General features: G+C 38.8%; 7 protein-coding genes and 2 long non-coding RNA genes across 16 annotated transcripts in view; 2 read left to right on the plus strand and 7 right to left on the minus strand.

The window, feature by feature from the left end:
- LOC138855242 (uncharacterized) overlaps window positions 1–39,391 on the plus strand; it is a 351,644-nt gene extending 312,253 nt beyond the window's left edge. Inside the window, exon 2 of the long non-coding RNA XR_011394433.1 lies at window positions 39,330–39,391. This is a non-coding gene — a long non-coding RNA (uncharacterized lncRNA). The remainder of the gene's footprint in view (window positions 1–39,329) is intronic.
- On the minus strand, window positions 10,296–34,227 carry LOC128702974 (uncharacterized). Of its 2 annotated transcripts, none has more exons than XM_053797476.2 (6): window positions 33,963–34,227; window positions 26,188–26,417; window positions 20,697–20,778; window positions 15,155–15,316; window positions 14,389–14,873; window positions 10,296–13,914 (listed from the first exon to the last, which is right to left on the minus strand). In XM_053797476.2, the coding sequence occupies exons 2-6, from the start codon at window positions 26,379–26,381 to the stop codon at window positions 13,308–13,310; spliced, it is 1,530 nt and encodes a 509-aa protein (XP_053653451.1). In that variant the 5' UTR covers window positions 26,382–26,417; window positions 33,963–34,227; the 3' UTR covers window positions 10,296–13,307. The 2 variants fall into 2 exon arrangements, with proteins under 2 accessions (XP_053653451.1, XP_069959665.1); XM_070103564.1 differs by lacking the exon at window positions 33,963–34,227 and adding an exon at window positions 33,833–33,879.
- LOC128703078 (SET and MYND domain-containing protein 4) lies at window positions 34,548–53,497 on the minus strand. Of its 2 annotated transcripts, none has more exons than XM_070103566.1 (14): window positions 53,366–53,497; window positions 52,419–52,629; window positions 48,020–48,179; window positions 47,365–47,492; window positions 46,734–46,911; window positions 45,791–45,898; window positions 45,065–45,185; window positions 43,594–43,789; window positions 42,877–43,078; window positions 42,185–42,276; window positions 38,841–38,965; window positions 37,909–38,052; window positions 37,500–37,693; window positions 34,548–35,585 (listed from the first exon to the last, which is right to left on the minus strand). In XM_070103566.1, exons 1-14 carry the CDS (start codon window positions 53,371–53,373, stop codon window positions 35,371–35,373), a joined length of 2,082 nt encoding a protein of 693 aa, XP_069959667.1. In that variant the 5' UTR covers window positions 53,374–53,497; the 3' UTR covers window positions 34,548–35,370. The 2 variants fall into 2 exon arrangements, with proteins under 2 accessions (XP_069959667.1, XP_069959666.1); XM_070103565.1 differs by having other exon boundaries at window positions 42,185–42,279.
- A 3,565-nt stretch (window positions 53,498–57,062) lies between these two features.
- On the minus strand, window positions 57,063–65,722 carry LOC138855243 (uncharacterized). Its single transcript, XR_011394434.1, has 2 exons — window positions 60,685–65,722; window positions 57,063–60,550 (listed from the first exon to the last, which is right to left on the minus strand). It is a non-coding gene; the product is annotated as an uncharacterized lncRNA (long non-coding RNA).
- A 181-nt stretch (window positions 65,723–65,903) lies between these two features.
- LOC128702977 (palmitoyltransferase ZDHHC22) lies at window positions 65,904–83,461 on the minus strand. 2 transcript variants are annotated; one of them, XM_070103584.1, is made up of 7 exons: window positions 83,214–83,461; window positions 79,359–79,576; window positions 78,057–78,175; window positions 71,106–71,315; window positions 70,816–70,939; window positions 70,554–70,685; window positions 65,904–68,663 (listed from the first exon to the last, which is right to left on the minus strand). In XM_070103584.1, the coding sequence occupies exons 2-7, from the start codon at window positions 79,512–79,514 to the stop codon at window positions 68,526–68,528; spliced, it is 879 nt and encodes a 292-aa protein (XP_069959685.1). In that variant the 5' UTR covers window positions 79,515–79,576; window positions 83,214–83,461; the 3' UTR covers window positions 65,904–68,525. The 2 variants fall into 2 exon arrangements, with proteins under 2 accessions (XP_069959685.1, XP_069959684.1); XM_070103583.1 differs by lacking the exon at window positions 83,214–83,461 and adding an exon at window positions 83,010–83,169.
- Window positions 83,462–97,588: 14,127 nt separating this feature from the next.
- Window positions 97,589–108,879, minus strand: Stam (signal transducing adaptor molecule). Its single transcript, XM_053797482.2, has 11 exons — window positions 108,780–108,879; window positions 106,251–106,411; window positions 105,777–105,890; window positions 104,509–104,646; window positions 103,732–104,044; window positions 103,198–103,314; window positions 102,833–103,036; window positions 102,100–102,218; window positions 101,013–101,117; window positions 99,692–99,963; window positions 97,589–98,576 (listed from the first exon to the last, which is right to left on the minus strand). The coding sequence occupies exons 1-11, from the start codon at window positions 108,838–108,840 to the stop codon at window positions 98,402–98,404; spliced, it is 1,779 nt and encodes a 592-aa protein (XP_053653457.1). The 5' UTR covers window positions 108,841–108,879; the 3' UTR covers window positions 97,589–98,401.
- Window positions 108,880–113,519: 4,640 nt separating this feature from the next.
- LOC128702979 (ankyrin repeat and SOCS box protein 7) lies at window positions 113,520–140,819 on the plus strand. 2 transcript variants are annotated; one of them, XM_053797484.2, is made up of 4 exons: window positions 113,520–113,657; window positions 132,185–132,375; window positions 133,319–133,510; window positions 134,833–140,819. In XM_053797484.2, exons 2-4 carry the CDS (start codon window positions 132,189–132,191, stop codon window positions 135,606–135,608), a joined length of 1,155 nt encoding a protein of 384 aa, XP_053653459.1. In that variant the 5' UTR covers window positions 113,520–113,657; window positions 132,185–132,188; the 3' UTR covers window positions 135,609–140,819. The 2 variants fall into 2 exon arrangements, with proteins under 2 accessions (XP_053653459.1, XP_053653458.1); XM_053797483.2 differs by lacking the exon at window positions 113,520–113,657 and adding an exon at window positions 124,470–124,677.
- A 3,859-nt stretch (window positions 140,820–144,678) lies between these two features.
- Chd1 (chromodomain-helicase-DNA-binding protein 1) lies at window positions 144,679–222,698 on the minus strand. 4 transcript variants are annotated; one of them, XM_053797488.2, is made up of 31 exons: window positions 222,203–222,698; window positions 209,269–209,414; window positions 205,851–206,085; window positions 203,477–203,598; window positions 196,330–196,512; window positions 194,933–195,108; window positions 194,032–194,201; window positions 183,961–184,118; window positions 181,228–181,357; window positions 179,386–179,508; window positions 175,943–176,042; window positions 174,315–174,493; window positions 173,791–173,930; window positions 172,990–173,357; window positions 172,367–172,482; window positions 171,057–171,281; window positions 169,525–169,674; window positions 168,334–168,475; window positions 166,807–166,910; window positions 166,503–166,667; window positions 163,520–163,639; window positions 163,191–163,334; window positions 162,306–162,510; window positions 161,648–161,861; window positions 160,043–160,229; window positions 159,728–159,874; window positions 158,041–158,295; window positions 156,536–156,714; window positions 155,987–156,265; window positions 154,665–154,847; window positions 144,679–151,104 (listed from the first exon to the last, which is right to left on the minus strand). In XM_053797488.2, the coding sequence occupies exons 1-31, from the start codon at window positions 222,209–222,211 to the stop codon at window positions 150,759–150,761; spliced, it is 5,400 nt and encodes a 1,799-aa protein (XP_053653463.1). In that variant the 5' UTR covers window positions 222,212–222,698; the 3' UTR covers window positions 144,679–150,758. The 4 variants fall into 4 exon arrangements, with proteins under 4 accessions (XP_053653463.1, XP_053653464.1, XP_053653461.1 ...); XM_053797489.2 differs by having other exon boundaries at window positions 183,961–184,103; window positions 203,477–203,610; XM_053797486.2 differs by having other exon boundaries at window positions 155,999–156,265; window positions 203,477–203,610.
- A 130-nt stretch (window positions 222,699–222,828) lies between these two features.
- mRpS11 (mitochondrial ribosomal protein S11) lies at window positions 222,829–242,973 on the minus strand. The gene is made up of 5 exons (XM_053797490.2): window positions 242,622–242,973; window positions 237,023–237,153; window positions 236,786–236,886; window positions 235,689–235,754; window positions 222,829–223,124 (listed from the first exon to the last, which is right to left on the minus strand). Exons 1-5 carry the CDS (start codon window positions 242,888–242,890, stop codon window positions 223,014–223,016), a joined length of 678 nt encoding a protein of 225 aa, XP_053653465.2. The 5' UTR covers window positions 242,891–242,973; the 3' UTR covers window positions 222,829–223,013.
- Window positions 242,974–250,732: the final 7,759 nt, after the last annotated feature.

Here is a 250,732-nt window from a genome sequence, read left to right on the forward strand (position 1 = left end):
GCAAGATATGACAAAATAAAAATAATTGAATTCCTCGATACTTTTGATATGTGTCGCACAATATACAATGCGATCTATTGGTACAGAGAGTCATTCTTCATTGGGGTTTATGACTTAGGATCTACCCGATTATATATATATTATGATGAAATTTTTGTGAAAATTTGTCTGCCATTATTCAGAAGATTTGATAACTGCGAAGAAAGGAAATTCCTTACTATATGTTGGGAAGCAAGTGTTGTTTTTTTTCATTCTCATGACTGCAAACAACCATTTAGAGATGCATTTCTTGCAGAATTACTTTTAGATAACAAAACTAAATGCTTTAAACATTTTTGTAAATCCATTCGGGAAACTGACTCGGACATCAACGGATTATATTTTCGTTTGGTTAAATCACTGGATTTTAACAGCACTCCCTCTTGCAATTCCCTTGACGTCATTCGTGACCATGTCGGTGGAAGCTACAATGGAACACTTTATGTTACAATCAATGTACACTGGCCTTGCTGCTATGCAATGCATATGATAATCTGGTATGGCAACCCAGAAGCCCATGGGTTGAATGGTGGCTGGAGCTACTTGTCAAGGGCATGTCAGGCAGGCGAGGCACTTCTCATAATATTGGTGGCAGTTGTGGCAGTGAGTGGGGTGTTGGGTAACCTTCTGGTGGTCATAGTGATGACCAGTGGTGTCCACAGGGGCCAAGAATCCAGCATGCTCCGTACATCTCTGGCCATTGCTGACCTACTTATTGCCCTCTTCGTTGTAGTTCCTTCTCTGTGCTATCACCTTGCTCCTTTCTTTAATAAACCAAATTACATAGAAGTACCACCAGATGAAACCCTCACAAATGATCCCCTCAATCATACTAATATTATAAAAATAGCTGGATATTTTTATGCTAAAGAAGGTTATCCTTTGTTTCAATCCATTCTGTTCACCACCTGCTCTACCGTTTCTTTATTGTCACTGTTCCTGTTGAGCTTAGAGAGATTCATCATTACTGGAAGAGCACTGAAGTACAATGATTATATCACAGTTAGGCATACTAAGGCGGCCATCATCGTTACATGGATCATGAGCCTCATTTATGCTCTTGGCTTTGCTGTTCACCGTGATGGCCATCTGACTGCTCTGATATTAACTTTTGAAAAACTTCCCACTGGCACCTCTGGGAAAGGACCTGAGGGGCTTATATCTACCATCTTTTACAATGGGCAGATCTTAGTGTTGCTGGTATCAGGATTATCTACTACTGTGTTCTCCTTGTTGGCCATCAATAACTTCGTACAAGAGCAGAATAGAGTGGCAGCAGAATGGAAGAGCCTCAGCATGAGAACCACGAGTAAATTTCACAGAGACAATCGTTACATTCTGACAACAATGACCCTCATGCTAGTGTTCTTCTTGATGTCCACCCTTCCACTCACAATTAATATTATTTTCCAGTCACTGGATTACCTATTTTATCATACTAATATATATGCTTATCTTTCCTGGTGGTTGTTCTTATCTGCGTCATCCTGGAATCCATGGCTGTACAACTTCCACAGCCAGCAGTTCATGAGCGACGCAGCTGAGACATGGCAAAAGATGGTTCCAGCAAGGTTCAAGGTACTATACACCCATATCACTCACCCACAATGACACATCGTGGTCCATCCTGAGCATCAGACAAAACTGTTGAAACTTCTGCAGAAACTAGAATCAAAGGATGACTGATAGAAAACTAGTTATCATGATGTAAGTTAGGAACATGAGCTCTATGCACTGTATTGTGTGTGGAAGATTTCCTTTTGAATTTTTAATGTGGAATGTTAACAACTAAGGGGAAAAAAAAAAAAAGCCTCAACAGTATTGCGTATTTATACCGAGGAACTTTTAAGATTCTCTCCAGGATGTGACCCACAACAGATGGCTAACTCTTATTACTGCTAGGTAATAAGAGCAGCAGATGCTAGGAGACTTGCCCAAACATATCACCTCACCCAAGACTTGACTTGTGGTCTTTTCAGGTGTGATCTGAACAAACTAGTACCACACCCTTCACTAATTCGACTTCATAATACGCCTCTTCAGTTGGATGTAATCTCGAGAAATTTTTACCCCTTTAGTAGAACACTGCAGTGGTCCTCCATTTTCAAAAATTGTACCCCTTCAGACATGACCTATCGCATTATATTTAAGAAAAAAAAAAAAACTAATCCCATGTGGGTAATTCAGAACTGTTATCCCTTTATAAACCCACAGATCTTACTAGCAATATGGTTAACAAATGATGAGTATGGTATTTAAGAGACCTGAAGCTAGATACAAAGATACACTGTGAAGAAAGAACAGGTGCCGAGCAAGCTTTTTCGACAATTTATTACTGACACGCGACGGGCTGGAGTTTTGAGACTATGACCGCGGGTTCAATCCCGGCCGGGGGTATGGTTTATACAGCTCTATATTGAGCAAAACAGTGTCACAACAAAAACGTCCTCTGCATATCTTTCCTTCAGATCTGTAGCTATCTTCAATAGGAATAATTGTTCAACTATGTTCTTGTTAGACTCCAATTTGTCATGGCTGTCTTTTTTGGCCTAGAGGAAGCTAATACAGGCAGGTCCCACTTATACAGTAGGTTAGGTTCCAGGCTATTGCTGTAAAGCAAATATCACTGTAAAGTGAAACTTAACCTTTTTTCACTTTTGAATGCATATAAAAGCCTGATAACATGTTTACACTATCATATATTAAGTGAGCAATAAAGCTAGGTCTAAAAAATGGATGTACAGTGGAACCTCGGCTTACGAGTGCCCCACCATACGAGTTTTTCAGAATACGACCAGTCGCTCGGTCGATTTTTCGTTTCTGGATACAAGTAAAAATTCAGGATGCAAGCTTCCCCATCAAACAACTTTTTTTTTAGGCCTCCATATCTTACAAAAGTAAAAGTGAATATATAATTGAAGTTCATTGTCGTGATGTATTATGTTGTTTTACTGCTTAAGACTATAACTGCAACAGAAATAATAGTACATTACCTTAAATTGTGGGTGCTGGCGTTTGCCGATGATTGTGAAGAGAGTGGAGAGTTATGTTGTGGTCCTACTGGGCTGAGGTGGATGGTAGAGGTTCTGGTACTGAAGTCGACGGTTGTACTGGAGTGTGCATAAATTCTGTAATGGATTTCTGTTCTATTTTACCCTGCAGTACATTATACAACTGATGGTAAGGCATCAGCTGATCTAGACACTGTTTTAGGGTCCTCTTCAGTGAAAAAGTCTAACTTTAAGTCATTCAGTAAGTCAGTCAGTCAAGTTCAGTAAGTTAGTCAGTGAAGTCAGTAAGTCATTCAGTAACACTGGTATGCCTACTGGGTGTCATGATTGCTTGACAGATACAAGATATAGTAATTATAAGATCAAAACACAATTCACAAACACAGCTAGCTCGTAGGAGAGAAGTGGAACTGAACACGTAAGCTGGGATGGTGTCGGGAAGGGGGGATGGCAGGGGATGGAAGGTCTCTCCCACTGATCCACAACAAGGCAGCTGCTTGAGGTAGGGAATGGCCTCATCATATTCCTGCCTCCTGTGAGCAGGAATTCCACTGGAACGGATTAATCGCATTTAAATTAATTTAAATGAGGAAAATTGACTCGGCATACGAGCAAGGTCACAGAATGGATTAAACTCATAAGCCGAGGTTCCACAGTACAGTAGGCCCTCCATATCTATGGTTTACCTTGGCCTGAAAATAACCCTTAATTTTGCTTAATAACGACTTGAAAGCGCAAAAACAGCGACGTTGGCAGTTCTTCAAAGCCTAAGAGAAGCTGTGAGGTCCTTCCCATCAGTGAAAGTGCTAATTCTCCACTTAAAACTTAACCTTATAAAGGGTACATAAATGAAAAATTACTCATATATAGGGTTTGCTACCATCCACTGTAGGTCCTTGGAACGCATCCCTGCAGATATGGGGGTCCTACTGTACACGCGTTACTTAAATTATTTTTATCCCTAGCTTAAGGCAAGTGGTGAATATATTTATTGTAGGAAGTCTGAATAAATGAAGAATGGGTATACATAATTGAAAACTGCAGTTTTAACAAAAGACAGTAAACTGAAGCACTGTAAAGCGGGGCCCTCCTGTACACCACTTGGCAGTATTACATTTAAGCCTATAGGACTTGCTGCTACTCTGTCTTATGTCTCTCACAAACATTTCAGTTTGATTCAATAACTTCATTCAGCACAAAGGTTCACCACAAATATAGTGTGTACTTACCACAAATTGATTTCTAATAGCCAACAATAAACTCACCTCAATTTTGCCCTATTGGGATTTGATGTTCACTGATGTGAATGATTTCACCTTTGCTTATGCTGCTGCAGACAATTAACTGGTGGCCACCCTAACATTCCATGTTATCCCTGTGTAGCTATGCTGTTCCAGCTTACCAAATAGTTAAAATTCCTTGGCTTCCTCTCTGACTGCCTCCTTAAACACTGATTCAGAATAAATTTCTATGTTTACTTTTTTTTAGGAGGCAGAAGTGAAATCAATCTTCTCCATTCAGCTATTCTTCTCTAAACTGGCCTACAGTCCTCTTCTCTATACTGGCTATATTCCTCTACTCTTTTAGTTGTTCTTTCTTGACTTGTCATTCATCATTAGGGACTATTTTTCTATGTCGGGGCTTTCAGTTGTTCACTGGCGAGTCTGTATGTAGAGCCTAATGTCCCATCATTAAGGGAGTTGTCAGACACACCATACACCAGCAGTTGCTTCTGCTGCATCACCTATAAGACTGATGACACAACTGAATTAGTCACTTTATATCTGACCCATGTCGTGTAATTTTTCCTATAATATATCTAAACCAGTGTTTTTATCTATTACTGTGTGTTCAAGAAACAGTACTAAGCCATTGTAGGTTTTCATTGTAATAGTAAATTAAAAACATCTCTATTAATGTCATTCCATTACATTTACAAATCAGTAATTTTTATTACAAGTTTTTTCAGTGGAGAATGTAGAATCAAACTGAAGTTTTTTTTTTTTTTTTTAACACGTTGGCCATTTCCCACTGAGGCAGGGTGACCCAAAAAGAAAGAAAAAACTTTCATCATCATTCAACACTTTCACCATCACTCGTACATAATCACTGTCTCTGCAGATTCGCTCAGATACGACAGTTTAGACGTCCCTCCAAACTACCACTATCCTAAACTCCTCCTTTAATGTGCAGGCACTGTACTTCCCATTTCCAGGACTCAAGTCCGGCTAGCACGTTTCCCTGAATCCCTTCGCAAAATATTACCCTGCTCATGGTCCAACAGCTCGTCAGGTCCCAAAAACCATTCATCTCCATTCACTCCTATCTAACATGCTCATGCATGCTTGCTGGAAGTCCAAGCCCCTTGCCCACAAAACCTCCTTTACCCCCTCCCTCCAATCTCTTCAGGGATGACCCCTACCCTGCCTTCCTTCCCCAATAGATTTATAAGCTCTCCAAGTCATTCTGCTTTGTTCCATTCTCTATAAATGACCAAACCACCTCAACAGCCCCGACTAATACTTTTAGTAACTCCACACTTCCTCCTGATTTCCACACTATGAATTCTCTGCATAATATTTACACACACTTTGCCCTTAGACATGACATCTCTACTGCCTCCAGCCACCTCTTCGCTGCAGCATTTACAACCCATGCTTCACACCCGTATAAGAGTGTTGGTACCACTATACTCTTGTACATTCCCTTCTTTGCCTCCATGGATAACATTGTTTGTCTCTATAAATACCTCAATGCACCACTCACCATTTTTCCTACATCAATTCTATGTTTACCTCATCCTTCATAAACCCATCCGCTGACAAGTCAACTCCCCAATATCCAGTTTTTCTTTATCTAAATCGTTTGATACCCTCATCACCTTACTCTTATCTATATTCACTTTCAACTATATACCTTTACACACACTCCCAAACTCATCCACTAACCTTTGCAATTTTTCTTTAAAAATCCTCCAAAAGCACAGTATCACCAGCAAAAAGAAACTGTCAACTCCCATTTTGTATTTGATTCCCCATAATTTAATCCCACCCCTTTCCCCAACACCCTAGCATTTACAGTGAACCCTCATTTTTCATAATCCGATTTGCGAATCCATTTTCCCTATAAGAAATAATGTAAATCCAATTAATTCGTTTCAGACACCCAGAAGTTGTCAACAAAAAAAATTTTTTTTACCTTAAAGATAGATTTACATGCACAAAAGAATGAACATTCAACATGACAGTTACCTTTACTGAAGGCTGTTGTTGATGAATGGAAGACAGGGAGGAGGAGAGAGGGAAGAGAGGTTATTGTTAGGAAGGAGAATCCCCCTCCATAAGGACTCTAGGTCACTTCAGGGGTGACTTCCCTAGCCACTTCCCTAGCTTAAATATAGATTTACATGCAGAAAAGAATGCCAAATAAATGTAAAGCACAAATAAAATGTATAAATGAGCATTTAACATCACAATTACCTTTATTGAAGATTCTTGTTGGTGTATGGCAGATGGGGCAGAGGGAGGGGAGGTGAGTTTATTGTTGGAGAATATGACACTAATATCAACTCTACAGCTTATTTATCTATCACAATTCAACTAATATGACATAATAAACTATATTAATAACATAGAAACATGGAATATACTCTAGAATGAATAAGTCATTATGTATGTCACAAGAGGTGTTGTGTTATTGTTGTTGAGTGTATAAGGGCCACTGAGAGCATAAGCCATCCATAATGGTGGTGAAGCAGCAGCTGGGGTGCCGGTATTTTCTGTAGCTCTGTATAACTCCAACAACATTGGAGAAGTTAGTAGAATCGCTGAATCACTGAAGAAGGCACCCTCTACCACCATCACAACCACTACCACCATCACTACCACCCTCTACCACTGTCAATACTACTACCACCCTCTACCACTATCACAACTGCTACCACCATCACTACCACCCTCTACCATCATCACAACTACCCTCTACCACTATCACAACTGCTACCACTCTACCACCACCACTCGTATTTTTCTACAAACTTTTTCTTAACCCGTAAACAGTCCAAGCAGATCTACGTTCACATGTGTATTTTTTTTTTTTTTTATTATCACACCGGCCGATTCCCACCAAGGCAGGGTGTAGTGCTACATATTTTCAAATATAACAAAAAAAAAAGTAGATCAAAGTTTTTTACACATTTTCAAATGTAAAAAAACAAAAAGAAGATCTACTTTTTTTACATACTTTCAAATGTTGAAAAAACGTATATATACGTTTGGACCGTTTATGGGTTAAATTACATGTTTCTCACATTCTTTACCAAATTATTATTATTATTATTATAATCAAAAAAGAAGTGCTAAGCCACAAGGGCTATACAGCATTCTTTACCAAAGGGCTGGCACTAAAAGCTTTCTTTGGAGCCACTGTCTTATTTAGCAGTTGCAAGAGCTAAAATGAAGTATTATGAAATGTATCGTATGAACTCGTGGGATCATCCTCACTCACTGATAAACATTGGCACACTGGCTGGGAATGGAGTGTGAGGCAGCTCGGGGCCATGCATACGTGTCCCAGACGAACAACTATTTGCAAGTCAAATGATGATTCGTGAGTCAATGTTTTGATGAAAAAAAGTTACGATTTCTGAAAATTATGATTTTCGAGCCATACGAAAAATGAGGGTCCATTGTACTTCTTTTACAACTCCATCTATAAAAATGTTGGACCCCATTTTTAACCAGTGCGGAAATCATACAATTAGGATTTCGAGCAGTTTTTTTTTTTGTACATCCCCTTGGAAATCGTTGGTATCAGATGCATGTGCCTGGGCCACTTATACATTCAAGACTCACTCTTGGGCACATTAAATGTCTTATTTTAGGTTAATATAGACATTATGTAAAACACGTTACATAGCATATAAACATGCCTTCGTTACTCATTCACTGAGAGTGTCCCTCTAGTCTTAATGCCAGAGTAATACTAACAGTACACAATACTAACAGTACATAATACTAACAGTACATAATAATCATCACTCCTGGGCACATTAAATGTCTTATTTTACATTAATATAGACATTTTCATTAATCTATGATATTTTCTTCAAAATTATGTAAGAAACACGTTACATAGCATATAAACATGCAATGTTTATATGCGGTGGAGGGCAAGCATTGCATTTTCCCTGGTCCAGCGTTAGAGAAAACTGTACAAATCTGCATAGGCCCAGTAACTGTCCTTAATACATAAACTTTTGTTTACGATTCTCGGCATGAATCATTCATTAATTCTTCCTTTGTTTATGATGGCATCTAAAGGTAATTGTTAGAAATGATTAAACTCGGTGATGGTAATAATATGGCTGTAGGCTGCAGTGTATGTAGCCAGTAGGTATACACTGGGATGTAGTCTGCCTGGGACTACAAAATTAGTCATGTATATTTATTCCTCATTGTTTTCTGTATGTAAAACTATAGTTATTCTCTATAAAATGCATTTTTTAAATATTTTTGGGTGTCTGAAATGGATTAATTGGATTTACATTATTTCTTATGGGAAATATTGCTTTGGTTTTCGGCCAACCTTCTGGAACGGATTAATTACAAAAACCAGGGGTCTACTGAATGTTAAACAACCATGGTGACATTATACATTCCAATATAAAACTAACTTTTACTGAGAAGTAATCTCCCTCTCTCCTACACACCCCAACCTGAGCCTGACTATCCTCATAAAAACTCTTTACAGCATTTCGTAACTTACTACATATGCCATCTGCCACAATGCTCCCCTATCCACTGCATCATATGCCTTTTCTAAATCCATATAACGAAAGCTTCCCTACCTTTATCTAAATACTGTTCACATATATGCTTCAATGTAAACACCTGATCTACACATCCCCTACCCATTCTAAAGCTTCCTTCTTCATCTGCAATCCTGCTCTCTGTCTTACCTCTTATTCTTTCAATAATAACCCTACCATACACTCTACCTGGTATACTCAGTAAACTTATTCCCCTACATTTTTTACAATCTCTTTTGTCCCCCTTCCCTTCATATAAAGGAATTATACATGCTCTCTGCCAATCCCTAGGTACCTTTCTCTCTTTCACACATTTATTAAACAAAAATACCAACCACTCCAACACTATATCTTCCCCTGCTTTTAACATTTCTGTCATGATCCCATCAGTTCCAGCAACTTTACCCACTTTTATTCTATGTAATGCCTCACGCATCTCCCCCACACTCGCATCCTGCTCTTCTTCACTCCTAAAAAATGCTATACCTCCTTGGCCAGTGCATGAAATTACTGCCTCCCTTTCTTCATCAACATTTAAATTAAAAGTTCCTCAAAATATTCCTGCCATCTACCCAATACCTCCAGCTCCTCATCTACTAACTCCCCTACTCTGGTTTTAACTGACAAATCCATTCATTACCTAGGATTTCTTAACTTGTTTATTTCACTTTAAATCCCATCAATCATCCAACTAGAAAATTTAGTAAATTACCGTAGTGCAGTCTTAGTGACCCTCGTGCAGTTGACAGATTTTCAAAATCATCACCCAGACTACCAATATTAAGCTTAATTTAAACATACAACAGTGGAGAGAGACAGAGAGGGAGAGGGGGGGCTAGCTATATGTAAAGGATGTGAGAAGCCAAACTACAAGAGGGAACTACACAGGCATGAGTGAGCAACTGAATGAGGTGCAGTGGAAAAGAGAAGTGCAATATGGTAGAATGCCAGGTTATGTCTTAAGTTATATTCTCCACACTCCTCCAGAAATTTACAACAAATATCACGATTTTCTGGATCATAATTACACACATTAGCATTTGCCAATTCTGTGTACAACTTGCATTTATAAATATCTTCTATGCATTTTTTATCTTCAGTCTTGCCAGAAACTGAGCATACAAGGGACCTCGTCAATGCCACTACTGTCTTCATTTATCTGTAGTCAATGATTACGCATACTGTACAACATTCATATGCTTTCATGAATAAACATTTGAATGTTAATGTAATTACACAGCAAGATAAACATTCTTATTATTATTATTATTATAGTATAAATATAATTTTACAAAAGAAGAAATAAACTTGCGTAGGATAACTATTCATAAATGTACTGTTGAAACTTTGAAAATATCTTTGAAATAAAAAATTAGTACCTTAGAGATGACTGGTTATTATTGGTGGTACCCTCAAGTTATAATAATAGAATGATGCGCTGTTATTGTTTTTATTGGATATTCGTACTTTTGCAGCTCAAGCAAAATATTCTCAAACATCTTTTGGCAAATTTCCAAGACTAAAGCTAAAATGTCCAAAAAATTGCTATCCACTGTTAGATTGATTACTCAATGTAAATTTTAACTAAAAAATCAATACATATATTATTATAGTCCTTGCACATTTTACATAAATTATTTTAGAAATATTTTGAAAAAATTATGTACTGAATGAAGAATATACATCTTAACAATTTCATAGTAGAGTGAAAATATGCAATAGAAAAATTATTATTACGAAAAGATGCAGATTATCATCATATTCACAGGGAAGTGCTAAACCTGTAAGACATATCAAAACTATTCATTGCCTCACAGGGTCACACACACTCACACACACACACTCACACACACACACACACACACACACACACACACACACACACACACACACACACACACACACACACACACACACACACACACACACACAAAAAAAAAAAAAAAAAAAAAAAAAAAAAAAAAAAAAAAAAACAAAAAAAAAACTAACTAACATGTCCATTTTGCTTTTTAATATATCTCATGATTCAGATTCATGTTCATCCATTTTCAGAATGCTGAAAAATAGTTTGAGACATAATTATTTTACATATAGGTTGAAAATAGTTTTTTTCAATAAAGTTCATACAGAAATCTTACGATAGCAGTTCAAAATATTTGTAGAGAGTATTATACCTGGATTAGCTTCAAACAGGATAACAAACTATGTATAAGTAAATGCTTGATTATCCACATTCTGTCAGATGAATTCTCAGTGAACAAAAGGCCTGCTGATTCAGATGTGACCACTATTATCCAATCACCAGTGGATGAACATAAAAATTTCCATTGTCTAAGTTTGCTATCAAAAAATGCATTTAAATAAAAAAAATACATTATCATTCAAAATACATTATCATTCGAACTATAGTGTGAATGATAAATAATGTATACTTTTACCATCATTCACACTATAGTGTGAATGATGGTGAAAGCATTTCTTTTTCAGGTCAACCCGCCTCAGTGGAAAATGGTGAGCGTGTTTAAAAAAATGATTTACTTGCTAAAATGCAAAATATATTATTCCTGAAGTAAATGTTTTGAATTTTTCCTTCATAGCTACCATAATGTGTTCCTCTTATGTTGATGATTTCCTCACCTGTCACTGTCAACATGTTTTCTTTTCCTCTCTCCCACGTGATCTCTGTAACCTTCTTGCAACCACTGTTTTCAACACTGCTGCCATATGACACTCCCCAGTGGGGAGCCACTGATGGGTAACAGCATGAAGACCCGGGCTAAGACCCGTCCTGTACCTGTACTGCTCCCATAATTCGTAAGGGCAAACTGCATTGCCTCATCTCCAACAGCTCTTGGTCCAAATTCTCCTTGTTTTACCAGTTTTTCTTTTGTCACACTCTCCCAACAATAACTTGAGCTAATTAACAGACTGAGGAGGCTGTACAACCAGCCTGCCAGTTATCGAAGCTTATTCCTTGGGAAGCACTGAAAATGGGTTGGGTAAATATTTTTGCTAGTGGGTTTGGGTTTGAGGAAGACTAGCCTGTAGGTCTGCTGTGGTGTTCCTCCTTTCTTGTGTTCTTGATCTTGATCTTTCCTTTAACACTTCACCTAGTCCCCATGCTGGTACTGATCTTTTTAAGCTCCTTTGATTTCTTTCACCAGCGTTTCTCTCAAAATATACCTGACCACTAGTCGTGGTGCTCTCAGTCCTGCCCTTGATAGTTTCTGACCGAATTCATTTTGTGAAAGTACTGGTGCAAAGTTTACTGTGATGGTCAATAAATCTAAAAAACAGACCAACTGATATCTATAAATTTTTTGTTAGTAGTCTAAGTACTTAAGTACAGAACATCACAGCTATAGTACTACATCTAGAAGCTATGATTAAGTTTTGCTAAGTTGAATTTAAATGCAGGTTAAGTTTTACAAGTGAAGATACATTTTAGTTTTATTAAGGTGTGAAGAGAGACATTTTTCACGTGTGTTAGCTAATTTTAAAATGTACATAAAGATACACATTTCAAAATAAGAGACCTGTACAGTACTGCAAATAACAAAAAAAGTACTTTAATTATACTTATAAAATCATGCTTTTATTGATAAAAAAAAATAGAAAATAAAAACTTCTTGTTCATCCAACTTTTGCATTATGTGAACTTCTCCCTTCCTACTTTCAATTCACTTGGATAACTGAGCATCTACTTATAAAAAAGTTTGATAAATGAAAGTACAGTATTTATACTCTTTGAAGGAGTGTTAGCATTAAACTAATACCTGAACTAAGGAGATGATAAAACTTGGACATTTCCAAATGTCCTGTAAGCTTTTTTCTTCACTTTTGTTTCAATAAACTATAACGCATCCCATTCTTAAAGTACTGTTTTATACAATGCGACTAGTCAACACGATTCATGAAACCTGTGAAAGAGCAAGATAATTATACAACAGTCACACACACACTATATGGATACAGATATGTCAAATTCAGCTCAGGAATATTAAGTTGATAAATATCACAAGTACCTGTATATGGATAGTCCTATAGGGAAGAAAATGATTGCAATTCTTAAACTACAAGTGGTATAAAGCTTAAACTGACCAACATCATGCTTCTTCACTCACTTGAGGAATAGCAGGTAATTGCAGGGTTCTAGCATAAAATAATATTTCACAGGGATTTAAAGATTCAGTCCTCAATGTATACACAAATTACACTCACAAATTTGCATTAAGTGCACACCTGCCACATCAAACATCACAGCTTTGCAGGTTAGTAATGAAGAGGAAGTCTACATATCACATAGAGAAGTTTATACTTGTTCACAAATAACACTAGATGATACGTGATAATGATAAAGTGTACTGTTCACACTGCAGCTGCACTGGAGAGCTACTACCTGTAGTAATGTGCCAAGTGAGCCAAAGGTGTGACAGTCAAAGGTGATGTCAGATATTAAGTGGTGGTTGGGTCAATGATTCACTAAGGTCCATATCCTGGTAACTTTTAAGGTCATTTGCTGGCACATCTTCTGTAATCATAGCATCACTGCTGCTACCATCACTAGTGTCTACTCCTTTAACTTGACTATCAAACTGGTCTCCATGCTCCTGACCTCCAAATCGTTCTCTATGCTCTTGGTTACTAATTTGATTGGTATGTTCCTGTTCTCCAAAACGATCATTGTGTTCTTGACCAACAAAACGGTCCCTGGATTCTCTTCCTCCGAACTGTTCGCTGTGATCTCGATTACTAAAGCGATCGTTGTGATCTTGGCCGCCGAATCGATTAGCGTGTTCTTGAGTTCCAAAACGGTCTCCATGTTCCTGATTCCCAAATGATGCTGTCTGATCACTGTTAAGTGCAGGCGAAACTGGCTTAAACAGATGTGGTGGGGGATCAGGTGTAGGGGCAGGAGTTTCTGATAAGGAAGCTGGAGAATAAGGAGGAGCAGAGAGACCTGGAGAACCCGAGGAACATACTGATTCAGGAGTGCCCACACTACCTAAAGACCCTGGACCTGCAGGGCTTGGTGTACTCTCCAAACTGCCAACACTGAAAAAGAATATTTCCATTAATATTAAATTACAATAAGCTTACCTCTTCATTAAAAAGCTTAGTACAGCATTAATGATTAAAGCACAGGAAAGTAAATATTTGAAAGGGACAATTAACCCTTCTGGCCAATCACAGTTACACAGTATACCAATAAGTCTGCAAGCATATATATTACTACTACTACTAGAGTATATTTACAGTAAGCACTAAACCTATAAAAGTCATAGAGCACCTAAGGGAGGGAAAAGTAACCAGGTTTTAACCAAGGAAGGGAAGGGAAATTCAAATTCCTTGGATTAAGAGCTCTACATCAGCACGATTACATAGCAATCACAATTTGGCTTTGTCAACTACAGTGATTTACTAGTCAAGCTCATTCTTACTTTTATTCTAGCAATATTTCTTAATTTTGCTTCTGATATTATCAGTGTACATATACACAAGACAATTGCATATCTGAAGTTAATTTACCTGTGGGGTTGTGTTATAAGAAGGCCACCAACACAACGGTCAGGAGTACAAGTGGATGCACGCTTGCTAGGAGTCAAGAAAGGTTCACAACGTTCATCCATTTCCCACTTGCGTTTAAGTCCAAGGGGTGAAGGGCGCAAAGCAATTGGACTCAAACTTCTTCGTGTGGCGAAAGTCTTCTTGGTAGGGGATGGAGATGGGCAAAAGGAGGTGTTGCGGACATGCTGCTGAAGAGATGGGGAAAAACACTGACGACCAACTCCACGGGTAGGTGAAGCGCCACATCCAGTGAGAGGAAGAACAGTAGGTACAATAGTTAAGTGTAATGGGTCAGTAAAGTCTCGCCGCACTGCTGGCACAGCTGTGGACACCGTGCCAGGTGTATTTGCAGCAACACTACTGGTGACATTTATGGGTGCAGCTAAACTCGTAGGAACACTACTTCCAGTAACAGCATGGGCCTTAGGGCGTACAACATCTTCAGTCTGCAGAAAAAAGGTCATTAAAATATTATTTGTAGGAAAAGACACAAACTGCAATAACAGAGGACATGTTTACAGGAAACTTTTCATTCCTGGGACCCAGATCACTCCAAATGTACACAAGAGTTAGAAAATATGTACTACATTATATATATATGGCATGTGTGTTAGATAGCAGGGAGTGGAAGTAAATGGTTTTAGGGACTTGATGAGCTGTTGGAGTATACCACTTCTGTAGAAAAATAATGTTACAATTTGAAAAACATTATCAGTTTGTTACTAACCAAGGTTAAGTCTTCCCAAGACTGTGACAGGCAGTCTGTAATTTGAAGTGTAGATTGAACTGTTCTTTCATGGGCTGCCTCACGATTTACAACATCCATACCTTCTTCGACGCGCAGTTGGCACACGCGTAAGGGACCACTTCCTCGAGAGCTTCCTGGCGACTGCAAAACAAAATATTTAGAAGCTTTGTCAGTCACTTCCTGTTGCCAAGGCAGAATGGGTTAATTAACTTTAAAAATGCTGGAAGGAGTTGTACACCTATGCACATATCTTCAAATATTATTATTTTTTACCACATCGGTCATGCTTCTGGCAAGATGGCAATTACATGAATAATACTGAATGCCTTTCTTATCTTCTTAGATCACCCTTCTTTAGTAGGCGATGGCCAGTGTTAAAAAAAAAGAAAAACACATCAGCGCTTTCTCCACAAAAATAGGCAAGCCCAAAGAAGGAAACACATTCATCATTACTCATTCAACAGCCATCTAGATGTAGATATTGGCATGCTGTCAACTGACTACCTTTACATAGCATATACAATTTAGCTGAAGTCAGGACCAGCTAGAGACAAACGAGCACCAAAAACATGACCAGCACACCCATTCAGGTGTTCAAGAAATAAATACCATGTGAGCATCACATGAAGCAACCCAACAAAACTAGGTGCAGGATGCTTTGCTACTTAACCAAGAGAAAACGTGTACGAAAAGACCCATACAGCCTCGTCCATCTGGGCTGTAGTGGCATGGAGTACAAACAATTTTCTTTCCTTAGTGCAGTATAAAAATGTAGTTTACATATACAATGGAACTCTGATACTCAAACTTAATTAGTTTCAGAAGGCTGTTTGAGTGCCAATCTATTTGAGTACCAAACAAATTTTTCCCAACCAATTTTCTTTTTGGTTGGCTGTTATCATTAATCTTCTTAGGCCACATGGCGCCTTATTTATACAAATATGAAAAACAAAAAAATGCGAAGAAATGCAAAATAGTTTACAGCAAAGTTCTGGCAGGTCGTGTTTGTTTGGTCGAGTGCCAAGCAAACTGTCAACTACCGAGCGATTTTTTTTTACCGAACAGAGCATTCGAATGCCAAACTGTCTGAGTAGGGAGCTGTTTGAGTAGTGAGGTTCCACTGTAATAAAACATTGTTATGCATGCGCATTTCGGGCAGTGTGGAATTATGTTCCAAAAAGATGAAAGGTGTAAGAAAAGGATAGGGAAAACTTCAAGGTGGCAGGATGGAATCTTAGGATGTGAGATGCTGGTGGATAAAATTGTCACAGTGGTGGAATTATCTAAACGAAATTAGATAAAAAGTACTGAAGGGTGAAGTGTCCAGGAGTCAATGATAAAAAAAATTATATACACCTACCATCCGACTTACGACCTGCTCGACTTATGACCACTCGACTTACGACCGTGTTTTTTATGCCAAATTTCTGAGAAATAAACAACTATTTGTGTTGTACACAGTGTTTATCCTAAACCTTACAGTATAAAATACAGTACTAACAGCATAAAAAGTAAAGTAAAACATGAAATACCAAAATAAAACAATAAAATAAATTCATTACAAAAATGTTTTGTTGATATTCAGTAGTAAAGTTCAACTTACGACCATTTCGACTTACGACCGGTTTCTCGGAACCGAACTCGGTCATAAGTCGGATGGTAGGTGTATTAAGGGTAATTAAATGACAGACAAAAAAAAAAAAAGACAAATGGTATCAATTATAATTATTATTGTAGGTTGGTAGATAGCAATCACTCGGGGGGTACTACTGTCCTACCAAGCGAGTGTAAAGAGGAAGCTTGTGTTTTGTTTTACATGATGGTAGGATTGCTGGTGTCCTTTTTTCTGTCTCATGAACATGCACGATGGGGAAAATTAATTCGCCTTACGATAATTTCGGCATACGATGAGCTCTCAGGAACGGATTAATATCGTATGCCGGGGGTCCACTGTACTTGCAACATCTGCCACATTGCTTCCCTATCCACTCTATCATATGCCTTTTCTAAATCCAATGTGTGGTGTGAATATTATGCAGAAAATTCGGAGTGTGGAAATTAGGAGAAGGTGTGGAGTTAATAAAAGTATTAGTCAGAGGGCAGAAGAGGGGTTGTTGAGGTGGTTTGGTCATTTAGAGAGAATGGATCAAAGTACAATGTCATGGAGAATATAAATCTGTAGGGGAAGGAAGGCAGGTTAGGGGTCGTCCTCGAAAAGGTTGGAGGGAGGGGGAAAAGGAGGTTTTGTGGGCGAGGGGCTTAGACTTCCAGCAAGCGTGCGTGAGCATGTTAGATAGGAGTGAATGGAGACGAATGGTATTTGGGACCTGGCGAGCTGTTGGAGTGTGAGCAGGGCAATATTTAGTGAAGGTATTCAGGGAAACCGGTTATTTTTATATAGCCGGACTTGAGTCCTGGAAATGGGAAGTACAATGCCTGCACTCTAGAGGAGGGGTTTTGGGATATTAGCAGTTTGGAGGGATATGTTGTGTATCTTTATACGTAGTATATGCTTCTAAACTGTTGTGTTCTGAGCACCTCTGCAAAAACAGTGATTATGTGTGAGTGAGGTGAAAGTGTTGAATGATGATGAAAGTATTTTCTTTTTGGGGATTTTCTTTCTTTTTGGGTCACCCTGCCTCGGTGGGAGACGGCTGACTTGTTGAAAAAAAAAAAAGAAAAATTCAAGGAAACTGGTTATTTTTATATAGCCGGACTTGAGTCCTGGAAATGGGAAGTATAGTGCCTGCACTTTAAAGGAGGGGTTTGGGATATTGGCAGTTTGGAGGGATATGTTGTGTATCTTTATATGTATATGCTTCTAAACTGTTTTATTCTGAGCACCTCTGCAGGAACAGTGATTATGTGTGAGTGAGGTGAAAATGTTGAATGATGACGAAAGTATTTTCTTTTTGGTGATTTTCTTTCATTTTGGGTCACCCTGCCTCGGTGGGAGATGGCCAACTTGTTAAAAAAAAAAAAAAATGTAGTAGAGTGGACCCCCGGTTTATGATCTGATCAGCTCCCAATGCGACCAATTATGTAAGTGTATTTATGTAAGTGCGTTTGTATGTGTATGTTTAGGGGTCTGAAATGGACTAATTAATTCACAATATTCCTTATGGGAACAAATTCGGTCAGTACTGGCACCTGAACATACTTCTGGAATGAAATAATATCGTAAACTTGCATTAGTGATTTCATTTTTTGTATGTATTATGTGAAACTTTTATTATAACTACTGAAAATTTTTAAGTAATGCAAGGTTCTTGGATTCGACCTGTCCAGTTTAGCAGTGCAGGCCTATAAGTGAAAGGCAAGGCTTTTAAATGGTAAAGGATGCACAGCTTAAATTATACTTTATATGCAAAGGCTATACAAAGAAAAACAATATGCAAAATGAAAGTTATACAAAATATTTATGAACCTTCAGAAAGCTTATAACAAGTCAATTGAAATGGATATACTATATGTTCAAAAACCTATATTGTCAGAGGGAAGTTGTCTGGTGCAGTAAAGTACATTCAAAAACAGTGAGCAATTAACTAAATAACGACCAAAGGTGCAAGGCTAATGAGTGGATAGACAGATATATTTTACAGAGAGGAACTTTATTGTGATCTTTTGCCTGTAGAACAGGTTTCTTCAGGTGGACAATAAGCAATGTATTTTTACAGGTGCGGTCAGGCAGTAAGGTCAGTGTAGGAGTGTGAGGTAGGAGCACTGCACATGGACTACTAGTCATTATTAATTTAATAGTTTAGAAAACCAAACATGTAGATGGATAAGACACGTGTGCAATGCCTTTCTGGCACAGCAACATCTTGGTACAGAGAATTCTTCTACAATTCCAATGCTTGATTAACCTACTGGCATGACTTAGTTCCACTAATGGACTCTCCACCTGAGATGCCACTTCCAACTGCTTTGCCTCATCTATCTCCAGTATATAATCCCCTTTCCCCCATGCATATTCTGTACTTTTATCAGGCTGATGGACTGAGCACATCTCTAGGCTAAGGGACTGATTACCTTCAACTTTCTCTTCACATCTTCCAAGTTCTCTCTGTATCAGACTGATAAAGTGGTTTGGGAGAACGTTTCCACAATATAGATATCCGAGGGTGTATGTATGTCTTATTCAAGGACTGCCAGCCCATGTGTGCACTGATGCACTGTGAATGATTTGGTTATATAAAAGAAGTTCAGCTAAATGTAACTAAACCAAAAGCTCCTTGATTCTATTGGATAATTTTCTGTATCCATCTATTGGAACACTGCATTTGATTCATTAACTTTCATGTTGACAGAACAGTTAGAGAGATAGCACAAGAAAGAGCGGGATTAGCCAGAGATGTCTATTATGACTATTTCTGATGTCTTTTTGATGATTCATTATTAATGGCAGAGAGTGAAAAAAATAATTACTTTGTGGTGAATGAAATCAAAGTTTTGCAGTGATGTTACTGTAACCAATGAGGTCTGAGCCAGTATGAAGGTATCCAATTTTAAATTTTGGGGAGATACTGTACGATGTAAGTTTGCACCTCGGGAAAAGGCTGCCCTACCTCTGTGGAAGGTAGTCAAGTCCAGCCCCACCTTCTTGCAGTGGCTTCATTAGCACACCCTCTCGAGGGTGGAACCAACAGGATGGCCGGTACCTGGGAATCCCAGGTAATTATATTTCCATAAAAAAAAATTTTTTTTTTTACTTGTAATTGTGAAGGATTCAATTCAAAATCCTTGACTTTATTTGTTTAATCTTAAAAAGCAAGCCCTTTAAATTTTATATTGTATACTGTACAGTGTTTTTTTTTTGTTTTTTTTTTAATCCCAATTCTCTCAATATAGATGGCTATGTCAGTGGATGAAACTGACAGGTGTTCCCTTGGCTACAGTGTGCTGGTGGCTTGCAACTTTTTGTCAATGACTCCTAGTGGTGGGGAGACAGCAGTGGAGGAGCCATCAGGCATGAGAATTAAAAAAAAAAAATGGCTCAAGTAAGAAGAGAGGAAAACAACTCTGGAAGAACTTAAAAAAGTTTTATATAACAACCTCAGGTACCAATAAAATGCATTATGCGACAAATGGAACAAAGAAAGGAGGGTTTCTTCTAGGCTTAAGACTTGTACAGATTGAATGTTAGATTAGATTTAGTATGTCTGCCATCAAACGAGGCACTAAAGACAGTAAGGGCAAACTAGACATTTAAAATTTAGTAAGAATGTTTTAAAACACTATTTATTCACATAAAAACAATGAAAAAAGTAATTTTTTGTTCTACTTTCTAATAATGCTTAAAATTTCAACTAAAAGCTCCCCAGAAAGCAAGTGATGCTGGTAATGCACACAAATCCTTCAATAAAATGTTACATAATTAATATATGACTTTTTAAAATATCAATATAATAAGATACCACCTTATAAATCACTTATACATTAACATCACATACCACATTTAATGAAACAATTAAATATCATTACATTCCATTTAACAAAAAAGTTAAATATTTTCACATACCAGAGGGGACACAGGGCCAAAAGAAGCACTGAAGCGGCGCACTCGAGGCTGACTACCTGAAACTTCCCCTATTACAGCATCCCTGAAAACATCAGGAAATGTAAGATAACGTACTTACTGTGTCTCCAAGCATATTGGGTTTACACACTGTAAACTGCATACATGTGATTACAAATACAGTACAGGTGAGTCTTGCTTATACAGAAGGTTAGGTTCCAGACTACTGTTGTACAGCAAAAATCACTGTAAAGTGAAACGGGCCTTTTTCCACTTTCAAATGCATATAAAAGCCTGATAACATGTTTACACTATCATATATTAAGTGAGCAATAGAGTCAGGCCAAAAAATGCATACACAGTACACATTACTTACCCTAAAATATTTTTGTCCGTAGATATTAGTGAGCAGTGAATATATTTATTGTAGGAAGTCTGAATAAATGAAGAATAAGTATAACTGAACACCACTGTATTTGAAAAATGCTGTAAAGCTAAGAGCTGTAAAGCAGGGCCTGCCTGTAATGTAAAAGTGTAATAAAAACTTGATCAATAGCACAAACGCACATGAAGAAAAATAACACGGAAAATAAGATGGGTACTATATATTCAGCTTCAGACTGAGGTACTCCGCAGCAGGCTCAATTATGATAGTAATGGAAAAGTGCTAAACCAGTATGGGTCATACAGGGCCAGAAGACTAAAATCTCTCAATGCGATATCAAATACACAGAAATACAGGCAAACCTTGATAATATGGTGCTCACTTTACATTGCTTCACTAATACTGTGCTTTTCAATTACAGTAGTTCTACCCCATATCTGCCCAGGATACTTTCCAAGACCTACCATGGATACCTGAAACAGTGGATAGTAGCAAACATACACAAGTCATTTTTTGTTTACATACATACCTATGATAGTTTAACTGATAAATTACACACAATAAGTCAAGAATTAGCACTGATGGGAAGCACTTTACGGCTTCTCTTAGGCTCTGAACAACTGCCACCATCATTACTTTTGTAATCTGGAGCCATTCTTATGCAAAATTAAGGCTTATTTTCAGGCCACGGTAAACTGTGGATAACTGAAACCATGGAAACTGAATCCAGAGGTTTTACTGTATATTCATGTTTATTATTTTCGGCTCTTACCTTGCCTCTTAAGATATTTTCAGCAATTTAAAAAAAAAATATTTTTACTTTTGCAACTTTTGTATCTTTTCTAAGGCCTAGTACTACTGTGAACTTAATAATTGATGGTGTGAACATGTTTTAAGGCTTTTATGTGCACTGGCAAGTGAAAACAGGCTGTGATTTGCTTTAAGGCAGCAGTCTGGAACCTAATCCACTGTATTAGTGAGGTATGCCTGTTTACTCTGCATATCTTGTTTCATTCTCTCCATACAAGTTAATTTGTGCTATCTTTAGATTAAGTTAATATTTTTGCTCCAATATTTTTAATAACTGCTTTAACTGTAAGCAGAGTGGGAGCATTAAATACAAAAATACTTTCATAAAACTTTATTGAAACATACAAGTCCAACCTTCCTACACAAACGACAAATTTTTCTAAATTTGTCAAATATCATACATATTTTACAACTCATCTTCCAGTGTAACAAGTCTTTATTCTTAATACATAGATCTCTGCATATTTCAGCTACTGCATCATTTTTTTATTCCTCTTTTGTATATGGGGACTTGCGCAATTATAACCTGTGTAAGGAATATTGGCTATACCAGATACACGTGTAGGAATATTTGCTATACCAGATACATGTGTGTGAGGAATATTCACTGTACCAGATAAACAATGAAATACTAAAGTGCAGTACAATGTTTTGTAGGTTAATACAGATGCCCCTTGCATTATGATATAGTGGAACCTCAAATTTCGAATTTAATCCGTTCCACGAGTAGTTCTAAAGGTGAAAAGTTTGAAAGGCGAAGCAATATTTCCCATAAGAAATAATCCGTTCCAGAAACCCAAAAATATTCTCACACACACACACACAAAAAAAAAAATACATTTTATAGATAGTATTACATTATACGTAGTTTTACATACACACAACAAATATAGTGTACAATTATTAATAAATTTAAATAAACATATAAAATAACATTTTTACTTACCTTTATTGAAGATTGGTGATGGCATCTGGAAGATAGGGAGGAGGAGAGAGGGAGTTGGGGTTAGTGTTTGGAAGGGAAAGCCCCCTCCATAAGGACTTTAGGTATCAAAGCCCTCTCTGGGGTTACTTCCCTTCTCTGTCTTTTAATGCCACTAGGACCGGCTTGAGAGTCACTGGACCCGTCTCGCAAAATAACTGTCCACAGTCCTCTGTTTCTGGCGCCTCTAAGATTTCCCTAAAATGAGACATGGTTCTGTCACTGAACTTGTTGCAAAGATGGCTTGTTTCAGCTTGCTCAGGGTGGTACTTTTGCACAAACATTTGGACATCATTCCACTTGGTGCAAATCTCCTTAATCTTTCTTTACCACAGGGGTACCATTACCAAGTTTCTTTGGGCCCATGGTAGCTTATTTCACAGTCCCACAAGCACTAAACACAATGAATTAATCATAAAATGTTTGAATGAGACCACAGGTTAGTGTTCACTCAAGCATCAACAAAACCAGACTGGCTCACAGTGCCTGCGCAGGGACGCGGACAGAGCAGGCTAGTGGACAGGTCTGGTACCCGACGGTTCGAAAGAAGGGGCGAGTTCGATAATAGGGACAAAGTTGGTTCAAAAAGAGCGGTTGATTTTCAAAGAGTTCGATAAGCGATATGTTTGAAATTTGATGTTCCACTATATTTCAACTTGTCAGTTCTCTGAACCGTCTATCTGTTAAGCTGATATATTAGGCATATAGGCAACACTTGGGTATCTTTATTGAGGAAATGTTTTGCCACACAGTGGCTTTGTATTGGACTGATGACGCCACTGTGTAGCAAAACGTTTTCACAATAAAGATACACATGTGTTACAGGTTTCTAATTTATCATTTCTTTATAATGGTGCAATAGCTATGCTGAACAGTACTGTATAGTTATTAGTAGGATCAACTTGTATTCACCTATTTACTTTTCAATAGTAATACAGCCTCTCCTCACTTAGCAACGTACTAGTTTACCAATGACTCGGACTTACAACAGGCTATATTAGAGCTGATTTCTTCTATTGTTTATTACAATATATGGTAAACTACTGTACAAACATCTAAAAATATACCAGAAATGTTATAAATGGTGCAAAGGTGACATTAAAACAATATCAAATATGGTTGACACAAACCCACTACAAGTCGGCTATCACAAATCCGGCAACATTGGGACCTGTGGTGTGCCTGATTAGCGAGTCTGCTTGATTACAGAGTGGTTAAGTTAGAATACATTTAATTAACCTATCAGTAGAGACTCTTTCTGCTACTGTTTCCTCATTTTCATCACTGCTTTCTCCTCCACTGGCTTGCTGCTGTGGATTTACAACCATCTGCACAATTTCTGAGTCAGTATAATGATGAAATTTGAAATTAAGCCAGCTGATATTAGTGCCAGATTACTGATGGAGCTGGATAACTGAATGGTGGATTAGTGATGGTCAACCTGTACCATTGTAGTATGCTCCTCACTTAGTGACAAATTCGTTTACCGACGTGGTCTTAGGAACGGAACTCCATCGTTGAGGAGAGGCTGTATTAAGTTACAATAATTATTTATTAATTTACTTATTCAGTAGCAGCAGTTATTTATTTATCGTCATGGTAGGATTGCTGGTGTTTTTTTTTCTGTCTCATAAACAGGCAAGATTTTGGGTACATCTTGCTACTTCTACTTACACTCAGGGAAACCAGTTATTTTTACATAGCTGGACTTGAGTACTGGAAATGGGAAGTACAATGCCTGCACTTTGAAGGAGGGGTTAGGGATATTGGCAGTTTGGAGGGTTATGTTATGTATCTTTATATATGCTTCTAAACTGCTGTATCTGGGTGCCTCTGCAAAAGCAGTGATTATGTATGAGTGAGGTGAAAGTGTTGAATGATGATGAAAGTATTTTCTTTTTGGGGATTTTTCTTTCTTTTTGGGTCACTCTGCCTCGGTGGGAGACAGCCGACTTGTTGAAAAAAAAAAAAACTTATTTATATTCAACTTACAATATTTTCAACTTACAGTGGACTCACTGGAATGTACCCCATCGTAAGTCAAGGAGCACCAATATAACATGTCAATAGTGTCCTATGGCTCAATTGGTAGTGACATCAGTTCACACCCTGAGGGGTCTCTAGTTCAATCCCCAGCATGGATGGAAACACTAAACATGTTTCTTTACACCTGCTGCTCCTGTTCACTTAGCAGTAAGTAGGTACCTGGGTGTTAGTCGACTATTGTGGGGCTGCATCCCTGGAAGTGTTAATATAACCTAGACAGGGCTGGGCTTTGAAGTGAACTGAGGTAGATTAATAGCTTTTAGTCTCAATTCAAATGAGTGAAAAATATTCTTCTGAATGTTACTGTTATTTGCACTGCCTAAATTACTGGGAACAGCTGAAATCCCTTGACCTGTACTCCTTGGAATGCAGGCGAGAATGATACATGGTAATATACACTTTGAAAATCCTAGAGGGACTAGTTCCAAATCTGCATGTGGGAATCACTCCCTATGAAGGCAAGAGACTTGGCAGGTGGTGCAATATCTCCCTAATGAAAAGCAGGGGTGCCACGAGTACACTAAAAGACAATGCAATAAGTGTCAGAGGCCCAAGACTGTTCAACTGCCTCCCAGCATACATACGAGGGATTACTAATAGACCCCTGGCTGTCTTCATGAGGACAGGTACCTAAAGTCAGCACCTGACCAGCAGGGGCTGTGGTTTGTATGCTGGCTTATGTACAGCCAGGAATAACAGCCTGGTTGATCAGGTCCTGATCCACAGCAAGGCTTGGTCATGGACCAGGCTGCAGGGGCATTGATCCCCAGAATATTAACCAATTAGAGTAATATACTATAGAGATATGACCTCTTAAATAAAAAAATGAATCTTAATCCGAGATAAAATATGCTGTCCAGACTAAATTTTGTACTATTCCCATGTCCAAGAATTTGGAGGAGCAGTTATGTGAAGTTTGTTTCAGTCAATGTCTGTTGCATTAATATGGAAATATTTAATATTTAAACTCTCACGATTCCTTTTATGTATCTTTTTACCTTATCACAGTCCTTAGTAATGGCAAATACAGACACTTGTTAAACAATTAGTCTTAAGAATGTTTATTTTGAAGGCCTAGTAAGTATATTTAGGCACAGGTACACATAAGTACAATTATCATACATAGTATAAATTACCTAGTGACTTACTTCCACTGGGGTTCTATGTACTCAATATATCCCATAAAATCTCATATAAAACTATAAAATATAGTTCTAACAGGAAGTGACAAAATTTTCAGACATGTCATAACAGAAAGAGCCAGGAGTTACCTAGAAACCGATGACATTGGGGGTGCAGAAACAGGCCCCTGTGGCACCAACTGGTTGATCATAGGAGCACTGCTAGACCTCTTGAGTTTACTTCCTCCACCAACTCCACCCTGACCACTCACATGACTTGTGGTTGAACTACTGCCACACCCTTCACTGTCAGACACACTTGCTCCACTAACATCTACATCCATTGTGGTTCTGGTCCCTGCACCTTTCTCCACCACAATCTGTAAAGGTCGGAAGGTATATTGTACAGTGGTACCTCAGTATACATCCTTAATCCGTTCCAGGACCTTGGACTTATACCAAACAAATTTTCCCATAAGAAATATAGGGAAAAAGATTAATCCGTTCCCATGAAAAAAATCCAATTGTCACTGGCATATTATACAATGATGGGGTTGCATCAAATAATTTAAACACTGCTTAATACTAAATTTTTTTTTTTTTTAACAAGTTGGCCGTCTCCCACCGAGGCAGGGTGACCCAAAAAGAAAATACTTTCGTCATCATTCAACACTTTCACCTCACTCACACATAATCACTGTTTCTGCAGAGGTGCTCAGAACACAACAGTTTAGAAGTATATATGTATAAAGATACACAACATATCCCTCCAAACTGCCAATATCCCAAGCCCCTCCTTTAAAGTGCAGGCATTGTACTTCCCATTTCCAGGACTCAAGTCTGGCTATATAAAATAACAGGTTTCCCTGAATCCCTTCACTAAATATTACCCTGATCACACTCCAACAGCTCGTAAGGTCTCAAATACCATTTGTCTCTCCATTCACTCCTATCTAACATGCTCACGCACGCCTGCTGGAAGTCCAAGCCCCTCGCCCACAAAACCTCCTTTACCCCCTCTCTCCAACCTTTTCAAGGACGACTCCTACCCCACCTTCCTTCCCCTACATTTTTATACACTCTCCATGTCATTCAACTTTCATCCATTCTCTCTAAATGACCAAACCACCTCAACAACCCCTCTTCAACCCTCTGACTAATACTTTTATTAACTCCACACCTTCTCCTAATTTCCACACTCCGAATTTTCTGCATAATATTCACACCACGCATTGCCCTTAGACAGGACATCTCCACTGCCTCCAACTGTCTCCTCGCTGCAGTATTTGCAACCCAAGCTTCACACCTATGTAAGTGTGTTGGTACTACTATACTTTCATATATTCCCTTCTTTGCCTCCATAGATAATGTTTTTTGTCTCCACATATACCTCAACACACCACTCGCCTTTTTTCCTTCATCATTTCTATGATTAACCTCATTCTTCATAAATCCATCCGCTGACACGTCAACTCCCAAATATCTGAAAACATTCACTTCTTCCATACTCCTCTTCCCCAATTTGATATCCAATTTTTCTTTATCTAAATCATTTGATACCCTCAGCACCTTACTCTTTTCTATGTTCATTTTCAACTTTCCACCTTTACGCACACTCCCAAACTCGTCCACTACCCTTTGCAATTTTTCTTTAGGATCTCCCATAAGCACAGTATCATCAGCAAAAAGTAACTGTCAATTCCCATTTTGTATTTGATTCCCCATAATTTAATCCCACCCCTCTCCCAAACACCCTGGCATTTACTTCTTTTACAACCCCATCTATAAATATATTAAACAACCATGGTGACATTACACATCCCTGTCTAAGACCTGCTTTTACTGGGAAGTAGTCTCCCTCTCTTCTACACACCCTAACCTGAGCCTCACTATCCTCATAAAAACTTTTTACAGTATTTAGTAACTTACCACCTATTCCATATACTTGCAACATCTGAAACACTGCTCCCCTATCCACTCTAACATATTGCCTTTTCTAAATCCATAAATGCAATAAAAACTTCCCTAGCTTTATCTAAATACTGTTCACATATATGCTTCAATGTAAACACTTGATCTACACATCCCCTACCCACTCTAAAACCTCCTTGCTCACCCGCAATCCTACATTCTGTCTTACCTCTAATTCTTTCAATAATAATCCAACCATACACTTTTCCTAGTATACTCAGTAAACTTATTCCTCTATAATTTTTAGTCTCTTTCATCCCCCTTCCCTTTATATAAAGGGACTATACATGCTCTCTGCTAATCCCAAGGTACCTTCCCCTCTTTCATACATTTATTAAACAAAAAATACCAACCACTCCAACACTATATCCCCCCTGCTTTTAACATTTCTGTCATGATCCCATCAGTTCCAGCTGCTTTACCCCCTTTCATTCTATGTAATGCCTCACACACCTCCCCCACACTCACATCCTACTCTTCTTCACTCCTACAAGATGGTATACCTCCCTAAAATACACATAAACACAAAAGAATTAGAAGAAATAAATGTAAATTTAACCTCGCTTTACTGAAAAGAGTCGAATGCCTACTAAGATAGTGCTGAGAAGGGAGGAGGAGGAAATATTGTTTGGGAGGAGAGTCTCCTTCTCTTTTCCTTATTTGGACCTGGCTGAAGTTCACCAGGTTTGACTTTTACTGAAAATCTGTCCAAAGAACTTTGCTTCTGCCTTCTCCTCAGGATGTTTCAGAAATGTGACACTGTCTGGTCATTCCAGACAATGCTATTACGGCTTGTTTGGGCTTTGGGTGGTACTTCTCTGCAAAGCTTTTGACATCCATCTATCTGGATGCACATGGCACCTTCATACTTTTCAACAATCTCTTTTTTTTTACCTCCATGGTGATCCTAACCATTTTCTTCATTGCTTGGCTCTTCCCGTTAACTTTCTTAAAACTCATGGTTAAAGAATTTACTAAAAATTTATACGAAAAAACACAAAATCATGTGAAAATTCACCGAGTTACAGTGTGCGCTCACAGAATGGTAGCAACGGGCGTACGACATTGGTGGGGAGTCGTGCTTTGTCTCAAGAGAGGGGTAAACAAGGGTAGCGCGCAGTGTCAACTCATTTTGACCCATACAAGTTCTAGCACATGAGTCATATTTGAAACAAAGGTCATATACCAAGCAAAAATTTTGCGTCCAAACAGGACGTATACCAAGTTGGATTTATTCCAAAGCGGACGTTTACCGAGGTACCACTTTATATTCTTTTATCAGAGTCCTAACGTCAAACAGAAATAAAATAAATAAATACACACACACACACACACACACAATGTATGTACACATGTACATACATATGTACATACATATACGTATGTACATTTGTATGATGTATGTATGTAAAAACTGAAGATAAGTTATAATGAGTTTCTCAATGAATAAACAGAAGAATGGGTAAGGACTTGAACTGTGGTCCTGACATGTAGCAGGTCCAAAGCTGTACCACTGAGCTACAAAACTGGGAAAAATAATGCATTTGCCTACCACCTCCAAGAGGTGGAGAGACAGAGGATGATGTGCATATTGCTTTGGTTATCAGTTAAGCACTACTGGGTCTAGCCAGTAACTGAATGGATACCATATGGACACCGCCTTTTTTTTTTTTTTTTTTTTTTTTTTTTTAAGGTATAGATATTCATAAACCAAAAGTTTCCAGTCCCACTTGCTGCATGTTCATACATAATAGGGCTCAATGCTCTGTATCTGTAAATAACAGGGCTCAATGCTGTGTATTCATACATAATAGAACTCAATGGTTGTATGCAGTAACCCCATATCCACCACCAGCAATTTGCTATATACAGTATAAACTCACTCTTATGTGATCACCCAAGGCTAGTACCACTAAATTTTTAGTTTATATTGCCAGGGGCTTGAGAATGCAGCAGGTGTGTAAGCATGTTAAATTAGGACAAGTGTAGACAGGGAAAAGAACAGTGTTTTCAGATGTGCCAGGCTGTGATGGATATGTAGGGCAGTGGGCCACCAGTAGCAAAAGCCAGTTGACTAACAAGCACCAGACAAGCCTGGCCTATGGCTCTGGGAGTATAAAAACCCTAAAAACTCAAAGATTTAAAGGTACTGCACTCTGAAGGAGAGAGGGCATGTTGCAGTTCAGAGGGTCATTTATACTGTAATAGTCTTTGCACTTCTGAAAGACAGCTCTTGAATGAGTGGCAGTGATTTTTTTTTTTTTTTTTTTGGGGGGGGGGGAGGGGTCACCCGAATCTGGTGATAGATGGCTTTGGTAATAAAAATTAAATATCACTCAAAACTGTTTTTATACTGACATACATAATAAATAAATTAATAAAAAAAAAGATTTGGGAGAGGAGGGGAAGAATTCAATGAGCAAATTTTGAATGAAATTCTACAGTTGATTTTCAACTTTAAGAATTTTGCATCAAGAGAAAATAACCATTTAGTCATATGAAGTTAGCTGGTACTGATAAGAAGTCAAGGACAGGGGTGGAGGGAAGGAGAAGAGAGAAGTCAGGGACAGGGGCAGAGGGAAGGAAAAGAGAGAAGTCAGGGACAGGGGCAGAGGGGAGGAGGAGAGAGAAGTCAAGAACAGGGGTGGAAGGAAGAAGAGAGAAGTAGGGAGTTAAGTGTTCAAAAGTTCATAACTTGTGCTTCAACACAAAAACCGACTGACTGGCTGGTGATGGTGAAGGAAAGAAGGTTAGGAGATGCAGATCATGTGACAAGACATAGTCATGTGTGACCATAGTGCTGTGTGAAGCCGTAGTGCCGTGTCGAGGCAGGTGTGTGTCGAGGCAAATTTAATATGTGAGGGAAGTCTCTTGTGATATACACAAGCATAGCATCTTGTGTGATGTCTCAGGTTAGTGCCTTGCGCCATGTATCAGGGCAGTCTTGCGCCACGTACCAGGGCAGTCTTGCGCCACGTACCAGGGCAGTCTTGCGCCACGTACCAGGGCAGTCTTGCGCCACGTACCAGGGCAGTCTTGCGCCACGTACCAGGGCAGTCTTGCGCCACGTACCAGGGCAGTCTTGCGCCACGTACCAGGGCAGTCTTGCGCCACGTACCAGGGGCAGTCTTGCGCCACGTACCAGGGGCAGTCTTGCGCCACGTACCAGGGGCAGTCTTGCGCCACGTACCGGGGCAGTCTTGCGCCACGTACCGGGGCAGTCTTGCGCCACGTACCAGGGCAGTCTTGCGCCACGTACCAGGGCAGTCTTGCGCCACGTACCAGGGCAGTCTTGCGCCACGTACCAGGGCAGTCTTGCGCCACGTACCAGGGCAGTCTTGCGCCACGTACCGGGGCAGTCTTGCGCCACGTACCGGGGCAGTCTTGCGCCACGTACCGGGGCAGTCTTGCGCCACGTACCGGGGCAGTCTTGCGCCACGTACCGGGGCAGTCTTGCGCCACGTACCGGGGCAGTCTTGCGCCACGTACCGGGGCAGTCTTGCGCCACGTACCAGGGCAGTCTTGCGCCACGTACCAGGGCAGTCTTGCGCCACGTACCAGGGCAGTCTTGCGCCACGTACCAGGGTAGTTTTCCATCAATCAGAGCAGTCTGGTACCATGTATCAGGGCAATACTGTACATCTCAGGGCAGTCCAGTGCCATGTCTCAGGGCAGTCCTGCGCCATGTCTCAGGGCAGTCCTGCGCCATGTCTCAGGGCAGTCCTGCGCCATGTCTCAGGGCAGTCCTGCGCCATGTCTCAGGGCAGTCCTGCGCCATGTCTCAGGGCAGTCCTGCGCCATGTCTCAGGGCAGTCCTGCGCCATGTCTCAGGGCAGTCCTGCGCCATGTCTCAGGGCAGTCCTGCGCCATGTCTCAGGGCAGTCCTGCGCCATGTCTCAGGGCAGTCCTGCGCCATGTCTCAGGGCAGTCCTGCGCCATGTCTCAGGGCAGTCCTGCGCCATGTCTCAGGGCAGTCCTGCGCCATGTCTCAGGGCAGTCCTGCGCCATGTCTCAGGGCAGTCCTGCGCCATGTCTCAGGGCAGTCCTGCGCCATGTCTCAGGGCAGTCCTGCGCCATGTCTCAGGGCAGTCCTGCGCCATGTCTCAGGGCAGTCCTGCGCCATGTCTCAGGGCAGTCCTGCGCCATGTCTCAGGGCAGTCCTGCGCCATGTCTCAGGGCAGTCCTGCGCCATGTCTCAGGGCAGTCCTGCGCCATGTCTCAGGGCAGTCCTGCGCCATGTCTCAGGGCAGTCCTGCGCCATGTCTCAGGGCAGCGCCATGTCTCAGGGCAGTCCTGCGCCATGTCTCAGGGCAGTCCTGCGCCATGTCTCAGGGCAGTCCTGCGCCATGTCTCAGGGCAGTCCTGCGCCATGTCTCAGGGCAGTCCTGCGCCATGTCTCAGGGCAGTCCTGCACCATGTCTGCGCCATGTCTCAGGGCAGTCCTGCACCATGTCTCAGGGCAGTCCTGCACCATGTCTCAGGGCAGTCCTGCACCATGTCTCAGGGCAGTCCTGCACCATGTCTCAGGGCAGTCCTGCACCATGTCTCAGGGCAGTCCTGCACCATGTCTCAGGGCAGTCCTGCACCCTGCGCCATGTCTCAGGGCCATGTCTCAGGGCAGTCCTGCGCCATGTCTCAGGGCAGTCCTGCGCCATGTCTCAGGGCAGTCCTGCGCCATGTCTCAGGGCAGTCCTGCGCCATGTCTCAGGGCAGTCCTGCGCCATGTCTCAGGGCAGTCCTGCGCCATGTCTCAGGGCAGTCTTGCGCCATGTCTCAGGGCCATGTCTCAGGGCAGTCCTGCGCCATGTCTCAGGGCAGTCCTGCACCATGTCTCAGGGCAGTCCTGCGCCATGTCTCAGGGCCATGTCTCAGGGCAGTCCTGCGCCATGTCTCAGTCCTGCACCATGTCTCAGGGCAGTCCTGCACCATGTCTCAGGGCAGTCCTCTTGCAGTCTTGCACCATGTCTCAGGGCAGTCTGCGCCATGTCTCAGGGCAGTCTTGCGCCATGTCTCAGGGCAGTCTCAGGGCAGTCTTGCACCATGTCTCAGGGCAGTCTTGCGCCATGTCTCAGGGCAGTCTTGCGCCATGTCTCAGGGCAGTCTTGCACCATGTCTCAGGGCAGTCTTGCACCATGTCTCAGGGCAGTCTTGCACCATGTCTCAGGGCAGTCTTGCACCATGTCTCAGGGCAGTCTTGTACCATGTCTCAGGGCAGTCTTGCACCATGTCTCAGGGCAGTCTTGCACCATGTCTCAGGGCAGTCTTGCACCATGTCTCAGGGCAGTCTTGCACGTCTTGCACCATGTCTCAGGGCAGTCTTGCACCATGTCTCAGGGAAGTCTTGCACCATGGCTCAGGGAAGTCTTGCACCATGTCTCAGGGAAGTCTTGCACCATGTCTCAGGGCACTTGTACCATGTCTCAGGGCAGTCTTGTACCATGTCTCAGGGCAGTCTTGTACCATGTCTCAGGGCAGTCTTGTACCATGTCTCAGGGAAGTCTTGCACCATGTCTCAGGGCACTTGTACCATGTCTCAGGGCAGTCTTGCACCATGTCTCAGGGAAGTCTTGCACCATGTCTCAGGGCAGTCTTGTACCATGTCTCAGGGCAGTCTTGTACCATGTCTCAGGGCAGTCTTGTACCATGTCTCAGGGCAGTCTTGTACCATGTCTCAGGGCAGTCTTGTACCATGTCTCAGGGCAGTCTTGTACCATGTCTCAGGGAAGTCTTGCACCATGTCTCAGGGCACTTGTACCATGTCTCAGGGCAGTCTTGTACCATGTCTCAGGGCAGTCTTGTACCATGTCTCAGGGCAGTCTTGTACCATGTGGCAAGTCCTCCTGCACAATGCCTCACGACTGGTATAATATAGATGGCTGCCCCCGGCTACCCCGTCAGTACTAATGGCTGCCCAGCCATCATGAGACACACCACATCAACCATATACTTCATACCAATGGCTAGCTGAGCTCTGGCTGCCTGAGGCTCGGCATTAGCTGCATCTCCACAAACTTGGTCCATTACGCTCTAAGACGAGCAATAAATCGCTTTAACTCCTGGGAGAAATGTTCAAGCGCTCACGCATCATCCACTGAGACATTGTCACACGGAGAGCAACGTGACTGCTCGGAAATTTTAGCCAAAACTTGGGGAAAACGTCATTATCGACGTGCAATGTTTTCGTTCACAAGCCACCATTGATGTTACTTAAAGAATCTGGCTCGGCGACATCTGATTGGTCCAGGGGCTCGGCACCAGCCAATCAGAGAATAATTCTTAACCTCCCTACTGGCCATACTTTTCCAACGGGGTAACAACTATTTGGGCAATGGAAACCCAATTTTTGGATTTTGGGTATTACTGTGGCATTCACTGGTTAAGGTGGGAAGGCTAAACCCGCAGGGGGATTATATAGCTCCTGGGGATGGAATAGGAGGCAATCAGGCTCGATCTCAGGAACGGGAGATCAGGTGCAATTTCTTGGATCAAGAGCCCTTCCCCGGCACCAAAAAAACTTTTTTGAGGAGTAAAAATCTAGATAATAATCAAGTAAGTCTTTATTTAGGTGTCACGTACATAGCATACAATTATTTCATAATGATCTTTAAGGCACACAACTGTTCTAAATGTTATGCAATATTGACCCTTCGTGCTGGTGAAGGGCTCTTCATCCAGGTAACTGGAGGCATCATGCTTTTTCTTCCATAAAACCCGAAGTGAAGGAAGTGAATTTGGTAGGAAGGAGGAGGAAACATATTGGTGTGGCAATGAAGCAGAGGGGTTAATTGGGCCTTGTTGCATTGTTAGTAATTTTAACTGCCCAAAGTAATAGTTTTGCATTGATAAATGTCATTGTGTGTTCTCTTTTATGAAAGCTGTGGTGTGGATGGCGCTCCATAGATACTACTACTACTGACCACAGAACGGGTAGGGATTGAACCCGTGGTCGATGAGATTTGCCATAGGTTCAAACCACCATCACTTGGCTCTGCAAATTATTATTATTATTATAATTAAAAAGAAGCGCTAAACCACAAAGGATTTGGCTCTGCATAACCATGGGCTTTCTGCATGCACAACCAAATGTCACTCAGTGGCGGACCTACATTTTTGGGGCCCTGAAGAGTGAACTGTTATGGGGCCCCCTTCTCATACAGTAGACCCAAAAATTTTAAGCAATGTGGACTACAGTGGCTTCTGGGGCCCCTCTGGGATTAGAGGCCCTGAAGCTTAAGTTTCATTAGTTTCATAGTAGATCCGCCCCTGATGTCACCCATCTCCGTACAAACATTGTATAATTTGGAACTAAATCTTTGGTTTTGACTTGACCCGTTCTGTGATTTATATGCAATCGTGCTGCTGCTACTGCTTGGTACTAGAGGCATCGGGTGCAGGGATTCCTGGGGTGTGGATGGTGCCTCTGGAAGCTATCAAGAGTCTGAGGGCCTGCATGGAGAGGTGCAGTTCCCTGAAGGGCGGCACCACCAGGCCACTGACGATGTCCACGAAGCTGGTGAAGGAAGAGATGGCCTCCTCTCGATGACCCTCGTCCATGTGTTGACAAGCAGCCACGTACACTGTAACAATGTTACTGGTTAATATTGCATACATTTCCACACTACGTGGGCAGAAGAGCTAGGAAAATAATGTAAGATCAAAGAAGGTAATGTCAGGTGAACGCGCTCACCTAACATTCCTTACTCCCTCGCACGGTGAGAAGTGCAACCTTTCCTATACATTCACGTTCTCCTTTCACCTGTATATCTGCTGAAGAGGATCCCAGAAGGGGGTCGAAGTATACAGGTCAATCAATATCCTGAGTTTGGAGGTTTCCAGATAGAAGGGAAGCCTGGCTACAAGAACAGAAACTCTGGAAAGTGGGGATGTTGCGGTTTGGATGGGCATCTGAACTGTGATGTCACCCCCTTCTGGTAAAATAGTGACTGAATGAGTGACAGTGAAAGAGTTTTCTTCTGGTCAGGTCGCCCTACCTCGGTGAGAGACGGCCGGAGTGTTAATAATAATAATAATAATAATAATAATAATAATAATAATAATAATAATAATAATAATAATGGAAACAGAGATGTATAAATATACTGTGAGTTTACGAGATGTTAAAAAATTAAACCGGATGATCTTAGAGAAAAAACAGGGAGACATGATAAGAACGTGCAAGATATCAAGAGTTTGGTAGGACAGGGACAGACTCGCTGAAATCAAATCAAGTTTATTCTCTATAAGGATTACAATGCTGAGTTTACAGAATTTGGATATTGTGTGGTTTACATGTTTTAAAATACTAATTACAGAGGGGGCCACTAGAACACCTAGCATGGCTAGGCATTTCGGGCAGACTTAGATTAATTCTTAAATTTAAAATATTACAAATTATGAGGTAAGTTGGTATTATGGCTAAGTGACTAAATACTAGTTTGTGAGTTTAGCAATGTGAATGCTTTTGTTTTGGCACAATACATAGTTTCAATATTGGAGTATCACAGGCCAACTTATGACTAGTTAGGATTCATTATTTTAAGATTAAGATTGATATTTCTGTGTTTATGGTCAAGTGGGTGAGTGAGTGTAAGTGTGAACCACCAGGTGGTATTCATGTAATTAGTAGACGGGGTGTATCAGGGAGATAAGATGTTTTCTAATGGTAGTGTTGAAGGTGATGAATGTTCCTGCAGTTCTAGAGTATTCAGGGAGGGTGTTCCAGATTTTAGGGCCTTTGACATACATTGATTTTTTGTAAAGGTTTAGTCGGACATGGGGAATGTCATAGAGATGTTTGTGTCTGGTGTTATGCCTGTGGGTTCTGTCTCAACTATCAAGAAAGCGTTTTAGGTCAAGGTTAATATTGGAATTTAAGGTCCTGTAGATGTAGATTGCACAGTAGTAAGTGTGGATGTTCTGAACAGGGAGTAAGTTTAGATCTATGAAGAGTAGGGGGGGGGGTGTTGCCAGGGATGGGATTTAGTGATTATTCTTACTGCGGCTTTTTGTTGGGTTATTATTGGCTTTATGTGAGTTGCTGCAGTTGATCCCCAAGCACAAATAGCATAGGTGAGGTATGGATAAATGAGTAGTATAGTGTGAGAAGGGCATTTTGCGGCACGTAGTATCGTATCTTGGAGAGGATCCCAACCGTTTTGGATACTTTTTTGGTTATGTGTTTTATATGGGTGCTGAAATTCAGGTTGTTGTCGAGGTATAGGCCTAGGAATTTGCCCTCATTATGTCTGGCAATTAGAGTGTTGTCGATCTTAATGTTAATTTGCGCAACTCCTGCTCTGCTACCAAACATAATATAGTAGGTTTTGTCAATGTTAAGCGTAAGTTTATTGGCTGTCATCCAAGTCGATATTTTGAGCAGCTCCTCGTTAACAATGGTGTTGAGGGTGGCAAGATTAGGGTGAGAGATAACATAAGTCGTGTCGTCAGCAAAGAGAATGGCGGAGATAGAGAACAAGGAAAGCACAACATACATTTGTTAGCCTGGTGGAGAGTCTTGTCTGCCTGGACAATATTGGTGGAGTTTCCGCACTCCTTGCAGGTGACGTGGGACTGGTTGTGTGCCGGCTGGGGCAGTGGAGACTTGCAGGTGTGGCACTGGATGACCCTCTTGTTAACCATGTTGTTATACACAGGCCAGTCCCCGCGGCATGCCTCACAGTTACACCTACACCAGGCAGGAGAAACAAGATGTCAGTATATGTTTGCTCTATATACTCTGAACACCATACCTGTTCTCAAGCCATGGTGAATGTGTTTCCTTTAATTGATTGGAAGACGGCCGGTGTATTAAAAAAATGGATAGGGGGGCATGTGTAAATATTTTGAATCAGGTAATCAATTAATGGCTAAATGGTTGTTTTTTTTCGATGAGTGACTGACCTGAACCAGTAGCGAGAGAGGAGCTTCCTTTGTCTCTCCTGACGAGGGTGATGAGTGAAGATGGGACCATAGTTCTCAGCTACCACGTCCCCAGCTTGCAATGGTCGAAGACTCACAATCACCATCTTGTCTCCCTCGAAGTATCTGATCACGAGTTAAAACAACAACTTTACCAATGTGGCGGCCAGCAGCAACAGCCTGGTTGACCAGGCATGCTCCAGACAAGCCTAGCCCAGGGAGGAGAAAAATATGGAAACCCAGTATGGCCTTCTTTATTCCGTTAACTCATGTTACATAAATTTTAGTTTACCTTTTCTGAATGGCTTCAGTATGTAATGACTGAGTTGCTACCATATTGTATTAGGATAATATACGTATATTGATGTTTATGTGTTGATAAAGCCCAGTGTGTGGGCGAAACGATGTCAATAAAGGCTCTCATTATCCTGCACTGTGTGTCAGAAAAGTCTCATTTGTTTTGTTGGAAGTGCAAGGAGAAAACTGTAGGGTAACATGAAGAAATAGATGTGTATGTGATAATGGTCTACTCTACCGACAGGTTGATAGTAAGACACATGTGCAACAGTTAAGTATCTTTATTCCAGAACGTTTCACCTACACCGCAGGCTTCTTCAGTCGAATACAGAGGAGGCAGCAGGAGCAGTAGAGATGTAAAGACGATGTAATCAGTCCATCACCATTGAAGACGTAGTTTTGAGGTGGTCAGTCCCTCAGCTTCCAGGCTGAGGGATTGACCACCTCAAAACTACGTCGATGCTAATGGATTGATTACCTCGTCTTTGTAGCTCTACTCCTTCTGCTGCCTCCTCTGTATTCGACTGAAAAAGCCTACGGTGTAGGTGAAACGTTTTGGAATAAGATATGTACCTAACTGTTGCACATATGTCTAGCTTTGCAAGAAGTATACGTACCTAGTGACGGCGGGGAAGCAGGAGTGGTTGCAATAAGAGATGGTGGGGTAGACAGCCAGACCTAGAAAAACGCTTTTGGTTTTCTTGAAGTTGATCTTCCCACTCGCGAAGGCCATCCCACTCAGCTGCCAGAGTGGGAGACACACCCACGCACGTTAGAGACACCATAGTTTTTGACTCATTTGGAGTTATGATGTATACTAAACGTGTGTGTGTGTGACCTACAACACTGAGAGTGGTGGAGGCTTGATCTCCCACCCGCTAATAGCAAGTTTAATATCTTTATTATGCACACGATACCCATCCTATGGGTGGGAGTCAAAGGATTACAGAGGTACATAATGGGTCCAGGGACTGGGCCCCAAAGTTTTGATAGCTGAACAAGGTACAAAGGTAATGAACTCCAGGTAGATATGGTCACAATCATGACCAATTTAGAAGGTAATGAACTCCAGGTAGATATGGTCACAATCATGACCAAGTTAGAAGGTAATTAACTTCAGGTAGATCTAGTCACAATCATGACCAAGTTAGAAGGTAATGAACTTCAGGTAGATCTGGTCACAATCATGACCAAGTTACTAGGCAATAAACTCCCCCTGATAGTGAGGCTAACAGTGAAGTGTTATATGGTGATATGATCACATTCTAACACCAAGGATATGATCGTATGATCATATCTTCGGTAACAGCTTCGTCAAGTTATTACTTGATGCAATAATTACAACCGATCGACAACAGATGCAAAATAACCAGAGGATAAAGGAGCTGAATGACAGTTCTAGACCTTTCTTGTTGCATTGTCAAAAGATTTAAGCAGTGGAATAGAAATGGAGATCATCCCGGGTATGTATATGAAGATATCCTACACAGGAAGAGAATGATTTCTTGTATAGCTAACATACATGTATGTATTACTGTAACATTCCTGTACCTATTACTGTGATCTGATCCTCACTTTAATGTTAATGTAAATAACTTAGTTTATCTTATTCTTTTCACATAGTTGAGTCACTTAGCATATTTTAACTGTTAAGGTTTCAGTAATAAGATATTACAAGAACCCCAATGGAAATGTCACTTTATCTGACTTTTTGGAGGTTTATCCTAGGTAATCTACACATATGCTGCTATGTATGATAATTTATGTAACTATTTATGTGTACCTGTACCTGAATAAACTTACTGAGAGAGCCATCATAAGTTCACTCAGTCTGTCTAGCCGTCAGATGCCAAAGGATCAATTAGGTATTTTTAAAAGGAACAGAAAAAGACAGCCAGCCCATAAGCAATGTAGGTGAGGTAATAAACGAGAGAATATCTCCTTAATGGTATGTCAAGATTCAAGATAGACTCATCGAACCTCTTGATAAAACACTACATAGGGCTATTTAAATATGCTATATGTATTCAACAGCTGAGGTAAATGGCGTCTCTAGGGGAATGGATGAATTCCCTACTATGTTTGTTAACTGCTCATTACTCTGTAATTTGTCTATGATTGTAATCATGTCATAACGTGTTTATCATTCATTACCTTTGTAACTTGGTCATGATTATGACCAGATCTAGTTCATTACCTTTGTAACTTGCTCAGCTATCAAAACTTTGGAGTCCAGTCCCTGGACCAATTATGTACCTCTGTAATCTTTTGACTACCGCCCATAGGATGGGTATGGGGTGCATAATAAACATATTAAACTAACAGGGTACCTAACGACCATGCCAACCCAATGAAAATAAGTTACTTTGATTTTTTTATGGTTATTCTAGGTTATTTACACTATGTGATAAGTGTACTTATATGTAGCTGTGCATCAGTAAACTTACTTACCTGGAGTATCCCTGGAGGGTATTTCGGGGGTCGACGCCTCCACGGCCCGGTCCATAGCCAGGCCTCACGGTGGATCAGGGCCTGATCAATCAGGTTGTTACTGCTGGCAGCACGTAAACAAACGTACGGACGACAGCCCGGTTGGTCAGGAACCGACTTTAGGTGCCTGAAGACAGCTAGGGGTCTATTGGTAATCCCCCTTACGTATGCTGGGAGGCAACTGAACAATCTTGGGCCCCTGACACTGTGTTCTTTTAGCGTACTCATGGCGCCCCTGCTTTTCATTAGGGAGGGAATGTTGCATCGTCTGCCTAGTCTTTTGCTTTCGTAGGAGTATACTTGGAGAGGGTTCCGGGGGTCAATGCTCCCCCCGGCCCGGTCTGGGAGTGATTTCCGTGTGTAGATTTAGGATTAGTCCCTCTAGGATTTGCCATGTGTATATTATCATGTATCTTTTTCGCCTGCATTCCAGGGAGTACTGGTCAAGGGACTTCAATCAATCCACCTCTGACTGTACTCTGTTTACTATTAATCTTTGTGTTCTAATTATCAGGAAGTTATAGATCCATCTACCCACTTTTCCTTTATTCTTTTATCACGTATTTTGTGTGTTGTCACACCATGACAGCACTTGTCGAAGGCTTTCGCAAAGTCTGTGTATACTACATCTCCATTTTGTTTCAGTGCATCCAAGATCATGTAAGTGGTCCAATAGTTGTGAGAGGCAGGAGCGACCTGCTCTAAACCCATGCTGCCCTGAGTTGTGCAACTGTTGGGTATCCAAGTGGGAATTGTAATTCTTTACAATTCCTTTACTCCCACCTTTGTGGAGTGGGGTTATATCCGTTATATTTAGTGATTGTGGGATGAGCCCTGTGTCTATGCTCCCTGTCTAAGTGATGCTAAGTGTGTATAGAGTGCGAATATTTAGTATAAGTGTAGACAGAGAGGCAACGATATAAAGTGATATAAGCATATCATTCTCCAAATGGATCTCAGCCTACATAAACACATACACAAGGATAGTGGCATCAGACCTTTAAGTGGTATATTTAACGCTGGCGACCGTCCACCTAAACACAGCATATCAGAGCCAATAATAATAATAATAATAATAATAATAATAATAATAATAATAATAATAATAATGTCATATATCTAACAATAAATAACAGAAAAAGGCACAATACCGTGACTGGAACGATACACAAATAACCCGCACATAAAAGAGAGAAGCTTACGACGACGTTTCGGTCCAATTTGGACCATTTACAGTCACACTAACCAGAAACGTCGTCGTAAGCTTCTCTCTTTTATGTGCGGGTTATTTGTGTCATATCTACAAAACTTTTTAAAACATTGATAGTATACGATCCTGAATATAGCTTCAAACCTTCCAATAGCCTCTGTATTAAATTGATAAATCTGCTGGTTGACGAAACGTCTTCAGAAGAGAGATACCCAGGTGCTGCACCTGTCCCTTACGCATCAAAACTGACTGACGACTGACCTCGTGAGCATTAAACTGTATGAGCTGTAGGTGTCGCAAGATGAGGCGGCCTACCAGTACCTCGTCTTCAGTCAGCGCCTTGTCAGGAGGACCTGCTAGGAAACTTAACTGTAAACACAGCCCAGCCTCGGCATTCTTGTGAGACTTGGCTGCTTCACATATAGCAGCGATTTATGATAAAGAAATGAGAGTAATTCAAGAAACATGGAATATAACAGTGGATTTTATAATACATTTGATGAACAGAAGTCACAATGCAGTGTATCAAATAATTCACAACTATTGAAAAAGACATATGTAGTATATACCGAGACGTTTCGGTAATGAAGATATATGAATGCTGTGCATGTGTCTTATTCATATGCCTGTCAGTCTTTTACAAAGTTAATTCGACAACTAGATGACGTTCTAGTCCATACTGAGGCAATGTCAAATCACAAGTGAATTTGATGATGGTTTATGTTGGACCAAAACGTTGCCAAGCATTAGTTCCAACTCATGGATTACTTGTTAAATGAAATGTCAACATAATACTGCGATCAGTCGGGGATCGAACTCAGGACATTTAACCAACTTCTTGGGTTCGATTCCCGGCTAATCGTAGTATAGTTATTTGCTTAAAACTACCACTTTGTTCTGTATATGCATCTACAAACCGGCTTTTTCACTCTAAAAACAACATGTAGAGGCACCTTCGTCATCCCATTTGCCGAAAAAGTTGGCTCTCTGTAGCACCTTGAGCAAGAAAGTTGCCAGTAAGGATCGCTGAAAGAAGTCTCTGGGTGAGCGACTCTCTTCCAGGGCTACCAGATGGTAGAAGCTGAGGTAGTCGTTGGGATTTTGGCGGCAGGATGCTGACGGCATGATAGCTGGTTGATTCAGGCGGTGTTGCAGCTGCAACACCATGCAGGGACAACGTATATTAGCCAACCGCAATTCTCCAGTGGAAAAATTTAACACAAATGAGGTATATTGCGGTCGTTTATTGACTACGTTTCGCCCACACAGTGGGCTTTATCAGTGGGCGAAACGTAGACAATAAAGGATCTCATTACACTGCATTTGTGTTTAATTTTTTCATCGTATCGGTATTTTATACCTTTTATCGCCATCGCAATTCCCCCTATACAATAACACTAAAAAATACTGTAATTCCTACAATAGGAAATTAAGTAAACTCTTAGTAGATACACATTGAGAAATATATGCTTCTAAGTTTACATAAATAGATATACCTCATGATATGCATACACGGTGTATATACACCGAGAGCACATGATGGCGTATATATACTGAGAAATATACATCACAGTCTGTATATATCCTTAGACAAAAGAGGGTCCCACCCTATTAAAATTGTGATAGTCATGAGAAAGCATTAAGAACGTAGGGATCATAGAGGAACCAACCTTCTTGAAGTATGGAAGACCGTGTTGTGTAATGACCCTGAGAGCGAGGTAGCAGTTAAGAGAGACCCCAGACCCCTTCAGGAGGTCGAGAAATTTGCATTCCCAACGGTGGTAGGTAGCCAGGGCCAGGTCCCGGCACCTGGGGCTGCAGAAGGCTACCCCGGAGCACCAAGGGCATGGTACTGGTGCCACCAGCCTGTAGCGCACAAAAAATGTTAATCTCTTTTGTATATTAACGTGTGTTTTACTCGTCAACAAATACACTATCTGGATCTCTTCCTCAATAGAAACAAATCACTTTGACTTTCCTGGGCTATCCTAGGTAATTTCTACTATGTATGATAATTTTAATTCGTGTACTTAAGTAAACCTACTTCCTCTCTCTAAACCTTCATTAATTTCCCTTTGGAGAATTGGAAAGTGTAAATGTTACTAAATATTAAGTAGTAGGTGTGGTAATGACTGTAGGGACAAAAATATTAGACGGTGATGTAGCATTCAATGGTCAGTGTATAGTATTATCATAACCATAATTTTTAAAGAGGGTGGACCAGTAAACCAGCGGAAGGCCTCGGTTAGATGACCAAAAGCTCCAGTTGAGGGTCATCATGTGACTAAGACCTGCGTCAGGAAACACTTGTTCTGTTTCCTGATAAACCTTACCTAACCTAACCTTTTATCTGACAATCTGTTGGAAAAACAACAGATTGTTAGGTAAAAGGACACAGGTGCAACTAATGCTACATTTTATTGTGGAAACATCTGGGTATCTTTATTTATAGACGTTTCGCCATCCAGTGGCTTTATCAATACAAGGACATAATGTGAAGAATGTCGAGCTGTATACAAAAGATGTAATCAGTCCTTCAGGCTTGGAGTTGGTGAAGAGCACCGTAGCCTTGAAGATACCCAGATGTTGCACAAGTATCTAATTTTTCATCATAATACACTTACTGGGAACAGCAGTGAAGATAGCAAGAACAGCCATTGCAAAATTACTCCCTTTAAGACATTTTTAACCTCAGGGAAATAAACTGGGACCTCCAAGGAGGACCAGCAGTGTAATTTTATGTTAGTAGTTTAATGTGTTTATTATGCACCCCATACTCATCCTGTGGGCAGTGTAGAAACCTGTAATGTCAACATCCATTTTTCAAGGTTTCTTGACGGTGGAGAAGAGCTCTTGATTTCAAAGAATTGGAGCTACGCTCCCTTTCCTTGGGATCAAATCAGTATCTCTCATTAGCCAAGCAGTGTACGACCTTTACGGGTTTAACGCTTCATAATAAAAAAATCAATAATCATAATTATACAGAGATTGAAAGAGATACAAAATCACTTTGTTGAAAAGGGTCATTAGAAACGGGATAAACTACCACGCCATTGAAAAGAAAAGGTCACCGTGATTGCCATACATAGAAGACACTGAATTACAGGCTGATATTATATACTCTAGAGAGCAGTGATGTACCTGTGGTAGCAGTGAATGCAGTGTGAACCACACTTGTCGTCCATAAGCACTGCAGAGTAGGGTCGTTCAGCTATCAGCACCTGACCAGCAGGTATTGGACCCCTTGCTACCAGGTACCGGCCTGTGTGTGTCAATATTTTCAACATTAATCATTTGTATAGTCCAGTATTTATGTCATAAACCATTTATATCATCCAGTATTTACATTATAAACCATTTAAAAAATAAAACAACGCTTGTTTTTGGTTGTAAATGGTATGGTGATGCCGACTTTTATGTACCTGGCAGGACATTTATTAAGGGGAACGTTTCGCCGCGAGTGACCTCATCAGATCACTCGTGGCGAAACGTTTTCTTTAAAAAAATGTGCCGCACTGTACATGAGTGTCCATGTGGAAAAAGACACGTTCAGTTCAGGACATTTATCAGAGGAAATGTTTCGCCACGAGTGGTTTCTTTATTCCTGAAGAAGCCATTCGTGGCACAACGTTACCTTTAATAAATGCCCACAGGATGCGTATGGGGTGCATAATCAAAATATTAAACAAACTTAATAATGTCTTTCCACATCTTGTCGGTATCGTCACATCATTTTCCCCAAGTGTATAAGTATCCACAAGCTCGTTATTTACATCTAAAAAGTTTGGGATGAGGACTTGTATGATCCTTGTGGGTTTAGCACTTACTTCTGATTGTAACAATAATTAATAACCGGGAGAAACAGACCTTCATCTTTAGAAGTGTTGAGAGTGAGAGCAGAGGAAGCGTTGGGAAGCACCTTACTGCTACCTTGGAACAGTATAGCACTGGTGGTCTTGCTGGGTGCTGGGTCCCCTGGAAGTATTACCAATAGAAAAGTTATGTCACTGGCCTAATTAATGTGTGCATATATAACTGTGACCAGATATAAACATGTAAATAGTTCATTACCACTGTAATTTGTCCAGCTATCAAAACTTTGTGGTCCAGTCCCTGAACCCATTATGTATCTCTGTAATGTTGAGGTACAGTCTCTGGACCCATTATGTATCTCTGTAATGTTGAGGTACAGTCCCTGGACCCATTATGTATCTCTGTAATGTTGAGGTACAGTCTCTGGACCCATTATGTACCTCTGTAATGTTGAGGTACAGTCCCTGGACACATTATGTGACTGTAATGTTGAGGTACAGTCCCTGGACCCATTATGTGACTGCAATGTTGATGTACACTCCCTGGATCCATTATGTGACCCATTAAGTACCTCTGTAATCTTTTTGACTACCGCCTACAGGATGGGTATGGGGTGCATAATAAAGATGTTAAACACTGAACACTCCGCGTCTTTATACACTGTTATTGTATAATTGTGGAAATAAGATACAATGTGTATTTATTCTCCTCTGTGTTTGAAGATCTGATGAATGAGACGCTTGTGCAACATTTGGGTGTCTTTATTGTGATAATATTGAGATAATCAGTCCATTCATCAACCTGTCGGTTTTCTAAACCATTTATATAATAAATGATTGAAGAAGCCTAATGTGTAGGTGAATAGTTCAACAATAAAGACACTAATCTACTTTCATTATGCATTATTAGTGTCTCCTAACTTTTTCACCTGACTTGATTTCTGTTTACTTCAATTTGCTCTCGGAGAGAGAGAGAGAGTAAAGCTCTTAGCACCAACCTGCATCAGTCTTGCCTTGGCAGCTGTGTATTTTGATGCTAAGATCTTTCTTCCATGACTCCAGCTTCTTCTTGTCGAGACCTGAAGTGGCGAGGGCATGAGCAGCAGCAGTGAAGGCAAGGAGAGCACTGTTATACTGACCCAGCTGCAGCTGACACTGTCCCCTGCGGTCCAGCACCTGCAGAACAAGTCTTAGTTTGTAATAATGTTGGTAGAATTACCGACAATATGTAAAGTAAAAGGACACAAGTGCGACTAATGTGACATTTTATTGTGGCAACGTTTCGCTCTCCAGGAGCTTTATCAAGCCGATACCCTCTGTGTCCATATACTGTTTGTATAGGCTTGACAAAGCTCCTGGAGAGCGAAACGTTGCCACAATAAAATGTCACATTAGTTGCACTTGTGTCCTTTTACTTTACAAGTCTTAGTTTAATATGATTATTTTGTACCCCATAGCCATCCTGTGCGAAGAGAATATTAGGTTTTACCTGGAGTTTACCCATGGTATACATGGTAATTGGTGTATTTGTATAATTACCTATTTGAGTTAACCCAATTTATGAAATGATAAATAGTCATATCTGATTTTCTCTGTGTCTATTACGCTACATGAGTGATATAAGCCTACCTTGTACATGAGGTTGGGTGGGTAGCCTGCTTGAATGGCTAGGTCGATGTCTGTGAGGCAGAGATGGTACTCGTCCATGTGGTAGAGTACGGCAGATCTGTTGGCCAGGGCCAGGGCCAAGCTCTTCCCTGCAGACAACACTATATATCAACACCATCACTACCAACACCACACATCACAGAGAGATGTTAGGAAGTACTTCTTTAGTCATAGAGTTGTCAGGAAGTGGAATAGTCTGGCAAGTAATGTAGTAGAGGCAGGAACTATACACAGTTTTAAGACGAGGTATGATAAAACTCATGGAGCAGGAAGAGGACCTAGTAGCGACCAGTGAAAAAGCGGGGTCAGGAGCTATGTATCGACCCCTGCAACCACAAATAGATGAGTACAAATAGGTGAGTACACCTCAACACCACATCTGACCACCCCACTACTTCGCCACCACTAAATATCACCTACACCACCACTTCTCTCATAGTATAAACCGATTTACGTGGCTTTCAGAGAATATTTCTATTAATAATCCTCCGGATTAATATCCCTAATAATGTATGATGAGGCAAAGAATAAAGATACCCAAAATACAGCCCAAAACATCTCATTTATCAACTTCCCGGCTTTCTAAAACCATTGATACAAACTAATAATGTCTTACCCTCGTCATGAGGAGCTCTGACGACGGCCTGGGAGTACAACACCAGTGCCTGTCCATTCTTCTTCTCCTGGAAGGCCTTGTTACCCTCCTCTCTGCGGCACTCTGACACTTCTCTACTCTTCTGCCTGTAGAAGCTCTGAACCTTCAGTGTGTGGATAGGCTGTGAGGGCAATACGCTAAGACTCAGTAATTTGTATATACTTGTATTTTTTCTTTCATATAACTTGATAATTTGATTTTCTTAAGACAATATGTTTTTGCATATTTATATAACAATTATGGAAATTTTTCTAGGGTGATTACCTGTACGTACCTCAACATTACATGCATACGAGTAATCTCATTGGGAGACAACAACTATATTGTTTACCGTAGTCACCCCGTGTAGACATGTGAGAAAACTTAACCACCTCTGGTCACTGCAGGTGGCCCCCTCGACCCTCACAATCTTATCCATATCTATCCAAGACCAGTATAAATTGGATAGCACCCACAAGCACGGCGCTACTAATTAATTGTGGACTGTATAGATTATATTAGTTTAACTGAATAAAGGGCGGGGGGGTAGGTTACACATGGATATATCCATCAAAGAAAAACATTTGTATATAATCCCACCACTTACCAGATATACTCTGGTGGTCACTTGATGTAGCTGGATCACCCATAACCTATCCATTTACAACATACCTAACTGGCCAGTATCAGTCTGCTATAACTAGAAGGGTTACTTAACTGTGGGTGATTGATACTCCTTATTTCCTCCATTCACCATCTCATTTCAATGTCCTGCTACACCGACACGGTTCCTATTCCAGCAGGACGAGGTATCCGTTGGTTTGTCCCGGTTTAGAAGTCGTGACTCCATAAAACTTCACTATCCTCGGGAAGGGAACAACGCGGTCTAATGTGTTCACTCGGAGCAAGGCGACTTATTTCACTTCACGCATTCTCTTAACTTAGTGTTATTATCATTAATTACATTACAATTCACAAGATGATTTAATGTCTCATAATTTTTATATACATTAGAGGCCACTCCATTAAGATCTGAGACCGCTGAGTGAGGATTAACTCACGGGTAATTTTCCCTGGACACATTCCATGGCGGTGCACCCGTCACCCCGGTCCTACCATTATTCACTAATATTACCACTTATTACAGTGGTGCCGTCAATCACGTTCCCTCACTCTTCACCAGGAACAGTCACGACACTTCCTATTATGAAGTGAGGCCCATATTAATCCTTAGGCCGCTGTGAACGCCAATTTCCTGGTCCCATGTTTTCACAGCCTCTTAAACTGGACAAGCACCTAAAGTCGGTTCCTGACCAGCCGGGCTGTGGCTCGTACGTTGGTTTGCGTGCAGCCAGCAGTAACAGCCTGGTTGATCATGCTCTGATCCACCAGGAGGCCTGGTCACAGACCGGGCCGCGGGGGCGTTGACCCCCGGAACTCTCTCCAGGTAAACTCCAGGTAAACCCCTTCAAAACACTGCCGCCTCCCCATGCCCCGAGTCGACCTGTCTCCCCCGCACATCCGTGCAGGCGCAGGGCGAACCCGGTTGTTTCTATTCAAAATACAATTTAGAACAGTAATGCATTAATCATGTATATTTACATTATAAAAATATATACAGTATAATTATGGGAATTTATTTTCCACAACAATAATATTCTACTAATAAAAATTATTAAGACAGGAAAAGTCGCCGGTGCCGTGGACATATAATCTGCGAAGTTCTTAACAAGATATGTCACACTAGGGAAAAATACTACTGTGAAAAATGACCAGAAATGAAACAGGTGAGCGCTTTCGTGGATTTATACACATCTTCTGATGAATTAGTTCATAAGAAAACGCAATGTTCCTAGCAAGCATAGTTCATGTGAAGGAATATATACTAGCTTCCACGAAGATGTGTGTGGGAACAATTAAGATTATCTTGGTGCGGGTACACGTAAGTACAATTATTATACATAATAATATATACAAAATAACCACAGGGGGAGTTGAATGATAGCTATGGGTGGCCCGGTGGCCTGATGGCTAAAGCTCCCGCTTCACACACGGAGGGCCCGGGTTCGATTCCCGGCGGGTGGAAACATTTCGACACGTTTCCTTACACCTGTTGTCCTGTTCACCTAGCAGCAAATAGGTACCTGGGTGTTAGTCGACTGGTGTGGGTCGCATCCTGGGGAACAAGATTAAGGACCACAATGGAAATAAGTTAGACAGTCCTCGATGACGCACTGACTTTCTTGGGTTATCCTGGGTGGCTAACCCTCCGGGGTTAAAAATCCGAACGAAATCTTATCTTATCTTATAGGCCTTTTGTGTTGCAATCAACACATCATCAGGAGCTTGCACTGTTACAGAAAGAGCTGATCCCATAAAAATATTTTCATGGATTTCCTGCTCTATTTCTGCAACACTGAAAGCTCCTGATGACGTGTTGATTGCAACACTAAAGGCCTAAAGATGCCATTCAACTCCCCCTGTAATTATTTTTCCTCTTGTGTTGCTTGCTCACAATTATTGCTGAGCAGCACATATGTAAATTACCTAGGATAACCCCCCCCCCAAAAAAAAAAAAATGAGGGTGACTTATTTCCATGGGGGAACTCAGGTGGAAAAGATAGGTACACTACTCCTATATAGAAACTATGCATTGTACCAAAAGAAAACTAATCACATTGCTAAATTTACGAACTGGAATGCAGTTACTTAGCCTTACCTGGAGTTTACCTGGAGAGAGTTCCGGGGGTCAACGCCCCCGAGGCCCGGTCTGTGACCAGGCCTCCTGGTGGATCAGAGCCAGATCAACCAGGCTGTTACTGTTGGCTGCACGCAAACCAACGTACGTGCCACAGCCCGACTGGTCAGGAACCGACTTTAGGTGCTTGTCCAGTGCCAGCTTGAAGATTGCCAGGGGTCTGTTGGTAATCCCCCTTATGTATGCTGGGAGGCAGTTGAACAGTCTCGGGCCCCTGACACTTATTGTATGGTCTCTTAACGTGCTAGTGACACCCCTGCTTTTCATTGGGGGGATGTTGCATCGTCTGCCAAGTCTTTTGCTTTCGTAGTGAGTGATTTTCGTGTGCAAGTTCGATACTAGTCCCTCTAGGATTTTCCAGGTGTATATAATCATGTATCTCTCCCGCCTGCATTCCAGGGAATACAGGTTCAGGAGCCTCAAGCGCTCCCAGTAATTGAGGTGTTTTATCTCCGTTATGCGCGCCGTGAAGGTTCTCTGGACATTTTCTAGGTCAGCAATTTCACCTGCCTTGAAAGGTGCTGTTAGTGTGCAGCAATATTCCAGCCTAGATAGAACAAGTGACCTGAAGAGTGTCATCATGGGCTTGGCCTCCCTAGTTTTGAAGGTTCTCATTATCCATCCTGTCATTTTTCTAGCAGCTGCGATTGATACAATGTTATGGTCCTTGAAGGTGAGATCCTCCGACATGATCACTCCCAGGTCTTTGACGTTGGTGTTTCGCTCTATTTTGTGGCCAGAATTTGTTTTGTACTCTGATGAAGATTTTATTTCCAATATAGTTTTGAATTATCTTAGTCTGCCCGAAATGCCTAGTCATGCTAGGTGTGATAGTAACCCTCACTGTAATTAGTGTTTTATAATATGTAAACCACACAATATCCTATATGTAAACCCTGCATTGTAATCTTTATAGGGAATAAACTTGATTTGATTTGATTTGAGACGTTTTTGCCAGTAGAACAGGCGAAACTGAAGAAGATTTTTCTATGGTCGAAGCATAAGGACATAAGAAAGAAGGAACACTGCAGCAGGCCTACTGGCCCACGCGAGGTAGGTCCAAGTCTCCTACCGGCTTAAGCCAATGCCCCAATCTAGTCAGGTCAGGTCACATTCACCTAAAGAAAGAGCACGGCATCTGACTTAGTAGCACAAGCTAGTCAGGTCCAACTCACACCCACTCATGTATTTATCTAACCTATTTTTAAAACTACACAACTTTTTAGCTTCTATAACTGTTTCTCTCTGTAAATGCTCTTTTTCTGTTCCACTTGTTCACTTTGTGCCATTAGTTACCAACGACAATGCTCACGCCTTTTTATTGTTAATATTTTTTATTGTAGTACTTTTTTCATTTTTGTAGTTGGTAACATCTTCCTACAGCCTGGTTGATCAGGCCCTGATCCACCATGTGGCCTGGTCACAGACCGGGCCGCGGGGGCGTTGACCCCCGGAACTCTCTCCAGGTAAACTCCAGGTAACCTGGAGAGGAGGAAGTTACCAGCTACAAAAATGAAAAAAGTATTATAATCAAAAAATATTAACAGAATAGAACAGAACAGAATAGAAACAGAATAGAACATTACATGGAGCTGAAGATCGTATAAGACAACTGCGACACACCTTGACGCCCCATGTTTTAAGGAGACGATCTTCATCACTCTTGAGTTGACCAAACTTGTCGAGGAAATCTTGCGAGACTTGAGCATCAATTTGCTCCATGTAATGATTGAAGAAACCTTCTTTAGGGCTGTAAAGTGTCACGTCAGAACACAACTTGGTCAGGTACAGCTCCAGGTCTTCTTCACTGCTGCTCTCCCCAGGTCTACCACACCTGCAGTACCAATGTACATTGTATTCAAGGTTAGTTTAGTTAATTATCTTTATTATGCACCCCATGCCTATCCTGTGGGAGGTAGTCAGAAGATTACAGAGGTACATAATGGGTCCAGGGACTGGGCCCCAAAGTTTTGATAGCTGAACAATGTACAAAGGTAATGAACTCCAGGTAGATCTGGTCACAATCAAAGGAAAGCAGTAAATTCGCAAGGTTCATAATATCCTTATTAAGCACCCCATAGCCATCCTGTGGGAGGGAGTCAAAAGATTACAGAGGTACATAATGGGTCCAGGGACTGGGGGAGCAAAGTTTTCAAAGCTGAACAAGTTACACTGGTAATGAACTATTTACATATAATTAGGCTTAATTCAAGAAAAAGGGGAGTGGCTGTAATTCCTTGTATCAAAAGCCCTTCACAAGCATCAAGGTACCACCACCTCGTCTTTGAAAGAGCGAGCATCGTAGATTATCGTTTTTATTTAGGCACAGGTATACATACATACGATTATCATACGTAGTGTAAATTATCCAGGATAACCCAAAAAAGTCAAGTGACTTACTTCCACTGGGGGTCTTTGTCATATTACTGCAGATTATATTTATAGGTAAGCGTTAAACCTGTAGGGCTCCTAGAGAATGGGAGGTAATGAAGTCAGACGCTAGAGAAAGGGTAGCTCCCATGGTGCACAATAAAGATATTAACTAAACCATTAATAAAGAAATGACTGACCTGTCCATGGTGGTGTGAAATACAACTAAATATCCCGGAGAAGAATGAAGATGAATGCAATCTCTTGGACTCCTTACCCTCGACTGAGGTAACCGAGGGGTGCCTAGTGTGTCTATTACAAGGTACACGTGCTTCTGGCACTCTGAACCAAACACTAAAAGACAATACCTTCACGAAGTCTCAATATTTCAAGTAATACATGTTGATTTTTCACAGTATATTACGTTTACATAGCTTATGGTAATAGCTACCAAGTGCATGGCTTATAATAACACAATTATTCTGGTTCTTAGTAGATTAACTTTACTGATCCTCGACACAAATTTAGGAGTGTATCTGACGAAAGTTTATGAGAATTTCACTACGAGTAGAGAAATTTTACCAGCTAAAGCTATTTTTGTTTTTAGTCACCTAACGCTTTTCAAGGCTTTTAGTTATATTATGTTATTTAACTAATAACAGTGGCTTCTCTTACATACTTACTTGATATGACAAATAATTCAGTGGTAGTTCTTGCAATCCCAACATAATTCAGAGAATTGGGGACAAAAATCTAAGGGGTTAAACTTACGGGGGTGACTCTGGTAATTTACTTTTTAATTCTTAGCTAGATTATTAGAGCATGCTATTAATATTATTAATGAGGGAGCACTAAAATAGTTGGGGTTATGCAGCGCCTGGGAAATGGTATGCAAAATGAGGCTAGTTTCAAGTCATATAATCAAGAGCCCTGGAATAGTACTCACCTTTTTGTGGTTGCAGGGGTCGAGTCACAGCTTCTGGCTCCGAGTGATTAATTTAAACTCGGTGTATATACACTAATATACACCCTTTGCAGTGTATATATGGATACACACCTGTGTACGAATATACACCGATGTATACCCTTCAGTGTATAGACACACACCTCTCTGTATATACACTTATGTATACCTTTCAGTGTATACACACCTCCCAAGTGTATATACACTGATGTACTCAGCTATTTGTGGTTGCAGGGGTTCATTTATAGCTCCTGGCCCTGCCTCTTCACTGATCGCTACTGGGTCTTCTCCCTACTCCATGGGCTTTATCATACCTCGTCTTCAAACTATGTATGGTTCCCACCTCCACTATGTCACTTGCCAGACTATTCCACTGCCTGACAACTCTATGACTAAAGAAATATTTCCTAACATCTCTTTGACTCATCAGAGTCCTCAACTTCCAATTGTGACCCCTTGTTTCTGTGTCCCATCTCTGGGACACAGAGGACGCAAATATGTTCAGATATTTTTGGCAGATGGGTCTATAAGTGATAAGGTGAACCATAAAAATAAAGGGGGAAAAAGGTGGATGATGCATGATATAATCAAGTTTATCCATGGGGGAAGTAGAAAAAAGAATCCTTCCTCCGTAAGCTTTGCATGTTGTAAAGGGTGACTAAAATGCTGTGAGCAAGCAGCTTGTAATCCCTTCTCCTGTATAAATTACTAAATGAAAAAGAAAAACTTTCTTCATTTTTGGGTCACCCTACCCTGGTCGGAGATGGCCAATGTGTTACAAAAAGGTAAGCACTGAACCCAAAGGGGTCACACAGCACTGACTATTGTGTAAAGCATGAAAACTTCAACAAAATTAGTCAATAACTTTGCTAGCTTACAGAAATTTTAAACATACCCTTCATACTGCAGGTTACATCTGAGGTAATTCTTATTTCACAGTAGAGTAAAACCATCAACAGTATATCCTTGGGTCATCAGTGAACTAGTACAGGGACCCACATGTACTGCACCTTTTTGGTGTTCCACATTTTTGTTGACTTTCAACTGAGCCATTGTTTCACCTGCTGGCAAAGATTGCTTGCAGGTGAGGGAGCATGGACACGGGGGTCGTCCCTCAGTTACTAAAAACAACAGACATAGCCCCACTCCACAAAGGGGGCAGTAAAGCAACAGCAAAGAACTACAGACCAATAGCACTAACATCCCATATCATAAAAATCTTTGAAAGGGTCCTAAGAAGCAAGATCACCACCCATCTAGAAACCCATCAGTTACACAACCCAGGGCAACATGGGTTTAGAACAGGTCGCTCCTGTCTGTCTCAACTACTGGATCACTACGACAAGGTCCTAAATGCACTAGAAGACAAAAAGAATGCAGATGTAATATATACAGACTTTGCAAAAGCCTTCGACAAGTGTGACCATGGCGTAATAGCGCACAAAATGCGCGCTAAAGGAATAACAGGAAAAGTTGGTCGATGGATCTATAATTTCCTCACTAACAGAACACAGAGAGTAGTCGTCAACAGAGTAAAGTCCGAGGCAGCTACGGTGAAAAGCTCTGTTCCACAAGGCACAGTACTAGCTCCCATCTTGTTCCTCATCCTCATATCCGACATAGACAAGGATGTCAGCCACAGCACCGTGTCTTCCTTTGCAGATGACACCCGAATCTGCATGACAGTGTCTTCCATTGCAGACACTGCAAGGCTCCAGGCGGACATCAACCAAATCTTTCAGTGGGCTGCAGAAAACAATATGAAGTTCAACGATGAGAAATTTCAATTACTCAGATATGGTAAACATGAGGAAATTAAATCTTCATCAGAGTACAAAACAAACTCTGGCCACAAAATAGAGCGAAACACCAACGTCAAAGACCTGGGAGTGATTATGTCGGAGGATCTCACCTTCAAGGACCATAACATTGTATCAATCGCATCTGCTAGAAAAATGACAGGATGGATAATGAGAACCTTCAAAACTAGGGAGGCCAAGCCCATGATGACACTCTTCAGGTCACTTGTTCTATCTAGGCTGGAATATTGCTGCACTCTAACAGCACCTTTCAAGGCAGGTGAAATTGCCGACCTAGAAAATGTACAGAGAACTTTCACGGCGCGCATAACGGAGATAAAACACCTCAATTACTGGGAGCGCTTGAGGTTTCTAAACCTGTATTCCCTGGAACGCAGGAGGGAGAGATACATGATTATATACACCTGGAAAATCCTAGAGGGACTAGTACCGAACTTGCACACGAAAATCACTCACTACGAAAGCAAAAGACTTGGCAGACGATGCACCATCCCCCCAATGAAAAGCAGGGGTGTCACTAGCACGTTAAGAGACCATACAATAAGTGTCAGGGGACCGAGACTGTTCAACTGCCTCCCAGCACACATAAGGGGGATTACCAACAGACCCCTGGCAGTCTTCAAGCTGGCACTGGACAAGCACCTAAAGGCAGTTCCTGATCAGCCGGGCTGTGGCTCGTACGTTGGTTTGCGTGCAGCCAGCAGCAACAGCCTGGTTGATCAGGCGCTGATCCACCAGGAGGCCTGGTCACAGACCGGGCCGCGGGGGCGTTGACCCCCGAAACTCTCTCCAGGTAAACTCCAGGTAATGAAAAATGGTTCAATATGAGGCCAACGAAAATGTGGGTCCCTCCTGTATGCAAATACAGTGGACCCCCGGTTTACGATCAGCTCCCAATGCGACCAATTATGTAAGTGTATTTATGTAAGTGCATTTGTATGTGTATGTTTGGGGGTCTGAAATGGACTAATCTAATTCACAATATTCCTTATGGGAACAAATTCGGTCAGTACTAGCACCTAAACATACTTCTGGAATGAAATAATATCATAAACCGGGGGTCCACTGTACATATACAGCAAGAAATACTACAGGACATTAAAAACAAAATACTGAAGAAATAACAAAATTTATTTCTGATGTAATTAATAACATTAATCTGTTTTGTGACAGCAAAGGGTTTAAATATATACCATGGAATGAGAATGAATTTTGTACAATATCAATATGATGCATTAAATAAAATAAAAATTCATGCCATGAACATGGAAGGTTCTTCCTAATGCTGTACTGCATTTATAAACATCAACAACAGAGAGCATGTATTAAACACACTGAATTATTATTATTATAATCATAACTAATAAACACAGTGAAGTACCAATATTTGTATATGCATAATAAAACAAAAGAAGCACCAGTGCCAACATGGATAAATATTTTATGATGGCACTACAAATATGTATACCTGACTATGTATATGAATAATGTATGAATGTGATTTATTCAGACATATAAGAATAGTACAGTGGAACCTTGGTACTCAAACAGCTCCGTACTTGAACCATTCGGTGTTCAAACGCTTTGTTCGGTAAACAAATTACTCAGTAATCAACCGTTTGCTCGGCACTCAACCAAACAAACACGACCTGCCAGAACTTCACTGTAAACTATTTCGTGTTTCTTCGCATTTTTGGTGTTTTTTTATATTATTTGTATAAATAAGTCACCATGGGGCCTAAAAGGAATAGTGATAACAGCGAACCAAAAAGAAAATGGATTCGAACAGCCTTCTGGAACCAATTAAGTTCGAGTGTCGAGGTTCCACTGTAAATGCAAATCCATAATATACATATTTATTTGGTTTGGAAATAAATTCTAGCTTTCATGCAAATAATTCTACAGTTTTTAAACTAATATACTTTGTATATACAATATGTTTAAAGGAATGATATGAAAATATCACAGCAACGTTGAAAATGCTTCTCTGAGAAATTTAGGATATACAAGTTTATGACATTCGGAGGGAGTCAAGCAAGTTATACATGAATTGAAAATAATCACAAATTGAGCAAGATATACCCTTTATTAGTGAACATAAAAAAATATTAAACACCAAGTGCACATTTTAAGACTTATATTCATTATATTTTGATAGCTATAAGCACACACATGAATGCCTAAAACCCTTCATATAAAGTAATATTCCAATCTAACTTTAATTCCCTAGAAATGTTAGAAACTTTGCCTATTCCCAAAAATGATTAATATAGTCAATTTGAAGCAGGCTTACCATGAGCTGCATTAGTGTTTGGAAAAATACATCACTATATACACACACTAGGGCAAGAAAAACAATGTGAAACATTAATGATGTAGTTACATTTGAATTTCTTGTATAAACGCCACCAGCTTTATGTAGAAGATAAGTTCCAGGCCCACGACAGCTGTACTACACTTGAACAGACCATCAACACTTAATTCCACAAAATAAGAATCTTCAGTGTCATTTGTGAGCAAAACCAATTGAATATGGCAAATGTACATCACACACTGGGAATTTCTGATTGACACAGGACGTTGCATAATAGGGAATTCACGTAAAGCAAACTCACATAAAATGAGGAAATCCTGTACTAAGAACAGGATTTAATCTCAGTTTTCAAGCTAATTTTTCATTAGTGATAATAGGGAAGTACATTAGAAATGGAATACACCTTTAAATAACACTTAATTATGTTGTGATAAATACATGTATATTAAATCCATTTTCCATTAATAAAAATGCTTACCACTGGGCAACAACCACATCACCAAGATTCTACTTTTTAACATTGTACTTGTGCAGCACATAAAAAAGTATGAGAATAGTGCAGATAAACATTGCAATATTTATATAGAAATTCTGCAACATCTAAGATAATCCTAGTGGCTATGCATGAAGGGAATGACAACAGGTGTTTTACAGCAGGTGCTTTACAGCAGGTGTTTTACAGCAGGTGCTTTACAGCATGTGTTATACAACATGCTTACAAGAGTACTTCACTACTTCATTATATGCTTCACAACAATGTGCTCTATATGGTAAAAATATTTTATAAAAAATTATACACATTTCTCTTATAATACAATGATATTTAGGAGTTTTAACTTTAATGATTTAGTAGGTAAATGACTGGTAAAGAATTCATTCCTGTTACGAAAGTACGTACAGTGTACTTTACAATTGTGGAAACTACTCGTTGTGATATGCTCCGAGAAGTTCTATTTGCTATTTTAATGACTTCAACAGCTTATTTCTAGCAATAATGATAGAATTACTGACAATATGTTAGGTAAATGGACACAGAGGCAACTAATGTCACATTTTATTGTGGCAAAGTTTCGCTCTTCAGAAGCTTTGTTAATCTATAATGATAACGGCTTAAAGTGCCTGGAGAGCGAAATGTTGCCACAATAAAATGTCACATTAGCTGCAGCTGTGTATGTTTACCTAACAGCTTAATTCTACTTGACTAGGACTACTAGCCTTTTCTATTAAAAATAAGAAAAAAATTACCATCACTGAATGCATTACAAAACCTGTTATAACAGTATACTATTGTACTGCCCAATTTTCTATAAGAGGAGTACTCTACATTAGTTAATATTGCCATGATATTTTTGGTAATGTGCATTAATACTGTATGTGTGTATATACAGTGCATGTTAATGTAATTATACTTTCCTTTGCTATTATTTTCAAAAGAAAAGTACAGTATGTATAAGTAACCTATATAATTTTAAGATGACTGATATTGAAATAGGGGATGGAATGCATGATGGAATCTAACTAGTACTGTCACCTCTGGCTGTTAAGCAAAAAAGACATGCCTTTTTCACAGCCTGGCTTCTTACTCTTATGTTTCTTGACTTATGGAAAATCTATTTCATGATTTTATACTTGGAAGTCTCACAGTTCACTAAAGTAACTGTGGCTGCCATTTCTTACAATTTTACAGTGCAATAACACAATCTGGAATAAAGTTTTTGCAGTTTAGACAACAGACAATAAAAAACTGACCAGCATTTTAGAAATGCCACTTAATTCTAGACTCTCTGGTCTCATCCAATCACTACATGAATGAGGTTGACCCTGTCTATTATCCCTAATTAGGAAGGATGATTATTATTAAATATTACCAATCTCTTTCTTTCAACAAACCGGCCATATCCCACCGAGGCAGGGTGGCCCAAAAAGAAAAACAAAAGTTTCTCTTTTCAAATTTAGTAATTTAGTCGCCTCTTACAACACGCATGGCTTACGGAGGAAGAATTCTGTTCCACTTCCCCATGGAGGTAAGAGGAAATAAACAAGAACAAGAACTAGAAAGAAAATAGCAGAAAACCCAGAGGGGTGTGTATATATATGCTTGTACATGTATGTGTAGTGTGACCTAAGTGTAAGTAGAAGTAGCAAGATGTACCTGAAATCTTGCATGTTCATGAGACAAAAAAAAAGACACCAGCAATCCTACCATCATGTAAAACAATTACAGACTTTCGTTTTACACTCACTTGGCAGGACGGTAGTACCTCCTGGGTGGTTGCTGTCTACCAACCTACTTCTTTCTTTCAACACATCGGCCGTATCCCACCAAGGCAGGGTGGCCCAAAGGGAAAAACGAAAGTTTCTCCTTTTACATTTAGTAATATATACAGGAGAAGAGGTTACTAGCCCCTTGCTCCCACCAACCTACTACCTAGAATTAAATAATTATTCTTCTTCTTTCTTTCAACACACCGGCCGTATCCCACCGAGGCGGGGTGGCCCAAAAGGAAAAACGAAAGTTTCTCCTTTTACATTTAGTAATATATACAGGAGAAGAGGTTACTAGCTCCTTGCTCCCGGCATTTTAGTCGCCTCTTACAACACGCATGGCTTACGGAGGAAGAATTCTGTTCCACTTCCCCATGGAGGTAAGAGGAAATAAACAAGAACAAGAACTAGAAAGAAAATAGAAGAAAACCCAAAGGGGTGTGTATATATATGCTTGTACATGTATGTGTAGTGTGACCTAAGTGTAAGTAGAAGTAGCAAGACATACCTGAAATCTTGCATGTGTATGAGACAGATAAAAAAAGACACCAGCAATCTTACCATCGTGTAAAACAATTACAGGCTTCAGTTTTACACTCACTTGGCAGGACGGTAGTACCTCCCTGGGCGGTTGATGTCTACCAACCTACTACCTAGAATTAAATAATTATTATTATTAAATATTATCACCCTGCCTCTGTGGGAGATGGCTGACATGTTAAAAAAATTACCAACATTAATATTTTGGTTTAGAATTCCTCCTATAAGAGCACTTATGCAATTATGATACTGTACTAATAAAACAAATAACAGGTGTCAATGGATGTTTCCTTCTTAATAATAAAATCAAATGAAATCAGCTAATTACTATTTCAGTTTATTATTTATTTAATATTTCATAATCACATAATAATCAATAATAAAATAATGAGGTGAGAAGTACAATAAATATGCAAGTTTAATTTTAAACCCTTCAATTCTAAAAAGAGAGCAAAGACAGTTTTTACTTAACTAACCCATGGAAAGGGTAAATAATTATTTTTTTTAATTTCATCAAGTATAGCAGTAAATGAAGAATGAATTATATTTTAAGCCTTTCTCTCTCTTTCTCTATAAAAATAAAGTCTATTATTCATTTCAAGAACATTTATCCTTCCTGCTTCAATAATTGTTTGAATACCATCTTGTATTTCAAGTTACTTCTGTTCTAATTAACCAAGTGAATTACTGTACCAGAAACGTGCAATGAGATTTCTGAATACTGCCTACAATAAATTAAAGGAACTGATATCTTCATGACTAAAAGATTTCCAGACAAAATATCTGATAGTATTTAACATAAGAGAGTAACACTGTGTGAGTAGTGAAGATATGATTACACAGAGGTTGGTAACACTCATATACAGGAGACGACTATTTAACTACAATTGTAGTTTGTAACATGTGCACACTATTATGTTAAAAATTACTAAATTCAGTTTCTATAGGAGGTAAAATGTCTTAGGATCATTGTAGCTGCACAAAATATAAATATTTAGGCTCTCTTTCTCTTTTGTGGGGGGGGGGGGATATTTAAGTAAATAAAATATGTAAAAATAAAACCTCTGAGAGCAAGTGTTTTTACAAATGTAAGAATGAAGACATTTTACCCATTTATGGCACTGATATGATTAGTCTGTTGAACTATCAAATATTAAACTAGAGCAATCTATAAAAAATTAACTCAGGTACAAATTATGTAATGCTGTACAAACAGCTATTAAATAAACCTATACATCTTCAATAAAATCACTGCTTACAAATATTTATATAAAAAATTCTTAAATAAAAGTATTTTGCATTCTAAGGGCCTAGAATACAATGCAAATCAACTCTATATGAGTAACCTCATATAATTATGGATTACACATGCATGCACACCATACATAACAATACATAAACTTTGACTTAAAAGGTCTACCATCCCACACTGTCATATGGTGCCAATCCACGCAGAAGAAAGGTAGCCAGTCCAGAGCCTCGATGTGACAAGTGATTGCTATACAGGTGCTCCTCGACTTATGATGGGGTTGCATTCCTACAAACTCATTGCAAATGAAAAATATCGTATGTCAAATGTGAATATACTAAATAAATAAGTAAATAACTACTGTTGCTGAAGAAGTAAATAAACAAATAATTACTGTAACTAACTAACTACTGGTAATAAAAAAACAAATACGTACATGAATACAAGTTACAGACTTGCTGCCTTCATGCTGGCTAATTATCTTAAGTTTCATCTCCAAAGTAATTGATTTTGCACCATCGTAAACTCAAAATAACATAAGTCTAACCACTGTAAGCTGTGGAGCACCTGTATGCATAAGCCCCAAACAATAGCCTACTAATGATGTGTTCTGGTGAATGCTAATACAGGTGTACCTGGGGTATCACTGTGCTAGGGTATTTCAGCAAATTTTGGGATATTGGCAGTTTGGAGGGATATGTTGTGTATCTTTATATGTATATGCTTCTAAACTGTTGTATTCTGAGCACCTCAGCAAAAACAGTGATAATGTGTGAGTGTGGTGAAAGCGTTGAATGATGATGAAAGTATTTTCTTTTTGGGGATTTTCTTTCTTTTTTGGGTCACCCTGCCTCGGTGGGAGACGGCCGACTTGTTGAAAAAAAAAAAAAAAAAATCTCAGTACATATAAGATGCCCAATAGCAACTACAAGCCATGTAAATTTTACAATGGTAAATATTCATGGCATACATTTAACCCTCACATTGTTCAAAGCAATGTAATATTGAAACAAGAATTTAAGGGAAAAATTCTTGTGATTATAGTTCAACATTTAATACCAGTTAACACCTGAAAATTAAGCATTTTTTCTTTACTTCCAAATTATTTTTTGTTTCTCATGACCATCATTACAAGAAATTAAAAAAAACAAATTTATTTTTACTGGACTCAATTTCTCTCTATCCGTTTTAATACACGAAGATATGTTGTTTATTCTGACAGCTCTTTTATACATGTCATTAAACTGTCATTTATATGAATATTTAATACATAAATTATACAAACTGATTAAAAAATATTACTATACAGCATCATACATATAATTATGAAAAATACTGTATTAGCAGAAACAACTGAATTTCTTGATACACTTTTTTTTGGCAAAACAAGAAATTGCAAACAGACAATCTGAAATTACCTTGGGGAGATAAAAAGTCCCCTAAATGTAATTAAATTATGGAATTCCCCAAACTCTCTCTTATTTTTTTGAGTCACCCTGCCTTGGTGGGAGACGGCCAGTACATTGGAAGAACAAAAACAAAAAACATGTGAATACTAATGAATCATGAACAAAGTATGTAGTCTCTGACCTCATGAAATTGAGTACAGTTATCTATATAGAATCATATTGGTGGCTAAAGCTCCCGCTTCACACACGGAGGGCCCGGGTTCGATTCCCGGCGGGTGGAAATTCCGACACGTTTCCTTACACCTATTGTCCTGTTCACCTAGCAGCAAATAGGTACCTGGGTGTTAGTCGATTGGTGTGGGTCGCATCCTGGGGGACAAGATTAAGGACCCCAATGGAAATAAGTTAGACAGTCCTCGATGACGCACTGACTTTCTTGGGTTATCCTGGGTGGCTAACCCTCCGGGGTTAAAAATCCGAACGAAATCTTATCTTATCTTATCTTATCTTAAGTTGCAGAATGGCAGGTACTGTATATAAGAGGAGGAACAGGGAAGTTAGAGACTAACACAAATAAAACCCAACTGAATAAAGAACAAAAAGGCATAATACTGTGACAGGAACAATACACAAATAACTACACAGGAGAGAGAGAGAAGCTTATGACAACATTTCGATCAGACCTGGACCATTTACAAAGTCACGCTAACACAAAAGAGTGAGAGAGCCAGTATATATAGGTGAGGGGACAGAGAAGAAGAAAAAGTAGGAGCATTAGTGGTAATGCTGGTAGTGGAAGTAATAGTAGTAGTAGTAGTAGTAGTGGTTGAATAAAATGCTGAATACAAGATGCACGAGATGTTTGTGTGTATCTTTTTATCTTTGTTGAGGACAATTATTGTGTGTAATATGCAGTTTTCTATTGGCTTCCTTATAAATTAAAAAAAGTAAATACATGTATGTTGATTTTTAATCTCATTGGGGAAGTGAAGATTCCTTCCTCCATAAGCCATGTGTGTCATATGAGGTGGCTAAAAAAAAATGCTGGAAGCAAGAGGCTAGTATCCCATTCACCTGTATCAATCATTAAGAGTAAAAAGAAGAAAAGCTTTACGTTTCTTCTTTTTTAGGACACGCTGTCTTAGTGGGAAATAGAAGCTGTGTTAAAAAAATAAAAAATTATTTTAAACACTGCAATGGCTGACCAGCCGGGCTGTAGCTCGTACGTTGGACTGCATGCAGCCAGCAGTAACAGCCTGGTTGATCAGGCTCTGATCCACCAGGAGGCCTGGTCACAGACCGGGCCACGGGGGCATTCATCCCCGGAACTCTCTCCAGGTCTCCAGGCAATAGATAAAATGGATGCTGCTTGTTTTGTTTCCCACAAGTTAATTGAACATAAGAACATAAGAACATAAGAACGAAGGAACACTGCAGAAGGCCTACTGGCCCATGCGAGGCAGGTCCAAGTCTCCTACCGGCTTAAGCCAATGCACCCAACCTAGTCAGGTCAGGTCACATTGACTTAAGGGAGGAACACGGCAACCGACCTGGTAGCACAAGCTATCAGGTCTAACTCACACCCACCCACATCCACTCATGTATTTATCCAACCTATTTTTAAAGCTACACAACGTTCTGGCCTCTATAACGGTACTTGGGAGTTTGTTCCACTCATCCACAACTCTATTACCAAACCAGTACTTTCCTATATCCTTCCTGAATCTGAATTTTTCCAACTTAAAACCATTGCTGCGAGTCCTGTCTAGGCTAGATATTTTCAGCACACTATTTACATCCCCTTTATTTATTCCTGTCTTCCATTTATACACCTCAATCATATCCCCCCTAATTCTACGTCTTTCTAGAGAGTGCAGATTCAGGGCCCTTAGTCTATCCTCATAGGGAAGGTTTCTGATACATGGGATCAACTTTGTCATCCTCCTTTGTACATTTTCCAGAGAATTTATATCCATTCTGTAATAAGGTGACCAAAACTGTGCAGCATAATCTAAATGAGGCCTAACCAAGGATGTATAGAGTTGAAGAACAACCTGAGGACTCCTATTATTTATGCTTCTTGATATGAAGCCAAGGATTCTATATTGCGAACACTTATGCACTGTTGTCTTGGTTTCAGATTACTGCTAACCAGAACTCCTAAATCTTTTTCGCAATCCGTAATATTAAGATCTACATTATTTAGTTTATATGTGGCATGGTTATTGTCCTGTCCAACATTTAGAACTTTGCATTTGTCTATATTAAACTGCATCTGCCACTTCTCCGACCACTGCATCAGTCTATTCAAATCTTCCTGGAGTGCTCGAATGTCCTCGTCAGAATGAATTCGAAGATTGATGGTTCAATGCCATCAACATAAAATACCCATAGCAGGGTTCTGCCTGCACTAAACCCAATGGCGGATAAAAATTATACAATCCTTCACCAGTAATTTGGACATATGACGACCAGAAGCATTCTTGATCCAAGGGATCAGGGCTATATATTTAAGTGATATGTACGTTCAACAACACTCTGTAGCACCAACTTTTCAGCAGGTAGGTGAGCAAAGGAGTAGTCAAGTATCAGCAAAAGTTTGCCATCATTAGAGAGCCCTGGTTTTCTACAATGGTCCCTTGTCGTTATCAATAATGTCTTCTTGTTTTCCTTGTTAGAACTGGTATCATTCTTACACCCCTTAGCATTCGTGGATTAGCATATTTTCTATTTAAAAGTAGTTTGCATTTGTGTAACAACTGCACTGCATAGATCAAATCTGTTAAACTTTCTTTGGATACTTTTAGCCCATCCATGGATTTCTCATTACTATAAATGAGAGAATATCCTACAACACCTCTCCAAAAAAAAAAACACAAAGGCACCATACTTTGACTGGAGCAATACACAAACAACCCACAAATAGGAGAAACAAACTTTATGACCACTGACTAGTTAATGGTCCAAGTCAGATAGAAACATCATCATAAAGTTTCTTTCTCCTTTGTGCAGGATATTTGTGTATGCCTCTCCAACCCAATCAAGGATTTCTCATACGATGCCTTTCAAAATAATCATCTTATCAGCAGAATATGTTTGATTCAGAGTTAAATCATGTTCTTCGACTAAATGAATAAATTCATCTAAATATGTACTGGCAAGCAGCAAGGTGCAGCATGTAAATGGTGGTGGTGGTGGGTAACCAAAATGCCAGTAGCTATCATAAAAGACTATTGCAGTACTTGTTGCTTCCTCTAAAACCTGGTCAGGTGATCATGTTTAAATTGAGCAATGCAGAAAGTTTACAAAATCTGAGAATCTAACTGAAAAATACGGAACTTTGGCAACTATTTTTTTAAACACTGGCAGTCTCCCCACTGAGGTGAGGTGACCAAAAAAGAGGAAATATATTATCTGTCATTCACTAAATCACTGCCTTGACAGAAGCATGTTAATATCACAGTTGAGATGGCCTTCAGAACTGCAACATTCTCACTCCACCACTGAAGTGTAGGCACTGTATTTCCCACCTCCAGAATTCATGTCTGGCTACCAGAGTTCCCTAAATCCCTTCATAAATGTTACCCTTTCAAATTCCAGCAGCAATATACTGTGTTATTGTCAGTGTAATATGTATTCTCAAAGAAAAAACAAAAAAGATTGACTAGGATAAGAAAATTTAATGTTTAAATTTTAAGACTTGTGTTTGATGGTGACCTTGACCAAATTACAGAATAGTATATGTAATGGGCAATTACAGTCACCGAATTTCAGAGACACAGGGAGTTCCAACCAAGTCAAGACAAGAAAAAAAAAGTGCCAATATGCAAGAAATTCTGTTGATTTAATTTGTATTGTAGATCTTTCCATGTAAGAAACATGTTAGTGTTGAGTATATATCTTGCTGCTTCTCAAAGCAATACCTGGGAAACTGAAAGCATAAACACTAGTCATTAGCAATCCATTCACAGTGCAGATATGATAAAAATGATATATTTTTTAAAATATAATTTATTTGTAAGGAATGCTAAATGGACAACACCATCTTAAGCCATATGGGAAAGGCAAAATGGATATCACTGAGATGATACTGTTTTCACAGTATTCCCAAAATATCTCTAAGGTAATCTTCAAATGTGCCAATACGATGATACTAAAATAATACTTTAGACCAGGCTTCAAAGTTCTTGACTAATATTACGATATGTATGATATTGATATAATGCATTCTTACATGCATAGAAGTATACATAAATCTTCCTTTTTGATAATAGCTCACCAATATTTTTTAATGTTTACACCTTTTTCAGTAATTATTAATGATTAACTTAATATTTTAAGAACAATTTGGGTCATTCATATTCATGACTGACAAACATACAACAGATGATACATGATATTAAAAGTAAATACAGTACATTAATTTTCATATATTTCCAGCTGCCAAGAATATGTGGAAGATCATTATGGAGGGAAGATACTCTCTCTCTCATGGTACCAATGCCAGAAAATGCTAGCAAGTGTGTTTTGAGAGGATTAATTTTAACCAAATAAAAAGAAATTATTAAATAATTTGTAATTAATCTTACCTGCATAAGACACAATTTCAATAAATATTCTCCTTAGACTTTCTAATACATGTACACTACATCACTCTGGAATATTAGAGGGATGACTATTTAGCTTCAGAAACTTCAACATGATGGTCTTCTGAATATTTAGGAATGTGCTTCTACAAGAGTCAAATGTCAACACTGAACTGGGAGATATTAGCATACTGCTCATACTATTGCATGCCCTCAAACAATTTTGAGGAAGCTTCGGGGATCTGTGATGTTGCGTCGTCGCGGAAAGGGAATGAGAATGTGAAGAATCCAATAGCGGCCAAACACATGAAGAAAGTTGTGAAATGCTGATCGATGTACCATGAGCAGACCCTAAAATACAGAGCATAAGCATTACAACTTAATATACATTTTTTTTTTTTCAACAAACCGGCCGTATCCCACCAAGGCAGGGTGGCCCGAAAAGAAAAACGAAAGTTTATCTTTTTAAATTTAATAATTTATACGGGAGAAGGAGTTACTAGCCCCTTGCTCCTGGCATTTTAGTCGCCTCTTACAACACGCATGGCTTACGGAGGAAGAATTCTGTTCCACTTCCACATAAAATAAACAAGAACAAGAACTAGAAAGAAAATAGAAGAAAACCCAGAGGGGTGTGTATATACTACATGCTTGTACATGTATGTGTAGTGTGACCTAAGTGTAAGTAGAAGTAGCAAGACGTACCTGAAATCTTGCATGTTTATGAGACAGAAAAAAGGACACCAGCAATCCTACCATCGTGTAAAACAATTACAGGCTTTCGTTTTACACTCACTTGGCAGGACGGTAATACCTCCCTGGGCAGTTGCTGTCTACCAACCTACTAATTTAAAGAATTTTGGTGGTGGCTGCCACAACCTGGCCAATATGTCTCTCTTTAAATTTTTTTATGTTAATGCCCAGGGTTTATTACCTGGACCTCAGCAATGAGAGTCGCTACTCTCACCGGTGGGCAATGGCGACAAGTGCTAAATTTTGTTATTAATGCCCGGTTTTATTACCTGGACCTCAGCAATGAGAGTCGTTACTCTCACCACTGGGCAACGGCGACGAGTATAGTACATAAAGACTAATATTTTGTATTCAAAAGATTAAACTACAACTACGGTAGCTGTTAGTACACAATGTACTTTTTATCTGGCTATGTATGTTTTTAGGGTAATATCTTTGGTATTGTTAGACTATAGCATAAGCTGAAATGTGATAATTCAAAGACATTTTAACCCTTTCAGAGGCTGTCACGTAGAACTACGTCATTGAGGCCAGGGTCCATCATCTAGTTCTACATCATGAGCTCAGCTCACTCAAATAAGCTGCGAGCGGTAAATTTTGGTCTAGATATGAGAGACTGGGTCTGTGCAGTGCATACATAGTATAAAAAAATCCTGCCCATGCTGTGAATGATGGGAAAAACAAAACTCTGACCATGGTTTAAAAATAGTGACTTTGAGGTGTTTTCTAGGATAGTTTTATGGTTTTACTGGCTGTTTCTTGGCATCACTGGGTGGAACTAAAGACATACTACTGAAATAGAGATGATTTTAGTTGGTGTCAGGATCAGAAGTAGCTTGAAATTGGGCTCCAAGTAGCAGAAATACACAAATAACCCGCACATAGAAGAGAGGAGCTTACGACGACGTTTCGGTCTGACTTGGACCATTTACAAAGTCACACAACAAGAAGTAGAGCGGGAAGGGTATATATAGGCAGGAAGTGGTAGTGATAGTAGTAGTATTGGTAGTAGTAGTACAGTACTACTACCACTACCACTTCCTGCCTATATACACCCTTCCTGCTCTACTTCTCATAAGTGTGACTTTGTAAATGGTCCAAGTTGGACCGAAACGTCGTCGTAAGCTCCTCTCTTCTATGTGCAGGTTATCTGTGTATCATTCCAGTCACGGTATTGTGCCTTTTTCTGTTATTTATCAGAAATATTCGATGTTTGCCGATTTTCCTGTGGACAAGTAAGGCCTCCCTACATCCCCTGGTTTGATTCAATTACTGGGACGTTGTAAACCATGACCAATCATTACTGTTTATATTTTATTATCTGAGAAATAGAGTAAATCTTCTATTTTTGTATGATTATGAATTCAAAATGTAAGGCAAGTGGAATATAGAAGAGGCTGATTTTTCAAGACTCTTTGTGGGGAAAAAAAAGCATGCCTTATATGCCGGAAAATACAGTACATACTGGGCCTTCCCAAATCCACTTACTTTGTTATATTCATAAGCAGTCTGGCCTCTGAGGACATACACCAGTTGTTGCACTACACAAAAACCAGTGAATACAACTGAAGCTGTAGATACATACAGCAAAGTCACCCACCCCACCTCAGCCAACTGTGCCTGTTAATAAACCATAATTTAAAAACTAATGAGAAACTGCTCAATAAATCCTAGATTATAAAAAAGGTCAAACTGATAAAAATATATATTTAAAAACTCAAGAAAAAATACTATAAAAAATGTGTCTCACCTTCCCTAATAGCCACATGACAAGAGTGACAGGGTAAAAATAATACAGAAATTCTGATGACCAGAAGGCTCTCAAGTACGTCCCTGAGTAATAACCATGGAGCAATCTTGCTGCAAAAATACACCTGAAAAGAAGAGTACAGTTAAGCACAGTACAGTATGTAAAAAAACATTAAGAAAAACTAGCAGACTAGAAAAACTCACAAGTAGAAAACTCACAAATGCTGAAGGCATCAAGTACAGCATCTCCTAGCACTTTATAAGTATTTAATAGCAGCTTATGGCACTTACCCTACACAAGCATAAAAGCAGAAGAGGATAAAGTAGCACAGATTGTATCCTCCAACACATGTACCAAGAAAGAAGCAGTGATGATCTCTCTGATGAATACAACGGTCGCAAAGGGAACAATGGTGGCTGCGTTCAGGTTTGTAGATCTTACATGTTGGACAGTAACGGAGCTGCTTGCAGTCATCATGAGACAAACCAGGAGCCAGTTCACTGTGAAAAAAAGATTCAATGAGAAGTCTAATATTCCTTAAGAAATTGGCTTTAGGTTACAAAAGTGTAAGCTGGCATACAATTTGCTTCACAAAACATAGGTAATGGCTGTGCCAGCTTAAAAGTACAAAATAAAATTGGTTTTGATAGTTCTTCCTGGTCTCATAGCCTGATATGAGGCCAAACTTTCTTGGTGGCTGCCTTGTTAGCCACGTTATTGCTACCTGTGGCCCACAAACCTATAATTTGGATCATCAAGCAATGCCTTTAGGAATTTATCTTTCCTTTGAAAAACTCCCTTTATTCTAACATGCTATATTTCCAATATTTGCAACTAACATTCAGTATACATTACATGCATGTGAATTTATATGTAGATGTGTGTATGGTCCTGTGTCTAGTGTTTGTGATTCAATCACTGGCTGGGTGGAAACATTGGGCATGTTTCCTTACACCTGCTGTCCCTGTTCACCTAGCAGTTAGTTAGTTTAATATGTTTATTATGCACCCCATACCCATCCTGTGGGCGGTAGTCAAAAGATTACAGAGGTACATAATTGGTCCAGGGACTGGACTCCAAAGTTTTGATAGCTGAGCAAGTTACAAAGGTAATGAACTAGATCTGGTCATAATCATGACAAGTTACAAAGGTAATGAGCTCCAGGTAGAGCTGGTCACACTCATGAATAATTGCAAAGGTAATGAATCATAAACACATTAATCATGAGAATTTACAAAGGTAATGAGCTCCAGGTAGAGCTGGTCAAAATCATGACAAGTTTCAAAGGTAATGAATGATAAACACGTTATCACATGATTACAATCATAGACAAATTACAGAGTAATGAGCAGTTAACAAACATAGCAGGGAATTCATCCATTGCCCCAACAACAGATGTTGCTAGGTGCCTGTCTCTCCTCGGTAGACAGCCATTGCAAACAGCAGCAAGTTGCCCCGGGATCTGCTGCTTGCACGAGCACCATCAACCCTCCCCAAGAGGTCCAAGAAGCCAGTGACTCTGTTAGCAGCCCGATGGAGAGCTCCCCTACGGACATGTCAACGTCCTGGTGGACGCCAAGTTGATTGAAGATCCCAGTAAGTGGGTACCTGGGTGTTAATTGACTGGTGTGGGTCACATCCTTGGGGACAAGACTGAAGGACCACAATGGAAATAAGATAGACAGTTCTCGATGACACATTGAATTTCTTGGGTTTTCTTGGGTGGCTAACCCTCCCCCAGATTAAAAATCCAAACAATTCTTATCTTATTTTTTACATATACACATACACACTTCTGAATTTCTTAATAGCATTTGTCTCACCCGAGTTCCCTTTCAATTCCATGAGGAAGTGTTACACCCCTTCCACTGTATGCAATGTATGTCACAGAAACTAACTAAAATGCCAGAAGCCAGTGGCTAATAACCTCATCTTCTGTATGAATTACTAAAACAACAAAGAAGGAAATTTTAAAGTTGAGTTGTTTGAATGTTAATGGTATGAAATAAAGGAAGACGGATGTCTTAGGATTAAGCTCAACAAAGTTAAAAGGAGTGGGAGAATTTCAATGGGAAGCAGTCAATGGATATCAGATCAAAAATGAGAGAGCATGTAGTAAGTGAATGTATGTAGATATCCGAGAGTGGAAATGTCAACAAATGGGTCTATGAAAGATGAAGTGAACCATAAAACAGATGAAAGAAAAAAGGTGGGTTTAATGGAGTGGAATTGATTTATCTATGGAGGAAAAAATAAAAAGGAATGTACCATAGTGACACCACTCTTCTTATATGCACTTTAAATGTTAAAATAAGGGGAGGCTGGAGGAAGTACAGATGTCGTGTTTGAGAGCAATGTATGGTGTGAGTATGCAAAGTATTTGCAGTGACAAAATAAAAAAAAATGTGTTGGGCTGTTGAGGTGGTCTGGACATTTACAGAGGATGGAGCACATTAGGATGACTAAGTTATGTATAACTCCAGAAGTAGGGTTCATCCCAAGATGGGTTGGATATTATAGTATATTATACTGTACTAGAGAATGTAGTGCCTGTATGGCACCCTCGAAATGACAATATGACAAATGTCAAAGTAACAAAGAAACATACAGTCTGACTGACAGCATGCTAAGTGGTGGTAAGCTGCATAAACTTGTTTCACACACAACTTTTATTTAAACACCGAGGCATGTCTATGACTTGAACAAATGATTTTTTCTTTGTCCATGTAATTATTACTTTTACCCCAGGAAACAAACATCAAAACATAAGGTGCCATTCACAAAAAGCTTCTGGTAGGATAGTGTTTAATAATTAATTTCCATGCTCCTTGTGAGAAACAGAATTAGTGCTTGGTGTGTGAATCTTATCAATAAAGCTAGATTAATTTGCAGCAACAGATTTAATTTAAAACACAGAAAGGCTTCTTCTGGAGCTGTGACCCTGAAACAGTCATTTTTTTTTTTTAACACATCGGTGGTTTCCCACTGAGGCAGGGTGACCCAAAAAAGAAGAAACGCTTTTATCATCATTCACTCCATTATTGTCTTGCCAGAGGCGTGCCGATACTACAGTTGTATTTCCCACCTCCAGGACCCAAGTCCAGCTAACCGGTTTCCCTGAATGAGCCAGGTGGCTGTCTAAAGGGAATGGGCCATGGGCCACGGTCCCCTTGGTCTCTGGGGGGCCTCTCAACACATACACCCTTTCAAACCAAAAACCTGACGAGATCTCCAGGCCCAAAATTTCTTCCAGTGTTCGTTTTGCTCATCTGTAGTTTTTGTTTGACACTACTGAAAAAACAGTTGACAAGCTGGTAACTTATTTGACGTAACACACCGATACTCTTGATAACCACAGCCTTTCACAACTGGCACATGAAGGTACAAGTGTCCCAATATTTAGTGTGGGGAGTCTAGCCCCCTCGACTTGACTGGAAGGGACCATATATTTTCTATTCAAATTTATAAAAAATTAAACTTAAATTGATAGACAAGATATGAAAAATCGATGGTGAAGAAAAATTTGCAGAATTGGAGGAAATTTAAGATATGCTATATAGAAAGCTCCAATGCATTTTAAAAATGTTAGATGATGAAGATTTGAACCTCCAAATGCCCAATGAAACAGCAAAAGAAGAAATAAAGAAGGTACTACTGCATAGTGGCAAAAGAGAAAAATAAAAAAAGGGATTAAAGATACCACTATGGGTTAGGAAAAAATGTGCAGATAAACTATTAATTTTGAATTATTTTTGCAACTTGATTAGACAGCAAATTGGCAGACAAATAATAAAATGGCCAACATTGTGCTAATATTTACAAAGATGACAGAAAACTCTTAAAAACTATCAACCTTTTTTATTGACAAGCATACCTGAATTTGCACAAATACTGGGATATGCACCAGTAATGTGGCATTGCACCTCAATAAACATTTATGTGATACAGAAAAAGTTCAAAGATATGCCACAAAATGACCCCAAAGCTACTGAAAAATTATGAAACAAAATTGAAAACAGCAAAAATGCCCTCATTGGCTAAGAGGAAACCTGGTATATAACTACTTACAAAATCTCTGAAAAATAGGGGACAAAAGATGAAGCTGCCTTATCACCATTGACAAGAAGTAGTAACTGTAAACTGCAAAAAATAAATTTCTGTAAAGGAGACCAGAAAACTTTCCTCCATAAATAGAATAATGGAATACTGGTATAGGATACAAGAGGTTATAAGTGCTACAATCACTGGAAAAAAAATAAAAATAATGATAAAAACTCTGAAGACAAGACTCTACCTTGTGATACTAAAAATAGGGAATCACCATAAAAATAAAAAATCACTATTAAAATAGGCAGCTACCATAAAAATAGGCAATCAAACACAGGAGGAAAAAAAGACTTGCCTATTAATATGTGGCTTTGTAGTGCTACAGTATAAGAATTTAAAATGCTATGATATGTACCCAGCTGGTCAGGTAAGGCAGGGCCGCTCTGTTTGTAGACATGTGATCCTTGCATGATAATAATAATAATAATAATAATAATATCTTTATTTACTAGAAGTACATGTACAAGGTGTACAAGGTATACAAGGTATACAAGGTATACAAGGTAGACCTGCCCCTATTTTTTTGTGGATACATTTGTCATACCTCACAGTTACACTTTTGTGCTCCAAATAATATAATGTAGAGTTGTTATACATTAAAAAGCAGACTGGCAGTGCACATGTGCAATTTTAGAAGTAGAGTAAACACACATTTATATAACATACCAGATATTACTATATAGTTCTGGTACTGTGCTTGCAAAGATGTTGGTAATGCCATACATTCTGCCATACAAATCTATCACTTACACTATGTGCGCTGGGATGACCAGAGAAGATAGGTGTATAACTCCAACACTTCCTGGAGGAATAATTGAAAAATCACATCTCTAACCCAAGTGCCCATATAAGTTAATAAAAATATCCTTTCTCATGACACTACCAGTTGTGTTTGTACGTGATTGTACGTATTATACTTAATCATTCTTTCTTCAGATGTAGCATAAAGAAGCAGGCTAGTAAATATTTACACAGGGGTAGCAGGTACCTCTGTAAACAGTCTGTTGATATCTGCATCAGGTCTCCATATGTGCACCAAATGTGGCATTTATTATCAAACATAAAATAAGGACCAAGGCAACCTTTCTTTATTTACTATATTTTTTATTTGTATAACTGTCTATCTTGGAATAGTTAGAGGAACCTTAAGAAGATATCAAATTTAATTCACCAAGTGGTTCTGACCTAAGACTAAAAAAAAAAAAAAACAGTAAAGTAAAGGTTTATTTCTTTGTAAAGGTTACAATATGTAATTACAATTTTGGTTTGCTAAGTAGAAAGAAAGCTACTATCATGCCGGGGCATTTCAGTAGTGCTCCATATGACCCTTAATTAGGTACTGAACATAAAGTTTCAAAATAATAGCAAGATAACTTTCGCTCGTAGCATCAGACAACTTGATATCAATTTTTTTTTTTACCAACTGTTTGAGGATTTATTATACAGATGGAGTACTAATGAAGTACTGTAATGTAATAACAAGGAAAAAACATACAGTGGTCCCTCGCTTTTCGTAGTTCTCGGCAATCGTAAATTTCGCCAATCATAGGGGTATTTTCGTATAAACATGGACTCGCTTTTCATAGGTTGACTCGCGAATAGTAGTTCGTCCGGGACGTGTACGCACGGTGTGAGCCGGGGCGGCATTCCTACCCAGCCAGTCTGGCATTGTTTACCATTGAGTGAAGGTCCCCTCAAGTGCTCCTACGAAATATTCCATAATATTCCACTCATTTTAGTGCTTGCAATTACTAAATAAGCTACCATGGCTCCAAAGAAAGCTCCTAGTGCCAAGCCTGTGTTAAAGAAGGTGAGAAATATGTACAGTGACAAAGTCTTGGGCCATTTTAGGGAAGTGTTAAAGAGACGCCAGAAACAGAGCTCTCTCCACAGTTACTTTGCGAGACAGGACTAGAGTGACTCTCAAGGTGGTCCTAGTGGCATTAAGAAACAGAGAAGAGAAGCAACCCCAGAGAAGTAATTGGTACCTGAGGTGTTGCTGGAAGGGGATTCCCTTTCCAAACTGTAAACAATCCAATAAAGGTAAGTGTTATGCTGTTAATGTTTCATTCATCATTTCCCATTGTATTGTTTATGTACTATATGTATATTTCATGTAAAAAATTTTTTTGTTTTAATACTTCTGGGTGTCAGGAACAGATTAATTGTATTTACATTATTTCTTATGGGGAAAATTGATTCGCAAATCGTAAATTTCGTTTATAGTAGCTCCTCCAGGAACGGATTAATTACGAAAAACGAGGGACCACTGTAATTGCAATTAACAACTTATCTACCATAAAGTATCTGTATTGGTAACCCTGCTAGTGTAGTCTACCTGGAGGGTATTCCGGGGATCAACGCCCCCGTGGCACGGTCCATCACGAGGCCTCCTGGTGGATGAGGGCCTGATCAACGAGGCTGTTACTGCTGGCCGCACGTAAGATGGTAAGATATATATATACATATGTCTTACTGAATAGGTAAAAACTAGTCAATTAGCAAGAACCCATTGAAAATTAAGTCTTTTCTAAAATTTTCTCTTATACCTTTAAAGATGTATTTTCTTCATTTATGGTAATGTAAATATTAATAATATTGTACCTAAAGAACCTTAGAAAACTTACCTAACCTTATTATAACAGGCACAATTTAATTTAGCCTAATTCAACTAAACATATTTTAGATAAGCTTACAATAATTTAATAATAAACAAATACAATGAAATATTTATTTTTTGTTAAGTTCAGAATGATTTTTGTGAAATTATTGCATACTCAAATTTTCACTTGCCTTATTCAGCAAGAAGAGCATTGCTATTTAAGCCAAAATCGCTAGTTTTACCTATTCAGTACGACATGTATATATCCTCCAAGTAACAGAGGAGCTGTAACTCAGAGTCAAGAGCTGTGAATCAACCCTTGCAACCACATATATGTGAGTACATATACACACACAGTGCAGTCACACACAGACAATAAGGTATTATATGCAAAAAGCAAAAAGGAAAAGGAAATAGAACTTAAATAGGAGTTGCCTCAGAAACTTTCAAATACAGAAAAGCTAACACAACCTGTAACAAGAGCAACAAAAAAACAAAAACACTCACAGGTATTAAAAAAAGAAACCACTACCTATTCCCAGAGGATTTGTCAATGTAGCTCTTGGTGCAGAAAAATAGCAGCCAATTTCCAAAAATTTCAATGCTGAAGAAGTACACAATGATAGTGTTCACACCGCTAGCTTCCAGGAGCTGTGGAAGAGAGATTGTATAATGATTAATTTAATAACAATTTTGCTATGTAACATAATTAGTAGCATTATATATGGGTAAGTAACAGTGATGGATAATGGAAGACTTATGAAAATATAAAACTAGAATGAAATTATGTTTTTAACTGCTCAAAATGCACTGCATGCTAGTGGTTTTCTTTCATGCCTAACAATATTCTATTTTATGTAAACTACACTATCTCTATACTGCAGAAAAGAAATAAATTGTTTGTTTATTGTTACTAGTTTCTTTGTGAGATACTACTTGAATATAAATACAGCATAAGTAGTACATATGTATATGAAAAATGTTATGTATTATATCTGTCTAGAACCTACTTTAAAAACAAAAACTAAAAATGAGATATTCTTCTTGTACAGCCTCTCCTCACTTTGCGATGTATTTGTTTACCGATGACTCAGACTTACGACGGGCTCTTTCACCAGTATTCATACCTAAATAATATATGTTAGAGCTGATTTCCTCCATTCTGCTTATTACAATATACCTACAGTATACAACTGTATAAATATTTAAAAATATACCAGAAATGCTATAAATGGTGCAAAGGTAACATTAAAACAATATCAAAGATGGCTGGAGTTTACCTGGAGAGAGTTCCGGGGGTCAACGCCCCCGCGGCCCGGTCTGAGACCAGGCCTCCTGGTGGATCAGAGCCTGATCAACCAGGCTGTTGCTGCTGGCTGCACGCAAACCAACATACGAGCCACAGCCCGGCTGATCCGGAACTGACTTTAGGTGCTTGTCCAGTGCCAGCTTGACTTAAACCCACTACCATTATAGTATGCTCCTCACTTACCGACGAATTTGTTTACTGACAAGGTCTTAGGAACAGAGATTTATCGAACAGAGATCTATCGTTAAGTGAGGAGAGGCTGTATATTTTACTTCTGGTTCTAAGACCCCTTTTCAAAGACAAAATAATATGTGGATAGAGATTATATATTAAGTAATATTATCTACAGCTGAGTTCTGAACATGTGATCTACCTGGCAATGCTGTAATAGATCTCCATTCTGACTGTTCAGTTAATACAGTATCAGTGAAAGACAAAAAGATGAAATATATGATACAGTGATCTGAAAATATCACTTACTAAATAAATATTTTTATCTACAATGATCCAAGGTTATAACGGTACCTGATATGAATAATAACTGAGTAACAGAATGATGACCAGTGTTGTTAGTGGTGCTAAACTTGTGAGAAACTCCACTACACGTCTCACAATTTGTATTTTGTCGGCATTTACAAATGAAGTCCAGGCGCGGCGACACAGACATACTGGCGACACCATCCAGCTGGCTGACCTCTCCTGGGCATACACTATACCAATTGACTTATAAACTGCTGAAGTACCTGAAAATACAGTAATCTATATTAGAAGAAAACTGTAATAGCATTAAGAGATACAGCTATCCCTACAAATCTGTGGGCTTAAGTAAGTTTATTTAGGTACAGGTACACACAGATACAATTATCATGCATAGTACAAATTACCAAGGACCCCACTGGTAATAAGTCCATTTGTTTGACTTTTTTGGGGGTTATCCTAGGTAAGTACGTACACTGCGGTACAAGTACACATAAATGCAGTTACACAAATTACCATACATAGTAACATAATAAAATAATAACATCTTTATTTCTACAGGTAAGTAGTAGATTGGTAGACAGCAACTGCCCAGGGAGGTACCACCATCCTGCCAAGTGAGTGTAAAACAAAAGCCTGTAACTGCTTTACACAATGGTAGGATTGGTGGTGTCTTTGTTTCTGTCTCGTAAACATGCAAGATTTCAGGTACGTCTTGTTACTTCTACTTACACTTAGGTCACACTACACATGTACATACAAGCATATATATACACACCAGTCTGGGTTTTCTTCTATTTTCTTACTAGTTCTTGTTCTTGTTTATATCTTATCTCCTTGGGGAAATGGAACAGAATTCTTCCTCCGTAAGCCATGCGTGTCGTAAGAGGCGACTAAAATGCTGGGAGCAAGGGGCTAGTAACCCTTGCTGCTGTATACATCACTAAAGTTAAAAAGAGAAACTTTAGTTTTTCTTTTCGGGCCACCCTGCTTTGGTGGGATACGCCCGGTTTGTTGAAAGAAAGAAGTACATGTACAAGGTATACAGGCCTAGACAACATCAATGACATACTACTATAGAGAAAGCCACTTGTTATGCAGAGCATTTCAGGCAAATTAGGTCAGTTTTGTTCCACGATGCGACCTACACCAGTCAACTAACACCCAGGTACCCATTTCATACTGATGGGTGAACATGGACAGCAGGTGTCTTATGGAAACACGTCCTAATGTTATCCAACTGTAATGGAGATTCGAACTCCGGACCTCAGTGTGTGAGCCGAGTGCACTAGCAATCGAGCTACAGGGCACCATATGTGTAAATTATCTCGGATAATCCAAAAAAGTCAGTGACTTATTTCCATTAAGGTCCTAGTAATATCTTATAATTAAAACCTTAAGAGCGTGAAAATCAGTTACAATAAAAGGAGATACAATAGGAATAAAGTAAACTGAGGTATTTACATTAACATTAAAGAGGGTTTACCTGGAGAGGGTTTCAGGGGTCAACGCCCCCGTGGCGCAGTCTGAGACCAGGCCTCATGGTGGATCAGGGTCTGATCAACCAGGCTGTTACTGCTGGCCGCACGCAACTGACATACGAACCACAGCCCGGTTGGTCAGGTACTGACTTTAGGTGCCCGTCCAGTGCCTTCTTGAAGACAGCCAGGGGTCTACTGATAATCCCCTTTATGTATGCTGGGAGGCAATTGAACAGTCTTGGGCCCCGGACACTTATTGTGTTGTCTCTCAGTGTACTCGTGGCGCCCCTGCTTTTCATCGGGAGAAAGTTGCATCTCCTGCCGTGTCTTTTGCTTTCATATGGAGTGATTTTCGTGTGCAGGTTTGGTACCAATCCCTCCAGGACCTTCCAAGCGTATACAGTGGACCCCCGCATAATGATCACCTCCGAATGCGACCAATTATGTAAGTGTATTTATGTAAGTGCGTTTGTACATGTATGTTTGGGGGTCTGAAATGGACTAATCTACTTCACAATATTCCTTATGGGAACAAATTCGGTCAGTACTGGCACCTGAACATACTTCTGGATTGAAAAAATATCGTTAACCGGGGGTCCACTGTATTATCATGTATCTCTCTCGCCTGCATTCGAGGGAATACAGATCAAGGACCTTCAACGGTTCCCAGTAGTTTAGGTGCCTTATCGCACTTATGTGTGCCATGAAAGCTCTTTGTACGCTCTCCAAGTCTGCAATGTTGCCAGCCTTGAAGGGGGCCGTTAGTGTACAGCAATATTCTAGCCTAGAGAGCACAAGCGATTTGAAGATCAGCTTACAATAATAGGTACATGAATGTTAGCTGTAATGTACAAGAAATCAGTCTCCTCCCTTTCTGGAGTTTCATTCAATAGGTACCTTTATGTAGATTCACTCATTAGGTACCTTTTAGCTCTCTTCCTGAACTGGCTCATGCTAGGACAGACTTTAATAAGTTTATTTAGGTACAGGTACACATAAATACAGATACACAAATCATCATACATAGAAATATAAGTAATACAATCGCAAACTTAACAATACAGAACATACCACATGGGGATGGAAATCTCTAGCTCAAGAATTTTCATGCTCTCTACACGTCATCAGAAGCTAAGCAACATTGCTAGTCTTGCAACATTGCAGAGCTCCTGATGATGCACACAGTGTGTGAAAGATCTTAAGCTAAATATTTCCATCCCCATGTGGCTTTTGCATAGTAGCGTATGTGTAAATTACCCAGGAAAAGCCCCCAAAAAAGTGACACAAGGTGACTTATTTCCACTGGGCAATAAAAGGTGTTTGAAGCCTGACCTACTGTAGGTAAGTTTATTCAGGTATACACAAATACAGTTACATAGATTATCATACATAGCTGCATATATGTAGAGAACCCAAGATAACCCAAAAAAAAGTCAGAGAGACTCATCTCCACTGTGTTCACATTCCCTAGTAAGAATGGAAATAAAAAAAAAAAAGTCCTCGATGAAGCGCCAACTTTCTTGGGTTATCCTGGGTAGATAAGTAAGTTAATTCAGGTATACACAAATACGTACAGGTACATAAATTATCACACATAGCAGCAGGTGTGTAGATTACCTAGGATAATCCAAAAAAAAAGGAAAAATCATTTATTTCCCAGGTTAAAAAAAATCGAACAAATCTTATGAAGATATTATAGCCATGGATGGGCGTGTCTCTGTAATACTAATACATTATTATTATTATTATTATTATTATTATTATTATTATTATTAAATGGAGAATATGTTGATAAATAAATATTCCCACGTGTGTTCTCCATGTTATGGACATACTGTGAATAATATGTAAAGTTGAGGATGTTCTGACCTGAGAATAAACTAGTGACTGAAAATAATTAGTAACTTGTGAAAAATGAATTGATATCCACATTATCCAATAATAATAGAAAATTAATACCAAATTTGCGAGTGTTTGACAGCCGCTTTAGTAAGATTATTTAGGTACAGGAATACATAAATACAGTTACACAAATGATCATACATAGTATCATATGAGTAAATTAACTACGATAACCCTAAAACTTAAAAAAAAAAAAGTCAAAGTGACTTCCCACAATGGTCACTATACCCCGGAATGTCATGCTCATTTAAGAGCTATTTCCTACATTTCAACGTAATCAAAGAAGCTTCAGGAATTCTATATAGCTAGAACTCACGTTCTCGCTGCCTTAAATCCGTGGTGAGTGCAGGACACTGACCTAACTGAAGACCAACCTGCTTCATTAAACCTGTAGTGTAACACTCACAATGCTACTTGACAGCCACACTGCAAGTATGGATACCATGCCATGTTCTCACTATCAGAAAAAACTACAACCCCATCCCTGATAAAGGCATTTAGCGTGTTATGAACCACGTACCCGTGGGTACGTCAGGGCAGGGCAGTGGGCAGGGTGTTGGCAGTGTCTTAGTTGCTCCTCCGTACTTGTGTCCTCTTCTCACCTGCGCCAGTTATCATTATTACACTCATTAGGTGAGAGTTAAACCCGTAGGGGATCGTGCATCTTCTGGGCGATCAGGTGCGATCCAAGGAAGGGGAGGATAGGTCCAGTTCCATGGATGAAGAGCCCCTCAACGGCATGAAGGTACCTGGCTGGTGCGCATGTTGGTCTACTGATGTATTGATTCATCTTATTCTCTCCTCCTCCTTCATCAGTGTCTACTTATTATTGCTATTACATTCATAGGGAGAGCGCTGAACCCGTAGGGGGTCATGCAGCGCCTGGGGGGGGAATGGAGGGCATTTACCCCTAGGAATTGGTACATTGGTATAATTCTTCAGATCAAGAGCCCCCCTCACCAGCATCAAGGGGTAATTAAAGTCTCATTATCACTGTTACATTTACAGAAAGGAGCGGTAAACCCGTAGAGAGGGACCATACAGCACATGAAGGAGGGGGTAGAATGATTACCTGGAGAGAGCTCCAGGGGCCAACGCCCCCGCGGCCCGGTCTGTGACAAGGGTATTTAAGCTCAAGGAATTGTTAAACCGGCATTCTTCCGATCAAGAGCCCCTCACTAAACATCAAGGAACGTATTATCATCATGGGGCGCAAAACTCGTACGGATTATACAGCGCCCGTGGGGGGAGATAAAAGGCATTCAGGCTTAATTCAGGGAATTGGAGCACAGATCCATTTCCCCTAGATCAAGAGCCCCTCACCAAACATCAAGGAACCTCCTTTGAAGGATCATCAATATCTTACGTTCACTATAGTGTGACAGCCACGTGTGTCCTGACTGCCCGTCCTGCACACCTGGTGATATACCTGGGGGCTGTTCTGGGGGTCAATGCCCCCTAGGCCGGATTTAGGGGAGGGGTCCCACGGCCCGGGCCTCCCACCAGAAGGGGCCCCCACCAAACGATGAAAAATATTATGACACATTATACTGAGAACTGAATAGATTGCAAAAAGAGAAAATGCATGCAAGAGTTTGAATTGTGGTGGAATTGTCATGTTGAGTTATCTGATTACTGATGTTACATCATCAGTGCGAACGTATCAGCAGCTGCATGACGTGAGGATGACTCAGAGCACATCATCATCCTGGGTGTGCAGGGCGCTGCAGTATGAATGACTGCTTGGTCGTGGTCAGTACGTGAACAACAGTGTGGTAGTGAGAACTGGCTACAAACGAGCATGAAGCAAGGGCGGCTTGTGAACCTGATGGTCATGAGGGTAGAATCTGATATCCTGCGCTCGTTGGATTTTGATGGAGACATCAGAGACTTTTCCATCAGAAAAGCACGGAATGTACCTGGCTTATAATATTTTATCTGACTGAAGATAACTCCTCATAAGTCTGTACATTACTTTTGAGTTACACATGCAAATGAACCGAAAGGCTGCCAAAATACACTATAAATACAATTTATTGTTTCATTTCTTCATCTTAAGAGGATGGTAGGTATACTGAGTGGTGAAAGTTTTCCAAGGAGAAACTGAAAAGTCTTCTAAATATTAGAGTTAGGCCTTTTTAATGCAAGGGGAACCCCCCACCAAATTGGCCCCGGGCCCCCCACCACCTTAATCCGGCACTGGCCCAGTCCATGAACAGGCCTCCCGGTGGATCAGCACCTGATTCTCTATTTATTTATTTATTTATTTATTTATTTTCCAATTTGTGCACACATACAGAGGTACAAAAAAAATACAGATAAGAGCAGTATGCCAAAGCCACTTATACTATGCATAGCATTACGGGCTGGCTTAAAATTAACTTAAGATTAACTAAGCAATGATTATTATTATTATTATTATAATCAAAAAGAAGCGCTAAGCCACAAGGACTATACAGCGCTGCTACTAAGCAATGATGAAATCAGTGATAAAACATTAATGTAAACAGATAACTATAAAGCACAAGTGAGTATTACAAAGACAGGTCATATGGTTGCATTCAGTTAGGTAGTGATTCTGTTAGGTAGTGTATTTAAAAAATAATAAAGTTAGATTGGGTTTTAGGTTTAACATTTATGTGATATAATTGTGAGAAACATTTAAGATATACAATTTATAATGTTCAGTTATTCAGTATTTATTTGGTTTTGGGTGAGTAAGTAATCTTTGAGAAGAGACTTGAATTTATAAACAGGTTGTGTTTCTTTTATATTTACAGGTAATGAATTCCAGATTTTAGGGCCTTTTATGTGCATTGAGTTTTTGCATAGTGTGAGATGGACACGAGGAACATCAAAGAGTGATCTGTGCCTTGTGTTATGGTCATGTGTTCTGTTGAGGTTGGCAAGGAGATGTTTGAGGGGAGGGTTAATATCACAGTTAAGTGTTCTATGTATGTAATAGGTGCAGTAATAAGTATGGATGTTTTGTATGGTGAGTAGGTTTAGTGTATTGAATATTGGTGGAGTGTGCTGCCTGTAGTGAGAATTTGTTATCATTCTAACTGCAGCCTTTTGTTGGGTAATTAGTGGTCTGAGATGGTTAATTGTTGTTGAGCCCCATGCACAAATTCCATAGGTGAGATAGGGGTAAATAAGAGAGTGATATAGGGCCAGGAGGGCTGACTGTGGAACATAGTACCGTATCTTCGATAGTATGCCTACAGTCTTGGAAATTTTCTTAGAAATTTGATGTATATGTGTATGAAATTTGAGTCTATTATCAAGGTGGATTCCTAAGAATTTTCCCTCTGTTAGTTTTGTGATAGGTGATCCATTTATCATTATGTTAAGAGGGACATCTGTAGCTCTGTTACCAAACTGAATGAAGTAGGTTTTGTCAATGTTTAGTGTAAGTTTGTTAGTCCTCATCCAGGTAGATATTTTCTGTAATTCGGTATTTACAGTATTGGCTAGCGTGACTGGGCTCGGGTGAGAGAAGACGTATGTAGTGTCATCTGCAAATAGTGTGGGTTTGAGTAATTGCGAAGCATTTGGAAGGTCATTTATGTATAGGAGAAAGAGAAGAGGGCCAAGGACACTTCCCTGTGGGACACCAACTGTAATTGGTTGTGCAGAAGAGTTTGCCCCATTTGCGTACACATATTGACTTCTGTTGCTGAGGTAAGACTTGAGGTAGTTGAGGGAGTGCCCTCTTATACCATAGTGTGACAATTTTACGTGGAGCAAGTCATGGTCAACTGTATCAAAAGCTTTACGTAAGTCAATGAAGATCCCGAGTGGGACTTCTTTTTTCTCTATTGCAGTGTATATATGTTCTAGCATGTGTATAATAGCATCATTAGTATTTTTATTAGGCCTGAATCCAAATTGGCAGGGGTTGAGTATGTTTTGGGAGATAAGGTAGGAGTAGATTCGTTTATGAATTAATTTTTCGAAGATTTTTGAGAGAGGGTGTAAGTTGGATATTGGCCTATAGTTATTCAACTCTGTTTGGTCTCCTCCTTTGTGGATCGGGGTGACCCTTGCTATTTTGAGTACTGTAGGGAAGGTGGAGGATTCAATGGATTTGTTAAAGAGTGTTGCAATGATTGGTGATAGCACTTGTGACACTTTTTTGTATATAAGGGGTGGTAAGGTATTTAAATCTCCTGCCTTGTTTTTTAGTGCGTTGATAATAAGGGAGACTTCGTATGGGTTAGTCGGAGCTAGGAACAGTGTGTTCGGGTAGTTGCCGGTGAGGTAGTCATTTGGTGGGGTATCTGAGCTTGGGATTTTATTGGCAAGGTTTTGTCCTATAGTGGAGAAGAAATCATTGAGTCTGTTTGCTGTTTCTGTTGGTGGGAGTTGGGGTTCATCTGTTTTTGCTAATTTTATTTCGCTATTTCGTGATATCTTTTTTGTTCCCAGAATTTCTGATAGGGTTTTCCAGGTCTTTTTTATATCACCTCGTAAGTTGGATAATCTGTTCTCATAATACAATTTTTTTGCCCTTCTTATCAGGCTGGTTAGGATTGACGAATAACGTTTTGTTTGGTCTCTGGTTATGTGACCCATTCTGTACTGTTTTTCATATTGGTGTTTTGTATTTATGGATTTGAGAATGCTGGGTGTTAGCCAGGGACTGTTCAGTCTCTTTGCTGTCATCTGTTTAGTTTTTTTAGGGCAGTGCTTGTTATAGAGGTATTGGGTTTTTTTTAGAAAATTATTAATACATTCGTCAATATCTGTATAGGTTTCTAGCTCAGTGTGCCAATCAATGTTTGCTATTGCTGTTGTGAAGTTATTAATGGCTGCCTCATTGTGAAGTCTGAAGGTGACTTTAGTAGTGTCTTGGGGTAGTTTACCAAGAGTTGTTATGAGGAAAGTAGGGTAGTGGTCTGTGGTATTATCTGTAATTATGCCTGATTTTAAAGGGGATATGGTGTTGGTCCAGATGTGGTCAAGTAGGGAAACACTAGTCTCTGTAACTCTTGTAGGTTTTGTTACTGTTGGTAGTAACATACAGTTACTCATTGTGTTTGTGAATTCAGTAACGTGTGGGTCCTGGTCTTGCAGGAGATTTATATTGAAGTCACCTGAGAGTAGTAAGTGATCTTTGTTCATGCGTGCATCAGTTATCATACTTCCTAGATTTTGACTAAATTGGCTAATGTTTGACTGTGGAACTCTGTAGATGTTTATCAATGTGAGAGGTTTTTGTAGGTACTTTGATTTGAATTTAGCTATTATATATTCCCCATGTTCATCTATAAGGATTACAATGCTGAGTTTACAGAATTTGGTTATTGTATGGTTTACATGTAGTAAAATAATAATTACAGAGTGTTTTCCTGGCTGCCTTTCCTTCACACCTATGATGGGTGAAATGTTTTCCTAGCTGCTTGTCCTTCACACCTATGATGGGTGAAATGTTTTCCTGGCTGCCTGTCCTTCACACCTATGATGGATGAAATGTTTTCCTGGCTGCCTGTCATTCACACCTATGATGGGTGAAATGTTTTCCTAGCTGCTTGTCCTTCACACCTATGATGGGTGAAATGTTTTCCTGGCTGCCTGTCCTTCACACCTATGATGGGTGAAATGTTTTCCTGGCTGCCTGTCCTTCACACCTATGATGGGTGAAATGTTTTCCTTGCTTCCTGTCCTTCACACCTGTGATGGGTGAAATGTTTTCCTGGCTGCCTGTCATTCACACCTGTGATGAGAGAGGTTTGTTGGTGTACAGTATTGAAGCTATTCTCACTTTTCTTGGATCAAACATGATTACCGTCCATTCCATATTATTATAATGATAATTAAGCGCTAAACACATAAGGGTCAAATAGCGCTGCATCCATTCCATCACTCCCAGGCAATGTACAGCCCCTACGAGTTTAGCTCTCACAAACGAGTATTGCATGAGGGAGCACTAAACTCGTAGGGGTCATAGAGCACCTCAGGGAATGGCAGGCTTTCAGCTTCAGTCCAAGGGAAGGACACCTCCAATTTCATGGATCAAGATCCCCTCACTGGCATCAAGGATTCTCTCTCGAGAATAATAGTAAGTACCTGGGGAATAGGAGGTAATCAGGTTCATTTCAAGGGGAGAATTATTATAATTATAATTAAGATCTAAACCCATACGGGTCCAAGGTGAAAGAAATGGTTGCTCCAGTTCCTCGGATGAAGAGCTCTTCAGCAGCAGAGTGGGCAAATGAGACATTCTATTCAATTATGTTGATGTTTTATTTAGTTTAACCAAACTGAAGTTCCAAACCCATGGAGGTCCTGTAGCACCTGGGAATGGAAGGTATTCTGGTTTGATCCAGGGAAAAGGACAAGTCCATTTCTTTGAATCAAGAGCCCCTTGCCATCTTCAAGGCATCAAAATATGTTGAATGTTTTACTAAAGACAGGCACTGATCAATATAATATAATCATAGGCAAGCACTAAACCCATGGGGGAGCGCTAAACCCGTAGGATTATACAGTGCCTGTGGGGGGATCTGTGGAGCACAGATCCAATTCCCTAGATCAAGAGCCTCTCCCCAGTGTCAAGGAACCTCCCTTGAGGGGACCCATACAGGTAATACAGCAATTAATAAAACGAAAATACTAAAGAAAGGTGTTGTTCATTATTGGGTCACAGTTACTCAGACAGACTCAACTTCCAGGAAAGCAGGGACAAAAACTGCACATTTTCATACATGAAAAACATGTATCACATGATTAGTCTGATCACCTTGGCATGGAAAGCCTTAATCAGTGCTGCCCGAGGCATCAGTGAAGACTACTAACACTTCTACAACTAAAAGGTGGAAGAAGGAAACTGGATTTACTAAGACATAAGGTCACTCAGCCTTGTTGCCAGAGATGGGATATAACTTAGCCATTATATACATATGCTTTCTTTCAAAAAGGTGACCTCTTTCCTGCATTAGTATTACATTTACACACTAAACCTTCCCTGTATATACATGAGGCACTGATGCCTGTGTACATGTCCTGGAACATGTACATAGTACATAATATGTACATGTATTGCACATATTATATTATATAAGGAACAATCTAGAACAAGATAGTTTACTGCAAGGCATTTTAAATTCCCTCAACTATACCAGACAATGGTGGCACCAACTGTTATGTGGATGTGAAGCATGGGTTTTATATGTTGCAGTGAGGGGGCTGGAGGCAGTAGAGATGATATGTTTGAGGGTAATGTATGGTATTATGCAGAGAATTCAGTGCTTGGAGATTAGGAGGAAGTATAGTTACCAAAAGTATAAGTCATAAGTTAAAGAAGGGTTGTTGAGGTGGTTTGGACATTATAGAGAGGATGAAGAAAAATAGGATGACTAGGAAGGGCATGGGTCATCCTGAGAAAGATTTTGAGGAAGTAAAGGAGGTTTCAAGGGCTAGGAGCTTGAACATCCAACATACTTGTGTGAGAATGCTTGAGCTGACTTGAGCTCTGTAGGTAGGAACTACAGTGCTTACACTCTCAAAGACGGATGAGAATGTTGCAGCTCAAAAATCAGCCTACCTTGGTGGCAGACAGCATCTTTAAAAAGATTAAGTCTTGCTTCAGTTTAACCTTCTGGAATATATAATTCTGACACAGGGACACACAAGCTCTATCTCACTACACCAAAGAAGACCCCAAGAGAAGGGGCATCGGCTTTGATAGCAAACCCAGTGTTATTAAAACCTGATGGAAATGAGGTTCCTTGATGCCAGTGAGGGGCTCTTGATCCCAGTAATTATACTCTTCCATGGATTAAACCTGATTGCCTACCATTCCCCCCATGTGCTGTATGACCCCTACAGGTTTAGTGCTCCCCAATGAATACAATAACTAATAATAATATGGTAAATGACAATCTTTGTACAATGCTTTAAAAAAAAAAAAAAAAATTCACAAAGAAAATTAATAGAAAATCTTGGTATGGTCAAACCTCAGTTATTGATTGCATTACTTGTCGAATAAATTGGTTTTTGAATGAGGTGTTCAAGAAAAAAAAGTCCTGGTTTTCATACTTTCTCTTGGTTATTAATATATCATTATATTGTCATTTGGGGTCAAAGATGCTTGGAAATTAATAGAACATGGAGTAATTCGAATAAATTGGTTTGTGAATGAGGTGTTCAAGAAAAAAAAGTCCTGGTTTTCATACTTTCTCTTGGTTATTAATATATCATTATATTGTCATTTGGGGTCTAGAACAGAGTAATTCTATTTACATTATTCTTTATGGGAAAAATTGCTTTTGGTTGTAGAACTGACATCTGGAACAAATTAAATTTGAAATCAGGGTTCCACTGGACTGTATTTCAGAAGTGTATTAAAGAAATTCATGGGAAATTTATAATTTATTATTAAAATCAAAAGAAACATTACAGTATTTTCTCTCAGAGTATGTAGGTGCCATTCTTCGAATTTGCCCAAGAAATTACAATGTAAGCAAAAGTAATTACGTTGAACATAACAAAACTGCATTTACATATCTATATATGTACATAAATAAGATGACTAATGAGCTGACAACCCTTATGTCACTTATGACAAACTGCCAAGCAATTATTGACTTACACAGCACAAATGATGTTTCTGCTCATACACAAAGACATGATATCTGTTTTCCTTTACATCTTTTTCTTGTATGTTTATTGTAATATACAAGCATTCTGCATATCAACTCTAATGCACCTGCAATATTAGTATATTATACAATACATGCTTCAAATGTAGTCTCAGTTTAAGAAATGATGCCACAGTAAAGATCATGCAGCAGTTCAATTATGACAAACAACATAAGTTTATCTTATGTGACTTGAAGTATTACCTCAAATGAAGTTAAATGACTTAATAAAATCCCTTTCAGCAACCTTTTTTTGCATAAAATTTGACTTCCTAGTCTAGATTGCACAAACGAAACATAATACTGAACAAAAAATACAGTGGAGAATCTACTACTAACAGTTTGCCATACATCTGCTGCACCATACTACTGTACTATACATTATGACAGAGGTGGTATGTATATACTAATGGAAAATGTACCTAACTGGAAAACAAGTTCAACTTAGAAAAATTATCTTTGTAATAATTTCTGAAAATTACACACCCAAACAAATCATGTATTATATTCATTGTGGAGTGCTAAACCCACAGGGGTCATACAGCACAGGGAAAAACAGAGAAACTTTCAGGTTCATTCCAAAGTGATGGCAGGTGCAAAACCTTGGATCAAGAGCCCATCATTGATATCAAAGAATCTCCCTTCAGGGGCAAAGCAGTATCAGATAATATTACAACTCAAGAAAGCAGCATTAGAAAATATTTCAACTTAAGAATGGTAGTGTGTGGAAGGAACTGAACAATGACACAGTGGAAGTGGACTCCATACAGGCATTCAAACATAGATATGACAGCTCTTTCACGTCAGCTGAATTAAAGTTATTATAATCAAGTCAAGTGCTAAACCCAAAGAGGTCATACAGTGCTAATCCAATGTTAAGAGGTGGGACCAAGATCTAGAGCTCACTCCAATAAAGTCAGAGGCAATTACACATAGTTAATTAATACAGCATTTATTTTCTCTAGCTTCAGCAATTTCCCACTAAGGCACGGTGATCCAAAGAAAATACGTTCACTCAGTGGCAGTCCTGTGCATAAGCGGCCTAGGGTACAAATCCCTGGTAAGGGGCAACATAGCATACTTTCTTCTCAAGCAAACTTCAGTACAGTGGTACCTTGGGATACGAACAGCTCAAAACGTGAACAATTATGTAAGTGTATATATGCAAGTGCTTTGTAAGTGTATTTTTGGGGGTCTGAAATGGATTAATCTAATTTACATTATTCCTTATGGGAACAAATTCGTTCGGTATCAGCACTCGAACAGCCTTCTGGAACGAAATAAGTTCGTATCCCGAGGCACCACCGTATTTCCACTTGAGTAAAATACCCCTTTTTATATTTATCTAGTTCGTGTGCAGTATATTTTGGAATCTTTATCATTCCATTGCTATTTATATAAGATTTATTTGCAGTTTTTCAAGACAATGTATTCTTATTTGAAGCTCAGAACAAAAAGAGGAGGTGCTCTATGTTTTCAAGACTGTGTTCAATGTGTGTTTTTGCAGCAGGTTATGCACTGGGATGAAGGGCATGTGTTGCTGGGGGGATGGGGCATTTTTTGCACGATCTCACCTAGGACACCAAAAACGCCAGGACTGCCACTGTATTCACCATCACTGACTCCCTAGTTCTCTTTAAAGAAGTGCATAGATATCATTATTTCATGAACAAAAAGCAGTGAACTTAACCCAATTGACATCAAAATTAAAGCTTATTCCATATTTATACACATCAACAAACACACAACTAGGACATTTATGGACTCTCTATACTATTTAAACAATTATGATTTTATATCTCATGTCAAATCCTTGCAACTGAAATACAAGACAGTAGTAATAATAATCCAAACATTGGTAAAAATATTTTAAATTTGTTAAAAGATAAACAAAATATGGCATGTCCATATTTACCTTTTCACACAGTCTTGGAAATTATTTATATTATGTGAATATTGTATGAAAATTTTAATGTTTAATAAAAATTTAGCCATCATGAGGTATTATACATTATACCTATCACAAAGAATATCCTATAAATACTGTATACTGTATTTAATATGGTGTATCTTCAGTATATTTTTATATTTGCCTTTCTACATGATGTTAAATTATGTTTTTTCACTGCCCTTCATTTCTACAGAAAAAGAAACTCTCTCTACATTCACATTATCATAATTGATCAATAAAAAGACTGCTTTGTTACATAGTGGCCAATATAAAGGCATGTAGTTTCTTTCAGCCAACAGTGATGGGAAAAAGTCATCCAGAATCACAGTAATAACTTGATTAAAATTGTTGTTCACCAATACAGACTAATGACACTGCCAAGGGTCATGAATGCATCAAGATGGGAAAACAGAAAAGGGCAAATCTTTATGGGATATAACTGAGAAAAAACTATTTACTTAAAATAATTTGTTTGAATATTTGGAGTGATCCTAACCACAACTCAGCTGGTTTCAAAGTGCCATTTTCCTAAGTGTGAAACGACTTAAAGGTGAGGACCTACTGACACTTGAGATAAGTGATCACATATGATACTTAGAATGTGTTGGTTCATCTGTGGGGAATTTCATTACAGATGTACTTTTTATAAAGAAAAATCTTCTGTACAAGAGTTACACTGATTTTTTTAACCCATATCTTTTTCTAACTCACAGTTGTCTCTCACCACAGATAGGGTTTCCTTACATTTTTTTTATATCACTCTACTTTGGTGGGAGATGGAAAGTGTTAAAAAAAAAATTAAAACATTTAAATTAAGTTTGCAAATACACAAACACAATTGAAAATGTTTCAAATACAAACCATCTCCAAATTTTAATGTCAAATACCTAAGAGTAATGTTCAAAACACATGCTTAGAAAAATCTACATGTTATATTACATTTCAGAATTAGTATCCATCCCTCATTTGTGTAAATAAACAACAATAATGAGAAGGATCAGAATTATTAAATTAGAAAATTATGAAAGATTTTTTATTAACACATCAGCCACCTCTCACCAAGGCAGGGTGGCCCAAAGAAGAAAAATTTTCATCATCATTCACTCCATCACTGTCTTGACAGAGGCATGCTTACACTACAGTTATAAAACTGCAATATTAACACCCCTAAAAAAAATTAAAAATCAAAGAAGAAAAACAGAAATGGGCAGCTTCATACACAGGAATCAAGAATAGATACAGCAAGGCTCAAACAGGGTGGGATGAAGAGTTGGAGCTCATCCCTAGCAGACAGTAAAACCTTGATACAATGGATTTCTGATATAACGGACAAAACACTGGGTTGGACAAATGTTCGATGCAAAGGAAGAAGTCTGTTGCATTGAGATTTTTGTCTGTTAATGGTAGTGTGTATCCTGTACCCCCCTACAACAATCTAGGACCACTGCACTGAGATTTTGTCTATTAGCAGTACTAAAAGTGTCCACTGCATCGGGAATTTTGATACAACAGATTTTCGTTTATACAGACACTTCCTCATCCATACTATTCCATTATACTGAGGTTTCACTGCACTAAAGATAATTATGAAATAGGTAATCATGTAATAAAAATTGGTAATAATTATGAAAATCTTCAACAGATTAGTGAGAAGCTTGAGAGTACAGTACATGGCAACCTAACCTCTGCTTAGTGGGTTTTAATTTGGCTGTGACCAGTCACTACTAGTAGTGGGAAGAGATAGTGTATTTACTTTTTTCTTACTTAATTTCTCTTAAGCAGCTATAAGACACTACTCCAGGTTATATTAATTGCATTTTTGAAAGATGAAAGAACAAAGGAAGAAAAATACAAAAGCCCAACTTTCCAAAACGCTTGGCATTATATGACATCTTCAACAAGTAAACATTTGTGTTAGTAATGAACAAATAATAATAGTGACTGAAAAATACTACAGAAACATTCAGAGTATGAAACTCTATAGAAACACACTGAATGAATTTGTGTACTCCAGAGAAACTCAAGAAGTAAACGATTTACTCATTTATATAAGTTTCCTATACAATATATGTACAATATAATGAAATAAATACAAGTGTAAGAGTATATACATTTAAAATGTCAGGCAATGGAGAGACTGTGGATGTCACTGACAATTTTGAGGGCATCATAGCTGCCTGTCACGCTAGTCATACCAAGATGACATAACAATGAAACATTTATACTGGCAGTTTCATTGCTCAATCTTTACTAATCAAATAAAATTAGCAAATGGGTAATTTTAATGTTTGCTCTACACAGCCCTCCTGATATTCACAACACTTAAAGTGAGACTTTCCAATTACACTCTTGACTAAAGACATTAAAATTCTATACACACTTAAAAGTAAATACAATATGTCTGAAAAGTCTTGGAGTTACCACAGTCAAAGTTTTTCACTATAATGTACAAAATATTTGTCCAAGCTCTATACAAATGAAAAAGACACAATGCTATAACATATTCCACCAATGTTATTACAAACCTTACTCTGAAACTATATTGGGGTAACAACACCTAAATGCAAAACTCAACTGCTGCCCAGGGTCAGGACAAATGGTGAAATTTCTTTACATTTAAGATAGTGCTCTCAGGAAAAAGTGAAGAAAATATGATTACTAGAGGAATGTTGACCTGAGAACATGAACCACAACAAATCTACTAAACCTTCACTGTGCCACAGCCTTAGGATAATCTCAAAACAATTGCTGAAAACTCGACCTTTCATGAAGACACGACTCCAATGCAACCCTTATCGGAACATTTTGATCAAAGTAGAACTTGATAAAGCTCTACATAGTGAAATGTTGGGGCAATAAAAGCTTGCTCCACACTAATGTCTTGTTTGCAGTAATGTCAACAAAACACCTTTGCATCATAATTTCAGGTTACAAGACTTTACACAATATTTAATGATCTGTAAACATTATAGAAGTTAAAACTAACATTTTAAAATAAAGTGAAGACTAGTGTTGTCTGAATCTGATATAAATAATTAGTTAAAACATAAACCAATTTCCCTCTTCATTCTTTTGAGTAGCAGCTTTCCATGTTATAGATAAGCAAAGTGTGAGGCCATAAGACAACAGTGACAAGTCTTCCACATGCCTGGTGAACAATGTTGTCACACACTGGTATCAGGCAAGATCTAGTCTCTCTGAGCTAGGAATGCAGAATATTACCCCAAACCATACAAATGCATTAGTGATCCCTTTAGAGATTTGGTTTAATGCAAATTTTTACTAATTTTATATAAGCACACAGAAACAGTGTCTCAAATATTAATAATTAACCCTTTGAGGGTTTTGGTCGTACTAGTACGTCTTACGCGTAGGGGTTTTTGACGTACTAGTACTCATAAATTCTAGCGGCCTCAAATCTAGTGGGAGAAAGCTGGTAGGCCTTCATATGAAAGAATGGGTCTATGTGGTCAGTGTGCACAGTCTAAAAAAAATCCTGCAGCACAGAGTGCATAATGAGAAAAAAAAAACTTTGACCATTTTTTTTTAATAAATCAGCGACTTTGCAGTGTATTTTCGTATGGTATTTATTGTTGTATTCTAGTTTTCTTGGTCTCATTTTATAGAATGGAAGACATATTACAGAAATTGAGATGATTTTGACTGGTTTTACAATGAAAGGTGCCTTGAAATTGAGCTCAAAGTAGCAGAAATGTTCGATTTTTACCAAACTTCAAAAGTAAACAAATCGTGCCAAGCGTGCAATACACGTCAACTGGCGAGTCTAATATTCTTTCACAAGTGCACCAATAATATTTATACCATTTTTTACACTAATGCAGTAGTCTGCATAACAGTAAATCTTATATTTTTTGTGAAAATAAAAATTCAAAGTGGAAAGCAAAAGAATATAAGAGGGGCCTTGAGACGTGACTAATGACTAGAGGAAATGTCATTTTAGTGCCAGGAATGTCTTTCTTGTTTATTCTGGACCCTATTCGGAAATTGGCATCTTTTGAAATTTGTGTGAAATTGGCAAAATTGCTAAATTCTGACCACTGTACTGGATAGTTGAATTTCATAAATGGGTGGTTTCTTGCACCCATTCGATAGAAAAAATGGAGTTCTAGCGAAATATTCATGTTTTTTGTCGACTAGTACAGTGAAATTGGCCGAAAATGGGGCTCAAAGTGGGCAAAATCGCCGATGCGTAAACATCGCCGAGACCACTAACTTTGCGAGAGCATAATTCCGTAAGTTTTCTATCAAATTTCAAACTTTTGGTGTCTTTATGATCGGGAAAAGATTCTCTATCTTTTCATAAGAGAAAATAATTTTTTTTTTTTTTAAATTTGGCCGACCCTGAGAACGAGTTTCGGAGAGGGCCTGTCGACCCTCAAAGGGTTAATTTAGGCACTGAATGGCAGCAAAGACTAAGCGCCACCACAGCCAGAAGCTGGGAAAGTGAACTAATTCCTCAATGTTTCATTGTTGGAAATGTGTACTGTCTTCTGCATCTGTAAATTAGGTTCAGAGCCCCAGAACAAAGTATGGTAACTTCAGCCTCTTAGCTCTGATCTCTCTCACATAAGCATTTTTCTCTATTGTTTGAATTTGGCAGCACTTATTCTTCTCTGCCTCACAGTGCCTCAAATGTATCTACGACAGCACTCATCATCACAGGTTTATTAATTATAAATTCCTAAGGGATAAACACTAAAGCCAAACAAAACTTCATAGGTTGACAAAACAACTTGTACCATACTTTTAAAGTACCCTGGTATGATAAAATTACCAGGAAATAATATCTTAAGACTGCATTCTGTTCATAATGTTGTGGTTATTAAATCTTTCATTTTACAACATGCTTCCGAAGTTGTTATTTTCATCATTCACAATACAAGATTGAAACAATTTAACAATTAAATATCTGTACAATGTGGCCATAAAATTGTTAACTCATAAGTGTTAATAAATCCTATTATGGAAAAAATGAGCCATAAATGAAGTTTATAATATAAAGGCTCTGACTAATTCCTTTATGAAAAGAAACTTCTACATTTTCCCAAATTCTAAAAGGAAATCACAAGTGGTTAAAATTAGTCCTCAAGTTTATAGGAGCGGCTGTTGCGCTGTCTGTGGCTGGGAATAGACAGGGAAAGTATTTGGTGGTCCATTTGAGTGTTCCGGGGGTCCACTGGGGGGAGGAGCAGGCACTGGTCCATAATGACTAGAAACAGGGAAATGTCCATAGCTTGGCATCAAACTGGCTCCTGATCCTTCATGACTGAAATAGAGTTCAAAATGTTATCTGCTAAAGTTCAGAACATGCTTTCACATTAAATATAATCAAGGAGAATTTCAGTAAATAAAGACAAGAGAGTTTTTATAAAGGAAGAAGAACAGAGTCAAGAGAGGATATAACTGGCAGTGGAAGAGGAGGAGAATTAAGGACAGAGACAGAGTACAACCCAAAGAAATGGTAGAATTTCTTTTTTTTAACTTGAAAAGTTAAATACTGGGAGCAAATTTTAGAATATGGAGAGTACAGCAGTTGATAAAACATTTTTTTTTATCACACTGGCCATCTCCCACCGAGGTAGGGTGACCTGAAAAAGAAAAACTTTCACCATCATTCAACACTTTTGCCGTCATTCACACAATATCACTGCCTTTACAGAGGCACCCAGATATGTCAGTTTAGATGTCACTCCAAACAGCCAATATCAAGAGAAATATTGGAAGATTTGCCCAAATTTTAAGAACACATACACATACATTTTAAACTGTCGTAAGTGAGCACCTCTGCAAAGACTGATTATGCATGACTGATGGTGAAAGAATGATGAAAGTTTTTTCTTTCTTTCTGGGTCACCCTGCCTCAGTGGGAAACAGCCGATGTGTTAAAAAAAAAATAAACATACATACAAGGAAAGAATAATACACAAATAATCCAAGAAAAAGAAACTTATGATGACATTTCAGTCTGACTTGGACCATTAGTCACACAAGTCAAATCAAAACGTCATAAGGTCCCATCTCCTAAGTGTGGGTTATCTGTGTATTGTTCTACTCACAGTATTGTGACTTTTTTGTTGAATATTAAAATGGTATAAAATACCGACAGGATGTTAGGTAAGACACATATGCAAGTTAGGTATCTTTATTTCAAAACGTTTCCCCTACACAGTAGGCGACTGAAGAAGCCTACTGTGTAAGCAAAACATTTTGAAATAAAGATACCTAACTGTTGCATATGTGTCTTACCTAACAGCCTTTTTTGTTCTATAAGGAAAGAATACCATGTTGAGTAAGATTTGTTGAAAACTATGAATATAAAATATAAAATTAAACAGCCTTAAGTAAATGACCACATGCCAATTACCAGCTTATTTTACTCACCTATTTGGAGGTATCTGCTGGAAATCTGCAGGTGGAGGAATAGCTTGCCCATGTGGTGGCTGTGGACCTGGCATGGAAGGACCATGAGATGCTTGATTGTGTAAAGGTTGGTTGGGTCTAGGCATGGAACTCATTTGTTGCTGAGATGGAGGAACTGGTGCTGCCCCAGGCATAGAAGACGGAGGCATGTTTTGAAAAGAGACTGGCCCTATTGGGGCGCCAGGTGGAGGAGGGCCCATGTAAGTTACAAACTGATTGGGTCCTCCATACATCTGGAAAACATTATTATACTAAAAAAGTGCTAAATGAGTGAAAAACAACATTCATGTTCCAGTATATACTTAAAATTACCTTACAAATAAAAAAGTACCAATGTGACCATAAATATTTCATTAAGGTTGGATACTGGTACTGTTTCTAATTTAAAATAAGATAAAGCTCCATATCCAGTTTTATTTTTTAACACATCAGCCATTTCCCACTAAGGCAGGGTGACCCAAAAAGAATGAAAAACCCAAAAAGAAAGAAAAAAAAATGGTATAAGTAAAATGGTTTAGGTTTATCAGCAAGATGATTCATACTAAGATATTTTACTTGCTGAAAGATAACCCAATGCATATATCCATTGTCCTCTTCACTTTTTTAAAAGACAAAGAATATGTAATGAAGTTTAATAAATAAAATGACAATGGAAATTTGGGAAGAACTGTGGTCTTTATTTTTATTTTCGTGAGGAAGGATCAAGTCTGTAAGAATCATACAGCTACTGGGAAATGGGAGATGATCAGGTTTGAGAAATTAATGTAACTTCAAATTCTTTAAGTAAAAAGCCCTTTGAAGGGATTGTAACCTGTAGCTGCAGGATTAACATCCAGAAGAAAATAGTGTTGAGGAACCAGAGTGGAACAGTACTAAGCCACATCCAGAGACCAGCCTACTCTATATGTGACTGTTGTAATGCACTTCCTACTAAAGTATACAAGTGCTCCTTGACTTACAAAGAGGTTGTATTCCGAAGAACCCCATCAGGTGAAAATATCATAAGTCGAATATGAATATGATATAATAAGTAAATAAATATCTAGTCACTGAATAAGTAAATAAACAAATAATTACTGAGATTAATTAAATACCAGACTAAATACCAGAAGCAAGAGAGACAATTGGGCGATTAGTTGACATAACGGGCTTGGGCAAATTTGATTAAACGCAGAAAAATGTTTGACGACTACTGAGTGTGCACTGCTATTGCACCATTGTCAAGTCGAACCACTGTAATGTGAGGAGCACCTGTACTTTAAAACCAGATAAGGTGGTGTACCTGCGGTGGTATGCCTGGTGTTGGCGACTGAGCATAGCCAGGCATCTGTCCTGGGTTCTTCGGTACATAGTACCCACCCAGCGTAGGTGGCATATCACGCATAAGCTGAAACAGCATTTTATCAAATTACATATTAAATTGAATATGTGCAAAATATAATACAAAAAATAAAAATAATGAATAAACTTTTTGTTTTTTTTTAACAAACTGGCTGTATTCCCTTTAATCCCATTTCAGTGTTCTACCCTATATTTATAAACAAAGCCAACTATGAAAAAATACTATAAAGTTCTTTGTAAATAGTGATAGAATACTAAAATAGAACCCAATAGGAGGTAATACTTTTGCATGTTATTAATCCTTATTCTATATATCATAACATCAAATATGTTATTCAGATTGCCCATCCCTAGTTCATGCCACAGCAGATTTTCACATCTACATATATTGTTGGAACCATCCTTCAAGAAACAATTCAGTTGCATCTGTCCTTGTCTTCTTCCTAACTAGATATTTTGCTACATCAGTAACATAATGAACTTCACTTGTAACATGACTTCTTCTTCTTCTTCTTTCAACAAACCGACCACATCCCATCGAGGCAGGGTGACCCAAAAAGAATACGAAAGTTTCTCTTTTTAACTTTAGTAATGTATACAGGAGAAGGGGTTACTAGCCCCTTGCTCCCGGTATGTTAGTCGCCTCTTACGACACACATGGCTTACGGGGGGAAGAATTCTGTTCCACTTCCCCATGCTGTAATATATAAAACTGTATTGCATTTGCAACTACTGCTTTGATATGCATATTGTCTTTTTAACACATCAGCCATTTCCCACCAAGGCAGGGTGATCCAAAAAAGAAGAAACACTTTCATCATCACTCACTCCATCACTGTCTTGCCAGAGGCATGCTGATACTATAGTTCAAAAACTGTAACATATCTCCACCTCTCCTTCAGAGGGCAGGCACTGTACTTTCCACCTCCAGTTTCCCTGAATCTCTTCATAAATGTTACCTTCCATATTTTTTTAATTACAGTAACACAAGAAAGGTATGCTTGCATAAAACATAACTATAAACGTACTTGGTGATATAAGCCAAGAGCATCCACTAAATCAGTACTGATTCGAGCTAGCAGTGCATGTTTACGGTCAATCTGCTCAAGTTCAGCATCAATCGTTGGAGCCATGGCATTCACTTGCTCTGAAACAAGATAAGATTATTCTGTAAAACTCAGCCTATAGGTGAGATTCCCTTACATGTGGCTTAAAAAAGTATTTCTCTCATTTTTTTTAACTAGAATTTAATGTTACTAAAATTAGCTACTAGTCATCATGTGATTACCCTGAGACACAGCTCTGTCTAATACGAAAAGAAGAGCACACATAATCTCCAAAATTACGACAACTGCAAAAATTTAGGTATTATCCAATCATTGTCTAATGCCAATGAATCTGGATTTTGGTGAATTGTCTGGAAGCATATACTGTGCTCTAGGTTAATACCACTTTTTTATTAGCATAATCTGGTTATCTGAAGTCTGGAGAGTGTCACAATGTAAATTATCATTTGTTTTAGAAGGCTGTCCGAGTGCCGTTACCGAACGAATTTATACCTATCAGGAATAATGTAAATTAGATTAGTTCATTTCAGACCCTCAAAAATACACATATAAAAGCACTTACAAAAATACACTTACATAATTGGTTGAGTTGGGAGCAGTTCGATTTTTGAGGTTCCACTGTAGATGTAGATGTTTTTAGATGTAGGTAGTCAGATTCCCATTAAGAAATGCAAGTACTACTAACAAAACTTACCCTCAAGAAAAGCAAGTTCCTGAGGATCAGGTCGTTCTCCAGTGGGATCAGCTTCATGCAAGACATGGAGCAGTCTGTCAATCTTTTCTTCGTCTATTTCCCCAGTTATTTCTGCAGATTCTAGATTATCTTCACCACCTGCTCCTTCCACTTCGGTAACCTCTACACATTCTGAGAATGACACTCTCTTCCCACTCTCTGTTCCTGAGGATTAGGGAAAAAATTACAAAGGCATACTTTAACTTTCCAATGACTTTTTCTTCTTTTTCTTAAACTGGTCATCTCTCAATGAGGCAGCACAACCCAAAAAGGAATCACTCCCTACGACATACTATTATTAAATCTTAAATTTATGTTACACTTACTTGATGGTTCCGATTCGATATTAAGATCCAAGGTAACGAAGTTAGCAGGGAAAAGGCCTTCGCCTCTATGATTTGTTCCTTTCCACCAATTCCGGTCACTGCTATCCTGAACTAGAACTGAAAACAGAATAAAAACTTTTATTATAACTTTTTTTTTTAACACGTTGGTCATTTCCCACCAAGGCAGGGTAACCCAAAAAGAAAAACATAAAATGAAAAAACTTTCATCATCATTCAACACTTTTACCATCACTCATACATAATCACTGTCTTTGCAAAGGCACTCAGATATGACAATTTAGATGTCCCTCCTAATTGCCAATATCCCAAACTCCTCCTTTAAAGTGCAGGCGTTGTACTTCCCATTTCCAGGAGTCAAGTCCGGCTAACCGGTTTTCCTGAATCCTTTCACAAAATATTACCCTTCTCACACTAACAGCTCATCAGGTCTCACAACAAAATATATAAAATAAACAAATTAAGAGAACTATGCCTATGATCCCAAAACTAAAATATTTGATTAAAGTACTCCACCTATCTCTCCAGCTTTAAAGGTGAGTTCATTGTCTTCAGCTGCTTCAAAATCATAGAGTGCTCTAGCTTTCTGATGTTCCTTGGCTGGAGGTGAAGTGCTGGTAATGGTAGAATCAGTGTCAGCATTCAGGGCAGCTGTAGCGGATGAGTAAAGACTGCTGGAAACTGGGCGAGAAGACTGCTGTGAGCTAGGAGAACCATTTCCTCCAGATTCTTGAAGGGACAACTGAATGGCTCTAGCAATGTCGTCCTCTTCTTGTTTACTGTGTACCACGTTAGGGTCTGTGCTAAACTTTGTTGTTGTTTTCTTGGGCTGGAATAAAAATGTCACCAATTAATTGAGAACATTTACACACTGATGTATACTGTTCATTTTTTTTTTTAAATAACAAATATCTACTGTAAAGAAGCCACTTCTGTTTTACATTTTATTCATCAATGAATATGCCTGAACTACACCAATGTCATTTATGAAGAAGTCCAATATCAGACTGCTCAATGAACACAGTGAACAAGGAAGAAGCACATAATATATCTCCTCACTTGGCTAAGAGATGCAAAGAGACAGTGCCATATCCCCCAAACCTACAATTCGTATAATACTTTCAAGTCTGAATATTGCATGATTTGTGTGTGTTTCAAATTACATGACAGATCTAAACAGCATGTTAAAATAAAGATATCAAAAGCACAAAATGCTTAAATGAAAGGTGTATACAGTATAGCATACTGTGACACAAATTCAAACAAAATACAAGAAGGCAGCACAGATATTACCGAATCTGACTGCACACTGAAGTCATAACCATCTTGCTTAAGCTTATTGTAGAGTGCTGGAATGAGACCCAGCTGAGGGTCACCTTTAAATTCACCCTCAGCCCATTTCTTTAAACTTTCTCGGAGTCTCTCGGAAACCTGATGAGAAAGAAAAAACTGTTCATCTACTCAGCAATGGAAGCAATTGTCCATACTGTACAGTAGCATAAAAGAATGAAAAAAAAAGAAGAAACTAATACCTAGAGTACTTAAGCAAAATCACAGAAAATCTGTACTATTGCAAAGGACACTAATTTAAAGTAAAATAAAAAATCATATACATATTTATTAAGCATCTAAGAATAACATAATTTACTTTTTTGTAGCAAGCATCCTACCTCACACTCACCCACCACCTCAGATACTCTGACAGTAAAAGGTGCAAATGTTATCACAACAGCAATTCAGCAATCATTACCACAGGAAAAACAGCAACCATCACCACAACTGCAGCAAACACTGCAGCTGCCACCATCACAGCAACAACTGTAGCTACCACTTCCAACACATCCACAGTAAAAGCTCAAGTGATTAAGTTTCCTCTCCAAAGAACAACTTACTTGTAAAATATAAACACCAGCCACTGTCACAGGAAAAACTTCAAGCAACACCACAAGCAACAGATGTAGATGCCACCTCCAACACCTTCACAGTGAAAAAACTCCAGCTACTAAAATTTCCTCTCCTAAGTGTGGGTTATATGTGAAATATGAACTCCAGCCACTACCACAGGAACAACTGTAGCCACAATCTCAGTCCCCACCATAGCAACCCACCTCAGCCGCCACCACTACCACTGCAGGAATAGTGTCACACAGGACAACAGAAATTGCCGTCTCTCTGATGAGTTGGATCCGCATAATCCTGCAGGAGAATCATTCTGGCCATAATATCTCCACCCACACCATCATCCTCATCTCCATTATTACAAGGAGCACTGGAACACCTTTACCTCATCATGAACCTTATAATAAAATAATATTTGCCTGCACCAACATTTAAATGCAACACAAAGCACTCCAGTAACTTTTTTTCCAAAATTTACCACATACATGTATATGCAAACCCACCACGATAAAAAACAAAATATGATGTACATAATTTAACAATTAGGTACCCTATGATGTGAACACCCTAATCATTAGAAAGAAAAAAACGAACTATGACACAGCACTACATAAACTATAACACAGTGTACCATAAATCATTCAAACTCGTGCAGTATTTACCTTGTGATGAGTTCGTGTACTGGTGAGATGTTTCCGAAGTTCTTGCTCAAAGTCTCTACTTGCTACTTCTAGGAGAAATTTGCGGCCACAGTTGTTGATACATGCATCTAGAAGCTAAGAGGTAATCTTAATTTAATATTTCTTCATACACAGTACATTAAAATTGTTCTAATTATGTTATTATTATATTTGGAAAGCTCTAAATTTATAGGGGTCATTCAGCATCTGAGGAATGGGAGGTAATCAGATTAGATCCGAGGGGAAAGCAGCTCAAACTCCTTGGATTAAGAGCTCTTCACCACCACCAAGGCACATTGCCACAATAAAATGTCACATTAGGGGCATGTGTCCTTCTACCTAACATTTTGTCGGTAATCCTACCATTATTACCTTTTAAGTTCATTGTTGCTTCATAAACTAAAACTAAAGTACTGCACAATATAATGACATGCCTGCAAATAGCATTATGCTTACTGTTATTGCCTGTAAAACAATCCTGGGGTTCTCTGAATTAAGTCTTTTTGCTACAGACTTGATACAATCTCTTGGGCCAACATTATTTTCTTTAACACGATCACATATGTCCATTATCTGTCCCCAGTCCTCACTTGTGTTCTTCTCACTTGTAGCCTTTTCTGAAAAAAAAAACGAAAAAAACAAGTGAATCTAAGCCATCCTCACAATGGATACTATACAGTGGTGTTAGGTTAGGTCAGGTAAGGTTTGTCAGGAAACAGGACATGTGTTTCCTGACAAGGGAATTAATCATACAATGACCCGTAGTTGAAGCTTTTGGTCATCTGACCTTTAAAAACTATGGTTATGATATAACCATTGGATTGGATATAATGGTGTTGATGTTACCCAAATCAGGATGAACCACTTTGATTTTTCTTTTATTTTAGCTTTTGGTGATTATAAATATCGTACATATTTCATATATATTCACAGAAAACCAATGTAAGTCTTCACAGAACAGCATGAGTTACATTCCCCTTCTGGCAAGAAATTCTAAGATGATTGGTATCCTGACTACTGCTGGGGAAATAATAAATGCTGTAGTACTGAACATACAGTGTATTTTTTTTATATAATATAAATGGTAAAAATGTAATGTAATTTATGTGATGAACGTATGTAATGTATGAATGTATGTAATGTATGTAGTGTAATGTATGAATGTATGTAATGTATGTAATGTATGAATGTATGTAATGTATGAATGTATGTAATGTATGTATGTAATGCATGAATGTATGTATGTAATGTATGAATGTATGTAATGTATGAATGTATGTAATGTATGAATGTATGTAATGGATGAATGTATGTAATGTATGAATGTATGTAATGGATGAATGTATGTAATGTATGAATGTATGTAATGGATGAATGTATGTAATGTATGAATGTATGTAATGTTTGTATGTAATGTATGAATGTATGTAATGTTTGTATGTAATGTATGAATGTATGTAATGTATGAATGTATGTAATGTATGTAATGTATGAATGTATGTAATGTATGAATGTATGTATGTAATGTATGTAATGTATGAATGTATGTAATGTATGAATGTATGTATGTAATGTATGAATGTATGTATGTAATGTATGTATGTAATGTATGAATGTATGTATGTAATGTATGAATGTATGTAATGTATGAATGTATGAATGTATGAATGTATGTATGTAATGTAAGTATGTAATGTATGTATGTATGTAATGTATATAAGTATGTAATGTATGTATGTAAGTATGTTATGTATGTATGTATGTGTATGTATGTATGTAATGTAATGTAATGTATGAATGTATGTAATGTACTGTATGTATGTATGTATGTGTATATATGTCTATATATACACACACATTATGTACACACAGACAGACAGACAGACAGACAGACAGACAGACAGACACACACAAACACACACACACACACACACACACACACACACCACACCACACCACACACACACACACCACACACACACACACACACACACACACACCAACCACACACCACACACCAACCACACACCACACACCAACCACACACACACACCACACACACACACACACACACACACACACACACACACCACACACACACACACACACACACAAACCAACCACACACCACACACCAACCACACACCACACACCAACCACACACCACACACACACACCACACACCACACACACACACACACACACCACACACACACACACACACCACACACACACACACACCACACACCACACACACACACAATTTTATAAAGCTGCTGAACATACAATATTAATTTTAAAAAATATATGAAGAATACAAGCCATCACAACTTGTAACACTAAGAATAAAGACAACTACTATTTAGATTTCCTCTCAAAGGTCAGCGGCTCAAGATAACTCAAAAAAGCCAATAAATATGACTTACTTTTACTAGTAAGTTAATTTAGGCACAGGTACACATAAGTACAATTTTCATACATTATTATTAGTACTATAATCATAACCAAGCGCTAAACCCGTAAGCGTCATTATACATAACAATGTGTAAATTACTTAGAATAACCCAAAAATAGGTTAGACAAGGTGACTTATTTCCATTAACTCATGCTAAGTTTTTATTTATGTTTATTACACATATTCAGAGCTTTACAATTGTTTTATATAGAAACTTAGGCTCAAATTAACCTAAAATAAACCACTAGTCAAAACACTGTGACTATTTAGTGCCTATTTACTGCTGGGTGACAAAGACAATATTAATCATTTCTCCAAATTCATACAAGCTAATTGCTCTAAATAAGCTATTAAATAAACGCAAAATGAGCTAACAACCAAGTTAATAAACAACTTTTGTGAGTCATTTGCACCTGACAGCAAGTTGTCAACTAGCTAGCCTAAATTAAACGAATAAGAAATTGCCATTTTTCCCTGATAACCAGGCCATTTACAGCGCGCATCTTCACAAATGAAGTGCAAAAGCTTACCGACGATCTGGTCGAAAGGTGATGAAGTGGAAAATAAGCCCATCTTTGGTAAATGTTGCATAAAATGTTACGAGGTGACGAGGGATTTGTTATGATCAAGTGACTGGGATAAGCCAACCTCGTCCGATATATCGAACGACTTTAATTATGCTAATGTTTCTCGCGATTATATAATTTTGTTATGTATTCTCTATTGTAAAATGACAAGCGTAATTATTTAATTTAAATGCGATGATAAATAGATCTCATTATTCAAGATAAAACAAAATAATGTTAGTTATTTAAGACAGTTTTAGTTGATTCGGATAGTTATGATAGCAAACGAAAAGAAATCCGCAAATATATTATATACATATCTTTCTTATGTCTTTCATACTGACAATGTATACAATGTAACATAAAACTTATTTATATAATGAAAACCAAAGTAGAGATATGCACTGATTCATGTTACTAGAGATGAGTACACGACGGAAAACATTGCAGCGTTATTGCTTTGAAAATTATATTTACTATAAATGTTGTACTTTGTATACATCTTATTGAATAATTAACTATCCTGAGTGATGTCTATTAAGATAAAGCATATATTTAACATTTAATTCCCATATGTTCTTTGTTATTGCTTTACAGCTGACTATAGTAAACAAATTTTATCCACATCTGACACAGTTTACTACTTTAAATACAATTTTTATTTCAAAATACTGGGAACGCTTAAATATATAAATATATATATATATATTTGAGTATATCAATTGTTGGAGAACTAATGAAGCTAACAAATTATATTTGACTTGGACATGCACGTTTAGCACTCACAAATTACTCTTATTAATTAGTTCGATATCGTCCAATTTCAGGATATTCCCCCTAACTGGATAACATTAAACAATCTTGTCATATATATGCATATATATATGACTATCTGTTGCCATATGCAAACCCTCTGCAAGGCACAAACTGACTTGTCATATGAAAAGTGATAAATGGAATATCAAGAGTAATTGAACCTAGAGTTAGCTGCTTTACTAGAATCTGTTGTTGTTGACTCAGGTGGGGGTTTTATTCTCCTATTTGTGAAGAACTGGATACATGTATTCACCTATTTGTGGTTGCAGGGGTCGATTCACAGCTCCTGGCCCCGCTTCTTCGCTGGTCACTACTAGGTCCACACTCTCCTTACTCTAAGAGCTTTATCATACCTCTTCTTAAAGCTATGTATGGATGCTGCCTCCACTACATCACTCTCCAGATTTGTAGATGAATGGTTCAGAGAACCGACATGTTGATAAATTAGACACATGTGCAACTCTTGGGTATCAATAAAGATACCAAAGAGTTGCACATGTGTCTAATTTATCACTCTCCAGATTGTTCCACTTCTTGACAACTCTGTGACTGAAGAAATAATTTCTAACATCCCTGTGACTTATATGAGTTTTCATCTTCCAGTTGTGACCTTTTGTTGCTGTGTCTCATCTCTGAAACATTGTCCCTAAGTAAGTTTATTCAGGTATACACAAATACAATTACATAGATTATTATAATTAGGAGCATATGTGTAGAGAATCTAGGATAACCCCCAGAAAAGTCAGACAAAGTGACTTCCATTGGGGTCCCTTTATCCACCTATCCATCCTGTCAGTTCCTCGCAGTATTTTATATGTCGTTATCATGTCCCTATCATTCCTCTCCTTGACTCACGAAATCTTAATGACACGATTGCAAACAAACCATACCACGGGCGGGATTTGAACCCGCGGTCAGAGAGTCTGGAGTTTTGAGACTCTGACCGTGGGTTCAAATCCCACCCGTGATATGGTTTATTCCTCTCCTTCAGTGTCGTCAGGTTAATTTCCTTTAACCTCTCTTCATAGGGACATACTCATTAGTTCCGGGACTTCATTTTTGAAGACGCTTAGCCAAACAGTGGCTTTATTAAATCAGAACAAACATGATATACAAAGACAGAAGACAGTCTCTCAGTCTCGAAAACTATACACATAAGAGAATGGAAGAGGAGATAATCAGTCCCTTCAGCCTGGACCCCTCAAGGGAGGTTCCTTGACGCTGGTGAGGGGCTCTTGATTTAGGGCATTGGATCTGTGCTTCGGTTCCCTGAATACCTTCCATCCCCCCCCACATGCGCTGTATAATCCTACGGGTTTAGCGCTTCCCTGTGATTATGATAATAATTATAATTTTCAGCCTGGAAGCACCTTGACGAATCCGAATTATAGGCAGAATATTTTGTTCAATCTATTTATTAACCCGCGGGGGCGTTGACCCCCCGAACTCTCTCCAGGTAAACTCCAGGTAAACTGACTTAACTCCTATGGAATTTGGGTTCCATGCTGGTTCTGCATACTTCAAGTTGAGCCTGGCAAATGTCATGCACAGGGTAATGAATTTCTCATTGTCGAGGTCTCTGCAAGTTACCTTTAAATTTAATAGTCTCACATTTACTAGGACCATTGTAAATGAATGGTTCAGAGAACCAACAAGTTGATAAATTAGAAACATGTGCAGCCCTTGGGTATCTTTAATGAGGAAACGTTTCGCCACACAGTGGCTGCATGATTCATTACCCTGTGCATGGCATTTGTCAGACTCAACTTGAAGTATGCAGAACCAGCATGAAACCCATATCCCATAGAGTTGAGTCAGTGCTTAGTAAATAGGTCCCCAATGAAAATAAATCATGATAGAAATAAGTCATGATGAAACCACTGTGTGGCGAAACATTTTCTCATTAAAGGTACCCAATTTACTAAGCACTGACTCAATTCTATGGGATATGGGTTCCATGCTGGTTCTGCATACTTCAAGTTGAGCCTGACAAATGCCATGCACAGGGTAATGAATCATGCAGCCACTGTGTGGCGAAACGTTTCCTCATTAAAGATACCCAAAAGGCTGCTGTGTCTAATTTATCAACTTGGGTCATTATCGGGTTGATGTGCACATCTGGTGTAAGGTATACACAAATACAGTTATATAGATTATCATACATAGTAGCATGTGTAGAGAACTTAGGATAATCCAAAAAGTCAGACAAAGTGACTTAATTCCATAACGGAGATAAAACACCTCAATTACTGGGAGCGCTTGAGGTTCCTGAACCTGTATTCCCTGGAACGCAGGCGGGAGAGATACATGATTATATACACCTGGAAAATCCTAGAGGGACTAGTACCGAACTTGCACACGAAAATCACTCACTACGAAAGCAAAAGACTTGGCAGACGATGCAACATCCTCCCAATGAAAAGCAGGGGTGTCACTAGCACGTTAAGAGACCATACAATAAGTGTCAGGGGCCCGAGACTGTTCAACTGCCTCCCAGCATACATAAGGGGGATTACCAACAGACCCCTGGCAGTCTTCAAGCTGGCACTGGACAAGCACCTAAAGTCGGTTCCTGACCAGCCGGGCTGTGGCTCGTACGTTGGTTTGCGTGCAGCCAGCAGTAACAGCCTGGTTGATCAGGCTCTGATCCACCAGGAGGCCTGGTCACAGACCGGGCCGCGGGGGCGTTGACCCCCGGAACTCTCTCCAGGTAAAACTCCAGGTGAAATGTTAGGTAATTTGTTCACCCCGAGGTCCCCTTTCAGGAAGGTTGGCAGCCTTTTTCTTCCCTCTCTCTCCCCCTGAACCTGTATGCTGTTTCTAGTCTTCTTTAAATTCCCCATCTGATAGGATTAAATTCTAATAGTCATTTTGCAGACCAGTTATGCAGCTTGTCCAGATCCATTTGTAGTTTTTCCTGGTCTGCCCTTACCTGGAGAGGGTTTCGGGGGTCAACGCCCCCGCGGCGCGGTCTGAGACCAGGCCTCATGGTGGATCAGGGTCTTATCAACCAGGCTGTTACTGCTGGCCGCACGCAAGCTGACGTACGAACAACAGCCCGGTTGGTCAGGTACTGACTTTAGGTGCCTGTCCAGTGCCTTCTTGAAGACAGCCAGGGGTCTATTGGTAATCCCCTTTATGCTGGGAGGCAATTGAACAGTCTTGGGCCCCGGACACTTAATGTGTTGTCTCTCAGTGTACTAGTATTCTCTTCATTAGTTGTACGTCATTGGCGTATAGGGCCATTTTTGACTCGATATTTTATGTCCTAAATAAGTAAGTTTATTAAGGCACAAGTACACATAAGTACAGTTATCATATAGTGTAAATTACCCAGGATAACCAGAAAAGGTCAGCCGAAGTGACTTATTGGTGGGCATCTGGCTTTGCCAGGGTTTAGACAAAGGAATCCTCCTGATCTACTTGAGAACTTATTGCTCCCGTTTCTCTTTTTGGGGCTGAACCTTTGCTTCTTTTAAAATTCCACCTATAATTAGACATTTTTCCCGGACTCCCCGAGACAGGGCTCGGTAAGTCAGGGACCCTCAATGGAAATAAGTCACTTTGTCTGGCCTTTTTGGGTTATCCTAGGTAATTTACACATATGTTGCTATGTATGATAATTTATGTAACTGTATTTATGCGTACCTGTACCTTAATAAACTTACTTAGTAGCAATTCCGCCTAAAATTGGACATTTTTTCCGGACTCCCCGAGGCAGGGCTCAAAAAGTCAAAGACCCCAAGTCACTTGGTCTGACTTTTTTGGGTTATCCCAGGTTCCTACACATATTCTGCTATGTATGATATTCTGCATAATTATGTATACCTGAATAAACTCACTTATTTACTTACTAAATATACTTAATTGCTGAGCTTTAGTGGTCCTTAACAACCTGAGTAGCAACAAACTGTGTTGAGGAATATCGATGAGGGCGTAAAATTTGTCAATTATTTAATGGTTAAATCTTCAATAACGTGACGACGTTCCTTGTAAACTGTTTCAGCTGCTCATATTTAAGAACTGGTAAGTATGAGCAACACAAGACATTGAGCTGATGATTACTTTCATTTTTAAAACTGTTAAAATGTAGTTGAGTCTTAGCTTCCGATTTGCATGAATTTGAATATGCTTTTGTGTAGCCCTGAAGGCTGTATGACCCTTGTGAGTTTAGCGCTCAGTTATTGTAATCATAATAGCCCTGAAGGGAGGTTGCCTGATACCTCGGGGCTCTTGTTCCAAGGAACCGAACCTGACCCTTTTGGATAAAAGCTGAATACTTCGTATTCCATAGATGATATATGACGCCAGTAACTTCAGTGGTTCCTAATAAATATAAATAAGTATTTAGGCTATGGGTACGTATATAAAGTATTTTGTATAATCCTTTTGACACTAATATTATGAGCACAAAATGTATAATTCAATAAAATCCAAAATGCACCACATGCAAGTGGATTTTTTGTGTCTTAATAGTCTTTGATTGCATGTAAACTACATTTCCTGTATACTGTTGAAAAAATATATATTATTATTATGCGACATTTCAATTGGGGCTTTATTAATTTAAATATTAAGACATATATACATGTCACCAAATCCTTTCTTTGTAATATTCTGTATTAATAGGACAAAATCAGATTAATAATTCAGAATAAATTTATATCCAGGTTCAGGATTAATCTCGTCATTTATTTTGGGTAATATGTAGTCTTTTGATTTTTTTTTTTGTTAGAGCTAAGTACCATGAAGAACAAGAATAGTCTACATGACATTGTATAAAAGCTAGACAAAGGTTCTTGTATGGGCAGGTAGGCACTATGCTTGCCTATACAGGAACTTTACCTGACATTTGCTTTCTTTTAATGCATTATTCATGTTTAATTCACCTGAAATTCAGCAATAAAATGATATTCCTTGATATTTCACCAAATTCACTGTTGAGTTGGACTCCTCATTACACAGTTTAATAATTTATAATAAGTCTTCTTCCACTAATGCATACAAGACCCTGTGTCAGGCTCTTGAATAGTGATGTATGCATTATCACTTCATCACTGATCTCTTCTTTGACGAAAATTATGAAAAATAAATTAAGAAGTATCCAAAATATGATGGTAAGATTTGCCCTGGACACAGGTGCAAGGGAACTTGTAGGTCAAGGCCTACTAATGAAACCAGATATATTTTGTAAGCAATACAATAGAACCCCAATATCCGCTGATTTGGTATCCACGGTTTCAGTTATCTTCCGGTTTACTGTGGCCCAAAAATACCTCTTAATTTTGCAAAATGATGGCCCCATAGTTCAAAAGTAGAGACGATGGCAGTTCTTCAAAACCCAAGAGCTGTGAAGTGCTTCCCATCATTTAAAAAGTGATAATTCTCCACTTATTGTGTATAATTTATCAATTTTATTAATGCTGTAAATAAAAATTTACAGTATTAATAAAATACACAGCAGTGTTATTCTTGAAGTGTACAATTGGAAAACAGGAATAAATAAAGGAAATATAAATAATGTCCTGCAAGGGGTTGTTGAAGTGATTTAGGTATTTAGAAAGGATGAAGCAGAATAGGATGACAAAGAGGATACATAAAGCTGGAATGGAAGGAAGTAGGCACAGGAGTCATTCCAGGATAGATTGGAAGGAAGGGGCTAAGAAAGGTTTAAGTGCTATGGGCTTGAACATCTAACAGGCTGGTGTTGGTGCATTAGATTGGAATGAGTGGAAACACAAGGTTTTTATGACAACATACTGTTGGAGTATGAACAAGGTTGTTACCTTGTGTATACTCCAATCTGGCTAACCAGTTTGGCTGAAGAAATTCAGGCAAACTAGTTAGCCAGATTGTTTTAGGGAGAGATCAGTAAGGTGAAGAAGCTTGAAGAGCAAATGGCATTAGCAGTTAAAAAGAAAGAGGGGAGAAGTAAGATGGAGAGATGGCAGTGCTGGAAAGATGGTGAGGATATTTTGATAAGTTATTGAATTATTATTATTATTATTATTATATATATATATATATATATATATATATATATATATATATATATATATATATATATATATATATATATATATATATATATAATCCACCATGAGGCCAGGTCACAGACCGGGCTGCGGGGGTATTGACCCCCGGAACTCTCTCCAGTTATATATATATATATATATATATATATATATATATATATATATATATATATATATATATATATATATATATATATATATATATATATATATATAAGACAAATTCTTCCTGATAACCTCAGTGACTCAGCAGGAATACAGGACCCTAGCTATGCCAGTGCCATCACTGGCATAGCTGCTCCAGCACCAAACCCTAGTGCAGCACTGGCTCACAAACAGTCAAGCTAGGATGGCTCGATCGCTGATAAGGTGCTTGCCAACATGCTCAGGGTTGAAACATCAGATAGACTGCCCATCTCCAGGCTGTGAGTGCACTTCACTCTGGGGACTTCCTCCAAACAGTTCCCATATTGGCAATGGGAACGCGACTTGACCCTAAGACTCTCCGTATTACAGTGGCTCTGCACCTTGCTGCCCCAATTCACACAGAATATATGTGTATTTGCTGTGAAGCGCAAGCAGACCAATACGGTCTACATGATCTTAACTGTTCCAAAACCAAGGGCTGGCATGCAAGACACAATGAGGTCAACGACATCATAAAGAGAACCCTTGCTACAGCTGGATGCCCAGCCGAGAGGGAGCCCCGATCACTAGCAGCCAATACCCACAACCCAGCAAATCGCCCCGACGGGATCACCATCTATCCTTGGAAGAATAGCAAGCTCTTAGCATGGGACTATACCTGTGTGTCCACACTGGCTGACACCTATATCCATCACAGTGTTGGGCGACAGGGAGGAGCTGCTGACCACAGGGAGGAGTACAAGATCAGCAAGTACAGGACATAAGCCAACAGTATCAATTTGTCCCAGTGGGATCAGAGACCTTGGGATCATGGGGAAAAAAATGCCACACGTTTCCTTAAAGAATTGGGTTCCAGACTCATCGACACCACCAGGGACCCAAGGGCAGCCACTTTCATGTTCCAGCGCCTCAGCATGGCCATCCAGAGGGGAAATGCTTGCTGCATTGTACCATTGTAGTCATGTATGTGTTTTTCTGTAAATGTATTCTGTTTATTAATAAATGTTCACATAGAATATAAAATATAGGTGGGATATTGGCAGTTTGGAGGGATATGTTGTGTATCTTTATATGTGTATGCTTCTAGACTGTTGTATTCTGAGCACCTCTGCAAAAACAGTGATAATGTGCGAGTGTGGTGAAAGTGTTGAATGATGATGAAAGTATTTTCTTTTTGGGGATTTTCTTTCTTTTTTGGGTCACCCTGCCTCGGTGGGAGACGGCCGACTTGTTGAAAAAAAAAAAATTATATATATATATATACATATATGTATATATATATATATATATATATATATATATATATATATATATATATATATATATATATATATATATATATATATATATAACACCAAGAAAGGCCAGGTGGTGTGTGTGCCATGGGACAGAGATGGTGTAAACTAGTGTTAGCAAGGTGTGGCCTTCGTGCCGAGTATTTCTGCAAGTTGTTATTTGCTAATGGCGTCACTTGCCTGATGCATTACTTGTTACTCTCATATCTTCCATTTTCTCTAGAGAGCTTTGTCTCACAATAGGAAGATCCAAGCTCGATAGTGGGGCAGGTGGAGATGATGGGCATATTTCCTTACATGTCTTACATTTTAAACTAGTAACCTTAGAAGCTAGCCAATAGATGCAGGGTAGCCAGTGAGTTTATAAACTAGTCGGAAAGTGAGGCTAAATAGACTAGCAAGTGTGACAATAAAGTAGGGTTAGCGTATTAGCCAAAACTGCTCTTGATGTCAGGAATTGGACTCATCTTTCCCTTCCTTGGATCGAACCTGATTGTCTCCCATTTCCCCACGAGTTAAGATTTTGTTCGGATTATTAACCCTGGAGGGTTAGCCACCCTGGATAACCCAGGAAAGTCAGTGCGTCATCGAGGACTCTGCCATACGTATTTCCATAGGGGTCCTTATATCTTGCCCCCCCAGGATGCGACCCACACCAGTCGACTAACATCCAGGTACCTATTTGCTTGCTAGGTGAACGGTACATCAGGTGTAAGGAAACACGCCCTATGTTTTCACCCTTGCCGGTGATCGAACCTTCTTGCCACACTTCTTACAGGTTTAGAGCTTCACATAATAATAATAATAATAATAATAATAATAATAATAATAATAATAATAATAATAATACTACACATAAAATACGATTGAGTATTAATAAACCAAAAAGTGGGTACTTCAGAAACACGACAGTGAGTAATTCTGTAAAAAACGAGAAGGAACAAAGATCTAGTGTTGTCCAATAAACACGAGACGAAAAGATTAAATTTTTTTAAGTGTTTGCGTCATGAAAGGTAATAATTCATTAAATATACATGTTGTGCATATCCACGTAAAAAGAAGAGCAGAGTGAACATCTGAGGAAGTGTGTTGGGGGAGGGGGGGAGTCTGTTCAAGGAAAATTATACTGACTCGGCTCTTAGTCATGAGATCTGCTAAATATTGTAAGCATCCGTTGGCATTGCAAGGCTCACATTGTGTTCTGGTATTAGTAAGCAGAGGTTAACGGAGCAGTGTGTTGCTACCTTACTCTGTTGTATATAATATTTACATGGCGGGAACAAAAGTTACAGGATGAGTTTTGTACATCAGGTAGTGAAATCTGTGAGTCAGAACTGGGAGACTCATGAAGGTGATGAAGAAATCGTCAAGCATTCCGCTATAGCTTTTACGGTTTAGGAAAGCTGTTGCTACTACTTTTTAATAAGAGGTGGGCGGGAGGAGCATGAAAACACTCGGCTGTGCTGGCCGAGACCTTGAACCTGTCTACCCTCACAATAACAGGTTGGAGCTCTCCCAACTAGAACCTTGTCTGCCACTCCGCCATCCTAGCTACCTTCATGTTCTTTTGTATTTGCCACAAAACGTTTTTCTTCCTTCACATTTCTACCTTTAAGAAGGGTTGTATTGTTTGAAGTATGGGTATTTTAAATCTTAGATCTCTCAGTGGAGGTTCCTGAACATCAATAAGGAGCTCTTAGTCCTAGGAATTGTCATGTAATAGTAATAGTGCCTGTGGTGTCGAGAGTTCTGTACAGTCTGTAGTTTGAGCATCAGTCGGGGCTGTCCACATCGTTATATATAATTATGGGAAGTGCTAAACATGTAGGGGTGATACAACGCCTAGAATATGGGAGACAATCACGTTTAATTAAAGTTGACGGTAACTACAGTTCCCGGAGCCATTCACCAGCTTCAAGGTACTTCCTTTGAAGGGCAGAAGACCACAAAACTAGTCTCCGATGTTAACTTATCTCAATGACTGTGGTAATGAATTGTTCATTAGAAAGTTGTGAGTGAGCACATTGTAATGAAGATGTGTATAGCTCATTCTTTTATTTAACATAATTAAGTACCACATTATGCGGCTGCTCTATTCTGTATGATAGGTAATTAAGAGAACACTCGCTATATTGTTCAGTATGATTGATTGTGGGAACACCCACAGTGCGCCAGTACCTGTACCAGCTCTGTATGAAATACAGTCGGATGGTAGGTGTATATGGGAACGTCCGCTGTGTATGGCTGCCATATTCTGTACGTAGTTGCATTATATGAGGAGCCACAGTGTGCAACTACCACATTCTATAGTTACATTGTAGGAACCCCCCCGCAGTGTCTGGCTATGCTGTTCTGTCCTTAGAGGATAAGGGTGAGGGGATAAGTAACATGGATCCCAGATAGAAGACAAGGATTTGAGATGGATAATAAGGATCTAAGATGGATAACAAGAGTCTGAGATGAGCTGAAATGGATAGGGGTCTGAGATGAGCTGAAATGGATAGGGGTCTGAGATGAATAAAAGTGGTCTAAGATGGGTAACAAGGATCTGAGATGGATAAAAAGGGGCCAAAGACAGATGAAGATTCGAGATGGATAAAAAGGAGGGGCTAAGAGGGATAACGAAGGCGAGGTAAGACGTAGGACTGTACCAGTTGAAGGTCGCAGCAGCGGCAGCAACAGCGCAACACCATGTCCACCTCTACCCTCATACCTTACTCCTCTCTCTTGGTCTGCACTTGGCCCATTTTAAGTCAGGCCCGATCCAAGCCTAGCCAATGCCAAGTCTGGCCCATTCCAAAAGTAGTCCCAACCTTAGCCGATAGAGAACACACATCCAGCTGTCGTCTCTTTAAAATCTTATAAAGACAATTTGATAGTTTTATTATATGTGTAGTTACATTGATGAATAAGACGCATGTGCAACGCTTGGGTATCTCTTTGTGTTGAGAGAACTAAGATATGAGGAATGTGAACATGTAACTCCGTCAACTCTCATCAAGCATAATTAATATTAATAATAATCTCTATTTTTACAAGTACATGTACTAAGTGTACAGGCCTGGTTGACATCAGTAACATACTACTATATTGAAAGCCTCTTGTTATGTAGAGCATTTCGGGCTAATTAGGTCAGTTTTGTCCTCAAGATGCGACCTACGCCAGTCGACTAACACCCAAGTACCTATTTTACAGATAGGTGACCATGGAACCATATCGGGTGCCTTAAGGAAACACGTCCTAATGTTTCCACCCGTACCGGGGATCGACCTCTGGACGTCAGTGCGAGCTGAGTGCGCTAGCAATCGAACCGCACACTACGGGTGTACCCAAACTTGTTGAAAGAAACGCAGGCTGCTCGTCTCTTTCAGCGGGCTGCCTCGCAACAACCATCACATCAATCTTGTCTCTCATGGGGCTGCCTCACCCATTGCATCACCCACACCCGCAGTGTTCCCACATACACAGAGGGGCTAGAGTACCCGTTGAAATATTGCCCCATCCAGGGTTTAGAAGACTGAGGATCGACTCTCCACTACCCCAGTACCATGTTGATTTATGTTTTAATGTGACCTATATTTACATATATACAGTGCCCAATAAATATATTTTTTATTTGTATACAGCTAGTATTAGTCCTAGTTTTAGACTGCCCGAAATGCTGTGCATATCTATGATATAATGCGCATATCATGATATAATGTATTCTATTAACTTACTATTGTAGCAAATGTATCTCTGTGAGAAATAATCTGAATGGACCATACTAATTTACTGTTTTAACCTAATAAAAGATTTGCTTAAAAAAAAGAAATGTATGATAACCCGTATGAGTGGGTTTTGAGGAAGCTGCGTGGGGTCGAAACTGGATTCGTTGTTTCAACATATTTACATAGACAACTGTGTTATGAGTTAAAGCGGGAGAGAGATCCGTGTTATGTTAAAGTTAAAGCAGGAGAGAGATCCGTGTTATGTTAAAGCAGGAGAGAGATCCGTGTTATGTTAAAGTTAAAGCAGGAGAGAGATCCGTGTTATGAGTTAAAGCAGGAGAGAGATCCGTGTTATGTTAAAGTTAAAGCAGGAGAGAGATCCGTGTTATGAGTTAAAGCAGGAGAGAGATCCGTGTTATGTTAAAGTTAAAGCAGGAGAGAGATCCGTGTTATGAGTTAAAGCAGGAGAGAGATCCGTGTTATGAGTTAAAGCAGGGAAGATGAATAATAATGCAAAAATTCACAGAATCCTCGTAGCATTGGTAGCGTGCTAGGCTCACAACCACGAAGATCCTGTGTGGAGCCCAGGATCCTCGTAGCATTGGTAGCGTGCTAGGCTCACAACCACGAAAATCCTGTGTGGAACCCAGGATCCTCGTAGCATTGGTAGCGTGCTAGGCTCACAACCACGAAAATCCTGTGTTGAGCCCAGGATCCTCGTAGGTAGCTGCTAGGCTCACAACCACGAAGTTCCTGTGTGGAGCCCAGGATAAGGTGGGACGTTTGGTTGTCTTTTAACAGCTACTGCCCCTGTTACCTAGTAATAAATAAATACACTACCTAGGAGTCAGTCGACTTTTGTGGATCGCATCCTCATGGACATGATTATCATGTTCGGACCCGCACTTGATTGAAAGCTGGGCAGTCTTAGAGAAATATTACAGTTGGTTTTGGCCTGTTTAGGTCCCATTTTGTGGAGAAGGGGGGAGGGGTGAAATTTGGAAGTTTGAAATGCTGCTTTTCATGCGATAATTTCTGAATGTAATATAATTTATTGAAATTTTAATATTAGTTTCCATGTGATTTGTGACGGATGACCCTTGTAGGTTCAGCGCTTCATTTTGATGCTGATAATAATAATAATAATAATAATAATAATAATAATAATAATAATAATACTGTGATTTGTGAATGCCTCTTCTGATTTACTTCGAATCTTCAACGCTACAAATATTTGCCGCACTCTGCACTATTCCAGTCACATATATTGAAGTACATGGGACTGGGAGTATGCAGTATGGGTGTACCTTTTTTTTATGATCGCGCAGCCACCGAAATACTAATTTTTATTGTGATATTTTGGTCCTCTTTCCCAAGGTGCCAACCACATTTGGCGAACATCCAGGTACCTATGTATTGCTAGGTGAGCAGGGGTAATAGGTGAAACATGATCATGGTAGCTGCAGTCGTGCTACCTCTTGTTAAATTAATATTTTTTTAGTAAACAACAGAATGGCGTCGTACATCGCCTACAGGATGAGGATTAGGCTTAATTCTAACGGGAGGGTAACTCCAATTTCTTGGATCAAGAGCCTCATTTGAAATGTTCAGAATGTAAAAGTTTATATTTTAATCCATTATTACCCATTTTATTTTATTTTATTTTATTTTCAGCACTATATTTACACCTTTTAATTATGACTCATTCAGTTGTACACTTCACGTCACGCCTGTCATTAGTGTAAATATAATGGTTCATTTGTTAGTAAAAAAGATTTTTCTTCTAAATGTTAATTTATTCTCCTCTCTGATAATCTTCACTTTCTTCTTTAAATCTTCCATCTGTGCTCTTAACTCGATACGGAGCTTTTTCAATTGTTTTCTAAGCAAGCTGCAGTCCAGGTTCCCACTACTCAAAGGACGGTAGTGGTTGTATTTCCATTGTTAGGGGAAATAGGATTTTTTTTCCTGCCACGTGTCTTAATTTAATCATAGGATGACTCTCTTCGTTGAGCTTTTGGTCATATGACTGAAACCTTCCACTGGTTTATTGGCTGCAACTGATGTTCAGTAATGGACTGTTTATTAAAATTCCATCATGGTTTGGCATATGCAGTTCAGTGTTATTTTTTTGTTTGTTTTTGTTGAACTTGCTAGAAAGTGATCCTGTTTCTCCCAGCTCAGGAGTATAGAACCAAGTTCATGGTAAGGGAGGAGGGGTAGGTATGCTAGTCAAGTGTGGCGTTGTTGTGGTCAGGACAGGTTGAACAAGTTTTTTTTTTTTGTGTTGAGCTCAGACGTAGAACGCTGGCCCACTGCCTCGATCAATACACCCTATAATCATTTGAAACTTATTAATTTTTATTACAGAATAATTCAGATAAATAGATACACTTCCTCAAAGCCTTAGTTACTTATGAATAAGGCTTACGTGGTCACAATGATTAAAGGATCATTCATTGTGAATAAAAAAATCTACAGAGTATGTGACGTCTGAAGAGCCCTGTGTATGCATAGTTTCGTCAGCTCTTGCATCATGTGGGTTACAATTAAAGTGGCAGACAATTCTTGCATTTGGTCTCACATGTGGCTACTCTTGCTTTTGCAATTTTTTTTTTACGAGGCTTCGTGTCTAGTGTTATGTACGTGTTCAATTTATACTATCAGGAGGTGTGCAGGAACGGATTTTACAGGGAACGCATTTGAAGAAGTGGATGGCAAGCAGCCAGCTGTGAAGTGTAGTTTGTGGTGGTTGCTGGGCATGGAACACCATATCTCATCACCGAATTTACAAACCACAACTTAGACTGCCAATTACAATATTTCTGTTGTATTTTATATATATAAAGAGCCAAACTACAGTGAATCATTCAGCACAAGGAGTGGTGGAGGCTCCATCTTTTGTTCGCTAGTCGCGAGACAGACACATTACATGACATATTTTAGATTATACCAACGAACCTTACCACATGCGACACACAAACCTGTTGTAATTGCGAACTACCTCACACTAATTATATACAGAGATCCTCTGACATACGCATTACTCAACCTGTCCATGAGAAATTCTGTTCTTAAAATTTTCCTTGTTCCTTTAATTTTTTTCCTGTTCTTAGAATTTACCATTATTCATCTGAAGCCACTTTGCTAGTTTTTCTCATTGATCCCCTCTTCTCCAACCCCCCTTTCGGTGATTAATTCATTTGTTAGGTTTAATTTGAGGCCTAACGACTACACGTGGCCCGTAAATGCTACAGTTACCTGTACACCAGTCAAGGTTATTTAATCCCAGAAATTAGGATTGAAGTACAGTATTCTCAGTGTACTATATTTACACAGCTATACATCTCTCGGTATCTGTATTTACCTTGTTCATTAGTGTCTAATCACCAAAATAGAAGATTATTATTATACTAATAGTGAAACGCTATACCTCTTAGACTTAGAGGATATATAACAGCTGGGAAATGGGGTTGACGGGGTAGAGACAATGTGGTTTAATCAAATGAAGAGGAGGGTAGCTCCATTGCCATAGAGCAAGAGTTCTTCACCAGCATCTAGGCATCCCCTTAAAGGAGATACAAGAGCGGAAACGTAAGGTGGTGAAGGGGGGTTCCCCAAGACAGGGTGTGAGGTCCACTATCCACTGAGAAGTGAGCATCAGTACACCGCCACACTACAGACAGTACGAACGCAGATAAGCTCTATCTTTACTTTGTGACTGGCATATGTATATTACATAAGCATTCAAGAGAGAAGTCATATGTATATTACATATACATGCGGGAGTGTGTGTTGAAGCATTTCCGATTACTGTCTAGCAAAGTTAGATCATTTTACGCTCCCAGTTGTTTAAAAGGTAAGACAGCGTGTAATGAACTACTACTGTTCAGCCAACTGGATGCCAATTTCAGTCATCTGATATTAGTTTTTTTGTTTTGTTTTGTTTTGTTTGAAGAGCTCTGGGTAATCGGTGCTGGAATGTTAAGAGTATCCAATGTTTGTTTCCTAAAGGTTACATGCAAATTATGCGTTCCAAACACAGGTAGTGTGGTTAACTTTATCTCCCTCGTATCCAGTACACCACATCCTGCATATACAAGGATCACATGTTGATATATTTTGTAGTTTGTTTTCACTGTGTTGCAGTGTATGTACTTTGTAATGTTTTCCCTACAAATGTGTATTTTGTAACCTTTCTTTTCATAACGTAGACACATTTTGTAACCTTTTCACTACATAGATGAGTTCTACAAATTTTGCTTTCACTAGCGATGCATTTTGTAACGTTTATTACTAGCGATGCATTTTGTAACGTTTTTCGCTAGCGATGCATTTTGTAACGTTTATTACTAGCGATGCATTTTGTAACGTTTTTCACTAGCGATGCATTTTGTAACGTTTTTCACTAGCGATGCATTTTGTAACGTTTTTTACTAGCGATGCATTTTGTAACGTTTCTTACTAGCGATGCATTTTGTAACGTTTTTACTAGCGATACATTTTGTAACGTTTGTGTTCACGTTTGCTAATTGTAGATATGTATTGCAATATTTCCTTTCAATACGGAGGTGTACTTTGTAATTTGTATTCACTACAGATCATGTGTGATAGTCCATTGGTTAGGATATATTACTAACAACATATTCCAGGGCAGAAATAAGGTGTCGTCTGTGTGACTTAGACTGGTACAACACTGGTACATAAATATTTTTTTTTTGTACAATGTATCATTCTTCACATCGTTTATTACTTGCTTCCCAGGGCCAATTTTTGAACGTTTTCTGTAATTAGAAACATTTTTTCTTGATTGTAGGTATTTTTAACCACAAGTAAATATATTAGAAAAATAAAAACGATACAACACTTCCGGCAGCACGATGTCTGAACAAGCCCCAGCAACATTCAAATATATACGTGTATCATGAATAATGTTATTGTCAAGGATTTATTCTTTTTGGAACATTTCCACTATTATTTGTCAGTCCGAAAATATTGTGTCCTCGAGATAATTGTATGGGGAATCGCTAAATCCACAAGGCCCTTGCAACACCTCGGGAATGGGAGATAGTCAAAAAGGGGGAAGGTGTTTATATTTAATTGGATCAAGAGCCCTTAACCAACATCCAGGCTCTGAACGTCGTGGCCTCGAAAAGTGACCTTGATTTGCAACACGTGACAGGGTCTTTAAAATTTTTTAAGCGTGTTTTATATAAGCGGGAGGGGGGGGGGGATACGTAATGTATCCAGATTAAGTCCTGAGTGATTTAAGTTGTGATTGAAGCAGTAATATTTCGTCTTGGTTAAATTTTACGGGGATTCTGTCACACTTCTTGCCAACAAACTCATTGTATACGAAGTAGTGGATGATGTAATCGGATCCTGGAAAAAGTCGCAATCTAACGTAAATAAAATGTGACTTTTTTTTCTTTGCCAAGTAAGTTTATTCAGGTATACACAAATACAGTTACATAGATTATCATACATAGCAGCATATGTGTAGGATAACCCAAAAAAGTCAGACACTGACTTATTTCCGTTGGGGTCCTTTAAAATTGTGACTTTAATGTGGCTTTTTCCTGTGACTTTTTTGTGGCTTTTTTCCTGTGATTTTTTTTCCTGTTATTTTTTCTTGTGACCTTTTTTTTTCAAACAATGGGTAGCCGAGAGGTGTTGAAAACTATGGTGCCCTTTAACTGAATACCATTTTGAAGAAAAATGGATATGATATTATTTTGAATTTTCAGTAGTTATGCAGAAGCGAAATAAACTGCCAAGTAAAATTGTTAAGAACATTAGAAAGGAGCACTGCAGCACGCCTACTGGCCCATGCGAAGCAGAAAATATTAAAGGAAGCGCTGTTTAAATTTACATACTAGGTTAAATACACAAATCAAGATAACTGAGTATAAGTATGACTCGCATCGCATATACCAGAAGTGTTTTTTTTTTTTATTTTATGCCAACAATGCTGAACTTTTGGTGCATCGTTGATTGTAAAGGTCGGGGGATGAGAGTCTTGTGGGTTGTGAAGCGGTCATTCACCTTTTACAAGGTTCAGTAGTCATACTGACTGATTACGTCGACTCCCGACTGATTACCTCAAACTCACGATTTTCACCATTATTCTTTGTATGAAGAAGCCAATGTGTGGCGAAACGTTTCCTCATTAAAGACACTCAAGTTAATGGATAAGTTAAATTTGGAATAGGTTGTAATGTATTATCAGGACTGGTGGTTGTATTAAAGCAAAGGACACGCGGGCGTGATAAACATGTCTGTGTATCAAATGTACTGCTAATAATGAGATAATGTTGACAGGGTCCCACATCAGAGACTATTGAGGAAAATTAAAGCACATGGAATAGGAGAAATTTTTTCCTGGATAGAGGCATGGTTGACAAATAGGCAGCAGAGAGTTTGCATAAATGGGGAGAAATCAGAGTGGGGAAGCGTCACGAGCGGTGTTCCACAGGGGTCAGTGTTGGGCCCCCTGTTGTTCACAATCTACATAAACGACATAGATGAGGGCATAAAGAGCGACATCGGCAAGTTTGCCGATGACACCAAAATAGGCCGTCGAATTCATTCTGACGAGGACATTCGAGCACTCCAGGAAGATTTGAATAGACTGATGCAGTGGTCGGAGAAGTGGCAGATGCAGTTTAATATAGACAAATGCAAAGTTCTAAATGTTGGACAGGACAATAACCATGCCACATATAAACTAAATAATGTAGATCTTAATATTACGGATTGCGAAAAAGATTTAGGAGTTCTGGTTAGCAGTAATCTGAAACCAAGACAACAGTGCATAAGTGTTCGCAATAAAGCTAATAGAATCCTTGGCTTCATATCAAGAAGCATAAATAATAGGAGTCCTCAGGTTGTTCTTCAACTCTATACATCCTTGGTTCGGCCTCATTTAGATTATGCTGCACAGTTTTGGTCACCGTATTACAGAATGGATATAAATTCTCTGGAAAATGTACAAAGGAGGATGACAAAGTTGATCCCATGTATCAGAAACCTTCCCTATGAGGATAGACTAAGGGCCCTGAAACTGCACTCTCTAGAAAGACGTAGAATTAGGGGGGATATGATTGAGGTGTATAAATGGAAGACAGGAATAAATAAAGGGGATGTAAATAGTGTGCTGAAAATATCTAGCCTAGACAGGACACGCAGCAATGGTTTTAAGTTGGAAAAATTCAGATTCAGGAAGGATATAGGAAAGTACTGGTTTGGTAATAGAGTTGTGGATGAGTGGAACAAACTCCCGAGTACAGTTATAGAGGCCAGAACGTTGTGTAGCTTTAAAAATAGGTTGGATAAATACATGAGTGGATGTGGGTGGGTGTGAGTTGGACCTAATAGCTTGTGCTACCAGGTCGGTTGCCGTGTTCCTCCCTTAAGTCAATGTGACCTGACCTGACTAGGTTGGGTGCATTGGCTTAAGCCGGTAGGAGACTTGGACCTGCCTCGTATGGGCCAGTAGGCCTTCTGCAGTGTTCCTTCGTTCTTATGTTCTTATAAAAGTAGCACTGCAGCAGATCTACTGGCCCATGCTAGGCATTCTTATGCCATGACTGATACTCGTACATTATAGGCAAGTCAAAGCAAGCCTCTGATTTAAACGTTTCACTCAGAATTTGGTTTCGTCCAGTCTGCAGAAAACCCCAAAAGTACTACTTGAATATGTATCCTAATGAGGTGGATGCTAGGAGAGGTCATGTCATATTCATTGACAACAAAAGCAGTAGATTAGGTCCGAGGTTTGTGTGGGACCATATATAGGAAGGTCACCAAGAGGTTTGGTTAGGCTGACAGCGCCCTGATTCTGTTTGGTGTTATGTACCCTGGTATTGACTGCTTCTTAGCATATCTTCCTAACCCTATTAAGATGAGCTTGGCCTTGTTCCATGCTATGAGGTATGTGAGTTTGTCTCTGTATGAAACAGGTTGCTCTCTTGATCCAAGGAATTGAACTTGTCTTCCCCTTGGATTGAAACCAATTGCTTCCCATACCCCAGGCACAATGACCCCTATGGGTTTAGTGCTTTCCTCATAATAATAATAATATTGTGATATGTAGCCTGTATACATGTATCTTCATGAAATCTGACATCAAGGCTTAGTGCAGTTTCACTGGTGTAATACTTGCCACTCATGGCACAGGGGATAGTGTAGGTGCAGTTGGATAATCAATGTCCTTGAATGTTTTGAAGGGTATTACTGCAACATGATGTTCAACTTCCAGATATTAGGTGCAGTGTGGATTGCTTTTTGACCTATGGGAAGAATGATAGTCTTTAGACTTCGGTTTTACATAATGTGTTGTACTCTAAAGTTGAGTAGAAATTTGCGAAGAAAAAGGTGTTGCAAGTGAAATGCTGCAAATTCTATAGGCTCAGATGAAGAGGCTATGTTGTAATGATGGTAGAATTACCTACAAAATGTTAGATGAAAGGACACAGATTTTTTTTTTTATTATCACACTGGCCGATTCCCACCAAGGCAGGGTGGCCCGAAAAAGAAAAACTTTCACCATCATTCACTCCATCACTGTCTTGCCAGAAGGGTGCTTTACACTACAGTTTTTAAACTGCAACATTAACACCCCTCCTTCAGAGTGCAGGCACTGTACTTCCCATCTCCAGGACTCAAGTCCGGCCTGCCGGTTTCCCTGAACCCCTTCATAAATGTTACTTTGCTCACACTCCAACAGCACGTCAAGTATTAAAAACCATTTGTCTCCATTCGCTCCTATCAAACACGCTCACGCATGCCTGCTGGAAGTCCAAGCCCCTCGCACACAAAACCTCCTTTACCCCCTCCCTCCAACCTTTCCTAGGCCGACCCCTACCCCACCTTCCTTCCACTACAGACTGATACACTCTTCAAATCATTCTGTTTCGCTCCATTCTCTCTACATGTCCGAACCACCTCAACAACCCTTCCTCAGCCCTCTGAACAACAGTTTTGGTAATCCCGCACCTCCTCCTAACTTCCAAACTACGAATTCTCTGCATTATATTCACACCACACATTGCCCTCAGACATGACATCTCCACTGCCTCCAGCCTTCTCCTCGCTGCAACATTCATCACCCATGCTTCACACCCATATAAGAGCGTTGGTAAACTATACTCTCATACATTCCCCTCTTTGCCTCCAAGGACAAAGTTCTTTGTCTCCACAGACTCCTAAGTGCACCACTCACCCTTTTCCCCTCATCAATTCTATGATTCACCTCATCTTTCATAGACCCATCCGCTGACACGTCCACTCCCAAATACAGTGGACCCCCGCATAATGATCACCTCCGAATGCGACCAATTATGTAAGTGTATTTATGTAAGTGCGTTTGTACGTGTACGTTTGGGGGTCTGAAATGGACTAATTTACTTCACAATATTCCTTATGGGAACAAATTCGGTCAGTACTGGCACCTGAACATACTTCTGGAGTGAAAAAATATCGTTAACCGGGGGTCCACTGTATCTGAATACATTCACCTCCTCCATACTCTCTCCCTCCAATCTGATATCCAATCTTTCATCACCTAATCTTTTTGTTATCCTCATAACCTTACTCTTTCCTGTATTCACTTTCTTCTTTTGCACACCCTACCAAATTCATCCACCAATCTCTGCAACTCCTCTTCAGAATCTCCCAAGAGCACAGTGTCATCAGCAAAGAGCAACTGTGACAACTCCCACTTTATGTGTGATTCTTTATCTTTTAACTCCACGCCTCTTGCCAAGACCCTCGCATTTACTTCTCTTACAACCCCATCTATAAATATATTAAACAACCACGGTGACATCACACATCCTTGTCTAAGGCCTACTTTTACTGGGAAATAATTTCCCTCTTTCCTACATACTCTAACTTGAGCCTCACTATCCTCGTAAAAACTCTTCACTGCTTTCAGTAACCTACCTCCTACACCATACACCTGCAACATCTGCCACATTGCCCCCCTATCCACCCTGTCATACGCCTTTTCCAAATCCATAAATGCCACAAAGACCTCTTTAGCCTTATCTAAATACTGTTCACTTTAGCCTTATCTAAATACTGTTCACTTATATGTTTCACTGTAAACACCTGGTCCACACACCCCCTACCTTTCCTAAAGCCTCCTTGTTCATCTGCTATCTTATTCTCCGTCTTACTCTTAATTCTTTCAATAATAACTCTACCATACACTTTACCAGGTATACTCAACAGACTTATCCCCCTATAATTTTTACACTCTCTTTTATCCCCTTTGCCTTTATACAAAGGAACTATGCATGCTCTCTGCCAATCCCTAGGTACCTTACCCTCTTCCATACATTTATTAAATAATTGCACCAACCACTCCAAAACTATATCCCCACCTGCTTTTAACATTTCTATCTTTATCCCATCAATCCCGGCTGCCTTACCCCGTTTCATTTTACCCACTGCCTCACGAACTTCCCCCACACTCACAACTGGCTCTTCCTCACTCCTGCAAGATGTTATTCCTCCTTGCCCTATACACGAAATCACAGCTTCCCTATCTTCATCAACATTTAACAATTCCTCAAAATATTCCCTCCATCTTCCCAATACCTCTAACTCTCCATTTAATAACTCTCCTCTCCTATTTTTAACTGACAAATCCATTTGTTCTCTAGGCTTTCTTAACTTGTTAATCTCACTCCAAACTTTTTCTTATTTTCAACAAAATTTGTTGATAACAGATGACACAATAAAATGTCATTCGGTGCATCTGTGCCCTTTTACCTAAGAGGCTATGTTGTGTTTGGTCCTGGCATCTTGGTGAGATTAGATGTGTACAAGATCATTTTTGTTGGAGGGTTTTTGATATACAATTCTCTAAAACTGAGTAGATGATTGTGTTATGGAGGATAGACATCAAGGAAAGGAAGGGTTGTGACTTTACAAAAGCATTTTAAATTACAAATGCCACAATATGTAGTTGTAAGTGACATATTATAGTATATTTATAGGGAGGCACTAAACCCATAAAAGCCATGAAGTGCCAGTATAAAGGGAATCAGTTACATTCTTTTTGTTTTAACTTTCACAAGCTTGTGCTCTTGTCATCATGTTTGCCTGAAATTCTCTGCATAACTATGGGCTTTCTGCATGCACAACTAAATGTTGCCCATCTCTGTATAAACATTGTATTGTGTTGAAATTAATTACTCATTATTATTATTATAATGTAAAGAAAGAATGAAAAGTCACAAATCCAGGTCAGGTTTAAATATTGTCATTTTTATCCTTTTCCTAAGTGCAGATTATTTGTGTAATGTCATAGTGTCTTTATTAAGTTTATGATGCAAGATTTGCCATTTTCCTTACAGTTAAATGATGGCATCTGTGGTGCGTCGTTGGGCACTGGACTCTCAACTTTTGGTGGCAATCCAGAATAATGACGTTATGCGTGCCCATAAACTTTTCCAAGCTGGAGTGGACACTGATATACGCTTCTCAATTAATTCTCAGCAGAGACCAGCACTCTGTCTCTGTGTTGAGAACAATGCTCTTGACATGGGTAAGTTTGGTTTATTCAGTTATAATATTAGGAGCCACACTTTGTTAGTTTTCAAACCATACCCCGGCCGGGATTGAACCCGCCGGGGTATGAATAGACATTCTTTTTCTTATTTTATTTAAATTTTCTGAGAGAGAGATTTCCCATGCACATTGTACCTAGCCATAAGAAACATTTAGTACAGAAATATGTCAGTAACACACCACAGGCTAGTTGGCAATGGTTCACTAGACTGCATAAGCCTTTTCAAGTCTACTTAGTGTAAAATTATTACACTACAATGTAATCAGTATCCTGTATTCCCAAGAAATCTATGTTATTTCATGTGAATATTAAATGGCAGTTTCTTTGATGGAAAGTAGATTTCTTTTACCATATCTTAAAGGAGTTTTGTGTGTGAGGGGTTTGGACTTCCAGCAAGCGTGAGTGAGCACGTTAGATAGGAGTGAGTGGAGACAAATGGTTTTTAGGACTTGACATACTGTTGGCATGCCCAAAGTAAGATTTATGAAGGGATTCAGGGAAACCAGCAGGCCAGACTTGAGTCCTGGAGGTGGGAAGTACAGCTCCTGCGTTCTGAAGGAGGGGTGTTAATGTTGCAGTTTTATAACTGTAGTGTAAGTGTGCCTCTGGGAAGACAGTTATGGAGTGAATGATGATGAAAGGTTTTCTTTTTTGAACCACCCTGCCTTGGTGGGAAATGGCTGATTTGTTAATAAAAAAAATATCTAGTAACTAATGAAACGTGAATTTGCATTTACCTAATTTTGGATGTCAGGGCCGTTAAGTAATGATGGCTGTATATTGTGTTTCATATAGGAATTGCATAACTCATTATCTTGATGCCAGTCAAGTTATATGGTCAGTAATTACTGCCAAAATAATAATATTAATTATCCTTTATATTTTACAACTTTAAAATTAAATGTGTGTTTTATTTCAGTTCAGCTCTTGGTTGAGTTGGGTGTAAGCATTAACCAAGGAGATTCTGGAGGCCTAACACCACTTCACATAGCATGTACACACAGTTATACTAATTTGGCTGGCCTCCTCATTAAAGCTCGTGCCAATGTCAATGCTCGGACACATCAAGGACGGACTCCACTCCATCTTGCTGCTGTGAGAGGCAATCAAGGTAACTTTTCAAGTCTATTTTATGCAGTATAAATTGGAAAATGTAGGTAGTAGGTTGGTAGACAGCAACCGCCCAGGGAGGTACTACCGTCCTGCCAAGTGAGTGTAAAACAGAAGCCTGTAATCGTTTTACACGATGGTAGGATTGCTGGTGTCTTTTTATTCTGTCTCATACACATGCAAGATTTCAGGTACGTCTTGCTACTTCTACTTACACTTAGGTCACATTTCACATACATGTACAAGCATATATACACACACTCCTCTGGGTTTTCTTCTATTTTCTTTCTAGTTCTTGTTCTTGTTTATTTCCTCTTACCTCCATGGGAAAGTGGAACAGAATTCTTCCTCCGTAAGCCATGCGTGTTGTAAGAGGTGACTAAAATGCCGGGAGCAAGGGGCTAGTAACCTCTTCTCCTGTATATATTACTAAATGTAAAAGGAGAAACTTTCATTTTTTCTTTTGGGCCACCCTGCCTCGGTGGGATACGGCCGGTGTGTTGAAAGAAAGAAAGGTATAGTTGCTTGTATAAAGGGGGCATTTCCTAGTTCTTGAGTGTAAAAGGGTTCTTATAGCCTCTGTTATGACTACTTGACACAGACTGATAGATCATCTTTTCCCCAGTGAGCTTTTTCCCCGAGATGTTTGAGTTAGATTCTTTGCAGCACCAGTGAAGCTGTAGGCAGGTCTTTTTGACAAACTGCTTGGGCTCATACAGGTTTTAGAGCTCTCAAAACATTGCCTCATACTGTTCCTGCCTTTGATTAGTTCCATGAATTTTTCTACTCCCTGAGCCCAGCCATAGGTCAGGCTCATCTGGTGCTTGTCTGGTCAACCAGGCTGTTGCTGCTAATAGTCTTTTCACCTGCTAGCTGTTTCATCAAGGTAACTTGAAGATAAATTCCACATAGACTTAAGCTACAATTCAAAACAGGCAGCTGATGTAGACGATATGAAACACAACTGCTTCTCACCAGATGTTAATCATTCCTTTCTCATTCTTCATACACCTTCCCAGATTCCCACTGACAGGATTTATGAGCAGGCACCTTTAGCTCAAATTTAGCTTAATTAAGCCATACAGTGTTGCAATGTTTTGTCTTACAGGAATGAAGCACTCTGGCTAGAAAATCAAAAATAGCTCATTATTCAGTAACTTGTAGATGCCAGGAATCATTTCTCTCTTGGCTCTGTCAGACTCTAGGCCTTCAGTCAGGCTGTTAGTGCTTGTTGCACAAATGCATAAGCCTTTGATTCTTATAGTGTCCATTTCATTAAAAAAGTCATGTACCATCTTCTCTTAATTATTTCTTTTATCTCAGATTTGGTGAAGCTTTTATTATCCCAAGAAGCAGCTGTAGATGTCGTTGATGGGGATGGCTGTACACCACTCCACTATGCTGCTGCATCAGCAAATTCTGAAATTGTTGAGATTCTACTCAGTGCCCATGCAAATCCTGAAACTATTGATAATCGAGGCAATACAGCACTTCATTATGCTGTTGATGTAAATGGTGTGAAAGCCTTTACGGTGAGAATACTGGCAATGGTTCATCCAGTTGCAGCTTGTATAACAAACTCTGGCATGGAAACACCTCTACATATTGCGGTGAAAAGTGGTAGACAAGATGCAGAGAGTATTCTTGCAGCAGTAGTGGAAGTAGGAACAAGGGCTGCCCTTAACTCTAAAGGCCCTTTAGGCCATACACCATTACACTTGGCTGTTTTAGAGCACCGTCTCAATCTTTTGCGTCTTCTCCTCACTGCAGGAGCAGACACGAACACCGAGGATCACTTGGGACATACTCCTTTGGTATCAGCAGCAAGAGATGCTACTTGGGGTGCGGTAGCTCTGCTCTTGGCTGCTGGAGCACGTACTAAAAAACTGATACGAGGAGGGGACATAGAAAATGAAGTACGGGACTCTGGCATTCGTGCACTACTTGAAGAAGCCACAAGACAACCTCCTTGCCTCTCTAGTTTGTGTCGCCGAGCACTCACTCATCATCTGGGTCCTGGTGCCCTTCGTGCGCTTTCAAAAGCGACTCTGCCTTCTGTGTGGCAAGACTTTCTTACTTTCCAATCAGTAAGCCTATAGTTATTGAAAAAAAAATACCACTCATAGTCACAAGAAAATGTCATGCCATGCAGTTAGCATACTATTGAACTTTAATGGTACTCAACTCTCTTTGAAGGTGCTATTTTATTATTTATTTCAGAGATGAACTGAGAAAATGCTTAGAGGATTATGTGTTGACATGTAATTTATGAAGATACTGTACTTAGTTGAGTATCAAATAGAATGATGTGCTGCATTTTGTTCAGTGGATAAATCTACTGTGTATAGAATTATCTAGCTCATGTTTGGATGTTTCCATATTTAAAAAAATGCATATAATTTAAGTTTTCTAATGTAAATATTTTAGGTAAGACACATAGGCAACAGTTAGGCAACTTTATTCCGAAATGTGTCGCCTACACAGTAGGCTTCTTCAGTCGAATACAGAAAGTAGGCAGGAACAGTAGAGATGTGAAGACGATGTAGTCAGTCCATCACCCTTGAAGTTGTAGAATTTGAGGTTGTCAGTCCCTCAGCCTGGAGAAGTTCAGTTCCATAGTCAGGAACTATCTGAAGATCAAGCGACAGTGCGGAGACTTAAATACTGTCGGAAGGAGAGGTGCAGAGTAGTAGTAGTAGTAGTACGTTTCGGAATAAAGTTGCCTAACTGTTGCCTATGTGTCTTACCTACCAACCTGTCGGTATTGTATACCATTTTGATGTAAATATTTTAGATGACAGTTCTTCATTTACAGCATAATTGGTATAATTTGATAATGTGTAATTGCCTCTCTATATTGTAGTGTCAGGTAGGCAAAGTTTCTTATGCAGGTTATCCTCAGTAAACTTTATTACATAGCAACACTTGACTCATTTGCCAAAGAAGTTGCAATCACTTAGTTCATAGGCATGTTTAATGTGCACATTTCTCATTTGCTACAGTATTTAATTTAAATTCTCAGTTATAGAAACCAAATTGTCATATTGGTTTTTATAAACTATGTATTTATAAAATTTATTATTACTGTATTGTTATTATTATTATTATTATTATTATTATTATTATTCACAAAAAATGCTACCATATATTTTTTAAATTGTTGAAAAATAATAGACAAGTAAGAGAAGCCAGAAAAATAAGACTAAGTAAGAGAAGCCAGAAAATGTAATAAAGTAAGAGAAGCCAGAAAATGTAATAAAGTAAGAGAAGCCAGAAAATGTAATAAAGTAAGAGAAGCCAGGAAAATAATCAAGTCCACATAGGTAGTGCAACTCTTGTAATGCTCTCTTGAATACCGTTTTTTTTTTTTTAAAGGGTTTCCAAGAAATAATAAACAGTAAATCTTCAATATAAAAGACTAAGGGGGAGATTCTCTGAGTGTCCATTCATTCAGAATATTAAAAACTTGCATAAAAAGCACTTAGGTAATCTGTTGTGTACCTTGTGCAGTACTGTACACATTAGAGGTACAGTAGTACACATCGAAATTAAATGAGTTTATAAGTAGATTATGTGTGGTACTTGAAGGGTTCATTATATATCAAGGCCAACTATATCCAGGGTTTCCTGTTTTAATTTAGCCCTGAAGTATTTTGGATGAGATTACAAAGAAATATGATTCTCATAGATGGTACAAGAGATTACACTTGGGATAGGTGTAAAAGATAAGCTATTTTTGTTTTTAATGTATAAATTATATTCCTGTTAATACAGTAATCCCTTGATTTAATGGACTAATAGGGAGGAGAGGGTGGCTGGTCCTGTTGTTTGTGGTTAATAAAGGTGATTATTTTGCTGTGATCATAACAGTAATGAATAATTTTCCATTCAGTGAACTTTGTCCATTGTTTCTGAATCAATTAACCCAGTTAATTTTGTCTTGTATTTCTGAAGTCCATTCACTTGAGGTCTGTTAAATCTTGGGTTCGACAGTTTGTTGTTTTCAATTTGTTAACACTTGTATATAATCTATACAGAGACTGAGGGCATTTAAAGAGGATGGAATAGATAAGGATGATGAATGGGGTGTACAAAGCTGGGGTGGAAGGAAGGAGAGGTAGGGGCCATCCTCAGAAGGTTGAAGGGAGGGGGATAATGTTTTTAAGTGCTAGGTTTTAAGTATCCAGCAGACTTGTGTGAATGTTATATCAGAGTGAGTGGAGACAAGTGGTTTTTATGGCTTGATTTTTTGTTGGAAAGGGATTCATAGAAATTGGTTTGCCAAACTTGAGTCCTGGAGGTGGGAAAGGTAGTGTCTGCATTCTGAAGGAAGGGCAGGGATGTTGCAGTTCAGAGTGTCATTTGAATTGTGTTGTCTGCACACTTTTAGCAAGACAACTATTGAATGAATAAAGTTGAGTGCGTTTCATTTTTGTTGGGTCACACTACTTCAGTGGTAGATGGCCAGTGTGTTTAAAAGCAAATGCTACCAGAATGTAGAATGTTGTATAGTATTTGTTTTCTTACGGGTCAATTAGAAAATGGGCATTGCAATACTACCTCGAAACATACCTTGATCAGGCTTTTGAGCCATTACAAATTATTGTAAAATATAACGTAAAATCTTAATAACATGAATGTAAACCACTCTCTGGACGGAGGGTTCAAACACATGGTAAGCCATTTCCTAGACTACCGGGCCAATGTACTAGCAACTGTACCATACTGGCATGAAGGTTCATCCTGGTAGGTGTATTTATATCCATACTTGGAAGATTAGCATGGCTACCACTATAACCATTATGACAATAGTGATCACAGTAGCACCCATGCTAACCTTCCAAGTGTATATACAGTACATGTAGTAATACACCTAGTTGGATTAAACCTATTAGGATGGCATGATACAGTGAATAGCACACCTGCCCTAGTTATTATAACATATTTTAGTAACTGACAGGAGATTCCAAATTTATGTTATTACTGAGAAAAGTTAGTCATAGATGGGTAAAATTATTGGAACGAGCAGGCAAATGACTAAATATAAATAAAAATACCAATTGTCCTCCTTGTATCTACCAAAGGGTCATGTGCAACATGATCTTCAGATATTACTTATACTAAAATTTCTTTTACATTCCTCTTGCAGTCATTCTCAAAGACAGCTTAATAATGAATTGTTCGTATTAAATTTCCATTACCAGTGAATGCTACAATAATTCTAATGGCCTTGTAGAATTAGTGGTGTCTTTTCAAGGTATCCATAATATGTTCTTTATGATATCAAAGATAAAAAGAAACTGCAATATATGCATGTTCTTTCCAAATACTAATCAATGTACCAATTTATGAGATTTTTTATATCTCTCTACTAATGGCTCATGGAAAGTTTATAAATCTTATGCTTAAATAAAGTAAAATATACATCAGACTAATGGTGCCTTTATTGCATTACTGAGTTCATGCTTTTGCATCTTCATATATTCCTTACTACTTATTGTTGTTATTATAGTAAATGCTAAAACTGTAAGGTCATTAAGTGCATATACTTAAGTAGCATCAAAAATAGTTGAAATGGAGTGATTTTTTGGGGTAATATTTATTTACTTTTCAAAATTTATGGCTATTTTTCAAAATTCTTTGTTATTTCTCGTAATTTTTAGTCATTTCTCGTTATTTTTGATAACTTTCAGTTATTTTTCGTATTTTTAGGTATTTTTCATGATTTTTAGTTATTTTCCATAATGAATAATCTTAATGAAAATGTTAGCTTCCTCCATTAGGAATTACCTGGAAATTAAGGCCTCGTATTATGCTAAAATTATCTCATTTTACATTTTTAAGTGTATATTCTGAATCAGCATAGAAAATAGTACGCCTGGTGTGATTTTAATGAATTTTGAAAATCTGGCCGAAAATTGTGATTTTTTTGGGGTGAAAAAACTTTTTTTTCCAAAATGGAAAGTTGTCATGATGACACTTGTTTGTTGGATCAATTTCTCCCCACAAACATGAAAAAATCCTGTATATACAGCTTTCATAGATGGTTATGAGAGCTTTGTAAGATAAATGTGCAGTAAAAGGTGCCTCATACAGAGAAGAAACATACAAGAGAAAGCAGCCTTGTATCTTGAAGTTAGAGAAGGTAGAGGCCCCTTACTATTGCATTTTATTTCTCTTAGGGCTTTGTGTCACATTGGCTGCCATTGTTTTAATCTCATCCCTGTTCAGTCATGTATCATGGTTATAGTGTCTACAGTCATCTTACAATATTTAGATAAAATCAGCTTTGATCCAAGGATATCATTTACATTGTTAGGCAGTAGTCTAGTTTTATTTCTCGAATTAAAGCATGTGGTTTGCATAAGCTACCTACTTTTTATTGTGGTGTGAGTATACTATATATGATTGAGTTGTAGAATTGTGGGATAATCAGCATTAGTTGTACAGTAGGACCCTTGTATCCATGGGGAAAACATTCCAAGACCTACCATGGATAGTTGGAAACCCTATACAGTGGACCCCCGGTTTACGATCAGCTCCCAATGCGACCAATTATGTAAGTGTATTTATGTAAGTGCGTTTGTACGTGTATGTTTGGGGGTCTGAAATGGACTAATCTAATTCACAATATTCCTTATGGGAACAAATTCGTTCAGTAATGGCACCTGAACATACTTCTGGAATGAAATAATATCGTAAACCGGGGGTCCACTGTATATGTAATTTTTTTGTTTACATACATACCTATGATAAAGTTTAATTGATAAATTACGCACAGTAAGTTGAGAATTAGCACTTTTTCGTTGATGGGAAACACTTCACGGCTTCTCTTAGGCTTTGAAGAACTGCCATCATCACTACTTTTGTGCTTTGGCCCAAAGTCATTAATAAGCAAAATTAAGGGTTATTTTCGGCCCACGGTACACAGCAGATAACTGAAACCGCAGAAACCAAACATGTGGATATGGAGGTCCTACTGTATATTCATTACTTTGTAATGTTTCTATGTAATTATTGTAATGGTATAATCCAGTGATATTCAAGATGTCAGGTAATGAAATTTTGAAATATGGTGATATATGCTGGTAGTAAAGATCTGGAGTTATGTATTAATAAGTGGTTTGTGAAATACACTTTCCAGAAGGATAAAGATATGTTCTTCCTAATAATTTTTGTAATAGTAATTTTGCCATTTTACTTTTTACACTCATTGCATGAGGTCAGCATGTCAGAAGAAAATGTGCAATACCTTAAATTTATGATAAACTTTGTTCTACGAGATTAAGCTTTAATAAAATAGTTTTTTCTATTGATTTTACCTGTTGTCCTATAATATATATAAGGTTAATAAAAAATAATCAGCCTCTTGCTTACAATCTGGGTTATTGTGGAGAGATGCATGAGCATTTTCTTAACAACCAGTCTGGATTGATCTGTGAATATGGGTAGTCTAGGGTGATCATTTTGACAGAATTTATTTTGAAGACTGAGACACTTATGCAACATATGTTGCATAAGTGTCTCAGTCTTCAACTTATCGTTTTTTTTAAACCATTTATCAGAATTTATTTTACATATACACTTTACTAATTTTTTTTTCTTTTTTAACAAGTTGGCCGTCTCCCACCGAGGCAGGGTGACCCAAAAAGAAAATACTTTCATCATCATTCAACACTTTCACCTCACATAATCACTGTTTTTGCAGAGGTGCTCAGAATACAACAGTTTAGAAGTATATACATATAAAGATGTACAACATATCCCTCCAAACTGCCAATATCCTAAACTCCTCCTTTAAAGTGTAGGCATTGTACTTCCCATTTCCAGGACTTAAGTCCGGCTATATAAAATAACCGGTTCCCCTGAATCCCTTCACTAAATATTACCCTGCTCACACTCCAACAGCTCGTCAGGTCAAAATACCATTTGTCTCCATTCACTCCTATCTAACACGCTCACGCACGCTTGCTGGAAGTCCAAGCCCCTCGCCCACTAAACCTCCTTTACCCCCTCCCTCCAACCTTTTCGAGGACAACCCCTACCCCGCCTTCCTTCCCCTACAGATTTATACGCTCTCCATGTCATTCTACTTTGATCCATTCTCTCTAAATGACCAAACCACCTCAACAACCCCTCTTCAGCCCTCTGACTAATGCTTTTATTAACTCCACACCTTCTCCTAATTTCCACACTCCAAATTTTCTGCATTATATTTACACCACACATTGCCCTTAGACAGGACATCTCCACTGCCTCCAACCGCCTCCTCGCTGCTGCATTCACAACCCAAGCTTCACACCCATATAAGAGTGTTGGTACTACTATACTTTCATATATTCCCTTCTCACAATTATTGTAATAAAATTAACCTTAGAAAAATAATTTTTGATTAAAAAAATAACAAGGTACTGGTGCAACCACTGATTGTGATACTACCTTCATTTTTTCTTTAAATAATTTTAGTTCCTGGAGTACTATGCTACAAATTTTACTCAGGGCTCATCTTCATTCTCAGAACAGGAATTGTATTGCTTAGCAAAATCGTGCTCCTTCAATTTCATATATTTTTCTTGCTCTTGTAGTGCCTTTTTCAATTTACTCTTGTTCCTTGTTTTCTCATCCTATGACCCTTTCATTTTTCTCCTTTTTGAGATTATTTCAGTTAACTACTAAATTTTTTTTTTTAAATAAATTTAGTGATCTAATTTAAATTTAACAAACAGTTAAGGTGAACCAGCACAGCACACCTGGGTTGAGGATATGCCTGTGGTCAAGATCTACCAGGTACATAGATAGCCAGATACAGCTGTGCCTTAACTAACTGTCCCAGAGAGGTGCAGATCTACAGTGCCAGGCCTCTTTTTATTAATTTTGTGAGTATGGCAACTATTATCAGTTCAGAAAATTCCTTGAATTATTGTTACATCTTTCAGTGTTCTTTGCTGAGTCAAATGCAGTACCATACTAAATATTTCTAGTCAAGGTCAAATTTTTTTTCCAAGAATTACAGTGTAATGATTCAGCTGTAGGAAGTTACTTGTTATGCAAAATATTTTGTGCAGACAAATTAGTATTAATGAACTGTACAGGCAGTTGTATAGGGATTAGTTTTGTGTGACAATTCAGCACAAATAATTTCTGTAAATATAATATAGTAGATTTGATTATGATGGAGAGGTAATTGAATAAGCTAGTGGTATAAGATGCAACTGACATTTAAATTATTACATTTACTGTTTTCATTGAATTTATGGATGTAGAAAAGGGATATGATAGAGTGGATAGGGGAGCAATGTGACAGATGTTGCAAGTGCATGGAATAAGTGGTAGGATACTAAAAGCATGTTAAGTGTTGATGAGGATAGTGAGACTCAGGTGAGAGAGGGGATTTTCCCAAGATCTTTCAGTTAGGTTCAAAATTTTGGGTCCTTTGATTTGCATGAAGTGTTTACTCAGCTTAAGTCATACACTTGGAATATCAAGGACATACTGTATTTATTTCTTGTGTTATGTCCATGTGATCTGTGTAACTTTCAAGAATTGTTTTAGCTCAAGGTTAATGTCTGTTCAGAATATTCTGCATACATAATATGCACAGTAATACATGTGGATGCTTTGTTCATTAAGTTAAAAGCTTGAGAGGGATGTGTTGACCAGAATCAGATTCAGTCTTTTTTTTATATATATATATTTGACTTGAGTCCTGGAGATGGGAAGTACAGTGCCTGCACTCTGAAGGAGGGGTGTTAATGTTGCAGTTTAAAAACTGTAGTGTAAAGCACCCTTCTGGCAAGACAGTGATGGAGTGAATGATGGTGAAAGTTTTTCTTTTTCGGGCCACCCTGCCTTGGTGGGAATCGGCCAGTGTGATAATAAAAAAAAAAAAATATATATATTTTATTTAAATTATTATTATTATTATAATCAAGGGGAAGCGCTAAACCCGGAGGATTATACAGCGCCTGGGGGGGATGTGGAAGGCATTCAGGCTTAATTCGGGGAACTGGAGCACAGATCCAATTCCCTAAATCAAGAGCCCCTCACCAACATCAAGGAACCTTCCTTGAGGGGTATTTTATTTAAAACATTGCAAGGAATTCATTGTGTATTATTTATCTTTATGTTTAGTTATATACTTTTAGCTTTATTTAGGTTTTATCAGTACTGAATGCTAATTTATTTGTCCCCACCCAGTTATTATTATAATCAAAATTAAGCACAAAGCCCACAAGGGTCATAAAGCACTGCAGGGTGGAATGTGCTAAAGAAGGAATATGTGAAGATCCAAGACTAGTGAGGGTTAGGAATATTCAAGAGGCAGAGTCAGTGAGGGTCCTGGGGAGCGCTAAAGAAAAAATACATGTATAATCAAAGTTGGTATAATAAAGTAGCACATGTAGTCGACAAAAAGTCAGAGGGAGTATGCATCAAAGGTGGGGCATAGAGTGACGGCAACAAAGAGGGTGTATAAATCTTATGTAGAAGTTAGGGGTTGTCCCAGAAATGGTTGATAAGAGGGGGTAAAGAAGGCTTCGAGTATTAGGGGCTTGTGTAACCATGTTAGATCGGAGTGAATGGACAAGTGGTTTTAAATGGATGTGCTGTTTGAATATCAGCAAGGTTGGAATGACTTCTTTTTATAAGGTAGGTACAGTTCATTCTTGCTGTACATCAAATGTTTCTTGAGTTAGTGACCTCAGTTTTAGAGATAGTGAAGGGCTTTGTCTTGAACCCCTTGGAGTTTCATGTTGATTCTTGTTGTTAATGATGGGCACATGGACATTTGAGTAACTGATGTATCATCTTGTAGAAGTGCTTCTTGATGTGGGCTTGGGCCTATCTGAATCTATTCAGCAGGTGCCAACAGGCATTTGTTAAATTAACTTACCAACATATTTGGTGATAAGTTAATTTAGTTTAGCAGCCTGTCAGTTTCCTAATCCAAGATTGTATTGTCATCAGAGAAATGTATTATGATAGTGTCACATTACTGAGGTTAATTATTATTATTATAATCAAAAAAAGTGCTAAATCACTACTGAAGTTAGGATGGTATTACAATCTGGATGATTAAAGCTTCAACTAGCCTGTTAATTACCATATTATTCTTAGCTCATCATCCAAACTGTAATAAGAATATTTGTCCAGGAATACAAAATACACATACTATTTTTAATCTTTACTAGTAAATTATAAATATCATCCCAGAAATCATCCTTGATGATCATTATCCTCCCGGACAGAATCATTCCAGACAGAATCACAGATTATTATCCACCCGGAGAGGATCATCACAGATGATCATCCTCCCGGACATAATCACAGATGGTCATTAGCCTATGGTATTACCACAATTTACAGAACAAAGCCGAGCAAAACCTGTTTAGATAAGAGCACTAACTATACAGTTATCTTTCAGCTAATAACTGCAGCAGCCAAACTAGTACAGATATCATCTTTTTTATTTCAAGAAGTGCTAAACCAGTAGGAATCATACAGCACTAAAGCAGCCAGATGGAAAAGGATATGAGGGGAGTGCTAAACCCATGAGTCATACTGCCTGGTTTGATCCAGGTAAGTAAAGGGTAGGTCCAGTTACTTGGTTCAAGAGACCCATACTGGGATCAAGGAACTTCACTTGAGGGGCAGATTAGATCTGAAAAAGATTAGATTCAATTCCTCAGATCAGGAGCCCCTTTGTGGCAAGGGCTGCCCCTCTTCAAGGGTTGTGGATACTGACCCACCAAACAGGTCATCTTGGCAAAGACCCATAGCAAGAGACACTTTTCTGTTTCCTGACAAACAAACCACCACCAAGAGCCAAGGTTATGAAACAAGTTGTGAATTTGTATTTATTGAATGTCAAATATGCCACTTTATATATAATACACGTGTGTGTGTACATACACACATTTATTTATTTTGCAGCCATCACAAAAAAAAAAAAAAGCAATCAACAATGCAGAGCAACCACTGGAGAGAAAGAGGGGGAATGATGCTGCTGTAGGCCTTTTATGCAGAAACTTTAATTCTTCTTTAGGGGGGAACACATTTAGAAAACTGTAGTGCAGGAGAGCTTAAATAGGGCTGTCCAGGGCATGTGTCCTGGGACACACCTGCTCAGGCTTGCTGCATTCCATGTTTCTCACTGCATGATCTTGAAATGTTGAAATCACAGTATGAAAGGTCTAAAGCAGCACTACCCCTCCCCCCTCCTGCCCAATGGTTGCTTTACATACACTCACGCATACATACATTATTTATATATATTATATATTTATTTATTTTCCAACACGCTGGCCATGTTGAATTTCACATCATGAAAGTAAAAAATTGTGTATGGAGCACAATACTAGAGCTCAACTGATATATCCCAACAGTTGCAAGTCTACTGCTGCTCTGACTACAGTGCTGAACATTCAAAAGAACTATGTGGAAAGCCCCCCATTGTTGCTCTGTGTGGGGAACTTATATAATGGGTTGAGCAACAGTTGGGGTTACCATACAGAATTCTTTTGAACACTGTGGCATAGTTGGAGTAGCAATAAAGTTCCAGGTGCTGGACAACCAATTCTGTCTCCAGTATGCACATGGCCAGCAGTAACAGCCTGGTTGATCAGGCCCTGATCCACCACAAGGCCTGGTCGTGGACTGGGCCGCAGGGGCACTGACCCCTGGAACACCCTCCAGGTATACAGTATATATATATATAGATATGTATACGTACACACACACACACATTATATATTAATTTATTTTACAAGTATTATATACAGTCAATTCTACAAATATCACTTGAATTTGTACAAAAATACTCCTCTATAATATGAGGGATGAGGTTATATCACACATTTCCAGTTCATCCTAGTCTTCAAGCATTTACCGATTACTTCGACCAATACAGGCTCCATTCACAACTTGGACACATTAATATTTATGCAATTAAAGCCAAAATGTTAAATAATTTTTTTGACTTCATATAGAATTACTTTGCAAAATTTATTAAATTATACTAATACACCTTCAAAATAAGCCCTTGAAATAATTAAAGTAAAATACTTCAAATGTAGAAATCTTATTTAATATAATATAGTATATAACAGGTCATAATATAAATAAGTAAAATGCCACAAATTATGTGCAGATTAAGGAAACATTTGCAAATACATGACAACAAACAGGTCCACTACATTCCTGACAAATATGTAAAGTAACAAAAAATACAATATCAACCAAGGGACAAAAGTCTGGTGAGTAAATAAACCTAACTTGTGAGATATTGCACATTATTTCATTGATGAAAGAACATTGTCCTATTGATGAACTTTTTTTGTTCTGTATTCTCTCACGCAAAAAAAATCACTAAACCCATTTGTATCATATGACCAGAAACTAGTTTTTGTGGATTAAAAAAAAAATTAGTTTACTGTATTAAATATTTTTCATTATGACAGTAAAATGAAACGCAATTTAATAGGCTAACTGGGTAGGGAAAGTGTTTGGTAAATCCGAATGTCCATTATACAGTGGACCCCCAGTTTGCGATGGCATCGGTATCCGATAAATCCGGTATTCGATACATTTTAATGCAAAAATTTTGCCTCGGTTCCCGTTAAAAAACACGCCATACGCGATTCGTCCGAGATATGTCCACGTGTGGCCTGAACTGCCCCGTGTGTGCGCCAGTGTTTACAAGCCAGCCAGTGTGCTCACATCTAAGGATACATTCGGTACATTCCATATTATCACAGTGTTTTTGGTGCTTGTTTCTGCAAAATAAGTCACCATGGGCCCCAAGAAAGCTTCTAGTGCCAACCCTGTGGTAAAAAGGGTGAGAATTAGTATGGAAATTAAGAAAGATTTTGAAGGGTTTGGGGCTAACCCTGAGAAGCCTATGCCAGTTGTGGAATCCATTGTGCCTACTTCAAAAATTAAGGAAATGTGTGCAAAGTGGGTTGAACTGCAAACCTTTATGGATGAAAATCACCCTAACACAGCTATTGCAAGCCGTGCTGGTGACTATTACAATGACAATGTTGTGGCCCATTTTAGACAAATCGTAAAAGGAGGGGAGGTACAGAGCTCTATGGACAGATTTGTTGTGCGACAGAGGTCCAGTGACTCTCAAGCTGGTCCTAGTGGCATTAAAAGAAGAAGGGAAGTAACCCCGGAAAAGGACTTGCTACCTCAAGTCCTAATGGAAGGGGATTCCCCTTCTAAACAATAAGTTCGACACTCTCCCCTCCTCCCATCCCATCAATCATCACCAGATCTTCATTAAAGGTAAGTGTCATGTATTCTATTGTTAGTAGAGTACTATAAACTGTACATGTCTTCTTCAGTTTGTGTGCATTAAACTTAATATTTCATGTGGTAAATTTTTTTTTTCATACTTTTGGGTGTCTTGCACGGATTAATTTGATTTCCATTATTTCTTATGGGGAAAATTGATTCGCTTTTCGATAATTTTGGTTTACGATGAGCTCTCAGGAATGGATTAATATCGCAAACTGGGGGTCCACTGTTTCTGAATGATTGTTTTTTCGACGCTTATAACTGATGAACAATTTTAGAAATAATGGAGTTTGTCTATTAAATCCATCAACAACTTATCCAATGGACTGTAACAATAATGAACAATTCTGAAAATAATGGGCTCTGTCCATTACATTCAAACTTAATTTTCCCAGCTGACTGTAACAATAACTGACAATTCTGGAAATGATTTTGTCCAATAAATCTGAAATCTGTTAAATCTAGATTTTACATATTATTTTCTACTGGCAACTAAATCAGGCTTAATTTATAAAATTAATTTGGATTCAAGAAAGTTTGAAGAACAAAATTCAAAAACCTAATTAAAACACTTAACTGATAAACAAAAACATTTAAATATGTAAAATAACATTTTCAAGGTTAACTACCCTTAACTGCATCATGACAATTTGTCCACAAAAACAGAATGCCATGTGTATCCAAGCATTACATATTTTAATACTTTTTAACAATCTGATGTTTACAGTTTCACATTTACTCATGCTTGAGTAAAAAAGACTGAGAAAAATGAAAAATAAACATGAAAATACTGTACTAGAATATTTTTACAAAGAAACGAGTTTCTCAAATTAAATAATATTATACATGTGCAAAAAAAGTGAACTCAATACAGTACATAAAGTCAATAATACTGCAAGTGTGTGGCCATCTCCTCCATGATTCCTTGCATGAATATCTGAGCTAAAAATTTGTTTCATTCCAAGGACTTTGATATAATAGCAATGATTTACAGTGAAAATTCAATGAAAATACTTCTGTATATTATTACAAATTAATGTAAAATCTTATCTGATTTGTTCACAAATCTAACACTTCTATATATGATAAATGAATGGTATTTTTGTGTAAGTAGACTTGCTAACAAATTACTTAAAAGTTAGAATTCTTAATTGTGTGCTAAATTCCCCCCTCCCTCCCTCAAATAAATACCCCAGGTACTAATATTAGAAAAAATAAACATACCCTGTCACCAATGATATTACCTATGAATTAAATGTGTGTTGTAGTTGTGAATGCATCTCATTAACTATGCTGATAACTTTATATCAATACTTTACACTGAAATTGTCTGAGAACTGACAAATCAGGATTTCACTGTAGACACTAGGTGGACTATGATACAGGTCTCTGTAAACAGGAGCACAAGGAACAGCTTTTAATAATTTCAGAATGATGTCTATTATATTAGAATGTGTGTCACACTGACATTTAACAGTCCAACTGAGACAATTACTGAAATTTATAAAAAGCTGCATACACTTAATACTCCTTGGACACCCAGGGGTACAAGGAATTTAAAACACAGGTAGCAGTGTGTGCCATCAGACAGTATTTTGCCCTGAATACAGCTTACTCAAGATGTACATTATAGAGCTCTATCTAGAACAAAATGACATCCTAAAGAGGCTCACTCTTGTGTATGTGTTTTTAATTCCTTGTTCATTGGCTACTTGCCACTCGCTACACCTAGGGGTACAGGCATCCCAAAACATTTCAAAATAAGGTAGCTTCAGTAACCTTTAATAAATAATTTTTTCACACATACAAACATATAATAATACTCTGAAAAGACAAATACACCAGATGTGATTCTAGTATGCAAACCCAGGAAAACATTCATATAAAAACTATTGCAGAGATAAAATCCTTCATTTGAAACTTTTAAATTACCTTACGAAATCTTGACGATCCATTCAAAGCTACATGAATAACTGTATACTGAGGTTGGAGTATATTTTAATGTATAATAAAATGATTGGTAAGTTTATGAGTAATGTATTTTTTATGACATGGGAGAAGGAAAGTCCATAAGTTTAAAGGATGGAACAAGTAATTAAGTGATTTATTATAATTAAAATGTACTAAAAAAAATTTCACTCTTTGATGAGAATTAATTATTTTAGTTTTTAGAAGCCTTAGTTTACTTTATCCATCCTAATCAATGGAAAATTAAATGAAGTTTAACACAGACATGCTAAGTTCTTGTATTTGAAGAAATACATTCTATATACATAAAATGAAAGCTATTTCAGAAGTGTTTAAGTGAGGAAAGGAATCGCATAAAGTAATTTATTATATATGTATAAAAAAATTCACAAGAAGGAAATAGGAATGTATGACAGGGATGCAACATGATGCAAAATAAATCTGAATTTCAAAAAAAATTGATGAATAATTGTTCAATACACATCTGGTTAAGGATAATAATGATGAGATGAGCCTAAGTTCACAAAATCATGGTGAATTAGTGTGAATGAAAATAATGAATTTTTCCAATCATTGTTTAAATATCTACATATTTATCTAATATACATACATCTTTCAAAAGATGGGTTCTATGTACATTTCACAGCCATGAGGAGACACAAAGTCTCATAAGTGATGTCTTGAGTACCACAAGACACACTGAGGTACAGGACATGTTTAACTTTAAGAAGGTTTCTTGAAGTTTTGCCCTCTAATTTCACTTCACAGTTTCAATGTCGACACTATATTAGTATGGTCTTCGACACTACCAGAACTTCTAATTTTGACATCTCTTGTAGCATTTCAAAGCAAAAACAGACATGAAAACTTTCCAGTAATTCATGTAACATGAGAACTAAATGAAATATCATGCTCACAACATGCAAGAGATCTTTAGGTTATTAATGCTAGGGTAAATATGCAACTAATACTATATACAGGCTTTAAGGGAAATCTTTTTGATATGCTGGAGGTCTGTCTTTTCCCCATTCTTGTGAGGGTCTATCAGGTCTTTCCATTCTTTCCTTTGGAACCCATTCTGGACGGTGAGCACCAAATGGTGGAGGCCTATGTGGCATTGGGCCTGGTTGTGGTGGGCCTCCATACATGAGTGGGCCAGGGGGATGTGGAGGGTAATACGATGGACCATATCCACCTGGAGGTCCATAGGGATGTTTGGGATGATGAGGACGTGGACCCCATTCTCCACCTCTGTGATATCCATGAGGTTTATACCCTTCACGATGGTAACTTCCTCCACCTTCTCTCTTATAGTCTTGAGGATACCGGCTGAAAATAAAATGGTAAGTTTGATTTCAAAAACAATTACTAGTGGAACCCCGGTTTTCAAACTTAATCTGTTCCAGAAGGTCATTTTAAAACTGAAATGTACTTCAATTACACTTACAAAACTACAAAAAAAAAAGGTGTATTAAAAATCACAAAATATACAATACAGAAAAAATAAAAAATAATGTTTTTTTTAACACGTTGGCTTTCTCCCACTGAGGCAGCATGGCCTGAAAAAAGAAACATTTTCACCATCATTGACATTATCACTGTCTTGCCAGAGTAGCACAGATACAACAATTTAGATGTTCCTCCAAACAGCAAATATCTCAAACCCCTCTAGAATGCAGGCACCATACTTCCCACCTCCAGGAAAATATTTACTGTACAATATTTCAATTTCAAGGAATTTCAGCGACCCATCTAATACCTTGGCTGGTAAAGGTAGAAAGCTGAAAGTGAACATAGATAAGAGTAAGGAAATGAGGGTATCAAATGGCTTAGATAAAGAAAATTGGATATCACACTGGAGGGAGTATGGAAGAATTGAATGTTTTCAGATATTTGGGAGTTGACTTGCCAGCAGATGGGTTTATCAATGATGAGGTTAACCATAGAATTAATGAAGGAAAAAAGGTGAGTGGTGTGTTGAGTATCTGTGGAAATAAAAAACGTCATCCATGCAGGCAAAGAAGGGAATGTACGAGAGTATAGTGGTACCAACACACTTATATGGGCATGAAAAATGGGCTGTAAATGCTGCAGCGAGGAGGCAGTGGAGATATCCTGTCAAAGGGCAATGAGTGGTGTAAATATCATGCAGAGAATTCTAGTGTGGAAATTAGGAGGTGGTGTGGAGTTACTAAAAGTATTAGTCAGAGGGCTGAAGAGGGGCCGTTGAGATGGTTTGGTCATTTAGAGAGAACGGAACCAAGTAGAATGACTTTTTTTTTTTTTTTCAACAAACCGGCTGTATCCCACCAAGGCAGGGTGGCCCAAAAGGAAATACGAAAGTTTCTCTTTTTAAATTTAGTAATTTATACGGGAGAAGGGGTTACTAGCCCCTTGCTCCTGGCATTTTAGTCGCCTCTTACAACACGCATGGCTTACGGAGGAAGAATTCTGTTCCACTTCCCCATGGAGAAAAGAGGAAATGAGGAATGACTTGGAGAGCATAAAAATCTGTAGGAAAAGGAAGGCAGGGTAGGGTAGGGGTCGGCCCCGAAAAGGTTGGAGGGAGAGGGTAAAGGAGGTTTTGTGGGCGAGGGGCTTGGACTTACAGCAAGCGTGCGTGAGTGTGTTAGATAGGAGTGAATGGAGATGAATGGTTTTTGGGAACTGACGAGCTGTTGGAGTGTGAGCAGGGTAATATTTTGTGAAGGGATTAAGGGAAACCGATTAGCCAGACTTGAGTCCTGGAAATGGGAAGTATAATGCCTGCACTTTTAAGGAGGGGTCTGGGATATTGGCGGTTTGGAGGGAAATCTGAACTGTTGTATCTGGGGGCCTCTGGAAAGACAGTGATTATGTATGATTGATGGTGAAAGTGCTGAATGATGATTAAAGTTTTTTTCTTTCTTTATGGGTCACCCTGCCTTGGTGGGGGATGGTCGACATGTAAAAAAAAAAAAAAATCCATTAACACATCAATATATGAGAGCATATGTACCAAAACTATTAAAAACTACTTAATTTACACTTTCCTATTACTTTACCTCAATAATAACACCCCGATAAAATTCGTTTGTATTAGTGATAGAGTGGGGAGGTCTCTTCAATTTTCCACTCCAATACGGTATAGCAATTTTAATACATATTAACAACTTTAAATGAATTTTTAACACTAAAAGTGTTAACTCCCTAACTTGGTTACAAATTCACACATCACAATCACAATGGTGGTTCGGTTATGCTGTCAAAAAATGTCTGTCTTCACACTTCTGATGTGTGCCTCATAATATGCCTTCTAAACTAGGGATGCCTCTTATTACTAGTGATAACCATTTTCCCAGCAAAAGCTCAAAAAAGTGGTGAAAAAGACATAACTGCAGAGGAACTTTGTGACATTTCACCTGTAAAACAGGCTTCTTCAGAAATATGCAATTGCAGATAGAAGTCTTTTTCACCACTAGTCAGCACTGCAATATTTGTCTCCAAGCATTTATGAGGAAATGCCAATGCCAACACATGAATTTAAAAATCAAATGATTGGTTTTAATCAAGGCCAGAGATGTTATAAACTCAAGGGCCATGTTGCTTAACTAACCTTAGTTGCTAACATTAATGGAAAGGTACTGATTCTTGGAACATCTGACATGCAAAATTTTACTATAAAGCATTAATCATGGCCATGATTACATACCCTTCTCCTTTTCATATTATTTTGGTACACTTCTTGCCTGGTGCCTCACTAGTAAGTTTCCTACTATTAAGATATTTTGTTCAACAGTATTTTATTAAATGCCTCAAGCACATTACATCATATTTCCTGCCTGCCTTAAACTTTTCAGGCTACAAACTATTATAACTATAGTACATGAAATATATTCTAATCTACATGTTTCCAATGTCACCCCCCTGGTATCAAAATTCCAAATTTATAAAATCTCTCTCCTGTTCTGTTACTGTTATTGCCACCTGAAATCGCCTACAACCATCCACCTTCAACAGATTTCATTCTCGTCACTGAAATTTTCAGCTGTCATTTCTTCTTAAAACAATGTTTTTATCTGTATAGAAAAACAGATCTAACTATATCGCTCACGGATATTTACAGTAAAGAACTAACCATGGTGCAATTACATCCAGAACATAAATCCAGTGTAAGCGTGGAGTTAATAAAAGTATTAGTCAGATGGCTGAAGAGGGGTTGTTGAGGTGGTTTGGTCATTTAGAGAGAATGGATCAAAGCAGAATGACATGAGAGCATTTAAATCTGTAGGGGAAGGAAGGCGGGATAGGGGTCGTCCTCGAAAAGGTTGGAAGGAAGGGGTAAGGGAGGTTTTGTGGGTGAGGGGCTTGGACTTCCAGCAGGCATGCGTGAGCATGTTCGATAGGAGTGAATGGAGACGAATGGTATTTGGGACCTGATGATCTGATGGAGTGTGAGCAGGGTAATATTTAGTGAAGGGATTCAGGGAAACCAGTTATTTTTATATAGCCGGACTTGAGTCCTGGAAATGGGAAGTACAATGCCTGCACCCTAAAGGAGGGGTTTGGGATATTGACAGTTTGGAGGGATATGTTGTGTATCTTTATACGTATATGTTTCTAAGCTGTTGTGTTCTGAGCACCTCTGCAAAAACAGTGATTATGTGTGAGTGAGGTGAAAGAGTTGAATGATGATGAAAGTAATTTCTTTTTGGGGATTTTCTTTCTTTTTGGGTCACCCTGCCTCGGTGGGAGACGGCCGACTTGTTAAAAAAAAAAAAAAAGGTAATTATTATTATTCTCATTCTCAGTACATTTATGCAATATTTACTTGCTGTAAGCCTAAAGTCAACCAATCATGTTAATTCCAATAAATTAAAGTAGTTCATTTGCTTGATTTTTCTACATACCTCTCTTTGAAATCCCTTGCCCCTGGATTGCCATGCCAGTCTCGGCCAGGTCCGGCATGATTGCGGTAATAACGGTCTCTATCACGCTCTCTGTCCCTCTGTCTGTCTCTATCGTTGCGTTCTTTCTCTCTCTCACGATCCCGGCTCTTGTCTCTATCGCTCCATTTCTCACCTTCTCGGCCCCTAAAAAACAAAAATATAAATTAAATTTCACTCTAAAGTGGTTTATAATGACATTCATAAGAATGAGTAGAATAAAAACAGATTTGATTATGGGAAATCAAATAAACATACTGTATTTTCCATGAAGTCCCATGACTGGTTTATAGTTAGTGTCTTGTGCCAAGCCAAAAGAAAATTGACACCTGGTCAGACAAAATTGGTTTACACTAACATGAAGTCAGAACTAGGCAAGCAGGGAGATACATATTCACAGATTCATAATGCATTTATTTCAATCCAAAGATAGGCTGGCTGGTTAGCAGTAAAAAGAGGTAACGTAAAAGGAAGGAAAATTATATATTCATTTTGTTTTTGCATACAAGCATTTGATACATGTGTGGTAAGCTCAATTTTTTGGTAAACATAGTCAAGGAAAATGGAATATTCATGTTATACTGGACTCACATTATGTGAATTGACTTTCTGTGCCATGGTACAGGAATGCATCTATCACATCTATACTTGTACAGCCATTCCTTGCTTAATAACGAAAATAGAAACTGTAAGAATGGATCTTTAAGCAAATATTGCTGAGTCAGAAAGGCTGGATCCAGCAAATTAAGTTGTTAAACAAGACCAAGTTGGTCATTATTATTATTATTATGCGAGCACTCGTTAAGATAGGGATGACTGGACTATATATGGATTAGAGCACAATATGATCAACAGAAGTTAAAAACATTAATAAGAGTTATCAGATAATTTTCAAATACAGTATACAATAGTCCCCACATATCCACAAGGAATATGTTCCAAGACCTACCGTGGATACCCAAAACCGTGAATAGTAGCAAACCCTATCCATAAGTCATTTTTTGTTTACATACATACCTACAAAAAATTTGAACTGATAAATTATGCACACTAAGTAGAGAATTAACAATTTTCACAGCTGGGAAGCACTTCATGACTTCTCTTAGGCTTTGCACAACTCCCACCATCACTACTTTTATGCTGTGATGCCACTATTAAGCAAAATTGAGGGTTATTTTTGGGCCGCGGTAAACCCTGGATGACTGGAACTGCAGAAACCAAATCCATGGATATGGGGGTTCTACTGTAATACAATTTGAGCCAGAACATATGCATGCACAACTAACTTGGGTGCCCACCCATTATAAGGCTTCTTGGATGGACTATGGCCACCACCTTCCTCCATTCTTCTTTTCTGGGAATGATGTTTGTCTCTGCTTTCCTTGTCTTTCTTTTTGTCATGGTCTTTCTCCTTCTTTTCTTTCTTATCTTCTTTTTTAGTTTTATCATCTTTATCTTTCTCTCCTTCTTTCTTATCCTCTTGTATTTTTCTATTCTTTTTGTACAACTTGTGAAGTTTCCTTGCATCATATTCGGTAAACTTAGACACAAACTGCCACAACAAACTGCAAGATAAAAGAAAAAGTAAATGTCATATACTGTAATAACCTTTTCCCTAACATGCTGAGAACAAACATCAGAGTATCCACTAATATCCCATTACTCACTGCTGCATTAATAAGCCTGCCCAGAGTTGCCAGCTTAGCTCTTTATGCACAAGATTCAGGATTTTTTTTTTTTTTTTTTTTGCTAATCCTTGGGGCCTATTTTTTTGGAAATTGCACAGCAGTACTATTTTAGCACTTTTTACTAAACAACATAGATGACTGATATACCTTTTCCATTCTCGTACAGAGTCTGGATCCTTCAGAGACTCTAGGCAACGTTCAATGTGGTCCCCTATTTGAACTAGACACCGTCTAGTGTGATGAATTTGCTCTTCCTGGTTCAGACTCTCATTAGGATTATCAAGAGTTTTCAATGCTTTCTTCATGGGCCTCATCTTCTCTTTGCACTGAAAAAAAAAAAAAAGTTTTATCTCATTATTGTCTGATTCATAGCAGCAGAACCATCCTCATCTAGAAACTAAGATTAAAATGCATTCAAATTGTCTATTCTAAAATCATACTGATTCTTCCTCCATGAGCCATGTGTGTCATAAGAGGCGACTAAGATGTCGGGAACAGGGGCTAGTAAACCCCCCCCCCCTTTTTTTAACAAGTCGGCCGACTCCCACCGAGGCAGGGTGACCCAAAAAGAAAGAAAATCCCCAAAAAGAAAATACTTTCATCATCATTCAACACTTTCACCTCACTCACACATAATCACTGTTTTTACAGAGGTGCTCAGAACACAACAGTTTAGAAGCATATACGTATAAAGATACACAACATATCCCTCCAAACTGTCAATATCCTGAACCCCTCCTTTAGAGTGCAGGCATTGTACTTCCCATTTCCAGGACTCAAGTCTGACTATATAAAAGTAGCCCCTTCTCCTGTATAAATTAGTATATTTAAAAAGAAACCTTTAGTTTTCTTTTTAGGTCACCCCCCCCTCCCCTTCTCTCTCTCTCAAGTCTCTCTCACACACTCACTCACGCACGCATGCACGTGCACACCCACACCCACCCACCCACCCACACACACACACACACACACACACACACACACACAAAACTTCTCAGGCTGTTTTTATAAAAATCTTTTTCAGTGAATCGAACACTTAAGATTTTTAAACATTTTAACTTAATATTTTAATTTCAAAATTTAATCACATCAGATACAGATAGAGAGGTACATAATGGTTCCCAGGACTTTGTTCCTGGGAAGAGTCGCATGAACAGTACAATGAGACATATTCAGTGCATTACAGCAGCAAATCTCTATAGTGGACTATTTCTGAAGAATGATGTTTTGAACATGATTATATACCTGTGGCTGGTTTTGAGAGATGTTTTGCTCTCAAAGCCGTGTCTCAGGCAAGAGTTCATTGTTGACTGGCTGATCAAAAGGGCTGTTTCTGCCAGTGGCTTACAAGCATACAAAGACATTACAACCTGGCAATAAATCTGTTTTTTTTTTTTTTAACACATCAACCGTTTCCTGAGACAGGGTGACCAAAAAAATCACTCACTCCATCACTGTCTTGCCAATACTACAGTTAAAAAACTGCAACATATCTCCACCCCTCCTTCAGAACACAGGCATTGTACTTATCACCTCCAGGACCCTGAATCCTTCAAAAATGTTACTTTGCTCACACTCCAACAACACGTCAAAATATTGAATATGAAACAATGTAATGTAAACTCTGTGATCCAACTAACTGTGATGCTTACCTCATCCCATAGAGGGTGAGTTTTATCCAATTCTTTTGTTTCATCTAAAGGAACTGGCTCTCCATTTGCAGTAATATGCACTGGTCCAGCTTTCTTCTCTTTATCCTTTTTTTCTTTTTTATCTTTCTTCTCCTTCTTCTTCTTTGCTTTTTCTGCATCTTTGATGTCTGTCTCTTCCTTAACTTTATCTCCATCTTCTTTTTCTTCCTTAATATCTTTTGATTTTGGCTTTGATTCCTTGTGTTCCTTTTGTTCCTAATATAAAAAGACAAAAGACAATATTTGTAATTAACGTAATAAAATTACAATAGTTTCATAGTAACTTGTGAAAATTTAGTTAAACGGCTGATCAGCTGATCAGGTTATATGCTACAACTGCCTCATTTCCTTTATGAAGATGGAATACAATTTAATAACTAAAGTGTAATGAATGCTTGTCAATGCTCAATAATAACCCACATAGAGACAGAAACTCATAATTTATCTGTGTATTTTGTTCCCCTTCTGAGATCCTCTCTCAGGAATGGGTGGAGTTTGAACTCATGTTGACCAAGTTGTAAAACTCACCAGAGGTTCAAACCCCACCTGTTCCGTGGTCTGTTTCCAATTGTTTTATGATTTCGTATGTCATTATGGTACATAATACTGACAAATGTATTAGAGACAAAAACAGGGAAATATATAGTAGCATGGGGGTCAGACCTCTTTATTTTCTTCCTATGGGAGCAAAATTCTAAATATTTTCATCCACTAAGACTAAGGTCTTGGTTCCAATGTCCACAATTTTTCTTTTTTTTCTTTTTAAACATCAGATGTCTCCCACCATTTAACATATATTTTGGGGGGCTGCTGGATATTACAAGAACTGTTATGTTGTGGCCTGCCACTTTTCAAGTACCCAGTTTTCTAAACAGAGAGGGGGCAGGCAAAATTTTCTGTATAATTTTCTTAGATACTCAAAATGCAAAGTATGCAGCCAGCCCTATGATCACTATCTTGAATGCTATGTACTTTATTGTCTGCTTATTGAGGAATACAGAGATAGACAGTATAATAACCTATGTGATATGTCAAGATATTTTATTAATGAAGATAAGATAGCAGATATATTAAGCAAATTTCCTAATTTGCTTGGAACAGATAAGTGAACTGTAGATATAAATCCAGATGTACTTCTACAAATCCTTTTGGGGCTTAGTTTCTAGGCCTTTTGTGTATCCATATGCTCTTGCACTACTGTCCACAGGATGGACTTGGGTGTACAATAAACTAGCTGCCTTGGGGGCAAAATCCAAATCCATGTCTTAAATACAGTACTCTATAGGGAGAAATCACCATAAATGCACAATTATAAACACTAAAACAATACCAATGATAAAATATCAATAGAATTATTAGTGCTTTCATATGCTGACAACCACATCTTCAACGATATGTAAATACAGGAGGACCCCACATAGCTATTTTCACTTGCTGGTGAAAACTGCCAGTAAGTGAAACTGGCACAAATGAAAACTAACAAAAATGTGGAACATCAAAAAGAAGTGCTGTATATGCAGGGCCCTCCTGTAAAGGAAAGAGGTTACATGTTTCCTGTTATTGTTTTTTTTTTTTTGCTGTGAGGAGGAGAGAGGGAGTTGGGGTTAACTTAAGACAAATGGAGAGAAAGAATCCTCACAATAATCACCTTGGATGTCTTCTTTGTGCTGGTGGAAGATCCATGGGAATTTGGTAGACCATCATCTGAACTATCATCATTTTCTATAATAGCTTTAGAAATTCCTTTAGGCTCTTTTATAGGCTTTGGTACTTTCATTGCTTTGCGGATATTTGGCTGTTAAAAATAACAGATTTGTATGAAAAATTTGTTAATATTTTTGTTAAAAAAAAAAAACTAAACTTTATTAAACAAAAATATATAGTATAAGCAACTAACAACACAGAAAGAATAATCACATACAGTATAAACTTATCAAATACAGTATAGATACTAAGTACTTACTTTGGCAGGTCCTATTCCCATGTGTTTCTTTATCAGTTTGAGAAGATACTGTGACCTGCTTTCTAAATGTTTTCCTTGAGGTTTGGAGTCACCTTCAAGAAATATTTTGTCCTCCAGGTTAAGGGCTGGATCTCTCTTAATCTGCTCCCATGACCCCATACCATACTCATAGATGCCACGAAGCAATCTGTAGTACAACAAAAATCAGTGCTATTACATTCATGCTGAGGCAATAAACCCAAAGTGGTCATATAATGCCTGGGGGAATAGGAGGTTATCAAGTTTGATCCCAGGAAAGAGGTTTCATCTGCTTTAATTCCTTGGAACAAGAGCTCTTTACCAGCATGAAGGACAAAATACATTACAATGTAAGGTATAATACAATGAGGATAAACTATAGAAACCCTTCTTTCAACACACCGGCCGTATCCCACCGAGGCAGGGTGGCCCAAAAGGAAAAATGAAAGTTTCTCTTTTTAAATTTAGTAATTTATACAGGAGAAGGGGTTACTAGCCCCTTGCTCCCGGCATTTTAGTCGCCTCTTACAACACGTACGGCTTATGGAGGAAGAATTCTGTTCCGCTTCCCCATGGAGATAAGAGGAAATATACAAGAACAAGAACTAGAAAGAAAATAGCAGAAAACACAGAGGGGTGTGTGTATATATGTGCTTGAACATGTATGTGTAGTGTGACCTAAGTGTAAGTAGAAGTAGCAAGACGTACCTGAAATCTTGCATGTTTATGAGACAGAAAAAAGGACACCAGCAATCCTACCATCATGTAAAACAATTACAGGCTTTCGTTTTACACTCACTTGGCAGGATGGTAGTACCTTCCTGGGTGGTTGCTGTTTACCAACCTACTACCTTTTACAGAAACCCTATATAAATTTAAGTAAAGATGCAGTACAAATTATTTTGCAATTATTGTAAAAGAAAAAACTGGTAAGCAATAAAACTGTGCAATACAAATTTAATTTTAAGTTGCATGCAAAGACTCATTCAGCTAAAACTGAACCCTGTTATTTTTGTTAGGTAAATGGACACAGATGCAACTAAAGCGACATTTTATTGTGGTAATGTTTTGCTCTCCAGGAACTTTGTAAAGTCATTACAAATGTTACAAGGACACAGAGGGTGTATATATAGATACCATGTGAAGTGAAAGATAGTTAGTAATAGTAGTATTGGTCACATTACTTGCATCTATATCCATTTACCTAACATTGTTGGTAATTCTACTATTATGTATTACCTATTTTTTTTTTGTAAGATGCTGGCTGTCTCCCACCAAGGTAGGGTGACCCAAAAAAGACAACACTTTCACCAACATTCACACTATCGTTGTCTTAACTGAGGCAAGCAGATACAACAGTTTAGATATCCCTCCAAACAGCAACTATCCCAAACCCTTCCTTTACCTATTAGCATTATTAGTATATTCATGGGAAAGCACTTAATGTACAAGGGTTATGCAATGTCTGACAATGAGAGGCAATTAAATTTGATCTAAGGAAGGGTAAGGTTAATCTAATTCCTCAGATCAAGAACCCTTCACCAGGCTCAAGACACCTCCTTCAAGAGTGAACCCTGGTAAACTCACCTCGAGTCATCAGCAATACCCCATGGAATATCCCAATGAGCATCTTTGACTCTCTTGATCTGTAATGTCCAAGAAGCTCGCTCCACAGGTGCATGAGGAACTACATTGTCAAGAGGAGCCAACTCCTCTAAAGTTGCTAGAGTTGTTTTAGCATTAATCGCAACTCCAGACAGCCTAAAAGATGGTCCTCGATCACGTCGTTGCTTGGGTTGACCTGAGGTTATTTAAAAACCTTTTTTAAATACCAGGAATTACCATTTACCTTATGATAAACACAAGGCTTAAAATTTAATTAAGTAATAGATATGCAAAAATATAACGTCCTATATTGACATTTTTTTCTCTTTGGTTTTCTGGAACGTTTTTTCCTATTTACAATGGCTCAAAGAAAAATCACTGTATATCTATGTTTTATCACTAGTCATCATTGGTATGCAGACTTTATCTTATCCTAAACCCTCTCCCCATTGTTTCAGTGGTGACTGAGCTGTTGTTTGTTACTTTAGGTGAATTACTGCCACTGGCAACATACAAAATGCAATTAATGTAGCAGAATGTAAAAATGAACTTCAAGTGAGAGGAAAAAGAGAACATGTTAAACAGTAATAATTATTTTCAATGGTTATGATTATAGTAATAATGAAAACTTTATTCATACCTTCACCATTCACTTCTGGAGCCTTTTCATTTTCTTTCTCTTTCTCATGTTCTTTCATGGATTCTTCACAACGTTCAATAATAGTTTCGCCTAGTTTACGTAAGTCATTCATAGGCTTTTCTCTGAGATCAGCATCATGAGAAATGGTGTCCAATCTCCGCAAGGGATTGCTGAACTTTTTGAAACTCTTGAAAAATCTTCGGACCTAGAATGAAAATAAGACTCCAGTAATCTTAACCTTCTGAACATGTATAAACAAATGCTTCAAAAACTATTTATATCAGGCTAAAATTGGAACATGTGTCCACATATATCTGTATGTAAGAAACATAAAAAAGATAAAATAAATAAGGTCCAGAGACATGAGTTATAAATAAACTGAAAACACTAACAATGTTCATATTGAATGGTAAAAGAGGGGGACATGATAACCATATAAAATTATAAAAAGATAAGAATTTTTATCCTCATCAACAGAGAGAACAAGAGGACACATGTCAACCAAGGTACAAGTGATCTAGATGCTTTGTCTACTTTATCATCAAAACATAATATCCACAAATTCTTCCATTTAAATATCATTCTCAAACCATCTCCAACACTGTATAAAAACAGATGGAAGAGGAGATACTAGCTTATTTTTGGGATAAAAGATAACTCAGCACTTGGTATAAGATATATTATGCTATATGTAATTATTCTTTCTCGTGAATTCTACAGCAGATATTCATGTTTATGTACATTAAGGGACTGAACACCTAATAAGACTGCAGAATTGAAAACCTCAAAATTGCCTCTACACTTCTGCCATTTTCAGTATTTATTTTCTGTATATGATTAAAAAGGCCACTAGTGGGCAGAAAGTTTCATCAATAAACTTCATACCTCTGCATCAGTGAACCCTTTGATAGTCTCCTTGCGGTGCATGGGAGGACGACCACGTTTCTTGGGCCGCTCATCATCGGTGTCATCATTACTGGACTCCGATTCGTCCCTCTTTTTCTTAGAACGTGGCGATTTATCCTCTTCCTAAAAGTACAAGTTAACTGTTGTAGAACAAAACAATATGCAATTTTATAGACAATAATTTAAAATATTAAAATTTGATATAACAGTAAATTTCAAGTCATGAACATCTTCAACACTACAACCATGAAACTTTAGCAAGCAAGCAACCTTTCTATTCAATCACACATAAGAAAATATAACTGTACCTTCTGACCACCTTGATTTAAAGTTTTTCGTTTTCTTGGAGGCAGATACAAATCTGCCATCTCCTTTTGACGTTCCTCCTCTTCTACTTTATTTCTAAAATCTTCGGGGATAATTTCATCCTGGAAATGAATGAGAACATTATTAGCTACACTTTTACCAAATAAATGGCTTAAAGGGCAAATGAAAAAAATGAATCATACTGTTGAACCACATCACCAATGATCTTTATTTTTTTTTTTATAAATTGAATTTAAAGCGGTTATAAGACTTAGGGCTTTTTTGTATACTCCACTTCAACACCACATATGAATGTTATGTTTCTGCTGGTTAATGGTCCAAGTCAGACTGAAATGTCTTCGTATGTTTTATTCTTCTAAGTGCGGGTTATCTGTGTATTTGCTGGATGGAAGGCAGAGTGCACATAAATAAAGTTAACATAAATACACTTAAGATTAGAGGAAGATTTCATTATGAAAACATGTCACTCAAACCACAGTACATGTAGGGTTAAAACCCATGGCAAGTGAGCCGTAAAACTCCAGGCCAGTGAGTCATGATGGTTTTGGGGGGACTTGAGCTTGAGTACGTCACAGCCATGTTGGCGGGAGATTCATCTGTAAAAACTTGCATTTGTGGTCACAGTGGTACCCATGCTAGCCTCCCTATGGTGTATAAATATACCTAATTGGATAAATCTTATTGTAGCCAGCTGGCCCAGTGGTTAACGCATTTGCCATGGGTTCTAACCCCACCCGCACCATAGTTTGTTTCCAATCATGTTATTACGATTTCATGAGTCATTTCACTCAAGGATAAGGTTCTCCTTGTAAGAAATGCCTTAACAAAAGCTTGCTCTGCTCTAAGTATCTTTGCATTATATGTGTATTTGCTGTGATGAATGGTTTGAAAAACCGACAAGTTGAAGATTGAGACACTTATGCAGCATATGGGAATCTTTATTCAGGAAACGTTTCGCCACACAGTGGCTTCATCAGTCCAATACAAAGAGGAAGGCGTAAGGAGAGGAGGAGTATGAGGTAATCAGTCCCTCAGCCTGGAGTCGATGTGTTCAGTCCATCAATCTTGTAGAATGTACAGCATAGGGCCGTAGACGTGGCTTATATACTGTAGTGAGGTGACTTGAAGCAGACGGAGGCGGGATCATAGTGGTACCATCCACTAGTCGAAGTAGGTCTTTGTCCAAAGGTTGAACAAGCGTTGAAGAATTCTTTGTAAGAAGATCCCATGATGCTGCAGTGTCTGACAGTTGTGATGAATGGTTTGAAAAACCGACAAGTTGAAGATTGAGACACTTATGCAGCATATGGGAATCTTTATTCAGGAAACGTTTCGCCACACAGTGGCTTCATCAGTCCAATACAAAGAGGAAGGCGTAAGGAGAGGAGGAGTATGAGGTAATCAGTCCCTCAGCCTGGAGTCGATGTGTTCAGTCCATCAATCTTGTAGAATGTACAGCATAGGGCCGTAGACGTGGCTTATATACTGTAGTGAGGTGACTTGAAGCAGACGGAGGCGGGATCATAGTGGTACCATCCACTAGTCGAAGTAGGTCTTTGTCCAAAGGTTGAACAAGCGTTGAAGAATTCTTTGTAAGAAGATCCCATGATGCTGCAGTGTCTGACAGTTGTGATGAATGGTTTGAAAAACCGACAAGTTGAAGATTGAGACACTTATGCAGCATATGGGAATCTTTATTCAGGAAACGTTTCGCCACACAGTGGCTTCATCAGTCCAATACAAAGAGGAAGGCGTAAGGAGAGGAGGAGTATGAGGTAATCAGTCCCTCAGCCTGGAGTCGATGTGTTCAGTCCATCAATCTTGTAGAATGTACAGCATAGGGCCGTAGATGTGGCTTATATACTGTAGTGAGGTGACTTGAAGCAGACGGAGGCGGGATCATAGTGGTACCATCCACTAGTCGAAGTAGGTCTTTGTCCAAAGGTTGAACAAGCGTTGAAGAATTCTATGTAAGAAGATCCCATGAATTCTTCAACGCTTGTTCAACCTTTGGACAAAGACCTACTTCGACTAGTGGATGGTACCACTATGATCCCGCCTCCGTCTGCTTCAAGTCACCTCACTACAGTATATAAGCCACGTCTACGGCCCTATGCTGTACATTCTACAAGATTGATGGACTGAACACATCGACTCCAGGCTGAGGGACTGATTACCTCATACTCCTCCTCTCCTTACGCCTTCCTCTTTGTATTGGACTGATGAAGCCACTGTGTGGCGAAACGTTTCCTGAATAAAGATTCCCATATGCTGCATAAGTGTCTCAATCTTCAACTTGTCGGTTTTTCAAACCATTCATCACAACTGTCAGACACTGCAGCATCATGGGATCTTCTTACAAAGAATTCTTCAACGCTTGTTCAACCTTTGGACAAAGACCTACTTCGACTAGTGGATGGTACCACTATGATCCCGCCTCCGTCTGCTTCAAGTCACCTCACTACAGTATATAAGCCACGTCTACGGCCCTATGCTGTACATTCTACAAGATTGATGGACTGAACACATCGACTCCAGGCTGAGGGACTGATTACCTCATACTCCTCCTCTCCTTACGCCTTCCTCTTTGTATTGGACTGATGAAGCCACTGTGTGGCGAAACGTTTCCTGAATAAAGATTCCCATATGCTGCATAAGTGTCTCAATCTTCAATGTGTATTTGCTATACTTCTTTCAGAAAATTATTGATTACCACTGGATTTTCAAAATAAAACTTATACAAGTGATACTGAATGTAAAACAATAAAACTAAATGAATAAAAGTCACAAAATCACAGTTAGAAAAATTTACTACTAACCTGAAAGTTAGAGGCAAAAACCATACAATTCAGGCCATCTTGGGTTATTATAGTTATGACCTGATAATGATCCAAAATGTCATAGTCTCAATTCCAATCTGTTGGATAATTTTGAGCAAAACTAAAAAGACATAAAAGTACAAACCCAATCTTTGGTATTCTCATCTGCTATAGAATCCATCTTGGATACTTCTTCATCTTCATCTAAATTGAATGAAGCAACCTTGAAAGCAGACAACAGTTCTTCCCCAACCATAGATGGCGCCTCTTCTCTGGTCTCAGCTCGTTTAAGGATTTCATCTATATCACACTGTTAGAAAAAAATCATATTTCCAATATCACGCTGCATCAAAGAATATTTCAGTACAGTCTTAAAAATATGCTGAGAATTTTTTTTTTTCACTTACACAATTTTATTGCAGAAAAAATAAATATGTAGAAAAGCTTACGACAGGTTCCTCCTCGTTCTCATCATCATCTTTGAAGAGTTCCTCAGCTCCAAACTTAAGGATTGCATTTAATTCCTCACGATTGAATGGAGTAGAATTTGAGCCTGAAAAATGTGAAATAATCACTGTGATATTTGAGCTTTCTTAAGGTAATTAAGAGAGTATACCCTCCTTGCAAATCTCAAGCTAGTAATTATGTATATCAAGGTACAGTTTGTTCGTCTATTATCTGCTAATAGGATTACAAAGAAAAAAAGTGTCATAACAATACTGTATTTTGAGTGAATTTGGTTTTGTTTATTATCTACTTCACTATTTGTTATGTTCTAACCTCTTTTCATAAGCTATTTGTCAAGTATCTTAAAAATATATGTAAACCATATCTGTGATCGTTATTTTGATCAACAGCTGTGCAAAGGTCCTTACTCTTCTGTTGCCATCTAGGCCTGGCTTGTCTAGCTCAAAATTAGCCTCTCAAGGACTCATGATCTAGTGTTTTGTCATCACTCAGCTTCCTTTTTTTAGTGAACTGGGCCTCTAAAAACTCAACTGAACTAACGTTCCTTGTGCAAGACATATTGAGTGTTAGCAATCAGACACTGGCATTGAGTGTATGGGTATGCTATCAATTTATTTTTCATTGTCTGCCAAATTTGTGCAAATATCTTTTATGTAATTCCTAGGGAGGACGAAGTCACAAAAAAAGTCCCTGGGCCCGTTACGTAACTATAATCTTTTGACTACTGCCCACAGGATAGGTATGCAGTGCATAATATTTTAAACTAACTGGATCTTCTACTCCCAAGGTGTCAAATGGTTTGCTAAACAGATTCATAATTTCAGGATTTTGCACACTGCTGTTTCATAATCAGTGGATGTATTGTACCTTTTGTAAGTAGAGGAAAAACTACTAATTATTTTGTTTTTGCATATGTGAAAAAAAAAAAACATTTTAAAGTGTCCACAATTTCCTGAATGGCTTTTTTTTTTATGTGCTTCTTTCATCTGATACAGGGTGTGCAAGTTCAGTCTCTGTTATGTCACAATGATTTTGTCTGTGTATATTTTCTGTACTTGGGATAATTTATTTATAATTAAGTAGCTCACCAACACTTCCACAGTCTTCCAGTTACTTTCTCTATTTGATTCCTTTTCAAACTTTCCTATGGGGACAAATTACGAGATTTTTTCTGCTTATGTTTCTAGAACTTCTATTAGTTATGTGATTTGATGATTTTTAATAAACTGTACAATTAGCAAATATTTCACAGAGACCTATTCCTCACTGCCACTAATTTACTCTTTTACACCTATACAAATTAGAATTTCTATAGCTTATCAATTCAATAAATAACAAAAAAGGCACAATACCGTGACTGGAACGATACACAAATAACCCGACTTGGACCATTGACTTTGTCAATGGTACAAGTCAGACTGAAACGTCGTCGTAAGCTTCTCTCTTTTACGTGTGGGTTATTTGTGTACAATTCAATAATGTCACTCAAAAGAATATACAGTACTTACTTGATATCTTTTTGTTAAATACAGTGCGTCCTGAGGTGTCCATAGACTGAATGACAAGATGATCCAAGACCATCTTCTGCTTGGCTCTTTCTATGATGTTCTCTTCAATGCTGTTCTTCGTGACTAGTCGATATATATTCACCTGAAATGATTCAACAAGTTAAAGTAAATCTTGAATCAATTACAGACAATCATGGAATGTACCTTAATAGTCATTATTTATCACAACATTAAACTCAAAAGGAGGCTGAAGAAGCAAGGTGTGGATTTAAAAATGCAGTGTTAGTGTACAGCAAGGTTTTATGGCCATATAAGGGTGGGTACTGGAGGAAAAGAGTAACATTTTGTGGAATGAAGACGTACAATGTTGCACAAGTCTTATTTATCAGCTGCTCAGTACTGTACATCGTTAAAAATAATAAGTGGAATGTGTTGGTGTAAATAGGACTAACCTAGCATGACCAGTAGGCCTACTGAATGAAGTACACAAGTAGATGTCAGATACAAATAAAAAGAGAGATACACAAGGCACTGAGAGTATCTAACCAAGAAAATAAAAACAATGGACTAAGTTTGATAAATTCTAATTAAGAAAGGAGATGAGTGAGGTGAAAGTGTTGAATGATGATGAAAATATTTTCTTTTTGGGGATTTTCTTTCTTTTTGGATCACCATGCCTAGGTGGGAGATGGCCGACTTGTTAAAAAAAAAAAAAATGGAAAAGTACTCATTTGGTAACAGAGCTATGACTAAGTGTAAGAATTAACCAAGTAGTGATCAAGGCTAACACTTTGGGTAGCTTTAAAGATAGGATGGGTTGGGTTTGGAAAAAGACCTGCCTAGTAAGGGTCAGCAGGCCTGTTGCAGTGTTCTTTTATTCTTATGTTAAGTTCTTCAGTGAGGTAATTACAATTTATGTATAAAAGCCCAACATTTCAAAAAATTTGGTATAAAACATTGACTTATATTCAAGTATATAAAGTATTTAAAATCCTATTCTACAGTGAACGGTAAATACTACATTATTTTTATAATGATTTTATTTTGGAAGGGAGGGGGGAGTGGTAGGGTCCCCTAGTTTGCAAAATGTTTAAGCACTGTCCTAAGACCCAAGGAGCTTGTGACAATGGAATTCAACTTCATGTATTTAGAAATGATGGTATATGTAGTGTACAATAAAATCAATCATACTTGATTTTTCTGGCCAATGCGATGTGCTCTAGCCTGAGCTTGTAGGTCATTTTGGGGGTTCCAATCTGAGTCAAAGATGATGACAGTGTCAGCTGTGGCAAGATTGATGCCCAGACCTCCAGCTCGCGTTGAGAGCAGGAAGCAGAAGTCCTGTAAAGAGAAAGATACCACTGAAGTCTGGGTCTTTCCTATAAAACTAAAAAAATCTTTCATTTTATTAATGCATGTAAATTAGTTTCATAAATCTATCAACCAGAAGCTATTCAGGTGTATAGTATCTTAAGGAAACACACAAAGCCATTTATTTCTCTCTAAATTTGATGTCTTCTCTTAACTGAGAACTTTTCTCCAAGAGGATGGTTATGAAAGGAAAGATTCCATGTATCTCTGAGACCAGTATATACAATGATACCTTGACTTATGAGTTTAATTCGTTCCGTGACTGAGCTCGTAACTCAATTTGCTTGTATATCAAATCAATTTTCCTTATTGAAATTAATTGAAATGCCATTAATCCATTCCAGCCCCCAAAAAACCACCCCAATTTTTTTGTTACGGGCTTTTAAATAAAAAATGTATTTATAAATAAGAAATATTGTATAAAAACATAATAAAAGAGAATGTAAAGAAATAAACTGGTTTTATAAAGTGTATTTACCTTGGAGATCAGACGACTTGGGCTAACAGAAGATGCTGGTGGAGGTAGAGGGTGGAAAAGATAGGCAGAGGAGATTGGAAGAGATAGTTTCGTTTCGTGATTTTTTTGGTCGCTTTCCTTTGTCACAAACTCTATCGCTTAACTTACTTGCTACACTTAATACTACACTTTATCGCTGAGCTTAATTGCTACAATTTTTTTTTTATATTTTTTTTCACTTCACTTTCATGATGCCTCATCTGCTAAAGTACCTGGGGTCTGCTCGTACTGCCTTGCCAAGTCGACTACATGCACACCTCGTTCGTGTTTTTCTATGATTTCATGCTTTAATTCAATGGACATCATCCTCCTCTTCTTCTCAGCACTGTCCTTTGCACTTACTTTCTTAGGACCCACGGTTAGAAAAAATAAATTTAGCAAAATAACTGCACAAAATGCAAGCACAACACAAGATAGATGCTTCCACGGCGAGGTAACCAGTGCAGCGAACGAGTGAGACACCGGATGCTTGGCGAATGTTGTGGCATTCGCTGTGCCAACTAGTGGCGGCATATCTGAAGCTCACTCGTAACTCGGATTTTGGTTTACAACTCAAAGTAAAAAATCGACCGAGCAACGGCTCGTAACTCGGAAAACTCGTAAGTTGGGGCACTCATAAGTCAAGGTACCACTGTATATATTGAAGAATAAAGTCACAATACCATGGCTGTAAAATTAACTCTCAATTTGGAGAGGAGACTTAAGAAATTTTGGTTCAACCTAGTATTTTGGAAGATTACCCTTCTTTATCTCTCATTTGTGGATTTGTTGTGAGCTAAACTCATTACTGCATGCATCTTGTTAAATTAAATACATTAGATAAAAATACACTTACATTTGAGCCTTCAGCATTGAAGTGGTCAAGAGCCTGCCTTCGTACTTCACCCTTAATTGAGCCATCTAACCTTTGGAAGGGAAATCGTCGGTACTGTAGATACTGAGCTAAAATATCTAGCATGCGCACCATTTGGGAGAAGATAAGAACACGGTGGCCAGTTTCTCGAAGCCGTACCAAGAGTTTGTCGAGCAGCATCAATTTACCACTACCTCTTAATAATTGCTGAAAAGATCAAATAATTTTACTGCAATCAAAAATAATAAAATTATACAGAAATGCTTTATTGAGCAGCATGATATGATAAAGAAACACTTGTTTTAGCACATCGGTCGTTACCCATGAAGGCAAGGCGACCCGAAAAAAAGAAGAAGCACTTTCATCATCATCATTCACTCCATCAGTCTTGCCAGAGGTGCACCTACACTACAGTTAATAAAACTGCAACACATCATCACCCTCCTTCAGAGCGCAGGCACTGTACTTCCCACCACCAGGACTCAAGTCCGGCAAATTGATTTTCCTGAATCCCTTTCTAAATGTTACTTTGCTCAAACTACAACAGCACATCAAGTCATAAAAACCATTCGTCTCCAGTCACTCCTATCTAACACGCTCACACATGCTTGCTGGAAGTCCAAGCCCCCTCGCACACAAAACCTCATTTAACCCCCCTTCCTTCCTCCAACCTTTCCTGAGCTGACCCCTACCCTGCCTTCCTTCCACTACAGATTTATACACTCTCCAAGTCATCCTATTGTGCTCCATCCTCTCAAAATGTCTGAACCACCTCAACAACCCCTGCATCTCCTCCCAAAAGAAACATTTTACTGAAATTAATAGCTTTTTATGGCATATGTAGAATATTCCAACAAATTTCATTTGCCCTAAAGTGTTAAGCCTTTTTTCAAGGAGTACTTCAAATAGATTAGTTAGCTTATTATCTTCAAGAAACAACTACTGTATCATTGAAAAAGTACTTCTGAGCTTCAGTTCCTTGGATCAAGAGCTTTTCACCAGCTTCAAGGAGCCCCTTTCCCTTGAGGGTAAAGTATGATGAAATACCTAAGTATGATGAAATGCCTAGACACCTGCCTCTTGTAATGTTAGTTATATTGACATAAGTATTACAATACTAAATTACCTAATAGTAGTTCTGCTTTTCCATCCTTGCTTTATATACATGGATAATATATAACTGCCCTTTATAATTCTTAATCTAGATAGAAGCAGACAGTTCTCAGCAGATAACCTCAGTGTGGACTTACAAGTCCTCTTCTATCTGTCTCACAGAGCAATATGCAGCTTACCTGTAATATTTCTGCATTATTAACTTCTTCTGGTTGTTTTGTCAAAAAACAGTGGTTACAGCACTTCTTCAGTTCCATCACAATATTGACAAAACTACACGTTGGTCCTCTATTGCCTGTCACAACAAACAACCATTCAGATTATTGTGACCATTAGATGAAAACTATATCAATTACCTAACAAAATTCGCAGCTGCAAGCAATCAAGGACGACAAAATTACATAAATTTCAAATAACAATAAAAATCAATAATTACTGACAGATTATTAGCTTTTGCAGTATCATATTTGAATTCAATATTACATAACTTAACAGTGAATGCTACTTTTATATAACTCAATGGCCATCTCTAGCTATAGCAGGGTGACCCAAAGAAGAAAACACATTCACCATCATTCTTTCAACTGCTATCTTTCCAGAAGTGTGCTGGCATTATAATTCAGCTTACCCTCCAACTGCAACATCCTAACCCCTCCTTCAGAGTGTCCTTACCACCTCCAGGATTCAGGTCTGGGAAACCTATTTCCGTGAATCTCTTCACGTTACCTTGCTCACACACCAACAGCACGTCCATCCACAAAAATAACCATTACAAGAAATTATTCACAAGAACAATTATTACCTTTCTTTAACATTTCATAATTTTTGGTTAGGATCCATTTATAATATTGTTTCTGCTGCTGCATCATATCCACACGCAAGATTTGCTCAACCTTAGATGGCAACGATTTCTCAACATCTTTTTTAACCCTGCGTAGCAAGAAGGGCTCCAACTGTCGGTGAAGACGATGGAAGCCTTTCTTCATATTATCCCCATCGTGTTGTGATTCAAAGGACTCCCAATCATCAAACTTTTCCGGCATGATAAAATGAAGGAGAGCCCATAATTCCTTTAGAGAGTTTTGAAGAGGAGTACCAGTGATCAGCAGGCGATGATTAGTGCGGAATTCCTTCAAGGCTTGATACAACTGGGACTCTTCATTTTTTAATCTGTAAGTAAGTTCATTTAGGCACCTTATCGCCATTGAGGTGTTTGTATGGATTGTATATGTTAATTTAACTAATTTTACACCTTATTGACAAAAGATAAAATATTATGAATAACTTAAACTGTTTTGCCTTAATACCGTTCATAAACAAATAAGTTATAAAATGATAACTTCGAGGTAGTAAACAAGTAAGTGTTGATAATGGTTCAGGATGGACTTTAATATCAACTAGCATCATCTCTGATTCATGGGTTCGAACCATGTACTGTGACTTTTATTCTTTACCTACTTGCACCAAAACCTTCAGATGCCAAAGGATATCATGGCAGATACAAGATTATAATTTTTCCATAGCTGTAACTCAGTTAAACTAGTAAGAGGAAGAGCAATATGACAGGCCAAAAGAACTACAAAATAAAAAGGAATTCACTTACCTATGGGCTTCATCAACTACAAGACATGCCCAATGACAGGAATCTCGCAGGTCTTCCTTATCACGTAAAACAATCTCATAAGTTGTAAGGACGGCATTAAACTTGATACGTTTGTTTGAGCTCCATTCGTATTCTCTCACCTAAATAACAGAAAAAATATTAATTTTTAATGTTCAAAACACAATGTTAGGTAAAAATAGGTTTGGCTAAAAAATTATCTCTTAGTACAGAAAGTTTTCACATTAAGCTGCTCCACAGAATGATGATCCTTATTTACAAGCGTTTTATTTTTTAATCATAATCTCAACACTATACAAATTGCTCTTATAACAAACAAGATGACCAGGGAAAGTGATAGATCTATGCTCTGTGCTCTTTAACTTGCCAGGATTACAGTTTCCTTGTGAAAAATGGTTGTCTGAGGTATGCTGGAATTTATTCCTAATATACATATCATAGCTAAGATAATAATAATAAATTTAAAGTTTGGGTTATCAATGAAAATACTCAGGTCATATACTTACAATTCTTCTAGAGTCTCTGTCACCAATGTACACAATGACATTCATGTCTGGTGCCCAGGTAGCAAATTCTTTTTGCCAAGCATTGAGTGTTGACAATGGTAGGATAAGAATGAATGGGCCATACATGTGATGAGTATGAAACAGGTAACTTAAAAATGCGATTGTCTGGATGGTTTTACCTGAAAATAAATGGCAACAGATGTTGTAGATGTTAGACACTCTAATGACATTCATATTCTACGTAAACTCCTTATTCAATACATATATTATTATCTGTAAGAGAAAAAATACAAATTAAAAAATAAATAAAACAACAAATAATAGTTCACAGTTCTGTACACTCTGATAATGAATTTAGATGATACATGTTTAGTGCAAAATCTGTGTGGTCATTCTATACAAGATGGTGGAAGTTCTAGCCTGTCATGAGCCAGGTATGTCTCTACATGACTTACTCTGATGCAATAAGATCACAGGTAACAGGTGATATCACAATATGCAACGCAGCCACTGTGAAAAAATAGTGCAATTCCAAACACTTTCGTGAGTGCTCGCATTATCAAGGACTTTTAAAAATAATAGAAAAGTAGAAGGCAACATCTCAGCCTTATAAGCCTTCCCTTGTTCTACCATTCCTACATGTCTTTTATAATGTGAGAAATCATGAAAGCACTTGGAATTTCACTATTTTTTCACAGTGGTTGATTTGCATAACTTACTCTCTATATCTCTGGAACTAACTCTTGCTTCAATGTGAAAGTGCAACATGACACTGATAGTAACAACAACAGGATATAACACCCACAATATATTTCATGAATGATATGCTAGGCTGATAAAGATTAAGCCCTTTATTTTTATGAGCACTGATTACAGCCATGGCATAACTGTATTCTTCCTGATGTACCTAATGGCTGATATGGAACAGAAAACTAAACACAGTCCAAGATCACTCACTATATCAAGAAAAAAAGTGCTATCCTCAATGCTTTGCATTAAGCTATCCAACCACCAACTTTTACTACTGTACATTCTTGGAAGCTACTTGATCTATGATGACAGACAACAATGCTGGTGCCCCTCTTATCCCCTCCAGCCTGCAAGTCTAAAAGGTAATTACTAACACCATCCTCTTCCTGCTACATCTTTTAAATTCTCCTCCTTCCACTTTCTTTACTCTTCTCTTTCTCATCTTGCTCCTCCCATTTTCTCTTCCTCTTACTTCTTCCTTTCCTTATTTATGTACAATTCTCAAATGTTGAATAGCTTTAGTGTTTCTTTCAAATATTCTTTCCTCTATAATGATTCTATTTCTTTTTCACAACTAACCCATAATTTGGAGAGGAAACATTGGGCAATGTTTCAGTCATTACTGAATCATTATCAAGTCATGGCTTGGTAGTGTCCCAGAACAGATTAAAATATTATCCAGCTCCATCTCCAATTTGTGTTAGTTGTGGATTGTTCCAGCCACAGAATTGCAACATTTATTACTCTATCTCCATATTCATTCACCAATTTCAGCTAGCAATGTTAATAAAGGAATGATATTGTTAATACTTTAGAGTATCTGTAAATGACAAAATAATTAAGCTTATGAATTGACAACAAAAAATGCACAAACTTACCAAGGCCCATCTCATCTGCCAGAATAGCAGAGTTATGTTTACACCATGCATGAATTAGCCAGTTAACACCCTCCATCTGGTAGTCTCTCAACTCCAAATCCTGAAAACAAAGATGAGTCATGCACATTTCATAAATTAAAACAATATCAGAGTAACTGAGCAGTCAATCCTTTATAAAAAGGATTATTTGGTGTTCTGGTAGCGGGGTTCAAATGATATATCTCTTCGGAGGCTTCTTACTTTATTTGTTAAGTCGTGATGGGTACACAGGCTTGTGTTGTGCCCATGGCCCGGGAAAGGGCCATCCCACGAGAGAGAGCTACTAGTACTTGTGTCTTGCTGCTAGGCCGCTGTAAGAGTGAGAGCGGGGCAAGGGCCGGCAGGCTGGCGTGGCCACCGAGAGGCCTGGCTACAGAGGGCAGCATCTGAGTGGCGCGAAATATGAACTAAGCAGGCAGACATGGGCTGTCTGTGCAGACAGTACAGGCTGTCTACATACGCTCGGCCACCTACCGCGCGTCGTCCCGACGCGACAATACTGGTGGTAAAAGGAGCTCGGTCTCTCTCTCGTAGGAACAGAGCACAGAACACAAAATAAAAAAACATATACAGTGGACCCCCGGTTAACGATATTTTTTCACTCCAGAAGTATGTTCAGGTGCCAGTACTGACTGAATTTGTTCCCATAAGGAATATTGTGAAGTAGATTAGTCCATTTCAGACCCCTAAACATACACGTACAAACGCACTTACATAAATACACTTACATAATTGGTCACATTCGGAGGTAATCGTTATGCGGGGGTCCACTGTATATACATATGAACATGGAAAAAAAATTCCTACAGGGAGGGAAGAAAAAAACATGTGGGGTGTGCTGAACATCGTGGTCAAAGGCAGTGAGCATCGAAGTGCATCACTGCACGCCTTCCTACATCTGGACAGATACTGCAACACGGGAGACATCACTGCGGCTGAGCTGTGACGTAACAGGGTACGGTCTCCTCTGGAATGGTGATGCAGACATCGTAGGAGTCGCTGCAGGTTTTACTCAACCTGGGGCACGACATGCTGGTGCCCTCGAGTGAGGTGTCGACAAAACTCGGCAACTGGGCAGGACTTCTGGCAAGCGACTCAGGAGGACACTTCTCGACTGGTATTGTCACTGGGCTGTCACTGCCGGCGAGCGTGGAGCGAGTCGTGGCAGAGATGACTGGGCGAAACATATGGGAGTCGTAACATCATACACCAGACTGCAGTGAGAGAGCTAGCAGTCAAAGTGACATCTTCTTTGTGCAGGCTGCTCACTGAAGCTTGTGACACAAGGCTGACACAGCGCCTGCCGACAGGGCTGACTGCGGCTTGACGAGTATCATTCTCTCGGCAGTTGGAGTTATAGCAGAGGTTAGTCTAAGCGTCCCCAGACTTGTTTCTCTACATATAACTGCACTCTGACGGTTTGGAGGTGAAGTGAACAAATCTCGATGGGAATCGTAGCAGGTACGATTCTGCAAAACATCACGAGCGACGAGCATAAAAGCTTTCTGTACAAGAGGGCTCGGTCACTCGGGGCTGTCTTGACATCAGCTGTCATACGCACTGGTCACGCGGGTGACTTAGCACAGTGGTGCTACTCAGGTCTGGCTCAGACCTCACTGGACACACGGAAACTTTAAACACACCCGCGGTACATGCGGTACAACATGGCTTAAACTAGCAAATGATGCTTTTCTGTGCACAAAACTGACACTAAGACTTATACTAAAATGTGAGAACACTGACTGAGAGGAATTAACACACGACATATATCTTCTCTTAGTCTTCTCGACAATATTTTAATAATTACTGAACACTCGATGGTGACATCATGCAATGTCAGGCGTGATGACGTCAGCAGCACTGTGACGTCAGCAGACATCTCGAGGTGACGTCAGGCAGACATCGTGAGGTGACATCAGTGTGATGCGGGCAGCAGACCACAGCATGAGGCCTGGGACATCTGGTAACTCACGTGGCTGGTAGATCCACGTGACATCGCCCACACCCACGTGGCGTCGTGATCCACGTGGTGTCATGATCTACGTGGCATGCTGATCCACGTAGCTTCGAGTGGCCTCGGGCACTCGGATACACAGCTCTGGCAATGAATCACACGAAAAACAGCAGAAAACACAGCAGAGGGAGTGGGCAGTGGTGAGTGTATGGTAGACGGGTGAGCGTGAGTAGGGTGAGCATGGGCAAGGTGAGGAACAGCCACTTCCTCTCCTCCTCCCCCACCCACAAACATGTGGAGAAGCTCACACTGGACGCAGAAATCACCACAAAACTCACCTCTGTCTTGCTGAAACAGCTGTGCTGAGCTGAGCAACAACAGCAACATACAAGTGACGCTGAACACTTGACTTGAGAAACAGCGTGGGACACTGTAGCGTGGGACGCTGTAGCGTGGGGTCACTTACAATTCTCGGAGAATTTCGGCAAATTTCGGCCTGGATCCTGCTTGTACCTGTGTCTGGATGCTCAAACGTGCAGACACCACATCAGGATAGCTCGTTGAGAGACGGATGCTTGTTGTATGGGATGATGAAGTGAAGATGACTTCATACCTCTCCTTCCTCTCTGGGCAAACAACTGCTGCTACCACCGCTGCTACCAATGTTTAATGGGTTTGTTTGTTTGGTAGGCTGTAAGCGGGTGGTTAAATGATATATGTCTTCGGAGGCTTCTTTGTTTATTGAAAAGTGTCGTGGTGGGTACACAGGCTTGTGTGTTGTGCCCATGGCCCGGGAAGGGCCATCCCACGAGAGAGAGCTACTAGTACCTGTGTCTTCCTGCTAGGCCGCTGTGTGAGTGAGGCAGAGGCAAGGGCAGGCAGGCTGGCATGCCCACCGAGAGGCCTGGCTACAGAGGGCAGCACCTTAGTGGCGCGAAATATAAGCTAAGCTGGCAGACAGCATGGGCTGTCTGTGCTGACAGTACAGGCTGTCTACACCTTGTTTAATTCTAACAGCAATAAAAGTGAATCCAAATTTTACAAATACAGTTCAACATCAAGCTTTTCCTCTTCACAGTCTGAAAAGTTCTATGTAAACAGTAAACTCCCGGTGACCTATACACAAAGGCGTGTAGACCTACATATTTAGAAAACACTACATTCTTTCAAATGAGCTTTGAGTCTGCCTCAGTGGACTGGTTAGAAAAAACATTTTGTTGTGGAAGCCCCTGGAAACCTACATGAATATGCCATGCCTAAATATTCTTACTTTAGCTCATAGAAATGTATAACTACAACAACACAGTTCTATATTTACTGAATATGAATGACAAGCAAGCAGGTTCTCGTAATTTATATCAAAATATGATGCACTGAGTGACTGCTGTCAGTAAGTGTGAGGGTGAGAAATCTGTAAAACGATGTGTACATTAGTTAAGCTGCTACAAACCTCATTATCACCACCTAAGTAGTCTGGCTGCACTTTCATTGGTGAAAATTTTGGTCTGTGTTTCAGTGCTGAACACTGCTTAGGAGTGCAAGTGGATTTTTCACGTTCTCGAAATTGTTTTAACTGAAAAACAAAAAAACAAAAAACATTCTTAATAACATATCATAACTTTATCACCTTTTTCTTTCTTTTAACATCCCACCGAGGCGGGATGGCCCAAAAGGAAAAATGAGAGTTTCTCCTTTTGGATAGTACTCAATAATGGAATTTGATTGAAAGCAAGACCAGGAGCTGGAGCTCACCCTCCTCATACTCAACTAATTTTTTTTAACACTTTGGCCATCTCCCACCGAGGCAGGTTGACCCACAAAAGGAAAGAAACACTTGCACCAACATTCACGCATAATTACTGTCTTTGCAGAGGCGCTCAGATACAACACAGTTTAGACGTCACTTCAAACAACCAATATCCCAAACCCCTCCTATAAAGTGCAGACACTGTTGTACTTCCCACATTCAGGACTCAAGTCCAGATACCCAGTTTCCTCTGAATCCCTTCACAACATATTATCCTGCTCACACTCCAGCAGCTTGTCAGGTCCCAAAAAACATTCATCTCCATTCACTCCTATCTAACACGTTCACACATGCATATGTGAGCTCAACTAGGTAACATACAGTAATTACATTGTTAAAAGAAATTATTCAGTTCTATCACAAAACAAACATACTATACCATAATTAGTAATTTATAAGCAAATTGCAAATTTGTTAATTTATACAAAAAATAATATATGGAATACAAGCAAGAATTAATCTTTATGAAAATATGGAGTTCAATATTACCATCTTTTGTGAAAAACTTAATAGTTCAAACAAGATTTTTTTTTTTTCAACGAACCAGCCGTATCCCACCAAGGCAGGGTGACCTAAAGAGAAAAACAAGAGTTTCTCTTTTTAAATTTAGTAATGTATACAAGAGAAGGGGTTACTAGCCCCTTGCTCCTGCTCAAACAAGAAATATGCTTCTCAATTCTTAAAGCCTACATATTTTTTTCAACATGCTGGCCCTCTCCCACCGAGATAAAGTGACATGAAAAAGAAACACTTTCACCATCATTTGCACTATCACTGTCTTGCCAGAGGAATGCAGATATGACATTATTAATATATATCCAATAAACCATAAAATGCATATGAATTTAAAAGACTCATACAAACTGTTACGAATTTTTCAGCCCAAAAATAATACAGATATTGTAAGCTGGGTTCTTGCACATGCTCCAAGAGCACTGAAAAAACAGTGAACATATATATGGTATCACAGTGTTTAATTCAGGGTTTTTTAACCATGGGTATGGGAACCAAATAATTGGGGTATGGGACTCGATCAATTAAAAAAAAAAGTTGTTAGAATAAACTATCAACTGCTCTGTTGAAGATTGAGACACTTATGCAGCATATTCCCATATGCTGCATAAGTGTCTCAATCTTCAACTTGTCGGTTTTTCAAACCATTCATCACAACTGCTCTGTTGTTGCTCTCCATATGTAAAGTAAAACCAAGTTATTGACATCTTTTGAAGTCATACTGGTACCTAACAGGACTGGTGATGATGATTTCCACAGTCTGGCTAAGGGAGTATGGGGACATACTGGGCAATCCACTGAGGGTCTGTAATTGTAAAAAGATAGCCTCATGGCCTGTGGATGAAAATATCTTTCAATGTGGAGTTGGATTTTCAGAGCTTTTTCTTAGGACACTCTCATTCTTGAATGACTTTTTCTCTAAAAACATAAAAAAAAAAAATGCTAATTTTTAGGTTTGGGTACTATACTTACTTGTTGACTAAATCTTGTATTAACAAGGTCTTCCAACTCCCAAGTAGCTTCAGCATATGGAAGGTTCTCCCACTTCACATAAAAGTAACGGTTTCCATTCTCTTCAGCTTCCGCAAATATTCTTTCTGCCCTGTGGAGATCATATAGATGATGTAAGAAAAAAAACTTGCTGGAAGTCCAAGCCCCTCGACCACAAAGCCTCCTTTGCCCCCTCCCTCCAACCTTATCGAAGACGACCACTAGCCTGCCTTCCTTCCCCAACAGATTTATATGCTCTCCATGTCATTCTACTTTGGTCCATTCTCTCTAAATGACCAAACCACCTCAACAACCCCTCTTCAGTCCTCTGACTAATTTTTTTTTTTTCAACAAGTCGGCCGTCTCCCACCGAGGCAGGGTGACCCAAAAAAGAAAGAAAATCCCCAAAAAGAAAATACTTTCATCATCATTCAACACTTTCACCACACTCACACATTATCACTGTTTTTGCAGAGGTGCTCAGAATACAACAGTTTAGAAGCATACACATATAAAGATACACAACATATCCCTCCAAACTGCCAATATCCCAAACCTCTCCTTTAAAGTGCAGGCATTGTACTTCCCATTTCCAGGACTCAAGTCCGACTATATGAAAATAACCGGTTTCCCTGAATCCCTTCACTAAATATTACCCTGCTCACACTCCAACAGATCGTCAGGTCCCAAGTACCATTCGTCTCCATTCACTCCTATCTGACACGCTCACGCACGCTTGCTGGAAGTCCAAGCCCCTTGCCCATAAAACCTCCTTTACCCCCTCTCTCCAACCCTTTCGAGGACGACCCCTACCCCGCTTTCCTTCCCCTATAGATTTATGTGCTTTCCATGTCATTCTACTTTGATCCATTCTCTCTAAATGACCAAACCACCTCAACAACCCCTCTTCTGCCCTCTGACTAATACTTTTATTAACTCCACACCTTTTCCTAATTTCCACACTCCGAATTTTCTGCATAATATTTACACCACACATTGCCCTTAAACAGGACATCTCCACTGCCTCCAACCGTCTCCTCGCTGCTGCATTTACCACCCAAGCTTCACACCCATATAAGAGTGTTGGTACTACTATACTTTAATACATTCCCTTCTTTGCCTCCATAGATAACGTTTTTTGACTCCACATATACCTCAACGCACCACTCACCTTTTTTCCCTCATCAATTCTATGATTAACCTCATCCTTCATAAATCCATCCGCCGACACGTCAACTCCCAAGTATCTGAAAACATTCACTTCTTCCATACTCCTCCTCCCCAATTTGATATCCAATTTTTCTTTATCTAAATCATTTGATACCCTCATCACCTTACTCTTTTCTATGTTCACTTTCAACTTTCTACCTCTACACACATTCCCAAACTCATCCACTAACCTTTGCAGTTTTTCTTTAGAATCTCCCATAAGTACAGTATCATCAGCAAAAAGTAACTGTGTCAATTCCCATTTTGAATTTGATTCCCCAAAATTTAATCCCACCCCTCTCCAGAACACCCTAGCATTTACTTCCTTTACAACCCCATCTATAAATATATTAAACAACCATGGTGACATTACACACCCCTGTCTAAGACCTACTTTTACCGGGAAGTATTCTCCCTCTCTTCTACACACCCTAACCTGAGCCTCACTATCCTCATAAAAACTCTTTACAGCATTTAATAACTTACCACCTATTCCATATACTTGCAACATCTGCCACATTGCTCCTCTATCCACTCTATCATATGCCTTTTCTAAATCCATAAATGCAATAAAAACTTCCCTACCTTTATCTAAATACTGTTCACATATATGCTTCAATGTAAACACTTGATCTACACATCCCCTACCCACTCTGAAACCTCCTTGCTCATCCGCAATCCTACATTCTGTCTTACCTCTAATACTTTCAATTATAACTCTACCGTACACTTTTCCTGGTATACTCAGTAAACTTATTCCTCTATAATTTTTACAGTCTCTTTTGTCCCCTTTCCCTTTATATAAAGGGACTATACATGCTCTCCGCCAATCCGTAGGTACCTTCCCCTCTTTCATACATTTATTAAACAAAAGTACCAACCACTCCATAATATTTACACCAAACATTACCCTTAGACAGGACATCTCCACTGCCTCCAACAGCCTCCTCACTGCAGCATTTACAACCCAAGTTTCACACCCATATAAGAGCCTTGGTACCACTATACTTTCATACACTCCCTTCTTTGCCTCCATAGATAACGCTTTTTGTTTCCACATATACCTCAACGCACCAATCACCTTTTTTCCTTCATCAATTCTATGTTTAACTTCATCCTTCGTAAACCCATCTGCTGACACGTCAATTCCCAAATATCTAAAAACATTCACTTCTTCCATACACCCTTTCATTGTGATACTTTTATCATATTTACAGTCACCCATTTCACTCTGACGTCTTTCCATATAGTATGTGTGTTTACCTTACCCCAATATTTGTCTTGAGAGACAATGCATTTTCTGGGACACCACTCCCATATACCCAGCACACATCTATCCCATTACTATAAACAGGAGAGAGACATATCTATTGCTTCAAGCTGAGAATGAGTCATGTCCATTCAATATGGTGGCCCGCATATGACTCTCTTAAAACTAATAGTTTGAAATTTGGAACCTTGGTCATAAAACCTATCATTGCTTATTTCAAACATGAGATGACCAACCTGATATGTGACTGATGCAATTCCTTCTCTAATTCCGACTGGATTTCCATGTATTCTACTTCTTCTGGTGATGCATTTTTCCGCCACGAGTCCATATCCTCTTCTTTACGCAGGAAGTTCTCCAGTTTCTTCAGACCTTTGATCTGAAATGCATTGTACTGGTCCACAAGGGGAAGCATCATTAATGAATATCACACACTTGATCAGAGCACAACTGTGGGGGCTTTTCAACTGTGAACATTTCAGAAAAACTGTAAGCTTATAACATCTACTGATGGGATGGCTAGCCAAAAATTCACTTATCTTGTGTTAAGCAGTAAAACTGTGTGCCACACAAACTGCACATACCAGTTTAAAGTGAAACAATGCAAAATAAATAACAGAATACAAGAGGTGCAAGGTACAATAGTGTCCCGCTTTCAAAAGTTGCATGATCATTCTCACTAATCACTTCCAGAAGTTGATTATATTTGCTCATTTTCACGCTACATTATAACCTTAACTATTTATGTATAGGAAGAGTCAAATATCTCTATGAAGTTGACGGATGCAACCTCAAAGCTTATAAACTGTTCTTATTACAATGTTTTAATTAGGTAATTATTATATTAAAAAACTCTAAACTTCTAAGGGTCCTTCTACTACACAATTTTAAGGCCAATTTGAAATTAAAAAAAAAAAATATACAGTATTATCACTAAAATAAACAAAATTTTGCAATATTGCCTAACGTAAGATTAACATTACTATTATTATAATGGGATGTTCAAAATCCATAAGCATTCCATGAGGAATAGGAAGTAATTAGCTTAGATCTAAACAGAGGGTAGCTCTATTTCCTTGGATCAAGAGCCCTTTTACTATTATCAAGGCACCCCAATGAAAGGGGTTGGTGTAAACATTATGCAGATAATAAGGAATGTAAAAATTAGATGAAGTAGTGGCATGACAAGCATAATTCAAAGAATGGAAGAGAGGGTTTGGTCATGTAGAAAGACTGAAGCAAGCCAAGCTAAGGAGGTATATAATCTAGGTGTGAAATAATGTAGGATAGTTGATTTGCTGGGCTTTGCCTATTAACTGCAAGTAACTTGAACACCATTACTCAAGGATACTTTAATTCCTAAAATGGAGATCAAACTTAACTCTCAGTGCATATATACAGAGATCACACAACTCTAGGCGTACATATCCTTGAAAAGGTAGGTGTCAAGGACACTGAAGGAAGGGTATGAGGGAGAGTGAAATTAAATATTTGAGATACAAAAGAGTGAACTTCCAGCAGGCATGTTAGGTCTGTGGTCTTTTAGATTTGATGTGCTGATGAAGTGTGAGCAAGGTACTATCTGTGAAACTCAAACCCAGTTAGCTGGGTTTGAGTTTTGGAAGTCAGTTCAGGATGATGTGGTTCAACAATGAACCACATTGTACATAAATGGTATACAATACCAACAAGATGAAAATTAGACCTATGTGCAACATCTGGGTATCTTTATTGTAGACATTTTGCCATCCAGTGGCTTTATCAATACAGATTCTAGGACATAACTTGAAGACAGTAGAACTATATACAAAAGATAGGGTTATCAGTCTCTCAGCCTTGGAGTTGGTGCGAAGAGCACCGTAATTGTTGAGAATCTCTACGATTACGGTACTCTTCACACCAACTCAACACTTAGGGACTGATTACCTCATCTTTTGTATATAGTTCTACTGTCTTCAAGTTGCCCTAGAATCTGTATTGATAAAGCCACTGGATGGCAAAGTGTCTACATAAAGTTACTCAGATGTTGCACACATTACAATGAATTACATTGTCTGTACTCGTCTAGAAAAGCAGCCAGAGAGCTAATGATAATGAATGATTTTTTTTTGCTGGGTCACTTTACCCTCTTCAGAAAATTCACGATAAAAAGGGCATTATATAAACTACAAAAAAAAAAAAAAAATCTACAAGGACCATGTTTTACTCTGTACAAAAAAATGTGTTAGAGTAACAATTCACTTTAGCCCTGGACCTCCCAGAGCTGTGATTATATCATTTTTAAATATCTTGAGAAATTTTATTTTCTGATACATTTTATATAATATTGAAATAAAATTTTGTTAATTGTCCAGAAGATAAAATCTAATAAAACAGTTTTTTAAAGATATTTGACTCCATGGTGTGCACTTGGCTGATATTAACTGACTTCTATTTTTGTTAAGGAATAACTGGAGGCCAATATTTGGCAAGCTAAAGCTTTCACAATGTAGCTCAAAGATAAATGAAAAAAAAAAAAAACGTAAAAAAAAAGGAACAAGTAAACTGTGAAATGAAAAAAAAAAAAAAATCCTCGTAGTGAAAGAAAGTCATAATGCTGGATACTGATGGAGGATAAAAATAAGACAACAGATGTTGGGTAGCTCATGCAGCATTTAGCAACTTAAAAGATAGCCCTAAAAGCCTTAAGCATTCCAAGAAAGCTAATATGAGAGCCAGGGACAAACATAAAATGAAATGTGCGACTGATCAGGGGAATTATGAGAATAGCATCCCAAACACAAGCAGAGCTATTGAAAAGGGGAAAATATCAATGCAAGCCCCATTTTATTTAGTAATGTCAGTATTTTTTTATAATCCATAATATTAAGAGTAACTGAGACATTACAAATCAATACTTTGGTTATAATAAAATAGAAGACTGTAATACAATCATTAACAATATTAAGCTGTCTAGTTCTTATAACTGCAAAGAAAAACTAGCAGTTAAAATCTGATGTCTAGTTTCAATGATTTTTAAAGGTTCATATCATGCAAAGCTCCACATCAGCATTTTAATGAATATCCGTAAAATCAATAGCCATCCATGTAATATTTTTGAATAAAATGGTATTTTATGAATTCATAATTACAGTGTAAGTTCAATTTTTTGTTCATTTTTTTTTTTTTTTTTTTTGGTGGAGATTTTTGAACAAATGTTTGGTCTTATATTTGTCATATAATTTTTAGTCTGTTAAACTGATGTCATGAATTGCAGAATACAATGGTAAAACATACCATTAATCATTTGCAGAATCGATTTAAAAAATTAATAGTACTTTTCCTTACTTGTTATGCACTATTTGCATTTATTTCATCCAATTTAGAATGTAACTGTCAAAATCCAGGCATAATGAAATTTTATCAATTACTTGTGATTATGAAACCATGTGGAACCTCTTATGGTATATGAAAAACTAATTTGTTAAGAAACAACATATCAAGGATATTCAATGAATGCCTGAAACCACAAGATAAAAAATACTAATATACAATATAAATAAAACACTATTTTCATGAAGTAAAGGGGAAAAGTTTGAAGTGCAATGCCATTCCTTTGACAAGCTCTGCAAAAGAACCACTGACAATAAACAGCAGTGACATCAACTCAAAACTAACACTAAGTCGTTTGTTGCAAAACAGCTGATAGGGAACACAGGCCACTGCCTCTCATGAGTATTTGTTATCAGCATACAGTTTTTTTAAAGAAAGAAATTTAAGAATAATCCTTTCTTGCCTAACTTTAGTGTATGTATATACAGCACTGCATATGTATATATATATATATATATATATATATGTATATACGTATCTCCCCCGTGATGATCAAGTGTGTGTTTACCACAATGGATACTGGGACGCAGAAGAGGTATCACCTCCTGTCACAGCCTTCCAGATGAATGGTAGAGGATGCTTTGGTGCAGATGGAGAGGACTGGGGTCCCTGGCTTAGCACTTAGAGAAACAAACATGGTCAGGGAAAATAACAGAAAGAAATGGAATAACTGCAGCTGAGACATGCCTCTACTGAATACCAAAGACAGTGAGAGTTGTCATCTACTTGAAAATTTACTAATAAATAAAATCATTTGTTAACAGGTTTAAATTTAATTTTAATATAAAATTACTTAGCATAATGGCTCTTAAATAAGTGAAAATAATCATTCTGACCCAACACACCTCTATTACAATAGAAGTCAAATGAGCAATTATCACAAATGTTGTATTGCAAAAAGGCTGAATCAGCAAGTAGGAAAACTCTGCATTAAATCTTCCCAGGTTTAAGAACCCAGTTTAGTTATATTAAAATATGTATATACAGTCAAAATATTTCTGTGTACAGGGTCACATAAACAACTAATAGTATAACCTCCCAGACTTGGGATTTCTCTACCACTTTTAATTTGGTTAGCCCCTTCCTCCCTCTATTTTCTATGCTACTGTCAGTGCCCTGGACATGATATATTCAGTTTAAGCACAATGTTTCCTATTTCTTGAACTAGCATTTCTTTTCATTTTTCAAGTGTAGAACCTTTGAGGAGTTCTGTAGAGGAAACATCTCTCTCTCTTCCTAACTTGCCTCTTCCATTTTGTTCATAGTAGTATATCTGGAGCATACTTTCGGTGATATTTTCAATGCTATTATAGTCATTCTCTCCGGACACTGGTAAGAATCCATGTTACTCATACATCTTCCCATGTTGCTTATGTAAGGTTCAGGTTTAAATGGTCCCAATTAATGTATCAAATGTATGGAATAGGTAGGTAGGTTACTGAAAGCAGTGAAAAGCTTTTACGAGGATAGCGAGGCTCAGGTTAGAGTATGTAGGAGAGAGGGAGATTATTTCCCAGTAAAAGAAGGCCTTAGACAAGGATGTGTAATGTCACCATGGTTGCTCAATATATTTACAGATGGGATTGTAAGAGAAGTGAATGCTCAGGTGTTGGTAAGAGATGTGGGGTTAAAAGTCTAACACAAAGTGGGAGTTGTCACAGTTGCTCTTTGCAGATGACAATGTGCTTTTGGGAGATTCTGAAGAGAAGTTGCAGAGGTTGATGGATGAGTTTTGTAGGGTATGTAAAAGAAGAAAATTAAAAGTGAATATAGGAAAGAACAAGTTGATGAGGATAACAAAAAAATTAGGTAATGAAAGATTTGATATCAGATAGGAGGGAGAGAATATGAAGGAGGTGAATGTATTCAGATATTTAGGAGTGGATGTGTCAGCAGATGGGTCTATGAAAGATGAGGTGAATCATAGAATTGATGAGAGGAAAAAAAGTGAGTGGTGCACCTAGGAGTCTGTGGAGACAAAGAACTTTGTCTATGGAAGCAAAGAGGGAAATGTATGCGAGTATAGTTTTACCAACGCTTTTATGTGGGTGTGAAGCATTGGTGGTAAATGTTGCAACAAGGAGAAGGCTGGGGGCAGTGGAGATATCATGTCTGAGGGTAATGTGTTATGTGAATATAATGCAGAGAAATCGTAGTTTGGAAATTAGAAGAAGGTCCAGGATTACTAAAACTATTATCCAGAGTGCTGAGGGGGGGTTGTTGAGGTGGTTTGGACATGTAGAGAGGATGAAACAAAATAGAATTACTTCGAGAGTATAAATCTGTAGTGGAGGGAAGGCAAGGTAGGGGTCAGCCTTGGAAAGACTGGAGGGAGGGGGTAAAGGAGGTCTTGCGTGCAAGGGGCTTGGGCTTCCAGCAAGCATGCATGAGCATGTTAGATAGGAGTGAATGGAAGCAAATGGTTTTTAGGAATTGATGTGCTGTTGGAGTGTGAGCAGGGCAACATTTATGAAGGGATTCAGGGAAACCGGCAGGCCAGACTTGAGTCCTGGAGATGGGAAGTACACAGTGATGCACTCTGAAGGAGGGGTATTAATGTTGCAGTTTTATAATTGTGGTGTAAGAGCACCTCTGGCAAGACAGTGATGGAGTAAATGATGGTGAAAATTTTTCTTTTTCAAGCCACCCTGCCTTGGTGGGAGATGGCCGATGTGTTAATAAAAAAAAAAATAATAATAATAATAATAATAATGTATCAACTGAAAATGAATTTGTTGAATACATACATCCTGATGAATGTTGGTATTGGGCTGCTCAAGCCTAGTGTGTATGCAGATCTGAACTTCAATTAGATTGTGGTCTTAGTATCCGTGTCTGACACTTATGTTCTATACCAGATCCTCATTATATGTGAATGTAAGGTCAAGGTATTTTCTATTATGTAATTATTATCATTATTTTTTCAACATGTCCATATTTCACTGTCAAAGTACAGTAGTCTTTAATATGGGTCTCTGTGAAAGCTATAAACACTGTACTGAACTTTGTGAGGCACCCACCTATGAGATATTTCGTTGTTGGTTTCTGGAAGATCATCTATCTTTTCAAAAAAATAATATATTATACTATATTAAAACACAAGCATTATTTTTGTTGTTAGCATTACGAGTTGCGGCTCTGATATTCCAACCTCATTAAAAAGAAAACAACCTTAAAAATTATGAAGGGAGGCATATGCCTTCCTAGACAATTCAGCCATTAACATAAAAGGGAGTGGGAAGGTTTATGACAAAGTCTTCAGTAAATCTTTTTAACCATTCACTGAACAATCGACAAAGGACTCATTCCGGGTACTATTACTGTCACCATAATCTTCATTTAGATTGGATTCTTCTCCAACAACCTGCTGTGAAATACTAGAAATCTTTACTGATTAAGCATTTGCCTGCACAGAAAGCTTCAGTGGTTGATTACAGACACATCAGCAGTGGTGGAAAATGATGTAGTCAAAACGGAGAAGTGATGAACTGATTAAATCAATTACCTTGCCACTTTGTTCTTGACCAGTGCTTATGTCTCTGTAACAGACTGATGAAGCTTGTAGTGCAGGCAAAACATTTCATCAACAAAGATTCCTAGCGCTGCCCATGTGTCTTACTCTTCAACATGCTTCCATAATAAATCAAGCAAAAAAAATTCTAAACAACACAGCCCATGTGCCAAGTTACAAATGACTAGGTACCCCCTTTTGTACAGAGTGAAGAAATACAGAGAATTATTACGAACCTGAATAACAGAACAGGCTATAACTGTAAAACCTAATTTTCAGTCTAAAACCTATCATAATGAAATAAGAAAATGGAGAACTTATCTATAATGATGACGGTTCTTAACTGGTACTGGTTATCAGTATGGGCCCAACAAAAGCAAAAATGAAAATAGGCATTCACAAGAGAAAATGGAAGGTGGGTGGGGGTAAATGAACAAAAACTGGTGCAAAATTTGGTTTGACTGATAACTGGTGATAACAAGTATGGTAAAGACAGTTTAGTGAGCAAGCCTTTTGTAGACAGCCTGTACTGTCTGCACAGACAGCCCATGCTGTCTGCCAGCTTAGTTCATATTTCGCGGCACTAAAGTGTTGCCCTCTGTAGCCAGGCCTCTCGGTAGGCACGCCAGCCTGTCTGCCCTTGCCACGCTCTCACTCACACAGCGGCCTAGCAGGAAGACACAAGGCCTACTACTAGCTCTCTCTCTCATGGGATGGCCCTGCCCGGGCCATGGGCACAACACACAAGCCTGTGTACCCACCACGACTTAACAATAAAGTAAGAAGCCTCCGAAGACGTATCATTTACACCCCGCTGCCAGAATACCAAATAATCCTTTTTTTTTATAAATGGTGGAAAGCGGTGGTCGAAGCAGTGTGTTTGCCCAGAGAGAGGAAGGAAGGAATGAAGTTGTTCACTTCATCCCCCTACACAACAAACATCCGTCTCTCAACGAGTTATCCTGATGTCGTGTCTGCACATTTCAGCATCCAGACACAGGTACAAGCAGGATCCAGCCGAAATTTGTCGAATTTCTCCGAGAATTGTAAGTGGCGTCCCAGTGACCCCACGCTACAGCGTTCCACGCTGTTTCTCAAGTCACGTGTTGAGCGTCACTTGTATGTTGCTGTTGTTGTTCAGCTCACCACAGCTGTTTCAGTAAGCCAGAGGTGAGTTTTGTGGTGATTTCTGCATCTAGTGTGTTTCCCTGTGTTTGTGGGTGGGAGGAGGAGGAGGAATGGCCAGATGCTCCCTCGCCATACATTCATCCACGCTCCTCGCCACCACACTACCATACACCATTCACCACTACTCACTCCCTCTGCTGTGTTTTCTGCTGTTCGTGAATTCATTGCCAGAGCTGTGTATCCGAGTGCCCGAGGCCACTCGAAGCTACGTAGATCACGACACCATGTAGATCACGACGCCACATGGATCCTGACGCCATGTGGGTGTGGGCGATGTCACGTAGATCTACCAGCCACATGAGTTACCAGATGTCCCAGGCCTCATGCTGTGGTCTGCTGCCCGCATCACATCGACGTCACCCACGATGCTGCCCGACTTTATGATGTCACGATGTCTGCCTGACGTCACCTCAAGATGTCTGCTGACGTCACCTCGTGACATCACATGATGTCACATCAAGTGTTTCTAGTAATTATTTCAGTATTGTCGAGAAGTTTGAGAAGATATATGTCGTGTGTTAATTAATTCCTCTCAGTCAGTGTTCTCACATTTTAGTATATGTCTTAGTGTCAGTTTTGTGCACAGAAAAGCATCATTAGCTAGTTTAAGCCATGTTGTACTGCATGTACCGTGGGTGTGTAAAGTTTCCGTGTGTCCAGTGAGGTCTGAGCCAGACCTGAGTAGCACCACTGTGATAAGTCACCCGTGTGACCAGCGCGTTTGACAGCTGATTACTCAGCCCCGAGTGACCGAGCCCTCTTGTACAGAAAGCTTTTATGCTCGTCGCTCGTGATGTTCTGCAGAATCGTACCTGCTACGATTCCCATCGAGATTTGTTTCACTTCACCTCCAGACCGTCAGAGTGCAGTTATATGTAGAGAAACAAGTCTGGGGACGCTTAGACTAACCTCTGCTATAACTCCAACTGCCCAGAGAATGACACTCGCCTGCCGCAGTTAGCCACTGTCGGCAGGCGCTGTGTCAGCCTCGTGTCACAAGCTTCAGTGAGCAGCCTGCACAAAGAAGATGTCACTTTGACTGCTAGCTCTCTCACTGCAGTCTGGTGTATGATGTTACGACTCCCAGATGTTTCGCCCAGTCGTCTCTGCCACAACTCGCTCCACGCTCACCGGCAGTGACAGCCCAGCGACAGTACCAGTCGAGAAGTGTCCTCCTGAGTCGCTTGCCAGAAGTCCTGCCCAGTTGCCGAGTTTTGTTGACGCCTCACTCAAGGGCACCAGCATGTCGTGCCCCAGGTTGAGTGAAACCTGCAGCGACTCCTACAATGACTGCTTCACCATTCCAGAGGAGACCGTAACCTGTTATGTCACAGCTCAGCCGCAGCGATGTCTCCTGTGCTGCAGTATCTGTCCAGACGCAGGAAGGCTTGCAGTGATGCCCAATCGACGCTCACTGCCTTTGACCACGATGTTTAGCACACCCCACATGTTTTTTTCTTCCCTCCCTGTAGGAATTTTTTTTTCCATGTCCATATGTATATATATGTTTTTATTTTGTGTTCTGTGCCCTGTTCCTACGAGAGAGAGACCGAGTTCCTTTTACCACCAGTATTGTCACGTCGGGACGACGCGCGGTAGGTGGCCAAGCGTATGTAGACAGCCTGTACTGTCTGCACGGACAGCCCATGCTGTCTGCCAGCTTAGTTCATATTTCGTGGCACTAAAGTGTTGCCCTCTGTAGCCAGGCCTCTCGGTAGGCACGCCAGCCTGTCTGCCCTTGCCACGCTCTCACTCACACAGCGGCCTAGCAGGAAGACACAAGGCCTACGCCTAGCTCTCTCTCGTGGGACGGCCCTCCCGGGCCATGGGCACAACACACAAGCCTGTGTACCCACCACGACATTTACAAATAAACTAAGAAGCCTCCGAAGACATTTATCATTAACCACCCGCTTACAGCCTACCAAACAAACCCATTAAACACTTTATTCTGGTGATATTTCTCTCAGTGTAGAGCTTAATCATGATTTGAGGAAGCTCTGCATAGAGGGAAAACATTAGAAAGAAACAGAAGGCTTGCTCTGCTCTCTGTCTTTACCATGGCAGGAAAGAGAAAAAGACTGGTAAATAAAGATACTGTATTCAACGAGTGGCAAGTACTAGTATGTAGTTTACGAAACCTGCACACAGAAATAAATTTATCAATTCTGTACAGTATATACATATACAAGAAGAAGCACATTCTCCCAAATAATCACTAACAGGTCCTCCTTACCTTCTGAGTCTTTAAAGACTCTTCTGACTCCCAAGTGTTGTGGAGGTGAGCCCAACCCTTCCATTTGACTAAATATTGCTTTTCAGCTTGCTCAGGATCATTAGGATCAAAATCAGTATTGGGGTCACCATTTTTATCAATTTCATAGATGTAGGTCTGCATCCCCACAGCTAAAAAAAACATAAAGATGATTTACAATAGATTTTTAGAAGAAAATCAATGACATGTATACGTAAGTTATTTAGTTCAATGGCTTAAGAGTACAGGAAGGCCTCCTGTATTATAGCATTTCACTAATGCAGCAGTTTTTAATTATACCCATTCTGTATAAGCATGGCCATCTTGTATCTTTTTTTTACACTGGCCATGTCTCATCAAGGTAGGGCAACCCAAAAAATAGAAACCTATTCTCAACACTCATTTAATAGCTGTCTTGCCAAAAATGCATGGATATTACAATTCAAGCAACACCTCATAACTGAGCAATTATTAACTATTAGAGTAATTACTCATATTGCAGAAGGGATGAGTTATGTATTAATTGCAATTTTTTTTTTCCAATAAACTGGCCAGTCGTGCATGCACTCTGAAGGAGGGGTGGAGATATGTTGCAGTTTTTGAACTGTGGCATTGGCAGGCCTCTGGCTAGATGATGGAGCGAATGATGATGAAAGTGTTTCATCTTTTCTGGACCACCCTGCCTTGGTGGGAAACGGTCAATGTGTTAAAAAAAGAAAAAAGTCATCTCCCACCAAGGCAAGAGGGACCCAAAAAAGAAGAAACACTTTCACCATCATTCACTCCATCACTGTCTTTCCAGAGGAGCACTGATACATCAGTTCAAAAATGAAAATATCCACAACCTCCTTCAGAGTGAAAATACAGTATTACATAAACTCACCTCCTTTCTTGCCAATCCTAGTATCAAGCACTTTTTCTAATGTATGTACATTTTCTTCTTCTTTGGATAAAGGCTGGGACCAGTCTCCTTCTATCACATCCTCTTCATCTTCCTCCTCCTCTTCACTTTCTGCTTCTTTATAGCTCACTTCTTTGGCAGCACGGTTTGACCCCCGCCTGGTAAAACAAATTAAGATGGATCTACGATACATGTAGGTAAAAAGAATGCTGGCTCACAGGAAAAAAAAAAAGAGGTGGGCTTTTATTGATGATCGTATATAAGTGCTGTAAATTTCAGGTTCACACATCTTATACAGTGGAACCATGGTACTAGAACAGCTCCCTACTCAAACAATTCAGTATTCGAACGCTTTGTTCGGTACAAAAATCGCAAGGTAGTTGACCGTTTGCTCAACACCCGACTAAACAAACACGACCTGCCAGAACTTCGCTGTAAACTATTTTCCTGTTTCTTCAAATTTTTTGGTGTTTTTTACACTATTTGTATAAATAATTTAAAAAATAAATTTAATACAAATAAAGACAGAGGTTCAAAATTAAATAAAAATTGCCCTCAAGCAGTGTCAAGCTAAAATTATACAGACGTATTCACATGATGTACTAAACCCATGTGGGTCATTTAGCAGATTAAGTGCTGGAGGCTTGATCCTCAGTGGTAAAAACAAGAAATTCGCCACAAATCTGTACTACATGAGTGGCAGCGTCAGGTTAAATAAAACCATTATCACAGCAATAACAGTTTAAGTTCATTAAAAAAAGGCAATGAGTGGGGTAAATATTATGCCGAAAATTCATAGTGTGCAAATTAGAGATGTGGAGTTACTAAAAGTATTATTCAGAGGGCTGAGGAGGAGTTGTTGAGGTGGTTTGGTCATTTAGAAAGATTGGAGGAAAACAGGATGACTTGAAGGGTGTATAAATCTGTAGTGGAAGAAAGGAGGGGTAGGGGTTGTCCAAGGAAAGGTTAGAGGGAGGGGGTAAAAAAATGTTTTGTGTGCAAGGGGCTTGGACATACACCAGGCATGTGTGAGCACGGTAGATAGGAGTGAATGGAGACAAAAGGTTTTTGGAACCTAAGATGTTGGCGTGTGAGAAGGGTAATATTTTGTGAAGGGATTCAGAGAAACCGGTTAGCCAGACTTGAGCCCTGGAGGTGGGAAATACAATGCCTGCATTTTAAATGAAGGGTTTGGGCTATGTGCTGTTTGGAGTGACATCTGAACTGTCATATCTGTGTGACTCTGCAAAGGCAGTGATTATCTGTGAATGATGGTTTAAGTGTTGAATGATAGTGAAAGTATTTCATTCTTTTTTGGATCACCCTGCCTTGATGGAAGACAGCCAGTACGTTAAAAAAAAAAAAAAAAAAAAACTCACCTCTTGGTGCCACCTTCGCTCTCACTGCCTTCACTGCTACTCTTGTGCTTCTTATGCGATGATGACTTTTTTTTGGAAGAAGATGAACTCGTCTTTTTGCTTGGGGGTTTTCTTTTAGGTTTAGGTGAATCATAGTCAGAATTTTCACTATCAGACTGATCAGAACTATTCCACTGACTAGAGCTAGAAAAAGAGAGAATTCTATTATAGCCACAATACATTGGTATAGATTTAGAGAAGCTATTTGAAGATAAATGTGTGTGCACATTTAAGAGCAAACAGGAAATATAAACATATCTAAGTATGAACTCAAATTAAGTTGCAATAAAGAACTGTCAATGAATACAGTAGGGCCCCGCTTTACGGCGTTCCACTAATACGGCCATTTTAAATTATGATCAAAACTCGGTATACAGCTCCCCCCACCTGACTTTCTAATACGGTCACCATGCCCCATCCGGTTTGTTTACATTCTCCATGAGCTCCACATCTCTCCATAATGTCTGAAAACTTTCCAAAATTTCAAGCGTTTTAAAGTTTTTTCATATTTTATATATACTATGATAATTATACTTATGTGTACCTGTACCTAAGTAAATTTACATACTGTGCTGGTGGGCAGGTACATATTAAAATCACTAACAGCGTCTTATGTCTCGAGAACACCATATTAATAATAATACTAATAATACTCACTTAACTCTTTGACTGTTTTGGTTGTATATATACGTCTTATGAACCACCGTTTTTGACGTATATATACTCATAAATTCTAGCGGCTTCAATTCAAGCAGGAGAAAGCTGGTAGGTCCACATGTGAGAGAATGAGTCTGTGTGGTCAGCATGCACCATATAAAAAAAAAATCCTGCAGCACACAATGCATAATGAGAAAAAAAAATTCGACCATTTTTTTTATTAAAATGCCGACGTTGTGGTCTATTTTCGTATAGTATTTATGGTTGTATTCTCGTTTTCTTAGTCTCATTTGATAGAATGGAAAACATATTATAGAAATAGAGATGATTTTGATTGGTTTTACTATGAAAAGAACCTTGAAATGGAGGTCAAAGTAGGGGAAATGTTTGATTTTTGCCGATGTTCAAAGGTAAACAAATGTCATTTTCCAATAAATGTCCAAGTAGAAATTCTAATATGCAGTCATGAATGGGTTGACATTATTTATACAATTATTACAATATTGCAGTAGTCTGCATAACAGTAAATCTTCTATTTTATGTTTGAATAAAAATTCAAAATACTAGAAAGCAAGAGTAATATCAGAGGGGCCTGGAGACATGACTGATAAACAAAGAAAATGTTATTTTAAGAGCCAGGAATGTCTGCATTGTTCATTCTGGACCCTATTTTGAAATTGTCATATTTTTTAATTTTCGTGAACTTGGCCAAATTGCAAATTTCTGACCACGTTATTGGGTAGTTGAAATTGGTAAATGGGCAGTTTCTTGTACTCAATCGATAGAAAAAATGGAGTTCTAAAGAAATAGCTATGAGTTTGGTTGACTGGAACAATGGAATTAGCCAAAAATAGGGCTCAAAGTGGGTGAAATCGCAGATTCGTAAATATCACCGAGGCCGCTAAATTCGCGAGAGTGTAATTCCATCAGGTTTCCATCAAATTTCATTCTTTTGGTGTCATTACAATCAGGAAAAGATTCTCTATCACTTCATAAGAAAAAAAAAAAAATTTCTTGGAAATTTTGCAACACCAGGAGACACCTCACGATTTGGGGTTGGGACAGTCAAGGGGTTAAATGTTGTATATTGCATTAATATACACGTTTTCATTAATCCATCTATGATATTTTTCAAAATTATGTAATAAACATGCTATTTAACATATAAACATGATAAATATACCCCACAGTAGAATAAATTAACATATAGTTCAACACCAAAGAAAATGTGTACACAATATTATGGGGGGTAACTGGTAGTAGGTTGGTAGACAGCAACCACCCAGGGAAGTACTACCGTCCTGCCAGATGACTGTGAAACAGAAACCTGTAACTGTTTTGCATGATGGTAGGATTGCTGGTTTCTTTTTCTGCCTCATAAACATGCTACATAACAGGGATATCTTGCACTTACACTTTGGTCACATTTCACAGACATGCACATGCGTGCGTGAGCGTGTTAGATAGGAGTGAATGGAGACGAATGGTACTTGGGACCTGACGATCTGTTGGAGTGTGAGCAGGGTAATATTTAGTGAAGGGATTCAGGGAAACCGGTTATTTTCATATAGTCGGACTTGAGTCCTGGAAATGGGAAGTACAATGCCTGCACTTTAAAGGAGGGGTTTGGGATATTGGCAGTTTGGAGGGATATGTTGTGTATCTTTACATGTGTAAGCTTCTAAACTGTGTATTCTGAGCACCTCTGCAAAAACAGTGATAATGTGTGAGTGTGGTGAAAGTGTTGAATGATGATAAAGTATTTTCTTTTTGGGGATTTTCTTTCTTTTTTGGGTCACCCTGCCTCGGTGGGAGACGGCCGACTTGTTGAAAAAAAAAAAAAAAATATCTAGGTTTTTCTCCTTTTTCTAAATAGCTCTTGTTCTTCTTTATTTCTTCTATTGTCCATGGGTAAGTGGAAAAGAATCTTTCCTCCGTAAGCCATGCGTGTCGTATGAGGCGACTAAAATGCCGGGAGCAATGGGGTAGTAACCCCTTCTCCTGTAGACATTTACTAAAAAAGAGAAGAAGAAAAACTTTATAAAACTGGGATGCTTGAATGTGCGTGGATGTAGTGCGGATGACAAGAAACAGATGACTGCTGATGTTATGAATGAAAAGAAGTTGGATGTCCTGGCCCTAAGCGAAACAAAGCTGAAGGGGGTAGGGGAGTTTCGGTGGGGGGAAATAAATGGGATTAAATCTGGAGTATCTGAGAGAGTTAGAGCAAAGGAAGGGGTAGCAGTAATGTTGAAGGATCAGTTATGGAAGGAGAAAAGAGAATATGAATGTGTAAATTCAAGAATTATGTGGATTAAAGTAAAGGTTGGATGCGAAAAGTGGGTCATAATAAGCATGTATGCACCTGGAGAAGTGAGGAATGCAGAGGAGAGAGAGAGATTTTGGGAGATGTTAAGTGAATGTACAGGAGCCTTTGAACCAAGTGAGAGAGTAATTGTGGCAGGGGACCTGAATGCTAAAGTAGGAGAAACTTTTAGAGAGGGTGTGGTAGGTAAGTTTGGGGTGCCAGGTGTAAATGATAATGGGAGCCCTTTGATTGAACTTTGTATAGAAAGGGGTTTAGTTATAGGTAATACATATTTTAAGAAAAAGAGGATAAATAAGTATACAAGATATGATGTAGGGCAAAATGACAGTAGTTTGTTGGATTATGTATTGGTAGATAAAAGACTGTTGAGTAGACTTCAGGATGTACATGTTTATAGAGGGGCCACAGATATATCAGATCACTTTCTAGTTGTAGCTACACTGAGAGTAAAAGGTAGATGGGATACAAGGAGAATAGAAGCATCAGGGAAGAGAGAGGTGAAGGTTTATAAACTAAAAGAGGAGGCAGTTAGGGTAAGATATAAACAGCTATTGGAGGATAGATGGGCTAATGAGAGCATAGGCAATGGGGTCGAAGAGGTATGGGGTAGGTTTAAAAATGTAGTGTTAGAGTGTTCAGCAGAAGTTTGTGGCTACAGGAAAGTGGGTGCAGGAGGGAAGAGGAGCGATTGGTGGAATGATGATGTAAAGAGAGTAGTAAGGGAGAAAAAGTTAGCATATGAGAAGTTTTTACAAAGTAGAAGTGATGCAAGGAGGGAAGAGTATATGGAGAAAAAGAGAGAGGTTAAGAGAGTGGTGAAGCAATGTAAAAAGAGAGCAAATGAGAGAGTGGGTGAGATGTTATCAACAAATTTTGTTGAAAATAAGAAAAAGTTTTGGAGTGAGATTAACAAGTTAAGGAAGCCTAGAGAACAAATGGATTTGTCAGTTAAAAATAGGAGAGGAGAGTTATTAAATGGAGAGTTAGAGGTATTGGGAAGATGGAGGGAATATTTTGAGGAATTATTAAATGTTGATGAAGATAGGGAAGCTGTGATTTCGTGTATAGGGCAAGGAGGAATAACATCTTGTAGGAGTGAGGAAGAGCCAGTTGTGAGTGTGGGGGAAGTTCGTGAGGCAGTAGGTAAAATGAAAGGGGGTAAGGCAGCCGGGATTGATGGGATAAAGATAGAAATGTTAAAAGCAGGTGGGGATATAGTTTTGGAGTGGTTGGTGCAATTATTTAATAAATGCATGGAAGAGGGTAAGGTACCTAGGGATTGGCAGAGAGCATGCATAGTTCCTTTGTATAAAGGCAAAGGGGATAAAAGAGAGTGCAAAAATTATAGGGGGATAAGTCTGTCGAGTATACCTGGTAAAGTGTATGGTAGAGTATTATTGAGAGAATTAAGAGTAAGACAGAGAATAGGATAGCAGATGAACAAGGAGGCTTTAGGAAAGGTAGGGGCTGTGTGGACCAGGTGTTTACAGTGAAACATATAAGTGAACAGTATTTAGATAAGGCTAGAGGTCTTTGTGGCATTTATGGATTTGGAAAAGGCGTATGACAGGGTGGATAGGGGGGCAATGTGGCAGATGTTGCAGGTGTATGGTGGAAATATAAACACATATGCAGTATAATGTGATCCTTTATTGACTACGTTTCGCCCACATAGTGGGCTTTTTCAAGTCACAAACAGAACTGGTGTATGGTGTAGGAGGTAGGTTACTGAAAGCAGTGAAGAGTTTTTACGAGGATAGTGAGGCTCAAGTTAGAGTATGTAGGAAAGAGGGAAATTATTTCCCAGTAAAAGTAGGCCTTAGACAAGAATGTGTGATGTCACCGTGGTTGTTTAATATATTTATAGATGGGGTTGTAAGAGAAGTAAATGCGAGGGTCTTGGCAAGAGGCGTGGAGTCAAAAGATAAAGAATCACACATAAAGTGGGAATTTTCACAGTTGCTCTTTGCTGATGACACTGTGTTCTTGGGAGATTCTGAAGAGAAGTTGCAGAGATTGGTAGATGAATTTTGTAGGGTGTGCAAAAGAAGAAAATTAAAAGTGAATACAGGAAAGAGTAAGGTTATGAGGATAACAAAAAGATTAGGTGATGAAAGATTGGATATCAGATTGGAGGGAGAGAGTATGGAGGAGGTGAATGTATTCAGATATTTGGGAGTGGACGTGTCAGTGGATGGGTCTATGAAAGATGAGGTGAATCATAGAATGGATGAGGGGAAAAGGGTGAGCGGTGCACTTAGGAGTCTGTGGAGACAAACAACTTTGTCCTTGGAGGCAAAGAGGGGAATGTATGAGAGTATAGTTTTACCAACGCTCTTATATGGGTGTGAAGCATGGGTGATGAATGTCGCAGCGAGGAGAAGGCTGGAGGCAGTGGAGATGTCATGTCTGAGTGCAATGTGTGGTGTGAATATAATGCAGAGAATTCGTAGTTTGGAAGTTAGGAGGAGGTGCAGGATTACCAAAACTGTTGTCCAGAGGGCTGAGGAAGGGTTGTTGAGGTGGTTCGGACATGTAGAGAGAATGGAGCGAAACAGAATGACTTCAAGAGTGTATCAGTCTGTAGTGGAAGGAAGGTGGGGTAGGGGTCGGCCTAGGAAAGGTTGGAGGGAGGGGGTAAATTAGGTTTTGTGTGTGAGGGGCTTGGACTTCCAGCAGGCATGCATGAGCATGTTTGATAGGAGTGAATGGAGACAAATGGTTTTTAATACTTGACATGCTGTTGGAGTGTGAGCAAAGTAACATTTATGAAGGGGTTCAGGGAAACCGGCAGGCTGGACTTGAGTCCTGGAGATGGGAAGTAGTGCCTGCACTCTGAAGGAGGGGTGTTAATGTTGCAGTTTAAAAACTGTAGTGTAAAGCACCCTTCTGGCAAGACAGTGATGGAGTGAATGATGGTGAAAGTTTTTCTTTTTCGGGCCACCCTGCCTTGGTGGGAATCGGCCAGTGTGATAATAAAAAAAAAAAAAAATAACTGTAGAAAATTATTCCTTTTGTCTGCCTGCACTCATTGTCATTTCTTTTAAAAATGGTGTTACATGAGAATGAGAGTGCTGCTCTTCATTAATTCCACTATACCAGGATGGAGACAACTTGTACACAATGTAAAGTGTTTGTATTATTTTATAATACAGACGTGTATGAACCAAAACCAGATGCTTTCGTCTGTTTACATAACTCCGCATCTCACCACCCCTCCCCCACCACTGGTGGGGTGGGGTGGGGGTGGCCTGGCTGGCTACCATACCAACCACACCTGATTTTTTACAATACATGTGTACAACTCATCTCACCCTACATTAAGACTACAAATATTTTAAAGTAAGTAATGAGTGAACTGTATATGCATTTTATCGCTCTGGGATGCTTTACATGTCGTAGTATATTACTTGTGGGTGGGGTGGGGTGGGGTAGGGGTTGCCTGGCTTTCTACCACACCTGATTTCTTAAAATAAATACTACTCATCTCGCCCTACATTAAGACTACAGATGTTTTAAGGTAAGTAATAAGTGTACTATATGTGTATTTTACTTTTTATTGTTTTTTAATGCCTAGTTCTATTGCTAACTTAATATACATTATTGTAAACATGTTAACTAGCATTTATAAGTGGGAGGGGGAGGGAGGGAGAGAGAGAGAGAGAAAGAGAGAGAAAAAAAAGTTCCACTTTATGGCAGTAACCTGGAACCTAACCTGCTGTATAAGTGGGGCCCTACTGTATACAGAAGGCTGGGCGAGGGACTCAAACTGCGATCCATAAACTGACAGTCTAAACGGTAGAGCGTCATACTGTCAATTTATGGAGCGTATTTCGAGTCCCTCGTCCACCCTTCTGTTTATTCATAACTATGTTAAGAGTAAATTAATTATCCACATGATATTAATAAAAAAGCTTAGATGACACTCACCATATTAAATTACAATTCACAAATAACCCGCACATAAGAAAAGGAAACTTATGACAATGGGTTATTTGTGTATTGTTCCAGTCATGATATTATGCTTTTTGTTCTTTAGATCACAATTTTATGCAAGGAAAATTAAACAAACAGAAAAGAAGTAATCAACATTTAATGTTTCTCTAACACTAACTTACTAACCTCTTTCTTCTTCTGACTTTTTTGGAGGCAGCTTCTTGAGGTTCCACTTTCATACGATCAGGTTCCTTACGCTCTCTCGCCGAGCGGCGTATCCCGTAGATATCGGGATTCTCCTCCCAGCACTGTGAAGTACTCTTCTCTTACAGTTATCTCACCAATTCAATTTGGAATAGCACAAAATATTTATAAAAGATTTTAATATCTTTTTCTTGTACAGTACAGTATTAATTATAAGAGACAGAAACCAATACAGCAATATTCTTTATTTGGAATTCTTTCAAATTTGGAAAATTTTGTTTAAAATTCAGCATCATTTCCACAATTTTTTGAACAAAAGCACAAATGTATTTTAATTTTAAAAAAACTCTCAATTAGTATTTATCGAAATGAGACCAGAATGAAATATGTATGTATATTTAAGATAACTCAACACCCTGATACTCCAAGGTTAAGTTTTATTAGTCGACAAGGTAATGAATGACTACCTTAAAATGTTGATACATGAGTGTAAGAAATTTTTTTTTTTTTTTATTATCACACTGGCCGATTCCCACCAAGGCAGGGTGGCCCGAAAAAGAAAAACTTTCACCATCATTCACTCCATCACTGTCTTGCCAGAAGGGTGCTTTACACTACAGTTTTTAAACTGCAACATTAACACCCCTCCTTCAGAGTGCAGGCACTGTACTTCCCATCTCCAGGACTCAAGTCCAGCCTGCCGGTTTCCCTGAACCCCTTCATAAATGTTACTTTGCTCACACTCCAACAGCACGTCAAGTATTAAAAACCATTTGTCTCCATTCACTCCTATCAAACATGCTCACGCATGCCTGCTGGAAGTCCAAGCCCCTCGCACACAAAACCTCCTTTACCCCCTCCCTCCAACCTTTCCTAGGCCGACCCCTACCCCGCCTTCCTTCCACTACAGACTGATACACTCTTGAAGTCATTCTGTTTCGCTCCATTCTCTCTACATGTCCGAACCACCTCAACAACCCTTCCTCAGCCCTCTGGACAACAGTTTTGGTAATCCCGCACCTCCTCCTAACTTCCAAACTACGAATTCTCTGCATAATATTCACACCACACATTGCCCTCAGACATGACATCTCCACTGCCTCCAGCCTTCTCCTCGCTGCAACATTCATCACCCATGCTTCACACCCATATAAGAGCGTTGGTAAAACTATACTCTCATACATTCCCCTCTTTGCCTCCAAGGACAAAGTTCTTTGTCTCCACAGACTCCTAAGTGCACCACTCACCCTTTTCCCCTCATCAATTCTATGATTCACTTCATCTTTCATAGACCCATCCGCTGACACGTCCACTCCCAAATATCTGAATACATTCACCTCCTCCATACTCTCTCCCTCCAATCTGATATCCAATCTTTCATCACCTAATCTTTTTGTTATCCTCATAACCTTACTCTTTCCTGTATTCACCTTTAATTTTCTTCTTTTGCACACCCTACCAAATTCATCCACCAATCTCTGCAACTTCTCTTCAGAATCTCCCAAGAGCACAGTGTCATCAGCAAAGAGCAACTGTGACAACTCCCACTTTGTGTGTGATTCTTTATCTTTTAACTCCACGCCTCTTGCCAAGGCCCTCGCATTCACTTCTCTTACAACCCCATCTATAAATATATTAAACAACCACGGTGACATCACACATCCTTGTCTAAGGCCTACTTTTACTGGGAAATAATTTCCCTCTTTCCTACATACTCTAACTTGAGCCTCACTATCCTCGTAAAAACTCTTCACTGCTTTCAGTAACCTACCTCCTACACCATACACCTGCAACATCTGCCACATTGCCCCCTATCCACCCTGTCATACGCCTTTTCCAAATCCATAAATGCCACAAAGACCTCTTTAGCCTTATCTAAATACTGTTCACTTACATGTTTCACTGTAAACACCTGGTCCACACACCCCCTACCTTTCCTAAAGCCTCCTTGTTCATCTGCTATCCTATTCTCCGTCTTACTCTTAATTCTTTCAATAATAACTCTACCATAAACTTTACCAGGTATACTCAACAGACTTATCCCCCTATAATTTTTGCACTCTCTTTTATCCCCTTTGCCTTTATACAAAGGAACTATGCATGCTCTCTGCCAATCCCTAGGTACCTTACCCTCTTCCATACATTTATTAAATAATTGCACCAACCACTCCAAAACTAGAAATGTTAGTGCTTATTTGTTATGAAAGGTGTCCTTAAACAATGAATCTGTATTCAAATGGGAGTTATCTCAATTGCTGCCTAATATAAACTGAAAAATTCAGAAGAAAAACTGTAGATTTTATTTTAAAAGACTGCAATAAAAAAGAGAGAGGATAACAAAAGCTTAGAGACTAACCGACTTTAATTCCTGCTTGCCTCCTTTCCTTGAACCTCCTCGTCTGCTACTATTGGATGAGCTTCCTGACCTATCATGATCATCATCATCTTGATCTTCATCCTGATCATCATCATCATTTTCATCTTTATCCTCATCATCATCATCATCATCTGACCCAGACTGTTTATTGTCAGAATCTGAATCAGAGTTGTTGTTATCTGATGAGTCGGATGAACTTCCTGATCCGGAACCACTAGAAACAATACATATGGTGAATTACCTCTAAGCATTAGCATCCTTATTCATGAATAGTATATAATACCGACAAGCTGAAGAATTAGACACACGTGCAACATCTGGGTATCTTTATTCGTAGATGTTTCACCATCCAGTAGATTTATCAATACAAGGACATAATATGAAGAAAGTACTACAACATACAAAAGATGAGGGGACTGATTACCTTATCTTTTGTACATGCTGTAGTTCTATTTTCTTCACATTATGTCTTTGTATTGTACTGATAAAGCCACTGGATGGCAAACCATCTACAAATAAACATACCCAGATGTTGCATATGTTTAATTCTTCAACATTAACACCCTTTTAATGTGTTTCAGAATTATTCAAGTAACCATAACTAACCATCAGCCATGGCACATGCAAAACCATTCACTTTATACGGTTATACACCTACCATCCGACTTACAACCAAATTCGGTTCCGAGAAACCGGTCATAAGTCGAAATGGTCGTAAGTCGAACTTTACTAATGAATATCAACAAAACATTTTTGTAATGACTTTATTTTATTGTTTTATTTTGGTATTTCATGTTTTACTTTACTTTTTATGCTGTTAGTACTGTATTTTATACTGTAAGGTTTAGGATAAACACTGTGTACAACACAAATAGTTGTTTATTTCCCAGAAATTTTGTATAAAAAACACGGTCGTAAGTCGAGTGGTCGTAAGTCGAGCAGGTCGTAAGTCGGATGGTAGGTGTATATTCAAATGAAATGCTGTGCATCAAAAAAGCCCAAAATAATTACAATAAACTAAATTTTGATAATTATTGTAATTTTTTTTTATTGACACATTAGCCATTTCCCACCAAGGCAAGGTGGCCCGAAAAAGAAAAACTCTCATCATCATTCACTCCATCACTCTCTTGCCAGAGGCATGTTTACACTCCAGTTATAAAACTGCAACATTAACACCCCTTCTTCAGTGCCAGCACTGTACTTCCCATCTCCAGCAATCAAGTCTGGCCTGCCAGTTTTAGTGAATCCCTTCATAAATGTTACCTTGCTTACACTCCAACAGCACGTCAAGTCCTAAAAACCATTTGTCTCCATTTGTTCCTATCTAACACTCTCACACATGCTTGCTGGAAGTCCAAGCCCCTTGCACACAAAACCTCCTTTACCTCCTCCCTTCAACCTTTCCTAGGCCGACCCTTACCTCGCCTTCCCTCCACTAAAAGGTTTATACACTCTCGAAGTCATTCTATTTTGTTCCATCCTCTCTACATGTTCAAACTATCTCAGTAATCCCTCCTCAGCCATCTGGATAATCCCACACCTCCTTGTAATGTCCAAACAAATTAATAATGTAATTAGTAATTTACAGGTATCATCTGATTTTTTTATAGGGTATCATCTGACCTAGGCACGATGACTTAAACACATTCATAATCCTTCAAGTGACCCATCCTTCAGTGCACAAAAACTGTATTATACTTCCTACCTCCAGAACCACATCCCCACCCATCCTTCAGATTACATACACTATACTTCCAACCTCCAGAACTGCCACATCCCCATCCATCCTTTGGAGTACAGGCATGTGCTACATGCTTTCAAACAGCATCACCCTTATTCATCCTTGATAGCACACAAACACTCTCCGTACTTCACACTTCCACAATTGCAACATCCCCATCCATCCTGCAACAGGCAGTACTGTTCTTACCCTACCTAGTGCACAACTCCACAATGGCACCTCTAAAACGAATTGAGCAAGGTTTTGCAGAAAACTGTTTATATAGGAGCATTAACTGTACAAACTGACAATAATGCCAGGATTTATGCTGACCTTAAGTACCACTCTTCGATCCACAGGTAATTTACCTTCATGAGTACTTTTGCCACCAGAGGTCCACCTGATGTCTGACCAGAGGGTCACCTGACTAGCTCTAAGATGATCTAATTTCTATTAAGGAGTGGCCCAACCACCACAGCACCACCAATTGACGCTATGTTAGACCAAGACCGATAGTGAATCCTTCTGTCTTGGAGCTGGATTTTACAAAGGGAAAATATTTTCCCCATTGAGACAAAAAAAAAAGAGGGAGGGTTTAAGGATATTGTGATTCAATCCAAGGAAGGGCAGAAGTTCAATTCCTTGGATCAGTTACTTTGCCACAGTAAGGTAATCTTCTTTTGCAGGGAACTACAGTACACACACTGCTGTATTAGAGACAAAGTCCTGACTGATATGTATTACTAGACATCTCTATTTTGACAAGCAATATGAAATATAACATTTACTTTTCATTTATTCCTTCATACTATATATCTTATTCTGTAATACATATAGTGTATATAATACTAAGAAAATTACATAACTTGTGCGTTTATTACACTACTGCAAAATCCTCATCTACTAAGTATATTATTACTGTAAAGAACTACTGTAGGTTTCCACATACTATAACCCCAAGCTCTACAACCAATATAGAGTTAATGTAGAGTAACACTTATTTCATTGACTTGTATTCATATTGTATATACAGCACCTGATTATACAGGGTGCTTCACTCATAGGAGACCCCGAGTTGGTGCTCCCGTAGTTGAAACCATCACATTTGTATTTTATGTCTGTAGTAAACTAACTTGGGGCCTTCTATAATTAGGTGGCCCCGAGTAAAATACCCTGTACACATATAAGTTTGTTGGAAAAACAAATGGTAGACTTCTACCCATAATGGTTTGTTCAAAGGCTTAAGTTTCAATAATGCACAGCACTGTACAGTCATACTCCACTTCACATCATTTTGGCCTATGCCAAATTCACCTTTACGCCACTTTTCTAGAGTAAATTTCAGTTCAGCGAATTTCATTATGTCCGTTTTTATTTCACTCAGCAACATCACCTGCATCATGATTTTTTTTTGTGTTCATTATTCTTTAAAAAATATGACTAAAATGTGATTTCTAGTTTTATTTAAGGTTTAGCAATAATTATATTCTTTTGTGAATTATTTATATTTATTGTCATTTTAAGGCATTATGTCCAGTTTACATCACGGCTCTTGGAACCAATTAATGACACATGGTGGGGTATGACTGTACTTAATTTTAGCAATGTAGTTTATGAAATTATCTGAGGAATAACAACATGGTGGTAGCAGAGTGAAAAATCATTGCTGATTACCTTCCACTGCCAGATCCAGAGTCCGAGTCACTTCCACCACCAGACTTGCTTTCCTTTTCATTGTTGTCTGAGTCGTTGTCATTATCAAACCCACTACCTGACCCAGACTGATCCTCGTCACTGTCTGAGCCACTGTCTTCTATATGCTGAAAAATTAATTACAAAATTATACACTCCATACAAGAGCTCGACACTAAATGCTTCCTAGCTACATTCTCTGCCAACTCTCATCCAGTACTATATCTCGGTACAGTACGTATATTGTATCTTAATATTTATAATTTTTTTTAACAAGTCAGCTGTCTCCCACTGAGGCAGGGTGACCCAAAAAGAAAGAAAATCCCCAAAAAGAAAATACTTTCATCGTCATTCAACGCTTTCACCTAACTCACATATAATCACTCTTTTTGCAGAGGTGCTCAGAATACAACAGTTTAGAAGTACATGTATATACATATAAAGATACACAACATATCCCTCCAAACTGCCAATACCCCAAACCCCTCCTTTAAAGTGCAGGCAATGTACTTCCCATTTCCAGGACTCAAGTCCGGCTATATAAAAATAACTGGTTTCCCTGAATTCCTTCACTAAATATTACCCTGCTCACATTCCAACAACTCGTCAGGTCCCAAATACCATTCGTCTCCATTCACTTCTATCTAACACGCTCACACACGCTTGCTGGAAGTCCAAGCCCCTCACCCACAAAACCTCCTTTACCCCCTCCCTCCAACCTTTTCGAGGACGACCCCTACCCCGCCTTCCTTCCCCTACAGATTTATGTACTCTCCATGTCACTGTACTTTGATCCATTCTCTCTAAATGACCAAACCACCTCAACAACCCCTCTTCAGCCCTCTGACTAATACTTTTATTAACTCCACACCTCCTAATTTCCACACTCCGAATTTTCTGCATAGTATTTACACCACACACTGCCCTTAGGACATCTCCACTGCCTTCAACCGTCTCCTCGCTGCAGCATTTACAACCCATGCTTCACACTTATATTAGTGTGTTGGTACCACTACTGTATACGTACTTTCATACATTCCCTTCTTTGCCTCCATAGATAACATTTTTTTTTATATTGTAGATCTAATTTTTTTCTTTTCGACCCACTGGCCATCTTCCATTGAGGCAAGGCGACTCAAAAAAGAAATGCCTTTATAAAGTTTTTGGGTTATCCCAAGTAATCTACATATATGCTGCTATGTATGATAATTGATGTAACTGTATTTGTGTGTACCTGTACATGAATAGACTTACTTCTTTACATTTAATAATTTATACAAAAGAAAGATGGTTCCGAGAACCAACAAGTTGATAAATTAGATACGTGCAACACTTAGGTATCTTTATTGAGAAAACATTTCGCCTCAAGGTGACTTCGTCAGTCCTACACAAAGAAGAATGATGAAGATCAGTAGTAGTTTGAGGTAATCACTCCCTCAGCCTAGAGTCAATGTGTTCATTTCATCATTCTTGAAAAGAAAACAATGATTCTTTTCAAGACTGATGGGCTGATTACATCAACTCCAGGCTGAGGGACTGATTACATCAACTCCAGGCTGAGGGACTGATTACATCAACTCCAGGCTGAGGGACTGATTACATCAACTCCAGGCTGAGGGACTGATTACATCAAACTTCTTCTGATCTTCAACATTCTTTGTACAGGACTGATGAAGCCACAATGTGGCAAAACATTTCCTCAATAAAGATACCCAAATGTTGCACGTGTTTAATTTATCTAGTTTAAGTTCTCTAGATAAAAAAAAAGACCTCTTCTCCTTAATGTAATAGACAGCAATACGCTATATCAAACAAAACCTATTTTCATTCATTTCCGTCTGTTCTTCTCTAGCCTTCCTTGAACCCTCATATATAATTGGTAACATATATCGTCCCATTATATTTGTATTGTAGTAATTTAAGTAACATTGTATTTTCACCATCTCCATTCAATCACTCCATAAAACTGGTTATTACATATTTAAAACTCTCAGTGGCCTTCACATATTATTATTATAATCAAAGAAAGCGTTAAACCAACAAGGGTCATGCAGCACTGTGGGGCAGAAAACAGTGCTGGGACTATAAACAACTAGGTGGAGAGGGGATCAGAGGTGAGGGGACACTAAGGGCTGTGTGTCAATGTTCGTACAGTAAAGCAACTGCTGAAAAAAGGTAAAAAAGTGATTGTGAATCAAAGGCAGAGCCATCTGCAAGAAGGGAAGACAGGGTAAGAGTGGTAGGGCGGCGGAGTTGTTGGAGGTAAATCCTGCGAGCTCGCTGGTAAACCGGGCAATCTACAAGAAAATGAAGAACCGAAATAGGGACCCGACAAACCTCACAGAGAAGAGGGTGTCGTTCCATGAGAAGCCCATGGGTAAGGCGAGTACGGCCAATGAGGATTTGTTATGGTGCATGTCCGACCACTGTTGTTGCCAACAGCTGCGAAGACGAGCAGACATGACTAAAATAATCCCTGAACAGAATACCTCTATAGGAAACCGGAAGACCATGCACCGCTGACCGCAGAGCATCATCCACCTGTTCATTGCCCTGCACAATGTGTTCAGGGACCCAACAGAAAACAAAAGCTTTGTTTTTGCTAGCCACATGGCGCAACCATAGTTGAATACGAAGGACCAATGGATGAGGGGAATCAGATTGCTTAACCCTTAAATGGTCCAAATAGATCGACGTTCAAATTCGTAGTGCTACAAAAGTAGATTACTTTTTTTTACATATTTTCATATATAACAAAAAAAAATGTAGATAAAAGTGTGTTTACACGTTTTCAAATGTAAAACAAAAAAGATCTACAATTTTTTACATACTTTCAGATGTTGAAAAAACGTATACTATATACGTTTGGACCATTTAAGGGTTAATGGCTTGTAAAGCACTGAGGGAATCTGAAATGATCACAAACGTCGAAGGAGACATATACGTATGTAATATGGAGAAGTGCTATGAGGATGGCATACAACTCGGCTGTAAAAATACTAGCCGAGCCTAACAAATGACCTCGGACAACACCGTCAGGAAACACCGCCACAAACCCAACACCATCAGAAGATTTAGAACCATCTGTATAAACAGCAATGGCATGAGCATGCAACCGGAAGTGATGAAGAAAAAGAGAGCGAGAAGCAGTCGTAGATTGGAGAGCTTTGGCGCATGCCAGTAAAGAACAGACTCAAACCGTCAGAACCGGCCCTCGCATAGATTTATGTTATTGATGCCAGGGCCCCTCACGTAATCTGTTATTGATGCTAAGGTCCCTCAAATAATTACGTACATTATTGATGCCAGAGTCCCTCAAGTAGATCAGTTATAGATGCCAGGGTCCCTCATGTAGATCTACGTTATTGATGCCAGGGTCCCTCACAAAGATCTATGTTACTGATGCCAGGGTCCTTCGCATAGATGTATGTTATTGATGCTAGGGTCCCTCATGTAGACCTATGCTTTGAAAACAGCTCACTAAGATAATTATTATAAACTCACTAAGATAAGCCGAGCGTCATAAATTTTGTGCTTAACCCTTAAACGGTCCAAACGTATATATACGTTCACGCGCGTAGCGCCCCAAATGTATATACTATACGTTTTCTTTGTCATTCATTCAACATTGCCACAATAAGCCTGAGTCACCTAGACATGAGAGAATGGGTGTGCGCACTCACTGTGCGCCATATTAAAATAATTGGGGATGCCTGGGTACCATATGCTCTTTTTTTCTTTTAAAAGAAAAGATTTTTTTTTCCTCAAAAAATTTGGGGCACTACGCGAGTGAACGTATATATACGTTTGGACCGTTTAAGGGTTAATTGATAGAACAGAAAGGCATACTAGCAACACAGTTGAGAATTTGGTAAATAGAGCAATGGAATTCCCTTAATATAGGACTGAAGAGGGAGAAATCACAGATATGTAAACTGCACTCAGAACGCTAACTTTGCACCAGTGCAATTCTGTAAAGAAAGCACTAAACCAACGAGGGTCATGCAGCTGCAATTATGTAAGTTTTCCACCAAATTTCATACCTTTGGTATAATTACCTAATTTTTTTTTTAATTAATAATGGTGGACAGAGCATTATTATTTTCAGTTGTCTGGACAGTGAAAGGGTTAAAATTGGTTATTACATATTTAAACTGCTCCAATGATCACTGAACCAGTGTAAATAGTATGTAATTGACCATTTATCACTAGCTTACTTTCCTTTTTGTACTTAGTGTAGTTAACTACACAAGAAGTCTTGCATAAGAAGTTGTTCAAAATACACTGAATAATTAGTGGCCTACTTTTGTGCCAGTATGTGTATCTACATCATTTGTACACCCCAAGAGAAAAATCATAAATGGGAGTGCAAATGGCCATTCATTATTGGTATCACTAACCGAGTTCTTGTATTATTATAACTAAGTGTTAAACCCACAAGGGTCATACAGCACTGCAAGGTAGGGCATGTTCAAGGTTTAATATGCTTGATCAGACACTAGCAAAGTGGGATTTCTTGTACAGCTATCATCTGTGCACCTGTTACTGTAAGCTTATCCTCTTTTAATGTTAACTGAAGTTTACTTTAATCTTAGTACACATATCTCCTTTCGTTGTAAATTATTTTCAAACAGACGAGATGAGTTACCTGGCTATTTGATGAAAGATTGGATATCAGATTGGAGGGAGAGAGTATGGAGGAGGTGAATGTCTTCAGATATTTGGGCGTGGACGTGTCAGCAGATGGGTCTATGAAAGACGAGGTGAATCATAGAATTGATGAGGGGAAAAGGGTGAGTGGTGCACTTAGGAGTCTGTGGAGACGAAGAACTTTGTCCTTGGAGGCAAAGAGGGGAATGTATGAGAGTATAGTTTTACCAACGCTCTTATATGGGTGTGAAGCATGGGTGATGAATGTTGCAGCGAGGAGAAGGCTGGAGGCAGTGGAGATGTCATGTCTGAGGGCAATGTGTGGTGTGAATATAATGCAGAGAATTCGTAGTTTGGAAGTTAGGAGGAGGTGCGGGATTACCAAAACTGTTGTCCAGAGGGCTGAGGAAGGGTTGTTGAGGTGGTTCGGACATGTAGAGAGAATGGAGCGAAACAGAGTGACTTCAAGTGTGTATCAGTCTGTAGTGGAAGGAAGGCGGGGTAGGGGTCGGCCTAGGAAAGGTTGGAGGGAGGGGGTAAAGGAGGTTTTGTGTGCGAGGAGCTTGGACTTCCAGCAGGCATGTGTGAGCGTGTCTGATAGGAGTGAATGGAGACAAATGGTTTTTAATACTTGACGTGCTGTTGGAGTGTGAGCAAAGTAACATTTATGAAGGGGTTCAAGGAAATCGGCAGGCCGGACCTGAGTCCTGGAGATGGGAAATACAGTGCCAGCACTCTGAAGGAGGGGTGTTAATGTTGCAGTTTAAAAACTGTAGTGTAAAGCACCCTTCTGGCAAGACAGTGATGGAGTGAATGATGGTGAAAGTTTTTCTTTTTCGGGCCACCCTGCCTTGGTGGGAATCGGCCAGTGTGATAATAAAAAATAATAAGTTAGTACGAGGACCCCAATAGAAACAAATCGCTCGACTTTTTTTTTTTTTTTTTGGGGGGGGGGGGGGGGGTATTCTGGGTAATTTACACTGTCCAGAAATTGTATTTACATGTACCTGTGCCTAAAAGTAGCTCTAACATGCAAATCAAAGTTATCTGTAATTGTCCAATACATTAGTTGGAATCTCTCTGCATACCCACTTTAAACTGCTTCCAACAGCTAGCACATTCTTAATGCCTAATAGTATTTTAATCTCAACCAACCTAGTAATAAACAAAATACTCTTGCTGTACTGTCACAATGCCTATGCTTTAATGCTAGAACCACAATTAAGTAATCTGAAACTTTCAACTAGTTTGCCTTAAGTGCTCTGCACGTTTTTTTTTTTAAACGTACATGTACTACTAATTGTATCGAAACTGCAAACTCATCCAAACGAACATTTAAAAAATATAAACTAAATTTTTCAACCACAATGGGTCATACAGTAGTAAATATTTTAATTCATTCCCTTTGGAAATTTTGTATTTTTATAAAAGTTTTTTTTTTTATTTAGGTACAGGTACACCAAAGTACAATTATCATACTTAGTCTTACAGATGTGCAAATTATGTAGGGTAACCCAAAAAGTGACATTTCCATTGGGGTTACACAGGTTCAATCCAGGGAAGGGAAGGACAAGTCCCATTCCATGGATTATGGACACCTATTCAATTACCAGAGGACACATACTGGAGAAGGTTTTGGGGGTCAATGCCCCTGAGGCCCAGTCTGTGACCTGGCCTCATGGTGTAGCAGGGCCTGATGATCCAGGCTGCTACTGTTTTAATAGACAATTTACAGTTTCTGTCCAATCTAAAATGTTGTCAGGTCGTTAAAATCTTATTTTTCTTAGCCTTGTAACCTTCACTGGTACAGCATCAAGAACACCATGCAGCTTCATTTCCTTTTTTAATGTAAATACAGCCAAAGTAATATTTTTGCTTAGTGTCATAGTTCACACATCATCTCGGCCATCTAGCAACTTTCAACACCTGTAATACTCTTACAGTATTTAGAGAGGGTGGGGGAGCATTTAGCCCATTGGGGTCATACAGCACCTGAAAATGAGGCAATCAGGCTTAATCTTAGAAAGAGGGAGATTATTATAATCAAAAAGAAGCGCTAAACCACAAGGGCTATACAGCACTGCAGGGCAGGAAGGAAGCGAGGGTATCAGGTGGCAAAAGGGAGGGATAATTAGTAGGTTACGGAGAACAGCGGGGCAGTGGATAGTGCATTATTATCAAAAAGAAGCGCTAAGTTTGTGGATAGTGCAGGGGTAGAGGGTAGCAAGAGATTGAGGTTGAAGGGCTGAGGGAAGAAAGAGGGAGAGCAAGTCTAATGCCTTGGATCAAGAACATCCCTCGAGGGTAAAATAAAAAGTTTATCAACCTCTAATTCATGTTTTCATTGTTACACTGCACGATTACTGCTAGTATGGTGGTTAACTTTTTTCTCCCTTTTGCATTAAAATTTCTTTATATCTTGTACACTATACATCCCTTTGTTGACAATAGTATTTCTGCATTTCATTTCTACACAGGGATTGTAACCCCCTTTGGGGAATGGGTGATCTGATATAAGGAAAGCACTCATCCTATGGATGAAGGGATCTGGCATCAAAGCACCTTCCCTTGAAAGGTGTCAATATACTGTCTTGCACAGTAACTATTGTTCCACATTTTTAACAGCCAGGTAATGCTCTACAAACTGGCACTGGAATGATGCTCAATATTTTCTAGCAATACAAGTTTTGGTTTTAATTATTATAATCAAAAAGAAGCGCTAAACCACAAGGGCTATACAGCATTTTGGTTTTAAGAAAACTAAAATCAGCTTTCCAGAATTATATGAATAAAGTCTTGAATTATAGGTCAAATTCTTTTACAAACATGTGAACCTTCCCCATGCAGGCAAAAAAACTTTTAGTTTTCTAGTAGTCACCTAATCAATTCTTATCTGAAAGTAACCAGTTTTAGAAAAAAAAAATGGATAAATTCATCTCCACCTAGTGCATGGAAATGCCACTTATTAGAAAGATTTCCAAAGTATTTTATTTTATGGGAGCACTAAGCCCACAGGGGTCATACAGTGCCTTAGTTTTATTCATAAAACAGGACAGCAGCTCCAGTTCCTTGGACCAAGAGCCCTTTACCAGCATCATGGTACATCCCCTTAGGGCTGTCTTGGGAAAAGCATGATACAATACTGTAGCTAAACAGGGAAGCACTATGCCCATAGTTATCTGCACTCAAGAAATAAGCAGCAATCATATTTTGTCTGAGAAACTGGAATGTAACTTCGGTTCCTTGAAGACCCCTTCACTTATTACACAAATCCCCCTTTAATAAAAACTGTAAAATATGATTACCCAGCTGATTCATACAAGGAAGTTCAACATCCCCCATGATTATACTGCAATGGGTCACTAGTATTTCCTTTGATTGCAATTCTTATCTTCATTTACAAATACGTAGTCCAGTTTTACAGAAATCTACGAGGTTATCTTATCAGGACACGCTTATTTAAAATGTACAAAGGAAAGAAAGGTACTGAAAATATACCCAATCAAACAATACACGGAGCATTAAGATTTAGGAGTATACTGTATATTTTAAAGTATATACATATGCTGTATACTGAACTGAAACTGGCACGTAGTATTACTGAAGCACATACTGCACTACAACTCTGGGCATGCATGATTTAAGTACTTTAACCCCTTTTATAAGTGGCCATTTCTTAACTGAAAAAGTATTTTTTATATTCATAAGGCTTTGGCATGTATCATTCTAGCCTACATTTTTCTGTTATTTTACAATGGAATATCTGTGTAAGCAGAACACTTTTTCAACCCAAATATTTCAGCCTTCATCAACTTTTTAACAGCAGATCTAGAAAATAAAGGTTTGGTACAACATTAGACCTCGGCCAAAACTAGATAATGCTGTAGTTATATTCCAGCTTCAAATACATGTACATTATGGTCAGCAACTGTTTAAGCTAACTAACCTCAGGGATTTAATTTTTCTCAAACTTTCCAACCATCATTCTCAACCAATAAGGGCTATACAAATGCTGGGAAATGGGAGGCAATTGGGTTCAATCTGAGGAATGGGGTTAATCCAGTTCCCCGGAACAAAATTGAAAATTTGGTTATTCATGGAAGCACTAAACCTGTAAGGGTCATATATAGCAACTGGGAAATGGGAGGTAATCAGGTTCAATCCAAGGTAGGGTAAGCTCAAGTCCAATTACAGCATTAGAGTTGAGGCAACAATACCATCACTATAAAGCGTAAATTTTAGTTTTTAATTTCTTAAAAATTTAAGTACAAGTCTCTGGTGGCTTATTGTGGAAATACCAGTGCTTTTTTTTTTTTGTTTGATTATCATATAAAAATACGTAAATAGTTTAATTTTTTTTCATCTAAGAACTCCACCCAAATATACATGAAATAAAAAAAAATGCAGTGAAAATTTTTTATAGAGTATATACAGGATTATATGTGTGCCAATGAACAAAACCATTCAGCAAACCTACTGGCTTGTTGAAAATGGTATAAAATACTGAAAACACGAGCAACAGTTGGATATCTGTAGAAATGTTTTATCTACAAAGCAGCAGGCTCCTTCAGTAAAATAAGAGGCAGTAGGTGTAGTGGTGAAGTGAAGGTGATGTAATGGAACTATTTCATCACCTTCCTTTCACCATTACACTTATTGCCTCTATTTGGAGAAGCCTACTGAGTAGGCACATCGTTTCAACAATAATGATACCCAACTTTTGCTCATGTCTAAATCACAAATTACGGTCCCACGCTAGGCAGGTTCTACTTTTTTTTTTTTTTTTTTTTTTTTTCCAACAAGTCGGTCGTCTCCCACCGAGGCAGGGTGACCCAAAAAAAGAAGAAAATCCCCAAAAAGAAAATACTTTCATCATCATTCAACACTTTCACCACACTCACACATTATCACTGCTTTTGCAGAGGTGCTCAGAATATAACAGTTTAGAAGCATATACGTATAGAGATACACAACATATCCCTCCAAACTGCCAATATCCCAAACCCCACCTTTAAAGTGCAGGCATTGTACTTCCCATTTCCAGGACTCAAGTCCGACTATATGAAAATAACCGGTTTCCCTGAATCCCTTCACTAAATATTACCCTGCTCACACTCCAACAGATCGTCAGGTCCCAAGTATCATTCGTCTCCATTCACTCCTATCTAACACGCTCATGCACCATAAAAGTTCCTGCAAACATTGAGGAAAGTATAGTATGGTTGAGCAGTACACATATCAAGAGGCTATAGACAAGCACTGGTTTGACAATTGATTGAATAACTTTTTTTCCTTTGAATAAATAATAGCAGTAACAGTTACTAGTATCCTACTCCTCCTAGTGCATTAAAGCTACCAAACATCTTCAATGATAGTTTATCAGTTTATAGATAAGCCATACCCTTCTAAGCCTTTTGAAATACACGCTGCACAACCATATAATTCACTCAAAATTATTTATGAGAACTAAAGACTGCAACAGAAATATTCTTAATGCAATCAATTTAACTACTCATCCCTATTTGAAATAAAACTAAATTTAGAGGGAAACCAGAGCAACACCAGAAAGCTTAGTCTAGCTTTGCTCATTAAGCTTTAGTTATTGTTGGTATTGCCAACAAGTTAAAGAACCTCTAGAACTGGACAAAAAAGTTAATAGCAAAAGTAAAGGATATTAAATTATATAGCCTTGCTATATAGTGCAACTTTACAAATAAATTATTCCTAGATTCATAACCAACCAACAAGGATAACAGCAGGTTTTCATTATCTGTCCTTGAGAAACTAACACAAGGGCTACAAGACTTAAACTGTACTTTCCTCTTAACCGATGTGGTCTTTCAATCATGCAAATAAAATGCACAACCAAGACTAAATGAATGCCTTAAGCAAAGACATGACTATCAACAAAAAACAATAAGCATCAAGATAGTTTCAATAGGTATATACTTATCCAGCCATGTACTATATATATACTATATATACATGCAATACACTATATATACAATAAGTACACTATATATATGCAATATATATACACTATATATATATATATACAATATGTACACTATATACAATATATATACACTATATATAAATATATATACACTATATATAAATATATATACACTATATATATATATACACTATATATAAATATATATACACTATATATAAATATATATACACTATATATAAATATATATACTATATATATACAATATATATACACTATTATATACACACTATATATACAATATATATACACTTATATACAATATATATACACTATATATATATACAATATATATACACTATATATATATACAATATATATACACTATATATATATACAATATATATACACTATATATATATACAATATATATACACTATATATATATACAATATATATACACTATATATATATACAATATATATACACTATATATATATACAATATATATACACTATATATATATACAATATATATACACTATATATATATATACAATATATATACACTATATATATAAATATATATACACTATATATATATATATATTACTATATATATACACTATATATATATACAATATACACTATATATACAATATATATACACTATATATACAATATATATACAATATATATACACTATATATACAATATATATACACTATATATACACTATATATACACTATATATACAATATATATACACTATATATACACTATATATACACTATATATACACTATATATACACTATATATACACTATATATACAATATATATACACTATATATACAATATATATACAATATATATACACTATATATACAATATATATACACTATATATACAATATATATACAATATATATACACTATATATACAATATATATACACTATACAATATATATACACTATATATACAATATATATACACTATATATACAATATATATACACTATATATACAATATATATACACTATATATACAATATATATACACTATATATACAATATATATACACTATATATACAATATATATACACTATATATACAATATATACACACTATATATACACTATATATATATATATATATATATACAATATATACACTATATATACACTATATTATATATATATATATATACAATATATACACTATATATATACACTACTATATATATATATATATATATATATATATACAATATATACACTATATATATATATATAATATATATATATATATATACAATATATACACTATACTATATATATACATATACAATATATATATACACTATATATATACACAATATACACAATATATACACTATATATACACTATATACATATACACTATATATATATATATATATATATATAATATATATATATACTATATGTATATATATGTATTTATATATATATATATATTATATATATGTATATAATATATACATGTATATATGTATATAATATATATATACATAGTGCATGGCTAGGTAAGTATATACCTACTGAAAGGTATATGGACCTTCATTGGCATGTATAATTTGTAGGCCAACAAATTATCTTACAGTATGTAAATGTGGCAACTTTCTTTGGCATAATTGTACTTGCCACAAAAAAATACCTCAATTTGTAAAAACAGCACATATTAAGCACAGTATAAATCACATGATTACATGCATATACCAGAACATGTACATTTGAGGAGCCTCACCATACATTCTGAAATTAAATGTTCCATCCCTGTTTGTTTACAACCTCAACCTTGAACTTAAAATGAAATTTACAAAAATGGGTCCCGTTAATTTCTAACTAAAATCTTCCCTGGGGCAATCCATATGGTCCCTTCTATCATATTAGTTGCCTTTCAATGTGTAACAACAAATTTTAATAAGTGCTATATTTATAATCGGTTAATTAGAAGGAAGGCTTATAGTAGTACTTCCCAGGCAGTGACACCTGTCCTAGTTATCCACACACACAAGGCAGACTGAAGCATAACACCAGGAAAGATTATCATAATACTACTACACTAATAATTAAATCTCGCATAAACAAAGAATTGATTTCTATAAAAATATTAAAAATATGCAAGAAAATACAAGTGCATGTGTTGCATTAAACCAAGTTAAATGTGGTATTAATTCCCAGTAAAGGGTATTTAAAGTGTTAGGTAGTAAGGTATGGTAGATTAATGTCAACAGAGGCATCAGCTGATGTAAACAAACCACACTCACCTTCCTCATCTTGAGCCGGTGAGTGTCAGAGTCCAGGCCCACCCACCAAACACCTCAACTCGCAATAAATTATATATAAACACTTGCTAAATACGTAGTATTGCTTTATAGTTTACTACTAAACACTAATTTAAGTTAAACTAGTCACAGCCTGAGCGCTGGAGCTCGGGGCCTCTACAAGCGCTGAGTTACGTGGCCGTCAAAGATGGCTGACGGTCGGCCATTTTACGGCCGCTCGTCTCGACGGCAGAGTCGTAATTTCAGATATTTCCTGTTTTCACATTATAAAACACGCTGAATTTTTCTGTTTTCACGCACAAATACCTACGAAGCGTTCTAGATAAGGGTGGTCTGGTATGTATGTCCACCACCTGTCAGATGACGGGGAAATTTGTAGATTAGTACGGAACCAGACAGAGTCGACCAGAGCAAAGTCTGTCAGCCATGTTCCTACTATCACCCACAATGCTCAGCGCGATGACGTCGTCAGCACCAGCCAGGTTCAAAAACTATAAAGCTACCTTCACTACCATAGCACCTATTACCATTGTTATCCTCCACCACTGTAGCCAAACATACACCATCATCAAACAAAAAGTTTTAAAAAAATCAGGAAAATTAGACAATTATAATAATTAATCATTTATTCATATAAACATAGTATAATAAAGGAAGCCTATGAATTAAAATGACCCTGAAATACAAGGTGAAATTAATTCTCAAATTAATTACATTAGGTAGATAAGCCTATTTATCAACATTGCAATAACACGAGATATATAATATCAGATGATGCAAGCAAGTATGGTGCCTAGAGCTTCTTTGCTTTCCTGGGGCGTGGAGAATCAGTCTCCATTATTGGAGTGCTGTCTGTGAGGGACACCACGTTCATACCACCCATCGTCAAACCCTTTACTGCAGACTGAAAAAAAAAATAAAAACTACGAGTTAACATTCACCCTAACAAAACAGTAAATATACAATGTAACTGGGAAGGGGGAAATGTCACAACTGACTTGAGAAAACAAAAATCATGAAAATACACAATCTAATCCGCCTTTGTATAAAGACACTGGTACAGTTCATGGCATTAGTGGCAACGTTTCGCCAAGAGTGGGAAGAGTCAGGCAGTAAGCTACGAGAGGGTAGTAATAGTCGTGGTGGTGGTGGTAGAAGAATTGTGGCGAGATGGGTTGGGTTTGAAAAGGACCCATCAATTGTACTACTACTATCACCACTACCCTCTCGCATCTTACCATATGACTTCTGCCACTATATATATATACTCGTCCTTAGTTCTGAATTAGGGCTGAAAAAGCCACTCGTGGCGAAAAGTTTCCTCTAATGAATGTCCTCAACTGTACATTAGTGTCTTTCTACATTTTGTCAGTATCACCATACCAGTTTTCAGCCTAACTTGCATCAAGCTCTTCATGGGAGGTCTACATAATTTTTTTTTTTTTAATTTTTGTACACAGGGAAACAATGCTTCAAGGTATGTACCTATGCCTTTACTAATGGGGTTGGAGCAGAATTTTCTAGGGAGGGGGATCGAGTGTTTAGGCCTAGTTAGTGTTTCATATTAGAAAGGCTATGTAGGCTCAGTGCCTTCTAAAGGGTTAGGTGAATTAGATCTACTGCCTTTTTGCTCAATACCCTCTCAAGATGGTAGGGCATACCCAGTACTTTTCAGTGGAAATGGGAGGAGGAATAGGTTCACAATGCCTGCAAAGGGAAAATATGGTGCCACTGTGCCAAAAAAATATTAGGTCTATAGCTTTCAAAAGATGGATTTAAATCATACAACTTATGGAAAAATGGAGAAAAGGCCAGTACTTTTCAAGGAAGGAAAACTAGTGCCTTGCAAAGGAGAGGCGTGTGAAGTTAGGCTTAGTGCAGTGACTTGTTAGGTCTAAGCCTAGCTTTTTTTATATATATATTTACCATTAGGCACATCCCTTTTACTTTACACTAACATTTCCAGCAGCTAACCCTTAATTTTCTCGCACAGGACTTTTAGTGTTATCTAATACAAGATGACATTCTAGAAGGATAAACAAGAGTACCAGTGCCTTCTAAAGGGTAGAAGGGAGTAAGACCCAGTACCTTCCAGAGAAGACAATCAGCCCCAGTACCATAACAGGAAGAGATTGGGAATGGGGGGGGGGGAGGTTCAATGCCATCTATATAGTGGTTTGGTCAGTGCCAGTGATAATCTATGAGAAAAGAGGTTAAGGTTCAGTGCTGTCAGAATTTACTGAAGGATAAGGCAAGCAGGCACAATACCCATGCAAGGTAACAACTGGCAGTACATACTCTTGCAAGGAAAAAGCAGTATCCATACAACAAAAACTTAGGCGGTGCCTATTCAAGAAACAAGTAGGCATAGTGCCCATACAAGAGACAAGACAGACCATTTCTGTAATAGGGACAAAGCATGGGCAATGCCCATATCAGGAGAAAAAGCTTAGGCATAATGCTTGTTACAAGAGAAAAGGCATAGGCACAATGCCCATACCAGGGGAAAATGCAGAGGCTGCAATTCCCATATCAGGGAAAAAGGCAGAGGTTCCAATGTCCATGATAGGGGAAAAGGCAAAGCTCCAATGCCCATATCAAGAAAAAATAGGCACAATGGTCATACCAGGGACAAGGCATAAGCAAAATGCCCATTAAATGCAGAGGCCACAGTACCCATATCAGGAAAAAACAGGTAAAATACCCGTTAAAAAAAAAATTGCCTAAAGTGCAAAAAGGTGCTGGCAGTGCCCGCACTCGAGCGACGACCGGCAGTGCCCGCACTCGAGCGACGACCGGCAGTGCCCGCACTCGAGCGACGACCGGCAGTGCCCGCACTCGAGCGACGACCGGCAGTGCCCGCACTCGAGCGACGACCGGCAGTGCCCGCACTCGAGCGACGACCGGCAGTGCCCGCACTCGAGCGACGACCGGCAGTGCCCGCACTCGAGCGACGACCGGCAGTGCCCGCACTCGAGCGACGACCGGCAGTGCCCGCACTCGAGCGACGACCGGCAGTGCCCGCACTCGAGCGACGACCGGCAGTGCCCGCACTCGAGCGACGACCGGCAGTGCCCGCACTCGAGCGACGACCGGCAGTGCCCGCACTCGAGCGACGACCGGCAGTGCCCGCACTCGAGCGACGACAGGCAGTGCCCGCACTCGAGCGACGACAGGCAGTGCCCGCACTCGAGCGACGACAGACAGTGCCCGCACTCGAGCGACGACAGACAGTGCCCGCACTCGAGCGACGACAGACAGTGCCCGCACTCGAGCGACGACCGACAGTGCCCGCACTCGAGCGACGACAGTCAGTGCCCGCACTCGAGCGACGACAGACAGTGCCCGCACTCGAGCGACGACAGACAGTGCCCGCACTCGAGCGACGACAGACAGTGCCCGCACTCGAGCGACGACAGACAGTGCCCGCACTCGAGCGACGACAGACAGTGCCCGCACTCGAGCGACGACAGAGTGCCCGCACTCGAGCGACGACAGAGTGCCCGCACTCGAGCGCCGACAGACAGTGCCCGCACTCGAGCGACGACAGACAGTGCCCGCACTCGAGCGACGACAGACAGTGCCCGCACTCGAGCGACGACAGACAGTGCCCGCACTCGAGCGACGACAGACAGTGCCCGCACTCGAGCGACGACAGACAGTGCCCGCACTCGAGCGACGACAGACAGTGCCCGCACTCGAGCGACGACAGACAGTGCCCGCACTCGAGCGACGACAGACAGTGCCCGCACTCGAGCGACGACAGACAGTGCCCGCACTCGAGCGACGACAGACAGTGCCCGCACTCGAGCGACGACAGACAGTGCCCGCACTCGAGCGACGACAGACAGTGCCCGCACTCGAGCGACGACAGACAGTGCCCGCACTCGAGCGACGACAGACAGTGCCCGCACTCGAGCGACGACAGACAGTGCCCGCACTCGAGCGACGACAGACAGTGCCCGCACTCGAGCAACGACAGACAGTGCCCGCACTCGAGCGACGACAGACAGTGCCCGCACTCGAGTGACGACAGACAGTGCTCGCACACAAGCAACGACAGGCAGTGCCTGCACATGAGCAACGACAGTGCCCGCACAATATACAATGCATGTACATGAGGTGGCCACTAATGGGATAGGCCCTAATATTGTAGTAATGGGTAGGGATTATTAACATTCTCTAGTTCTAACAAATGAGTCATTAGTGAAGTTTAAACCATGTTCACACACCTGCATTCATCATGTACAAGGGACCAGGAGTATAGATGCAAGCTATAACTTGCGAAATCAGTCGACAAGAAAATACGAGGCAATGAAGAAAATCTACAAACCCGTCAGTAAGTGTAGCAAGCAAAAATGTTAACGTGTAAAATGACACCATTCCGATGAAAACAATGGTTGGCTACTGATATATTGTTGCAAACATGCTGCAAATGTTTGTAGGTAATTTAAGTGACATTTGGCAAATTCATTGGGTTTTTGTTGCTAAGCTTTGTAGGTTATTTTCACAAAAGTGACATAAGGCAAGTTCATCAATTTTCTTCTCAGTGCTTCACAAAACACTTAAGAACACCTACACTACGACTGATACTGTAGAAACTACTAGCACAAGCCTATAAGAATTAAATTAAAAAAGAAAAAAAAAAACTACAAGGCTCTAAGGTAGGCATGTTAACCTTGTGAGGGGAATGGCATGTTATCATTCTGAAGGGAATGAAGGTATGAACAATGCCTTTGTAGCAGTTACAGACAAGAATGTCTAAGTGGGTATACACAAAGCTTCTCAAGAATGGTGGTACTTTTCAAGAGTAATTTGAGAGCTTTCTGCAAAAACAATTGTTTTCTAGAAAGAAAATCTGAATATGCTATGTGCAAGTTAATAATTGTGTAAATCAAGTTTACTCAAACTTGTTTTTAATCACGTCAAGTGTCAGCATCATGTATCCCACCAGAGCATATTTTCACCGAAAGTCTACAACAGCTGAGTTAAAGTCTGATAGTGTGTTACTATTGTAAAAGTGGTGGGAGTAAATGCATGGTAAAGGCAGTTAGGGGCTGATACACTTAATGGGGAAAAGCAGGAGGAATGGGAATTACACAAAGGGAACTGAGGGAGGATAAAAGCAATATTAAAAAAAAAAAAAAAATTATTTAAGCTGTCTATTATGGGATTAGTTGCACAAAAGAAAGGTCAACACTATAAAATAAGGGTAGGATCTAAAGAAAAGACAAAACTGCTATATAATGGGTTAAGGTAGGTCCACTTTAAATAGGGAGGGGGATGGGTTGGACATAGGCACTATAAATGAAGGTAGGTAGGATAGGTGCAATATAAAAAAAAAGTCCACTAAAATGTAGGATGGTGCTATTAAAGATTAGGTGCCCTCCAGGTAGATAAGGTGAGGGGGAGCAACTGTACGATAAAAAAAAATTAAAGGCGATAGGAGTGCTTAAAGGAAAAAGGTAAGCAGGTGCACTGCAACGGGGCAAAGGTTCTCTTCAGGAGAACCTTTGCCCCCCACAAAACCAAGTGTAGAGTAAAAGATCCAGGCAGGTGCACAAGGAAAGGAGGCACCTGAACTACAAGAGAATGCCTTAACAGGAGGGGTGGGGGATCAGTGCCCTATAGATTACCTTGGAGATTTGTCCTTTAGAGGCAACACTGCAGAAGGAAATGAAATGGCACAGGTGCACTGCAAAGGGGGGCAAGTGCACTGCAAAGGAAAGGTAGCAAGTGCACTGCAAAGGAAAGGGAGCAAGTGCACTGCAAAGGAAAGGGAGCAAGTGCACTGCAAAGGAAAGGGAGCAAGTGCACTGCAAAGGAAAGGGAGCAAGTGCACTGCAAAGGAAAGGGAGCAAGTGCACTGCAAAGGAAAGGGAGCAAGTGCACTGCAAAGGAAAGGGAGCAAGTGCACTGCAAAGGAAAGGGAGCAAGTGCACTGCAAAGGAAAGGGAGCAAGTGCACTGCAAACGAAAGGGAACAAGTGCACTGCAAAGGGAGCAAGTGCACTGCAAAGGGAGCAAGTGCACTGCAAAGGAAAGGGAGAAAGTGCACTGCAAAGGAAAGGGAGAAAGTGCACTGCAAAGGAAAGGGGACACATGCACTGCAAAGGAAAGGGGGCAAGTGCACTGCAAAGGGTTGCGGCAAGTGCACTGCAAAGCGGGAAGTGCACTGCAAAGGCAAGGGGGGGAAGTGTACTGCAAAGGAAAAGGGGGCACAAAAGCACTGCAAAGGAAAAAGGGGCACAAGTGCACTGCAAAGGTGAAAGAGGGCACAAGTGCACTGCAAAGGGAGAGGGGGGAAATTCACAGCAAAGGGGGGGGCAAGTGCACCACAAAGGAAGAGGGGGGCAAGTGTACCACAAAGGAAAAGGGTAAGTGCACTGCCAAGGAAAAGGGGGCACAAGTGCATCACAAAGGAAGAGGGGCAAGTGCACCGCAAATGAAAGGGGGCAAGTGCACCGCAAAGGAAAAGGGGGCAAGTGCACCGCAAAGGAAAAGGGGGGCAAGTGCACCACAAAGGAAAAGGGGGGCAAGTGCACCACAAAGGAAAAGGGGGGCAAGTGCACCACAAAGGAAAAGGGGGGCAAGTGCACCACAAAGGAAAAGGGGGCAAGTGCACTGCAAAGGAAAGGGGGGCAAGTGCACCACAAAGGAAAAGGGGGCAAGTGCACTGCAAAGGAAAAGGGGAGCAAGTGCACCACAAAGGAAAAGGGGCAAGTGCACCGAAAAGGAAAAGGGGGGCAAGTGCATCGCAAAGGAAAAGGGGAGCAAGTGTACCGCAAAGGGAAAAGGGAGCAAGTGCACCACAAAAGAAAAGGGGCAAGTGTACCGCAAAGGAAAAGGGGGGCAAGTGCACCACAAAGGAAAAGGGGGGCAAGTGCACCACAAAGGAAAAGGGGGCAAGTGCACTGCAAAGGGAAAAGGGAGCAAGTGCACCACAAAAGGGGGGCAAGTGCACCACAAAGGAAAAAGGGGCAAGTGCACTGCAAAGGAAAAGGGGGGCAAGTGCACCACAAGGGAAAAGGGGGCAAGTGCACTGCAAGGAAAAAAAGGGACAAGTGCACCACAAAGGGAAAAGGGGCAAGTGCACCACAAAGGGAAAAGGGGCAAGTGCACCACAAAGGGAAAAGGGGCAAGTGCACTGCAAGGAAAAAGGGGGGCAAGTGCACCAAAGGAAAAGGGGGCAAGTGCACCGCAAGGGAAAAGGGGGCAAGTGCACCACAAGGAAAAAGGGGGCAAGTGCACCACAAAGGAAAAGGGGGCAAGTGCACCACAAAGGAAAAGGGGCAAGTGCGCCGCAAAGGAAAAGGGGGCAAGTGCACCGCAAAGGAAAAGGGGGCAAGTGCACCGCAAAGGAAAAGGGGGCAAGTGCACCGCAAAGGAAAAGGAAGCAAGTGCACCGCAAAGGAAAAGGAAGCAAGTGCACCACAAAGGAAAAGGGGGCAAGTGCACTTCAAAAGGGGGGAAGTACACTGCAAAAGAAAAGGGGGGCAAGTGCACTGCAAAGGAAAAGGGGGGAAAGTGCACCGCAAAGGAAAAGGGGGAAAGTGCACTGCAAAGGTAAATGAAAAGGGGCAAATGCACTGCAAATGTAATTGAAATGGGGGTAGGTGTACTGCAAAAAAAAAAAAAAAGGAGGGGGGGGGGGGGAGGTCAGTGTAAAGGAGGGAGTAGGTGAAGTTGCAAAGTAAATGCACTATTAAGGAACAACTCTAGTGTACTAGAAACAAGTGATGGCAGGGGGGGGAGGTTAATTTACTAAGAAGGGAAGGAGAAAGCTACAATCTTAACAGGGAAGTAGCCCTACTCGTACTCAAACTTACCTCTCCACCCTTCTATAATGGTCTATCCCACTTTTTAAGCTAACCTAAACCTTTAATAATTAGTCCATCCCCCCCAACCTTCCATAACAGGCCTATTCCTCTTTCTATAAGCGCCCAACCTTTCTGCAACGGTCCCCCTCCCCCAACCATCCGGCAATACTCATCACCTTACCTTTCAATTATGGGTCTACTATCTGTCCCCTACCCCCAACTCTCCAATGTAGAACTACCCCAATCTTTCCACAGAAAATAAAAAAAATACCCCGGACCTTTGTTACCAAACTCCCCCGGCCCTTTCTGTAACCAAATTCCCCCGGCCCTTTCTGTAACCAAACTCACCCGGCCCTTTCTGTAAAAAAAACTCCCCCGGCCCTTTCTGTAACCAAACTCCCCCGGCCCTTTCTGTAACCAAACTCCCCCGGCCCTTTCTGTAACCAAACTCCCCCGGCCCTTTCTGTAACCAAACTCCCCCGGCCCTTTCTGTAACCAAACTCCCCCGGCCCTTTCTGTAACCAAACTCCCCCGGCCCTTTCTGTAACCAAACTCCCCCGGCCCTTTCTGTAACCAAACTCCCCCGGCCCTTTCTGTAACCAAACTCCCCCGGCCCTTTCTGTAACCAAACTCCCCCGGCCCTTTCTGTAACCAAACTCCCCCGGCCCTTTCTGTAACCAAACTCCCCCGGCCCTTTCTGTAACCAAACTCCCCCGGCCCTTTCTGTAACCAAACTCCCCCGGCCCTTTCTGTAACCAAACGCCCCCGGCCCTTTCTGTAACCAAACTCCCCCGGCCCTTTCTGTAACCAAACTCCCCCGGCCCTTTCTGTAACCAAACTCCCCCGGCCCTTTCTGTAACCAAACTCCCCCGGCCCTTTCTGTCCCCAAACGCCCCCGGCCCTTTCTGTAACCAAACTCCCCCGGCCCTTTCTGTAACCAAACTCCCCCGGCCCTTTCTGTAACCAAACTCCCCCGGCCCTTTCTGTAACCAAACTCCCCCGGCCCTTTCTGTAACCAAACTCCCCCGGCCCGTTCTGTAACCAAACTCCCCCGACCCTTTCTGTAATGATACTACCTCGCCTTTTCTGTACGCTTTTAATGCAACTACCCCAACAGCTTTCTAGTTTCTTTAGTGGAGCTACCCCCCCACCATGGTATCAAGGTAGAGCTACCCCCTGCCTTGGTATCAAGGTGGAGCTACCCCCTGCCTTGGTATCAAGGTGGAGCTACCCCCTGCCTTGGTATCAAGGTGGAGCTACCCCCTGCCTTGGTATCAAGGTGGAGCTACCCCCTGCCTTGGTATCAAGGTGGAGCTACCCCCTGTCTTGGTATCAAGGTGGAGCTACCCCCTGCCTTGGTATCAAGGTGGAGCTAAGCCCCACCTTGGCACCAATGTGGAGCTACCCATGCCTTGGCATCGAGGTGGAGCTACCCCACCTTGGTATCAAAGTGTCAGTGATGGAGGCTGTAGTTTTAAGCTGCAGTAGTTTGAAATGTTAACAATGGGGTGTGGAACAAGAGAATAAAAGGTAGGATTTTAAAGGGAGGTACTGTATAATATATAGGGGCAATAAGGGGTACAACATAAGGAGCATGAAATCCTGATTCTCTTAACTGCCAAGTACAAGAGATGCTACAATTCATTATACACTTAAGTTTCTTGGGAGCAAAATCCAAGGAGGATGACACTGGAAAGAGGGTGGAAGGAATAGGTTGTTCGTGCAAGAAGAGACTGTGGGTGAAAGTGGGTAGCTAGTGTAGAATTTACAGAGCACTAACTTAAAGCATACTATGCATTAAAAATCATACATCCACTCAACCTATTAATTAAACTACACTTCCAAAACAATGCAGAAAGTCTAAATGTTAATCCATTACAAATGCCATCAGATCACATAGAAGATTCCCCTAAAATTTAAGGTCTACACATTATAAAATCCATGCCAAATCCTCAAGGCCTGAGAGCTGAATTATCAAAATACGGGTCAGTTAGCAGCATGCTGTAAGCTGTATACGTACAGGCAAGCAGGATCATTAACAATGAAGTGAAAGTTCAAAAGAAAACTCAGGACTGGGGGGTTCTGGATATCTAATGTGATCTGTACAGTCTGAAAATTACTAAAGGCATTGAATATTCCACATAAAATGAAAAAGACTGATATTATGACTACTGTTTAATATTACAATAATCATCACAATGTAATAGAAGCTATTAAAATCTCTGCTACATCTCTCAATTCATGTGCATAACCATTTTGTTTAAAGTGATAAGTCACATGATGAGCCAGTGTAAAACATAATTACCAGGGAAGGTAGTGGGAGGAGTATTAAAGTTTAATCTGAAGAAAGGTAGTAAATCTACTCGAAGCTTCTCAAGAAGTGTTCCCTAATAAAAGCAGGTCACTTTGTAAGGGTTGTTCTAGTAAGAAGAATGGGGCACATTTGGAAGACCAGAATCTAGCCTATCTTTTGCCTGAAGATTGGAAAAAAAAAAATTCTATACAAGGGAGGGGAAGGTAACCCCCCCCCCCCAACCCCAAGGAGTTTTTGCAGAGGGTGGGGAAAAGGAATTTCTAACAGTGATTAAAGCTTCTGAGATGAAGAGGTATTTGTATTTGGCTTTATTCCATTCACTACTTGAAAACAATCCACCTTAAATGACTTTTATTCCTTGAATTTTAACTAACCTTTAGTTTACTTTTTACAAACTTGCATCTCACTTGGTTTCTCTAAAATACGATTTTAATTTTTGAAGTTACTGTAGTTTCTTTCACTAATATTGCCAATCCCCTCCTCTCTTACTGCCTTCTCCTCACTAATTATACAAAGAAAACAGTAATAGGGAGATTTAGGATGGTATGTATTAAACTCAGAAATGGAAGATAGGTTGAAGATAGGAATGCAACTGGTTGATCAACAGGGTATAAATCTGAGGGAAATTGAGTTGTAGGAGGCATTCTAAGAAGGGATGAAAGTGGATCACAAAATTTAAACAGCAACTTCAGCATGAAGCATAGAAGTGGACATTACAGGTCCGCCATCACAAACCCGGCAATCAGTTATTCGGTTCCTTCATTATTCGGCACTAATTTTGGCTAGCATAATTACAAATTTCCAGGGTCGCCACACCAACCTGCTGGTACCGTTTGGTGGCGCTACTTGCTGCTAAGTCATTCTAATTTCTTTTTCTCCTTTTGTTATAATCTTACTTTTAAAGCTCTAGCCAGATTCCAATGAATAAAAGAAATGCTTCTCGTTGTGTAAAGCACCTACACAGTACACTGCCCATTAAAGATAAGGTGGCTTGAAGCCACTGTTGGTTGTCATGAGCTCAGTCTCGTGATGCAGGAGAATATGCTTTATTATTACACTAATATCAACACTACAGCTTATTGCCTATCACAATTGATCTAATGACATAATAAACAATATAAATAACATAAAACATGTTAAATACTCCAGAATGAATAATAATTGGCATAATACCGAGCAGTTCGACGGAGGTATGAAGAGGATATGGTATGTACAAATACCATTCTCCTATCCCTGTCTTGGGGGCTTATATTAGGGAAAACGGAGTATAGCACAGGGCTAATTGTGATATACACTCGTACTGCACCATAAACCTGAAAAGTTATTTTCTCTATATAGATTATCACACATAGCAGCACGTGTAGAGAACCTAGGATAACCCAAAGAGTCAGACAACGTGGCATACTTCTAGTACCTGGCTTGGGTTAGCCATATATGATTTTTGGTAAATATTAAATTCCCAGCCAGGGTAGAAACATTGGGTGTGTTTCTTTACACTTGTTGTCTATGTTCACCAAACAGTAAATGGGTACCTGGGTGTTAGCCGACTGGTGTGGGTGTTATCCTGGGACACTGACCTAATTTGCTTGAAATACTCTGCTTAACAAGCGGCTTTCTATATAATAGCATGTCACTGATGTCAGCTAGGCCTGTATACATTATTATTGTTGTTATTTTCTCAATTGTTTGTTGGGTTATCTTATTGAAACTTGGGCAATGCGTGATGGAAAGATACTTCTTAACGCACATTAAAAATGAAAGAAATCAGACCATAAGTAGCGGAGTTCACTTCTCAGCCATTAGTGGCCGCTTAGCGGTATATTTTTGTATGGTTATATTTATTTTCTTGTTTTTTTCAGTCTCAATTGACAGAATGAAAGATACATTACAGAAATAGATATGATTTTGATTGCTTTCATGATGAAAAGTACCTTGAAATTGCACTCACAGTAGCAAAAATGTTCTACTCTTCAGCGAATCTCAAGAGTAAACAAATGACATCACCGTAAAATACCTGTCCGCCTGCCAGTCCAAATTCCAATACGGAATCAAGAATGGGTTGACATTATTTAATACAATTATTACAATAATGCAGCAGTATGCATAACAGTAAACCTTCTATTATTTTTTTTTTTGTGAATAATAATTCCAAATGGAAAGCAAGGGAAATATTAAGAGGGGCCTGGAGCCGTGGCTAATGAACAGAGAAAATGTTATTTTAGTGCCAGGAATGTCTGCATTGTTTATTCTGGACCCTATTTTGAAATTGGCATCTGTTGAAATTTGTGTGAAATTGGCCAAATTGCCAATTTCTGACCACTATATTGGGTAGCTGAAATAAGTGAATGGGCAGTTTCTTGTACTCAGTCGACAGACTAGAAGTAAATAAGTTTATTCAGGTATATACAAATACAGTTACATAGATTATCATACATAGCAGCGTATGTGTAGAGAACCTAGGATAACCCAAAAAAGTCAAAGTGACTTATTTCCAGTACCTGGCTTGGGCTTGCCATATGATTTTTTGGTAATTTTTTTTTTTTCTCTCTCAGTTGCTTGTTGGGATATCTCATTGAAACTTGGGCAATGTATGATGGAAAGATGCTTCTTAATGTACACCAAAAATAGACTGACAATAAATAAGGGAGTTCACTTCTCAGCCATTAGCCGCCTCTTTGCGGTATATTTTCGTATGGCTTTTATGGTTGTATTCTCGTTTTTTTGGTCTTTTGATAGAATGGAAGATATACTACAGACAGAAGACAGACATGATTTTGATTGCTTTCATGACAAAAAGTACCTTGAAATTGAGGTCAAAGTAGCGGAAATGTTCAAGTTTTGCCGATGCTCAATGAACTTTGTGCAAGTCAAGTTGGTTAATTTTATTGAGTGTATTCTAACCTAACTACTCTGTAATCCGGCACACTACGGGTCCCAATGATGCCGGATTTGTGATGGAGGACCTACACCTGGTTTTAAGGATTATCAGGAAGTTAGGTAAAAGTTGTCAAACATGGATGGAAGTGAAGAAACTTGTACTTCAATAATCTAATAAATTGTAGGCACATTCTTTGAGCAATGGCTAACGCCACTGAAAAAATTATTAGGAATAAAAGTTTAATACTTAAAAATATTAAATTCTTAGCATGCAGATGGGCATTTAGGGGCTGTGGTAAGACAGGAAGAGACTCAGTCATGGGTTGTAGGCAACGGGTATTCAGCCAAAAACAGAACACCCTATTAAACACTTAAAAAAAATTTCGAGATGAAATTCCCAAGCCAAAAAAGTAGTGGTACAAATTACATTCCTTTTACTTAAATAACTGAACACTTACCATCCGACCAGCTCCTAGTCCGTACACCTTAACCCTCACGTTCTTGATCCCTCTATCTAGTGCTCGCTGTGGAAGAAAAAGTGTCACTGTTTAATTTACTGTAAAACTGCTAAGATGCTACACTAGTTATTTTTTTTGCTTTTAGATAAAAGTTGGATCATTACTACCTATGTACTTACAAAGTAGAGTGGAACCTCAAATATCAAACTTTCTTCATTCCAGATGGCTGTTCGAGTGCCATTACCGAATGAATTTATTCCCATCAGGAATAATGTAAATTAGATTAGTTCATTTCAGACCCTCAAAAATACACTTATAAAAGCACTTACAAAAATACACTTGCATAACTGGTCGAGTTGGGAGCAGTTCGATATTTGAGGTTCCACTGTATTAGTAAATTAAAAAACCTCGAAGCTATCAAACACCAATTAATGTCAATTGCAAACTAATTTCTTTAGGGTAGATCTAACTCATTGGAAAAGTTTCCACATCTCAACTTTTGAAACATTCATCAACATGTATGAAACCATCCAGAGGTATTACTATCATGTCAAATTGAGTGAAATAAAAAAAAAAAAAAAGTAGGTGAAGAAGTTTTGCATTAGCAGACTTGCTGTTCATTCGTTGTGAATGTGCATGATGACAGGAAAATCTTTTAAACCTTAATTCACATTCAGCATGTACATCTATACTTATGTGCTTAATATTTTTAATCCTGTTAATATTTCCTTTCTAATCCTGGAGGCCTGGTAAAGTCAATAACCTGAACACTGATTTTGCTACTTTACATGTTATGCTTCAAAACTTAACTTCATTCATAATTTTAGGATGCCAAATGTTATTTCTGTACTTAGATTCTATGAACAACTTGCTGTACAACTGTATAACCTCACCAGAAGCACAGACATCACACTTCAAATGACCCTCCAAACTATAATAAACAAACATATTTGCCCTCCCTCATAACTATTGACTGATTAATAACTTTATTAACATACAAAGTTCTTCCATACTGAAATGCTTAGGGGTAAAGGTTAGAAACTAACAAAATTATGTCAGCAAAATTTATATACATTTACATAAAAAAAAAATCTTACCATGGCCAAACTGATTGCTGTAGTCTGAGCAGCAATGTTTGTGCTCTTTCGCGAATTCTTGAAACCTTCTATACCACAAGAGCGAGTAATTTTAACCACACCTGGAAAGAAGAAACAAAACTCTCAATTCTCTGCAATCACTTTTTGCAATAGATACATATGCTAAGTGGCAGTTTCATTTTTTTTTTACTTTCATTTAAAACCTGAAATTTTCTTAAAATAGGAATTTCTTCCTACCTTGAGCATCAGTAAGGCACAGAAGGGTGTTATTTTTTGAAAACTTCGCATGTATTATAGGAAGGTCCGCAAAGCGCACCCCATCAAATAATAAGTCTGAAGTATTTTCATCCGGAAACATGCCATCATACCTAGTTGAAGGAAAAGTCTAAGCTAGACATTACACTAGCAATTATCTAAAGGGAATCAAGTCAGATGTAACTTTTTACGTTAAAGATTTATTTTCTGCCAATACACACGGTATGGTTAAGTATTTAAATTGCCAAACAAACACAGTATACCTATTTCATACCCGTTCACTATCCTAAAGTCTAATCTTTGAAGTCAAACTAACCAAACCCAATACTCTTGGCAGAGACTTACAACAAATATAACCTGTATAATTTGAAGTATTTTCTTCCAATTAGCCAAATTAAAATATAACAGGAATTGTTCCTAGATATATTAGATCCTACACTGGGATTCAGAACAGTCCTTTATAATATATTGCAAACTGATACACCTTGTCAGGGTTAAACTGCAATCAGCAGCACCAATGAGGCATTTTTGCTCAACAGATTAATAAACCTATTTCACTAAATTACTCGATACCATGGACTTTCAATAAAATAGTATTGTACAAAAATTTACACAAGAATATTGCGGCAAGTCAGCAGTAGCTAGGTATTTTCAACACATTTTGTCTCTATTATGGTTATGAATCAACTTTAAACAATCCCTAATTCTCCACCTATTGAAGTGCAAATTCAGTGCCTTCATCCCATCTTTGCTGCAGCTTTCTGATACACAGAATCGACTTGATCATTGTCTATTCAGCGCACTTATGTTTGTTCTATAATAGACCAAAATTTAGTATAATTTAAACGAGGTCTTACCGAGGATACGTTAAGGTACGAAACCTTAAAACTATTACTTAAGCATCTTGATATGATAAGAATTGTGTTAATTTATAGCTAATACTTGTGCACTGTATTCAGACATTTAGGAGAGGACGTGTCAGCAGATGGGTCTATGAAGGATGAGGTGAATCACAGAATTGATCAGGGGAAAAAGGGCGAGTGCTGCACTTAGGAGTCTGTGGAGACAAAACTTTGTCCGTGGAAGCAAAAAGGGGAATGTATGAGAGTATAGTTGTACCAACACTCTTGTATGTGTGAAGCATGGGTGATGAATGTTGCAACAAGGAGAAGGCCAAGGCAGTGGAGTTGTCATGTCTGAGGGCAATGTGTGGTGTGAATACACACATAATGCAGAGAATTTATAGTTCAGAAATTAGGAGAAGGTGTGGGATTACCAAAACTATTATCCAGAGGACTAAGGACGGGTTGTGGAGGCGATTCAGACATGTAGAGAGAATGGAACAAAACAATGATTTCGAGTGTATAAATCTGCAGTGGAGGGAAGGCGGGGTAGGATTGGCCTAGGAAGGGTTGGAGGGAAGGGTTTACGTAAAAGAGGTTTTGTGTGCGAGGGGCTTGGACTTCCAGCAAGCGTGCACGAGCGTATTTGATAGGTGTGAATGGAGACAAATGGTTTTTAATACTTGACATGTGGTCGAGAGTGAGCAAAGTAACATTTATGAAGGGATTCAGGGAAACCGGCAAGCCGGATTCGAGTCCTAGAGATGGGAAGTACAGTGTCTACACTCTGAAGGAGGGGTGTTAATGTTGCAATTTTATAACTGTAGTGTAAAGCACCACTCTGGCAAGACAGTGATGGAGTGAATGATGATGAAAGCTTTTCTTTATCGGGCCACCCTGCCTTGGTGGGAATCAGCCAATGTGTTAATAATAAAATTATGCACTGTTGCCTTTGCTTTAGATTTCTGCTAATCAAAATATGTACCTTCATTTTTTTTTTCCATCATTTTGATTAAGATCTACGGTACTGTACATTTAGTTTACAAGTACCCTAGGTTTTCCCCACTATTAAAACCTTACATTCGTACACATTAAACCCCATATATTAACTTTTGAACACCAGGAATTTGGCCAAAATGCCAATAATAATACACGTATTCACAAGAAGGTGTTAAACTAGTAGGTCACACAATCTTAGAGTTATCGTATGCATGGGCATCCTTTCAATTTATTTTTTAAAAGAATGTAGGTTAGTTCTAATTTCTTGCATATACAATCCATATGGTATACATATGATTTATAGGGTGGGTAATTTATGGAGAAAAATGATACAAGACAAGCAAGGTTCCCACTTAAGAGGGTGAAGGGGAGAAGAGGCAAGGAGAGAAAATGTCAGCTATTTGAAATATCCGACCAATTTCATTTGGCTTTCCACTGCAGCCACTTTCCATGGCTGAAGTTGAAGTCATCAATGTTTCAAATAGCCAACAAGTTGTATCCAGAATCAGGGACATGCTAAAATATAACCAAAAGTCATCAAGCATATTTCAGGCACTGTATACTTCCAGGATTCAAGTCCTGGTAACAAGTTTTCCCCAAATACCTTCATAAATATTACCATGCATGTACTCAAATAAAAAATCACTTTCCTCCACCCACCCCTAATAGACAGACTTGCAAGCCTGTTAGGTGTCAAAGCCCCTAGCACTAAACCTTTTTCAGGTCTTCCCTCCAACCTCTCCTAGGATGACCCCTTCCCTCACCCTAGATTTATACACATTCCTAGTAATTTTGCTCCATCCTCTCTAAATTCCCAAACCACCACAACCCTTTGAATTTTTGGTAACCCTCACAATCTCATGGCTCCAAATTTTCTGCACAATATTCACACCACATCCCCCTAACTCAATGCATTCATAGTGCAGTCAACCTATCTTTGTGAAGGCATGTTCTGATATGAGGGATCAGAATCAAGGAAAAAGACAATATAATTGAATATTAATAAGGCACAGCAATAGGTCTATGGGTATATGCTAGGTAGGTCCAATCTGTAAACTAAGTATTTTTAACATGTTATTTATATCCTTTTAATTTATTCCAGCTTTCTATTTGTACCTTTCCATCATCTCCCCTGAATTCTACACCTTTCCAGAGAGCACAAATTCAGTGTTCCTGCAAGTTAACTGTAAATGCTTCCAAAGGACAGTTTCTGGCTTGATCAGCTACACTGTTGATGCTGCAGCTCAAAAATTTAACAGCATGGCTGATCAGGAACTGATTTGAGCAATTTGTCAAGTTCCCTCTTGAAAGCAACTAAGGTTTTTTTTTAGGGGGGGGGGGGCAGAGAATCCCAGTTATGCAAAGGTGGGTATCAAGGTGTGATCCCTTTACACTTTTTGAGACCCCGGTGTATTTGTTGTTCCCCTGCTTTTCAATGGAGGTATCCTGCACCATCTACTAAGTCTTATCATACATAATTTTGGTGTAGGTTTGGAACCAAACCTTACAGCATCTTTCAGATGTAGATTATGATGCATCTTATGCCTACTTTCTAGAAGTACAGTTCAAGGGACTTCCAGCATTCCCAGTATTTAAGACCTTGGAAAGGTTTCTGATGCAGGGATTAGCTTCTTTTCTGTAGCTGTATTTTCCACATAATTTTAAGCCCATTCTATAATGGGAACACCTGTACTGGGCAGCATAATCTAAACGAGGCATTATCAAGAATATATAATTTGAAGACTGCTATTATTTATACTTTTTATCATAGAGAAGGGGATCAAGGAACTAATAAAATTACAGCAATCATGAAACTGAATTTTGAGGTGTGTATACTACACTACATTGTCTAATTACAAAACAGCTGTCAATCATAAGGGTGGAAAGTAGTCAAAAAAGTTTACAGTGCAGCAGCTCAGCAGTCATATGTATCAGCTAAATATGGATCCCAGAGCAGAAGAATTATGACTGACACAGACTAGCTCATAGGTTTAAGAGGTACAAGTTATAAGACACTTGTAAAGCAGCTTCTTTTGGCACCTTTAATAGGAATAACAGGAGGCCATATGTAACCCATGTAAAAAAATGGTTAAAAGGGTACTGGGGAATTTTTCTTTACAAATATGGGTAGAAAAATATAAAAATAACAAGTTCTACAACCACTAAGACATTCTAAAAATTACTATACACATTAAAGGCAGGACACTAGTAGCAATAAGCAGAGGTAGGGCCAGGAGCTATGCCTTGACCCCTGCAACCAGTTACATAACTACCACAGCTCTGCTGCTACAGTTAATTACAAGCCCTTAATGACCATAACAGCCACGACTGGAGTGGAGAAAGGGAGGGAGGTTAAGGAAATTTGCTCAATACAAGAGTATGTAGTGACTGCTACAAACTTACCTAGGCATTTCTGCCATGTTTTCAGGCTAAATAAAGCTGTCACGAAAAGTGATACAAAAGTGAAGTTTAGGAACCTTTCTTACCAAGTTTTTCCAGAGTTACAGAGTTCAGGTCAGTGACTTGCAAGTTGCAACAAGCAAACTACATTTATTGCTAATTTTAAACACCAGCCATTATTAGTATTATTCAACCATAGTACACATTCTGGCACAATGTCCTGTGTATCATTCAATAAAAATTTCCCTTCACGTGTTGGCCACAATAAGAGTGTAATAAAGTTGGTAGAATTACCGTAATGGCTTGATAAAGCTCCTGGAGAGCGAAACGTTGCCACAATAAATGTCACATTAGTTGCACTTGTGTCCTTTTACTTTACACAATAAGAGTTTTCACCAAGACATAATATGCAACAAAAATTTAGTTTACCAGATATGTACACTAGTAAGATCAGGCTATTTTACAATAGTTTACTTTAAGTTACATTTTGGGTCTTTTATTAATTAAATCACCACGTTCAAAATCTTTAATTTAGGTTTCACAAGTATTGCAGAGAAAAACTTAACAGACTCCAAAGTCACTTTTTTATCTAACAATATTACCGCCAAAACTGCAAAATTACTCAATGATACAGCACATTCAAAAGTCATATTTTTGCTTGAAACTGAAGTTTACTGGGCAAAAAGTATATCATACTTTGTACTGTACTTCTCACACCCAGTTAACTGTTATACTTACTCTTCTGCTGCTGTAGGGAAAGACTTCTCATTTCAAACAAAAATCTGCCTCTGACATTAGAACTTCAAACTGTCTGGTATAAACATGAACATTTGCAGTTAATGTGCATCACTGGTAATCAATCTTCCTTCCCTAAGATATATATCTTAAGGATGACCAAGGGCAACAAAGAGGTTAAGTACATTATCATCTTACCTTCAATAATACTGGCCAAAACTCGCATTACAAGGTAAAATACTTTGGTCCTTATTTAAGGGAGTAAGACAGAGTATGACAGTACAGAAGTGCAGTTAATACATACTTTAAAATACTTTTGGTCCTTATTTAGAGCAAGACAAAATAGAAGAACAGGTAATGTGTTTTATCTTACCTTCAATAATACTGGTCAACAATCGCAAGGAAAAATACTTTTGCTCCTTATTTAGAGAGTAAGACAGGAGAGAATATCAGGTTATATGTAGTTTACAAGTGTGTCTCACTCCTCCACAGATACCTACGTGCCTCTGGGTCTCCATTACACGTACAAGCTACCAAAAGCCGGCAAGAAAATGGCGCACATCAAACTTAGTCATTATAATGGAGTCTGTGTGGTTTATACTCACCCTCTCATGCCTGAGTCTATGTTAACTGCTGCCTCGCCTTCTGTACCCTCGTCTCTCCTGGGCATGGAGGCCAACATCTCCTTACGGTCGTCAGTCTTGTAGGTGGTCGCCCCGGCCTGAACACCTCGCACTTGTTCCACACATCTTGAACTCTTCATTTTCCAGCATATATCGTGCCCAGGACAAACAACCGCAGTTTTAGCCGCGGTTAATGTTCTAGCCTCCACCTGGGCGACTAGAACGGTCCTTGCTACTATACTTCGCAGCATTTTGGACTAAATCACACTCACTCTAGTAAAATACGCCACATTCGGTGCAGTTTCTTCTTTGAAATGGTGGTGGAGTCGCCTCGGAATTCTATGTGTTGCGAGCGAACGTCCTGGTTGAGATAATAATACGCCTCGTTTTTGTGGGATATCTAAGCTAACCGTCTATTGGATAGTGGCTCTTCCGTTGGCCAATGGCTGGGCTGAGACTTCTTTTCCCTGTCAAAAGAGCCAATCAGGTTTCATCTCTGAAAACCCCACTACCTTCATGATCACGTGGTATTGAATACCACTTGGTACACTAAACTTTGGAAACCTTAGCCTGGAGCCGCCATATTCATTGTACTGTATTCGCTTTCTAACGAACAACGCAAAAGTATCGATTAATCATGTAATACAAAATTATAATTCCTAAGAGTTTCTGTACACTTAAACTAATTATTGCCACACGTTACAAAATAAGAAAAATTCATTTTTATTCTCAATCTCCGCAAAATATTCATTAGAAATTGCGTCCATATTTTGACTCATATCTTGAAAATCTCAACAAATTTCTTAATTTTAATCATTATATTCATACAAGAAATATGCCCGGAGAAAAATATAGACAATGGAAGAGATTTTTTGATGGTTTTCAAGACTCCGCTAGAAAACTAAATAAATAAATTTAGCAGATCTCATTTTGCTTGTGAGAGGCTCTTGATCCAAGGAACTGGACTCATCCTCCCCTGCCTTGGATCAAACCTCATTACCACTGCTGGTGAGAGGCTCTTGATCTAAGGAACTAGACTTGCCCTCCCCTGCCTTGGATCAAACCTCATTACCACACATTCCACAGGTACAATATAACCCCCTACAGGTTTAGCGCTTGACCTGATTGAAAATTAGCATATATATATATATATATATATATATATATATATATATATATATATATATATATATATATATATATATATATATATATATATATATATATATATATATATATATATATATATATATATATATATATATATATATATATATATATATATATATATATATATATATATATATATATATATATATATATATATATATATATATATATATATATATATATATATATATATATATATATATATATATATATATATATATATATATATATATATATATATATATATATATATATATTATATATATATATATATATATATATATATATATATATATATATATATATATATATATATATATATATATATATATATATATATATATATCATAATAAAAATAATAATAACAATAATAACAGCAATAATAATAATATTAACAACAATAATAATAATAACAGCAATAATAATTATAATAACAATAATAAAAATAAGAATAATAAAAACAACAGCAATGATAATAATAATGACAGCAATAATAATAATATTAATAACAATAATAATAACAGCAATAACAATAATAATAATATTTTTCTCAGAACATTCTACTATGCCTCAAATACAGTAATTTAAATTAATGGAGGCTGTCCCTATTACAATACAGTACTGTATAATTGTTTATTACAAAATTAGTGTACATACAGTAATATAAAGACCCACAGGCTGTATACATCATTTTAGGTAACATTCTGAACTATAATTCAGATTTGCATATATTTTAAGAGTCTTTGAATACATCATACAACATTTTTTTCAGTAATATCCATTAAAATCAACAAATTATTAATTTTTAAAAAAGTTTGATACATTATGCATAAATTTTTTCAGTAATATTCATTAAAATCTAAAAATTATTAATTTTTAAAAAGGTCTAATACATTATACATAATTTTTCTTCTGTGATATATATTATAATCTACAAATTATTAATTTTTAAAAAGGTCTAATACATTATACATCAATTTTTTCAGTAATATTCATTATAATCTACAAATTATTAATTTTTAAAAAGGTCTAATAAATTATACATCAATTTTTTTCAGTAATATTCATTATAATCTACAAATTATTAATTTTTAAAAAGGTCTAATAAATTATACATCAATTTTTTTCAGTAATATTCATTATAATCTACAAATTATTAATTTTTAAAAAGGTCTAATACATTATACAACCAATTTTTCAGTAATAATTATATTTCATACATTGTAACCAGCCATACAAACTGACATACTATAATAACTTAAGCTATATTATTCATTCTTGTAAACTAATGCATTTCTGCTTGTTTATGTGCTATTTAATTTATATTATGTTAATATATCCCTGTTATGTTGTGTATCTTTATACGTATATACTTCTAAACTGTTGTATTTTGAGCACCTCTGCTAAAACAGTGATAATGTGTGAGATAAGATAAGATAAGATAAGATTTCGTTCGGATTTTTAACCCCGGAGGGTTAGCCACCCAGGATAACCCATGAAAGTCAGTGCGTCATCGAGGACTGTCTAACTTATTTCCATTGTGGTCCTTAATCTTGTTCCCCAGGATGCAACCCACACCAGTCGACTAACACCCAGGTACCTATTTGCTGCTAGGTGAACAGGACAATAGGTGTAAGGAAACGTGTCGAATGTTTCCACCCGCCGGGAATCGAACCCGGGCCCTCCGTGTGTGAAGCGGAAGCTTTAGCCACCAGGCCACCGGTGGAAGTGTTGAATGATGATGAAAGTATTTTCTTTTTGGGTTTTTTTTTCTTTTTTTGGGTCACCCTGCCTCGGTGGGAGACGACCAACTTGTTAAAAAAAAAAGTATTTTCTTTTTGGGGATTTTCTTTCTTTTTTGGGTCACCCTGCCTCGGTGGGAGACGACCAACTTGTTAAAAAAAAAAAAAGTATTTTCTTTTTGGGGATTTTCTTTCTTTTTTGGGTCACCCTGCCTCGGTGGGAGACGACCAACTTGTTAAAAAAAAAAAAGTATTTTCTTTTTGGGGATTTTCTTTCTTTTTTGGGTCACCCTGCCTCGGTGGGAGACGACCAACTTGTTAAAAAAAAAAAAAAAGGATTTTCTTTTTGGGGATTTTCTTTCTTTTTTGGGTCACCCTGCCTCGGTGGGATACGACCAACTTGTTAAAAAAAAAAAAAGTATTTTCTTTTTGGGGATTTTCTTTCTTTTTTGGGTCACCCTGCCTCGGTGGGAGACGACCAACTTGTTAAAAAAAAAAAAAAGGATTTTCTTTTTGGGGATTTTCTTTCTTTTTTGGGTCACCCTGCCTCGGTGGGAGACGGCCGACTTGTTAAAAAAAAAAAAGTATTTTCTTTTTGGGGATTTTCTTTCTTTTTTGGGTCACCCTGCCTCGGTGGGAGACGACCAACTTGTTAAAAAAAAAAAAAGTATTTTCTTTTTGGGGATTTTCTTTCTTTTTTGGGTCACCCTGCCTCGGTGGGAGACGACCAACTTGTTAAAAAAAAAAAAGGATTTTCTTTTTGGGGATTTTCTTTCTTTTTTGGGTCACCCTGCCTCGGTGGGAGACGACCAACTTGTTAAAAAAAAAAAAAAGGATTTTCTTTTTGGGGATTTTCTTTCATTTTGGGTCACCCTGCCTCGGTGGGAGACGGCCGACTTGTTAAAAAAAAATATCCCTGTTAAATGTATCTTATTGGAAAATAAATATATTATCAGTATTATTGTGTTTATTATGCCTACTTATGTGCTGTTAAATTTATATTATGTTAATATATCCCTATCAAATTTATCTTACTGGAAAATAAATTTATAATAATAATTATTATTATTATTACTATTATTATGGTTAAGATCAAAGTGAATAGGGGTTAAATATAGCCTGGAATATTGTAAATAAATTGGTTTGATGCGAGAGGGACCTGGAGAGAGTTCCGGGGGTCAACGCCCCCTTGGCCTGGTCTGTGACCAGGCCTCATGGTGGCTCAGGGCCTGATCAATCAGGCTGTTACTGCTGGCTGCACACAATCCAACGTACGAACCACAGCCCGGTTGGTCAGGTATCGACTTTAGGTGCTTGTCCAGTGCCTGCTTGAAGACAGCCAGGGGTCTATTTGACAGTAGCTCTTATTCCTTAGATCAAGAGCCTTTCCCCCTCCACATCTAGAAGAGAATAAGACTTTTATTCTCTTCTCTGAGGCTATGGGTTCCTTACTAGCCAACAGTCCCCATAATAATAATCTATATTTCCACAAGCACATGATGCAACTTATACAGACCATAGCTCACACCAGTGACATGCAGATGAATGGTTCAAAGAACCGACACGTTGTTAAATTAGACACATGTGCAACTCTTGGGTATCTTTATTGAGGAAACGTTTCGCCACACAGTGGCTTCATCAGTCCATACAAAGGATAAACTTGAAGAACAGGAGGAGAATGAGGTAATCAGTCCCTCAACCTTGAGTCGATGTGGTCAGTCCATCAATCTTGAATGGATTGGACTGACCACATCGACTCAAGGTTGAGGGACTGATTACCTCATTCTCCTCCTGTTCTTCAAGATTCTCCTTTGTATGGACTGATGAAGCCACTGTGTGGCGAAACGTTTCCTCAATAAAGATACCCAAGAGTTGCACATGTGAACATCAAAATGGTATACAATACCGACAGGTTGTTAGGTAAGACACATATGCAACAGTTAGACAACTTTATTCCGAAACGTTTCGCCTACACAGTAGGCTTCTTCAGTCGAATACAGAAAATAGGCAGGAACAGTAGAGATGTGAAGACGATGTAATCAGTCCATCACCCTTGTAGTCGTAGTCTCAGTAGTAGTAACCAGTTACCAGTAACCAGTGTACCGGTGGTTGACTCACTGCCAACCGTCTCTGCCTGAGTCACTGTCTGAACTCATATTGTGCTGACCTAGCACTATTCAAAGACCCCCTCACATATGGGTACTGTGGGAGGCCAGTCAGTGTTAGGAGATTGAGCAGATAGGTTACGGCTGTAAGGGCGCTCTCCACATTATCTGTAATTATACGTACTACCAGCCTACGTGAGTATTACTTTACCCAATCCACGTGTTCGAACTCCCACATGATAGTAGAATTTGAGGTTGTCAGTCCCTCGGCCTGGAGAAGTTCAGAAATGCAGAGCATTTCGGAAAAAATTAGGTTAATTTTGTCCCAGGATGCTACCCACACCAGTCTGCTAACACCCAGGTACCTATTTACAGCTTGGTTAGCATGTACAGTTGGTACCTTAAGGAAACACGTACTAATGTTTCCACCCGTACCGGGGATCGAACCACGGACCTCAGTATGTGAGCTGAGTGCGCTATCAACCCTGTTATAGGGACACCAATAGTCCCATGGTTACTTGCAAGAGGATAATGGATTCTTAAAGTCGGTTCCTGATCAGCGGGGCTGTGGTTCATACACTGGATTGCATGTGGCCAGCAGGAACAGCCTGGTTGATCAGGCCTTGATCCACTGGGAAGCCTGATAATTATATTTTTGTGTACCTGTGACTAAATAAACATATTTAAGAACTTAAGAAAGAAGGAGCACTGCAGAAGGCCTACTGGCCTATGCTAGTCAGGTTCAACTCACACCCATTTACCAGGGAGACTTAAGAGATACACAGAAAAGGCGAGACTCGAGGAAGTTGTATAGGAAAACTCAATACACAGCTTCAAGAGAAGATATAAGGCCCGAAAGGCCAGAAATGTTATCGTAGCTCGATCGCTAGTGTACACTCAGCTCACACTCTGTGATCCATGGTTCGATCCCTGGTATGGGTGGTAACATTAGTATGTGTTTCATTAAGACACCTGCTGTCCATGTTCACCTATCAATAAAATAGGTACCTGGGTGTTACTCGACTGGTGTGGGTCGCATCCCGGGTGTTAGTCGACTGGTGTGGGTCGCATCCCGGGTGTTAGTCGACTGGTGTGGGTCACACCCTGGGTGTTAAGAACATTAGAATGCAGGAACACTGCAGCAGGCCTACTGGCCCATGCGAGGCAGGTCCAAGTCTCCTATCGGCTTAAGTCAATGCACCCAACCTAGTCAGGTCAGGTTACATTCACTTAAGGAAGGAACACGGCAACTGACCTAGTAGCACAAGCCAGTCAGGTCCAACTCACATCCACTCACACCCACTCATGTATTTATCTAACCTATTTTTAAAACTACACAACGTTTTAGCCTCTATAACTGTACTCGGGAGTTTGTTCCACTCATCCACAACTCTATTACCAAACCAGTACTTTCCTATATCCTTCCTGAATCTGAATTTTTCCAACTTAAAACCATTGTTGCGAGTCCTGTCTAGGCTAGATATTTTCAGCACGTTATTAACATCCCCTTTATTTATTCCTGTCTTCCATTTATACACCTCAATCATATCCCCCTTAATTCTACGCCTTTCTAGAGAGTGCAGATTCAGGTCCCTCAGTCTATCCTCATAGGGAAGATTTCTGATACATGGGATCAACTTTGTCATTCTCCTTTGTATGTTTTCCAGAGAATTTATATCCATTCTGTAATACTGTGACCAAAACTGTGAAGCATAATCTAAATGAGGTCTAACCAAGGATATTTAGAGTAGACTGGTGTGGGTCACATTCTGGGTGTTAGTGGACTGGTGTGGGCCACATCTTGGGTGTTAGTCGACTGGTGTGGGTCACATCCTGGGTGTTAGTGGACTGGTGTGGGCCACATCTTGGGTGTTAGTCGAGTCGACTGGTGTGGGTCACATCCTGGGTGTTAGTGGACTTGTGTGGGTCACATCCTGGGTGTTAGTGGACTTGTGTGAGTCACATCCTGGGTGTTAGTGGACTGGTGTGGGTCACATCCTGGGTGTTAGTCGACTGGTGTGGGTCACATCCTGGGTGTTAGTGGACTGGTGTGGGTCACATCCTGGGTGTTAGTGGACCGGTGTGGGTCACATCCTGGGTGTTAGTGGACTGGTGTGGGTCACATCCTGGGTGTTAGTCGACTGGTGTGGGTCACATCCTGGGTGTTAGTCGACTGGTGTGGGTCACATCCTTTGAGGATGTGACCTTTGAGGGGAGTTATCATATATTGGATACGATAAAAAAAAATATCAGCCATGATTATTAGTATTAAAAACGAAAAAACAAAATAAACCACTAAAAATATAATTAACTGCATAAATCAAATGAATTACGGTGGCAGCTATATGTAAATAATTATTATTATTAGAACTAAGCGCTAAACCCACAAAGGTCACACAGTGTATATAAATCATGGAGTGGGAATAAACCATGAAAGTCAGTGAGGGATTCTCTGTCTTATTTCCATTGTGGTGTTTCAGTTTTGTCCCCCAGGATGCCACCCATACCAGTCGATTAACACACGGGTACTTAATTGCTTTCTAGGTGAATAGGGACAAGAGGTGTAAGGAAACGCCCAGTGTTTTCACCCTTACCGGGGATCGAACCACGGACACTGTGTGTGAGGCGAGAGCGTTGTTAACCAGGCCACGGGACGCGCGTCTTAGTCATGTGATGACCCACAGCTGGAGCTTTTGGTCATCTGACCGAGGCCTTCCACTGGCTTTCCACTTCATCCCATTAAAAAAATTGTTTATGATTGTAACCATTTCTGATATTAAGGACTACAATGATATTTGTAAGGGGTAAATACCATACAACTGACCTGATCATGATCCTGGTCTGTGACCAGGTATCCTCCAGGTAACTTTAGTAAGTTACCTGGAGAATACCTGGTCACAGGGGTCAACGCCCCCACTGGCCGGTCTGTGACCAGGCCCAGTTAAGAAAGGTCATGGTGCAGTAGCCAGTATACTCACTACAAGACTACTTCACACACCTGGTAACATTACTTAGGTTCCTTATTCAAGTCTACATTTTCATAGTTATGACGTAGTGACTTTGTCTAGGATAGGC

Source organism: Cherax quadricarinatus, chromosome 86, assembly GCF_038502225.1.
Source record: "Cherax quadricarinatus isolate ZL_2023a chromosome 86, ASM3850222v1, whole genome shotgun sequence".
NCBI classification, from domain to species: domain Eukaryota; kingdom Metazoa; phylum Arthropoda; class Malacostraca; order Decapoda; family Parastacidae; genus Cherax; species Cherax quadricarinatus.

Coding starts and splice junctions, on each gene's coding strand:
- LOC128702979 (XM_053797484.2), top strand. CDS start 132,189: ATGATGGCATCTGTGGTGCGTCGTTGGGCACTGGACTCTCAACTTTTG. Junction 132,376..133,318: donor GAACAATGCTCTTGACATGG/GTAAGTTTGGTT, acceptor GTTTTATTTCAG/TTCAGCTCTTGGTTGAGTTG. Junction 133,511..134,832: donor TGCTGTGAGAGGCAATCAAG/GTAACTTTTCAA, acceptor CTTTTATCTCAG/ATTTGGTGAAGCTTTTATTA.
- mRpS11 (XM_053797490.2), bottom strand. CDS start 242,890: ATGCTGCGAAGTATAGTAGCAAGGACCGTTCTAGTCGCCCAGGTGGAG. Junction 235,755..236,785: donor CAGCAATCAGTTTGGCCATG/GTAAGATTTTTT, acceptor TTTCTTCCACAG/CGAGCACTAGATAGAGGGAT. Junction 223,125..235,688: donor GACTAGGAGCTGGTCGGATG/GTAAGTGTTCAG, acceptor TTTTTTTTTCAG/TCTGCAGTAAAGGGTTTGAC.
- LOC128702974 (XM_070103564.1), bottom strand. Junction 14,874..15,154: donor CTTGGGAAGACTTAACCTTG/GTTAGTAACAAA, acceptor TTTTTTCTGCAG/ACTGAAGATGTTGTACGCCC. Junction 13,915..14,388: donor CTTATAACACAACCCCACAG/GTAAATTAACTT, acceptor ATTCTTTTTCAG/TGTTGGCAGTTTGGAGAGTA.
- LOC128703078 (XM_070103565.1), bottom strand. Junction 38,966..42,184: donor TACAGTTTAATGCTCACGAG/GTCAGTCGTCAG, acceptor CCACTCTGGCAG/CTGAGTGGGATGGCCTTCGC. Junction 38,053..38,840: donor TGCTTCCCCGCCGTCACTAG/GTACGTATACTT, acceptor ACTCGTGATCAG/ATACTTCGAGGGAGACAAGA.
- Chd1 (XM_053797485.2), bottom strand. Junction 162,511..163,190: donor AAGGGTTCACTGATGCAGAG/GTATGAAGTTTA, acceptor TTTTCATTCTAG/GTCCGAAGATTTTTCAAGAG. Junction 159,875..160,042: donor TGGGAATAGGACCTGCCAAA/GTAAGTACTTAG, acceptor TATTTTTAACAG/CCAAATATCCGCAAAGCAAT.
- LOC128702977 (XM_070103583.1), bottom strand. CDS start 83,076: ATGAAGCAGGTTGGTCTTCAGTTAGGTCAGTGTCCTGCACTCACCACG. Junction 70,940..71,105: donor TGCTTTTATGCTTGTGTAGG/GTAAGTGCCATA, acceptor TCTTCTTTTCAG/GTGTATTTTTGCAGCAAGAT. Junction 68,664..70,553: donor CTGCTTATGAATATAACAAA/GTAAGTGGATTT, acceptor TCTGTATTTTAG/GGTCTGCTCATGGTACATCG.
- Stam (XM_053797482.2), bottom strand. CDS start 108,840: ATGCAACATTTACCAAAGATGGGCTTATTTTCCACTTCATCACCTTTC. Junction 106,412..108,779: donor ACCTTTCGACCAGATCGTCG/GTAAGCTTTTGC, acceptor TTTTTTTTTCAG/AAAAGGCTACAAGTGAGAAG. Junction 101,118..102,099: donor CTCTTGGCTTATATCACCAA/GTACGTTTATAG, acceptor ATGCTGTTTCAG/CTTATGCGTGATATGCCACC.